Below are 213,943 nucleotides of genomic sequence, written 5' to 3' on the forward strand. Positions count from 1 at the left end.
GGTCTCAGAGCACAAGTTTGCCAATTGATTAAAAAGGAAAAAAAAAATGAGGCATCGTAGATAGAATCATACGTTCAGAAGAACAGAATTAGAAATAGCTACCACTGAATGAACATTTCCTCTATGCATAGAATTTTATCCTTACCACACCTATGGAGATAGAACTTATTATCCCCATGCAGACAGGGGTATGCCAAAATCACAAAACTCGTGATTGGCAGCGCCACGTTTGAAACTGGGGTTGTCTGATTTCAAAGCCAAGGCTCTGGGTTCACAGAAGTACATGTACTGAAGAGGTGTGAAGCAACATGGGACTACTGGAAGAAGGAGGCGGTGGGCCACAAGGCTGGAAATGCAGGCACCTGCTCTCGTTCGCTTGACCACAGAGCAACTTGGGCAAAGAAGGGGTGGGCTGACATTGGAGTATGGAACAAACGCATGATTTCAAATAAGCATGTGTGTATCCATCCCAGTTCTGTCCGCGGAAAAGGCCCAGAAGCAATGACACACCAAGCCCTGTGGAATGGTGGGGTCCGCTAGGGCCACCAGGCTTGCTCCCCGCCCTACCCGCCGGTTTCTCCGCCACATTCCACTGCCGCAGCAGAATCGGTGTCCTTCACCTGCCTGCGTCTTCTGCACTTCGTTAAGCGGCGCCCTTAGCTCCTGTGACACTTTAGGGAGAAAGCCGCAGCACCTGCAACGTTGGCCGCCATTAACGCCCGGCAAAGCGCCGGGAACTAGAAGCAGCAAAGAACCCGGCTGGGTAGCTACCAGGACAGGCGAGCCGGAAGCGGAGCTGCGGGAGGGACCTCGACGCTCCTCCATCTTTAATTGGAGCTCACCGCTGCCAGTCGCGCTGCCCGCCCGTCCCACCCTTTTCGTGCAGACATTCAGCTAAATGACGGGCGGAGCCGGGCGGCGACTTCCGGTCGGGGGAGAGAAGTTGGGCCGAAGGAGGGGCTGGGAAGACGAAGGAGGAAGAAGAGAAAACGGCCGGGCGGCGGCGGCTGTAGGTTGTGCGGCGGCAGCGGCTCTCCCCTGGGCGAACGATGGACAGCCAGGGCAGGAAGGTGGTGGTGTGCGACAACGGCACCGGGGTAAGCGCCGGGCGAGGAGGCCTTGGCGGCCACAGACGCGGACGGGGACGAGCAGCGGGCGCGCGGGCCCTCGGCCTCCTGGGCTGCACCTCCCGGCTCTCTGGGCGAAGGGGCGCGGGGCGGTGCCTCCCACCTCCGCGGGCGTGGGAGCGAGCCGGTCTTACCCTGGTCTCCCCTGAGCCTGCCGCCCATTTAGCCTGCCACCCCCGCAACTTTCCGGCTGGCGAGACCGGCACTGGACGCAGAGCCTACTGGCCGCCCGGCGGGGACCGGCTTCGCGCTCAAGCGGGGGCAATTGGGCTATAGCGGACGGAGGGGTAAAAGGCTCGGTTTGTGTGTTCCGAGAAGGGCTCTTTTCCCCAGGGCCGCCGGTGTGTAAAACGGAGAAAGACCTAGAGGCCTTCCTCTTCCTGTATAGTTGAAGATATACCGAACGAGAAGCAGGAAGCGGGTTTACTTTAAAGAAAAAAAAAAGGGAAGTGCTGTCATGGAGTGTGGACCTCAGCCCTTTCGCTGTGTTTGTTGGGCTTTTAGTTTTTTTCGAGGGAAGGGGTCCAGATTGGCAGCGCATCGTTCACTTTTTGTTCTGCATACTGGTGATTTGGCCCAGGTGCAGGCCCGCCGAGACCAGCCTGTTCCATTGGGTGGTTTTGGGTGACCTAGGACCCCACAAGACTGTTAATTGCACTGGCCTTAGGGGAAGTTAATTAGTGTTGGTTATCCTACCCCCAGGCCCTTTTTCACCTTTCGTTTCAGAATACAGGTAATGTTAACCTTTAAGATTCAAAAATTGTAAAAATCTGACTAAGGCACTGATTTATAAACTATTTGAAAATTGTTTCTGTAATCCCAGCACTTTGGGAGGCCCAGGCGGGCGGATCACCTGATGTTAGGAGTTCGAGACCAGCCTGGTCAACGTGGTGAAACCCTGGTCTACTAAAAGTACAAAAACTAGCTGGGCGTGGTGGCGCATGCTTGTAATCCCAGCTACTTGGGAGGCTGAGGCAGGAGAATCGCTTGAAGCCAGGAAGTGGCACTGCACTCCAGCCTGGGCGATAAGAGTGAAACTCCGTCTCAATTAAAAAAAAAAAAAAGGCCGGGCGCGGTGGCTCACGCCTGTAATCCCAGCACTTTGGGAGGCCGAGGCGGGCGGATCACAAGGTCAGGAGATCGAGACCACGGTGAAACCCCGTCTCTACTAAAAATACAAAAAATTAGCCGGGCGCGGTTGTGGGCGCCTGTAGTCCCAGCTACTCGGGAGGCTGAGGCAGGAGAATGGCGTGAACCCGGGAGGCGGAGCTTGCAGTGAGCCGAGATCGCGCCACTGCACTCCAGCCTGGGCTGGGCGACAGAGCGAGACTCCGTCTCAAAAAAAAAAAAAAAAAAAAAAGTTGTTTCATTCAAACCTCTGTCTTGCCAGATTTTAAAAAAATGTATTTCGGGCCGGGCGCGGTGACTCAAGCCTGTAATCCCAGCACTTTGGGAGGCCGAGACGGGTGGATCACAAGGTCAGGAGATCGAGACCATCCTGGCTAACCCAGTGAAACCCCGTCTCTACTAAAAAATACAAAAAACTAGCCGGGCGAGGTGGCGGGCGCCTGTAATCCCAGCTACTCGGAGGCTGAGGCAGGAGAATGGCATAAACCCGGGAGGCGGAGCTTGCAGTGAGCTGAGATCCGGCCACAGCACTCCAGCCTGGGTGACAGAGCGAGACTCCGTCTCAAAAAAAAAAAAAAAAAAAAAAAAATGTATTTCGGATAGGAAAGTCAGCAAATAAGGAGATGGAAATATTACTTATTCTGGATGACTTCTTTAGTGATTTCTAACCATTTTGATGTTGCAACATTTTGTGACTTTTCTCTCCTCCCTCTCATACATATGATGTATGAATTAAAGTACGTTTTACTTGAACAAAACACTTTGGAATCTGAATTGTTGAGGGGGAAAAGAGCTGGTATTTACTGCCATAATACTGCCTATGATTAGATTTGTTACAGAATTTTACAAGCAATAATTACGTTAGCTTCATCTGAACTGTGTTAGAAATGGACTAGAGTAAAAAGAGTGTTAACATACAATGAGGCCAGATGCGGTGGCTCATGCCTTTAATCCTAGCACTTTGGGAGGTCGAGGCGGGCGGATCACCTGAGTTCAGGAGTTGGAGACCAGCCTGGCCAACATGGTGAAACCCCGTGTCTACTAAAAATGCAAAAATTAGCCAGGCATGTTGGTGGGTGCCTGTAATCCCAGTAATCTCAGCTACTCGGGAGGCTGAGGCAGGAGAATCACTTGAACCCGTTAGGGGGAGGTTGCAGTGAGCCAAGATGGTGCCACTCCAGCCTGGCCGACAGAGCAAGACTCCTCTCAAAAACAAACAAACAAACAAAACATTTTAATGGGGCGGTTTTTAAGAATGTAATACTTTTAAAAAGGCAGATCCATTGCTATGGAAACATGTCTAAGATTTATTAAGTTGAAAAAGGTTTTAAAATGATTCAGTTTAAGTGTATGTTCCTTATTAAAGATGTATGTCCACAAACCTGTATCTGCATATAAAGTTTTTGGAGGGATACATAAGAAATGTTCATAATGGTTACCTGTGAGACAAAGGATAAGGGAGTGAGGGAAGATGGGGAGGACTTCATGACCTTTCTGAATTATTGGAAAAATGTTCTTTATTTGAACAAAGCATGTATTATTAAACTATATTTAAATTAACTATAAACACGTGTTACATGTGCAGTTAAAATTCAGTTAAAGGTGCTTTTTTAAAAATTATTAGCCTGGTTTCCACTATAGTCTGAAACTGGCCCCTAAATAAATTCAAAACTTTAAAAATTGAATTTAAAATTTTTTGTTTTGTAATTGTGTCAGATACTCTTTTTAGAAAGTCAAGCCAGTTATATTTTAATGAATTCTTCCTCTTTTAGGGGTTTGAGGCAATGAGCCCTGTATTTGTCGTATATATGAGTTTTTAAATATTAAATTAGAATGGGAATGTTAACTGTAAGCTGAGTTTTTTGTTTTTTGTTTTTTTTTTGACACAGGATCTTGCTCTATTGCCCAGGCTGGAGAGCAGTGGCGTGATCTCGGCTCTCTGCAACCTCTGCCTCCTGGGCTCCAGTGATTCTGCTTCAGCCTCCCGAGTAGCTGGGACTACAGGCTTGTGCCACCACACCCAGCTAATTTTTTATTTTGTAGAGACTGGTTCTCTCTATGTTACCCAGGCTAGTCTTAAACTCCTGGGCTTAAGAGATCTGCCCACCTCAGCCTCCTAAAGTGCCAGGATTACAGGCTTGAGCCACTGCACCCTGCTGTCAGAAGCTAATGTTATGTTACTATTCCATTAGTTAGCTAACATTGGAAAGCTGATTTTAGGCTGGGCATGGTGGCTCATTCCTGTAATCCCAGCACTTTGGGAGGCCGAGGCAGGATTATCACTTGAGGTCAGGAGTTTGAGACCAGCCTGGCTATCATGGTGAAACCCTGTGTCTACTAAAAATACAAAAATTAGCTGGGCATGGTGGCTGTTGCCTGTAATCCCAGCTACTTGAGAGGCTGAGGCAGAATTGCTTGAACCTGGGAGGCGGAGGTTGCAGTGAGCCAAGATCGCACCACTGCACTCCAGCCTGGGCAACAGAGTGAGACTCTGTCACACACACAAAAAGAAAGCTGATTGTAATATGTTATTGGTTAGTCTGGTGTCTAATCCATATTTTTAAGATCCTTTTCCTTAAGACAAATGATCAGTTCCTGTCATATAAATGAAAAAAGTGAGTGTAGTTAATTCAAATAAAAATTTATTTGTTCTTATGCTTCTAGTTATTTTAAAATTTTATTCAGATTTTGTGTGGACCTGATTGGTTTCAAATGAAGAAACAGTGCTGATAAAATACATGAATCATGTAACAGGAATGCTGTAATAGTTCTGAGTATGTAGAGGACTAGGAACCACTTAAATTGTGTATTCTGTTTCTTACCATTTGTAGACATGAATAGTCATCTTGATTTTATTCAGATACCTGAAGTTATAATGATTGCTTTATAATTAAATATTAAAGAGGATATTCAGATGTAATTTTGAAAAATTTATGGAAATAGTTGTTACCCTAAGGTGTTTTCATTTGCTCCTTACATGCCTTAGGTTTTAAAATTGTAGGCTGGGCCGGGCGCGGTGGCTCAAGCCTGTAATCCCAGCACTTTGGGAGGCTGAGATGGGCGGATCACGAGGTCAGGAGATTGAGACCATCCTGGCTAACACGGTGAAACCCCGTCTCTACTAAAAAATACAAAAAACTAGCCAGGCGAGACTCGGGAGGTTGAGGCAGGAGAATGACGTAAACCCGGGAGGTGGAGCTTGCAGTGAGCTGAGATCCGGCCACTGCACTCCAGCCTGGGCGACAGAGCGAGACTCCGTCTCAGAAAATAAATAAATAAATAAATAAAATTGTAGGCTGGCTGGTGTGGTTCCTCATGCCTGTATCTCCAGCATTTTGGGAGGCCGAGGTGAGAGGATTTCTTGAGGCCAAGAGTTTGAGACCAGCCTGGGTTAATACAACAAGACCCCATAGCTAGTAAAAAATAAAAATAAACTTACAAGCTTTTTGAAAAATTGATGTTTTTTTTAACCCCTCCGGCAGACCCAAATTAAGTATTCTAGGACAGGAGTGTCCAGTCTTTTGGCTTCCCTGGGCCACATTGAAAGAATTGTCTTGGGTCACACGTAAAATACACTAACAATAGCTGATGAACTGAAAAAATCGCCAAAAAAATGTTTTAAGAAAGTTTATGAAATTGTGTTGGATCTCATGCAGCCCTTGGGCCATGGGTTGGACAAGCTTGCCTGGAAACAAGTGTGTCCTTACGATCATGAGCCCGATGTTGGTCCTGCTCGATTTTCTATCTCCTAGCTTGACCAGTGTCTCAGCAGGATTGCCCAGAGGAGGAAAACTCATTTGATCCAATAGTTTATGTGGTTTTTAACCATTCAAACCTCCTTCTGAAATTAAGCCACTTGGGCGATAGGTGAAAATCTGGAGGTCTGTGAAACTCTAGGTTTAGGTCCTCCTCTTCATGAGCTAGGCCCAGGCCCCTGGTGTTGTGTGTCTTGTTACCAGACTAGGGTGATTTCATCAGCAGTGAGTTATATCACCAACAAAATGAAGGTTTCCCTAGTGCTTGCTACGTTGCTGGCATAGTGCTTAATAAGGTCCAGTCGTACAGAGAAGCTTATAGTGCTAGAATAACTGCATTCGCATTTATGTAATTGACATTTGTAGCTGATTGTGGCCTGCTTTATCAGGCTTCTGCTACTTTATATGTTGAATTTAGGAGTGTTTGAAACAGAAACAAACCAAAATCAAATTTGATTTCATCTTGCAAAATGCTTTGGAGTAAGTAGAATAAATCTTTTGGTGGCCTAAGATCAGAACTGTCACTGTGCAGTTAATGTACTAAATAACATCAGTACCATGAGATAAAATTAGTAAGGGGAAAATAAATATTAAATAAGCCGAAATGGGGCTTTATAAATCCCAGGTTATTATTTTTATTTTTTGGAAGAGAAAAAATGTACTTTTAGAGCAGATGCAGACAGAATTTTTCATTTTTGCTTGAAAGAATATTATACTGTTCATATTCTTAACCATTTGATGACTCAGTGGGAAGTAAGGGAACTAGTTTAAACCACACTGCTATGAAGAGGAAACTATATATGGTAAAATCTATTTCTTAAACACAGCCTTACTGCACACAATGAAAGAACAAAGTCACCAAGTCTTAAAATGATTGACATGGAGGAGGAATTTCAAGGATTAAGATGATACCAATGATACCAAATGATAGTTTAGAAAATAATGTTTTCTTTGTATTGTATCACATCATGGTTTAGTGTTTTGTTGTTTTTTTTTTTAAGACAGAGTCTCGCCGTGTTGCCCAGGCTGGAGTGCAGTGGCGTGATCTTGTCTTACTGCAGCCTCCATCTCCCGGGTTCAAGCAGTTCTTCTGCCTCAGCCTCCCCCAGTAGCTGGGATCACAAGATGCTGGGATTATAGATGTTAGTACTGCGCCCGGCCTTGATTTTTTAAAAATACTAATTATTATTATTATTTGCAGAAGTAATCAGATTGTCAGTTTTATATTATTGAAAAATTGGGGTCAGGCACTGTGGCTGATGCCTATAATCCCAGCACTTTTGGAGGTAAAGGTGGGAGGATTGCTTGAGGCTGGGAGTTCAAGACCAGCCTGAGCAACAGTGAGACCCCTGTCTCTACGAAAAATAATATAACTTTAAAATTATAATTTTTATTTTTTCTTTACTGCTTCTTGCAGAGCAGGGCTACCCTATAGGCAGTGTGCCCAGAGTAGCCAGTATAATTTTTTTTTTTAATTATTTTATTTTATTATTGTTTTTGAGGCAGAGTCTCACTGTGTCACCTAGGCTGGAGTGCATTCATATAATCTCGGCTCACTGCAACCTCCACCTCCTGGGTTCAAGCGATTCTTCTGCCTCAGCCTCCCGAGTAGCTGGGATTATAGGTATGCACCGCCACGCCCGGCCAATTTTATAGTTTTAGTAGAGATGGGGTTTCACCATATTGGCCAAGCTGGTTTCGAATTCCTGACCTCAAGGGATCCACCTGCCTCGGCCTCCCAAACTCCCAAAGTGCTGGGATTACAGGCGTGAGCACCCACACTCAGCCATTTTTTTTTTTTTCCCCAAACAGGGTCTCACTCTGTTGCCTAGGCTGGAGTGCAGTGGTACAATCCATGGATCAACGTAGCCTCAACCTCCCCGGGCTCAGGTGTTCCTCCCACCTCAGCCTCCCGAGTTTCTGGGGCTACAGGTGTGTGTCACTATGCCTGGCTAATTTTTGTATTTTTTGTAGAAAGGGGGTTTTGCTGTGTAGTTTCAGGCTGGTCTCAAACTCCTGGGCCCAAGTTATCCACCCCCTTTGGCTTCCTAAAGTGCCGGGATTACAGGTGTGAGCCACCACTCCCAGCCAATTATTTTAGTTCTTGTTATTATAACTGTTAATGCTTTCACACTTGAAGTAATGTGAAATAGTGCGATTTTTGCTATCTTGATGGATTAAGGTAAAAAAAAAAAAAATGACCTGGGCATGGTGGGATACACCTGTAGTCCCAGCTACTCAAAAGGTTGGGGCACGAGAATCACTTGAACCTGGGGGGTGGAGGTTGCAATAAACTGAGATGGAGCCACTGCACTCCAGCCTGGGCGACAGAGTGAGACTCTTGTCTCAAAAAAAAAATAATAAAAATAAAAACTTATTTGGGCCTGGTGGCATATACCTGTAGTCCCAGCTACTTGGGAGGCTGAGGCGGGAGCATCACTTGAGCCCAGGAGTTAGAGGCCACAGTGAGCTGCACTTGTGCCACTGCGCTCCAGCCTAGGCAACATACGAGACCCGAACTCTAAATTTTAAATATTTTTTAAATTAAAAAAATATTAAAAGCTTGATTCTCTCTTAAGTTTTACTGTAGTTAAATCCCCTAGAATATCAGTTTCTTATGTATAAAATGGAAGTTTTATCACCATCGATGATATGTTCTCCTCGGAGCAGTACACTGAAAATGAAATTATGTTACCTGGTATTACTAAATACATTTATCTAAATATAAAAATGTGAATAGCTGGCCAGGCATGGTGACTCAACTCCTGCAATCTCAGCACTTTGTGAGGCCAAGGTGGGCAGATCACCTGAGGTCAGGAGTTCGAGACCAACCTGGCCAACATGGTGAAACCCTGTCTCTACTAAAAACGCAAAAATTAGTTGGCATGGTGGTGGGTGCCTGTAATCCCAGCTACTTGGGAGGCTAAGGCAGAAGAATTGCTTGGACCCGGGAGTCTGAGGTTGCAGTGAGCTGAGATCACGCCACTGCACTCCAGCCTGGACAACAAGAGTGAAACTCCGTCTAAAAATAAACAGCCAAAAATGCCTAATAAATGTTTATTTTCATAGTATCATGATATTAGTTTAAATGATACTTAGTTTTCCCATTTTGGAAAATGACATTGTCTAAGCGATTTGCCCAAAATTAATGAAAGTCTGCTTCAGAATTGAAGCTTTAATTCTGTTCATTTTCTCACATTTCTCTTTTTAAAAATACTTAGCATTTGACTGGGCATGGTGGCTCAACGCCTGTAATCCCAGCACTTTGGGACGCCTAGGCGGGCAGATCACCCAAGGTTGGGAGTTTGAGAGCAGCCTGACCAACATGGAGAAACCCCGTCTCTACTGAAAATACAAAATTAGCTGGGCTCGGTGGCACATGCCTGTAATCCCAGCTACTTGGGAGGCTGAGGCAGGAGAATCACTTGAACTCAGGAGACGGAGGTTGCAGTGAACCCAGATCATGCCATTGCACTTCAGCCTGGGCAGCAAGAGTGAAACTCCACCTCAAAACAAAAACAAAAACAACTTAGCATTTGTTCAGCGAATATGTCCATCCCACAGATACTTCTGGAGTGAGTACTGTGCCAGGATCTCTGATAGGTATCGGATTCCAGCACGAACTGCTCAGCTTAGCTCCCTGCTCTTATGAGGCTTTTGCTCTAGTGAGGGGACTTAGGCACTAATTTAGCAGTAAATAAACATGAACCCTGGAAGTAGTCAGTGCCATGAAAGAAGTAAAGTGGAGAGGTTGCAATAGATTGAGTGGCTACTTTGGGTGGACTGAAAGCACCAAAAGTTTAAAATGTTATATAAATGCAAAGTGATATTTTTCAGATGCTGTCTTAAAATATAGTAACTACCCTGATGCTAACCCACTTTTATTTTACTGTTTCATTCCAGTTTGTGAAGTGTGGATATGCAGGCTCTAACTTTCCAGAACACATCTTCCCAGCTTTGGTTGGAAGACCTATTATCAGATCAACCACCAAAGTGGGAAACATTGAAATCAAGGTAATGTTTTATTTATTGATAAATGATAATCAAGACATGTGAAGTGTTCTTATAAAAGTAGTTTAACAGTTCTTTTAAGTAGTTTTAAAATATGTTGCCATAAAAAGCAAAGGGGAGGGCAGAAGTTCTCATCTTTTTAATTTATATCAACACCTGAACAGGTGCACAAAAATTGAAGTTAATTTCATCTGATTTTGTTTATGTATGGCTTGATGCCATTACTTGTTGGAGTAAAATACTTAAGTGTGTTACATTAATGTGAAACACTGTGTTAGTGACTTAAGTCCTATTATGTACATAATATGATTTTTAAGAGAAATCGGCCTGGTATTTTTATGTCTTTCAATTCCATATATTTGTCATTGTATGTGAGTGTCTCTTTGGCACCTTAGACTTTTTCTCTTCATGTTTTTATGGCCTGATCCCTCTACTTTTTTATGTAGCCATTTAGGAAAACACAGGGTGTAACTCTCATTGATTCCTCTTTTCATTAATACAATTTATTTCCATAATGTGCAGAAGGAAGTCATGTGAGCCTTTATTTGGCCTTGCATTATATATTTTACCATGTAGAGGAAGGAAAGTTTTCACTGCCTACTCGCTGTATTTAACATGAAAGACTACATGAAAAGATGATAGATTTTTCTCCCATATTAAAGGGATCAGAAATCAAGTAGGAGTTAGAATATTTGAGAAGAAAGAGAACAGTCAGAGGACAGTGGTCACCAATTGGCTTTAAGTTCTTCAGTTGACTGAGGGATCAAGTTATACAGAATGCAGTAGAATTTAGGGGTTTTTTTTAGTGAATTGTTTGTGAACACGCTAGCATTGTTGGTCCTATCTGGATAGTCTTTAGCAAGCCTTCAGTGTAAGGTTATGAGTCATTTGAAATATGCATTAGAGTATATCTCTTTGGGACATTTGTTTGATGTAGGAAGTTGGTAATAGATGGTAGAGATTTGCATGTAGCTTTCTGCTTTTGGGATAGAGAGTTGAGTTACACAATGAATAAAAATACAAGCTGAAACTTGGGTTCTGTGTTAGTTTTTTTTTTTTAAAGAGTTAAAGTAGTGAATTATTCTGGCCTCTCCTGTTAACAAAAAAAATAAAATGGGACACTCAATATAAGTTTTTCCTTTTTAAGGAGCTTTTGGAATATTTGTGGGATTCCTTATTTGCTTATTGTGAACGCCTTTCATTCTGAATGAATTCTATCTTAAATGAACTTTGACTTGAAATTAGCTAATAATAGTGATAAGGATAAATGTTTAATGAAGTTGAAGGCTATACTTTTTATTCAGTGTCAGGTTTTTAAAGAATGGCTATATACTGAGGGACAATGAAATTTTTGAGGTGTGAAGAAATACCTTGTATAGCCATTTTTATTTTCCAACATAGGCACAAATAACTACACATCTCTTCATGCCCACGTTCTTCGTTTTTAAGGCCAAGTGATAAAAATCAAATTTGTCAATATGCTAATAAAACATTTTTGCCAAGGAATTCCCTAGCAGTATTTGCTTGTATGGTTTGTCATTCTGTATTCTATTGGCTCAATTCTGTTCACTCTGTGCAATCTTGTAAGCCTATCAAGTTAAATTGTTCTTCCAGTAGAAAACAGCAAAAGATAGCTATGTCAAATAAATTTAACTTGAACATTAGAGCTTGGAAAAACAACCCTGAGCTATCTGACTCTATGCCTACTCAGCTAGACCTTTGCTGTTATCATTTATTTTTCTTAATTAAAGTTCTTAAATTCAGTAATGAATTAAAGAAGCTTACTTTTTGGAATTCCTGTGCTTAGTATTTTGACTTATACTTTTTGTGTCTTGTTAGCTAAAATGTGATAGACTAAAAAATGGAAATTTAAATCGTTTAATGAGTTAATTTGCATTCAGGAATAACTGTCCTTGTTAATTTGGCCCTAATTATTAACTCCATTAAATATAGTAGTACTGCATCTGACCTCAACCTAATTGTCTCTATTGCTTGTATGTTTAAACATTTCAGTGAGGATTTTATTTAGGCCTTTTCTGACTCTTACTTCTACCTTCTCTCTCTTCACCTTTCTTGACCCGTTGAAGTAGAATAACAAAAAGATGGTAAGTGAGGTTACACACATGCTCTGTTTGTTTTCCACTTTTGCTTGATGGGACAGTAGTTGTTGTTTTGTGTCCCTTTAGTAGTGGGGAGGGGGGGTTATTCCATATTTTTATTTTAAATACTTTGATTTTTAACCTTTTTCATTGCTTCAATTTGATAGCAACTAATTAAGTCCTATACTTTCCTGATTGCGTACAATGGACCAAACAAGAACTAATTACTAACATAGTTTTGAATTGTTTTCCTTGTTTTTCTTGTAGATGAATGTTATAGTTAAAATGGAATGTGTTGTGCATATTAGAAATAAAATGACTTTATTTGGATATGTGTGATCCAGAAAATTCAAGTGAAGTTGTTGCATTTGAATAAATTCACTTTATTGACCAGTGTTAAATTGAACATTGACTGTCATAGCCTGTATATATATTTGCATCTAGTATGGTATCAGATGTGTACTTAATAAACGGAGTAAAATTTTAATATGTAAACGAACCATAGATAGAAAAAAGAGAATTCTTTCCATATCATCCTTACTGATGAGCAGATTTCACAAGGTTATCTGAGGATAAATAAGAAAAAGGTAAAGCTTTTCTATAAACGACAGATTTCCCCCCCCCAAATAAATAACATTGTGCAGTGCCTTTTTCTTTTCAACTAAAAGCTTGCTGCGCTTATCTCAGACATTTAACTCTTTCGTTGTATTTTTCTGTGATAGTGTAAGTGCTTCTGTAGTAGACACTTTTCAGGTTTGTTTTTAATATTGTTTGTAAGAATCTCTGACAAAAATCAGGCACTTCTAATACAATATATTTTAACTAGTAATAGTAACTTTGTGAAGTTTTCTTTTGAATAAACAAAACCATTTAAAAGAGGAAATTTATCATAAATAAAAGATCATATATTTGTGTTAATATTCTAATGAGATTAAGAAAATGTGTGCTTGTTGGGCACAGTGGCTCGTGCCTGTAATCCCAGCACTTTGGGAGGCCCAGGCGGGTAGATCACAAGGTCAGGAGTTCAATTTTTCTCTACTAAAAATACAAAAATTAGCCAGGTGTGGTGGCGCGTGCCTGTAATTCCAGCTACTCAGGAGGCTGAGGCAGGAGAATCGCTTGAACCCAGGAGGCAGAGGTTGCGGTAAGCTGAGATCGCGCCGCTGCACTCCAGCCTGGGCAACAGAGTGAGACTCCATCTCAAAAAAAGAAAAGGAAAGGGTGTGCTTGTAGAGAATGGTGTAGGCTTATTTTAACAGAAGTTTTTGACCTAGTGAGATGGTTCATGCCTCTAATCCCAGCACTTTGGCAGGACTAGGTGGGAGGATACCTTGAGCCCAGAAGTTCAAGACCAGCCTAGGCAACATGGCAAGACCCTGTCTCTACAGAAAGTTTTTAAAAAAGTAACCAGGTATAGTAATATGTGCCTCCCTAGCTACTTGGCAGGTTAAGGCAGGAGTATCGCTTGAGCCCAGAAGTTTGAGGCTGCAGTGGGTGATGACAGGGCCACTGCACTCCAGCCTGGGTGACAGAGCAAGACCCTACCTCTATTAGTTAATTGAACAATCAAACAAACAAATGTTTTCAGTGGAGTTTTCTTCTAGGGATTTAATTGTGCTTTTGAACTTGAGTTTACTTGTATTCTAATACGAGGTGACATTGTTCAAAATGATTCTTGGCAAATATAATCCCTACTACCCACTTTTCATGAAGTATAAATACCTTTGAAACAGCATCTCAGTTACTGTGATTTTTTTCATTCTTTCAGTTAGGTGATGTTCAGTGGTGGGGCAGGTGGTTAATACCTGAGGTCTGATCTGATCACTTATAACTTGGTTCTGAGTGATGAAGGCAAGTTATATAACACTTAGTAGGATTTTTTGTTTAAAATTTTAGATATGAAAATTTTTTAATTGGATAGCTTGAATAGTCAAACTTTGTACCTCTTAAATAAGTTAATACTCCGTTTTAAATGTCCTCTTTGTTCTAAGGAAGGCAAGGATATTCATTTCTAAACATTTCTTTCAGTTAATCCTTTATAGTATGTGTGGTCCTAGAAGTCGATACATGAGGCATTTATTTAGAGTTGGCATTGGGTCATGTAAATGTAAGCCCCTATTCGTACGTTAAATAAAAAGTAAATTTCTGTTGAAATCAGATCAGACTTATTTCAAATTGATTGAAATAATACTGATTATATTACCTAACTATCTAATCTGTTATATTGTACAACACAAAAAAGGATGTAGAGGAAAGTTAGTAACAAAAATAGTATATATAATTACAGGTATAGATTTCACTCCTAACATTTTATTAAGCAGTATTAAGAAAACATAGCAATACTGAAATGATTTTACAATGAAACTTGTATATCCATCACCTAGATTCTGACATTAATATATATCATATTGATTTATTACATATCTGTTCATCTATTCATTCATCATTGCATCTTGTTTTTTAATGGATTTCAAAGTAAGTTGCAGATACCAGTATACTTCAACATGTGCATGTTATTAACTAGAATTCACAAATACAGATTTTCTGTTTTGCATATTCCTCATAGAAGAATCTAAACAGTTGGTTGGGCGTGGTGAGTCATGCCTGTAATCCTAGCACTTTGGGAGGCTGAGGTGGGCTGATCTCCTGAGCCCAGGAGTTCAAGACCAGCCTGGGAAACATGGTGAAACCCCTAAAACTACAAGAATTAGCTGGGCATGTAACCTGTAGTCCCAGCTACGTGGGAGGCTGAGGTGGGAGGATCACCTGAGCCTGCGGAAGTTGAGGCTGTGGTGAGCCATAATGGCACCACTGCACTTCAGCTTGGGTGACAGAGTGAGACCCAATCTTAAAAAAAAAAAAAAAAAAAGAGTCTAAACATTTAATATTTCAGAACTTTGAGTAATAAGTTAGTAAGTTATGTTAAATTAACTTCATCAGAAATTGCAACAGACATTTTTATTGAACATTTCTAGCATCTGTTTTTAACTTTGTTGTAGTTTTTGATGTTGCTTTTAGTGGATTTTCCAGAGATCTGTTTGTTTTTTTGTTAGAGTCCTCATCTTGGTTTCATCTCTGATTTTTTTTTTTTTTTTTTTTTTTTTTTTTTTGAGACGGAGTCTTGCTCTGTCACCCAGGCTGGAGTGCAGTGGCCGGATCTCAGCTCACTGCAAGCTCCGCCTCCCGGGTTCACGCCATTCTCCTGCCTCAGCCTCCTGAGTAGCTGGGACTACAGGTGCCCGCCACCTCGCCCGGCTAGTTTTTTGTATTTTTTTAGTAGAGACGGGGTTTCACCGTGTTAGCCAGGATGGTCTCGATCTCTTGACCTCGTGATCCGCCCGTCTTGGCCTCCCAAAGTGCTGGGATTACAGGCTTGAGCCACCGCGCCCTGCCTTTTTTTTTAAAAAAAAACATGTATTTTTAAGCCTTCATTTTAAAACATCTCATGTTGGCCAGGCGCGGTGACTCATGCCTGTAATCCCAACACTTTGGGAGGCTGAGATGGGTGAATCACTTGAGGTCAGGAGTTTGAGACCAGCCTGGCCAACATGGTGAAACCCCATCTCTTCTAAAAATACAAAAATTAGCCAGGCGTGGTGGCAGGTGCCTGTAATCCCAGCTACTCGGGAGGCTGAGGCAGGAGAATCGCTTGGACCTGGGAGGAGGAGGTTGTAGTGAGCTGAGATCACGCCACTGCACTCTAGCCTAGGCAATAGAGCGAGACTCAGTCTCAGAAAAATAATCTTGTGTTAATTTTGCTGCTGCTTTTTTTTTTTGTCTCTCCATAATTAAAACTTAATGTATTGTAGCAAGTATCTGCTTCTGATACTAGTTGTGTTTTATTGAATTTATCAACATATGTAGAAATTAATATTATTTAACATGTTGACTAGCTGTTTTCTAAAAATAAATCTAAATGCTAGGACGTCCTTAGCCTTATTATGTATACAAAATGTGACTTTCAAATGTGGATCATCTTAAGTATGCTCTCATTGGAGACAAGACTTGTGAGTATTATGCTTCATGTGTGATGGTGTAGTTTTCCAATATTGTACTTTAAACTTGAAAGTGTTGCTCAGGAGATGATTTTAAAGGATAGGTTGTTTGCCTATATCTTAATTTTTTTATAACTCTACAGATTTTCATTCACCTTGGTGAGGCATATGTAGAAACAGTTTAAATTCTAATTCAGGCATATGTAGATAGAAGTTTGTGCCATTTATAAGTTCGTTGGTGTATGTATGCATTATTATAGAGTAATAAAGAATCATTTTATTTTTTGCTTCTTTCATTATGCTTTATAGTACTTACATTTATCATTTTGATATTTAGTGCAAAGAATTGTGCTGCATGCATTGAGCATTTTTCTACAAGTTTTTTTCCCCCTGATGTACTATTTCACATATCACAGGCCTTATTTTTTGAACAATTGAGCAAAAGAAACAGATGAAACCTCATACAAAACCCTCCAAAATATGAAAATGTGGGGTTTATTTGTGCTAATGCTCTTCTTTTGGAAACATTTGTGTTAAAGGTAAGGTCAATTTATTGATTTAAACCACATTGTACATAAAAATTTATTATCCATGATTAAACTTTCTAAGACATTGTTCTTGATAGAAAAGATTTTCTAACTTGTGGAATAAAAAGCTTTATTTTGCAAATGCCAGAAAGATTAAAATTAATTATTCCCCAGTTTTCTTAAAATATGCAAATATGCAAAACTTTGATCTACAGCTTTGACATAATTTTCTAGGATCTTATGGTTGGAGATGAGGCAAGTGAATTACGATCAATGTTAGAAGTTAACTACCCTATGGAAAATGGCATAGTACGAAATTGGGATGACATGAAACACCTGTGGGACTACACATTTGGACCAGAGAAACTTAATATAGATACCAGAAATTGTAAAATCTTACTCACAGAACCTCCTATGAACCCAACCAAAAACAGAGAGAAGATTGTAGAGGTGAGTTTTTATGCAGGATATGCATATGTGTATTTCTGTGATATTATGTTAAATAAAAAAAAAGTTTTTTTTTTTTACTATTGCTGTGGATAAAGAGAATAAAAATAATTGTTTTCCTTCAGATCTTACTAAGTATCTACTATATGCTAGTTGTTATTCTAAATAGGAAAGAAGAATAGATCAGTAAACAAAAAATCCTACTGCCATGGAGTGTCTATATTCTAACAGGGAAAAACAGGCCAAAAAAATTTAAGTTTTTAATTTAGTGAGTTAATTTAATTAAGTTTTTATGGAGGAGCCAGCAGAAGGAGATTGAAAAGGCTAATACAATAAGCAGTTACAGAGTTAATTAAATGGTTTGTTAGAAGGTAAGCGATCCAGTTGACCCTTGAGCAATGCAGGGGTTAGGGGCACCAACCCTCCCTACTCTTGTGCAAACTTAACTGCCCCCAAAAATACTTCTAATAGCCTACTGTTGACCAGAAGCCTTACTGATAACATACTATGTATTATATACTATATTCTTATAATAAAGTAAGTTAGAGGAAATGCTATTAAGAAAATCATAAGGAAGAGAAAATACATTTGATATACCTTAAATGGATGTCGATCATCATAAAGATCTTCATCCTCATTGTCTTCACGCTGACAAAGAAGAGGAGGGGTTGGTCTTGCAGTCTCGGGTGGCAGAGACAGAAGAGGTGGAGGAGGAAAGGGGAGGCAGGAAAGATTTATTGACAAAAATTGTGTATAAGTGGACCTCTGTGGTTCAATCTTCTTGTTATTCAAGGTTCAACTGTAGATGCTAAAGGCAAAATAAATCAGGTTAAGGGGGAGTGGGAGGTTGTAATTTTACATAGGTTGTGAGAAGGTGATGTTTAAACAGACAGGGTAAGTGAGTTAGCCAGGATATATAGGAAAAGGATGTTCCAGATAAAGGGAGTAGCCAATGTAAAGGTCTTAAGTTAGGAACAAGCCTGGCATATTAAAGAATAAGCAAGGAAGCCAGTGTGGTTGAGGGGAGAGCCACAGAAGATGAGGTCGGATAAGTAATATTGGTGCTTTGTGGGCTCTAATTAGGAATTGGGCTTTTACTCTGGGTGAAATATGAGGCTGTTACAGGAAAGGGAGATGCTCAGATTTAGATTTCTCTGTTGTGTTGTGAGTATCCCACAAGGAGGGAAAGATAGAACAGTTGGAGACTTTGTCAGTCATTTAAGCAAAAGATAATGATTGTTAGGATTGGAGTAGTAGTAGTAGAAGAAATAGAAATTACCAGATTATAGGTCTATTTTGAAGGTAGGGCCAAAGAATTTTCTAATGCATTTGGTATGGGTAATAGAGAATAAGGAGTCAGAGATGACTCCAAAGGTTTTGGCTTGACTGGAGAATGGAGTTACCATCAACTGAGGTCTGGAGAAAAACTGAGAAAAGTAGAGCAGGGTTTGGAGGGAAATGAGCAAGAATTCAATTGTGGACATGTTGAGTTTGTAGGTCCTTATTAGACATCCAAGCAGAAATGTCAAAACAGGTAGTTATATATATGAGATCAAGTTCAAGAGAAAAGACTGGGCTGGAGATACAAACTTGAGAGTCATCCGGATATAAATGATACGGTTCAATAAAGAAGAGAGGGTAGACAGTGGTGAAAAGGCCAAGGACCAGAGAGATAGGAGGAGCCAGCAGAAGGAGATTGAAAACGCTAATGAGGCTGGGCGAGGTGGCTCCCAGCACTTTGGGAGGCCAAGGCGGGTGGATCTCTTGAGACCAGGAATTTGAGACCAGCCTGGCCAACATGGCAAAACCCCATCTCTACTAAAAATACAAAATTAGCTGGGCGTGGTGGCGCACACCTGTAATCCCAGCTACTCAGGAGGCGGAGGCAGGAGAATTGCTTGAACCCAGGAGGGTGGAGGTTGCAGTGAGCTGAAATCACCCCACTGCACTCTGGCCTGAGCAACAGAGTGGGACTCTGTCTCAAAAAAAAAAAGAAACAGGAAAAATGCTAATGAAATAATGAAATAAGCAGTTACAGAGGAAAGAGAGAACAAGAGAGCTATGGTCCTCACAGTTTAAATAAGTAAGTTTTCAAGGTTCTTTTATTTTTGTATATATGAGGTAGAAATATAATAACTTCTGTAGCTTTCCAGTTACTATTTAATGTAAATGTTTTGTTTATGAATGTTTAAATGTTGATGGATATTTTTGAAAGGGTTTAGAAGAAAATGTTGTTAGACAGTATTTTTAAAGCCTGTATTAAAACTCAATTTTTGTATTAAGTGTTTTGAAAATCTAAGATCATTTTTAAAGATTCCGTATGATTTCTTATGGCTTACATTTTAATATTCTTATTTGTTTGAGTACAAATATGTCTATGACTGATAGTGTCCTACCTTAATCTCATTAACATGCTTTCAAGTTGGTATGTGCATATATATGATCATTCTTCTATTTTCATCCCTGTGGAGGTGGAATAAAGGATGATGGAATAAAATGCTATTCAGACTATCTAATTGTTTAATTGATGAGTATGTGTTTCAGAGTTGTAGAATTTAAATTCTATGTAATTTTCATTGTAAAATTTCTAAATATATAGATATTCAGAGTGATAGGCAACCCTACCAGTCAAGGAGTGCTCAGTCTAGATCACCAAAAAAAATCATGCAGGATATTCCCAGACAACCTGGGCTACAGAGAATGAACATGTGTGTGACCAGTGAGGGCACCAAGGAAACAACTCCTCCTTCCAGGATAGTTCATTAGGAGGATGTAATTACAGTCTTGATTCAAGTAGGGACTGGGCTTAGCAGCTAAGCCATTTCTGTATTTTCCAGCAATCAGGAAATAACCCTTTGCCATGCCATTTTACTGTTGTTCTTTCTTTCTTTTAATTTTTAAGCTGCTCAGAGTAGATAGAGCTACACTCTTGGCCCAGATTGAGGGAGGGGGTGTGAAGCTCTGTAAAGCAATTTCTGTATTTTGTCTTTGAATTAAAAGATATTTCCCTGGCTAGACGTGGTGGCTGACACCTGTAATCCCAACACTTTGGGAGGCTGAGGCAGGTAGATCATGAGGTCAGGAGTTCGAGACCAGCCTGGCCAACATAGTGAAACCCTGTCTCTACTAAAAATACAAAAATTAGCCAGGCATGGTGGTGCGTGCCTGTATTTCCAGCTACTCGGGAGGCTGAGGCAGGAGAATTGCTTGAACCCAGGAGGTGGAGGTTGCAGTGAGCCGAAGTTGCACCACTGTACTCCAGCTTAGGCAACAGAGTGAGGTTTCATCTCAGAAAAAAAAAAGATATTTCCCTTAAGGGACATCAATTAAGAAAGTCTTGTTCAATACAGAGAGCTTTCTTTCACACTAATTAGTCATTAACTAATACACTAAGAAATCTTTGCTTTGTCGCACTTATGAAATACTTGGAGACTTAGTATGTATCCAGAAGTCTGTCTTCAGACTTGGAGCTCTGTAGCAGCAGGACTTTAATAAACAAGAGGAGCTGATGAAAATGGAAGACTATTTCAGGTCCACTTTGATTCTATTTTGGGCAATTAATTCCACTTTGTGACCATGAAGAAAACATATTTATTATGTAAATTTCTAAATACTAGTTTTTTTTCTTTCTGTCTGCATTTACAGGTAATGTTTGAAACTTACCAGTTTTCCGGTGTATATGTAGCCATCCAGGCAGTTCTGACTTTGTACGCTCAAGGTAGGTGAAGCTTAACTGTTAGAAAAAATCACTTCATCAGACATTTATTATGTACATTTTATGTCAGAGAATTTGGTTTCTCAATAAGTTATAAGCCCCAGAAAAGTACATTATTTATATACCACACTTTGAAATATTTTCACAGTTTCTAAAATTTGTCAAATAAGATTTTATATACATTTTTATTTGCTTTGCTAAATATGGATTTAAGGTTAAAAAAAGGCTTAAAACTTATTTTTTTTTTAAATAGGATGTTCCCTCTTTTAAGCTATTTTAATTTTTTTTGTGTGTGTGACAGATTTTTGCTCTTGTTACCCAGGCTGGAGTGCAACAGTGCAATCTCAGCTCACCGCAACCTCCACCTCCTGGGTTCAAGCGATTTTCCTGCTTCAGCCTCCTCCTGAGTAGTTGGGATTACAGGCATGTGCCACCACACCCGGCTAATTTTGTATTTTTAGTAGAGACGGGGTTTCTCCATATTGGGCAGGCTGGTCTCAAACTCCCGATCTCACGTGGTCCGCCCGCCTCAGCCTCCTGAAGTGCTGGGATTACATGCATGAGTCACTGTGCCCGGCATAGCTATTTTTTTATGCATGGAATTTGTCCTCAGAATTGACTCGAGTTAAATAAAAAACACAGAGATTCAAAAAGGTAGCATAAAATCATGCCTGTCAAATATATAGTAGATTAAAAAGGAGAAGGTAAACATTTGGGAGTGCATGTCTAACTTTTGAGGTGGGTTTAATGGAGGGGACTACTTATATTCCATTGATATTTCCATTAGCAGCTGCCTCCCTCGTTATTGGAAATAAAATATTGGCCATGTCGGGAGAGCTCTTTTTTTTTTTTATGGTCTTACAAATTCAACAGGAACTTATTGAGAATGTCTGGGCCTGTCAGATATGTGCCAAGGAGTCTTTTAGGCACTTAATGGGATAATCCAGTGGGAAAAGGGTGTGGCACTGGAAATGGGTCAAGTGTGTTTGGAGAAAGGCCAGTGTGTGACCTGATGGAAGTGGTAGAAAATAAGGTGAGGTGGGTAGGAAGGGCTCTTTGGGAAATAAAATGTAAATTCTTGCTTTAGTCAGTGTTACTGGGAGTATTTTTGAATTGATGATGGTGTGGATTCCTCTTTTTTTTTTTTTTGCAATGGAAAGCCTCTTCTTTAGAAGAGTACAGTATTCAAGGTCCGTATATGAGTTTTATTTATGAGGCTTATTGCATCAATAATTATATCAACTTAAAATGTTATCAACTTAAAAAGGAGGTAGTTTTAGGCTGGGCGCGGTGGCTCACACCTGTAATCCCAGCACTTTGGGAGGCCAAGGTGGGCGGATCACAAAGTCAGGAGATTGAGACTAACATGGTGAAACCCTGTCTCTACTAAAAATACAAAAAATTAGCCAGGCATGGTGGTGGCGGGTGCCTGTAGTCCCAGCTACTCAGGAGACTGAGGCAGGAGAATGACATGAATCCGGAAGGTGGAGCTTGCAGTGAGCCAAGATCGTGCCTCTGCACTCCAGTCTGAACGACAGAGTGAGACTCCGTCTCACCCAAAAAAAAAAAAAAAAAGGTAGTTTTAATAAATGTTTCCCAAGACAAATTATTGTAATTAAATACTATAATACATGCAAAATTATATAAGAAAAAGGGAGACAGTCTATTAGGGATGAGAACCAAATAACATAATACTGACATGTTATAGATAATTGCATATTTTGGTTTAAAATAACTTTTTAAATTAAAAAATATAAGTTTTTGGGCCGGGCGCGGTGGCTTGCGCCTGTAATCCCAGCACTTTGGGAGGCCGAGGTGGGCAGATCACGAGGTCAGGAGATCGAGATCATCCTGACTAACACGGTGAAACCCCGTCTCTACTAAAAAAAAATACAAAAAATTAGCCAGGCGTGGTGGCAGGCGCCTGTAATCCCAGCTACTAGGGAGACTGAGGCAGGAGAATTGCTTGAACCCAGGAGGTGGAAGTTTCAGTGAGCCAAGATCGCGCCATTGCACTCCAGCCTGGGTGACAGAGTGAGACTCTGTCTCAAAAAATAAAATAAAATAAAATAAATAAAATTTTAAAAAAGTTTCTTTGACTAGGTATGGTGTCTCATGCCTGTAATCCCAGCACTTTGAGAAGCCAAGGCGGGCAAATTGCTGGATCTCTGGAGTTTGGGACCAGCCTGGGCAACATAGTGAGATCCCTGTCTCTACAAAAAATAAAATTGTCTGGGTGTGGTAGCACACGCCTATAGTCGCAGCCACTTGAGAGGCTGAGGTGAGAGGATCACTTGAGCCCAGGAGGTTGAGGAAACATGGGAAACAAAGCAGCTTCTTTGCTGTTCTTTTATTATGAGGTTTAACTGACATTGCCTTTTATTATAAGGTTTCCAGTGAATAATCAAAGGGATGCTTTGGGTAGTCACGTTTAATTTTTCTCAGATTTCTAGTTGTCTAGTATCCATAGGCATTTTTCCAGAATACACCGTATATGTTATTTGTAGTATATTCAAAACTATCTAAGTTGAAAAAAACGAAGAATTGTACAGAGCTTTAAGAACATGTTCTGCTGGGTATGGTGGCTCATACCTGTAACCCCAACAGTTTGGGAGGCCAAAGCGGACAGATCACTTGAGGCCGGGAGTTCGAGACCAGGTTGGGCAACATGGTGAAACCCTGTCTCTACAAAAAAATACAAAAATTAGCCAGGCATGATGGAGGAGCATGTCTGTAGTCCCAGCTACTCAGGAGGCTAATGTGGGAGGTATGACTGGAACCCAGGAAATGAAGGTTGCAGTGAGCCTAGATTGAGCCACTGGTACTTCTCCAGCCTTGGTGACAGAGCCAGATCCTGTCTCAAAAAAAAAAAAAAAAAAAGTCCTGTTTTTCAGTCCTCGGTCTCAGGGTCTGTTTCTTCTCATCTCCTTGGGCAGCACATAATAGTAGACCAGAAGTCTGATAAGAGAACACTCGCTTTAATACTTATGCATTAGAAAAACCTGCAAAGTAAATAATAAATTCTGGCTTCTAGTTGGTTACGTTTCTATTTTGGCTTCCGTACTGTATTTGGAACTTGCTGGCTTTGATTTTTCTGATATGACTTTTTATTTAACCCCCCCCCCCGGCTTTTATGCAGGTTTATTGACTGGTGTAGTGGTAGACTCTGGAGATGGTGTGACTCACATTTGCCCAGTATATGAAGGCTTTTCTCTCCCTCATCTTACCAGGAGACTGGATATTGCTGGGAGGGATATAACTAGATATCTTATCAAGGTAAGTGAAAGGAAAATATCATGGAAATTAAATTTTGTAATTTGTTTACCATCTTAACACAGAATTGAATGTATCATTTTAGGATTCCCGTAAATCTGTACCACTAGAGAAATTACCCAATTACCTCCCTTATTTATATAAAAATCCATATAAGTTTTATACACATGAAGAGAAAAAGATACATAAAAACAAGAAAAAAAGATGTACAAACATGATCTCTGTATACTAATGAGAGTACGTTATATCATTACCTAATTATATTTGTTATTCCTGAGGAATGAGTAGACAGATATTTCAAGGATGGAAGAGACCCCTATCTTGAAACTTTCTTGGTCAGCTCAGGCAGCCTTTTCTGCCATAAAACCTTTCTTTGAGGAGGTATGTTTTAAGCCATATTCTTGGTTGGGTTGCCTACACTTGTCCTTTCCCACAAAATACAGTGATAGCAAATTAATGATATTTGAGAAAAACAGCCCAAATACACCAGACTTTAATGTTTAGTAGTTTTCATGGAATATATCCAGTTTTTAACATTTACTATTTTAGTTTACTTGTGACTATAACTAGTTATAATTTTCTTTAAAACATTGCTGGAGAAGGTACATAAGGCGTCTACTTGCTAACATATATCATTTTGAATATTAAAATTTAGAAAATTGTTTATACCAGAATTCTGTAATTAGTCTATCCTCTCCAGGACAGTGGTTCTCACCAGGGGACAGTGCTGTCCCCTGGGGGATATTAGCAATTTCTGGATGCATTTTTGGTTGTCTGAGCTGGGCAGGAATGCTGCTGAACATTCTATAATGAATAGGGCTGGCTGCACCACAAACAATGTATAGTCTGTCAGTGGTGCTACTGTTAAGAAACCCTGTCTCTGCATTAAATTGGGTTGCACTGTCTTTACCTTGACATTGGGTTCCTTCAGTGTCATTTAAAGTAATCCTCCTCATGAGGGGAGATTAAATTAATGAGAATTATAATACTCTCATTTTAGGCCAAAATTCAAAGGGTAACCAACAGAATTTCTGGGGTTGTCTTTAGAACACAGACTCAAATATTAGAGGATATTTTTTTTATTTCTAAAGTCTAGTAATGTTTTTTCTCTCAGTGGGTTTTTTTAAAAAAAACTAATATTTTCTAGCATTTAAGAAACATAACAATAGAGATTATACCTTTGAGTATCCCAATAATTCCCTTATCATTTGTTAAACAAATGCTATTGCCGTTCTAATGTGTGCCAGACGCAGTACTAGAAGCTAAAGATAAAACTTTTAAAGACTTGGGGGCATTTCATAAATATGGCATTAATTGTATGAGCAAACTGCAGGCTACAGGAGTCCAGCACTAAAATAATATTTATTAATATACTTTGATTGTTTATCAAAACATTAGTACTCATGTAGAGCTTTTCAAAAACTGACTTTTCTAGTCATTTTACTGACTTATTTATGAATTGTTAATTATTTTACCCTCTCTAAATCCTTTTATGGGGGGTAAACTCCTACTTCTGAAATACTCAGTAGGAGCTGAGAATCCACTGCCCATTCTGTTATTGATGTGACATACTTAATGAGCAGTAATAGCTTTTGCAGAGTATAACTCATTCAGATCTATTATGAACTTATTGCTATTGTTTTGTACCAGCTGCTTCTGTTGCGAGGATATGCCTTCAACCACTCTGCTGATTTTGAAACGGTTCGCATGATTAAAGAAAAACTGTGTTACGTGGGATATAATATTGAGCAAGAGCAGAAACTGGCCTTAGAAACCACAGTACTAGTTGAATCTTATACAGTAAGTGTTTCCAGTGTATAATATATATATATATATATGTTTTAAAGTGGGCAGCCATGGTTATTGGTGTCAGCTTGAGGTTTTCTTAAGAGTCAGTATTTTTGTCTTGGGTTGTTGCAGTATGTATATGTGTGACTTTTAATGTCTGTTTCTACATTAAGATGCTATTTAATTATTTTAGGGCGGGCTGGGCGCAGTGGCTCAAGCCTGTAATCCCAGCACTTTGGGAGGCCGAGACGGGCGGATCACGAGGTCAGGAGATCGAGACCATCCTGGTTAACACGGTGAAACCCCGTCTCTACTAAAAAATACAAAAAACTAGCCGGCCGAGGTGGCGGACGCCTGTAGTCCCAGCTACTCGGGAGGCGGAGGCAGGAGAATGGCGTGAACCCGGGAGGCGGAGCTTGCAGTGAGCTGAGATCCGGCCACTGCACTCCAGCCTGGGTGACAGCGCGAGACTCCGTCTCAAAAAAAAAAAAAAAAAAAAATTATTTTAGGGCACCATATAATGCAAATTTAAGCAAGAATCATAAATTACTCTCTACACTAGGATATAATTAGATGCGAGATGTTATTTTGAGATTCTAGTATTTGGCATAGCATTTCTCAACATATGTTTCACAGAACTTTATTTCCCTGAGATGTTAATAAGCATTTCACAAAAATTAAAAAGAATTACATTGTCAAAAAAGTTTGGGAAATCACTGTAGAACTCAAGAGCCTTTGGTATGCTAATATATACACAATCAATATAGTATGCGTGTTTCTCAGACTTACACTCTAGGACTTTTCAGAATTTCATGGGATTAGTGGTCTAAGAAACGTACTGTGGAAATGGTCATTCTGGAGCATTGCTTTACTAATTCAGTGGGTGGCAGCCTTTCCTGACTTAATATTTTTTAATGAGGTGTTAAATGTTAACTTGAAATTGTAACTAATGAGATTTAGGACCTAGTTATAGTTTATAATACCAGAGGAGTTGACTAGTTATTACTAAAATGAAATAGTAATAGGCAATAAAGGCAAGTATTTTAAAACCATATGATGCATACTAGCTCTACATATTCACAAATATGTGCAAAATAGTCATTTTAAAAATAATTATAAAAAATTTGTTGTTGGCTGGGTGCAGTGGCTCACGCCTGTAAATCCCAGCACTTTGGGAGGCCGAGGAGGGTGGATCACCTGAGGTCAGGAGTTGGAGACCAGCCTGGCGTAAACCCCATCTACTAAAAATGCAAAAAATTAGCTGAGCAAGGTAGTGGGCACCTGTAATCTCAGCTACTCAGCAGGCTGAGGCAGGAGAATTGCTTCAGCCCAGGAGGCGGAGGCTGCAGTGAGCTGAGATCATGCCACTGCACTCCAACCTGGGTGACAGAGCAAGACTCCATGTTGGAAAAAAAAATGAGTTGTTAAGATAGTGACCCAAATATTCAGTAAACCCATTTTAAATTTTTTTAAAATTTATTTTTTATTACACTTTAAGTTCTGAGATACATGTGCAGAAAATGCAAGTTTGTTACATAGGTATACATGTGCTATGGTGGTTTGCTGCACCCATCAACCCGTCATCTGCATTAGATATTTCTCCTAATGCTATCCCTCCCCTTGCCCCCCAACCCACGACAGGCCCCATGTGTGATGTTCCCCTTCCAGTGCCCATATGGTCTCATTGTTCAACTCCCACTTATGAGTGAGAACATTTGGTGTTTGGTTTTCTGTTCCTGTGTTAATTTGCTGAGAATGATGGTTTCCAGCTCCACCCATGTCCCTGTAAAGGACATGAACTCATTCTTTTTTTATGGCTGCATGGTATTCCATGGTGTATATGTGCCACGTTTTCTTTATCCACTGCAACATTGATGGGCATTTGGGTTGGTACCAAGTCTTTACTGTTGTGAATGGTGCTGCAATAAACATATGTATGCATGTGTCTTTGTAGTAGCATGATTTATAATCCTTTGGGTATATAACCAGTAATGGGATCGCTGGGTCAAATGGTATTTCTAGTTCTAGATTCTTGAGGAATCACCACACTGTCTTCCACAATGGTTGAACTAATTTACACTCCCACCAACAGTGTAAAAGCGTTCCTATTTCTTTACATCCTCTCTGGCATCTGTTGTTCCCTGACTTTTTAAGGATCACCATTCTAACTGGCATGAGATTTTGTGGTTTTGATTTGTATTTCTCTAATGACCAGTGATGACTAGGTTTTTTTCATATGTTTATTGGCCACATAAATGTCTTCTTTTGAAAAGTATCTGTTCATATCCTTTGCCCACTTTTTGATGGGGCTATTTGTCTTTTTCTTGTAAATTTGTTTAAGTTCCTTGTAGATTCTGGATATTAACCCTTTGTCAGATGGATAGATTGCAAAAAATTTTCCCATTCTGTAGGTTGCCTGTTCACTCTGTTGATAGTTTCTTTTGCTGTGCAAGAAGCTCTTTAGTTTAATTAGATCCCATTTGTCTATTTTGGCTTTTGTTGCAATTGCTTTTGGTGTTTTAGTCATGAAGTCTTCGCCCATGCCTGTGTCCTGAATGGTATTGTCTAGGTTTTCTTCTAGGAGTAAACCCATTTTGTAACTTAATCATCTCCAGATTTGCTCTGGAGATTCCTTCCTGAAGTCTTCTTGATAGTTTCTCTAGTTGTCTAATTTTCCATCTACCTGATTAGTTTGGAAGAAAGTGGCTGGCACAGGGCAAAAGATAAGCAAACTAGAAATGTAAAACGTGTTTTATTTCTTCTCTCTTTTCTCAAAGCATTTGAGGTAGACTACAAAGATATATACAAATAGGCTGGGTGTAGTGGCTCACACCTGTAATCCCAGCATTTTGGAAGGCTGAGATAGCAGGATCACTTGAGGCCAGGAGTTCATGACCAGCCTGGGCAATATAACAAGAAGACCCTGTCTCTACAAAAAATACAAAAATTTGCCAGGCATAGTGGCACATGCATGTAGTCCTAGCTAGTTGAGAGGCTGAGGTGGGAAGATTGCTTGAGCCCAGGAGTTCAAGGCTGAAGTTTTGAGGCAGAGCTAGGATTGCACCACTGCACTCCTGCCTGGGTGAAGGAGCGAGACCCTGTCTCAAAAAAACAAAGCAAAAACCCATATATATATTTACATATATATATATATTTGATATATGCACACACATATACACAAGTATAAAGTAATAAGCTGGTGAGTAAGTAAAGAGGGGCATGAGTGGACAAATACAGAACAGGGTAAGATTTGGTGCAAAGAAATGGGATGCCTACGTTTAACAGTTCATTAAGGTGGTTAGAAAACTTGACCCCATGTTGGCCAGCAGCCAGAGCATGGAAAGAAGCCACACTATCAGGCTTCGAGTGCTTAAGGAAGGAGGTTTTGCTAGTAAGATCTGCTGTGCGAAGTTTTTCCAAATATTTTGGATGATTTCATGTGAACCCACCTGACGGAGGTGGCTTTTTTAAGGTTGTAAGTTTTGGTAACCTTTTTTTTCTTTCTCTTTTGAGACAGGGTCTCCTCACTCTGTTGCCCAGGCTACAGTGCAGTGGCATGATCTCGGCTCACTTCAGTCTCAATCTCCCAGAGTTAGGTGATCCTCCCACCTTAGCCTCCTAGGTAGCTGGGACCAGAATCAGTCAGTTTTGGAATCTAAACAATCATTGTAATTGGCCAGGCATGGTGGCTCATCCCTGTAATCCCAGTACTTTGGGAGGCCGAGATGGGAGGATCATTCGAGCCCAGGAGTTCAAAAACAGCCTAAGTAACAAAGCAAGACCCCATCTCTACAAAAATAAACAAAATGAGCCAGACATAGTAGTGTGCACCTGTAGTGCCAGCTACTTGGGAGGCTGAGGTGGGAAGATCACTTGAATCTGGGAGATTGAGGCTGCAGTGAGCCATGATCACACCACTGCCCTCTAGCCTGGACAACAGAGCAAGACCCTATCTCAAAAAAAAAAAAATATATATATATATATATATATATATTTTGTAGGGCCAGGCATGGTGGCTCATGCCTGTAATCCCAGCACTTTTGGAAGGCCAAACTGGGCAGATCACTTGAGGCCAGGAGCTCGAGATCACCCTGGCCAACATGCAGAAACTGTCTCTACTAAAAATACAAAAATTAGCCAGGCATGGTGGCACATGCCTGTAATCTCAGCTACTTGGGTGGCTGAGGTATAAGAATCATTTGAACCCGGTAGGCAGAGGTTGCACTGAGCCAAGATCAAGCCACTGCACTCCAGTCTGGGTGACAGAGCGAGACTCTGTCTCAAAAAAAAAAAAAAAGTAATTATATTATAAATGTACTGTTAGACTTGTTAATGTAAAATTAATTCTGGTATCTTGTATAGAAATGTGTCAAATGCCAGCATACATGGGCATGCTTATTACTTAGGACAATCCAGTGAATTGTGAGGTGTTATGAGAGGAAGTTTCTACTTAACATTTCTCATTTAATTAAATATGAACATGATGTGTGACTGACAAGGTTTTTTTGTACAAAGTCATAATATGACACCTGTGGCCGGGCGTGGTGGCTCACGCCTGTAATCCCAGCACTTTGGGAGGCCGAGGCGGGCGGATCACAAGGTCAGGAGATCGAGACCACGGTGAAACCCCGTCTCTACTAAAAATACAAAAAATTAGCCGGGCGCGGTTGTGGGCGCCTGTAGTCCCAGCTACTCGGGAGGCTGAGGCAGGAGAATGGCGTGAACCCGGGAGGCGGAGCTTGCAGTGAGCCGAGATCGTGCCACTGCACTCCAGCCTGGGCGACAGAGTGAGACTCCGTCTCAAAAAAAAAAAATAAATAATAATAATAATAATATGACACCTGATTTGTTTAAATCTTATTTGCTTAAATTGAAATTATATTTATCAGTTATTTAAAATTTATTAGGACCTAACCTAGTAGGATACAACAGAATTGCCTAATAAAAATAGTCTAGATCAGTGTTCTGTAAACTTCTTTGATCATAAAACATTTTTTGGATTAAATGATTTGATAGAAGTGGCACACATGTTATAAAGTATTTTGATGGCAAAATAATAGTTTCACAGAGTAATTATTTGGTGACATAAAATTATTTAAAATGTTTGATGTAGCTGGGTGCAGTGGTTCATGCCTGTAATCCCAACACTTTGGGAGGCCAAGGCGGGCAGATCACCTGAGGCCAGGAGTTCAATACCTGGTCAACATGATGAAACCCCGTCTTTACTAAAAATATAAAAATATGCTGGCGTGGTGGCGCATGCCTGTAATCCCAGCAACTCAGGAGGCTGAGGCAGGAGAATTGCTTGAACCTAGGAGACAGAGGTTGGAGTGAGCCAAGATTGCGCCATTGTGCTCCAGCCTGGGTGACAAGAGCAAAACTCCATCTCAGTCAGTCAATCAATGTTTAACATGTCTATTCTACATAGCAGAAATATCCATAAAATCACAAATATGTTAAAATTATAAAACTGCAGTAACACATAGCAGCAGTAATCAAAATACAGTGGTTGGTTAGTGATGGCTGTTTCTGCTTTGCTGCAAATGTCATGCACTCATGCATCAGTGATTTCTCCAAGAAATTCCTGATATTTGGGGGCATGGCATACCACTTTTAAAAGCAAAACAGAATGTGATGATAAGAACAGTTACCTGAATCTATTTAATTTACCTTTTTTTCCCCAAAATATTTTTTAGGAAAAGTTATTGTTGGTAATGATTTTGGTTACAGAACAGATGTATTTGTAAGTACTAGTGTTCTGGAGAACACTGGGAAATTTTAATCTTTTCTGATTAGTACCTGATTATTCTTGGTTTCTAGCTCCCAGATGGACGTATCATCAAAGTTGGGGGAGAGAGATTTGAAGCACCAGAAGCTTTATTTCAGCCTCACTTGATCAATGTTGAAGGAGTTGGTGTTGCTGAATTGCTTTTTAACACAATTCAGGCGGCTGACATTGATACCAGGTATATTAGAAATGGTGATTTCAAAGTTATTTATCAGAAAAATAATAAAAAAAATTTTAAAGTTATTTATCAGAAATAGGTGGAATTAAATAGAATGACTAAGTTGTTTATAAACTTACTTGAAATAATTTGACTTATGGAAAAGTTGCAAGAAAAATATAGAAAATCTAATCTATATCCTTTATCTGTATTTACCATTTTACTAATTATAATGTTCTGCGTGTTTGTTTTTTCATTCTGTTTTTTTCCTGAACCGTTTGAGAGTAGATAAAATGCATCAATTCTTTACCAGTTGGTGTTTCCTAAGGATAAAGATACTCTCTTACATAGTCATACTGATTTCAGATCCTTTGGAGATATACCCAGTAGTGGAATTGCTGTATCATATGGTAGTTCTATTTTTAACTTTTTGAGGAACCTCCATACTGTTTTCCGTAATAGCTGTACTAATTCACACTCCCACCAGCAGTGTACAAGGGTTTCCTTTCCTCCACATCCTTGCCAGTATTTGTTACCTTTTCTCTTTTTTGATAATAGCCATTCTAACAGGTGTGAAGTGATATCTCGTTGTGGTTTAATTTGCATTTATTTCCCTGATGATTAGGGATGCTTAGCATTTTTTCCATTTGTATGTGTTTTGAGAAATGTTTATTCAGGTCATTTGCCCATTTATTAATTGGGTTATTTGTTTTTTTGCTATTGAGTCATTTGAGATTTGAGTTTCTTATATATTTGGGATATTAACTCCTTATCAGATGTCTGGTTTGCAAGTATATTCTCACATTCTATAGGTTGTATCTTCACTTTGTTGATTAATTCCTTTGCTGTGCAGAAACTTCTTTTGTTGTTGTTATTGGTTTGTTTTTTGTGTTTTTTTGAGATGGAATGTTACTCTCTCACCCAGGCTGGAGTGTAGTGGTGCAATCTTGGCTCACTGCAACCTCTGCCTCCTGTTTTCAAGTGATTCTCGTGCCTCAGCCTCCCAAGTAGCTGGGATTACAGGCATGCACCACCATGCCCAGGTTTTTTGTTTGTTTGTTTGTTTGTTTGTTTTTGGATTTTTTAGTAGAGATGGGGTTTTGCCATATTGACCAGGCTGGTCTCGAACTCCTGGCCTCAAGTGATCCACCCCCCCTCAGCCTACCAAAGTGCTGAGAGAAACTTCTTAGTTTGATGTAAATGCATGTATTTTTGTTAGATATTGCCAAATTTCCCTCTCTGGCAGTTGTATCATTTATCCTTTCCACCAGTCTGATGAGTGAGACATTATTTCAGTGTAATTTTACTTTTTATTTCTCTCATTAAGAGTGAAGTCAAGCCAGGTGTGGTGGCTTCTGGCTGTAATTGCAGCACTTTGGGAGGCTGAGCAGGAGGTGTACTTAAGCCCAGGAGTTTAAGACCATCCTGGGCAACATATGGACATCCTGTCTTTACATAAATTTTTTTCAAAAACATTAGCCAGGTGTGGTGGTGGTGTACTCCTGTAGTCCTAGCTACTCAGAAGGCTGAAGTGGAAGGATCGCTTGAGCCTGAGAGGTAGATGCTGCAGTGAGCCACGATTGTGCCACTGCACTGCAGCCTGGGTGACAGAGTGAGACCCTGTCTCTCCCCACCTCCACACAAAAAAAGTTACTATGAAAATTATATATATATATATAACATATTTTTGTATATTTAAGGGACTTTTTTTTTTTAATAGAGTCTTGCTCTGTCGCCAGGCTGGAGTGCAGTGGTGCAATCTCAGCTCACTGCAACCTCCATCTCCTGGATTAAAGCGATTCTCCTGCCTCAACCTCCCAAGTAGCTGGGACTACAGGTGCGTGCCACCACGCCCAGCTAATTTTTGTATTTTTAGTAGAGATGGGGTTTCACCATGTTGGCCAGGATGGTCTCTGATCTCTTGACCTCGTGATCCGTCCACCTCGGCCTCCCAAAGTGCTGGGATTACAGGCGTAAGCCACTGCGCCCAGCCTTAAGGGACATTTTTGATTTTTTTTTTTTTTTTTTTTGGCAAATCGTTCATGGCTTTTTTGTCTGTAGATTTTGGAGTTTTGGGTTTTTTGTTTTTTTTTTTCCAGTTTTGAAAAGTTTTCTTTTAGCTTTCTGATGTCTTTTACAGATATTTCCTCTGTTTGCCGTTTGTCTATTGCTCTTAGTGTTTTAGCCATGCAAAAGTTTGTTTTTATTTAGTCATATAAGAAGATTTATAGTCATATTTTATTACAGCTAGAGCTTGAGTCATCGTTAGAAATCCCTTCTCTACACTCAGGTTCTAGAGGAATTCACCCAGAAGCATTTTGTACAGCAAGCATTTATTTGTTTGTGTGACCCTGAAGCCACCTAATTAATTTTGATGGGATGGCTTTGGAGCCAGGATAGTAATAGAAATTAATAAAAATAGCAGTTGACTTATAACAAGCTATAAACCTTGTGCAAGATGATCAGAAATCGAATCTAGCCTTCATAATCGTGGTAAATTCTCATGATAGGGATTAGATTATTTTGTCCTTTGATTGGATGTTCATTCACAGCAGAATTGTATTTAAAAGTATATGCTGGCCAGGCGCGGTGGCTCACGCCTGTAATCCTAGCACTTTGGGAGGCTGAGGCGGGCGAATCACGAGGTCAGGAGTTCGAGACCATCCTGGCCAACATGGTGAAACCCGTCTCTACTAAAAATACAAGAAATTAGCTGGGTGTAGTGGCAGGCATCTGTAATCCCAGCTACTCAGGAGGCTGAGGCAGGAGAATCGCTTGAACCCAGGAGGCGGAGCAGTGAGCCGAGATTACGCCACTGCTCTCCAACCCAGGCGACAAAGTGAGACTCTGTATATTTAAAAAAAAAAAAAAAAAAAAAAGTACATGCCTGTTGTTGCTGATTAGGGCTTCGACGTTCCCAAAGCGTGGAGTCAGATTCAGTACCTTCTCCACAGAGTTGGCATTGCAAAGTGGAATAACTCAAATTTTGTTTTGTGTGTTCTGCATGTTGAAAATGTACATGTAAATGCTTATGTGTACTTATCACGTGAATCTGTATTTCAACTGCTTAGTTTATGCGACATTCACCAGGCTTGCTTTGGCAATTAAATACAAAAACAACGCTTTGTTGGAGTTGCAGTAGCTTTAGCCATTGAGAACCTGGAAGCCAGTTTGAATAAGGCCAAAATGGGTGCAAATCAGCTCCCAAACTTTGTATTATTCCTCAGACCCTCACTCAGATTCTGTTACTTTTACTACGTATGCAGTCTTTTTAGATTGGATTATCTGATATCATAGACAACAGCATATTTAAGGAAAAAAGAGGGTGCTGCTATAAGAAGCATACACATCAGTCTAGCCAAAAATAACAGCAGACAGCCTCTAAGCAAAGGAACAAAAAAGAGAAAACTACAAAAGATAAATAAAAAATTAAAAAGCAGGAATTCTGGATTAAAGTAGAATAGGGCTAATTATAGTAAATCACCACATTTCAATGGCTTTAGGGAAGCATGTGACAACATAGTCCAAGTACTAGAAGTTTGTAATGTAAATCTTGGTCATTATTAGAAGTCTCAGTTACATTCACACACAAAAAATGTATTATATACTTTTAGAAGTATTTTCATCAAAATTATAAAAAGGTTTTATGTGTAAAGAGGGGTCATTACTTCACAGTAGTAATAACAGCAAATATTCAGCCCTGTGATTTACATGTGGAATTTTATTTAATTCTCCCAGCAACCCCATGAGGCTGACATAAGTAACAGTAACCGTGAGATACCATTTTCCTAACCTAAAACTCCAAATGAATAACCATTGTGTCTTTCTAGATCTGAATTCTACAAACACATTGTGCTTTCTGGAGGGTCTACTATGTATCCTGGCCTGCCATCACGGTTGGAACGAGAACTTAAACAGCTTTACTTAGAACGAGTTTTGAAGGGTGATGTGGAAAAACTTTCTGTAAGTATTAGTAAATCAACTATTATTAACATTCTTTTAAAAGACTGTACAGTAGTTTGTGAATCTTGACAACCACCAGAGGGGGCAAGATGTCTTCCAAAACAAATTCCTACTGCAGTCAAGTGCAGTCTGGAAATGACAGGAAGAGGGAAATAGTTCAAGATAAGCTCTGGTCACCTCTATAGTCAATGGATGGAGGCAGTGAGGTCAGGGCCAAAAGTTCTGGTTCATCTGTAACAACCAGCACAGACTCCGAGGCGCCTCTATGTGCAAAAGAAGAACCTGCTGTACTATGGGGGAATAAATGCCCCACTTGAGGTTTTTTTTGTTTTTTGTTTTTTGTTTTTTTTTAAACTTATTTTGGATATGCAATCAGCCTTTAGCACTTCTCTTGGGCTGTCTCATATTTCTGACTTTGTTTGTTACATATGTTGTCTTCTCTCCTCCGTCAGATTGTAAAACATCATGTCTCAAATTTTTTTGCATCCCGGTAACTGTCATAGCTCTTGAAACAGACTTTAATTGGTAGTTGTTGGTATGTACAGTAGAAAGAAATTTTTTAACTAGTAATAGTTGATGTTTCTTTGGCATGGGTTTGTGTGTTTTTTCCACCAAACTCTGGACTATGTGAAATATACAGTATGTGCTGTATACTCAACCAAGAGTTATCTAATCTTGAGTTAATCTCTGAGCTTTGTCTCACTGACTTTGATCAACTATTTTAGATAATGAGATTATGTATTAATAGAGTACTGTATGTTACATCTTTCATATATGACTCAAATTGTTGAAATTAAATTGAGTATGGGCTCACATACATTAAACAGATTAACAGACTCGAAAGGAGCCGTGCTGTCTAGGTACTTCACTCATTTTTCTGATTTTATTGAGTTTTACATATAATTTATAATTGATCTCAGGTGATCATTTATTCAGCAAACATTTCTTGAACTCCTGGGTGCCAGACATAGGTCTAGGTGCTGGGGACAAACAAAACAATGAAAACAGAATCCCTACTTTTAGTCTAAATAATGTATTAGTGGTAATAAGTGATATGAAGAAAAGTAAGGTGAAGAGCTGGAAACTGTTAGTGGTTGGAGAGGTTGTGTGCTCCTTCATAAACTGTGATCAGGAAAGGCCTAAGGCCTTCTGGGTGAAGTGACTTTTGATCAGAGACCTAAGTTGAGCGTGAGAGGAGTGAGCCATGCAGCTATCTGGGGGAAGAATCTTATAGGCAGGAACAATGCAAAAGCCCCAGGTTGGTGGGAATGTGCCAGTGTGGCTGGAGCAGAGAGAGCAAGGGAGGAGGACACGTGGGATATGAGGTCAGAAGGGTAGCAGGAGGGCAGGTCTTGTTCAGCCATGCTAAAGGGTTTGGCTTGACTCCTGGTGAAATGGAAAGTCTTGGGTGCCGGGGCGGTTTAAGCAGAGAAATGATAGGATCTGATGTATATTTTTAAGGGCTCATTAAGTCTGGTGTGTTGAATAGACTCTTGGGGGAAGAGAGAACAAAGGTGGGCATAGACCAGTTAGGAGGCACTGAGAGGAGGGAAGGGATGGTAGAGTTTTAGACTAGAGGAGGAGGTTGCAGTGGTTGTTTTGGAGAATGGAAGAAAGAATAGAGAAATGTAATAGGATTACCATGCAGCAGCAAGCTCAGTTGAGGTTAGTGATACATTGAAGCAAGATGTTTTGTATCTTTCTTATCTTGTTCAGCTGCTTGAGAGCAGGTGCATGAGTTCAGCAAGGAGGGAGTGGTAAATGGAGTAATCTGATAGAATGAGTTTCATTGGAGCTATGGAGTTTTAGGGATGAGCAAGATGAAGCAATGAAGAGCAAGAACTCATATTACCAAACCTCCAGGGTTAAGGTAGTGTGTGAGAGAGAAACAGTAAGCAGTTGAGATATTTACAGAAGCAGCGTCTTCAGGAGCTAGCTAAGTTTCCCTTAGAGCAGAGGTGGGCATTTATAGCCCTTATGCCAAAACTGTTTTTTTGTTTTTGTTTTAACTTTTATTGGAACACAGCCAAGCCCATTTGTTTACATAATGTTACCTGTTGTCATTTACTGTCTGTGGGCACCTTCTAGCTACATGTGGGGTTGGGTACTTGTCACACCTGCAAAGCCTCAAGTATCTGGCCCTTTCCAAAAAAATTTGCTGACCCCTACCTAAGAGCAAGAAAGCTAAAGGAACAATTAAAATAGTCTCAGAATTGGTAAATAAACTCATGTTTTTCTTTATCTTGGAAACCCTTACAGTTCTCAGAACCCTTACAGTTCATTTATGTGACATAAATATACAGATGATTTGGAATGACATAGTTACATTGGGTGTTTTTTGCAGGATTGTGACACTGTAAATGAAAAACTTGCTATGTCATTTTAAGGTCTCTTTCAGTGTTGACCAACCATAAAGATAAGGAGAGTGTGTCCTTCCTAGACACTTAATAGTAGCTACAGAGTATAAAACTTTTCCCAGTTGTCTTTAATTTTGGTTACTGTGTTCATTTTCTCATAACATCCCCATGATTTGTTTTGACCATATTTGGCCTTGTTTAAGAACATTTCATTTGATTTTGAGACAATAGAAAGTAAGCTTTGCTTAAAAGAAAAGAACTTCAGTTTTACTCAGTTGCACTGGACTAGAATCATAACAGTATTAGACCTTTAAGAAGTCATGCAAGTCCTCTCATCCAGACTTTGTTTGATAGCAAAGTGACTTTCCCAAGTGGTCATCTGCCAGGGGATGGGAAATTTGCGCTAATTATGTCTCTCATGTTTGGTCCCTCAGTAGGGTGTTAAGTCATGTAATTTACTGATCAAATTAGGACACTCAAGAATGAAAAGGGATGGTGTTAATAATGATGGGACACCACGTGTAAATCAGGACTGTTCCAGGCATGCTGGGATGGATGTGTGGTCTCCTAAACATGAGCTTTGGGCAAATTACTAAGTGTTCCTGTACCTCAGGTACCAAATCCTACCGTTCTACTTATATCACAGGACTGTTGCAAGGTTGAGCGAGAGCATATATTTAAAAGTCATTTTCATAAAGCAGAAAGCACTGTGCACATGTACCATTTTATTATCCTTTCTTTCTCCTTTAGAAATTTAAGATCCGCATTGAAGACCCACCCCGCAGAAAGCACATGGTATTCCTGGGTGGTGCAGTTCTAGCGGATATCATGAAAGACAAAGACAACTTTTGGATGACCCGACAAGAGTACCAAGAAAAGGGTGTCCGTGTGCTGGAGAAACTTGGTGTGACTGTTCGATAAACTCCAAAGCTTGTTCCCATCACACCCCTAATGCTTTCTTTTTTCCTTTATTGCCAATCTTTGAACTCATTCAACTCCAGGACGTGGAAGAGGCCTCTCTCTGCCCTTTGACTGGAAAGGTCAAGTTTTATTCTGGTGTCTTGGGGAAGCTTTGTTAAATTTTTGTTAATGTGGGTAAATCTGAGTTTAATTCAACTGCTTCCCTACATAGACTAGAGGTCTCAGGATCCTGTCTGCTGCTTTGTTTCTTCTAAGTAGGCATTTAGATCATTCCTGTAGGCTTCCTGTTTTCACTTTACTGCTCTAATGCTGCTAGTCGTAGTCTTTAGCACACTAGGTGGTATGCCTTTATTAGCATAAGAAAAAAACTTCAGGAGCTTTTACATATTACTGGGATGGGGGGTGGTTCGGGATGGGTGGGCAGCTGCTGAACCCTTTAGGGCATTTCCTCTGTAATGTGGCGCTTTCAGCTGTACTGCTGCAGCTTTAAGTACCTTAAAGCTTCTCCTGTGAACATCTTAGGGAAATGTTAGGTTCAGAACTAAAGTGTTTTGGGTGGGTTTTGTTGGGGGGAGGGGTAACAGTGGGTGGTCTTCTGATTTTTATTTTTGAGGTTTTCTCACTGGAGTACATAGAGGAACTTTATTTACAGTACTTTGATTTGGCAGGTTTTCTTCTACTTGTGCTCTGTCTGGAGCTGTTTCCATATGATATAAAAAGCAAGTGTAGTATTCCATTACTATGTGGCTTAGGGATTTATTTATTTTTAAAAATCAACCATGTTAGCTGGGACTAGACTCCCTACAGTCCTTCAATGGAAAAGTAACATTTAAAAATCCTTTTGGTAATTCAAATTACAGATTTAAAAGTGCTTAAGATCTGGTGTTTTGTTAATGCTTCTGTTTATTCCAGAAGCATTAAAGTAACCCATTGCCAAGTATCATTCTTGCAAATTATTCTTTTATGTAACTGACCAGTGCTTAATAAAACAAGCAGGTACTTACAAATAATTACTGGCAGTAGGTTATAATTGGTGGTTTAAAAATAACATTGAAATACGGGACTTGTTGCCAATTGGGTAATTTTCATTAGTTGTTTGTTTGTTTTGATTTGAAACCTGGAAGTACAGTAAAATTTGACTGTTTAAAATGTTGGCCAAAAAAAAATCAAGATTTAAATTTTTTATTTGCACTGAAAAACTAATCATAACTGTTAATTCTCAGCCATCTTTGAAGCTTGAAAGAAGAGTCTTTGGTATTTTGTAAACGTTAGCAGACTTTCCTGCCAGTGTCAGAAAATCCTATTTATGAATCCTGTCGGTATTCCTTGGTATCTGAAAAAAATATCAAATAGTACCCATACATGAGTTCTTTCTAAGTTTGAAAAATAAAAAGAAATTGCATCACACTAATGACAAAATACAAGTTCTGGAAAAAAATATTTTTCTTCATTTAAAAACTTTTTAACTAATAATGTCTTTGAAAGAAGAGGCTTAATTTGGAGGTGACTAAAATCAAAAGAAATTATTGACTTGAGGGTCTCTGTTTTGTAAGAATACATAATTAGCTTAAATAAGCAGCAAAAGGTTAGTTTTAATTATGTAGCTTCTGTTAATATTAAGTGTTTTTTGTCTGTTTTACCTCAATTTGAACAGATAAGTTTGCTTGCATGCTGGACATGCCTCAGAACACATGAATAGCCCGTACCAGATCTTGGGAACATGGATCTTAGAGCCACTTTGGAATAAGTTCTTATATAAATACCCCCAGCCTTTTGAGAATGGGGCTTGTTAAAGGACACGTATGTAGGGCCAGTACCTACTGGCAGTTGGGTTCAGGAAAATAGGATTGACTTGGCCTTGGGTCCCTTGGTCCATTTTAAAATCTGGGAGTAGAAAACAACAAAAAATGGAATGGACTCTTAAAATAATGAAAGAGCATTTATCATTTGTCCCTTGAATGTAGAATTTGTTTTTGATTTCAGAATTCTGCTGGTAAACATGTCAGTTAAAATGGTATATTATGTGTATGTATTATAATTTAGAAATCCCATTTTATAATGTTACTATTCCAAGGTGACATAATACATTTACATTTGGGATTTGGGTGGACTATTATATTTAACTGGAGTTGTTGGCAAGTGTGAATCCCTCAGGAAAAAAAAAATCTGTTTTAAAAAGCAATCTGATTCTTGGCTCTTGAAACTATTGTTACTTAAATCTCCAATAATTAAAAATTTTAAATTTTTAAATCAGAATTGTCAATACTTTGACCTTTGAGAAGGATTTCTTAGAAATACATTTAGTAATGTTCCCAAGACATCAATCTTACATTTAAACTTTTTTCTTTAAAACATGGTATTGGTTGTTAACTTTTACACAGTTCTGAGTACTGTTAATATCTGGAAAGTATCTTGAGAGATCAGTGGAAAGCTAAACAGTCTAAATTTAACATGAAATACTTCTTTTTGATTCAGAAAATAAAATCAGATTTTTTCAAAGTCAGTTTGAATTTTGTCATTTCTTTCTAATAGTTTTTTCTCTTGTTTCATTTTCTTTTATTCGTATTTTTATTTTTGTTAATGCAAGATGAATTGACAGCTTTATGCTCGTTGTTAGGTCAAGTTCATGTCTGTGTTCTATTATTGACAAAACAACTTCTTATTTCTGTTATGATTTTATAAATAAGAAAATAGAAGAGCGATTTATAGCTACATCAGAGGCTGTTTTCTTCCAACAGACCGTTTTGTCTCCCAAAAGATTTAAGGTGGCTTTCACAGAATTAGAAATGCTAAAAAGACCGAGGTGTCACATGCCCCCTTTCAAGGACATATTAACTCACCTGCAGACTTTTAGGCATATTTAACAAAATAAGAGAAGGATGAAAATACATTTAACTGACCTTTTCTTGTTTTTTTTTTTTTTGTTTTTTTTTTTTGAGACGGAGTCTGGCTCTGTCGCCCAGGCTGGAGTGCAGTGGCGCGATCTCGGCTCACTGCAAGCTCCGCCTCCCAGGTTCACGCCGTTCTCCTGCCTCAGCCTCCCGAGTAGCTGGGACTACAGGCGCCCACAACCGCGCCCGGCTAATTTTTTGTATTTTTAGTAGAGACGGGGTTTCACCGTGGTCTCGATCTCCTGACCTTGTGATCCGCCCGCCTCGGCCTCCCAAAGTGCTGGGATTACAGGCGTGAGCCACCACGCCCGGCCCTTTTCTTGTTTTATACTATCCTTGAGGATGAGGGCTGGAGATTAGAGAGTATTTTTGCCTTTCCTTCTTCACGGACTTGTATGTGCAAACCTCATTGCCCACTTCAGGGCCAGAGTCCTTCCAGACATCGCAAGGTTGTCTCTGGTGTTTCATCAAGTTTCTTCTGAGTTGCAGAAGAAGAATGTGATGACAGCTATCTCTATATGTAATGGAGGAAGAAAATACCAGGCACTGCATAGTGCCCTTGATGGAATGAATGTCTCTCAATGCCCTTCATTTTTTTCTTCCACCCACAAACTTTGACCATTATACAATTGAGTGAGTTTATTAACTGTATTTAGAACCATCAAAGAGGGTAGCCAACTAAAGTGAAGCAGAAACTCGAGGATTGATCTAAACTTAATTTTTTTTTTTTTTTTTTGGAGACGGAGTTTCACTCTTGTTGCCTGGCTAGAGTACAGTGGTGCGATCTCGGCTTACCACAATGGCACAATCTCGGCTCACCGCAGCCTCCGCCTCCCAGGTTCAAGTGATTCTCCTGCCTCAGCCTCCCAAGTAACTGAGATTACAGGCATGTGCCACCAGCCTGGCTAATTTTGTATTTTTAGTAGAGACAGGGTTTCTCCATGTTGGTCAGGCTGGTCTCGAACTCCCAACCTCAGGTGATCTGTCCGCCCCGGCCTCCCAAAGTGCTGGGATTACAGGCATGAGCCACCGCACCTGGCTAAGCTCAGTATTTAACATGCTGTCTAACCTTGGATTAATTGGCCAACTACACACAATACTGGGATACTTTTTTCCTCTGGCTCAAAAATCCCTGACCTGTTTGAAGGTTGAAAAATGCTACATCAGAGGTAAGTAGAGGAGGTGAGGGGTAGTACCTGGGAAAGCATGTTTGCATGTGTGAATATAACTAAAAGGCTAAAATTAGTGACTTTAACCATTATATTGGAAGTAACTTGTAGTCACAGAATAGAAATAAACTTGATTTATGGGGGGTGAAAATAAGGCAGCTATTACATGAATTTCAAGTGGTGTTCACATAACATTTTAAAGCATCTTTCTCTGTATTGTTTAACGTTTGAAATTAGGAAGAAATAAGCTATTGAACCATAGTTACTTTTGTTCAAATTGTCTAGACTGGCAGTCTTGTTGCCTATTATAAGTATCTCAGTTTGCGTTATCTGCAGATGTAAAATATCTGAGTAGGGGGAATTCAAATGATTTATCTCTTCCTTTTGGCAGAATGGAGTTCCTGTCGGTTTCATATCTACCCCCTCAACTCCTCCCACCCACCAGAGGAAAAAGGAAAGACTGGAAAAGACTTTGCATATAATTTTCCATGAAACACTTGACATAGGAATAGAAGAATTAGAGAATGTTGAGTAGATTTTCGTGGACCAGTTGAAAGGTTTGGTTGGGTTTGGCAAGTGCAGAAAGCGATCACAAAGGTATTACAGAGTGATTCTTATGCCCAGGGTGACCTTTAAGAACGGTGCCCTTTGCCATTCACAGCAAGTGGAGCTTTTGCCTGATGAACGCTTTAAACAGTCGGTGAAAAGAAAACTCCAGTGAGTAACATATTTGCTCTGCCTTAAACATGGGTTTGAAAAAGAGGGCCTCAACTCTTGAGGATAAGGATTCTTAAAATTACACTTTTTGTGTATAAAAGTGTAATTATGGCCAGGCACGGTGGCTCAGGCCTGTAATCCCAGCACTTTGGGAGGCTGAGGCCGGCCGCTCACCTGAGGTCGGAGTTCGAGACCAGCCTGACCAACATGGAGAAACCCTGCCTCTATTAAAAAATACAAAATTTGGCCGGGCGCGGTGGCTCAAGCCTGTAATCCCAGCACTTTGGGAGGCCGAGACGGGCGGATCACGAGGTCAGGAGTTCGAGACCATCCTGGCTAACACGGTGAAACCCCGTCTCTACTAAAAAATACAAAAAACTAGCCGGGCGAGATGGCGGGCGCCTGTAGTCCCGGCTACTCGGGAGGCTGAGGCAGGAGAATGGCGTAAAAACCCGGGAGGCAGAGCTTGCAGTGAGCTGAGATCCGGCCACTGCACTCCAGCCTGGGCGACACAGCGAGACTCCGTCTCAAAAAAAAAAAAAAAAAAAAAAAAAACAAAATTAGCTGGGTGTGGTGGTGCATGCCTGTACTCCCAGCTCCTTGGGAGGCTGAGGCAGGAGAATCGCTTGAACCCGGGAGACAGAGGTTGTTGTGAGCGGAAATCACGCCATTGCACTCCAGCCTGGGCAACAAGAGCGAATCTCATCTCAAAAAACAAAAAGTATCATAAAAATGTGAATGCAAATGCATTAATATCAAAGGTTTTAAGTAGTTAGGGAAATTCTGCCGGGTGTGGTGGCTCACACCTGTAATCCCAGCACTTTGGGAGGCCGAGGCGGGCGGATCACGAGGTCAGGGGATCGAGGCCATCCTGGCGAACACGGTGAAACCCCGTCTCTACTAAAAATACAAAAAAATTAGTCGAGTGTGGTGGCGGGCGCCTGTAGTCCCAGCTTCTCGGGAGGCTGAGGCAGGAGAATGGCGTGAACCCGGGAGGCAGCAGAGTTTGCAGTGACCAAAGATCGCGCCACTGCACTCCAGCCTGGGCAATAGAGCAAGACTCCGTCTCAAAAAAAAAAAAAACAAAAATAATTAGGCTGAGCACAGTGGCTCACATCTGTAATCCCAGCACTTTGGGAGGCCGAGGTGGGTGGATCACGAGGTCAGGAGATTGAGGCCATCCTGGCTAACACGGTGAAACCCCGTCTCTACTAAACAAATTAGCCAGCTGTGGTGGTGGGTGCCTGTAGTCCCAGCTACTTGGGAGGCCGAGGCAGGAGAATGGCGTGAACCTGAGAGGCGGAGCTTGCAGTGAGCCGAAATCGCAACACTGCACTCCAGCCTGGGTGACAGAGCAAGACTCCATCTCAAAAAAAAAAAAAAAAAAATTAGAGAAATTCTAAAATTAAAGTCTGCCACAATATTAATTGGATCATTTTAAATTAATATGTTTATGTGAGTGCCTTGATGTTCTGTAGGGGTTGGGATTTTTTTTGAGGTGTCTATACACAAGAAAATTAAGAGATCTATTTTACTTTAGGAAGCCAAATCTTGCTGGGCATGGTGACTCATGCCTGTAATCCCAACACTTTGGGAGGCCGAGGCAGGTGGATCACTTGAGGTCAGGAGTTTGAGACCAACCTGGCCAACATCGCAAAACCCATCTCTACTAAAAATACAAAAAATTAGGCCTGGTGGCGCATACCTGTAATCCCAGCTACTCAAGAGGCTGAGGCAGGAGAATTGCTTGAACCCAGGAGGCAAAGGCTGAAGTGAGCCAAGATCACGCCACTGCACTCCAGCCTAGGTGACAGAGCGAGACTCTGTCTCAAAAATAATAATAATAATAAAATATAAAAATCTAAGGGTTTCCTGAGTTGTCAATTCTTATATTTTCATATTTTCTTATGTTTACATATGTATATATTCTTATATTTTTATGTTTTGTGACAACTTAGTGTTTGAAGACTAAGAAATTTGGGCCTTAACTGAGACTCAATTGTTAAATTGATAATACACAGTTGACCTCTTTATTGGAAACTCACAATTTACCTCCAAATGTGGGAGTTTTTTTCCCTAATTTAGATTTACATTTGAAAACTTCTGGCATTTTTTTTTAAGATCTATTAGAAAGGAGTGAAACCTAAACTATGGTGAGAATTTAAAGGACCTTGATTCAAAGAATCAATTAAGGAGGCTGTCCTCTTTGGTTTGCTTTTACTTAGTAGTTTAGTGGAATTCAAGCAGATAATATTCAACTTCTTAAGTTCCCTGCTTACACAACTTGAAATTCTAAAGGAGTCTCTAAAATGAAAACATCCCACAGGAAGTGATGTAGCTAAATTATGATTATCCGTATTTTTAAAACAAATTACTTGTCTTTCAAATGTCTTTTTCGGTATGGGGTCAGAATCACGTGTTCCTTTTGTTAAAAATGCAGGCTCTTAGGCGGGGCGTGGTGGCTCATTCCTGTAATCCCAGCATTTTGGGAGGCCAAGGGGAGGCGGGAATCACCTGAGGTCAGGAGTTCGAGACCAGCCTGATCAACAGGACAAAACCCCGTCTCTACTAACAGTACAAAAATTAGCCGGGCGTGGTGGCAGGCGCCTGTAATCCCAACTACTCCTACTTAGGAGGCTGAGGCAGGAGAATGGCTTGAACCCAGGAGGCGGAGGTTGCAGTGAACTGAGATCAGCCACTGTGCTCCAGCCTGGGCAACAGAGCAAGACTCTGTCTCAAATAAAAAAAGAAAACCAAACAAAAAAAAAACAGGCTTCCTTGAGCCCCACTCTGGACCACCGAATCAAGCCTGAGGGTTTGCTTGTTTTCCGACTCTTCCCCCACAACTCCCACACTCCTGTTGTAGGGGCTAAGAGGACAATCAGGCTTCAAAGTATGAACCACTCTCCTGGGCCCACACCTGCAGTGCCCTTCTTTCCTCCTCTTCCTGGGGAAAACTAGAGCTTTTAGCAGATGGGTTCAGAAGTGACACAGGAAGCAGCCCTGGGAAGCCGGAACCACTTAGAGACCAACTGTTTAGGCAGTATGCTGACCTCTGTTCCACCTCCCCCAAATGGATCTTCAGTTCAAATGGATGATAAACACCTTTCATTAAAAAGGCAAATTCTGGGATGGTTAAAGCACCATCAGTCATTTACACATCCATTTGTATTAAAAGGAAGTCCAGAGACTCACACTGACACCTAGGGTAGATTAGCGGCTCTTTGTGATTTAAGTGAAAGGAAGGTCTGTAACTTTGGCCAAAGGAGTGTATTGGAAAAGTGCATAGGTTCCTGAGGAAATTCAGTTTTTAGAGCAAGCTCACCTTGGTAGATGAGAGTTGAGTGCTGATAGTGGTAAAATAACCAAAACAAACTGCTCATTTCAACATTCCTTTCTCCTCACTTCCAACTTGCAGTGTTCCCAGCTTCCTGAACTCAAGCTAGTACAGCTAATGCTACAAGTTTTAGCTGCTTGATACATGAAAGTGATTTATAGTCAGGCCAAGAAACCCACCTACCAGATGTAGCTTTACTTTTAGAGATCATGTATGTATTTCAAGTTCCATGCAACTGACAAATGAACTTTTGGAGGCAACTTGTTGAAAAGTGGAAGTATTGAATTGTTCATGGTGACCAAGAGTCCATACATTAATGACTGCTATAATTATGTTTCTTATGATATCAAAACTGACATGGTCCCCTAATACAGAATGCAGTTCATAATGTAGATTTGGGGAGTGCCAGTGTTCACCACTTGTGTTTTTGAAACACAAGGTATAGGTGGTATGAGGAAAACTATCTTCTGACTTTAAGCTACTATTTTTTAAATGGTATGACAACTTTATGTTTATTTCTTTTGGTTAATCTGACCAGTCTCAGAGTTGCATGAAAATGATCTTCATCGTTTCCATTTCATAGCAACTCTTTTATGCCTTAAACATTTTTTTTTCTGTTCATACCATTCAAAAGAAGCTCAGATTTGTGGTGTGAGCCAACAAAAATCCTCCCTCAGGTGCTTCAATAACAGTAAGACAGGCTTCCTTGAGTATCCTAAATGAAAGCTTTGTTTTGTTGCACTTTTGAACAAATACGTGAAGAGAAAGATTTATGTAATGAAATTCCATGTTTCAAGAGTCTAAAGAGGATTGGATTTATGGTTCTTCCACCCCTATCCCCACCACTAAAACTAGAAAACTTCTTGCTTTGGCCCAGATCACAAAAACCTTTGCTGCTCCCAAGTTCCCTGAACTATTAGGACAAAATGGAATACTAAAGAGTACCTTAAACTCAGAAGGCATGATTTGCTAACTGGCAACCTAAACCAAATGGCAGCTCACACCACTAGCTGATTTTATTCAGAAGATAGGGCTAAAGGAGAAACTTTTCCCACTAAATTTCAGTACAGTTATTACTTTCAAGAATACACCCTGTTTTCTTCAGGCTCTGAGCTTGCCTGCTAAAATAATTAGCTGTGAGGCAGACGGGGAAAGAATTGCATCTGCAAAAGGCAGGAAGACAAGGTCAGGAGAAGAGGAGGCAGCTTGACTCACAGCTGCCCACCCTGCAGAGGAGCAGAGCTTGCCAAGAATATCCACACTGATTTATGGAGAAAAAATCAGGAAACCATTCACCCCAGATAGCTTGGATTTGTGACAATATCAGCGTAAACTATTTCCATTTAGACTGAGAATTCCGAGTCTCTGTGGTACTTCATCTTTTCCCGCCTTCACCCCTTCTTCTAGCATTTCTAGCAACACTCGGGCCAGTGATTCTCAAACTTTGGGGTGCCTGAGACTCTCTTGAGCTAACGACAATGTAGATACCTGGCCCCACTTCCAGAAATTGAGGTGACACTCTTAGGAAGGGGTCTTTTGCACTTAGAAAAACATGAATCAGAAACCAGGGAAATTTTGTAAGAATTAAGCTACAGACTAAATGATAGTAATAAAAATCTTGGTATGTTTGTCCAGAAGGTTTCACTTAATTGGGAGTTTCCTAAGAGAATGAAGGCAAAGGCTTTTCTGCCTGGGGACTCTTAGGACTCTTCGGGCTTACTCCGCAGGGTCTCACTGTGTACATTGTGAAAACTGGCCTTCTTCATTCTTGTGCCTAATCTTGCTCACAAAGGAACATGCTACCAGTCTCATCTGCTTCTACCAGTCTCATCTGCTTCCAAAGGGCTTTGTTTCAGATCCCTTTTGGAAAAGGAGTGCATTTTTCTGCCTTGGTTTACTGCCTTTGGAGAACAAGATGCATCTCAAATGTGTTTATTGAACTTTTCAAGTTCCTTGACTTTCTGCAGGCAGAGCCAGCCATGGTCTTCAGACTCTACGTTAATTAAGAGAGCTACATAGGAAGCAATGACAACAACAACGAGGACACAAGAAAGCAGTAATGGTCACCATTTATGAGTGTCTGTGAAGTGCCAGGCACTGTACCTTAAGCATTTGCCAGTATTCTCACTTAACGCAAATAGGAATTACCACCACTTTATAGATGAGGAGACTGAGACATAAGAGGTAAAGTAACAAGAACAAGGACTCAGAGCTAAGAAGTTGTAGAGCCAGAGTGGAGCTCAAGCATCTTCCTGGCTATACAACCCTCGCTTCTCCAACACCCATTGATGGCTCTGTGTGGTGGTCATCGAGCCCTGCCCTACTTCAAAGCCTTGATCAGTTTAGGAGGCTGTCTTGACCCTGCCCCTCATCACGGGCCTTGGGAAAAGCACTTTTCCTTTGTGTGCCTTAATTTAACTCAGTGAGTCAAGTGCCCCAAGCCTGGAGTGGCTGGTGCCCCAAGTGCCATTTGAAAAGTGCTTTGATATGAAGTGTCCACAAGGGCTTGCTCTTCTGTTTATAGCAAACCATTTCCATGAAGAAACAAGTGGAAGCTCTGGGAGTGAACGAGTGAAAGGAATGTTGACCACAGGCATTTGGATCTAGAGGAGCTTGTTGCGCTTTTAGGATTGATCAACTGAGCCTTTATTCCCCTTGGTAGGTTTAATTTTTGACCAGCAGGTGTACACTCTGGTCCAAGGCCCTGGATTTGGCTCAGAGCTTCACATATGAGTCAATGGAGTTTGTAAACTCTCCACTTGCAAGAGAAAGGCAAGAAATGGAAAGAATGACAGTTACTAAGGTTAGCAGTGGCCCCTGGAATCCAAGTGGCCCTTGAGAAGAACACTTGGGGAGGGGAAGCATTTGAATCACCTAAATCTCCTAAGAACTTGCCCTGTGTTTTGGGAACGCTCTGAGAATGGCGACTACATGAGCTAGCTCTCAGACCAGCTGTCTTCAGAGGGGACCACCTAACAGGAGGCCGACTGTAGAGGCTAAAACATGCAAGTTACCACCTGAGAGAGGTAACTACGCTTCCATGCAGAACAGCTGTGTGTTACTTTAAAAGCAGCTAATTTCACTATCTGAATTCAAGGATGTTTCCCAGATCTCCATGCTGTGAATAGCAGTGCTGTTTGAGATGGCCATTATTGCTTACATCCTCCTCAAGCCAGGAGCAGAGGGAGGAGCCTGGATCTGGGTCTCCTGTCTCACTGCGGCAAGAGGACATGATTAGTGGTTAGCCTATCTCTAAAAGCCCTGGGGAGCAGAGTGTAGGAAGGAAGGAAGGAAGTTGTGTAGGATAAACAAAACAAAGCAAAACCCCAAAAAGCCGCAAGAAAGTACTTCAGATGTGCAAGAATCTGTAATTCACATACTCATGGGATAGTTGAGGGTTAGGACCTGGATTAAATGTTTTCACATGGAATGGGAATACCAAGAACAAAGCAACTGAAGAGTGGGGTGACTGGCTTGGTTTTAAAGAGTCCTGGAAACAGAGTCCTCTTATTGTTTCTGGATGTTTAGACACATCAAGGTCGACATATAAATTGTTTTAAAATATATCTGTTCTTCTCAGTCTCACATGAAAAAAAAAAGAAGGAAAATTATATCTAGCAAGTTTTACTATAAGATCATTGCTAATTTGCCTTTAGTTTCCCATGACAAGATTCAGTAGTTTGATAATCTTGTGGAAAATAATTCACTTTTTAAGAAAATGTGGTTTCAAAGAAGTGAATATACTGATAACTATGAAAGCCTCTCGAGTAAGGCAATATTTTAGAGTAACTGGACTGCTTGCTGCATGGCAACCTTCACAATTCAATGAGTTTTTTGTTCGTTTGTTTTTGTTTGTTTTTTGAGACAAAGTCTCGCTCTGTAACCCAGGCTGGAGTACAGTCACATGATCTCGGCTCACCGCAACCTCCGCCTCCCGGGTTCAAGCAATTCTCCTGCCTCAGCCTCCTGAGTAGCTGGGATTACAAGCGTGCACCACTGCACCCAGCGATTTTTTTTTTTTTTTAATTTTTAGTAGAGACGGGGTTTCACCATGTTGGCCAGGCTGGTCTTGAACTCCTGACCTCAGGTGATCTGCCTGCCTCGGCCTCCCAAAGTGCTGGGATTACAGACGTGAGCCACCTTGCCTGGGCGCAATTCAATGTTTTTAAAATAAAAAAGATTTGTCAGGGCTTATCAAACCTCAAAGATAGTTTTTTTGTTTGTTTGTTTGTTTTTCAATATCTTAATGTTCATTTAGATGGAACCAAACAAATACCTTTAAAAAGTAGGAGTGGCGGGCATTTTGGTAGGCTGCTAAATTATCTCAATATCAAGTGCACCAAGGATTACTAAGCCGAACTGTGTGCCGTAGTTGGAAGTGTTAGCCTTGTGCAGCTATTCTTGTGAGGGGCTTGGGGGCTAGCTCCTGTGGGAGCCGAGGAATTTTTTGCAGGTTTGGTTCATGTATATGTGTTAAATGAGTTTGGAGAAGATCTGTCAGGTTTAACTTGGCAATGAATTTTTTAAAAATCAGTTCATGACAATGTTACAGTTTGCACAAAATAAGCACATTTGTAATTTCGTATGTATTAAATTGACTTCGTAGGAGACAAATATTTTTTTCCTCACTGGATAACATTATTTTGTCTTGTGTTAGTTACAGCCATTTGACCATAAAGTTTACCTGTAAGGGAGCTCGCGTTCCAGTCTCAAGTTAGAGAACTGTAAGGGCACTGGAGTACGGTTCCCTCCTTCCCTTTTTAAAGTAGCCCTCGACTGGGCGCGGTGGCTCACGTCTGTAATCCCAGCACTTTGGGAGGCAAGGCAGGCGGATCACCTGAGGTCCGGAGTTTGAGACCAGCCTGACCAACATGGAGAAACCCTGTCTCTACTAAAAATACAAAATTAGCCTGGCGTGGTGGCGGGAGCCTGTAATCCCAGCTACTCGGGAGGCTGAGGCAGGAGAATTGCTTGAACGAGGGAGGCAGAGGTTGCAGTGAGCCGAGATCATGCCACTGCACTCCAGACTGGGTGACAGAGTGAGACTCTGTCTAGAAAAACAAAAAAAAGAAGTGACATTTAAAAATTGCTTGTATTTGGCCAGCCAGGTGTGACGTCTCACGCCTGTAATCCCAGTGCTTTGGGAGGCCGAGACTGGTGAATCACCTGAGGTCAGAAGTTTGAGACCAGCCTGGCCAACATGATGAAACCCTGTCTCTACTAAAAATACAAAAAATCAGCCGGGCATGGTGGTGCACACCTGTAGTCCCAGCTACTTGGGAGGCTGAGGAAGGGGAATCACTTGAACCTGGGAGGCGGAGGCTTTACAGAACTGAGGTTATACCATTGCACTCCAGCCTGGGCAATAAGAGCAAAACTCTGTCTCAAAAAAAAAAAAAGAAAAAAAAATTACTTGTATTTGCATGAAAATCACTGAGTTTCAAATTTTAAGTGTTCTTCAGAGTTCTAACATGCATCAGAACACAGAGTGCTATGATATTTCCCCAAGAGTATTCTGCGAGTCCCAGCTAGATGCCCTACATCCCAAGTGTGTTTTGTGGTTTAAAGAGTTAGGGAAATACTGCATAAACGTTCCCTGCAGCATATTGAAGTCTCAGAGATGTCCTACAGGAAGAAAACACAGCCGACTTTATTCAGCGCAAGGGGTGTCTTTCTGTTTCTTCTCTCTCTCTCTCTCTCTCTCTCTCTCTCACTCTCTGTCTCTGTGTCTGTTTCCTTTCTCTCTCTCTCTCCCCCTCCTTCACTCCGTCTGTATCCCTCCCTCTCCCTCTCTGTCCCTCTTTCTGTTTTCCTTTCTCTTTCTTCCCCAACTCTTTCTCCCTCCCTCTCCCTCTCCACTTTTTTACCTCCCCTCCTCCTCCCACTCCTCTCTCTCTTCCCCTCTTCCTCACAGCCTCCCTCTGTGGCCCACCACCTGTTAGTACTATGCAAAGCACATTCTGGGAAATCCTGGTCCTAGCCAGTAGGACAGCTGTAGTAGCTATGGTGAAATTTCACATTTCTGGGCCCTGTCTGTTTCCTCCTTTGTCAACAACAGGTTTCCAGGTGCTAGGAATTGTCATCACTCACACTCCCTTCCTCAAGGGTTCGCTTTAGAACTAAGATTCAAGGATTATAGATGTTTTCAATATACAGAATAAGCTGTAGAATGTCAAACAACAGCAGATAGGCGGAGAGAGAAGACTATAACTGACAAATACATTAGACTAATGAATGCAAAGAAAACCTAGAAACTGGGAGGTTATTAGTGGACATTGGCCATGACTTGTGGCCACCAACCATCATTTGAATTCTCTTACCATGATTAGGGATTTTTCTACATTACAAATCTCGCTTCCCTGAGGCGGAAGTCAGCAACTCACCCTTCTAGCTTTTCTTGTAGCAAAGATCTGCCCATTAGACACTCCCACTCCAGAAGCAGGTACCCAGAGGAATTGTTTCCTAGCCAGGGGTCACCACAGGCCTGGGGTTTTGAAGCAGAGCTGGGCAAGGCGGCTGGTATTCAGTGCCCAGTGTCAGAGGTGTGAGTGGCAGAGACGATGTCCAGGAGGGGAGGTGGCAAGAGTCACTGCTGAAGGCCCACAGCATGGTTGGGCCTTGGTCCTGACTGGATGTCTTCCAACTGGACTCTGCGGCCCTCCTGGAGATTCTGCGAACTCCTACATATTCTTTCCTAGTTTATTTCTGTCTAAATCATCCAGGGCAGGGTCGGCTTTGTTGCTTGCAGCTAAGACTCTGACTAATATAGGTAAATGCGGACAATATCTGGCTGGGATGCAATTCTGTCTTAAGGAAGCCAGTGCTTGGCAATGAAAGACACTGGATAGTTCCAAAACATTTAGTTCAGCAATATAGAGTGTGTTTATTCTCTCACGTGTCCAAGGTAAGAGCTCTATATGCACATGTAGCAGGGGCTCAATATTTATCAAATTCAAGTCAGCTTTCTCAAAAGAGAGGTGCCATTCATTTGTTCAGTCCCTTCATCCAGTGAAATGAGATTCTGACTTAAGATTTCCTTCGGAGCAGAAGGTGAAAAGAGCAGACAGTGAGCTCAGCTATATCCTGCCAAGTTTGTTTTTGCACCCTATGAATATGGTAGGATTAATGAAATCCCAAATAAACTTCCAGGAAAGATGAAAGAATTTATAAATGATAATGATGTAAAGTAAATTCACACTAGGGTTTTCCCCTTTCTGATAGGAGCTGAGGGTGGGGGAAAGGAGGGGGCTGGTAAAGGATCAGGATTTTATTCATGCCTTCTCTGAAATAAAGCAGAAATGTTAGACACCAAGAAAGCCACTCTGAAAAGTATTTTCCTTGATCTCAGGAGACCGTGGAATTATTTATTTAATCAATCAACAAGTCCAAGATCAAGGTGCCAGAAAAATAAAAAAAATATACTGCAGGGAAAAGGCCAAAAAATAAAAAAAATAATAATTAATAGGCTGGGCACGGTGGCTCAAACCTGTAATCCCAGCATTTTGGGAGGCCGAAGCAGGTGGATCACATGAGTCCAGGAGTTTGAGACCAGTCTGGCCAACATGGTGAAGCCCCATCTATACTAAAAATACAAAAATTAGCCGGGTGTGGTGTGCACCTGTAATCCCAGCTACTAGGGAGGCTGAGGCATGAGAATCACTTGAACCTGGGAGGTGGAGGCTGCAGTGAGCCGAGATCGTGACACTGCACTCCAGCCAGATTGACAGAGCGAGACTCAGTCAAAATTAATTAATTAATTAATTAAAAATTAAATAATCAACAAATATTTTAAATCCATTACCTGATATGGGCTTGGCTATCTGAGGGTTGCTGTAAAAAAAATTGAAGCAATATTTAGTTTTTCTGAACCATTTGAGAGTAGCTTGACACATCATGCCCTGTTACCTCTTAACACCTCAGTGTATATTTCCTAAGAACAAGGATATTCACTTACATAGCCACAGTTACCAACTTTGGCAAACTTAACATGGATGCAATTTTTTATGTTCTACACTCCATATTCCACTTTTGTGAATTGTCCCATTAGGGCCTCAAAGCAGTTTCCCTGTCCTTTGCAGAATTAAATCCGGCATCACATACATTTAGGTGTATTCCTTTTGTTTTTGTCACTCTGGAACACTTCCTCAACCTTTCTTTGTCTTTTATAACAGTGAAATGTTTGAAGAAGAGAAGCCAATTATCTCATAGCACAATCTGGGTTCCTCTGATGTTTTCTTGTGATTAGGTTCAGGTTAGGTAGCTCTGGCCAGAAAACTGGATGGTGATGTTGAGCAATGTCCATCTGTTAATGCTCATTTCAGTCACCTGGTCAAGTGTGGTCACATTTCTTCATTGCCAAGTTACCATATTTTCCTCCTTGCAATTCATAAGCAAGCTGTGGGGTGATGTACTCTTGTTTTTTGTTTGTTTGTTTGCTTGTTTTGTTTTGAGATGGAGTCCTGCCCTGTCACTCAAGCTGGAGTGTAGTGGCACCATCTCGGCTCACTGCAACCTCTGACTCCCTGGTTCAAGAGATTCTCCTGCCTCAGCCTCCTGAGTGGCTGGGATTACAGCTGTGCACAAACACGCCCAGCTAATTTTTGTATTTTTAGTAGAGATGGAGTTTCACCATGTTGGCCAGGCTGGTCTCGAACTCCTGGCCTCAGGCAATCCACCTGCCTCAGCCTCCCAGAGTGACGGGATTACAGGCGTGAGCCACCGTACCCAGCCATATACTCTTGTCTTTTAAGGGACTGGGACATACCATATTAATGGAGGCTACAGAGGGCTGTAGTGAGAACCAGCTCAAACAGTCCTCACTCAGTCATTCTCTAGCCGTGTGACCTGGACGAATTCTCTAACTTCTCAGAGCCACTGTTCCTTTTCTGTGAAATGGGATAATAATATTTCCTCCCATTGTTGGAAACATAAGTAAACATGTAAGATACTTGGCTCACAGGAGACATTCTACAATGCGAGTGTGCTTCTCATTCGCCTCTGCTTTTTTTTTTTTTTTTTTTTTGAGATGGAGTCTCACTCTGTTGCCCAGGCTGGAGTGCAGTGGCATGATCTCGGCTCACTGCAACTTCTGCCTCCTCAGTTTAAGCGATTCTTCTGCCTCAGCCTCCTGAGTAGCTGGGATTACAGGCACCCGTCACCATGCCTGGGTAATTTTGGTATTTTTAGTAGAGACGGAGTTTCATCATGTTGGCCAGGCTGGTCTCTAATCTCAAGTGATACACTTGCCTTGGCCTCCTAAAACGCTGGGATTACAGGTGTGAGCCACCGATTCGGGCCTTCTCTTCTGTGTTTTAAAGTTACTTTAACTTTGTGCTTTTCTAAAATAGAGATGGGGTCTTGCTATATTGCCCAGGCTGGAGTGCAGTGGCTAGTCACAGGTGCCACCATAGTTCACAGCAGCCCTGAATTCCTGGGCTCAGGCAATCCTCCTGCCTCAGCCTCTCAAGTTGTTGGCACTCAGGTAGCACCACTGCACCCAAACTTGGTACTTTTAAAGTTACTTTAAAGTCCAAAGTCAAGGACAGTGGTTTGTTGATCTCTTACTATTGTTTCTAGTGCTATGAATGGACATCAAGGATAAGCGAATCATACAATGCGACCTATGGCAAGAGGTATGAGAAACCAGATATGCAACAGACGGCCTCTTTGGAAATGGCAGGAGCAGGGGCTAGAGGCAGCAACAAAAGCATCATCTTGAAAGGCGTCTTCATGCGCAGCTTGAGTCAGCTGTGAGGAAAATAGCCAAGGAGACACAGACTATGAGACTGCCCGTGCCCTAGGGTTCTCTGCAAAATCAAGGTCTCAGGGTTTCACCCCATTCCCTGACCAAAAGCCAGGAATGTGAGGCTGAATCTGCCCTACTGCCGATTCACCGTGTGTCTCTGGGAAAACCACCCATCTTCTCTAAGTCTCCATTTTCTCATCTGCAAAATGAGGGGTTTTGACCAGATCTGTAGTTCTCAATCTGGGCTGTGCATTAGAATCATTAGGGAAATTTTTTGAAAAATTCTAATTCCTGGACCCATCCCCAGACCACTTGAATCAGAACCCAGATTTTAGAATTTTTTGAAAATTCCCCCAGAGGATTCTGCTCTTAACCGAATATGAGAACCACAGACCTAAATAATCTTAAATAACCTTCCTAGATTTAAGTTTCTATGAATCCATGAATGGGATATTCTGAGGAACTGAGTTTTCTGATGAACTTAGAATTCACCACCAGAAATTCCTTTTTGTTTCTATTCCTATTTTTGAAAACTCTTCTAAAGTGGAAAAGTTTAAAAAATCTTGAAGGTCCTTCCTACCTTAAAGTTTCTATGACTACATGAGAAGGATATTTGGAGGAGCTAAGTTTTCTGGTGAATTTAGTACTTACTAGTTTAGCACCAAAAATTCCTTTTCATTTTTATTTCTATTTTTGAAATCTTTCCTAATGTGTAAAATTCCAACCTCCTGTCTAGGGAAGCAGGGACAATAAATTCATAACACGGAGGCCACCACATGCTCTCTTCCCTTGACAGGGCAGACATTACTAATTGATGAAGACACTGACCCTCCAACTTGCCATAAAAATCCATCTCACCTCTAGGCAGCCATAACCAATCAGTCAAAGCTGACACTTGAAATGAAACTGATTTGCCATTTTGGGTTTGGTGAATTTAGCTCAGTATTTCTTTTATAATGGGGCCTCAAAGGCAAGATTCCAAACAACCCTTCCTCCACTCCATCCTCTCCAAATACACCGGGCTGTAGGACAGGTGGTGTGGGGGCTGTGCTGAATGTATACTGAGTTCAGATAAACTTTGGGTATAAATAAAATTTTTATAAAATATGTTTTGCTGCCATTTACGTCTTTTACTTAAATTTAATACAAAGAAGCCAGTTCTAGGGAAGCAATATGGCAAGTAGAGTAGGAGCCCGGGTTCAAATCCTGACTCTGCCGCTCACTAGTTGGCACATTTTGGACAACTTCCCTAAATTCTCCTCTCTGTGCCTCAGTCTTCTCATCTATAAAATGGGGCTAATAATAGTAGGGTTATTGTGAGGTTTGAATGAAATAATAGAGCCAACACCCAGGATCTGACACACAGGAAACTCAACAAACCTTACCTATTTTCCTTGCTAATACCATACATTGAGGGCTTCATTAAGTGATTTATGGCAAATCAAAATTGCATATAGGTTAGAAGTAGTAGAAATAATAGTAGCGGAGATAATAGAAATAGCTATATTGTGCCCCATTTGCCAGCCCTTGGGAGGGAACGAGCCTGCATCCACTCCAAGTGTCTGTATCCACCCAAAGTGAGCGCCTTGACATGTGGTCTTGGGGGAAGCCTCCACATCTGGGGTGTGGTCATGTAAGCTTGAAGCACTTAGCAAGAGCTGTGGTGGCCCAAAGGGGGTGTTTTGAAAATTGTCATGTGTGCTTTTTTTGTTGACTCTGCCATTGGCATTTAGGAATGGGGAGGAAGCTAGATGTCCTGCAATGTGTCCCAGACAACGAAGAACTGTCTCATGTCCCACGTGACTTTCCAATGTTCCCCTAGCCTATACTCACTACAAATGTAAATCAGCAATACTTAGAACACAATGATCCTGAAAATAACTTGAAAGAAGTTACTTGAAAAGGCCAGTAATTTAGAAGACCATTCCATAGATTTTTTTTTTTTTTTTTGAGATGGACTTTCACTCTGTCACTCAGGCTGGAGTGCAGTGGCGTGATCCCAGTTCATTTCAACCTCTGCCTCCCAGGTTCAAACAATTCTCCTGCCTCAGCCTCCCTAGTAGCTAGGATTACATACAGGTGTGCACCACCACACCCAGCTAATTTTATATTTTTAGTAGAGACGAGGGTTCACCATGTTGGCCAGGCTGGTCTCGAACTTCTGACCTCAAGTGATCCATCCCCCCACTCAGCCTCCCAAAGTGCTGGGATTACAAGCGTGGGCCACTGCACCTGGCATATAGAGAAAAACTTAAATGGAAGAAACATCTTGTCTCGAAATGATTAACTTACTCATGTTGTGCTGGTTGCCTGCTCTATCTATTGAGCATTTCTAATTACAAATTTTACTGAAAAGAGTTTCAATACAGTAGAGAGTTTACTGTACAATGAAACCAACTGAAAATAAGAAACAGATTTGAGATTTATTTAAACAAATTTTGAGCCAAATATAAAAGAGCAAACTCATGAAATGCAAGGATCTCATAGGTTTTTTTTTTTTTTTTTTTTTTTTAATTTGAGACAAGGTTTCACTCTGTTGCCCAGGCTGGAGTGCAGTGGCACAATTTTGTCTCACTGCAACCTCCACCTCCTGGGCTCAAGCAATTCTCCTGCCTCAGTCTCCTGAGTAGCCGGGATTAACAGGTTCATGCCACTGTGTCCGGTTAATTTTTTTTTTTTGTGGAAATGGGGCTTTGCCATGTTAGCCAGGCTGGTCTCAAACTCCTGAGCTGTGGTGACCCACCCACCTTGGCTTCTCCCCAAGTGCTAGGATTACAGGCGTGAACCACTGCGCCTGGCCTGAGAAGTTTTGACACAAGCATGCAATGTGAAATAAGCACGTCATGAAGAATGGGGTATCCATCCCTTCAAGCATTCATTCTTTGAGTTACAAACAATCCAGTTACACTCTTTATTTTAAGATGTACAATTAATTTATTATTGACTGTGGGCTGGGCATGGTGGCTCACGCCTGTAATCCCAACATTTTGGGAGGCCAAGGTGGTTGATCACTTGAGGTCAGGAGTTCGAGACCAGCCTGGCCAACATGGTAAAACCCTGTCTCTACTAAAAATACAAAAATCACCTGGGTGTTGTGGTGCACGCTTGTAGTCACAGCTACTAGGGAAGCTGAGGTAGGAGAATTGCTTGAACGCTTGAATCAGGAGGCAGAAGTTGCAGTGAGCCGAGATCGCACCACTGCACTCTAGCCTGGGCAACAGAGCGAGATTCTGTCTCAAAAAAAAAAAAAGAAAGAAAGAAAAAATTAATGTTGACTATGATGTGGCCTCTTTCAAATCCGTCCTCATCGTCCTTTGTTTCTCATAGGATACGGCCCCCAGGTTATTTTAAGTGCTAGAGACTCTCTCCAAAACATACCCTTATCCCAGGCCAAAAAACGAGGAACCACACTGATGCTGTATTTTGCAAATAACCCCAGCTCATTTATGACTTTGAGTCTGTAGCTTGTTTTAGTATATTATAGGTTGAGTATCCCTTATCTGAAATGCCTGGGATGAGAAATGTTTCAGAGTTTCTGAATTTTGGGATATTTGCACGTATATAATAAGATATTTTGGGGAATGGGACCCAAGTCTAAACAGAAAATTCATTTATGTTTAACATACACCTTATACAGATAGCCTGAAGTTAATTTTATATAACATTTTACATAATTTTGTGCATGAAAAATAACATTTTGACTGTGTTTTGCCTGTGACCCATCACATGAGGTCAGGTGTGGAATTTCCCAGAGTGGCATCATGTCAGCACTCAAAAACATTCAGATTTTGGAGCATTTTGGGTTTTGGATTTTCAGACTAGGGATGCTCAACCTGTATTTCTATTTTAAATAAGGTTATTTTGTTCTTTCTTTTATATACAGATAAGTGTTCTCTGTTATTACTTGGCCTAACACTAATTTTTAGTTTTTATTCTAACATCCATTCATACCTCTGCTCTTTTTTTTTTTTTTTTTTTTTTGAGACAGAGTCTCACTCTGTCGCCCAGGCTGGAGTGTAGTGGCGCGATCTCGGCTCACTGCAACCTCCACCTCCCGGGTTCAAGCGACTCTCCTGCCTCAGCTTCCCAAGTAGCTGGGACTATAGGCATGTACCACCACGCCCAGCTAATTTTTTTTGTACTTTTAGTAGAGATGGGGTTTCACTGTGTTAGCCAGGATGGTCTCAATCTCCTGACTTTGTGATCTGCCTGCCTTGGCCTCCCAAAGAGCTGGGATGACAGTCATGAGACACTGCTCCCAGCCTTTTGTTTTGTTTTGTTTTTTGAGACAGAGTCTTGCTTGTTGCCCAAGCTGGAGTGCAGTGGTGCGATCTCGGCTCACTGCAACCTCTGCCTCCTGGGTTCAAACGATTCTCCTGCCTCAGCCTCCCAAGTAGCTGGGATTACAGGCGTGCACCACTACGTCCGGCTAATTTTTGTATTTTTAGTAGAGATGGGGTTTCACTGTGTTGGCCAGGCTGGTCTCGAACTCCTGACCTCTGGTGATCCACCTGCCTCGGCCTCCCAAAGTACTGGGATTACAGGCGTGAACCACCACGCCCGGCCTGTTCTTTTATTTTTTTATTCTTCTTGTACAAATAGCTTCTGATCTTCTTATTTCCCTTAAATCCAAACCCATTCATTATCATTAGGCGCAGGCCTCTGGTGGCTTCATTGTGTCCTGCTGTTCAGCCATGCCTGAGCATTTATATTTTAAAGTACACGTTATTTTATTATTTGTTATCTTTTTCTATCTCTCCTTTAGGTTAAAGAAGTGATTCTCAGCTGTGGGTATTTTGTCCCACCTCACCCTGGGACACTCACTTTTGGTTGCCAGAACTGGGGGTGAGGTGCTTCTTGCATCTAATGGGGTGCTGCCGAATGTCCACAGAATGCACAGGACAGCCCCCTCACAAGAGTAAAGGGACCCAAAATGTCAGTAGTGTTGAGGTTGAGAAACCCTGTGTTAGGGTTAGGGTATTACACCAAATTTTAAAAATGTGTGGCCCAGCACGGTGGCTCACCCCTGTAACCCCAGCACTTTGGGAGGCTGAGGCACGTGGATTACCTGAGGTTGGGAGTTCGAGACCAGCCTGACCAACATGGAGAAACCCCATCTCTACTAAAAATACAAAATTAGCTGGGCGTGGTGACGCATCCCTGTAATCCCAGCTACTCAGGAGGCTGAGGAAATAGAAGTGCTTGAACCCGGGAGGCGGAGGTTGCCGTGAGCCGAGATCGCCCCATTGCACTCCAGCCTGGGCAGCAAGATCAAAACTCCGTCTCGAAAAAAAAAAAGTGTATAGAGAGGTGAGGTAGTCCATGAATTTCATTTGGAATGTTAAAGGGAGTTTACAAAATATTTATCATAAAAAGTTATAAACCACGGGCATAAATCAAAATAAGAAGTAGTCTGGGTAAACTTTGGATTCCTCACTTTCACCACAGCCCTTGAACTCATGTAAAGAGAAAATAACGTTGGAAAAGTGTTCTGTCCCTTCATTTCACATGAAAGCCGGAGGTCGAATGTGAAACTCCGGTGTTTCTGAAGTACAGAGTGTCCATCTTTCCAGCTGTATTTCTCCAGTGTCTTCCACCAAGCGGCCTCATTTCAGGTAATATTTGCTCTCTCCCAGTCTGATGGTGACTGATTAGGGAACACCCACGGGAGTCTAAATTGCTCACAGGATTTGGTAGAAACCACTCCAGTTTCAGTCACCACCCAGCCCTGGGTCTTTATCACAATTCCTATCCTAGAGGAACACAGCTTCACGAAGGCACCAAGGACTTCCTCCTCATGCCACAAACATCCTGAGAAGAATGTCTCAGAATTATTTCAAGGTGTGGCACTTAGTGTTGCCAGCACGTGGGAGAAGCGAGTTTGTATACCGTACCATTGAGCACACATGCCTTCTCGAGATGCATGAGGAGGACTTCGTTACAAGTGGCGTTAAACAAATGGAATGGAAAATTCCAGAGATTGCAAAACAAAACAGGGGTAAGCAGAGATACTCTCTTGTTGCAGTATTTGGACCCAGGTTCCACCACTTACCATGCTCTGTGGCTTTGGACAGAACCTTATCCTCTCTGTGCCTAGATGGATGTCCCGTTCAGTGCAAAGGGGATCATGACTATGAAGTGACTAGCAGGTGTCGGCGCACAAGTTGTGCTGCTAGTTTCTTTGGGTTAATAAATCCACTTGAGGCTATACTGTATCTCAGTAGGATGGGCCCCGCCCATGTCAGACCTGGAGCATGCTTTCCATGAGTTACTTATGGCAGCTCGGTTAGCACTGGGGAAGGCTCCAGGCCTTAAATCAGTCAGCCATGTACTTTGAGCTACCTGGGGGCTACTCAATGAGGGACTGGCTTTGGACCTTCAAACCACTTTAAGAGATGGTAATTATTAGCACTTGCTATGTGCAGGTTGTCTATGCATCTCATTTTATTCTCATGAGATTCCAAAATAGAGTGCCACTGCCCTGCTAATGCGCGAGGAAAGTGGGGCCCAGAGCAGCGAAGCCACTGCCCAGGCTCACAGCAGCAAGGAGCGAAGGAGCCAGGGCAGGACTGAGCCCAGGCACGGCCTCTGAACCTGGTCAGGGCTTTATCCCTTCCTTCTGGAGAAATCGCTGCCAAAGCCTGCTCACACACCTCCCGGGCAGGGGAGGCGAGGTAAAGCCAGTCGGTCCTTCTCCGAGACTTCCAACTCACCGGACCTGGAGCTCGTCCCGCTCTCAGCCCAGCGCCGAGTCCCCAGGCCTTGGCTGCCGGCTACCACATCTGCTTGGCGAAGAAATGGGTGGGGCCCAAAGAGCAGATTTATGTAGTCCCCAGCGCCTTGGGCTCCATCCCAGCCGCACAGAATTGGACGGATGACAAGGATAAATGTGTTTGGCTCCAGGCTCAGTCACTGAGGATTTATTTAGCACCTGCAATAATACAAAAATCACTGTGCTGCAGCGCGCCAGGCACCGCATGGGCATGCGGGGAAACGGGAGTCGGTAGAGGGGAAGACCCTCACCGCCTGCTCTCTAGCTGCTTTCAATCTAGCTGTGGGAAAGAGATGAATCCCGCAGCATCTCAGAGGAGGAGGGAGGTGGGATGTCTTTGAGATGAGGAGCCTGAGAGGTTAAGTACTTTGAGGTCACACAGCTAGTGAAGAACCAAACAAGAGCTGCCGATTTATTGACACTTAGCATGAGTTTTTGTTGTTGTTGCAAGCATAAGTGAAAAAATAAAATTTAAAAGCACAGCTAAGCAACGCAGGGGAAAAAAAAATCACCCCAAATCCCACCACCCAGAGTTAGCCACCGACACCCTCACCTCCATGCGTTTTCTTTCCTTGTGCAGATATGCATGAACATGTCTACAGTGCGCACGTCCTTATTTTACCAAGCTCGATACTGCACAGTATACCGCTCAGGATCCTGCTTATCTCCTTTCAGATGCAGATCACCTAGTTTTTTCTTTTTTCTTTTTTAGAGACAGGGTTCTTGCTATAGTGCCCAGGCTGGTTTTGAACTCCTAGGCTGAAGCAGTGCTCCCACCTCAGCCTCCCAAAGTGTGGGATTACAGGCAATAGCCACCAGCCCACCCTGCATCAGCTATTTAAATGGCTCCCCACTGCCGCTGTGGAGTTCAGCAGGGGCTGCCCGTCAGGCAGGGAGAAGGAGGCCTTTCCAGGATGATTCTCTACCCTGGAGGCAGCGTTGGGCTCCTGGAAGGAGGAAAACCTCCAAGCCAGGCCTCAGGAGGTAGGTGGGAGGATGGGCGGGCTGCAAGCACATCCAGAGGGAAAGGCTGGGCCTGGTGAGACAAGTGTTGGGGGCTGGAGCAGAGACTGAAGGGAGCCGTTTTGGGTCTGGGGGGTCCAGGGGTTGGCAGAATGTAGAAAAGGGTATGCTTTAGGGTTCCTCTAAAAGATGGAAGGAACTGGCAAGCCTTGGCCGTATGGAAAGGATAAGTCCCGTCTCTGGGTTCTTTAGGTAACAAAAGCAAATGACCCCTGCAGCTTCCCCACGCCTGTTCAGAAGGCGCTTCAGCCAGAAAAAAGGCAAAAAAGCAGCGTTTTCCCAAATGTGTCCCTGGAAAGACAAAACCCATAGAAGGGGTTCACCAGAAAAAAGGCTTTTAAAAAAAGTGTGAGGCCGGGTGCGGTGGCTCAAGCCTGTAATCCCAGCACTTTGGGAGGCCGAGACGGGCGGATCACGAGGTCAGAAGATCGAGACCATCCTGGCTAACACGGTGAAACCCCGTCTCTACTAAAAAATACAAAAAACTAGCCGGGCGAGGTGGCGGGCGCTTGTAGTCCCAGCTACTCGGGAGGCTGAGGCAGGAGAATGGCGTAAACCCGGGAGGCGGAGCTTGCAGTGAGCTGAGATCCGGCCACTGCACTCCAGCCCGGGCGACAGAGCCAGACTCCGTCTCAAAAAAAAAAAAAAAAAAAAAAAAAGTGTGAGAAATGAGATGTACAGTCATTCCATCTCGGAGAATCACAACGCACGGAAACTCACCTGCAGCCCTGAGAAATAAGAGATCCGCAGAACCTGGGTTTCCCGTTTATTTTCTCGGGCAGCTCTCACTGCCTATGGAATTTCCCTCGTGCTCCTGCCCAGTGATGTTGGAGAAGACACTGCAGTCACTGGGCTGGGCATCTCCCCGATCAAGGCAGCCTCCTTAAGATCACGGGAAAGCCCCAGGCCTCACTGTAGGTTTACACCCTGTGTGCCCAAGCAGCCCTGAGAGAAGGCAGAAGTCAGTGATCCCAGGTCTCTTCCAGCTTCAGCACTCTATCCTGTTTCTGCAGCTCATGCCAATCAAATCTCACTTCGAGGGAATATCCATGGAGTGTGGCAACTTGGGGCAGTCATATTTGCTGGATAAATTTACTTATTTAATTCAACAAATAGTTCTTGAATTCTTACTATGTGCCAGGTACTGTTCTAGGCATTGGGGATTCCAAAGTCAGTAAAATAAAATCTGGGGGAGACAGACTACAGACAAATGTAATAACTATATCATGTATATGTCAGCTAAGGACTATGGAGATAAATAAAGTATGGTAAACAAAAAGTGTGGGTGGAAAGGCTGAGAGAGGGATACTCTGTTAGATAAAGTGATCCGGGAAGCCTTTTCTAAAGAGGTGACATGTGAGCAGAGACTAGGAGGAAGTGAGGGATAAAGCCAGGCGGAGATCCCAGGGCCGAGCATTCAGGCAGAAGAAACAGCAAGGGCAAACGTCCTGAGGCAGGAACGAGGAGGAACACGAGAACATTGTGGCTCAAGGGAATAAAAGAGGGGGAGCGTGTTAGGAGATGAGGCCAGAGTGAGTGGGGGCCAGGTCTCCTAGGACTGGAAGGTCAAGGTAAGAACTTCAGATTTTTAGTCAGAGATGAGAAGCCAGTGGAGGGGCATAATGTGAGGTACAAGGAAGAATTTCTGCTTTCTTTTTTTTTTTTTGAGACGGAGTCTTGCTCTGTCGCCCAGGCTGGGGTGCAGTGGCCGGATCTCAGCTCACTGCAAGCTCCACCTCCCGGGTTTACGCCATTCTCCTGCCTCAGCCTCCTGAGTAGCTGGGACTACAGGCGCCCGCCACCTCGCCCGGCTAGTTTTTTGTTTTTGTTTTTTTTTTTTTTTTTTTTTTTTTTTTTGAGACGGAGTCTCACGCTGTTGCCCAGGCTGGAGTGCAGTGGCGCGATCTCGGCTCACTGCAAGCTCCGCCTCCCGGGTTCCCGCCATTCTCCTGCCTCAGCCTCCTGAGTAGCTGGGACTACAGGCGACCGCCACCGCGCCCGGCTAATTTTTTGTATATATTTTTTTTTAGTAGAGACGGGGTTTCACTGTGGTCTCGATCCGCCCGCCTCGGCCTCCCAAAGTGCTGGGATTACAGGCTTGAGCCACGGCGCCCGGCCAGTTTTTTGTATTTTTTAGTAGAGATAGGGTTTCACCGTGTTAGCCAGGATGGTCTCGATCTCCTGACCTCGTGATCCACCCGTCTCAGCCTCCCAAAGTGCTGGGATTACAGGCTTGAGCCACCGCGCCCGGCCAGAATTTCTGCTTTCTAATAGGGATAAACACTTTTCTAAGTGGGGAGAGTCTGCTCTCTGCCTTTGAACATAATATAACTTATGAGGCCGGGCGCGGTGGCTCAAGCCTGTAATCCCAGCACTTTGGGAGGCCGAGACGGGCGGATCACGAGGTCAGGAGATCGAGACCATCCTGGCTAACATGGTGAAACGCCGTCTCTACTAAAACATACAAAAAACTAGCCGGGCGAGGTGGCGGGCGCCTGTAGTCCCAGCTACGCGGGAGGCTGAGCCAGGAGAATGGCGTGAACCTGGGAGGCGGAGCTTGCAGTGAGCTGAGATCCGGCCACTGCACTCTAGCCTGGGTGACAAAGCAAGACTCCGTCTCAAAAAAAAAAAAAAAAAAAAAAAAAAATAATAATAATATAACTTATGAAAAGTAGTTGAATTTTCATTTGGTGGTTGAAGAACTTGCAAGGCCTTGGGACTGGTCATCCATTCATTGTGCAGACACTTATTCAGTACTCCAAGCTCCCATCTGCCATGGTGGCAAGGAATTTGATCTCAGTCATATTTCAAGAGGCAGGTCTTCTTTTCACCCATGGCTATATATGAGTCCAGCAACTTACAGGTGCCTCGGAAGGCAAGGGTCTCTGGTCTCCAGTCCATCACGGATAATGCAACTTTATGCTCATGGTCCAAGTCCATTGTTCTTTTCAAAGGCAAGCAGCTCTATCCTCCATAACCAACAGGGCTTCCAAGATCCTTCCCTTGGGTCCAGGACCATAGCTCTAAGAACTCAGTCTCCTGGTATCTACTCACCACCCATTGGCAGTCGGGTATTGGTGGATGCTGCATGCATGGGTGAAGCACTGTCACCTTTCCTCAAACCTCTTATAATCTTTGGTCCAACAGACAAGTACACCAGCGTTTATGGTGGGGGAGGCTGGGCTCTGCTGGTGCAGTGGGATAGAACACAGGGCTGTTTTCCTTATGAGAAATAAATCAAAGTAGGGTACACAACTCCATGTCTTAAGTTTTTAATTATTTATTAATTTATTATTATTATTATTATTTTTTGAGACGGAGTCTTGCTTGGTCACCCAGGCTGGAGTGCAGTGGTGCGATCTCGCTCACTGCAAGCTCTGCCTCCCGGGTTCACGCCATTCTCCTGCCTCAGCCTCTCGAGTAGCTGGGACTACAGGCGCCCGCCACCCCGCTCGGCTAGTTTTTTTTGTATTTTTTAGTAGAGACGGGGTTTCATCGTGTTAGCCAGGATGGTCTCAATCTCCTGACCTCGTGATCCGCCCGCCTCAGCCTCCCAAAGTGCTGGGATTATAGGCGTGGGCCACCGCGCCCCGCCTATTTTTTTTTTTTTTTTTTTTGAGACGGAGTCTTGCTCTGACCCCAGGCTGGAGTGCAGTGGTGCGATCTCAGCTCACTGCAAGCTCCGCCTCCCGGGTTCACGCCATTCTCCTGCCTCAGCCTCCCGAGTAGCTGGGACTATAGGTGCCCGCCACCACGCTTGGCTAATTTTTTTGTGTGTGTGTTTTTAGTACAGATGGGGTTTCACTGTGTTACCCAGGATGGTCTCCATCTCCTGACCTCGTGATCCGCCCACCTTGGCCTCCCAAAGTGTTAGGATTACAGGCGTAAGCCACTGTGCCTGGCCCTATTTTTTATTTTTTGAGACGGAATCTCGCTCTGTCACCCTGGCTGGAGTGCAGTGGCTCAATCTCGGCTTACTGCAATCTCCGTTTCCCAGTCTCAAGTGATCCTCCTGCCTCAGCCTCCCAAGTAGCTGGGACTACAGACATGTGCCCCCATGCCTGGCTAATTTTTTTTTGTATTTTTCGTAGAGACGGGATTTCACCATATTGCTCAGACTGGTCTCGAACACCTGACCTCAATTCATTCGCCTTCCTTGGCCTCCCAAAATGCTGGAATTACAGGCGTGAGCCACCATACCCAGCCTTAAGATTTTTTAGAAAGAACTTGAAACTCTGGGTGATGGGAATCAGGCAGGGGCAGGTTCCGACCGAGCCCTGCAACCTCACCTGGACCCTTCCGCCTAGGAGGAAGACCCAGGTCACCTTAGGAAGCAGGAATGCCGCAATGACCTGACGCAGTGGAGATTTGTCCTCTTCTGTGTACAACATTCTTTCAGTAAAGGGTATGGTGTCAGCTGGCAGCATTGCTGCAGCACTAATGAAGTTTAGGAAGTGCTTAGCTGAAAAGGGCACGGGTGGGATAATTGAATTGGTGTCAGACACATAATGGTTTCGAGAGTCTTTTCTCCCTCATTTGATAAGAAGAGCCCTTTCCCTCACATCCTCCATAAAAGCTCAAGGAGAAAAGGATGTTCACCCAGCTATACATCAATCCTGTCTATTGACTACGAGTTTTGGGAAATCATATGGAGAAGCATACTTTTTACGAAGGCTTTGGGGACTGTTAATAGCAGGCTGGGCAAAGCACAGGAAGAGGCTACGAATGAGTGTTTTCCACAAGACGCTGCCAGGTGATAAAATATTAAAACCATTACCAACACTAGCGCTTCAAGGAATGGTCTTAATGATTCTGTCAGATATCTGGGTCCTGTGGTCAAATGGACAGTGAGTTTTTTGGGCTTCATCAAAAATAGCTTACTGGGTGCCAGGTTCTGTGCTAAACTCTTAGACATTTTCTCCTTTCATCTTCACAGCAACCCAAGAGGGAGGCGCTATTGTTATCACCACTTCACAGATGCAAAAACTGAGGCTTGCCCAAGATCACAGTTATGATGTTGCAAAGCTTGGCTTGAAATCTAAGATTGGGATTCCAAAGCCAATTCCAATGCTTTCCTTCTTTACTTCTCTGATTAAAAAACGTAAAGGTGGCCTGGCGCGGTGGCTCATGCCTGTAACCCCAACACTTTGGGATGTGGAGGCAGGAGGATCACCTGAGGTCAGGAGTTCAAGACCAGCCTGGCCAACATGGTGAAACCCTGTCTCTACTAAAAATACAAAAAAATTAGCTGGCCATGGTGGTGAGTGCCTATAATTCCAGCTACTTGGGAGGCTGAGGCTGGAGGATTGCTTGAACCCAGGAGGTGGAGGTTGAAGTGAGCTGAGACCACGCCATTGCACTCCAGTCTGGGCAACAAGAAAGAAACTCCATCTCAAATAAATAAGTAAATAAATAAATACATAACCTAAAAGAAAACAGACTACATCCATATACGGTTTAAAAAAAAAAAAGTACAAGAGCTTACAATAAAAATTAACTCTCTGTCCCACCAGATCCAAGTCCAGAGGCAACTACCGTTACTGCTTCCTTGTTTACCTTCCGACTATAGAGAATACACACACAGATGTGTACACTATGGTCTATGTGTATATATATAAAATGGGTGTGCACTGTCCACACTGTCTGTACCTTGCTTTTGGCACTTAACATTTCTTGGAAGGCTTTAGCAAAACCTAACAAAGAGAGCTGCCTGATTTTAATATGGCTGAATAATGGTTCATAGTATAGATACAGAGGCACTTAACCAGTCCGCTCCTTAGGGACATTTAGGATGTCTAGATTTTTGCCATCAGCAACTATGCTGCAACCGTCATCTTCAGGGAAATGCCCCTGCACACGTGTGTGAGCAATGCTGTGCTTTTAATAATAAGAGCAAGATGATACCCCAGGACGGGTGGGTTCACTGGCCAGGTCACTAGCTCAGAGATTTCACTTGTAGCATCGCCAAGGCATTGAGGATGGCACCAAGAAGGCCGTGCAGGCCCTTGGCTTTGGGATATTCCATATGAACGACCCTCCAGGTTTGAGATACAGACCTGGGCACCCCAGGGACATTTCTGAATGTAAACAAGAATATGGATAGCAGGGGTTCCTCTTTCCAGCCGCCATTTCATCCCAGCACCCTTAGGGCAGCCAGGAACTGTAAAGATTGTCTGTGAAGACTGTTGCCTGGGCAGATGGGGACCTTCATGCCTGGATCACCGAAGGAGGCATGGACCAAAGTCCAGAGAGTTGAAGTAGCTTGCCCAAGGCCACACACAAGGTGGGGAGGACCTTGGCTCTAGCAGACCTGCACAACAGAGGTTTGTCTCGTCTCTGGTTGGTACTAAGTAAGGCTCAAGGATATCCTGATGCCCCCTCTAGGCCCAGGGGAGTGGGTGCAGTACCAATGAGTAGTGCCCTTGTCACTATTTCTTTCTTTCCCTCCCTCCCTCCCTCCCTCCCTCCCTCCCTCCCTTCCTTCCTTCCTTCCCTCCCTCCCTCCCTCCTTCTCTCTCTCTTTCTTTCTTTCGAAGGAGTTTTTGCCTGTTGCCCAAGTTGGAGTGCAGTGGCATGATCTCAGCTCACTGCCACCTCCACCTCTTGGGTTCAAGCGATTCTCCTGCCTCAGCCTCTTGAGTAGCTGGGATTACAGGTGCCTGCCACCATGCCTAGCTAATTTTTATATTTTTAGTAGAGACAGGGTTTCACCATGTTGGCCAGGCTGGTCTCAAACTCCTGACCTCAAGTGGTCTGCCTGCCTCGGCCTCCCAAAGTGCTGGGATTACAGGCGTGAGCCACTGCGCCTGGCCTCATCACTATTTCTTATATAAATTCCCACTATTTTTTTATTAGTCAGGATAGTATATGGTGGTAACAACATTTCGGGTAACAAAACCCGAAATTGTACTGGCTTATTACCAAGATTTATTTTTCACTTAGTCATTCACCCCCAACTCAGGGCACTCCCGTCAGCTGTCCTCCCTGTGGTGACCCAGTGACCCAATCTGCTTTCATCTTGTGGCTTGCCACCTCAATGGGTGGCCTCTAGAACTGCCCTGGGGGAGGGGCACATTGCTGGGACGGGGTATGGAGGATGCAGGCAGATCACGCACTGACCCTCAAATGTCTCACCCAGGTCACTTACAGCCCACTGGCCAGAATTAGTCACATGGCCATGCCTAACTGCAAGGGACTTGCAATGGCAGAGAGGGGTCTCCTGGATAGTCTTGAGCAGTATGTGTTTCTGCCAAGCTCCTGGGCTGGTGGGGCTGGCAAATATGGGCTGCTTTAAGCAGGGGAATGACCACAGGTCTGTGGGGAGGTTGTTAACAGTAGATTTGGGGACCAATATTAGCTTTCAGGTGCTACTCAATTGCTAATTCATCTGCAGGGGTCATTTATTTTTCCTAACCATCTTAATGTAAAACAAAACACACATACACAGAAAACCTCACAAAACAAATGTAGAGTTTAAGCTGAGTAAATAAATACCTCCGAAGGCAAGAAGAACTTAATCATTTTAGTTTTTGGACTCAGTGCTGTATTTTGCCGTAGCATTTCTAACACAGCTTTGGAAAAGTGAAGTTTTGAATTTCAGAGGTATAATATTCCACTTTTAAACAGAGGGCTGTCTAACCTCAACAGCGAACTTGCAGTCTGCCTGTGACCAAGGAGTGCGGAAGTCCTCCCTTCTCACAGTAGATGTAAGGTTGGAAGGTGGGGTTCCCGGGGCCGGCTAGCCAGTGGCCTGGGAAGCAGCTGAGAGCCTCTTCCATTTTCACTAACTGTGGACTTGGTCTCTGGATCATCCTGCTTCTTAGGCCCTGGTGCTCCAAGAGAACATTGAGTTTTCCCCAAGAGGCCACCACACCCACCGTGTGGCCCCTCCTCCCGGCCAAGCTGCAGCCTGGAGGTCAGCCTGACCCTCAGGGACTCCCAGCTCTGGGCTGAAGCCTCATCACCCCTGCCAAGGTATGTGTCAGCCTCAAGGCAGCACACAATGTTTTGGTAACTTGCAGAGGCTGAATCCTAGAAAGACCGCGTGTTCCTGGCCGCTGGACGCCAGCCTTGGTGATGCTCTCGCCCCCGCCCCGGAAGCCCGATGCACCTGCTGGGAGTCAGCACTGGGCCAGGCCTTCCAGCCAGCTCTGCCAGCACATATTTCTAGGCTCAAGTCAGACTTGGGAAAGCATGGCCCTCTCCTGGCTCCACATACTGCTCCCCCTGCACCCATGGAGCAGCTGACCCAGTTTTTGGTAGAAAAATGAAAATCTTTACCAGTCAGATGAGAGGAGAGGAAGCAAATGCCACGCTGCCCTAATTTAGCCCAGACACAACCCTCCTTCTGAGGAAGGGACGAGGAGCTTGGGCCTTCTCACTCTCTCTTTTCAGAGCATTTGGAACAAACTCCCAAAATACCAGAGGCTGAGTGCAAACCTCCTTTGCTGTCATCAAGAGGGAGGATGAATCATGCAAAACACGCAATTTCTATCATCCCAAAATACTGCATATATACTTACATTTAGTGTCATTTTACATGTGCAAGGTATTTTTTTTAAAAATTCTTTTCTCTTTCACTCCCCCCCCCCCCTTTTTTTTTTTTTTTGCTAAACCAAAAACACCAGCTGTAAAACCCACTGCTTCCTTCCCCGCCAAGTCTGCAGTGGCAGGAGGCGGCGGCAGCAGACAGCAGGGCCCCCTGTGCTCTGAGTCAGGCCTCCCTCTCAGTGGCTCCCTGCCTGCAAAACAAACTTAAAAGCTGGTGAATGGGACGTAGGGGCCCACAAGCATGCCGGGAGGCCTGAAATATTTGCAGAGGCACACACTGTTCGCAGAATGAAAGGCCACTATGTAAATATCTGGGCCCGGGGTGAGGCGAGGCATTCTGAAAGTGGCTTTTCTGTTTGTCGCATCAAGCCGGCGAGGAAGCAAAGGCATTCATTCAAAAACATCACGCAGGAGCCACACCACAACTTCCTGGCCCCAGAGGGTAGACTCAAAAGGGACCACAGCTCTGAGGCCTGTGTTTCAACCTTTCTCCTTCACTGCACGTTGCACAAGATGGTTCTGTGACAGCCGACAATGTCAGCTTTTAGGGATAGGCAGACAGGATCGATTTTCTCTCCTTTGGCAGGGAAAAGGCTTTTTTGGAAGACACTCAAAAGGCAACCATAGTTACTGATGGAGCATGGCAAGCATGAGACAGAGGCAGCTATTACCCAGGCTTGACAAAAGAGGAGAAAACGTGGGATGGATTTTGCATCAAGCCCCAAATATTAATTCCACAGACCCGAGGATGAGTGTAGAAGCAGAGCAGGCACACCTGACACCCCTCACGGCATCCCCTTCAGATTCCCGGGAAGCCTCACAGAAACAAGAACCTGGTATCAGCTCCCTGAAAGACGACACCATGAGCCAGGCAGAATGTTCCCCAACCACACTGTCCCGGTGATGCATTTAGAACATTCTTGGATTTCACACCATCCATGTTGCCCCCTCCGAGCCAGAACGGGGCAGACAGCCCCAGGAAGGAAGGAAATAGTTTTGTTTCACTCAATCTCTGTCGGTGATAGTCTTCCACTTGGGCAGGAATTATTGTCTAGGTCAGACAGAACCCAGATTCATCTTCTCTTTCCACCTCTCTCCAAAGCAACAAAGACTGCGACTTCCAGCATACAATAGAAAGAGAGAGAGAGAGAGAGAGAGAGAGAGAGCACTAGTTGAAGACACACATCGTATTTTTCAGGTGTTTAATTGCTAGAGGAAGTATCTTCAACAGTGGTAGAAAGGGGAGGGTGCTAACAGTGGCTGCTCAAAGAAGCTATGTAAACTACATTTGATTCTCTAGTTTAATCAGAGATTTTAAGAGCTGAGCAGAAGATTCAACTGTAGGCTGGCTCCGAAATACCCCAGATAATGCTCACCAGGCATGAACATCTGAGCTAGGCGGGCGTAGATCCACAAGCGGAAGCTGCCAGCACCCAAGTGGGAGGCTTAGGACAAGGCATTTGCCTTGTCTGATGGCCAAGGCCAAGCCTGGATAGAGGGCTCTCCACGCAACGGAAAAATACCAACAAGGGGCTGGAGAAAAGATAGCCTGAAGGGGAGAAAACTGCCCTCAAGGGCCAGAGGTAGCAGATCTCTCTGAACATTACTACTCTGCAAGAAACAGAGGCTCCTCTTAGATAACTGCAATTTAGTGTCCTCTGAAAGACACAAGAAGATATGGTTTCAATGGAACTGGCCTAAGAAGGAAGGGGAACAACAAAACAGTCTAAGACAAGAGATACAAAGGGAGCTGTCTAAAATAAGAAGGCAATACAAAGTAACCAAAAATAGAAGACCAGAGTCAAAGCTGCATTTGAAGAGAATGAGAGCAGTATTGACTACAAAACAGCCTGTTAACCAAAGAGAGGGAAAGGCCACACAATTTGTTCTCAGGATCTCTGTACACTCTTAAAAATCACTAAGGAGGCCAGGCACGGTGGCTCACGCCTGTAATCCCAGTCTTTTGGGCGGCCAAGGCAGGAGAATTGCTTGAGCCCAGGAGTTTGAGGTTAGTGTGCTATGATTGCACCACTGCACTCCAGCTGGGGAGACAGAGGGAGACCTTGTCTCAAAAAAAAAAAAAAAAAAAAGACAAACAACTATATTTTCCAAATAAAAAATATTTTAGAGAAGAGAATTACTGGCTTATATTTTGAAAACCTCTTTAATTAATAGAAGACAGCTGGATTCTCGTATCTGCTCTGAGTTCAATCTGTTGTAATATGTTGTTTTGGTTGAAGTATACGAAGAAAACCTGATCTTAGATATGTTGTTGGAAAAGGGAAGAGAGTTTTAATAGCCTTTTGAGAGATCCTTGTAGGTAGTCTTTGATACTCTGCCAAAACTCATAGGTGATAGTTTCTTAAAGGTTAGTTGTGGGAGGTTGGGCGTGGTGGCTCACGCCTGTAATCCCAGCACTTTGGGAGGCTGAGGCGGGCAGATAACCTAAGGTCAGAAGTTAAAGACCAGCCTGGCCAACATGGCAAAACCCCATCTCTACTAAAAATACAAAAATTAGCTGGGCATAGTGGCAGGTGCCTGTAATCCCAGCTACTCGGGAGGCTGAGGCACAAGAATCACTTGAATCCGGGAGGTGGAAACTGCAGTAAACTGAGATCGCATCACTGCACTCCAGCCTGGGTGATACGAGCAAAACTCCGCCTCCAGAAAAAGAAAGGTTAGTTGTGGAATCTAAAACCACATCACTTGGTTACATCAAAATTCATTATGGGGGCTGGGCAAGGTGGCTCATGCCTGTAATCCCAGCACTTTGGGAGGCCAAGGCGGGAGGATCACTTCAGGCCAGGAGTTCAAGACAAGCCTGGGCAACATGGGGAAACCCTGTCTCTACTAAAAATACAAAGATTAGCCAGGCATGGTGGTGTGTGCCTAGAGTCCCAGCTACTAGGGATGCTCAGGCACGAGAATCACTTGAATCTGGGAGTCGGAGGCTGCAGTGACCCGAGATCGCGCCACTGCACTCCACAGCCTGGGCGGCAGAGTAACACTATCTCAAAAAACAAAACAAAACAAAACAAACAAAAAATACTAAAACAAAAACCCAACATTCATTATGGGTCTTTCACTCTGAATGGATCTTTTACCCATGCATGATTTTTTAACAGCAATACATTGGTCATTTGGAAGATATTGGCTCTATGAATTATGTAGATTTGAAAGTTGACACGTTTCATTTTCATTATACAATATATATTTAAAAATCACATTTCCTTTGCTCTTGTCTCCCAAACTGGAGTGCAATGGCATGGTCTTGGCTCACTGTAACCTCTGCCTCCTGGGTTCAAGCGATTCTCCTGCCTCAGCTTCTCGAGTAGCTGGGATTACAGGCACCTGCCACCATGCCTAACTAATTTTTGTACTTTTAGTAGAGACGGGGTTTTGCCATATTGGCCAGGCTGGTCTCGAACTCCTGATCCGCCAGCCTCGGTCTCCCAAAGTGCTGGGATTACAGGCGTGAGGCACTGCACCTGGCCAAAACCGCATTTCTTAATGTCACCACCAATTTCATGAAAAAAAAAAAAAAGTCTATTGGGAAACTGTCAAGACAACAGTAGCAGATACACATTTTACAAAATTCTAATTTTTGCTTGAATGCTCAGATTTTGTCACTGACAACAAAACTGTCAGTTGTCTCTTTGAAGTAATAGGCTCAGTTTGCTCATTTTTTTGAGAACGTGTATGCCAAATACCCCTTCCTGAATAACCATACAAGATAATCATAATGACAGTCCGTCACTCTTTCAAGTAAAAGTGGTGTCCCATGACAAAAGCAGTTACTTCAGCTTGCAACTCAAAACAATTGCACAAAAGCTTTACTTCAAGACAACAATACCTAACTGTGCAACAGAAGTGCTTTACATATATATTCCATTTTGTCACACAAAATATTAAAAATATATTTTTAATATATCTTTTTATTTTAAAACTCAAGGGTCAATATGTATTAAAAGTATTTATTGCTTCATCAAGTACATTCTTTTTTTTTTTTTTTTGAGACGGAGTTTCGCTCTTGTTGCCCAGGCTGGAGTGCAATGGTGCAATCTCAGCTCACCGCAACCTCCGCTCCACAGGTTCAAGCAATTCTCCTGCCTCAGCCTCCCGAATAGCTGGGATTACAGGTGTGTACCACCATGCCCCGCTAATTTTGTATTTTTAGTAGAGATGGGGTTTCTCCACGTTGTTCAGGCTGGTCTCGAACTCCTGACCTCAGGCAATTCACCCGCCTCGGCCTCCCAAAGTGTTAGGATTACAGGCATGAGCCACCACGCCTGGCCTGTTTCATCAAGTACATTCTTAAGTGAAACCGGCATTTTTTTCTAAGAACATGCAACGATTAGACTAGCAGAGTTTGGTAGCCCGCTTTGACTAGCGCTAAGTTTTACCCTTCGTTGTTTCTGCACCATCAATGTAAATATCAATACAGTGGAAAAAATCAAACACCGTCTTATTAAGATGATTTTAACCTCAGGGATTTCCAGGGGTCTCTCTGCAGACCACTCTTTGAAAAAGAGTACTATAGCAAAAAAAAAAAAAAAAAAAAAAAAAAAAAAAATATATATATATATATATATATATATATATAATTTTAAAGAGGACAAAGTTAGGAGTATAATTTAATAAAAGGGCAAGATGCCCTTTTATTATGAGCAAATGATGAGCAAATACAATAAATACGGAAGACTGGAGAGTCAACCTATGAATTACATAACCCAAAGGAAGAAACTTGAACTGTAAGGAGCAGGAACAATCATTGAAGGCCGGGCATGGCGGCTCACATCTGTAATCCCAGCACTTTGAGAGGCCAAGGTAGGAGGATCGATTGAGCTGAGGAGTTTGAGACCAGCCTGGGCAACATAGTGAAACCCTGTCTCTACAAAAATAATTTTTTTTTTTTTTTTTTGAGACGGAGTCTCGCTCTGTCGCCGGGGCTGGAGCGCAGTGCCCGGATCTCAGCTCACTGCAAGCTCCGCCTCCCGGGTTTACGCCATTCTCCTGCCTCAGCCTCCTGTGTAGCTGGGACTACAGGCGCCCGCCACCTCGCCCGGCTAGTTTTTTGTATTTTTTTAGTAGAGACGGGGTTTCACCGTGTTCGCCAGGATGGTCTCGATCTCCTGACCTCGTGATCCGCCCGTCTCGGCCTCCCAAAGTGCTGGGATTACAGGCTTGAGCCACCGTGCCCGGCCTACAAAAATAATTTTTAAAAAAATTAAAAAAAAAGAAGAAATCATCAAAGACATACTAGAAAAAAATTCTGAGTTAAAAATCTGATTCTATATATGAAAGGGCTCACTGAGTTTCAGGAAAAATTAATGCCATACACAAGCCAAAGGGTTTAATGACAAGATCATCCACGTTTAAAAAACCATTACTGATGAACAAAAACTGGTCAACACTCACACAGGTCTTTTTCACAACAGTAAATGTCAAGAAACAAAGGTCATCTATACAGGACATTCAGAGGGAAATGTTGGCCAAGGATTCTGTATTCCGCCAAGTCATTGGGTGTGTGTGCATGCAACAAGAAGACATTCTGGCTTATGCAAAGCTCAAAAAATAAAAATCACTTTTGTATTCTTCCTGGGTACAAAATCCTCTTGCCCTTCCAGTCAACTCATATTCACTGAGAAGATTAAAAATGCTGAGTTCACTGCTGACTTCGGACATTAATGGGAATGCCTTACAACCTTAAGAGGAGAGAACACTCAAGAAATTTACTCTGAATTCATTGGAGAACTCAAGGAAATGGATGAGACATATATCCATTTAACCAAATGTTTGGGCAGTTATCTTACCTTTTTCTAATTGGATAAAAAAGTTTTTTCATGTGAAACTGTAAAGAAGGATAAGGTAAATCTGTATGTATTCACACGCAAAGATGTCCAGGATATATTTTTAATTAAAACAACATAAACAGCTTTCAGAGCAATCAATATAGGTAGAATACATGACCCTATTTTAGTTCCCCTCCAAAGGGAAAACACACATGTACACATACACAAACACACACACACATACATCTATGTATAAATGCACAGAAAAAAGTCCAGAAGGACACAGAGTGGTTACCTTTCATGTGACAGAGGAATGTCAGGAGTTGAACTGTGTCCCCCTCCTACACCCCAATAAAATTCAAAGGTTGGAATCCTAACCTCCAAGACCTCATAATGTGCCTATTTGGAGATAACATCTCTATTTGGAGATAATAAAGTTAAAATCAGGTCATCAGAGTGGGCCCTAATCCAATATGACTGCTATCCTTGTAAGAAGGGGACATTGGGACACAGAGACATGCACAGAGGGAAGATGATGAGAACAGGCCTGGAGAAGATGGAGATGTGCAACCCAAGGAGGGAGGCCTGGAGCACATCCTGCCTTGGCAGCCCTGCAATACCCTACTTTGGACTTGCAGCCACCAGCCTGCGGGACCACAAATTTCTATTGTTTAAGCCACCAAGTTTGTGGTATTTTGTTATGGCAGCCCCAGCAAAACGAGACTGGTATTTTTATATTGTATGATATTTTACTTATTTATTTATTTAGAGACAGAGTCTTGTGCTGTTGCCCAGGCTGGAGTGCAGTGGCTTGATCTCAGCTCACTGCAGCCTTCGTCTCCCAGGTCCAAGCATTTATTGTGCCTCAGCTTCCTAAGTAGTTGCGATTACAGGCGTGCGCCACCACGCCTAGCTAATTTTTGTATTTTTAGTAGAGACGGGGTTTCACCACGTTGGCCAGGCTGGTCTTGAACTTCTGACCTCAAGTGATCCACCCGCCTCGGCCTCCCAAAGTGTTGAGATTACAGGCATAAGCCACTGCACCTGGCCTGTATGACATTTTAATAACTACATATGTTACTTCTATAATCACAACCCCTTCTTAAAAAAAAAAAAAAAGAGACATAATGAGGGGGAAAGGGTACCAGGTATGATCATTACATAATAACTGCCTTTTTCCTCCTTTATAAATACACATGCTTTCCCCCACAGCACCAATAGCACCAGGGGCTGCTCCAGCTGAGGAGATGGGGCAGGCCCTGTTTTGCACAGTCACAACTGGCATCTGTTCCTACAAAATGTTAACAGGATCATCTCCCTTCATTCCATGCGCCTAGTTCAGTGCTTAACAAAGGAAGAGTCGTTTTTCTAACCATCTCACCCCACGAATTGGAAAGACCACAGGCTTGCAGTGAGGATGACTACATCGGCGGGCACTTTCACGAGCATCCTCCCCACACCCCTTGCCCCTGCCATTCACACAGATGGCCCTGTGAGTGCCTGCTCCAATGCCACAATACACAACTAACAAAACCCAGCCTGTGAGGCCTGTAAAATAGAACTCCTCTAACAATACTTTTTTCCCCTGGGAAGCGTCCTGCTTTTCTGGGAGGTGTCCACCATTCAGGGGAGCGGGTGGTGGACCAGCATCAGGGCAGCAGCAGGGAGGAAGAGCAGAGGCTTGACTTGCAAGAGGCAACCCCCAAAGGCCAGAAAAGCGGGGTGGAAGGTTCAGGCAGGCAGTCCTCTGGAGACAGTGCTCCGATCCAGGACAAGTGCCGCTGAGAAGGACACTGCCCTCTGGGTAAAACTGCTCCCACAGAGGCCACTGGCTTTTTCCCAGTTGCATGCATTGGCTCCCAGAAACCCAGCCAGCCTAGTGCACTTCTGCAGCCATCCCTGGAGCCATGAACATCCCTGGAGGGGTTGGCAAGAAACTGAAATCAAATTCAGATCAAATAGAAGTTAAGAAATAGAAATCTCAGCACACAGGATGTAGATCTAAATACTCACAACATATTGATAATGCGCTTCAGCCTCCTGTGCCTTGAAAGAGGCTGTTCTCTCGAGTTCCCGATGTTTCCTCAGGGCCTCAGAATAAAAAAGGGACTGAGAAAAGAACCAGCATTTTTGGAGCACCTGCTGCGTATCCCACTGTAACTAAAGCATACCGTTTAACCTTCATGCCAGCTGAGGGTAGGTATTATCCCACTTGTTAAATCTGAGGAAACTCAGAAAGGTGAAGTCACTTGCCATGGCAGAAAGGCTGTCCAGCGACCTTGATGGAGTTAGGTGTAGTCGGTCCTCTGTATCCATGTTTTCTGCATCTGTGGATTCAACCAACCTCACATCGAAAATATATTCATTTAGGCTGGGCGCAGTGGCTCATGCCTGTAATCCCAACATTTTGGGAGGCCAAGGTGGGTGGATCACCTGAGGTCAGGTGCTTGAGACTGGCCTGGCCAACATAGTGAAACCCTGTCTCTACTAAAAATACAAAATTAGCCGGGTGTGGTGGCGGGTGCCTGTAATTCCAGCTACACGGGAGGCTGAGGCAGGAGAATCACTTGAACCCAGGAGGCAAAGGGTGCAGTAAGCTGAGATCGTAACACTGCACTCCAGCCTGGGCAATAAGAGCGAAACTCAGTCTCAAAAAAAAGAAAGAAAAGAAAATATTCATTAAAGTGTTTTAATAGAGGTTAAGAAAAAAACAAAACAGGCCGGGAGCAGTGGCTCAAGCCTGTAATCCCAGCACTTTGGGAGGCCGAGATGGGCGGATCACGAGGTCAGGAGATCGAGACCATCCCAGCTAACACAGTGAAACCCCGTCTGTACTAAAAAATACAAAAAAACTAGCCGGGCGAGCTGGCAGGCGCCTGTAGTCCCGGCTGCTCGGGAGGCTGAGGTAGGAGAATGGCCTAAACCTGGGAGGCGGAGCTTGCAGTGAGCTGAGATCCGGCCACTGCACTCCAGCCTGGGCAACAGAGCGAGACTCTGTCTCAAAAAAAAAAAAAAAAAAAAAAAAAAGAAAAGAAAAAAACAAAACAAAAAAAGGGCCAGGCATAGTCGTTCAGGACTGTAATACCAGCACTTTGGGAGGCTGAGGTGGGAGGATCTCTTGAGCCCAGGAGGTCAGGACCAGCCTGGGCAACATAGTGAGACCTCCATCTCTATGAAAAAATTTAAAAAACAGTTAACTGGGCAAGGTGATATGCACCTGTAGTCCTAGCTACTCGGGGGGATGAGGTGAGAGAATCACTTGAGTCCAGGAGGTCAAGGCTACAGTGAGCCATGATTGTGCCACTGCACTCCAGCCTAGGTGACAAAGTGAGACCCTGTCTCAAAAAAAAAAAAGGGGGGGGATGGTTGAACATGTACAGACTTTTTGTTGTTGTCATTATTCCCTAAACAATACAGTATAACAACAATTCACATAGCATTCACATTGTATTAGGTATTATAAGTATGATTTAAAGTATACAGGAAGTGGGAGGTTGAGGCTGTGGTGAGCAGTGTCGCACCACTACTCCAGCCTGGTCAACAGAGTGAGACCCTGTCTCAAAAAAAAAAAAAAAAAGGATACAAGAAGGAGGATGTGTATAGGTTATATGCAAATACATCAGGGACTTGAGCATCTGTGGATTTTCTATCTGCAGGGTGTCCTGGAACCAATCCCCCATGGATACTGAGGGTTACTGTTCTCTCTCTACATGTGCTTCCTCACTTGTAAGGTGGAAAAGAATCCCGTATTCCGCAGAAAGTTAAACATGACGTTGGTAGTATGCCTAGTTCCTGGCCTAGCACATACGACACCAAAGACAAGCTATACTTGAGACAGCCTGAGGGCACCCCAGAAAACCAGACGGACAGGATAAAGCTCTTGACTGTCGCCCACTTGTCAAGGCCACCAGCAGGGAGGGAGGGAACAGAGGCATCAGAGTGAGGCCTGGTTCAGGAGTTGGCTAGCCCAGCTCAGCCTGGTTCAGCCCTTGCCTCCTGGGACCACAGGTTACCTGTTACTCACCCTAAGCTTCAGTTGCTTAACTGTGACACAGGGATGACAGGAGAGCCCTGTCTTGCAGGGAGCATGAAGGCAAGTGAGCTTGCAGGACTCTTTCCCCACTCCTCCACGTCCTCCTCTCCCTTCCTAACTTCCAGCATCTCTCCATGCTTCTTACCTTTGCCAGTGGCTTGGGGAAATCACCACCTCTAGGAAGAGTTAAAACTGAAATGATACATAGGGCCCCTCCTATATATCTCCTTTTAAGGGCCCTACTCCTTTCTCTAGAGAAACGTTTTTCTGTGACCCTCAAAAGACCTCATACTTTATTTCCTCCTGGGGATTGTCACTGTAGCTCTGGAGCATCCAAAGAGTCCATTTGGAAAAGGAAAGTGGGCCAAAGAGAGCTGCTCGGAGGGGACCAAGCATCTTACAGTGTTAACTGTTTTCTGCAAGAAATTGTCCTCCAAACTACACACACACACACACACACACACACACACACCCCTACACACACACACACACACCCGAGCATCTTACAGTGTTAACTGTTTTCTGCAAGAAATGTCCTCCAAACTACACACACACACACACACACACACACACACACACACACACACCCCTGAGGTTCAGCAGGGATCAGTGGAAAACAACTTAGAGGAAGTACAGCTGTTCCCTCGGAGGAGCGCTCACTGGGGAAGCCAGGCCTAGGAAGAGGGGGTGTTCCTGGGCGGTGGCCTGCAGCCTTCCTTTCACTGAGGCATCCGAGCCCAAGGAGCTGCAGTCTCCCCTTGGGAATATGACATAACCATAGGAGGAAAGGGCCTTGAAAAAACAGACTGGTGTCCACATGTCCTTCGGCACAGGAAGCCCTGTCCCATCCTGTATGTGGGAACTCCAAGATCTGCCAACGCTCTAGCATCACCCCGTCTCCAGCCAGACAAATACCCCAAAGCCAGCGATCTGATAGGATGTGTTTATATTTACACGGTACATTTTAAAGCAATGGCTACATTGGTCATACATATTAGAAACCATAAAAAAAAGTTAAGAACTAAAATGTACATCATACACTTGTATATATATTTTTTACACAGAGGTAAAAAGGCTTATTATAAAAAAATCAATACAACAGGGTTTTTAGTATACAGGTAAAGAATGAATTATGCTTCAGGCACTTTAATTTGTTAATGTGAGCAAATAGCTTGGGGGGTCGGGGAGGCTTCTGGACAGAAAATCTTTTGGTTAATGTTTTGTTACCACAGATACAAAAATAAAATCTGAATAATTTCTCTCAAATGATTGATGTCAGTATGGCAAAGCTGACTGGGAAAATACTACACACTGTCCAGCTGCAGTGTGGCAATTAGAGAGACGTATTTACATAAATGTCCCCATGGCTGTCTTTGTGCCCTTAACCGATGCCTTCGCAAACCAAAAAGTATACGTGGAGTAAGATTTGCTAGCATAACTCTTAAAAGGGTGGAAAAGGACAAGGGGTGAAAGGAGAGAAACAGGTTACAACTAAATAGAGGTGACAAACAAAAAACTGCCAGGATATGTGCGTTCTTATTGAAATAAATAGGGGCACTCGAACTGAGGTCTAAGGAAATGAACATTAGTGTTGTGCTTTGTAGAGAAGAGACCCTAGAGAAAGACCCCAAGGAGGTGCCTCTGGGTCGGGGGCAGGTGGTCTCTCAACAGCACTGGAGGCTGGCTGAAGGTTTTCTAGATGTTCTCCAGGCATGGATGAGGTTCTCTTTTCTTCCATCAATCCAGATGGACAGCTCTCTGCTCCTTTTCCAAACTGGAAAGCCTAAACCAGTTACTCCAACGAATGAAGACGTCACTAACAGACTCATAAGCACACTGGGTATTTACACCGGTAATCTACTAAAGAAACGTGATGAGCTTGCGGACGAGCTGGAAACAGCCCCAGGAAGGTGAGCACAGCTAGCACTTGCCCAGTATGATTGACAGACTGGAAAAAAGTCCCTTTCCTTGAAGACTGGTGTCCTGTGTGCAATAAAGGAGTGGGGAAAGGAAGTGGGGAGCAGGCCACGTCTTCGGATGGCCGTTACCACAGAAAGATAGTGGCAGGAAGAACAGCCGGCGTCCACAAGCCCGTCCCCGGTGGTCTCCACGAGGTTCTGATTGTACTATGCTAGGTATAGGTAACCACTCTTCACTTTTCTTCTTTCTTCAATAAGAAGATTTGGCTAATCCTTGCGACATATTAGAAAAATACTCTTTTCCAGCTATTAGAAGCCTCCTCAGAAGCCTCCTCCGTGGCAAGGCGACAGGCAGAACCAGTTGGCTGACCTAACCACCTGTGCACCTAAAGTGGCGAGTCTGGGTTTGGAGTTGCAGGAGAAAGACACTTAGGCATTGGAAGGGTTTTTACATATGGCCTTGTTTTTTCCCCAAGTATAAATGAGGAATTTGGTGATGTGAAATCGAGTCCAAAAGGAAAACAAAAACATAAACCCATGAAGAAAATGCAACCCACCACTCTTCATGACATTTAAAAATCCCCTCTCCCCATTAATATAAAATAGCCAGGGGTTGGGGGGAAGCTCCCTATGGTTTTATTCACCATAACCTTCGTGTTTCTCAATTGGAACTTGTTCGTGGGAACACTGGTTTGTGTTTGAGGAAACTATTTGGTTTGCAAAACAACAAGCAAAATTTCTTACTTCACTAGTATCCTATTCTAATATTGCTAAATTTTTAGAAGTGGTGGCAACACAATTTAAAAAATGGTCTACTTTAGGGGTAACGGGGAGGCTCATAGAAACCTGAAATCCCCATTCTAGCCCTGGTCCAAGAGGATGCAATGCAGTTTAAGGAATTTTCCTGATTCTCACAAGTTAATCTGAAGTTAAGGCTCAATTCTCAGTCTATTATGGGTGAGTGTTTTGCATCAGTGAATCATTTCAACAGATTTTGGGGGGGCAGAAAATGATGATGGGCTAAAGATAGAAACTGCAGCTTACATGGGAAATTTGGCTTTAGAAAAGTTAAAGCGATATTGTTTTGTGGTACAAGTTTGTTAACTAGCTCACCTCCTATACATAATAACTGACTGTAGGCTGAGATACTTCTGTTGGGTTTCATCATTCTCACATCCCATTTCCGCAGAACCAGATGCTTGCTAGCGACAGGCAAGGTGAACCAAGAGAAAGAAAGTCTTCGACGCTCTTGGAAAAATCAATTACAAAACCCACCGAAAATCAGCAGTTCCAACTGCAGACTCCTTTGAACTGGAAGAGGCGGGGGAGGAGGAAACAGGAAATCAACACATGGATGAGACAGTTAGCTTGGTTACAGATTGTTAATAGTACAGGAGTCTGTGGCGAAGGTTCCTTCCTCAGAACACTGTGCGAGCGTGTGTGTATGGGTGTGGCTGCTGCAGTGTGGGCGGCGGGGGGAGTGGAGAGTCTACCCGGCAGCGTCCCTGGCTGGAATGGTGCCTCAAGGTACCAGGGAGCTGGGAGGTCTCTTGCCCTCCTCGCTCCTTGGAGTGGAAGGGAGCGGGGGAGAAGTTGAGGGTATGTAAGAGACGAGTTCCCCTGTGGCTGCGGATGGAGGAGGGAGAAGGGAGGGAAACTGAGTCACGCGGCCGCTTTGTGCTTCCCGCCACAGCACCTACACATCACTCCGCAGTGGTAGCAGGCCCGAAGGGGCAGGTAACAGCACATACAGGGGGCCAGGAAAGACAAGGCAATAAGAGCCATCCACCGGAGGCAAAACTTCTCGTCGCTAGTATCGCACGAGCAAGGGTCTGTATAGTCTCCCTCGGGGTCCGACATACAGTGATAGAGCATGCTGTCCGCGCACCACATGCAGCTCACCCGGCGGATGCAAGTTCTCACGGAGTCGGGCGCGTCCTGGCAGTGACCCCTGCGGTTCTCCTCGTGGTTGAACATGTCCCTGCAGTACACGCACCGCGAGCGCTCTCCGTCCTCCTTCCGCCGCCGCGACTTGCCCCGGGACGGCTGCGTCTTGATCACGCTGCCCCCGCGGCCTTTGGGGTCCTCACCGAGGCCAAAGTCTGAGGAGTCCACGTAGGGGTAGTTGTAGTCGTGCTTGGGGACCTCGCCCTTGGCGAAGCGCACGTAGGAGGAGTCCGCGTCCTCCGAGGGGTCCGGGTACTTGCCCCTGACGGGCGCGTGCCGGTAATCCTCGTACCCCGTCATCCAGATCTTCTCCCGGGGGTTGATGCGCACGATCTCCTCGTCGTCGTCCGGGAAGCTCACCTGGCGGTAGGGCCTTGGCATCGGCTGTCCCGTGAGAGAGGAGACATTATTTTACAGCAGTGGCCAAAAAACCAACATACAAAAAACAAAAAAACCCCACCTTCTCCCTCCCTAGTCGTCCAAAATGCACCTTTCTCAAGAACTCCCCCACGGTGCTCCGTGAAGAAACAGACCCCTCCTGAAACTACTGAATATCCTGTCGTCCAGTCAAAGATGTATTTCAAAGAGTCTCAATCCATTACTGGGCCAGGAAATCAATTTCGTGGGTTGAGACCAGCAGTATTTTCCCTTTCTGGTGACGCACTGCCATACAGGCAGGGGAGTGTGCATATGGCAGGGGCACAGTGTGATGCGTTCTCAGGAGCATGGCACACTCAGATCAAGAGGCAGAATAGGACCTGTGCCCCAGAGTATCTTCCGCCTCCCTCAGGGCCCTCCTAGCCCCAGTGTGAGGGCTACACTGACTTCTAAAGGCTTGCAGTACTTTTGCCTATTTTTGTACAGTATGTTCTCTTTTGTAAGGCTGGCTTTTTGAAAGTTGAAATAGAATAAGGACACTGGAGTGCCATACATGTTATAAGGTTAAGTCCTGTTTTACGAAACTTCATTATCCATATGTGCACAGTATGTCCACAAAGGATCACAACAGGAGATGCATTTCTCCCTGTGGGTCTCTCCTTCAAGAGACAGGGGACACTAGGAAACACGAGGCTCACTCTGTCATCTGGTTGGGAAGATAAGATGCAGACAGGAGAAGGATAGAGTGAAGGCTCCGGAAACTGTCTGAAGTTCCACTCCTGCCAGGATGTCACAAATAGTGAGAGGCCAGACCAAGAGTCACACCCTCTAGAAACCTGCAAATCTAAACTGCATTCTCCCTCAGGGTGGAAGAGGCTTTTCTCTGCAGTTAGTTCTGCTACAGGCTGCAACCCTGCCTTGTCCACAGCAGCAGACAATGAATAAATATTTATTAAGTACATGCACATAACCCTGGCTCACCCAGGGCCTCTCAGTGGAGGCAGAGAACTGAGACTTCTTGCTTTTGATGTACTTTGGGCAGGAAGGTTTTTCAGGGGCTGAGGAACGTGGCTCTGGAGTGGCCCACTGCAGTCAAGTGCTGACATTTTCTAGCTGGTACCTAAGACTCAGGTTCCCTTTCTGTCAAACTGCATAGGATTGTTTTGAGAATGAAGAGAAATAATCTACACAGGGTGTCAGCTCACAGCCTCGCTCACAGGATGAACGTGATACCTGTCGCCATCACAGTCATTATCATATTGTTATAGACCTGATCATGTGCTTATTAGATTTACCCATCACTTCCTGCCAGAGGGCAGCAGGGCCATGAACCACACAGTTTGCCTTAATTCCTGTCAAATTCTTGGTATCAGAGTTGCCTAGATTTTTGAAACTCACGATTCAGAAGGATTTCAAAACAAGTCTCGGAAACTGACACAGGCTTTATTAATTCTTTACTTTGGACAGTAAGGAAAGTAAAAAAGTTAATTTCCATCTACTGATACCATAATGTGATTTTTATTTATTTATTTATTTATTTGAGATGGAGTCTTGCTCTGTTGCCCAGGCTGGAATGCAGGGGCGCGATCTCGGCTCACTGCCAGCTTTGCCTCCTGGGTTCATTCTCCTCCCTCAGCCTCCTGAGTAGCTGGGACTACAGGCACCTGTCGCCATGCCCAGCTAATTTTTTGTATTTTTAGTAGACATGGTGTTTCACCGCATTAGCCAGGATGATCTCGATCTCCTGACCTCGTGATCCACCTGCCTCAGACTCCCAAAGGGCTGGGATTACAGGCGTGAGCCACTGTGCCCGGCCAATAACGTGATTTTTAAATAGGACACTTTAATCCCAAAATACTAGGAAGCACAATCTAAAATAATTTTTTAAAAAAGAGTCAAATCTAGTTTCATGTTAAAAACAAAACAAAACAACTAACTGCCGTTTTTTCTCATTTAAAAGCAGCCTAGTGGCCACAGCACCCCACACAGGCACCAGTCCATGCCCCATGATTTGGGAACTTGCTCTGCAAAGCAGCCACTTGGTAAATATTTGTTGAACTACTGAATTCTGAGCTCCAGCTACATCTGCCTGAGCAAGACTGGGCCTGTAGCCTGTAAGGCTGGGGGTCGAGCCAAGTCTGCAGCATTCCTTAGTCCTGATTGTGGCTCTGGGCTTCCACACAAGCGGGGAGGCCCTATGGACAGAGGAATGCAGGAGGCAGTGTAGCCCCCTGGGTGAGAACAGGCTTGGATTTGAATCTCATTCCATCAGATACTCCACCTCTCTAAGCCTCAGCTTCCTCATCTATAACCTGGGGCGGCTAATGACTTGCCTTGTGGGGCAGTTTCTGAGGATTAAACCACATAAAGCATATAAAGGGTTTGGCAAGGTGTCTGGCACACAGAAAACACTGGATGAGGCTGAGGTGCCACCACCAATGCCACTTTCAGTATGAAGTGGGGGTAAAAGCAGGAGAGCAGGAGAGGCCTGTGGTCATGGAATTTGGCTGAATAGGAGGGGAAAGAGGCCATTCCAGAATCAGAGGCACCACCCTGATGCCCTCAGAGGAACAGGGCTCTGCTCACCTGATCGAGGTGATAGTGGTCCGTGGGGTATGAGTCGTGGAGGTGGCCCAGGGTATAAATCCTCCGGTGCTCACAGGATGTGGGAGAGGAGATTGTCCGAGTAGGTTGCTCTCTCTTCTGAGAGGAATTAGAAGAACTGTCTGTAGCTGTCTGTGTAGAGGGAGGTAACCAAGAGTCAATTTAAAAACAACAACAAAAACCCCATGTACCAAACCTAACATGCACTATTCAAATATTACGTATTCCCCCGTTGTGACATCTTGCTGGTCTTCCCAAAATATTGAGCTTGTCTTGGCTACAACAGGAGGACCCCTGAATGGCTAGATTGTCTAAACACAATGTGGCTGGCTCAACAGGCAGAGAAGCCCAGCCACCAGACCCTGGAAAGGTGGCTTTTTCTTAAATGTGGGAATAGTGACCAGATGCAGGGGAAAGGCTGGATATACCAGGCGCCCCAAAGGTGTGTTCTAGTTTGATCAAGAGTGGTTACCCTGGCCAGGTGTGGTGGCTCAGGCCTGTAATGCCAGCACTTTGGGAGGCCGAGGCAGGCAGATCACCTGAGGTAAGGAGTTCAAGATCAGCCTGGCCAATATGGCAAAACCCTGTCTCTACTAAAAATACAAAAATTAGCCAGGCATGGTGGCAGGCGCCTATAATCCCAGCTACTTGGGAGGTTAAGGCAGGAGAATTGTTTGAACCCAGAAAGCAGAGGCTGCAGTGAGTTGAGATTGAGTCACTGTACTCCAGCTTGGGTGACAGAGCAAGATTCCATCTCAAACAAAAGAAAACAAAACAAAACAACAATAGCAACAACAACAACAAAAAACGAAACATAAACAAAAGAATGGTTATCCCATTTGTGGCCCTGGCTGAGAGGTATTATGGCAAGCTGGGAAGATGCACAGAGGCAAAAATGAAACCCACATGTTTATACTGGGGGGAAATCTCCACCTGGGAGAGTCTCAGAGGTAAGGATACCTCTGGGGTATCTGGAGTACTGGATTTCCAGGAATAAATTTTGTATCTTTGGGGTTGGGAGCAAGACTTGGACGTCACTTTAAACTGGAAGTGAGATGGATGACTGCATAGAAGAACAAAGGCCACCTCTGTGAAGGGTGAGTACAGAGCTGTTTTGCCCACTAGAGATGTCAACTTAAGACTGGAGTCTCCGTAACCATGTCTTCGGAAGATGATTAACTATCAGTGCGCACTGTACAAGCAGATCCCACAGGCCCCCAGTATACCACCTGATATGGTTTGGCTGTGTCCCCACCCAAAACTCATCATGAATTTGTGGGAGGGACCTGCCGGGAGGTAACTGAATCATTGGGCAAGTCTTTCCCGTGCTGTCCTCCTGACAATGAATAAGTCTCAGATCTGATGGTTTTAAAAAGAGACGTTCCCCTGCACAAGCTCTTTTTCTGCCTGCCGCCATCCGCGTAAGATGTGACTTGCTCCTCCTTGCCTTCTGCCATGATTGTGAGGCTTCCCCAGCCATGTGGAACTGTAAGTCCAATTAAACTTCTTTTGTAAATTGCCTACTCTCCAGTATGTCTTTATCAGCAGCCAGAAAATAGACTAATACTCTCACCTGAGACACAACCGAGCAGGCCAGGTGACCCCAGGTGGTGGTCATACTCCACAACCCTCTGGGCCCAGGGGCTATCCAGGAGCCTTGTTAGATGCAGCTGGCAACCATCTTTAAAACCAGGGCCCCTAGAATTGCTACCCTTCCTTCTGCGTGCTTAGAGTGACATATCCCTCTACCCTACCCTCCACAATTCCCCAACTAAACAGATGAAAAGAAAAGGTTTTTCCTGATATCTAGATGCTCTCTTTCTGGCAAAGCTACAGGAACTTTCCCTTGGTTATTGTTTTTTACTTGTATAGTCCTCTCATCTCATTTGCATATATATATATTTAAATTTATTAATTTATGTATTTGAGACAGGATCTTGCTTTGTCACCCAAGCTGGAGTGCCGTGGCACGAACACAGCTCAAGTGATCCTCCTGCTTCAGCCTCCTGAGTAGCCGGGACAATAGGTGTGCACCACCACCCCTGGCTAATTTTTGTATTTTTTGTAGAGATGGGGGTCTTGCCAAGTTGCCCAGGCTGGTCTTGAACTCCTGGGTTCAAGTGATCCTCCTGCTTTGGCCTCCCAATGTGCTGGGATTACTGCCATGAGCTACCATACCTGGACTTGTCTATTATTTTACATGCTTTTGTTAGCTATCATAAATCATTTTAGGGACAAGATCAAAACAAATAGACTTATAAAAGTTCTTTTTATCCTCCTCCCATTTATAAAGTAATACATACTCAGAAAAATAGCACAAGAATTTAGGAAAAACACACCTATATTTCCATTATGCAACATAAGCACTGTTAGTTTTTAAACCTTGGTCCACACGTGCAGCATCTCTCTGGGGACCCAACCCTCCTGGATTTTTCTCTACTTGGGTTTGGTCTATGCCATGCATGGCTGATGCCTGTTTCTGATCCCCCAAGCCATGGTGACTAATTTCTTTTCTTTTTTTTTTTTTTTTTTTGAGACGGAGTCTCACGCTGTTGCCCAGGCTGGAGTGCAGTGGCGCGATCTCGGCTCACTGCAAGCTCCGCCTCCTGGGTTCACGCCATTCTCCTGCCTCAGCCTCCTGAGTAGCTGGGACTACAGGCGCCCGCCACCGCGCCCGGCTAATTTTTTGTATTTTTTAGTAGAGACGGGGTTTCACTGTGGTCTCGATCTCCTGACCTTGTGATCCGCCCACCTTGGCCTCCCAAAGTGCTGGGATTACAGGCTTGAGCCACCGCGCCCGGCCCATGGTGACTAATTTCAATATGAACACACAGTGCTCTCTGAAGCAATATAGAGAGATTTTTGACAGAGAGGTCAGAAAAGCAGCTGTCTCCATTTCTGTAATCAAGATCTAAGGGTCCTATAAGCCTTGAATCCTGGCACTGGTGTGGGGAAAGGACTTGTCTGAGGATGAGAACAAGAGAAGCCACCCTTAGACCCTTTGAGCTGCTGGATCCAGCCAAGCCTGAATCCTGATCCACTCTAGGATGTCCCAGTGATGAAAACCAATTCTCTTGTAACTTAAGCCAGAATATACTGGGTTTGTCACTTGGGTGCACTTTCCCTTCACTTTAGATTCCTTCCTGTGGCAGCAGTCCCACAGGCACCACACTCCTGGCTTCTCTCTAGCCCTTACTCCTCCCCAGCGTCCCTCCTCTTCCTCGCAAACAGCTCTTCTTGGTGTTGTATGTGTGAGTGCTAATGGTGTGCCAGGCCCTGAGCTACATGTGGACACAGTTCCTCAGCACAGCCAGCAGGTCACAGGTAAAATATCATCTCCACGTCACACACTGGCACTAAGGGACTCTGAGAGATGGGGAATCCAGGCCATGGCAGCACAGAATCACTGGCAGAGCTAGGACTGAAATGCAGCCTCCCTGACCACAAAGCCCAGGGAGATTTCTAATAGGCCCCACACACTGCTGCCTCTCACACCCAGGTAAGTCCACTTCCAACTCCTACGCTGAGAGGTATTTTGTTGAGATTAACACAAAACACAACTTCTCCAAGTTACAAGGCACACCCTGCTGTATACAAACCCAGGAGATGAGGAGATGATGTCTCACAGTACAAAGGTTACTACAGATGTCAATAAATACCTCTGAAATGAGTAATCAGGGCCCTTCAGTGTGATTCAAGTCTCAAGAGTTAAATTCTTATCCAACAGTCACGTTACAGTCATCTATTAGGTTAGACGTTACCCTTGTATCGAACGTTGTAATACGCTCTCAGTACTTAGTTCTCAGAAACCCAGTTAACACATCACGGTCACCACTGTGTTAGTCATCTGTTCACCCTAACCCAGCCTATTTTCTGTGACCCATGTTTGGGTTAATAATGTGTAGAAAGTCCTTCTGAGAAATGAGGCACATCCAGCTTTTCCTAGGACTCATGAGTTGATCAGAAACGCTACCTTCCGATACTCCCACCCCACTTCCCCAACCCTCCCTCCCTGTGCAGCCTCTCTCCCTGCACAATCCGTGTAAAGCTCCCTAGACATTTGTCAGAGGATGCGAGACTGAGAAAGGCCTTATCCGATGAGGAATTTCTACAGTGAAGCAAGAAGGCCAGAAGAACTTGGGAGGCACGTCCACAGTCTACTACCTCCTGAGGGCAGAGCTGAGGGTGTGTCCTAGCTCAGCCTGCAGCCTTACAGGCCCAGTTGTTCAGGGCCATCTGAACTCCAGGAATGCTCCACTGGAAGCCAAGGCTTATTTCAAATCGATGCTAACAGACGAACCTTACAAAGCAGCTAGTGTGACCTACAAACAAAAGGAATGTACCACCAGGGCATCTCCAAGAAAGGCAAGGGGAAAACAAATCTTCTTTTACCCTCATGCACCTCTGAACTGGCTCTCCTGTAACTCTGCCCTGGTTTCCTTGGGCTGCAGAAAAGCAGCCCACCTGAGGTATGCACATACCTAATACACAAGCAAGATTCTTAAACATCTCTCTGTTATTTCTGTGCACAAGCTACTGACACCTACCAACCTGAGAGCTGTCACCTTCAATCAAAGACTTGGCAATCGCATGCTCCCAACTGTATCTACACTCGCCTTGCTCTCCAGTGGGGGGTCTATGAACTGTTAGGGCTTTGAAGAACAAAAGCAGAGGTCCTCTGTGACTACTCTGTGTTCGGGGACTTCAGGCTCCTAGGAGGCATGACTGCAGCATCCTGAGAGAACAGGTCAGAGTGGGTGTTTAATGTCTCCTGCTGTGGACAGGAGACATTATGTCTCCAGGCTGGCATTGCCATCTGGGCCCAGCTGACACTGGGAGGTCTTGTGCACTATGATGCAGGGAGCACAGCCCTTGCCACCTTCAAATGTATCCTCTAAAAACTCTCTTGCCTCTGGGTTTGACTCTGACTCAATGTCAATGCCTGTTACTAAAAAGATGTCCAGCTGGGTGCAGTCACTCATGCCTGTAATCCCAGCGCTTTGGGAGGCTGAGGCAGGAGGATTGCTCAAAGCCAAGAGTTCGAGACCAGCCTGGGCAACAAATCAAGACCCTGTCTAAAAAAAAAAAAGATGTCCAATTAAGAAGCGTGCAACCTAATATGAGGCACTAAACAAAAGAAATGCAGGGGAGTATTACAATGCTGAAAACAACAGGGTCTCAGCTCAGGCAGACTACATTTGAATCATTCTCTGCTAATTATAAGATGATTTTGGTCAAGTTAATGTCTAACTCCACTTTTTACATTTGTAAAATGGGGCCAAAATCTTCCTTGGGGTTATGGCAAAAATAAAATGGGATTTAAAATTTCTATTATATATGTTTTTGAGACAGAATCTTGATCTGTCGCCCAGGCTGGAGTGCAGCGGCACAATCTTGACTCATTGCAACCTCCGCCTCCTGGGTTCAAGCAATTCTCATGCCTCAGCCTCCTGAATGGCTGGGATTACAGGCGCGTGCCATCACGCTTGGCTAAGTTTTTGATTTTTTTAGTAGAGATGGGGTTTCACCCGGTTGCCCAGGCTGGTCTTGAACTCCGGAGCTCAGGCAACCTGCCTGCCTTGGCCTCCTAAAGTGATAAGCCACCACGCCTGGCCTAAAAATTTCTGTTTTAAACTGTGACTGCTGGTATATGAAAGTTACTGATTCTGTGTGTTGATTCTGTATCTGGTTGTTTTGCTTAGCTCCCTTATGAAACTAGATTTTTCTAAGTAAATCATTTTGCTCACAAAAGATAGTTTGGTTTCTTTTCCTATATACATATATTTTTATTTTGAGACACTCTCGCTCTGTCACCCAGGCTGGAGTGCAGTGGCGCCATCTTGGTTCACTGCAAGCTCTGCCTCCCAGGTTCACGCTATTTTCCTGCCTCAGCCTCCCGAGTAGCTAGGACTACGGGCACTCACCACCACACCCAGCTAATATATTGTATTTTTAGTAGAGATGGGATTTCACCTTGTTAGCCAGGATGGTCTCGAACTCCTGACCTCATGATCTACCTGCCTTGGCCTCCCAAAGTGCTAGGATTATAGGCATGAGCCACTGTGCCTGGCCTCCTTTTCAATATTTATACCATCTTCTTATCTCATTGCATCTTTTGCCAGAGCTTCCACAACATGACATAGAAAAACAGAGGTGACAGTGCCCTGCTTGTCTTTAACCTGACTTTGATAGAACCACTTCTAATGAATTTCTATTAGATATAATATTTCTAGGTAATTGGAGTGATTATAAAGTTCCAAAAGTTTCCTTCTATTCTAGATTGCTAAGGATTTTCACCAGATATTAGATGTTATTAGATGATTTTTCTGTCCACTGAGATGATTATACAATCTTTTGTCTTTATTTTATCAATATGTAAATTAAACAGCTTTTCCAACATAACCTTTCTTTGCATGCCTCAGATATATTCTACTGGTCTTTCATTAAATTTGTCTTACTAATATGTGATGTGATGTGATGTGATTTATTTTTTGAGACAGAGTCTCGCTCTGTCGCCCAGGCTGGAGTGCAGTGGCGCAATTTTGGCTTGCTGCAAACTCCGCCTCCCGGGTTCAAGTGATTCTTGTGCCTCAGCCTCCTGCGTAGCTGGGACCACAGACACGTGCCACCACACCTGGCTAATTTTTTATATTTTTAGTAGAGACAAGGTTTCGCCATGTTGGCCAGGCTGGTCTCCAACTCCTGACCTCAGGTGATCCGCCCACCTTGGCCTCCCAAAGTGCTGGGATTACAGGCATGAGCCACTGCACCTGGCCCACTGTCAAATTTTTCTATGGTTACTATAAAAACCCACATACTTTGAGTAGCAAATAACAAACTCTGTGTGACCTGGTTTCTAAAGCCCTCTAACAGGGCAGTGAGCTGAGACAAGCCTTTGATGAGGGAGAACCCAGACAGGAGAGAGTAAGAAAAGAGAAGGGAAGGGTGTGAAAGCAGGTGTCAGAGGGTACAGAAATGAAAGTGGGCACTGCCAACATTTAAAAAAACAAGAAATAGGGACAGGGCTGGCCTGTCCAAATCCTCTACGGTAGTAAAAAAAAAAAAAAAAAAAAAATCCATCCCTGGCTGGGTGCGGTGACTCATGCCTGTAATCCCAGCATTTTGGGAGGCCGAGGCGGGCAGACCACGAGGTCAAGAGATCGAGACCATCCTGGCTAACACGGTGAGACTCCGTCTCTACTAAAAATTCAAAAAAATTAGCCAGGCATGGTGGCGGGTGCCTGTAGTCCCAGCTACTCAGGAGGCTGAGGCAGGAGAATGGCGTGAACCTGGGAGGAAGAGGATGCAGTGAGCTGAGACCGTGCCATTGCATTCCAGCCTGGGTGACAGAGCAAGACTCAGACTTAAAAAAAAAAAAAAAAAAAAAAAAAAAAAAAAAAAAATCCCATCCCTTCCCAGAAGGGTTTTTGGGTTTGGGCTGGGTGCTTTGTGGGATGTGGGCTCAGACACAGAAAGTGACCACGTTGTTGGGGAGATGCCACGTGGTACGGGCAGAGGCAAGGCCAGGTGGGCAGTCCTCATACACCAATGGGCATGGGCCTCAGAGCACTGGTCAGGGTCAGGTGGTTCCTCAGAGGGGTGTGCCTGAGATGGGTCACAGCGTTCTAGATTGGTAGACCAGAGGAAGAAAAGGGGGCTCAAGTTTATCAGTGAACATCTGATCAACATCTTCAAAAAAGAACAGGCTTCCAGTGGCCAGATTCTACAGACACAGGCTGTACTTATTTTGAGAATTCAGATATTTCCCGTAACTCTACAGAGTTTGACAACAAATGAGAGCAACTCCATGGAGCTTCAAAACTTGAGACAGAATTTTAAAAAAATAATAATTGACCTTAATGTTATGATGGCTTGACAATAAATCAAAATCTGAGTGCAAAAGACACTGGGCTGAAGGTGCCTGGGCTAATAAACTGGCAGTTTCCCCAAGGTCAATGCTGCCTGGTTTGGGTGGGAATTGGTCTGAATGGAGAAAGCAGACTAACAGGGCAACACCTCAGGTTAAACCTGAGCCAGCTCCTTCCTGCTGTATGAGCCTTTTTTGTACAATATGATCTCTTGTTCTTGGAAGCTTGGCTACCTTTCCCTTTCTTATGGAGGGACCTTGAGTTTACTGGGAAATTCATAAAGAAGCAAGTGCAGTGGCTCACATGCCCTGGGTCCAAGAATGAGCCTTCTTCAAGTAGAAGGCCACCTCTCGGACCAAGGGAAGCTCAAGGAGGGAGGGAAGGAACCACCAGGCCAGACCAGCTGAGGAGACAGGTTGCTTAAATTGTCCATTCTGGGATGGAATCCTGGCTGCTGACCAAGGGCTTTTTGGGGGCACTTTCTGTGTCTTCAGGATGAGCTGGACAGATTTCAACGTTCACATTTTGCAGGTCTTTTCAGTACTATGCGCATCCCCTCAAGTCCCCTGGGTTTTCCTGCTAAACCTTTGCTTTCCAAGAGCAGGTAGGGGAAGAGGACAAGGAGGCAGCAGTTGGCAAAAAGTGCTATGGGAAAGAAAAGGTGTGCCTGGGCTGTTTTCTCAAGGACACTTGGGATTATTATCAAGGGGCACCTGGTTCACAGCCTTCTCAAGTAGGATGCTCCCATCCAGTACATGGGTGAGACTATTAGAGGGATGGCAATGTGTAATTTCTTCCTGCGTCTTAGGGATGGAGATAAAAGGGACAAACCCCTCCTCTAGAGAGGCAAGGAAACAAGTACAGCCACTTCATCATCCTCATGTTCCCAGGAACACAAGGGCTGACTGCAGAAATCACAATGTGCAAAGAGCCAAGCCTTCTCTGACCAGCCCGTCTGGGAGATCAATGGGCCTACATGTTTTGAATAGGGCCATAGAAAACAATGTTAAGAAATGGCTTAAGGAGCTAGAACACATCATCCAGGAATCACGTAGCACTGCTAAGCAAAAACAGCACTATACAGAGAGATTCGAAAACCTCAACTTCAGGCCAGGCCAGGAACCTTGGACAAACTGTTTAACTTTTGGGGGCCTCAGTTTTCTCATGTGTAAAATGAGGGGGTTGCACTAGATGATTTCCAAGGTCTGTTTGAGCCCTAACAATTTCATGTGCAATGCTTCTCACCTGCTCCTAAGAACATTACAGGTTAGAGGAATTTGACTAAGCCCGTTGCTTAGTTGATTCAAGAACCACGGGATTAGGACGGGTGCAGTGGCTCATGCCTGTAATCCCAGCACTTTGGGAGGCCAAGGGAGGGGGGTGGATCACCTGAGATCAGGAGTTCAAGATCAGCCTGGTCAACATGGTGAAACCGCATCTTTGTAAAATACAAAGTATTTTGTATACAAAATACAAAATATCTTTGTAAAAATACAAAAATTAGCTGGGTGTGGTGGCGGGCGCCTGTAATCCCAGCTACTCAGAAGGCTGAGACAGGTAAATCACTTGAACCCGGGAGGCAGAGGTTACACTGAACTGAAATCATGCCACTGCACTCCAGCCTGGGTGACAGAGCAAGACTGTCTCAAAAAAAAAAAAAAAAAAAAAAAAAAGTTACAGGATTAATTTAGATTGATTAAGTAGAGTTTCTGCCTTATCTGCAGATGCTACTGCTATTCTGAATTTTTAAAGGTAGCTAACTAGTAGTTACGCACTACGTTTGCATTATTTTTGCTGCAATCTACCGCCAAAATACATCTCAATAGCTGATGTAACCAAAGCAATATTCTTCCTTTTGCAAGGGGTTCTCATTTTATATATAAGTATTTACAACTCCCCCCGCCCCCTATATATATATATATATTCATTCCTTTCTTAACTTCAGCCTGAGTGTCTCAGAAGACTACTGGCTCAGACTGCATAAGCTGCAAGATTTTCCCCGCAGGTCTACTAGGGCTGAGAAACCTGCAATCAGTCCTTTCTCCTTTGGCAAACAGGAAGTCATCTGCCATTTTGTCAACAGGTCTTTGGGAACAGGTAGCTCCAGCTCATCTGTCCTGAGGGCCTGCATTGGTTCCAGGTGTCCTCTTTCAAAGGGGCAGCAGATCAGGAAGTAGGCCAGACTTGTATTCTTTCACAATCCCAGCTAGCAGGCGGTTTGAGGCAGCTGCTGTCGGGGCTTTGGGGGAGAGATGACTCTGACCCCGTTCTAGACTCTAGGACATCATCCTCTCTCTAGGACCTAGAGGATTCTTTCATTGTGAAATTAACAACAACAAAAACCAACCAACCAGCCAACGAACAAAAAGAAATGGGGTCTCACTATAGCCCTGGCTGGTCTCAAACTCCTAGGCTTAAGTGATCTTCCTGCCTCGGCCTCCCAAAGTGTTGGGATTATGGGTGTGAGCCACCACACCAGGTCAACAAAAACAATTTTTTAGAAGTTTTGTTTCTTAAAAAAAATTTTTTTTTAGTTAGGGTCTTGCTCTATTGCCCAGGCTGGAGTACAGAGGTACAATCACAGCTCACTGCAGCCTTGACCTCTCAGGCTCAAGAGATCCTCCCACCTCAGTCTCCTAAGTAGCTGGGACCACAGGAGTACATCACCAGGCCTGGCTAATTTTTTTGAAAAAATTTTATGTGGAGACAGGACAGGGTCTCTGTATGTTGCCCAGGCTGGTCTCAAACTCCTGGCCTCAAGCGATCCTCCTACCTCGCTCGGCCTCCCAAAGTGCTGGGATTACAGTTGTGAGCCACCATGCTCGGCGTCTAAATTTTAAAGTTAGATGATACGTTGATATGAAAGAAAAGGACTCTAAAAAACCCACAGTTTAGCTTCACTGGAGGGACTGAGGGGCTGGGAGCAGGAAGGCTGGGTTTCAGGTAACCCTGAATATATACTCTGTATGAATTAGTAAAATGGAAATAAAAGTGTCTCACTGTCCACAGCTTAAAAAGATGAGATGATACATATGTAAATGAAGCAAGACACAAGTGGTAGGGCTTGCAAAATGCCTTTGGGCTTCCTGAAACTGAGAGCATTCCAAAGCTTTTATTTAGATCCTTAGACATTTAATTAATGTAGCCACTATAGGTATTACATGTTGATAAAAAGATCCTCCTCTTACAGTGTAATGTGAGCTTGAGAGTTATTGTCATTTAGAAGATAAAGGAGTCCCCACCCATCTTCTGAGACCTTCTTCTGACACCCCATGCAGTGATGGGTCTCAATCAGTAGTTGTTACGGGATGCACTGCTCCCTGGGGTCGGAGGGCTGCCCTCCCGAAACATTTTTGCTTTTCTTAATCAACCACCATAGATCAGGTTCACTAAACTCTGTAGAAGTAATTTATATTTTCAAACTATTTTCTCTTTTACTTGTCACCCCTTCCCTCCTCTGCCCCAATCCCTTACTTCTAAAGGTAAGGACACCAGAAAATATTTTTGATCAACTGATCTTCTAAAACGAGACTGAGGCTTTCAAGCAGGGACAGGGGAACCTCAGACCTCCAGCAAAGAGATGACTGAGGTCTTAAGCCAATGTACCAGTTTAAATGCACATCATTTAGGCAGCTTTTCTGCAATAAAAGGAATCTGGTATACTGACAATGTAAAACGTACTGAAACTTAGTTAGATAGCTATTTCCTTTTCTTAAGCTTCTCTGAAAGGCAGCAAGCAGTTTACGGGCTCGCGTTCTTGGAGAGCAGTGTGGAACTGAGGACAAGTCACTTCATCTTGCTGAGCTGTGGTAGCTTTATCTGCAAAAATGGAAGTGTCGATCTGTACTCACAGGGTAGCTGTGAGGACCAAATGCAGTCACGTATGCAGGAGTGCAGTGCGAAGTGCCAGGGACAGTAATGGTTCCACATCACTGTCCCTTTCCTTCTCCTCCCCTTGGGCCAGTGAATGGAGACTCAAAGGAAATATGTCCATCCCAAGAAGGCTTTGAGTCCAAAGCACAGCTAACTAAAAGCAGAATCCAGTTTAGAATGTAGGCCTCTCTTCAAACTCCAAACACAGGGATCACACGCCACCTCACCTTTAAGAAAACACTCCTTAGAAAGCCAGTCGATGAACCCCATTCATTACAAAACTGGTAGATCTGCCCTCAGCTTTAATGTTTGTTGGGGATCGAGTAGGTAGAAAAAAAATCTTCAAGAAAAGGAAGATGTTGTATTCTTGCCCTTTTGCTTCTGTAAATGAAACCTTGATAAGTACAAAATTCAACAAATTCATTTTTCCACTTAAGAATGAAAAGAAACTCAACTTGCAAATACCCAAAAGCCCATCTGGGGCAAAACCAACATTGTCTCAGTACTTTGGTTTTAACTATGTGCTCTATCCATGCTGTAGACAACACCTGAGGTGGATGGGAGGGGGATGGGATGTCATTAGACACAACTGCTCTGAATAGCCAGACAGTCAGAAAATGCAGCTTGTAATAAACAGGATGTCAAGGGTTCAAGCATAGGGCATGAGGAAGGGCCAAGCTTTCCAGCTAGGGCAAGACATGGCTAGAAGGTGATGCTGCTACAAAGGACAGGGCATTTTTTCCTATGAGGAGGAATACTGCCTACCTGAAGAAATAAGGTATAATGAAAAACCAAAACATAACCTGGCCAGGTGTAGTGGCTCATGCCTGTAATCCCAGCACTTTGGGAGGTCCAGGCAGGTGGATCACCTGAGGTCAGGAGTTTAGGACCAGCCTGGTCAACATGGTGAAACCCCATCTCCACTAAAAATAAAAAATTAGCTGGGCATGGTGGTGGGCGCCTGTAATTCCAGCTACTCAGAAGGCAGAGGCAGCAGAATCACTTGAACCTAGGAGGTAGAGGTTGCAGTGACCAAGATCGTGCCACTTCACTCCAACCTGGGTGACAAGAGCGAAACTGTCTCAAAAAAACAAAAACAAAAAAACCAAAACAAAACACCATCACCACCACCACCACCACCACAACAAAAACATAACCCAAATACCAGCCCCTTTCGACTGGCTTCTGGGAAAGCATTAAGTGCCACACAAAATGCTGTTGAATGAGTCTTCTCAATTCTGCAAAGGATGGTATGCAGTTGGTACCATTCTAAGTGCACAGAAGTCAATTAATTATATACGATGGATGTCTGATGGTGCCAGGGCTTAATTAGGAATCCCGGTTGAGATGGGCTGCCCAAATCCAGAAACAAAATACTTTGGTGGCAGTAGAAACTTGGAAGGGGGAAAGAAAAATCAAAATCTTATATATGGTAGAGGTTTCCCATGGTCATGCTTCTAATTGTTATTTTGAGGACTTGGGCAATAGGTTCTCTAGAGGCGCAAACCTCACCATTATGCAATACTTACATGTAACAAACCTGCACATGTATCTAAAATATACCCTGAATCTAATAAAATAACAAAAAAAGTGAAAAAAGAAGAAAAGCTGCCAGACGTTGTGGCTCACGCCTGTAATTCCAGCACTTTGGGAGGCTGAGATGGGTGGATCACTTGAGCCCAGGAGTTTAAGACCAGCCTGGGCAACATGACAAAACCCTGTTTCTATTAAAACTACAAAAAAATTAGTCGAGTGTGGTGACATGTGCCTGTAGTCCCAGCTACTTGGGAGGCTGACGTGGGACAGTCACCTGAGCCCAGGAAGTTGAAGCTGCAGTGAGCCATAATCATAACCTACTGCACTCCAGTCTGGGCAATGGGGGTAAGACTCTGTCATAAAAAAAAACAAACACAAAACTATACAATTATTAACCCAGGAAGATAAAAACAGCAGCGATTAACTGGAAAGCTTGGGAGATAGTGTTGGCTGCTCCTCCACCATGAACTAGCTGTGAGATCTTAGGCAAGTCACCCATCTGACTCTGAGCTGCTTCTGCAACTGTGTCTGTAAAATGAGGCAAATCCTACTTCAGTGCTAGAAAGAAGGCTGGAGCAGATGAATTCACAATCCTTTCCAATTCCAAGATCTGTAACTCTAAGCACTTGGTACATCTACTGCTACCCTTGCCTCCCAACAAGCCAAATACTTCCAGCTAACTCTCGTCACTTACCCTACTTCTAATATGCCATTATTTACCAGGTAGATGTCCTATTTCCTAACATGAGGCTGAGAAAACAGTGGCGGCCACTCCCGGGAGCGCCCGGGGCCACAGACCACCACCTCTGCTGAGTCCCTCGAATCTATCTGAACCCTCAGATGGCGGAAATCAGGATGGCTGGAACTCATGTGTCTCTCCTCACTCCTCCCTTGGCAACCCTTCCACGAAAACCCCCTCTCATTCTTCTTTTTAAAAAATCAAAGCAGTGCATATATGCCGTTTAATGAATCAAACAGTAACCCCTTGTTTCAGCCCTCCCCATCTCAGCTTCTCACTCCCCAGAAAAACTCATTTTCGATTCTTGTGGGGCTCTTTCTTCTGGTATTTCTCTGTTTTCAAAATGTCATGGTTTTGCTTCCTGATTTTCAGATGTAGATGCTATTTGAGGGCTTTTTATTATGGAAGATGAATACTTGGCTAATTTATACACCCACAAGTATCTTCCTATAAAGCAACTATTTCCCTAATCCCCCAGATTCAGGGCCATTGTCCGGCCACTCAGCACAATGGCAGCTGAAGCAACAACGCTCAACACAGACTCCAGATGAGCCTGCTCTCCGAGTACGAATATACTGCAGCCGCATTCTCCCAAGATCACTTAGAAATTATCCTTGTCCATCTGAAGATGCTAATAAAATTTAGAAACAATTTTAGAATTCTGCAGCAGTAAATAAACTACCAGGTTTTAACGGACCAAATCCTACCCACAGGAATTTAGAAATTTGTTCATTAAAGGACCAGAAAGCCTAAAACCTCTCCAGTTCTCCATAATCAGCCAGTTTTTCTCTACTCCCATGCTCCATTCCCAATTACCTCCTTGCCCAGCTCCAAACCCTCACCCAGTCCCCAACTGCAGGGCCCTGGGAGGAAGCTGGTCCTAAGCTGGAGAGCAAACCAGCTCAGCTTATCCACAGAGCTAAACTTTTCATAGCTCAGGTTTACCTGGGCCTCCTCAAGACGTGTCAGTTATAGACACCCAACAGGGGAAACAGACTTCAGGGTCTTTCAACTCCACGCCTCTCAAGTCTCCCCAGCTCCGGAGTAAAAGAAAAGCTGTCTGGAAGAGGCACCAACAACCGTATGCTAACTCTTGGCAACGCCAAAAAACTCCCCAACACAGAATGCTGAAATTTTTTGTTCTTGTTGTTTTATATTCTTTGCATTATTCAACTTGTAAGTTTGTACCAAATGGTTCAGATGCGGGAAAGCCGTGATGCACCCATATTTAATGCCGGGGTACACCCTTGCCTCTTAGGTGTTTGTGCTCAATTGGATTCACCTCTACAATTGAGGTCCCCCACAGAGCAGAGGGGCCGAGAAGGGACCTGCTGTAAGGGAGAGAGTAGATGGGAGGGCAAGAAGATGCCTTAGCAGGCTTATCATGAGTGATGGCACTGTGGGCTCAGACCCTAACTGTGGATTGAGCAGAGACACAGCTAAAAGAAACAACACAAACCTTAGAATCCCTCAAAATCACCTACCTTTAAATAGTCCCTGAGGATAACAATAAAGCAAATGAATAAAATATGAAAACCTATGATTATTATATATACTATATCCATTCATCCAGCCCATTTCATTTTACCTATTTATTGAGCATCTACAGAGCAAAGCTTTGCTGGATTGTAGAGACTACCATGATGAATTACTTGCCTATAATCTAATCAGGGGAAGATTCATTCGTCCAGCAAATAAATTGTGAAAAGAAAACAGAAAGGGCAGGCTTTCAACATACCAAGTGCTATGGGATTTTAAAGAAGAAAGAACAATCATAATTGGTTAAGGAGAAATATAAGGAAACATGAAGGGAATAAAGAGCCCAAAACTCAGAAGAAGACTCCAGCAGGAAAGATGTGATCACACACCAAGCTGGGGTCAGTGAGATGGAAAGGAGCGGCACGGGAAGACCGCAGAGGAAACGGTGCAGGCAACGGGCAGCAGAGCATTTGCTTCCGAGGAGTGCAACACAGTTTTAGCATCCTGAGAGGTCAGGACAAGCTGGTCTGAGGGATAACCATGAGAGCTGGGAAAGTGTGAGCAGAGACAGCCATACTTTGTGAGCATCCAAGTCCAAACAGCCACTCCACAGGGCGGCTGGGGATGCCTCTTCCCGCAGGCTTTGTTAATGTAGAATATTAAGGAGTGCTTTGCTCTTGTGTATCAATATCCTGTTTTCCTCAGCCACAGGAATCTCCTGAAACAGAGGGAAACCTCTGGCTCCAGCAGCAGAAACAGAAAAGCTACACACCTGGTTCCTCATGTTCCAACACTAAAGGTTTTCCCACACACATGCTGTCCCCTCAGAAAATTGTTGTCATTCTGATCCATCATACGTTGTAGGAGAGTCTTATCCTCATTTATACCCTATGATAAATGAGTTCCAAGTTCTAAATATCTGTCTTACCAGTAAGTTTTAGAACACAACCACACTTTGGGAAGCTGTCGACTACACGTGAGCTAAAGCAGTGCTCATGTTCCTGGCTCCTAGGTTCCAGACATTTTATTACCTCAGGACAGAAAATCTAAGGACAGGGAGCTCATAAAGGAAGGGGGACCTGGTTTGTAAGTCCCAATGACCCATTTTCCCACAGAATGTGTTCCTAAGAGTCAATGGCCTAATGACTGGGCTTTTCTAGGGAAAGGAGGTACTATTGTTAATAGGTCCTTGTTTGTAAACAAATGGAATGAAGGCAATTGATCACACACACCACGGTCTACACAGAATACAAGAAATTAAGCGGTACTCTTTCTCCAGTTAGTATGCAAGTGCCTGGAAGCAGCAGGGCTGCTTCTAAACTTTCTTCCAGGCATTTGGTGTTAGCCTAGAGTAGCACATGGATCCCCTGTGGATTAAAGGACAAAACCAGGAGGGATTCTGGCTTCCATCATCCCTTTCCCTCTCACCCTCTTCTGATTCTATAAATCACTTCTGGCAGGTAGCTGGGAAGCAGCTGCGAATGACAGGCTTGCTCTGGAGCACAGGAAGCCACCTTTAACCCGCCTGCTGTTGTTTGTCTCTCAAAATGTGACAAAGGAACAGATGTAAGCAACATGCCAACTGTTGAGAGGATCTGCTTGGAGCACTACAGGAAGCCTGTTTGGAGCCACACCACACCAGCCAATCCAAGGAGGGACAACTGAGTTCATTTCCTGAAACCCCCTCGGCACACTCAGTTCAAGTCAGATTGGGTCGTCAATGCTCAGGCTACACACCATGCACACCCCTGCTTCCACCTTTGCCCATATGGCTCCCAGGTCTTGAAGCCCCTTCCTGAACCCCATTCAAATGCAACTGAGAGGTTCAGTCCAGCCTCACCCCCAGCGAGGACTTTTTTGATCCCATGCCCCTCCTTCATCTCTCAACCAGACTACTTTTCACAGTCTGTAAGCCTCTCATGGGTCAGTCTCATTTCTGGAAAACATCTTGTGATCTCTTTGAGGGTTGGAGCCATGGCTTACATACCTTTGTATTCCCAAAGCAATGGTTTTTCAAATCACCAGTTGCAAACCATGAGTACAATGGAAGAAAGTTTAATGGGTTGCACCCAATATATTAAAATATAAAATAAAAACCAGCTTACAAAAGACACTCCTGGGCAACTGGGGAACTATGAAGTGGATATTAGACAACACTATGAAATTCTTATTAATTTTCTAAGGGATAGTAATGGTGGTATGTTTATGCAGGAAAATGCCTTATTTCTTTTATAAATTATTTTTATTAGACTTTTTTTTGGGAGCAGTTTTAGTTTCACAGCAAAACTGAGTGGAAAGTAGAGATTTCCCCTGTCCCCACACATGCAAAGTCCCCCATTATCAACACCACCACCACAGTGGCACATTTGTGACAATCGATGAAGTACACTGACACATCACTATCACCCAAAGGCTACGGTTTACATTAGGATTCAGGTGTTATACATGCTACAGGTCTGGACAAATATATAATGACACACATCTGCCACTACAGTGACATACAGAGTAGTTTCACTGCCCTGAAATTCCTTTGTGAACTTCAGGGGATACATGCTAAAGTGTGAGAGGTGACTTACTTTCAAATGGATCAACAACAAAAATATTTGTGTGTGTTTAAGCACACTCTTGCACAGATCAAGCAAATGTACCCAAATGTTACAACTGCTCAATGTTAGGTGTAGGGTATGCAGGCATTCACTGCACTTTACATTTTTCTGTGTGCTTGAAAAGTTTTATAATAAAAAATGGAAGAAAATGAAACAGAAAAAAATCAGAATGCAGAGGATGAAATATGATTTGGTTTAGGCATCTATTGACATATGTGTCCTGGGTCACAACATACATATATTTCTTATTGTAGGTGAAGGCCCGGAATTTGAAAATGTTGTCCAGGCTGGGTGTGGTGGCTCAAGCCTATAAACCTGTAATCCCAGCACTTTGGGAGGCTGAAGTTGGAGGATGGCTTGAGCCCAAGAGTTCAAGACCAGTCTAGGCAGCACAGCGAAACCCCATTTTTGAAAATAAATAAATAAATAAATAGGAAAGAAAAAATGCTGTCCAGCGTAACTTGCTGCTCTAAGCACACAGCAGGCAGGCAATGAACTATTTGTTAATTAACTTCTAGAAGCACAGGATTTAATTGAAGCAGCAAGCTGAGAAATCATTCTGCTTCCAGTTACATCCCATTAACTCAAGCTGTGTCAAAACAGCTAAGCCCTTTCCTGCGTTAGCACATTTGGGCCTAACCTTAAGTCAGCCTTCAGGCCTTTCTTATCAGATGTTTAATTACTCATCAGGAAAGATAGTGCTGGCTTTCCCCCTTGATGCCGGAGGGAAGCCTGTTCACAGAAGACTCCAAATAGGGCAAGCAATTGTTCTTGTTTGCCTGGGATTGAGGTGTACCCCAGGACTAGGGACATTCTGTGCTAAAACCAGGACAGACTTGGGCAAACCGGGGCAGCCAGTCATCCTAAATCTGAGCAAAGACTTTAAGAACCTTGGACAGACCTGAGAGAGCTGACAATGCTGTGCTGTGTGGCAGATGACACCACTGCACCGTAAGCAACAGGGACAGACCCAGCCCAAGAAAAACTGTAGTAAGACAGAGATCGCTCTGATGCCGTCCAAACAGCAACAGCAAGCGCCACATTGCAAAGTGTGCCTCATGCCCTTAAACAAAACCTTTCTCTGATTATTCAACAACTAATCTGGAAAGCAAAGGACAAAGGAAACTTACTGTAAAAACGTCATCATCTCCAAGCTCAGCTTCATTATGGATGGTGGAAGATGATGTTGTTGAACCTAAAAAGACAAAAATGTCATAAAAAGTGTTTCCCAAGAGGATACATCAAATCCAACCCTTTAAAAAAGGATATTTTAATAAAACCACATTCCATTCTTTTTGCATGTGAATTACCAGCAGAAATAAGTTACCTGGGAATTGAGTGCTTTTAATTTACTTTTCTTTAATTGATTTTTACCAGGATGCTCCCTAAATTAACTTTGCCTGCTGTTGTTCCCAATTAATCTCTCAAACTTCTGCACTGGCTGCTACAGAATAAGCACACAGAGAGGCACCGTGGAGGAGGGGAGAGGCTGCCCGCTCCTCTGAGGGACATGCATCGAGCCCAGCCTCTGTAGTGACCCTGAGGTCCCAGATGTGTAGTGGGAAAAGCACTGGACAGGGAACCTCTAAGTGAGACCTGCCACAATCTCACTGTGTAAACTGTACTTAGCGCCTCTGGTCTTTTCATCTACCAATGAAGGCATTTTAGCTCAATAGCTTGTATGGTTGTGTCCAGTTCTGAACTGAGATATTCTATTTCTAAATCCCAAATTGTGGGCTCCCTTCTAAGGGGACACCTGTGCAAGGGGGTTTTCTCTTGCAATACCAAGGCATCAGTGAGTTTGCTTTATTTTTCCAAGTCAAAATTACAGCTCTTGCTAGAAAACCCTCCTTATTCCATCATGGAACCAAGTGGACTTTAAAGTTCAATGTATTTACTTGTTCACCTTTTTCTTCATTCTGGTATGCGAATCAGGTACAACTGCCCTACTTCCCCCCACCACCCTGAATAGCAGACAATAATGCATGGATCAACTTAATTGGCCAAAAGAAGAACGTATTTAAAATTGCATCAGTGACAGGTATACCAAAAGGGAAATTTATTCTCTCTCTTTTCCTTTTCTTGGTTAGATCTTTTAAAATATGCATTTAGAAAATACTTTGTTGGCTGGGCGCGGTGGCTCATGCCTGTAATCCCAGCACTTTGGGAGGCTGAGGCGGGCAGGTCACGAGGTCAGGAGTTCGATACCAGCCTGGCCAACATAGTGAAACCCTGTCTCTACTAAAAATACAAAAATTAGCTGGGTGTGGTGGCGGACGCCTGTAATCTTAGCTACTGGGGAGGCTGAGGCATGAGAATCGCTTGAACCTGGGAGACGGAGGTTGCAATGAGCTGAGATCGCACCACTGCACTCCATTCTGGGCAACAGAGTGAGACTCCGTCTCAAAAAAAAAAAGAAAAAAGAAAAAGAAAATATTTTGCTATTACATGAAATTGAAATTAAAAGAACTGCTCAGAAATGATGAGAAATACTTAAATTTCCAATAAGAGACTGCAGGAGAAAAAACAACAGTTCCATAATATGCTCTGTGCAACTCCTATTGGTCTTTCAGGAGTTCTCTCTACTCCGAATTACTCCATTAAACCAATATTCAAGGAAAACTGGTGGAAAAAAAGCTAGATGGAATGTATATAGAGAAAAAAATTACAAGTAGGAGAATGAAATGTGGTGCAATTAAGTACATGGACACAATGTGAACGTCTATCAATAATATAGGAGCTGTTTTTTCTCTAAACATGAAAAAGCTATGTTTAATAACATTTTAAATATTTGCCACTTATGTCAGACCTGTAATTTGAACACTGGTTTTTATCATCTCTTTTTGGCTATCTCATAGTTGTTTATGGGTTCATGTTCTAGCTAGACTTGTCTTACTACTGATTATAATGTTAGGTAATTTGTCTTTTAAGACTGGCTTTTTTTCTCTTCCCCCAAATCCACAATGAAGAAAATGACTTCAGAACACTTTTATTTCTTAAGCAAATGAAACACACATTCTTTGATGATTAATTTCCCCAAGATCTGAATTTGGCATTAATATGCCTTGCTTGATATTTCTTTCTTCACAGGGCCCTGTCTATGGCTTCTTTAATGCTCTGATTTGATATCTGGATGTGCTGCAGTGGAGAATTTTTGTGTTTGCATCTGTGGACTCTCGCCAAGTCCACTATGAGAACTGACTGCCCAAGGGCCCTCCAGGCCATGATCAGATGTAACACAATGCCTACTACTCACTTACCCATAGACCACGGCCTAAACCGAACCAGGGCTCCAGAGGTCACAGATCCCTTTCCTTTTCAGTGGCAGCCATACACCCTGGGCCTCTGATTACAGGAGGACAGTGGGTAGGCCAGGAGCCGTCTGGGCCCACCAGAATCCATACTCTACTTCTGAGCCAAGACAGACCAGACCAAAGCCGTTTCAATAGTCAGGACAAGGTGAAAGCAGTCAAAAATACATGCACATGGAAATCCAGAACCTGCCTGTTTGTGTTTTCACAGCAGAGTCCAAAAATCAATTGGGATTACTCCTTACTCTGAAACCCATCTCCTTTTGCCCGCATTGTCACTTTAATTACTCTCCTTGGATATTCCAAAAGTTTTGGCATCTACTGACCTGGCCCCAAACCCTCCCACAAATAAACCACAAATATATGATGGCAGACTATTGGAATTAAAAAGAATTTGGAACATTTCCATAGTCCCACTAAGAATGCAGTGACAAGTTCAATACCTTCTATAAGGTCTTCGATTGCTTTCCTTACTCCCCTGTCAAAGGCTCGGGCATCAGCAGGGCTTTGGAAAGTAAGTCCAAACTTCCTATTATCGACCTTCCAATGATGAAACGTTGGATTGGCTTTGGTGTAGACCAAGTCCTTTCTTACATAGCATTCCAATACCACCTGAAGGATGGAAACACACAGGCTGGTTACTAGTGGAACAGCCATGATGATGTCTGGTTACAGAAGTCTAATTAGGAACCATTACTGGTGGCAACTACCAAAATCCCTCCAACCCCTGCCTTCACATATCTGTGAGTCTCTCCAATTGGAAAGAAGGCTTTGCTTGGCTGCTGACCATCTGATCTTCGCTGCTTCCCACTGTCCTGGCTGTACCACTTCACCACTCTCTCTTCATCACAGTCATTCCTCTTCCTCCTGGCCCCTGGCTACAGGGCACTAAGCTGATGCCCAGGTCTTGGGTCTTTGCTGTATTTCAGATTACTGCTTTCATGTTGCGGTCTTTGTATTGATGGCCATCTAGCTTCCCTCCCCTAAGGCTCCAAATTCCAAAAGTTGAAAAATCAACTTTACTCTAAAATTTCTCCTCTTCCAACTTCTGGCAATGCCAATCCCTCTCTACTCTTTTTCTCTGGCTCAACATCTCTGTGGTTATCTTTGCCTCCTTTGCCTATCCCCTGTATTATTAATCACCAGGTCCATTTCATTTTTCCTTCAACAGCTTTTATATCAACCCCATTTCAGTTGCTGCCACACTGATCTGCATCTCTATTAACTTTATGTTTGGATTAATAGAACAATCTTCAAGTTTCTAGCAATTTAGTCTCAGAACTGGCTTTTACTGAGTTATAATGAGTAGACTGATCTTTTTATCTCTAAGATGGAAAGAACACCAATGTTATCAATGAGAACAGGAACATGCTCTGAAAACACTGAATAAATGAGAACCCTAATTCACACTCATTGTCCAGTGTATCTTCCCTGTCAAGTTTTACTCTTACACGTACTCCAGTTCTCCTTGTCATCTTCACAATTTAGTACCTGATTTCAAACTATTTTCTAACAGTTTCATGTATATTAGTCTTGTTCCCCTAACTAGCCTACAAAAAGTCAAGATTATAAAATAACTCCCTGTGTGTAACACAGTTGATAGAGATAGTAGAGTTTATTTAATATTATAGATAATATTGCAATAATTTGAAAGTAAACTTCGTTCTTTATTCATGAAAAAACTCAAACTCCTTAAAATGTTTATTCCTATGGCTTCATTACAAACACCGTAACGATTTTGCTAAGTTTTAATAGCCCAATCTTGTTCTGGCAAAGATCTGCGTTTACCACAATGTGATCTTATTAATTTAGACTAAATGAAGGACAAGAGTAAAGACCTGCCTAAATTAGTATACACGTAAATTAGAGAATACCTTTAAATAAGTATAAATTCTAAGAATAGATCAAAGGAAAAAGAAGGAGGCCAGTAGAGTGGCTCATGCCTGTAATCCCAGCACTTTTGGGGGCTGAGGCAAGAGGATCAGTTGAGCCCAGGAGTTTGAAACCAGTCTGGGCAAAATGGCAGGACCCCGTCTCTACCTAAAATACAAAAATTAGCTGGGTGTGGTGGCGCACGTCTGTAGTCCTAGCTACTCAGGAGACTGAGGTGGGAGGATTGCTTGAGTCCGGGAGGTTGAGGCTGCAGTGAGCTGAGAAGGTGTTGTGCCACTGCACTCCAGCCCAGGTGATAAGAGTGAGACTCTGTCTCAACAAAAGGAAAGAACAAATGAAAAATAAATTAAGGGTTGCCTAATGAATGTTCCCTAACTTAATAAAAAAATGAGAATAATATTCAAATTGGTATATCAAATAGTAGTCCCAAGCAGTTAACTTTATACATTGTATTGAGATCGGACAACAGTCCCCTCCCATAAATCTATTTATGATTAAATTGCTTATTATAGCCATTTCCCCCTAAGAATAGCACAATGATTAAATGTCAGCCCAGCCCCATTCCACATTGGGGAAATCCAAATAATCAAGAATTTAACTAACAAATGTTATCTATTTTAGAATTTAATAGTCTCAATTCAAAGTCTCAAAATAAACTTTTTGTATTATGAAAACAAAGACTCCTAGTTTCTCCATATTTTCGGGGTGAAAAAAATTAGTCTTTGGTTGACATTTTCTAACTCTGAAATTATTCCCAAGGTACATTTTCTTAGAAAAGTTTAGGTAAAATGACCGGGCGCAGTGGCTCATGCCTGTAATACCAGCACTTTGGGAGGCCGAGGCAGGCAGATCATGAGGTCAGGAGATCGAGACCGTCCTGGCTAACATGGTGAAACTCCATCACTACCAAAAATACAAAAAATTAGCTGGGCGTGGTGGTGGGCGCCTGTAGTCCCAGCTACTCGGGAAGCTGAGGCAGGAGAATGGCATGAACCCTGGAGGCGGAGCTTGCAGTAAGCCGAGATTGCGCCACTGCACTCCAGCCTGGGTGACAAAGCGAGACAAAGCGAGACTCTGTCTTAAAAAAAAAAAAAAAAGTTAAGTAAAATAGTTCAGCCACTTAAATTAAGTGAAGGGGGAAATCAGATACCATCTCTTTATCTCCTCTAAAGCAAACTTATCATATGTATCTAAGTTTAAAGACAAAAATGAAAAGGTTTAGATGCTTTAATCTTCCCAACAGATATAAACTCTGGTGAAGTTTTGGCACACATACAATTAGACGCTAACTTAAAACTTGAGAAAGGCTTTAAAAAATACCCGTTTAAGTAAGATGCATAAGGAGAAAAAACGTGATTATGTTCTTGTTGGAGACTTAACAACTACACAAGAAATACATGTTGTGAGAGATTTAAGTATTAGCTGAAGCCATGAGAACTCCATTCCTACTCATCTCTCCCCTCCCTGTCAACATCTCTCTCTGTCCAGTTCCCCACTGTCAGTAGAGCAAGGCATAATCCCAGTTTCTTTTGTGGCTTTTTACATATACACAGGTAAGTTTCTGCGTAAGGGTAACTGTGTTTAAATGTAGCCACACCTATAAGTTGTTTTTAACTTGCTTTTTATTTTCCTTAAAAATATGTCATACAGATACAGGAAGGTAAAAAGAATTGTTTAATTAGTCTGTATGGATGTATTAGATTTATTCAACCATTCTCCATACTCACGGGCATTTATGTCAACGAGAACTGGTCACCTTGAAGACAATGCTGCAATTTACATCCTGATCTATATTTCAAGTATAAATCAGAATTCTAGACAGCTTCCTGGTACTTAAAGCCTCTTCTAATGAGTCAGTGGCAATATTAAGAAATGTAGTTTTTTTTTTTAATATTAATGAGTCAGTGGCGATATTAAGAAATGTAGTTTTTTTATATTACCGAATAAAATCTATCAACATTTGGAACATCTGCTTTACTCAGTGGAGCATTATTTTTCAGGTGACCAGTGCATGATGTTACAAAATCAGGGATGAGGAAAAGATCTATTGAAAGTGAAAGATAAACCAGTGGGTTGTAATGTAACAGGGTATGAAAGGTTCATTGACAGGTTTCAGATTCCACGTGGTTGAGTTCTAGTGTAGTATCAAAGAAGAATATCTACAATTGTCTGAAAAGGCTATTAAAATATTTCTCCCCTTACCAACTCTCCTTCTCTGTGAGTAGCTGAATTTTCTTTATATATTTCAACCAAAATAATGTATTACAGATTAAAAGCAGGAGCAGCTACCAGAATCCAGCTATTTTCTGGTAAGCCAGATAGTAATGAGATCTTTAAAAACATAAAGCAATGCCACTTTTCTCATAATTACTTTTGTTCTGGAAAAGTTATACAGTTATTTGCCATAAAAATGTCATTTATAGTAACAATACTGTTTAATTAAAAGTTTTAAATGTTTTTCGTTTTAATTTCTAATATGGTAAGTTATAAATAGCTGTAACTCACCAAACCAAAAGCTCTTTGAGGTCCTGAATAAAATTTTGGAGTGTAAAGGGATCCTGAGACCAAAAAAGTTTAAGAACTGTTGCTGTCCATAAATCTCTGTGTGTTTAAGTCTTTTTCTAAAGGATAGTGTTCTAGATGTGAACTGCTAGGTAAAAAGATATGCACATTTAAAATTAAAATCCTGCCAAATTGCTTTTCAAAGAGCTTTGCCAGCTCAAATTCCCACCAAATGTTATGTGAGAATGCTCACTGACCTACACATGGGCAACGCCTGGAATGATCAACCTCTTAGATTTTGGGTTTAGTCTCCATAAAGAGGTTTCTTGCAAGATTTGTTTAAGGAGTAAACTTCTTTAATCCATCTAAAATGAGATTCAACTTAGAAAATTTTAATTTACATATAATTTCTCAGGCTTGACCGTCCCCAGCTTACTAAAAAATGATCTGAATAACTACTTGTGAATGGGTGTCTGGAACAGAGACTTTTCCCATAGAAACAATGGTAGTTAAGTTCACAGCCCTCAATATGTAACGAAACAAACTCCCACGATGTGCTGAATTCTACACCTGCACTACATTGTAAAAACTGACAACACTGTTTCTAGCAGAAAGAGCACTTCATGCCCTAGTTGGAATACTGGGAACTCTGATACCATCCATCCAATATATCCTAAAAATAATCTTCATCTTTTCTTTGCCATTCCACCTTTTAGAGGGGGGTTCCTCAATAACTCACCACATTTGCAGAGCTCCCATGTGGGTGCATAGTCTCCAGTGGGCACTAGCGTTGCATTAGAGAAGCTTGAGAGGCCAAAGGAAGAGTTATCATATCTCTAAGGAGAGAAGGAGAGGGAGAGAGGGAGGGTGGAGGGTTGGGGGAGAGAGAGGGAGGGAGACTGTGTGCGTGTGCTCGTGTGTGTGTGTGTGTGTGTGTGCGTGCGCAAGCATGGGCATGGATATGCTGGGTATGGGTGAGGGGAGGGTTAAATACCACTCAGTACAGGAATCCAGGATTTCCCAGAGTGTGAAACAGGCAAGGTAAGGGATGCAAAGATAGAGAAGTACAACAGGACATATGGGTGTGTGATTTAGGTACCAGTGAATATAAAAGCCCACAAGTGTGGAGTCAAGGAATGTAAAGTGGACAGGAAAAGGGGGTGGGGAGATGGAGAAACATGATGGGGGAGGGGATGAGGCACACTTTTAGGATAGCACAATCTATGTGTACACTAGCAACAAACAACATAAGTTGGTCCATGACTCAGTGGGGGTGGACAGAGGACTGGACTGCCCTAATAGTATGCCGAGTTAGTGTGAAGGGACAGGCTTGATTTTGCAAAGAAATGAGCTCAAACGCTGGCTCTGCTGGTGACACTGCCCGTCCCATGCCGAGGATGTGGCTCACTTCTTAGGGCATTGAGTTTCCCCACTACAATGTGGAAATAGTAGTATCTTCCTCCTTCAAAATGTTGTAGGAATTTAACTGAGGTTAATTTACTTAAAGGACCTGGAACAAATGGTGAAAGTTTACTATGCACTAGTGATGTCTTCAAAGTGACCAGATTAGACAAGCTAAAGGACCACTTTAGGTTGAAGTATTCTACGACAAACCATAGAAATACCAGGAAAAAGTAGCTCTAAAAACATAACCCTTCAGACAAGATAATCTGGTAAAACACAGAATAACCCTAAAAACAAAAAGACCAAAGACGTGGAAAAAATTTCTCTATATATAAAAATAAGAACTAAAGGGCAAGCAACAGATTATAAAAATATACTTGCAGCAAATATGACAGATGGAGATTCATATCTTTATTATGCAAGAGGGCATACACATCAAGGAGAAAAATAAGGCCCCGATAAGTAAATATACAAAGGACATCAACAGATAATTAATTCACAGTTACAACTGTTTAACAAACAGAAAAACATTTTATCTCATTAGTAAGCAATAAGTATTTATACATATATTATATATATGTATATTTTATATCCCTCAATGTGTTAAAGGAAATTCTAATACCCGTGGCAGCTCCTTGCACATGTATCAAAAGTCATACAAACATGACCTCCTAAATTATTCCAAAAATATAATAAACGTGGAAAATTCACACGGGTGTATTCCTAACACTGAGGTGAGGGGAAGAACCTTAATATTTGACACTAAGGAGGTGGTCAAATAATGAAACATCGAACTGATATCAGCAACATGGAAAATTTCATATGAGAATGTTAGGGCAATGCTGTTTCATGATAGTCTTGAAAGAGAATGTTTAAGGCAAAATAAATGAGATACACGACTGTTTAAAAATATGGCTGGGCACAGTGGCATGTGTCTGTAGCCCCAGCTACTCCAGAGGATGAGGTGGGAGGACCATTTGAAGCTCAGGAGTTGGAGGCCAGCCTGGGCAACAAAGTGAGATCCTGTCTTTTATTTAAAAAAGTACAAAATGGGAAAATTACATCAAAGGGCTAAGGGTGGTTGTTCAGTTTTGGGGTCAGAGTGACAAGAGAATCAAATACTGGTTCCAGGCCCCCAAAACAGGCCACTAAGAACAAGGAATCTTTCTGAATCATAATTTCTTCAATTACAATTATACAGGCTGCTGTAAGGATACAATGACAGATCTAACCGAAGGGCTGGATTGTACTTAGTACTTGGTAAATGCTAGATAAATGGTAGTCATTTTACTTTTTATTGGTAATGTAGTTACATTGCTTTTTATTGCAAAAATGTTATAAACAAGAATGTTTTCATTATTCGACTATTATATACGGTATTTCCTGAACAAACACTTTTTAAAATTAGCTGTCTTCTCCCTTCAAATTTTCAGAAATGAAATCAAATGTGAAAATAACATTTCTGTTAACCCACATGTAACATTTACAAATTGTTCTGTCTTATCTATTTTGTAAATTTTTTAAACTATAAGAAGTGCTTGCAAAAGAAGATTAAATTTGTACACTTAACACATAAAACCCAACAGATGCTGCTGTAAAGGGTCTCAAGTGCAACACTGACATATTCTTGTGGTGTCTTTGCATTTTCTCTGTGGGATCCTGCACAATCCTGCACATTCTGAATCATCTGTTGGCTTCTGAGTATACACTCCATGATCAAATACAGATAGAAGTAGTGTTCTTCCATGTTTAAGGCCATTAATTTAAAACAGATTTTGGACGTTCAATTTTCCTTCCTACCATAGATTCCTTCATAACATAGAACTGAACATTTGAGTTCCTCCACAAGACTGTATATTATGAAGTATCAATCCCCCACCCTTGGGAGACGATGATTACTCTCCAAAGTATTTATCTATAAGCATGGATAATAATTTATAGAAGTATGGGCTGGGCGCGGTGGCTCATGCCCGTAATCCCAGCACTTTGGGAGGCCGAGGTGGGTGGATCACCTCAGGTCAGGAGTTGGAGACCAACCTGGTCAATATGGTGAAACCCTGTCTCTACTAAAGATACAAAAACTAGCTGGGTGTGGTGGCGCACACCTGTAGTCCCGTTACTCAGCAGAACAACTGCTTGAACCTGGGAGGCGGAGCTTGCAGTGAGCCGACATCGCGCCACTGCACTCCAGCCTGGGTGACAGAGCGAGACTCTGTCTCAAAACAAAAAACAAAAAACAAAAACAAAAACAAACCAAAGTATGATACCACTACTTTTACTTTCTTTTTCCATGCATGTTTTATTCATTAGGGCATGAAATAAAAGCTAGATAAACATTTATTTATAAATAGCCTAATGTCAGATGGTACCTTGCCTTTGTATTTTACCTGCCACCATCCAAACCTCAATGGCATGCTCCATGAATAAACTCTACATTTTTAAAACACTGACTTCACAGCTCAGTACAATGTGATTCATAATAATAAAAGAGTACACTTTTGTTTTGAATACCTTTTTACAATGTTAGACATCTTAACCAAAGATGCAAATAAAACAGCCAAATATACTTCTAAGCATCTCAGATAAAGCGTGTGGCCAAAAGAGACTTTGCTGGAAAGGACAGTCACATTTTGCAATTTGGCACCAGCTCCGGGGTTCTAACTTTTGAAGCTTTTGCAAGAGTTTGAAGTCAGAGAAAGAAAGAAAAAAATACGTTAAGGAAAGAGTACTATGATTTAACGTAAATAAAGCAGTTGTCACTAATTTAACCCACGTGATGTATGTCTGCCATTACCAGTTTGTCTTTCTGTCGTTCACCATGGATGAGAAAGCCGCTTCGTCCATTGCCTTCAGGGTGCATGACCTTACAGACCCCGACACGACTGATCCCGCCTCCTTCCTGTGGGAACCATCCCCCGCTGGAGTCATCTCTGGTCATAACCACAGCCTTGACACGCACAATATAGCTGTCACTAAAACGACAACAACAAGAAGAATGGGGCATGACAATGGTCTAGTAGTTGCAGAACACGTTTCACAATGCAAGGTGACCACCAGTCAGCACTTTTTTGGACTTATAGAAAGAAATCTATGCCTGGAGGCAACCTTAAAAAGTGATCCCTCTCAACTTTTAGGGAAAAAACAAAACACTTAAACTCAATGTAAAAGTACATTTTTAAAAAGATACCTAGTAATTAAAAATTACTTGTGATCAAAAGATTATACAGGCATAATATTCTCCAGTTTCTAGGTGTCAGTATTGATAAATGAGTTGATTTCTATAATTTAGTATCTTTAGGTTGGAAAGACACATGCCTATTTTGGTTTTCCGTTTTTTTTTTTTTTTTTGAGACGGAGTTTCGCTCTTGTTGCCCAGGCTGGAGTGCAATGGCATGACCTCAGCTCACTGCAACCTCTGCCTCCTAGGTTCGAGTAATTCTCCTGACTCAGCCTCCCAAGTAGCTGGGATTACAGGCACCTGCCACCATGCCTGGTTAGTTTTTGGTATTTTTAGTAGACATGGAGTTTCACCATGTTGGCAGGCTGGTCTGGAACTCCTGACCTCAGGTGATTCACCCACCTTGGCCTCCCAAAGTGCTGGGATTACAGGCATGAGTCACCGCACCTAGACCACAAACCCATTAAGAGGGTATTAAGTTTTCAACTCTTTAAAATTAGTTGAAAATGAATGACCAAGTTTTAACATTTTATAAAGTCAAGAATCTTATTTAGCATAAAATAGGATAATCTACTTGCAAATCATAAATTCACCATGAAATCACATATCTAGGTAGGAAAATATTTCAATTCCAATAACCCTTTACACATTTGTAGCCTTCTGTTTATGATTTTATTTCTTCTAGTCTAAAACCTCAATTTCACAATAAGTTCTTCTGTACATTTGCCAAAAATCCTTTTTCTCCCCCAGAGACCAACTCTAGCTTCTTTTCATTCTTCATCACTTTTGGGGGAAATTTATTTGGATTTTTGGCAAGGCCATTACATTCTCACTTGCTGTTTTCTTTCTTTGGATAGAATTCATTTTTACTCATTCAAACATATATTTGCATCTTGCATATGCCAGGCGTTATAACAGATTCTCGGGAAACAAAGCTGCAGAGTAACAAAGAACCCCCCTCGTTCCCTGGGCCTCAGGGAAGACGCCCTCAGCCCGGGCACTCAGAACTTGGCCCCCGCAATTGGCCAGAGACGTGGAGGTAGTGCCCCATAGCCCTGCTCACCTCACTCACCGCTAAAGGCAAAGCCACCAGATTTTCCATGACCCCCTACGGCTAACCCTCCACTGTCACCCAACTGACCTCCCTTGGCACCCCAACTCCAAGGTCTACCATTCCTTTACTTCCTCATCCCCTCCTCTGATCATTCCTTTCATTTTTTTTTTCACTGCGGTAAAATATGAATGGTATAAAATTTCCCATTTTAACCACTTTTAAGTATACAAGTTCAGTGGCATTAATTATACCCACACCGTTGGTCAACCATCACCCGCATCTACCTCTAGAACTTTTCATCATCCCAAACTGAAACTCTGTACCCATGAAAAATACTAACTCCCCCTTCCCCACTTCCCCTACCCCTTAGCCCCTGGCACCCACCATTCTACTGTCTTGTCTCTATGAATCTGATACTCTAGGTACCTCATATAAGTTCCTTTCCCTTTCCTAACCTAAATTAAAATGCACTCTCGGCTGGGCCTCTGTGGCCCATTCTCCCAGGGCTGATTTCTGTCTCCCCACTGCACCCTGCTGGGCCGAGATGTGGGTATGGTGCTTGCCACTGCTGCAGACTGTTCAGCCTCCCTCCAGTGTGAAGCTCACACCCTGACCATGCCCCCCTCACAACCCTTCTTCGGTCTTCCACAGACCTCACTTTCCTTCATCCTTTGAAGACTTCAGCAACCAGGCTCACTGACTCTCCATATCTCCACCATGATCCCTGGCCCGATTCTTGATAATTTCATTATTGACTCGGAGGATCCCTCCAATTCCCTGGCCTCTCAATTTCTGGGCCTCTTTCCTTCCAATGCCCTTGTCTTACAACCAACTTTAGCTGTTCATGCCCAGGTCAACCGTGAATCTTGTCATTACCAACATCTGCACCACCTCCATAACTCAATTGTAAGCATCCTGCTCTCCGACCACCTCGTAACTTTGCAGCTCTCTCCCTCCAGACTCTAATAATTCTTTACCCTGTTGGGGCCAACAATCTATCGTTTTGACCACTTTTGCCCTCCCCCAAACGCCACATCCTCAACTGATTCTCTACCCCTCCCCTTGCTTATTGCCATTGCCTGGCATGACCCCAGTGGAGTTAAATCCTATCATCTACCTACTCCGTAACCCCACCCAGGCTGCTGAACATAGTGCAAGGGAAAAACCCCACTCTACTATGCTCATAGGACTAGTTTGAAAGCCATAAACACTACTCTCGAGTGAGTCCTTAAGTGCCACCTGGCATCCTGCTACATTTCCCTGATCTGTCCCCCAAAGACAACTTTACACGGCCTCCTACCCCCTCACTCTCAGATGATGGATGAAGTTGCTTTAGCTTCACTGAGAAAATAGACAAAATCACAGGAGACCTTTTGCCTGTGCCCACCACCATGCCTACGCTTTGTACCAGCACTCTCTCTGCCCTTCCTCCTGTAACTGTGGTTAAGTCATCCATGATCCAAGTTAGGACCAACTTCCTCCACTTAAACACCTTCTACATACCAACAGTTCCCAAATTCACATTTCCATCCAGGTCTCTTCTGTGAGATTCAGTCCAGTAGAACCAAGGGCCCATGTAAAGTCTCTACATAGGTGTCTAATATGTACCACAATCAACATGTTTCAGGTTGAACTCTTGGTTCCTGACACCTCCTCATCCTTCTAGTTCTCTCTTCAAAATATATCCAGGATCCACTTTTTACCACTTCTACTGACACTGACCTGATCCAACTGTCATCACCTTCCATTGAGATTGCTGCAATAGCCTTCTAACTGGCATCCTTGCTTCCATGTTTGCCCAACTTCACCCAGAAAATAGAAAGGTAAGTCAGATCACTCTACTCAAACCCTCCAGTGGTATCACCAAGCAGAAGTCAAAATCTGGACCTTTTATCCTACTACTCTTCTTGTTCATTCCAGTTTGGTCCCACTGGCCTCCATATTAAGCATCCTTCTACCTCAGGGCCTTTGCACTTGCTATTTCTTCTGTTCAAACCCTACTCCTCACATACCAACTGGGTTCATTCTCTTATTTCACTTAAGTCTCTGTCCAAGGTTATTTCAGAGAGGACTTCCCTGCCCACTCTATATAAAGCAGCATAGCACCCTCTACCCCTCTTACATCTTCTCCCCCTGCTTTGGCTGTCTATATGCTACTAAATCAATGCTTGCTCAATAAAATATCTGCTTGCCTACCAGAATATAAATTCTACAGGAGCAGAAACTTTGCCTTTTTTGTTCAATTCTATATCCCTAGGGCCTAGAATGGTGTCTTACATGTAATATGTTGCGGAATGAATAGGGCTAAATTCACAATATAAACAGGTTTTTAAAAAAATTATCTATAGCAGGCTGGATGCAGTGGCTCATGCCTGTAATCCCAGCACTTTGGGAGGCTGAGGTGGGCAGATAACCTGAGGTCAGGAGTTCGAGACCAGCCTGGCCAACATGGTGAAACCCCGTCTCTACTAAAAATACAAAAAATTAGCTGGGCTTGATGGTGGGTGCCTGTAGTCCCAGTTACTTGGGAGGCTGAGGCAGGAGGATAGCTTGAACCCCAGAGGCAGAGCTGAGATCACGCCACTGCACTCTACCTTGGGCAACAAGAGTAAAACTCCATCTCAAAAAAAAAAAAAAAAAAAAAAAAATCTATAGCTAACAGAATTCCTATAAAAATATACAGTGTTCAATACTTATTTACTTATGAACCACAATTACTAAATTGGGATCACGGTATTTTTCCATTCATAAAAATCAAAAAATCATGTAGAAGTACATATAAAAATCATAGGACACACATGTACATATAGGACTAATCCAACTATTTCAGGATTCAACATGCATATTCCCTTAGATTAAGAACCTTCTGTAACATTTATTTAGATGAACTGCATACAATTTGAGAATATCCTTTTCCCCCAATCCCATTTATTTAAAAAAAAAAAATTAAGGGTCCTATGACTTTTAATTCTCGAGTGTGCAACACAGCTTTCTCAAATCTTCTATGAGTGTACTATGGGTTCATCTCAACAGGAGATGGCCAAGGTGAAGAACTGAAACTCTGTGCACCTCTTGTTAAAACATGCTTTTACTTTTTTTGTTTTGCAGCTGTGTGCTGTTCTCTGTTTCTTTGAGGGGATTAAGTAAACATGAAAAAGAGAAGTCTGCATTGCTTATGTTAGTGCCATAAACTTATTTCCAAAAAGTACCCATTTATTACAGAATTTAAAAATACCATACCCTTCTATGTCCAGACTACAAGGCTGTTAACTCTAGCCTTTGCTTGCACTCTGAGGCCTCCTCCTTCCTGCCTCAATGCCTCCTATCAAGTGCCTTCTCCAGGGTATAGACTTCTCTGTGATGGGATTTGGGGAAAGGGAGGCTCAGGGGCAGAAGCCCCCTTTGTCTCCTCCGGCAAGAGCCCCGACAGCCAGCATTAACTGAGGCATCTGGCTATTTAAAACAAGGCGGGGGATAAAGTGCTGCACTAAAAGCTGCGAAGGATGTCTGGATAATCCAGCTGCATGGCTGCATGCCAACTGCTTCCTATCCACGGTGTATTTACGTTACTCAGGCACTTCACCCCACCCAGCACAGAAATGACAATGAACTTCACTACCAAAAAGGTATAAAGGAGGAAACTCTCTTCCCACCTTCCCTCCCGCTCTTTCTGGAAAGAATTAAACAACATCTGTTTAAAACAGATGCAGGGTTTGTTAGTGGGGGGGATGGGGCAGGAAGGGCAAGGGCAGATTAGTTTTAAAAATTTGCACAAGGAAACTGCTGCTGGTATGCCTTAGAAAAAAAAATGTCAAAACATGCTATCATTGTCAAAAATAACAACATTTTAAAAGAATGCTTCTGAAATTAACAACTGCTGTAATGGTGTGGATCTAGTGAAGCTCCAGCCAAGGGTCCAAACCCCAACTGAATGAAGCCCGAGTGTCTGAATTTGAGCTGAACAGCCCCAGTAATGTTATTACAAATCGTGTTGGACGGCCAGCGCTCAATACCATATTCTTTAGGTGTGTTATGGGCAAAAGTGGCTGGACTGAGGATCTTCCATTGAAATGTGGTTTCTTTATGGAAAAAGCTTTGTGTTCCCAACACGTGGACTTTTTGTAAAAACAGGACTTCCTGTCCCGGGATCACGCAATATGCAAAAGAGGCAGGTAACATCGTAAGGCAGGATAGGAAGGCAGAGAAAAAAACGCTTTCAAAACTGGATTAGCATCTCCACAGAAAAGTTTTAGACCTCAGCCTTTATGTTCTAAGTGTTCTCCAGTTTCAAAGCAGGCCCTGTCTGGGCCACGTTAACAGATGTAAACCAAGGAACTGGAGGAGATGACGGCGAGGCAGCACCGGGTCTCACAAAGAATGTGTGCTCCAGGGCCAGGCGGCCCCGAAGTCACCCAGTCCTCTCAGGAGCTGAAGAAACCTCTTTTTGAGCTTCGGTTTCCTCCTTTGCAAAATGAATAGGGGATTCACCCTGCTGGCTGAAAGCAGTGTTACAGATTCAGACATTTGGTAAATTGCAATCATCATCATTTTTGCTGAAAGCCTACCTCAGTGACAGAAACAGGTCTTTGAAACACCAGCTTCCCTGGCCACTGAGGAGTAGGTTTCGAATGCCTGCCCTTTCTAGCGATCAGAGAGTGGAGGGGCAGGGAAGCTGTCAGGCTCTTGACAGTAGGAGGAAATTTGACATGGACCTCCAGCAACTGTCATGAGAGGTTAGGTTTATAAAGACCAGGTTTAGTTGTCCACTGTAGGCATACCTGTAGAGGAAAATAATGCCGTCCACTGTCTGTGAGCTGGCCCTCTGCTCCTGCCCTTCCCCATCGGTTTCTTTCAGGGATGGAGACTGGGACTTTTACCTCCCCCATAAATACTTCCCACAGCCAACCCTTATCTGATTACACGGCTCCTTTATCTCTCCATTATGCTCAACATTAGATTCACTTCCTCCCAGCCTCTTCTCCACTTCACCAGACCTTGAGAGGGATTAGCCAAGATCCCAGCCTCTTCAGCCCAACTCCCAGACGCCAACTGAGCCAAATATAACACCAACTTCTTGCAGGGAGCCAGGCACATTCACTTTATTTTAATCACATCCCCCGCCCCCGGTCTTCCTCGTGCTTATAGATTTATACAGGCTCTTTGATTTCATCGAATTATATGTTTAAAATATTACATATGTGTGTATGAACTATATGTGAATATAAAATATATATAACTAGTTATCTTTTTTAAAAAATCAACAAAATACTTCAGTAGAATCAAATGTGTTGAGAAACTGAGGGTACTGGTCATACTTTCTATTTGTTAAGTCAGGTGGTGGTTTTGTTTTGTGGGTGCTGTCTTAAGTATCAGCTACTCAATAATTTTTTGAAAGCGGACTGCCCTGGTTTTGGAAGTTTATATATTCTGAACTTTATGGGCAAGGAAAGTTAACATAACGTAATTTTATGCATGGTGGTAACATGATTTTCTGCTCTGTACAAGCCCCTGAAGGTAGAACACTTGCTCTACACGCTATAATGGCCCAGAAAATAAGGCCTTTGTGTTAACTACCAAAATATGTACTGTTTGTGTGGTTAGGTTAGGCCATTACAGAAAACAGTGTTAACGAAAGCTCATTAATGCCCACAGTAGAAAGACTCGATCCAAAGATGCCAGATCTCGCAGTAGCTAATTTTGGCAAAGGCCATCAGCTCTTCTCTCAAACACGGATGAGCAGGCACTGTGAGGCAGAGAAGAGATTTTCTGAGCATTGTTTGTTTCATAAAGGGAACCAGTTTGCATGATATAAGAATTAGGGAAGGTGAAAAGTGGGCTAAGATCACTTAACAAAAGGCTTCTCCACAGTTATTTAACATCAGTGAAATCAGCCAACGAATACACTCAATAGAGAGTACCTTTGAAACTGCCCTACTCCAGCTTCAAAGTATCTGCTAGTAAAAGAACCCATGTACTTAAACAGGGACTAACACTTTCATGTGAGCTCACAGTGCCAGGGCACTATGCTCTGACCACATTTACCAAGAGGACTAAACAGGCTCTTCACTGTGTCCCTGCTTTTCTGAGGTGCTGTAGCTAATCTTGCTCATGCAGAGTAACTCCTACCCTTAGAGGACTACAACATAGCAGCCGGGCGCGGTGGCTCAAGCCTGTAATCTCAGCACTTTGGGAGGCTGAGTTGGGTGGATCACGAGGTCAGAAGTTTGAGACCATCCTGGCTAACATGGTGAAACCCCGTCTCTGCTAAAAATACAAAAAATTAGCCGGGCGTGGTGGCGGGCGCCTGTAGTCCCAGCTACTCAGGAGGCTGAGGCAGGAGAATGGCTTGAATCCGGGAGGCGGAGCTTGCAGTGAGCTGAGATCACACCACTGTACTCCAGCCTGGGTGACAGAGCGAGACTCTGTCTCAAAAAAAAAAAAAAAAAAAAAGAGGACTACAACATAGCTTTGGTTTTTTGTTGTTTTGTTTTGTTTTTGAGACGGAGGTTTGCTCTTGTCGTCCAGGCTGGAGTGCAGTGACGCGATCTCAGCTCACTGCAACCTCTGCCTCCCAGGTTTGAGCAATTCTCCTGCCTCAGCCTCCTGAGTAGCTGGGATTACAGGTGTGCTCCACCACGCCTGGCTAATTTTTGTATTTTTAGTTGAGATGGGGTTTCGGCATATTGACCAGGCTGGTCTCAAACTCTTGGCCTCAAATGATCCACCTGCCTCAGCATCCACTGGGATTACAGGCGTGAGCCACCAGGCCCAGCCAGCTTTGATTTTTAAAAATATGTTATCTTCATTATCAACTTATGTATTTTTTAAATGGCATGCAATGACTTTTAGGAATGGAACACTTATACAAACATGGTACCTAAAAGCTGTGTATAGGAGGTGGCGGTGGTGGTCTTTGCTTTACAATGACTGGGGATATAACCTTCATACAGAAACCAATTAGGCTAAAAGCCAGGGGTCCTGCTTATGTGCAGAAGCCTCAGAAGGGGGATAAATAGGTTTTCCTTCTCCACTCTGTTGGGCTCAGAATCTGTGAGTAAAGCCAGTAAGTTCTGCTGTCCTGCAAGGTCACTAGCGCCCTCTGTGTCCAAGTTCTACCCTCTCCTGAAGAGGAGGTAAGGGGCATGTCCCTCCTCATGCCTTGGATAAGCCGAGCATCTTTGTTGTTGTTCATGCTACCTAGCTACACCGAAGCATATAAATAAACCTCTCACCCACACGCTATTTTCCAGTGCACATATTAAAAGAGGCCGTTTCCTCCATTATCACGGAAGATACTGGTCAGCATATAAATGATTATTAAACTTAATAATTTATCAATCATTCTTCAGAACCAGTACTAACAAGTCAAAGTTTGCTAGGCTTGGACCTCTAGTATTTTAGTTTTCCTAATGAAATTTTAATACAGAAATACTTCTTTAAAAATAAGCTGTGAATTCCTATTTTTATAAGTGAGCAATTCTGATTCAAAATATATGCCCATACCTTGTTTAACATACGGTGCTGATTTAGCATGCTATGTGCCTCTATACTTTCCTTTAAACCTCAGTTTAAAGGAGAATATTATAGATTTAATATTTAGATAATACAGATTTAACTTATCACTGACGTTAAATCCTAATTTAAATATAAGTATTTCCCCATCTCTGAGTGCTACCTTACACTTTCAGGTCACCAGAGCCAGAGCAGCATGTATACTGCACATTCTGGCACATTATCTTGCACCTGCCTTGCAGACATCCTTGGGAGTGGAATGGATGCTCTGCCCAGCTGTCCCTAGTCAAGGGTACAAGGCAGTGTGCCATGCACCAGTCTGGCCTCCTTCTTTCTTTCCTGCTGTGTCCTGTGACCCACAAGGGCCACACACACAAAAAAGGAAATGAAGCAAAGACACAAAGGAACAAAGATCAGGGCTGGAAGTTAAACACGTAAGCTTTACAGAGGCTTAGGAGCCTTTGAGGAAGTAGTTGGGAAAATACCGGCAGGCAATTAGGGATCCTCTGACATCCCCCGAGTCTGGGAGCCCTGAGTGACGGTTCTGGTGAGCTTGAAAAACCTACTGTGGCAGATGGAAGTTGGAGTGACTAGTGCCCCATCACCTTCTCAGAGAAAGCCCCAATTTTAGGGGCAAATCTGCATGGACTGTAAATAGAAGGTGGTGATACCCATGGCATTAGCAATGCCCAGGCACACTGGAAGTTACCTCATAAAATGTTGGTTTTCTGGTTTCCATTTCAGCAAGGTTGACAAAGTTATATTAGACTCACTCCACTGTACTGTGTTTAAAATGCAATTTTAAATTTCACCTCTAAGTGTTTATCTCCTGTAGCTTGAACACACATAAATCCTGCACAGGGAAAAGAGTGATTTGGCTGGATTCTATCTACAGTGCTCTCATGAAAAAAAAAAAAAAAGAAAAGTTTTAATAAAAACCTTTTGATTTTATCAATACTTATTTAATCTATCAAAAATATATTAAGGATGCCACTATATTTGTTTTTTTTTTTAAACAACAAAATCTTTCCAGCATTTCAATTTAGTACTCACATTTATAAACCACAATACTACTAAATATATATAAGATGACTGACCACTTGTAATTGTGACACAATAAAGATAAAGACATTAAGGTTGTTCAACCTAAAACCCTAACATGGGGCAGTTTTAAACATGGGCAACGAAGTGTTCGCTGAAGTAAATCTCAGCTTCAGCACACAGGCAGGCAATTTTAGGAGTAATGTCTAAGACAGATTTTTTAAAAAAATGGCTCCTGGGCAACTTTCTCTTGTCAATATGGTCTTCTTGTGCAATTACCTCTTGAGGTGAGTAATGTACCTGGCCCAGAAGAAGGAAAGTCCAGCAGAGGGCTGAGGTCAGGCCTGGGGAGACTGGCAGGACAGGTATGGTAGTTTAGTCATTAGATTATAATCAGCGAAGAATGGAACAACTTTTCCTTGACGTTTGAAAACTCTTTGCTCTAATCCTTACTAATAGCAGAAATCCTAATTTTCTCACCCTGGGGGACCAGGGAACTGGAGACTCCTGGGCATATGCCTCTTAAATCCTTGGTGGGTTTCCTGGTCAACCAGTTAGGGGCCTCTGTATCAGTTACATATCTGTGCAGCAGATAAATCACCTTAAAGAAGGCTCTACAATGTATTTAAAATTATTTTTGAATTCTAAAACATTGGCTCTAGGAATTAACCTCATACTATCCTCCAATAACGACAACAGCAGCAACAACAATACATCCTTTGATTTGAAAGTAAGTGTAACAGAACTGTAAAATCTAAACAATTTTACAATTCCACTAAATTCAATAAAGTTAAAAATTTGTTTTAAAGATTTCTTTCTTTAAAGCCCAGCATCAAATAATTATCTGCACTGGCCCAGGTGAAGATAACACAGGTATAAAGTGGATGATTCAGATTTAGGTTCTTCCTCAAAAGGCATAGGTTCTATAGGTTCTCCTATGCCAGACAAGCCTTCCAAACCCCAATGGACATGTTCCCATGTCCTCTTTCCTTTTATCTGTCATACCCAAAGATCCTATCTGCTGAAGACAGTTATTGAAGTAACAAGATAAACATAGACATGTATATGTGTTTTATTGTAGTAGCAAATCTATTAAAATGTTATACACAGCTTCTCTAAATGTTAACACAAATCTTTTAAGGTTCTTCAAAACGTTTTAGGGTGCAGGGTGCAGTGGCTCACACCTGTAATCCCAGCCATGGCGGGTGGATCACTTGAGGTCAGGAGTTCGAGACCAGCCTGGCCAGCATGGTGAAACCCAGTCTGTACTAAAAATACAAAAAAGTAGCCGAGTGTAGTGGCAGGAGGCTGTAATCTCAGCTACTCAGGGGGCTGAGGCAAGAGAACTGCCTGAACCTGGGACGCAGAGGTTGCAGTAAGCTGAGATCGTGCCACTGCACTCCAGCCTGGGCGACAGAGAGAAACTCTGTCTCAACAACAACAACAACAACAACAACAACAACAAAATATTTTAGGAAATCATTGGAAGATTTTACTGTGAAAGTTTGTTGACATTCAAGACATGTGTCAGAGGTAGTTCTGAGTTTTTCTCAAAACCACCAAAACACGAATGGCTCTGACATGAGTAAACTGCTTAAAAAAGTAAAATTTAGGGCTGGGTGTGGTGGCTCACGCTTGTAATCCTAGCACTTTGGGGGGCCGAGGCAGGTGGATCACCTAAGGTCAGGAGTTCGAGACTAGCCTGGCCAACATGGAGAAAGCCTGTCTCCACTAAAAATACAAAAAAGTAGCTGGGCGTGGTGGCGGACACCTGTAATCCCAGCTACTCAGGAGGCTGAGGCAGGAGAATCGCTTGAATCTAGGGGGTGGAGGTTGCAGCGAGCCAAGATCACGCCACTTTACTCCAGCCTGGGCAAAAGAGTGAAACTCCGTCTCAAAAAAAAAAATTTTTTTTACTTCACTCCAACCAAAAAAGAATGAATGAAATGGTCTATCCTAAAGGGCTGAATTTCAGGGTGATTACATGGCCTGAAGTGGGGCTGAGGGAGTACTGGGAGGTGAGAGGCCAAAGTCTGAATCTAGGTTTATGATTTTGCTTTTATTGTCTGTCTGCTTTACTGAGCCTGAACTTCTGGAGTTCATAATTAATCAAGATCAAAAGATTACCATCTTAAAGCAAACAAAATAACCCACCCCTGAAGGACCGTTTCTTCTACTTTTTATTCCAAAAGCAGTAATTTTCTGACTTTCCCTCTGTTTTACACACACTTCCAAAAATGGTATTTGTGATCCACATTTAAACCCCAAAGGCCAGCTAACAGAAATGTCAGATTACTAAACAAAATTAACTCTCACCACATTAAAGTGTGCATGTGATAGAAAAATTGGTACTTCAAAAAACAAATGGCAAAGGAGAGTTGTTTAAAGTTAATAATCTCCAATTTAGGGCTTTAAATGGCAGCCCTTGAACTCCTATGCCTGACTTTCTCAGAATATTTTTTGCTTTCTTTCACATTATTGGAGAAAACAAAGGAAGGGAGTACTTAATAACCCACCTGTTGAAATGTCTAGGAAGAAATGCCATGATATTTGCAACTGACTTTGAAATGCATTTAAAAAAACATAGAATCATGGATGGAGATAGATGGATAGATATGTGTATGATAAAACAATAATAGCAAAATGCTAATTGCAGACTTGAGGTGGTAGGCATATGGATGTTAAGCATATACTTCTTTGAACTTTTCTGAACACTGAAAATCATAAGTGTCGGGAGAGTGAGAGAATTTGTAGTGTTATGATTGATTTCTAAATGGAAATCAACGCTAAATCTATAAGATGCTGATAATGGTACTAAACAAAATCTGATTACTTTTCTTTCTGCTATTTAGAATGCAGTTCCCTCCACCATTTTTTTTTTTGTACCTGCTATCTACCACCTGCCCTCCACCCCAACGTAAACCTAATCAGAAGGTCAGGAAATGACTTTACCACACTATGTTAATACCAAATTCTAAACCTACAAAATCCTTTACAAGCCAGCCCTTAATAAGACCTGTTGTCTGGCCGGGCGCGGTGGCTCACGCCTGTTATCCCAGCACTTTGGGAGATCGAGGCGGGCAGATCACCTGAGGTCAGGAGTTCCAGACCAACCTGGCCAACATGGTGAAACCCTGCCTCTACTAAAAAAATACAAAAATTAGCTGGGCATGATGGCGGGCACCTGTAATCCCAGCTACTTGGGAGGCTGAGGCAGGAGAATTACTTGAACCTGAGAGGCAGAGTTAGAAGTGAGCTAAGATTGGCCGGGTGTGGTGGCTCATGCTTGTAATCCCAGCACTTTGGGAGGCCGAGACGGGCGGATCATGAGATCAGGAGATCGAGACCATCCTGGATGGTGAAACCCCGTCTCTACTAAAAATACAAAAAATTAGCCGGGCATGGTGGCGGGCACCTGTAGTCCCAGCTACTCGGGAGGCGGAGGCAGGAGAATGGTGTGAACCCGGGAGGTGGAGCTTGCAGTGAGCCGAGATCGCGCCACTGTACTCCAGCCTGGGCGACAGAGCGAGACTCCATCTCAAAAAAAAAAAAAAAAAAAAAAAAAAGAAGCTAAGATTGCATTACTGCACTCCAGCCTGGGCGACAGAATGACTCTCTGTCTCAAACAAAACAAAACAAAACAAAAAACCTGTTCTCAAACAAAAGAAGGTGATAATTTAACTCAAAGGGGAGGGAGGAAAATCAGCAGATCATCCTAGCAATAATAAGCTGTAAGCTGACAGGATTTTTAAGAGCCTGTTTATATTCCCACAGCTCCACTGGAAATGGATGCCCTCTCAGACGGCAAGAATTACTAATTCATTTAGTTCCTTTTTTTCTAGGATTCTGCCACCTCCCTCATTAGAGATGGAAAGCTAAACACACAGATAAACAAACAACACACAGTCAAGGCACCTGTTCTCCCTGAAGCATGCTGCACGGCTTCACTTCCCTCCTGAAGAGTGGAATAGAGGTCAGCCCGAAGGCAGAGTTCAGGTCTTCACATTAGTTCCACCTCTTAAGCTATTAATACAAAGAACTGTGGAGACCATCTACGCTAGACTCCTCTCTCACATGGAAAATTAAAATCCAGACTGCAGAAGGGACTTGTTCAAGGTCACTGACATTAGGGACAGATGAAGGACTAAGACCAGTCCCTGTGACCAACCCCTGACCACACTTTTGAAAGGTCCTCATGTGGTGGCAGAAGTGCCTATATTCGAGTTAGGTGCTCTGGAGGATAAGTTATTCCTTATCTTGGTCCCTTGAAATTTACTGGATAGGCAACTGATTGTGAAAGGAATTCTAAGGAGAAATGAAGAGGTAACACTGGCAACACAGCTACATGAAAAAATCACAGAGCAAGAGGGTGATCCTACTCATCCTGCCACAGTTTCACACCAACAGAGGTAATTCCTTTTTGGATCTGTTGTAATGAGTGCCATAAGTCAGGACAGGTGACCTAACCTCCACTACACATCTTCTCACAACTGGGTGAGGCACCTCAAACTCTATTACTGAGTTTCAGTTTCCTTATGTGTAAAATGAGGGGTAGAGACCACAAATGACTTTTGAGACCCTTTCAACTTTGGTCCCTTTTTACGCTTTGTGTTTTAAAAAATGGCCTTAAAGTCCTTTAGTTGTGGCAGAGGGCTTAGCAAACTTAAGCCACTAAAACATCCTACAAAAGCAGATCAGAAAACTTCCAGCAGTAAAATGCAACTGAGAATATATTTTGGGTAGAGAAAAAACTTGAAACCACAAAGACCTGAAACCACGACAAACTAACAGATACATTCTCTCAGTGCCACTGTTATTACACAATTATGAAGTTTCCAGGAGCAAAACTGGTTTATCCAAGTATTTTGAAAAAGCAAGAAAATGATGAAAATTGAGTTTTAGTAAGTTTAATAAGATCCTCTGAGGGAAAAAAAAAAAAAGGTACAACCTGGTCATCTAACTGGTTTTACACATTCACAGATGTGAGATCCTCTTTAGCCACATGGAAGAAAAACCCCAAGACATATTTATGGAACAAATGCAGGCCAAGAAGAGAAGAGAGATCTGCCCTTTTTCTCCCAAACAGTTGATTCTATCTGCCTTATCAGTTGACTCAACATGAACTCCCCAGCCCCAATCTTTACTACATTCAGACTGAAAAGGAGAAAATGTTAGGAAAAGGTAACAAAGCAATTGTTTAGCTTAAAAATAGGGAAAGACATTTCTTACAGACCTCTGATAAACCAGCTCAGTGCACATCAAGTTGCAACTTAGGTTTAAGTTGCTTCAATGTGACTGACAATTTCTGGTCCAAAAGTAAATCGGTTGTTTGAAATTGGAATGTATCTTCCCTACAGAAAAAACATAAAATGGTGAGCAACTGGGCTCCCAATCCAGCCCTCGAAAGCCTAATCAAGGTGGAAAAATATTCCCAAATGTTTCAACTGCTTACTGACAGTCTCCTTGACAAGAAGCCTCTTTCCCCACTGCCAGCAGGAGAGGCCAGTTCCGCTCAGCTCTTGCTGGGTTTTGGTCAAGGGTTTTCCTATCTAGGGGTGGGGTGAGGGAGAAAAGGTAAGGAGGAGGAATTCTTCTTAAACTTCTGATTTAGGCTTCACTTATGGGGATCCTCAGAATGTGGCACCACTGAATCTTGAATGGCTCTAAAAGGATCCGTACTGATGTTATTTTACAAATCCCAACTTAAGTGTTACTGGGGAAATTCTTTCCTTTTAGGGTCACAATGACTGTTGGCGAGCAATTAAGGCAAGTGTCAGGCTCATAGGATATAATCATGATGCAGTGGATTCTTAGCTAGTTGACTACACAGAGGGACAGGATTTGTCCTACAAGCGCAATTTCCTTCCGAGTTATAACAAGACAGAGCCATCCACTCAGTACACATATTTCCCATGTTACTTTCCTGACATAAAAGAACCAGGCAGCAAGGATAGTGTAAAGGCCAACTAGCTACCAACCTTCCTCACGGTTTTAACACGTTAGTCTTAAAATATTTTTTCATTTATAAGGAAGTAGTTTAAAGTACTTGATTCAGAAAGAACCTTCAGGAAATACTAGAGCTATCTCCACTTCCCAAAGTCAACTAGCTTGTGGAGGCACTAGAAGGTATTTTATGTCAAGACTCATGATTTTCACAGATAACTGAAACCCTTGGTGGCTAAGCTGCTGAAAATGGGCTTTCCCGGCCATCACCAACATGTTTGCAGCACGGAGCCCAACCAAGCTTTGTCATGCAGTCTGCGGTGGTTAAAGACCACTGCTGGCTGGGTGTGGTGACTCATGCCTGTAATCCCAGCACTGTGGGAGGCTGAGGCGGGTGGATCATGAGGTCAGGAGATCCAGACCATCCTGGCTAACATGGTGAAGCCCCGTCTCTACTAAAAATGCTAAAAATTGGGCCGGGTGCGGGGGCTCACGCCTGTAATCCTAGCACTTTGGGAGGCCCAGGAGGGTGGATCACCTGAGGTCAGGAGTTTGAGATCAGCCTGACCAACATGGTGAAATCCTGTCTCTACTAAAAATACAAAAATCAGCCTGGTGTGGTGCTGGGTGCCTGTAATCCCAGCTACTCGGGAGCCTGGGGCAGGAGAATCGCTAGAACCCCGGAGGCGGAAGTTGCAGTGAGCCGAGGTTGTGCCACCGCACTCCAGCCTGGGTGACACAGCGAGACTCCGTCTCAAAAAAAAAAAAAGAAAGACCACTGCCCGAGACAGGGCAACCAAGTGGCTACTGCCAACTTCTTCCACCAGAGAGCTTTACTGACAGGTGGAAAGGCCCCCGACTTAATGTCGGTCAAGAGGAACAACTCTCGGCTCATTTTACTCACTGGTGTGCTTCGGCCACTTCCCAGGACTAACTTCACATTGTTTCATTCTCTGGGAAAGTCACAGTCACTGAAAGCATCCTGGATATGCCATCCCCTGAAAACTGCTGCACACCCAGCAGTGAGTTGCTCGTATATATGGAAGCTCTTGTGTTAACTTTTTCTTGTGTGTTTGCATATAGGGAATTAACTTTAACACTTGTGGTCCATACATACCATGGAATTATTCAGCCTTAACAAAGAAGGAAACACTGTCATATGCTATAACATGGATGAATCGTGAAGATTTTGCAAAGTGAAACGTCAGTCACAAAAAGAAATACTGCATGATTTGTTTCGCTTACACCAGCTATCTAAATGTGACTAGTCAAAGTCCTAGAAACAGAAAGGAGAATAGTGATTGCCAGAGGCTGGGGGCTGGGGAGGGGAGTAAGTTGTTGTTTAATTGGGAAAGAATTTCAGTTTTGGATGATGAAAATGTTCTAGAGATCTGTTATACAAACTTGGATATAGTTAACACTACTGTACTGTACACTTAAAAATGGTTAAGATGATATATGCTATGTTATGCGTTTTTTACCACAATAAAGATAATCTGTGAAACAAAGAGAGGCTACTTAAAATAGGTAAAAACCCTCAAATTTAGAAATGTTGGGTTTAGCTTAGGAACATTTCTGCCGTCCTTAAGAAGTAAACATTCACTTTGGGAGGCCAAGGCAGGAGGATCGCTTAAGCCCAGGAGTTTGAGAACAGCCTGTGCAACAATGTGAGACCTCATCTCTATTTTTATTAAAAAATTCTTTTAAAATAAAAAAGGAGTAAACATTAACACTATTTAAAAAGTTAACTTTCCCCTAATTACAAAAGTAACACATGTCCCCATTATGCAAACTACATACATCACAATCCTCCCTTAAAAAACATTCTTCTATACTATGAGGAGCAATTAACAAATATGCAAGACCTTCTCGAGGAAACTATAAAAGGAAGATCTCATGCTTCAAATTTAAGTGTAAATGTTGGCTTTGCTTTGTTCCTTGGGGTACCAGGCAAATCATATATAAGAAAAACACAAACATTTCCTTTGGTACTGGTTTTACTGAGACAAAAATGGCTTTTCTTACAAAATCATTTCAAAGAAGAACAGAAGAAAGTTAAACAAAATAGATTTTCCCCAAATTGTTAGCTCTGACAAATTCCTCTAATCCCTTACAATGTCTACAACACCAGCAACAGAATACACCAAAATATTTTTCATGATTAGTCCCTTTTCGTCTCTAACCTCAGTTGTAAAGATTAAACACACAGATTATGAAACACTCACACATAATCACAAGAATTTCCTAACAGTTCCATTTCTTCTACATGGGGGTTAGCAATGTTTTTTAATATTACTCAAAGCAGGAAAAAAGGGGCTGTTTTATTTTTCTTTGGAACAGGTTCCTGCCAGATTTTGCACATTGCAGTTCTTTGGCGACGTGATGAGAACACATGCCCACCCACAGACACTAATTTTGCTCTTCACCCTTCCCAAGCAGCCTTTATGACACATGCTGTCTGTGCTTCATTTAATGGAATTCAAGAGGCCCAGTCAAACAGCAGAGCCCCACAGGGCCAGGGCAACAACAGGCAACCCATCTCCTCCACTGGATGGGTACAAGGAACATGTGTTTAAAAGAAGACAACAACAAAAAGCCACATCTAGCTTGGACATCTCTAATCTGAAGAATCTTTACAAATGAATGAATTAACACTGAAAACTAAGTCATCTCTTCGATTGAAATCAGGAGAGAGATAGTAATCTTGCTGTAGTTCCTATACACTGAACTCTATGAAGACGATGCAGCTAACTCTCTGAGCTGCTCTCAGATGTGCAGTACAGAAGGTATTACTCTCATCCCAAGCCAAAGGCTCTTTCTAAGAGGGCTGAAGTGCCAGCCTGCTTCTGCAGCACTTGCTTTCTCTGTGGTCATCATCTGTTTTTGTTTGTTTGTTTTTTGAGATGGAGTCTCGCTCTGTCGCCCAGGCTGGAGTGCAGTGGCACGATCTCGGCTCACCGCAAGCTCCATCTCCCGGGTTCACGCCGGACTCCTGCCTCAGCCTCCCCAGTAGCTGCGACTACAGGCTCCTGACACCACGCCTGGCTAATTTTTTTGTATTTTTAGTAGAGACAGGATTTTCACTGTGTTAGCCAGGATGGTCTCGATCTCCTGACCTCGTGATCTGCCCACCTCGGCCTCCCAAAGTGCTGGGATTACAGGTGTGAGCCACTGCGCCTGGCCATCATCTATTATGAAGAAACCTTGGCAAATAAGAATCCAAGTGGGTCGGGAGGCCAAGGCAGATGGATAACCTAAGGTCAGGAGTTCGAGACCAGCCTGGCCATCATGGTGAAACCCCCATCTCTACCAAAAATGCAAAATTAGCCAGGCGTGGTGGCGCACGTCCATAATCCTAGCTACTTGGGAGGCTGAGGCAGGAGAATCGCTTGAACCAGGGAGGTGGAGGTTTTTTGAAACTCCATTTCAAAAAAAAAAAAAAGAAAAAAAGAAAAAAGGGCCGGGCACAGTGGCTCACGCCTGTAGGGAGGCCGAGCTGCAGCATTTGCTTTCTCTATGGTCATCATCTTTTTTTTTTTTTTTAAAGGTTTGAGACCAGCCTGACCAATGTGGAGAAAACCTGTCTCTACTAAAAATACAAAATTAGCTGGGTGTGGTGGCACATGCCTGTAATCCCAGCTACTCGGAGGCTGAGGCAGGAGAATCGCTTGAACTCGGGAGGCGTAGGTTGCAGTGAGCTGAGATCGTGTCATTGCACTCCACCCTGGGCAATAAGAGCAAAACTCTGTCTTAATAACAAACAAAACAAACAAACAAATCCAAAAGGGAATGCACACGGTTTGCACAACTATGCCACATATAGCTCAAGACAATCCAGGTGGAGTTGATGCAACAAGCTGTCAGCAAACGTATACCCAGAAGAATGTTCAGGGCTCACAGAAGTCCATGCTAGTTTGATAAGAGGGTGATCATCCATCCCATTTATACATTTAGGAGTTTATGTTAGAAGGCTGATCCACACTTGTCTTTGGCTTTTCTGAGCTACACAGGAATGTTGCTATTTCTAGATAATGATATAAGATTTACCTACAAGTGTTATTAAACCCAACCAGTATGTAGGCATAATGACCATAAACTCCAGATGTGGGGAGGACAACATCACAGCAGACAGTGAGCAATGGACAGCAGGCAATAGACAGGCAAAGCCTCCTGAGGCAGTGATCATCACGACCACGCATCCATAAACCACACATCCGGACAGCAAGGACAGACTGCAGACTCCATAACAAACAGGTCTCCCTCTAAATACAAATAAGGATGTTTAAATGTTGGTAAGTGATCTATACTAATTTTAAATAAACCTGTTTTTATAAAATGTTTATTGAATTCACAATAGCTTGAGTCTTTAGAATATAATTTTAGTAAGTGCTAAAAATCTGCAAGCCAGCAAAGATTGGGAAAAACTGTTCCACTAAAATATCTTGGACACTCTTAACCTTTCAGGATTCAAATGCTCTCCCTGTCACTCTCCCCAAGAAAAAGGAAAAACAAAAATCTTTTGTCCAAGGTTATGTCACTCTACTTGGCTCAGAAAACATGGCCACCAAAACTATCAAATGGATTTTTGAGTAAAGCAGTTCTTTCTTGATTTCCATCCAAGCAGAGTTAGGTTTTGAAGAACCAAAAAGGAATAGCTCAAAGTTGCTTATACACAATAGCAATGAGTGACTCTGGATTGTAGACTCCAGTAAATCTATGAATAAAAGAAAACCCAGGGAGGAATTTATCTCCAATAACAATGAATCCCCACTAGGGCGGGAATTAAGAGAAGAACTGGACTGGGCTCAGATCTGAAGCGCTTTTAAATGTAACACTCCCCAGCACATTGCTCTGAGCATAGGCAGCGTCTCACTCAATATCTATTGATTGCTTCCAAGTTGAATGATATGAGACCTTTGGAACTGGCCATGGCTCTGTATTCCTTTTCCCTCAAAAGGGAAAGAAGGCATCTAAAAACCACGTGGTTCCTTTGGACTTCTGGCTCACAGCGCTTAACAGCAAAGACGCCTCTGAGGCGTGGCAGCCACAACCCTAGGAGTGATTATCACTGTCCAGTTTCAATGGTCAGTATACCCTCTGTGTAGTATAACCAAAGCTAACAGAATATGGTGCTCTGGAAAGAATGTGGACAGGACCTAAGCGAGTCCCAACCATACACATCAAAGAAAAACAAGACATTTTCACAGAAAGTGTTACTAAATCAAGAACTTTAAAAGAATTTTTTTTTATCCCTGACTATAATCATTTACCATAGGCCTCAAGGAGAAAAAAAATGCTATCATGCAACCTAATGTTTCCGTGAAAGCACAGGAAATTAGCTATTCTGTCTTTAAAATAAAACAAAATTAATTTATATTTTTCTAATGAATGTGATAAAGTGAACCCTAAGTTGAGTGTGGCATTCACCAAAACTGTAAGAAAACAACTCGTTTACTATAACATGGCAATAACATTTTTAAAGTAGCCTTCCTTTCACAACTTAAAAAAATGTTGTTAATAAAAAATGGCCCTCACTTTGAATCTGAAGTATTTGTTAATGTCACCAAGTGCTATTATTAAATATGTACTATATATGCATGTATACACATATAAAAATAAGCACTACAGATGTGGGCAGGAAAATTCTTAGCAAAACCCCCACATATTTCAAATACTGTTCTTCCTCATTATTGTCCTCTACCATAATTAGCACGTTACAGCATAACAGGTGGCTTTCATTTATAGAATGCAAAATTAATGAAATTTGGAGATGGTCTTGTCTCCAAAAACAAATTGGCCATTCTATAAAAAGTACACCCCTTAATCTACAAAACAAACAGAAACAAACTCCCTTCATGCTGGCTTTCCAAATTATAGGAATTTCTGAATGTAGTTAAGTAAGTAAATTGAACGCATTTACTGACAGCTTAAAATTCATACACTTCAAGGAAAACAAGTCATTATTATGGGCTTTATAAGAAAGGGGAAGAGAAACAAAGATTGCCTATTTTTCCAGCTTGGTAACCCCAGATCTCTTTAATGCTCTCTGAGTGATAACAGGATTTACTGCTATACACTGGGCTGCTCCACAAATGCTAAATCTTAGGCAAATTTGTGGGCAGTTGTGTTATAGGTCCTGACCTAGCCATTCTGGACAGACAGACCAGGAAAGCATAAATAGTACTGCTATAAACTAACTATAGCATCTGTCCCTAACAAGCAAGACTCACAAAGTATTTTTTTAAAATATGAGGAGACACTGAATAGACTGTCAACACACATAGGAATGTTTTATACACTCAAATAAATAAGATATGTGCTTTAACTAGTCAGACATTGTTTAAATTTAGTGGGTGAAGAAAGAGAGAGGGTCAGACAGGCAGACACGGCCTCCCAATTATGCAGAATGATCCTTCAGATCTTGTGAACGCTATAATTAAATGTTGCTACCAAATCCCCACTACCCTTTCTCCCACCTAGAAAAAGTTAATGCATGAATTCAGTATGAGCAAATTGTGATTTATAAAAAAACACAAAACAAACAAAAAAACCCACCCTATTCACTCGGTAGGGGAATAAAAGCTTTCTTGCATTAAGTCACGCATCTTAGGGGTAGGAAAAAGGCACAGTACTGAAAGAAATCCAACATAACACAACAGTAATTATTAGACCACCTCCTTCAGCTCACCTCTGCTTACTCATTTTTTTTTAAAGCTCTACACTACCCACCCAAAAGGTATACCATCTCTGCAAGCTGTTTCCTAGGCAGCATCTTTTAGATTCAGGACTTAATTTAAAAAAAAAAAAAAAAAAAAAAAAAAAAAAGTCTATCAGAACATCTAAGGAGAAATTTGTTTTCAGAAAGAGGGATGAGGGGGTAAGAGTCCTGTGTCTATCAACAGACCAGAGGTTACCTATCTGTCCTTGCACGTGGGCACACACAGACACAAACACATACACACCGTGGTCTTCTACAACTAGGATAATTTTTCTCCTTTAAAAAAATGCTAAAAGCAAGCACCAGAAAGGTTAAGCAGAAGTGAACAATGAAAAAATAAAGTTCATGTAAACAGTAAGCACGTACCTGCCAGGCGATGCCATTTCCTCTACATTGTGGAGCCCGAGTGCTGGGTGTTAGCATTATTGCTACTCTAAAGCTTCCGATAAAAATGGATCGTCTCTTGCTGACCTGAGAACCAGCTGGCTGCCTGAGAAGTGGTTTCCCCCATATATGATTCAGTCTCCTTGACAAATATACTGCATTGTACTGGATGAGTCATCCGAGGGTTAGTCCGCATTTTATAGGCCTGTTGTGTCATTACTCACATTCAACATCCTGCTTCTCAAAAGTGGAAACTGGAAGCCTGACAGCTGACAGATGCGTTTTCCAATTAAAATATTGGTTAAAAAAATTCCTGTAAGTTATGATTATCAATCATTGATGAGAGGATGAAATGCCCAGGAAGCAAATGGCACAGTTCAATACCTGAGATTACATTCTGGAGAACCACAAGTGCAAATTCTTCACCCGCCCCCAGCCCCAAAACAAAGAATTTTGTACAAAGTTGAGAGCAAGGATCCCTTCTCTTTAAAGTTATCAGCTGAAGGCTGGGCGCGGTGGCTCAAGCCTGTAATCCCAGCACTTTGGGAGGCCGAGACGGGCAGATCATGAGGTCAGGATATCAAGACCATCCTGGCTAACACAGTGAAACCCCGTCTCTACTAAAAAATACAAAAAAAAAAAAAAAACTAGCTGGGCGAGGTGGCGGGCACCTGTAGTCCCAGCTACTCGGGAGGCTGAGGCAGGAGAATGGCATGAACCTGGGAGGCGGAGCTTGCAGTGAGCTGAGATCCGGCCACTGCACTCCAGCCTGGGCGACAGAGCAAGACTCCGTCTCAAAAAAAAAAAAAAAAAAAAAGTTATCAGCTGAATTCGTGTAGGCATGGACTTAATGATTCTTGTGCTGTGAGGTGACCCAGCTGCAGAAGCTATGTAAAAAGTACACATCAAAATGTTGGTCCTGGATTAATTTTATAGGTGGGATAGTGACATTGTGTTTATAAAATGTCTACTTTTTAAGAGAGGCATGTTGAAGTATGTTAGGGGTAAAATGATACGATATCTGGGGTTTCCTGTGAACATTTTAGCAAAAAAATAAATAAGGGAAGGGGTAAAGAAATGTGGCAAAATCTTGATAAATGGTTTCATCTGTGTAGTGCATATATGCAGGTTGACTGTATTTCTCTTCTTTGAAGTATCTTTGAAAATTTTCATAACAAAATGTTTTTAAAAATTAAAAAATATTTTTTTTCCATCTAATTTATACCTAAACAAGGCACTTTTCTAGTTAGGTATAGAGCTACCACACATGTGAGTGGAGGGCACCATTTACACAGTGCGGCCCTGTGGGTGTGGGAGCTGAACTTGAACTTGAAGTTGTTTCTGCCTTCCAGCTGGGAGGTATGATACACGTGTCCTATGGCTGTTGTGAGTGTTGCATCAACCTCCTGAACAAGCGCCTAGTGCCTTCTCCCAGGGCGATCTGGTGATCGTTTCCTTATGCATTCTCTGAGGACACAAGCCCTGGCTTCTTCGTTCATGAGCTCAGTGTTAACATTATGAAGTAGAGGTGACTATATCCAGCTTCCTTATAAGGTTTTGGAAATGCTCCATGAGAGGTTATGTAAGTCACATCCATAGTCTCTTAAACCAACAGGTCCTTTGGTAATGTGGCACAGTGTTTGCTTGAATCACTTAATGTTCAAATTGGGTGTCTTAAACCATCTGGAGGAGGAAGAGCTTTGATTTAGTGGCTGACAAAAAAAAGTCCAGATATGGAAGCTCCAATGTATGTGAAATAAAACCACTGTTGAAACTGGCTGTCACTTTAAAAACTATCCACATTGATGCGCTGTGAAAACATGACAAGTCACCACAGGAAACAAAATACAGGGGTCACTAAAGCCCAGAGCTCCTGCATGGCCTCCTTAGTCCTGAAACTTAAAAACGGAAGCATGTTTCGGGCTGAGGTTCCCACCTCAGCAAACAGCTGACTCTAATTCTTAAAGGACCCTGTCTAATAGGACTTCAAACTGGCTCCAAATGGCTGGGACAGTCCCATCCAACATCAAATTACAACCCACTAATCCAGACTGATTAGGATTGCCTGGGCCTGAACTGAAGACTTCCTTGGATTTGACAATTCTTTCCTCATGAGGACTGCAGGCTGCAGCCTTATCAAAATGTTTCCTTGAAATTTTATAACCTTTCACACACCTGAAAAGCATAATTTACCTTAATGCAACAGCTAGAAATGGGGGAAATTAATAAACTTCTAGTCTAATTTGAGTTTCTGTGGTATTTTGGAGAAATAAGTTCACAGTTCATTGAAGAATTTTATAATTCAGATTTCAGTAATGAAAAATACAAAAATAATAGCAATAATAATGTGTGCATACATGCACACACAATAAGGTAAAGACAGTAAAATGGTAACAAATGGGGAAATGAGTCCTTCATACTGTTTTTGCAACATTTCTGTAATTATGAACTGTTTCAAAATGAACTTAAACATTCACAAACACACAGGAATGAATATATATAACCCTTATTCCTAAAAAAATTAAAAAAGAGATTATTGGGTACAGTGGCTCATGCCCGTAATCCCAACACTTTGGGAGGCTGAGATGGGAGGACTGCTTGAGGCTGGAGACCAGCCTAGGCAACAACGTGAGACCCTGTCTCTACAAACAATACAAAAAGTAGCTGGGCATGGTGGTGCATGCCTGTGGTCCCAGCTACACAGAAAGCTGAGGCAGGAGGATAGCCTGAACCTGAGAGGCTGAAGCTGCAGTAAGCTATGTTTGCGCCACTGCACTCCAGCCTGGGTGATGGAGCAAAAGACCATGTCTCAAAAAAAAAAAAAAAAAAAAAAAGTTTTTAAATGTATTTAATAATCACCAGTTACTGCTGCTGACATGCCCACCCATTTGAAAAATCTTGGACCATAAAGAAATTTACCAAAATGTTAACACTGGGAAATGCCTCTGGGTTTGGGTTTCTCAAAGGATATTCCTTATAAACATTTTTATAAGGGGAGACACACACACACACACATACACACACACACACAGAGACACATTTTGGGAAAACATCATACTATATTCTTGAGAATACTGTTCAAGTTTTTCTAGGCTTGCATTTTCCAAACTTATTTGACCACAGAATCCCCACCCTCAACCCCCATTACCATTCCAACGAGCCTGAAGAAAGAACTTTGGTGGTGATAGCATATGGGATACTTTTCCCCTGATCTTTTACTTTTACTCTAAGTTTTCTTCACTCATTGTAACAACAAAGACATGGTTCCTGCTGTCTTTAACAGACATTTCTGTTTGGTCAACTTGCATGCTAATGATACCAGTAGTTAGAAAACAACTTAATTATGCAACTTTCAGTCTCCCCTGACCATACTAGTGTGGTCTGTGCCACCAGCAGCTGAGGAGCCTGCACCTGTGTGCAATGGCTTGGCAGCTCATGCCAGCGCTGGGCCTGGGTGAGGCCATTCCAAGGAGTAGTATAGCTTGCTGCAGGCCTGGCTCTACCTCACTATTTTCAGAGCACGGTGTCTTAGAACCTGGAAACCAGCCTGGACATATATGTCTTCTGCCTCTGAGCTCTCCAGGCCTTCATGTATTCATTTCCTAGCACTGATCCTTGGCAGGTAAGAAGCAAAATTAGCTCTAATTGTAAAGCAAAACTTTAGCTATATATGTATATAACAAGTCCAAATACTGGCTACAATCAGGATCTAAAAGCAAATGTGGATATCAATGATGCAGGTACTATAGGCTGACTGTATTGTGTAGTGGTATAAAGCATGAGCTTGGAGTGAAATTTTCTTGGTTCAAAATTCAGCCTTGCCCACACTCAATGTTATTTAACTTCTCTAAGCCTTTGCTTCCTTACCTGTAAAATGGATACAACACTATTAATAATCTTACAGAATTGTTTTGAATGATATAAATGCGACCATTCGCAACAAGTACTTAGCACAGAGCCTGGCCGCATATAGAACACTCGTCAATTTATGTGAACAACAATGATAATGACATTAGTAAATTTTATGAATTTAGACTCTCTCAGAGGTGGGCAAATTATGGCCAGCAACACATCTGAGTGTTTATATGCTGTCTATGGCTGCTTGAGAGCTACAAAGGCAGGCCTGAACAGCTGTGACAGAAACCATATGGTCCCCAAAGCTGAAAATATTTACCATCTAACTTTCATAGAGAAAGTTCATTGACCCCTGGTGATCAACATTTGGGTGAATAAAGAACCAGATCTTTTTCCTATAGAAATGTTGATTGTTGATACCTTATTCCCCTCAATGTCTCAATTTAGAATCAGATACAAGAGTGTTATTTATGGTGATTTGGTCCACAGGAGCTGTAGTTCACGATTTCCTTATAATGCAAAACACATACATAGCTTTCTGTCTCAGGCACTGTATCTACAGTGCCTGAGGTTGCCTGCTGGTCTTTCCACCTCCCCTCTTCCCTGACCAGCCCACTCAGAAAGGACCTCCCCTATTTCAGAGTCCAGTGACTCCAGCTGAAGTGTATGAGTCCACCGCCATCTTCCCCTCCCCCGAAGTCACATTTGTGCATTATGTAGAAACCACACATGTCCCCAGAGGTGGAAGCAAGAGGTGAAAGATGATCTGGAAGAGGCATGCAGGAAACTAAGCAAACAGAAATGAAGGATGCTTTCAAGGGGGTTGAATAGCCACACACAGGATTAACAAGGCAGTGAGGACCTTCAGAAATGAGGGCTACAGCCACACTGTTCCTGCGCATAAGAGCTCAGTAAGGGAGAAAGAGAACCAACCTAGAAAAATGAAGAACATGCCTCAAAATCAGGTCCCAAGACATACCCCTACATCCAATCATACTGCATATTTTCTTTGGCAGGAAAGCTTGTTTATTTGGGGGAAATGAATTCACAGCATTAATGGATAATGCAGGTGAAGGAACTCCTGGGACTGGTCTCTGGGAGGGGAAATTTGAACAAAAGAAACCATTCTAGCTGCCTTCAGTTATGTTCTCTTGAAAAAAAGAAGTCTCAGCCAGCTGTTTGAACAGATTAAACTGGGGTGTACTTAGATATACAGTGTCTTTCTGGTGGTCACTTGCTGCCTTACTGGCAAATATCAACATCTTTGAGAAGTCAATCCAATAGAGAAATGCCTGTGTTAAATACTGACGAGAATGATGAGGGCCGGTCAAGGAGGCAGGGGAGGCAGATGATTTCTATTGTTACCTGGTAGAGCAGGACTTCAGAACACACGGTGACAAATCTTCCTTGAAGCTAAGTCAGTTTTCAGCTATGTTTCTTAAAGTGTAACAGGCTGGCAAGAGAGGTAAAATAAAGCTCTCTCCAAAGCTCAGGGTTAATTTGGGGATGTTCAGCTTGGCCAGAGCCAGAAGACCTGGCTCTCGCAGATGAAATGCATATGGGTTATTATGCCAAGTAGACTGAAAAAAAAAAAAAAAGTAAGAGGCTCAACCGGGCTTGGTGGCTCACGCCTGTAATCCCAGCACTTTGGGAGGCCGAGGCAGGTGGATCATTTGAGTTCAGGAGTTTGAAACCAGCCTGGCCAACATGGTGAAAGCCCGTCTACTAAAAATACACAAATTATCTGGGTGTGGTGGTGGACGCCTGTAATCCCAGCTACTTGGGAGGCTGAGACAGAAGAATCGCTAGAGCCCAGGAAGTGGAGGTTGCAGTGAACAGAGATTGCACCACTGTACTCCCTCCTGGAAGACTGAGTGAGACTCTGTCTCAAAAAAAAAAAAAAAAAAAAAAAAAGCTCTATAATGTAAGGATCTTTCAGAGCTAGGATTGTGGTTTCAGCCCAGGTTTCTTTAGAGAAAGGAAAAGGGAACTCACATTCTCCCAAAGCCCACTCTGTGTGGGGTGCTCCATGGCGTTCTATCATCACACCCATAAATTTTGTTCCTGGACTGTGTGGAGGGAAAATAGGGGGTTGGATTAGTACACAGGCTTTGTCTAGATAGTCTGAGTTTCTCCTACACAGTATGTTACACAAATGCAGCAGGACTGATGAGAGAGGAAGAATCCAAAATACATCAGAAATATGGGAAAGTCACTCTGGGAAAGCATGGGAAGAGCCAGGGGCTTGATTAGCAATGACAGGGAATGGTTGGGGCATTCAGGGTGCTGATTATGTGGCTGAGGGAGGCCAGGTGTCTATGAGAGGAGACCAGTTTCCCCTTCAAGTCTGGCAAAAGAGTGCTGAGGACCAACCAGGACAAGGCCTGGCTTCAGACCTGGTTGCAGACAGACCAAGTCTAGATCTAGAGGTGGAATTTGAAGTTCAAGGGATTGGGTTAACTCAAGTCTTGGAAATGAGATAAAAGGAGTTAAGGAGTGATCATTTAATGTATTTAGCACCTGACAGGCTGAACAATGAAGTCTGAACTTGAAATCAGCTTAAAGTTGAATGGCCTATTCCTTAAGGTGCACTTGCACCAAGAGGATCATTAACTGGACTAAGCATGCTAGACCCAAATCTGCCACTCAGGCCAGCTCAACCCATTCTGCTGTTTCCCTACCTCTAAGCCAGAATTAGACCTGAAGCTGCTCTGTACAATTCTAAGAATAGTCTTCAGTGGAGAAATCTATTACTCACCTTGATGCTGGCCACAAAAAACTTATCCAAGACAGATTCCTAGCTAAATAAACCTTTCACATGGAAGCTATCTGTTTGTCAGAAGCCCATACAGCTGTGGACATGGAAATGTCTTCTAAGAACCTTCAACGATACTTTGTAATCATTCCCCTAGGTAAACAGCCCACAATTAATGGAGTTAGACATCTTGCAAGTTTATTCTATTGAGAGGCAGTAGCTTTGGCCTAGCTCTGCCACTAGCTATACAACCTGAGGTAGAGTCACTTAACTTCTTTGTGCTTCAAATTCCTTGTCTAGAAAATGCAGGGTTTAAACTAGTTTAGTACTTGAAGCTCCAACACAGCAAAATGAGAAAACTGCCTAATAATAAAAGTACCCCATAAAGAAGAGGGGAGTGGAAAGAAAGCTGGGCACTGTTGGTGGATCAAGACCAACGGATTGGGAGGAAAGCTATGTCCCTGATGCTGGATCTAAGAGACCACACAAAACTCACACACCAGTCCAAAAGGATGTGGATCTTACCCCAAAGCTAGAACTCACTTTTCCTTACAAACAAACATTAGTCAACAGCAGCAGCTAATGTCAACATTAGTTATGGTTATATAATATGCAAGCACTGAGTTTTAGAATTACACTGGACTTTTATCCCAGAAAAAGACCCAAGATAGGGAGACAGAGTCTACAGCACAACCTCTTCTGTCTTCATGGTAATTGGTACCACAATTACAGCATTTTGTTATGACTTGCATGTCATCTTTACCACTGGACTTGAGATTCTCTAGGTCTTTTCTTGTTCATTTTTCCTTTTGTAGCTACGCATTTGGCACATGATAAACCCACGGGAAACTGGGTTTCTTCATTCATTCAACAAACACACATTATCCTTTATTGGCTTCTACAGGGGATAGAGATAAGGATTATATGAGGGGAGGAAATGACCATAGCAAACTTCTGTGATGTGTATTTTTTTCTTCATTACAAAAAGAGATAAATTCACTACAGAAAATTTAGGAAATGCAAAGAAAAACATTCACCTGAAATACATCTAGGCAGAGGAATGTAAGAGTCTTACAGGCATCCACAGTATGTGAGGCACGTTTGCTGACTTAACATACTTTTCGCCACTGAGATCCATTTAAAAAATTACTGGAAAATAATATTCCCCTGTTTTTCTATTTATTCATTCCTGATAAAAACAAAAGAGATAGTGCACAGGGCTTAGCAAGATTTTATTTTCTTCTGCTTTCGTTCAGTTTCCCAGAGGGGCAAATAAATAATTTATGAGGTTCACACCTTATGAACCCGAGACTTTAACTACAGAATTAGAAGAGCTGCCTGGAATTCTAAACTGGACCTTAGAAATACCTAGGTCCAGACCAAGCATACTTGATGGAAGAGAAAATTACAGCTGTTGATCAAGTTCCTTGTACAAATTTAATTGCAGGAGGCAGAACTGGGCCTGATTCTAAATTCATTGTTCTAAATTCTAAATTCATTGTTCCTTACTAAGATTCTAAATTCAGATTGTAAACTCATTGCTCTGTACTAAGAATCAGCTACCTAACTATAACCAATCCCAAAATTCTGTCACAGTTAACTTTGTGGTTTCCGATGATTCCAGAATTAAAAGTAGATGATCACATCTAGGATATTTACCTGGATGAGAATTCTCAGGTGGTAGGTTAAATAAATCACCAGCAGGGCAGCCAAAGTTACTAAACACTTGAAAGTTCTTTCTGGCTCTGCCACAAACATTTTAGCTCTATCAGAAATTTAAAAAATAGGCCAGTGAATGTGAGCCAGGGCTCACTGGTTAATAGATGGGAAACTATCAGATAAAGCATACAGACCACTGACTTGGGGCCCAACTTCCTGCCCATGGCTCACTGCATTCTGCATAGGGGAGGCATGTGTGGAGAGCACCCAACTTGTTTCGAGTATCTCCTCCTCTCAGGTATCCCCAAGAGAGAGCCTAATACAGCTTGCTGGGAGAGGGGAGAGAAGTGGGGATCCAAAGCACCTCACCAAGAAAGAAGCTTGCTGTATCTGGCAGCTGAGGGCTTTACAGGGGAGTCTCATAGGTGCACAGTTACCCTTCCCAACTGAACAATGCACTCAGCAAGAGACTGAGAACATGTAGAGAGTAGAGGCCCTTCCTCTGAGGAACACATACCCTGGAGTTGGCTGAGATTTGGGGACCCCTGTCCACACACCTTGCCACCCCTGACGTGCCTCAAGCATTTAAAGTTGCAGCACATACTCATTTGTCAACATGGTTCCTAAATGCCAGCCAATGACTTCATCTGGCACTCCATCACAGGAACATTAACCCTTCCCAGCACTGGAGGAAGAGGCGAAGGCTTGTATGCTGGTCTCAGGTAGCTGTGACCACATGTGATTTCCACTGCGTGTATAACCCTATTCAGAAGGGACAGAGATCTGTAGGAGAGATAACAAGTCCCTGATCGAATCTCAACTGACCAGCACTCATCCTCAGAACAGTACTCACTATAGTCCTAATTCAAGGAAGAAAGGGGCCAAAGGAGGAGGGCTTATCCATTCTCTTCATTGAGCTGCCATTAAAAGGACAGTTCTCAAGTTTCATTGAAGTAAGTGTCAGCTGGCTAAGAAGAAACAGTAAGGGGAATGGACAACCAATGTGGGCTCTACTTATTCTGTAGGTAAAAACCTAATAGTAATGCACAAACTGGAATAAAATAGAAGAGGTACATTTGTGGCAGAGCCGAGAATAGATCCCAAGTGTCCTTGAATTTCATCTTTCAGAACACTTTCAACAAGGTTCACTCTCACAGGTTCTTTGTTTCAAGTTTCCCCAAAGATCTTCTCTGCCTCTTTCTCCACTCAAGATGGAGAAAAGAGTTCCATGGATTTCATTTGTTTGTTTCCCATGAGCCCTGGAGGAATTGCCCCCGATGCTAAGAATGTGCCGAGTGTGAAGAGCAAGTCTTAACATTTGAACATTCCAAAGCTACTAGGGTGGGACCAGTTCAGCTCAGAGAGATTTTGCTACCACTCAGGACGAGCAGGAAATAAACACAAACATACAGACGATATGGTGCACAGAATGCCAACAGGTAAGCAAGAGTGCACTGAGAGACTGAGGTGGGAGAGGAGGCCATGCCTTTGCTCCCTATCCTCCCACTGCACCTCCTCCAGAGACAGAAGACAGAACCCCATTGTGCTGTGGGACATAGGCACCTGCCTTCCCTGTTCCCTACAGTTAAACTTTAGAGGCTGTCAGCTCAGTTTATATTTCAGGGTGAAGAAGGGGAAAAGACCACGGGCTCCAGGAGTCAACCACGTATTTATAATCTGTTGTTGAGGAAAACATCATGGGAAGAATAGGGCATGCATTCCATGGGCTGGTTACATGGGTCCGTTTCAGAGCAGATTCTGGACTGTTTAAATGTGGATAAGCAGTGGTCAGAAGCTTACAAAACAGATTAACTGGGGCATAATAAAGCCATTAATTTATCTGTACAATGTAAAAATAGATGCATTTTTCTTTTTAATTTTATTAACTGTTCTGTATAGGTATCACATTGATTTGATTCATAAATCAAAATACAAAGGCGTACTCCCACCATCCCATCTGCCCCATTCCTTCTCCTACCACGCATGCCAGTGGTACCCACTTTGCTTTGTGTATCCTTCTAGGGTTTATGCAAATATAAACATGTATTCTCTCACAACCTCATCTCACAAAAAAGGGGTAGCAAGAATGTTACTCACATGTTCGAGACCTTACTGTTTATCTCTTCCCAGTCTTTCCACATCAAAAAAAACCCTAATCCATTTTCTTTTTATATCTGCACCATATTCCACTACAAGTATGTACCATGACAATTATTTAACTAGGTCATTATTAATGAACATTTAGTGTTTTCCAAACTTTTTGCTGTTAAAATAATCCTGTGATAAATAACCTTATACATTAGAGTTGCCTTTACATATTAAGATGTTTGTTTACTGTTCTGTAACCATCTGACCATGATACAGAGAAAGAAGAAAATCTTGCAACTGCAAACCCATCTGAAATCAAGACAAAGCCCTTCTAAAGAAGAGAAAAGCTACAGAAAAACAAAACAAAATTTAGATTTGTTGGGTTAGATAATGAATGACGCATATGTGGTAGCATTGGATTGGTATTTGTGGAAGGAGTGATACAGTTTGATTATTTAGGCTGCCCATTCTCCATCCTTATCTTCCTCTTGCCGACCCCCTCAAAGCCTCATCACCCATTCAAGCTGTAGCGTCTGACTCTAAGAAATTCTAACAGCATTCGATCTCATAGAGGGGGAACACTGTGGCAAAGCATTGACTGATGAGGTGGCAGGTGTTACCTCAGAGGGCAGAAAGCCACCCCCTCCTTTCCTGGTCATCGTCTGACCTGAACCCAGATGCCCAGCTGGAGGTAAGGCTGCACAGAGCCATCTGCACACCAAGGAAAGCAGGGCTGTGTGGGTGTTGGCTGGTCCTTCCATCAGAACACAAGTCCTGGGCAACTCCCTAGGTAACTGTCAAAGCAGCAGTCCTCAGTAGAGACCAGAGAGGAACCCAGGAGGCAGTCCCAGCACTTCTCAGACACAGCCTCTAGCAAAGGGGCAGGAAATTCTGTCCACGGAGCTGACTCATACTGTCTTTCCACACGCATCCTGAAGGTTCTATTCTAAGTTTACCAAAGGGAACATGCCTTTAGGCAGAAGCAGAGCACAGAAGTGGTTGTGGCTGGGGCTTCAATTAGTATTTCCTCTGTAACATGTCAAGATCCCACCAGAAGGGCTAAGGAAGGAAGGAGGAGAAAGCCCATCCAGTAAACATCAGCTGAGCCAAATTCCATTTACACTTCTTTTCAGAAGTGCATATGCATCATTACCTGTGTGTGTACACAATGACAGTTTAATTACCCTGGGGTTAAAGTCAAACTACTAAAAATGAGTAACACTTGTTTGGGCTTTAATTGGAAAAAACCCAATGTATAAAGGTATTTTTCAGACAAATTGGAGAAAATAGAACATGAATTTGGTATTAGATGAGATTAAAGAATTACTGTTAATTTTCTTAGGTGCGATCATGGTATTGTGGTTCTTGTTTTAAAGTCCTTATCTCTCGGAAATACATACTGAAGTATTTATAGATGAAATTATATGCCAGGGATTTGCTTTAAAATACTGCAGTCCACCCTCTCCATACGAGAAAAAGTGTGTGTGGTGGGGCGGAGGAGACATGAATGACAGCTGGGTGATGAGTACATGGGGTGTGGGCATATACTATTCTATCTTTATGAATGTTTCATAGTAAAAAGGAAAAAGGGCTGTTATAATGGCTATATGCCACTGAGACCTCACTAGTGACCAGAACAGGCAGTGTGGTCCCACAGGGGTGACACTTCTGTCCTGTATGATCCTCAGATGATCGAGTTGGTGACCGCACAAAAGTCAACCCAGTAAGTAACTGCACTCGATTTTACATTCCATCAGCTAACACACTGGTTCTCAAATGTGGCTGCACGCTGGAATCACCTGGGAGGTTTATTTTTGTTGTTTTAATTGGTGCCTAATTTAATTGTTTGGGGTACAGCCTGAATTTCTGGATTTTAAAAAGTTCCCCAGTAATTCTAATGTACAGTGAAGTTTCAGAATTAGTACTCTGAGAACCTAACATACTAGTTCAGGAAGATAGCAAGGGTAAGTGAGTGAGAAAGGACAGGGACAGCTGGATACTCTCTGCTCGGGCCTTTCCTGGGACCCCCCTGGCCTGATTTTCTGTCTCTCTAGGGCCTCCAAGTCTGGCGTCCAGGCTGAGCATCCCTAAATTACCGGTGCAATCAAAGATGACACGAGAGCTATAGTAAAAACTAGGGACTTGGCAAACAGGTTAAAACCAGAAGCTGGACCTACTTTAAAGCCAGATGAGAAATGACTCGTTATCAGTATCAGGATTGCAGGCCGGGCACGGTGGCTCAAGCCTGTAATCCCAGCACTTTGGGAGGCCGAGATGGGCGGATCACGAGGTCAGGAGATCGAGACCATCCTGGCTAACACGGTGAAACGCCGTCTCTACTAAAAAATACAAAAAAAACTAGCCGGGCGAGGTGGCGGGCGCCTGTTGTCCCAGCTACTGGGGAGGCTGAGGCAGGAGAATGGCGTAAACCCGGGAGGCGGAGCTTGCAGTGAGCTGAGATGCGGCCACTGCACTCCAGCCTGGGTGACAGAGCGAGACTCCATCTCAAAAAAAAAAAAAAAAAAAAAAAAAAAAAAAAATCAGGATTGCAGTGGATACCAAGTGTTCCATTGACTGCTCCCACTCACCCACCTGAGCATTAAGTGCTAATGTGCATCTTGCTGAGAGCAGCTTACGTTAGCTACAGAAAAACTCCTGTTTTAAGAGGCCGAGGGGTCTTAAGCAGTGAAATTTGTCATAGCTGCTGAGTACTGGGGCCCTAACAGCTGGTCTTATTCAAGCAAAGAGGAAGTAGAATTCTCTTAGGACTGCAAGCCTCTCCTCACAAAGAGACTGGGGCTATTTTCCTGTGGCAGGTGGTATACTCTGATGAGCAACGATGAGCCTCTGCCTACTTTCTTGTGGCAAAAAGATAGATTCTGGTGTCATTCTCAGAGCCTGGGAGAGGTGGAACACTTGCATCTGTTGAGGCCCCTCATCTATGTAACTCCTATGGCCCTCCCTCCTATGACAACCCTGAAGTGTAATCATGTTTCCATTTTACAGATGAGCGTAATGAGGCTCATGAAACCTTAGTTACTATGCTTGAGTCAACACTACAACAGAGAGCAGGGCTGGAATCTGACCCAGCCGAACTCCAAGGCACTACACTTTTTCCATAGCAATGTCCTCTAAGAGATACTTTAGGTTAGAACGAACATGGCACCTCTTATTTCCACCTGTAGGAAATAATACAAAGGTTGCTTGGTCACACATCCTCCTAGTGAACCTATTAGTCATCACGAGCCTTGAACTTTGCTTTATCATGTTCCATGGGGACATGCATTCTTCCTCCATCCACCCCAACTGGGTGTTGCTTTCCAGCTACCCTGGCTGCTCTGTCCATGGCACTGTACAAGGAGGCTGAGTGCTTCTTACACACCCAACTCTAAAGTCCTTGCTGAGGCAAGGACTCAATACCAACCTCAGGGTCCTTCCCTTGACCTGCACTCACATATCCAGGTTTGAATTCTGTATATAAGGTATAAAGAGACCTAGTGAGCAAGTCAACCTAGGTCAAAAGTCAGGTTTTGGACTCTACTCCTTGGATGCAGAGAACCTTCTCTGTTACTGACCCCATTCGTAGCTATGCCAGCCCCAACGACAAGGTCAACTCAGATGCCAGTGTCACTTAATACTGTAGGTGTAAATAAGATACATTTTTACTCTCCACTCAACCTTGTAGATCTTAGTCAAGGCTGCATACTCATCCCCAAACCCCTGTCATTAAAGCTTTTGCCCCAGGAGACTCTACTGGTGTTCCAGAGACAGTATCAGAAGTCAAAAGCTACCTGGAACCTTTCTTCTGGAACTGCCTTCAAGGCTAGTCAATCATGAATGAGCCAGCCATTAAAAAAAAAATTCCATCCTTACTATTAATTAAGCACCATTTTTTAAACTTTAGTGGATCAAAGCTTGTTCTGGACTTATTTACCAAACTTAGCTCTAATAAACTTAAAAATCTACCTTTACAAGATAAATACTTACTAGTGCCAAGTATGGCCCCCACTTTCTCTTTTTTTTCTTCTGAAAAGAGTTCCACAAAGGCTTCTGAAAATGTTTCCAGCAAACGGCTGTGAGATCAAGCTGAGAGAGGAGTCTCCTGAGGTGAGGTCATGGCTTTGAAAGATACAACATTCAAATACAAACATATGTGTTCAGATGCAAAGGTACATGCTCTGATGTATGTGCCTTAAAACAACAAAAAATTCAAGCCACATGATTATATCTTCTATTTTATATAGGATTATGCTCCATCAAAGAGCATTAAATGGCTTTAATGATATTAATGACATTGACGTGCCAAGTACACTTTGCCTTTATGTGTCCTCTTTAATTCTCATTGCAGTTCTATGAGGTACGCGCTCTTAGGATCTCCATTTTAGAGTTGGGGAAACTGTTGCCCAGAGAAGGAGTAGCCCAACCTATGAAGCCATTGAGAGGTCAAACCAAATAGGCAGCCTGATTCCAGACAGACACGGCTCTTTCTTACCCCTTTGCTCATTTCTAGACCTCACCAAGTTAGTCCAGCAAAGCTCAGAGGCGCGGTGCTGCTTAACTCTTAGCTCAGCTGGTTTGGCAGCCCAGAATTTAACCCTCCTTTGGTGCTGTGTCCCAGCCTGCACCAGCAGATGTCTTGATAATAAACAAATGCTCATACAGAATGGAACGGTAACATACATGGGCTGGTACAGGCAGTGCAGAATGACACCTTAACAGTTAAACACTCGGCGGCTCTAAAGCAGCATGGCCCAAGTTGTGTTCCCTGCCCACCAATTTCTAGCTTGGTCAACTTATTTCATCTTTCTAACCTGCAGTTTCTCTATCTGCAAAACAGGAAAGCAAGAGTATCTCCTCTGGGGCATCTTGGGGTTTGTCATGCCAGTTAGCTGCACATGGCAAAAAGCACTTTGCATAGTACCTTCATACAGCAAGCACTTAATACATGTTGACACGTATGGCAATTATTCCAGCAAAGGTTCAGTAGATGACAGACAGCAGGGTGGGCAAAATGTGGTAAAAGCAGGGAGGTGCCTCGGTGCAGGGCCGCTCCACTGGCTGATGACAGAAGCCCTCAGCACGGGTGCCTGAGCAGAGATCTCACTGTGTAATATCCTCTAGCAAATGAGAACTGTGCAATTCAACAGGTTCTGCCTGGACCTCTGAAGTCAACATGAGAGTCCTCCTTGCAACAGGGAATTACTTGGGGGCTTTCGGACACCAGTGGAATTCCCCCCACCACACACACCTTTTTCCTAAAATGCCAGCTTGACATTAGGAGGTCAGTTGTGGGTCTGCACTTCTGTACTTCTCAAAGCCCGAGTTTCCTTGGTTTCACATCCACCTTGTGTTTTCCCAATATATGTCTGCGCTTGAGTAACCACTCCAAAGGGAGAAGGGAGGGGGAACTGGTCTAAAAGGGTGGCTTCCCAGTCTTTGCTGGGTGGTTTCTGAGATGGTCCTGCAGAGGAAGGGTTAAAAGGCAGCTACTGGAGCAGCCTGACCTGTGGGCAAAAGAACAATTTAAACAAGAAAATAAAATAAAACAATAGCCCCTCTGGACACCATCACCCCCACAGGTCCCATGTGGGACAGAAGGGAAGAGTTCTGCATTTAAAAAAAGATTTCCAGGAAGAAGGCTGGTCCAGGAAGAAGGCTAAGAAGAAGAGGAAGAAAAAAAAAAAAGCCAGGAGGGGTGTTTTGGAAACGATTTTTAGAAATTCTTACTGCTGCTTATTAAATTATTAACTTTTTGCCTGGAAGCAGGTTGTCCCCACCCACCGCCCTAGGCAGTCCACAGTTAAGGCGGGGTCACCCCCTCAGCCAGGCCACTAAGGAGAGGAACCTCTGGGAATGTACTGGTTTCAAAGCCACAACTGGCAGCTGAACTCACAGCACAGACTAGCGGCACTGCCTACAGAAATGGAACTTGAGTCACGTACAAAATTTAAAATTTTCTACTAGTTACATTTAAAGAGTAATGAAAAAGCGGGTGTCATTAATTATAACATAGTTGACACAACCAAGATATCTAAAATATTTTTGTTTCCACAGTAACCAAAATAAAATAATCATTAATGAGATACTTTACATTCTTTTTTTTTTTTTTTTTTTTTGTAATAAGGCTTCAAACCCAATGTGTATTTTGCACTTTTGGCCCATGTCAGCTCGTACTAGCCTCGTTTCGAGGTTCAACAGCCCAGGTGGCGAGGACTACATACTTGACAGTATGGGTCTAGAAGCCACGGTGTGGTGCAGTAATTCTCAGTGGAGTCACCTGGATCTCCAAGGTGGAGGGGTGCTGCCTTGCGGTGGTGTGTTTGAAAAATGTGGCATCCCAGCCCCACCTCGGAAGGCCTTAGTAAAAGGCAGCTGGCTTTCCTCCAAGTTCCGCTGCGGCACAAGCCGCCACCCACGCAGCCCGGTCACCACCGCCTCTCTGCAAGAGTCATACAAGAAGGCTTACGTTTTAAAAATACACCAGCATGCTAGCTTGGGGTTTGTAAGCACAAAAAGTAGGAGAGCAAGGAAGGGCTCCAGAGGCAGGTGGACCGGGCCTAAGAGTAAAGCGCCCACGCCCGCTTAACTATCCTTGTCTATCAGGTCTGAACTCGGCCCAAGCTTCAACAGAGGTTTTCCCTCTTTCTCTGTGCTGTCATGAGCACCAAGTTCACTCTCGTTCCCTTGTCTATAAGGGCAGGGACCCTGTTTCTAGTTGCAAGATGCTGTAAGAACAAGTGATGGTCCAATGAGGGGTATTTTGATGGTCCAATGAGCTCTTCAAAGGAGCAGAATTTCTTTAGCTAATATCCCCTGTGGTATTCAACAGGGAATTTAAAATATCCTCAAATAGGGCCCACTATAGCTAATACTTTATATCCTTAGGATTCTGGCCAGAAAGAAGCTACCTTTCACCTGGAGGAGGGAGGCTGAGTGTCCATCAAAACCCACCAAAGGCCACTCTCCACCGATAGTGGGTTCCCTATGTTCTGGGATAAGGCGTTCTGGTTTAGCCTTACTTGCTGTGGTGCCTAATCGAAATCTCTCTAAGGAGGAGTCTGACACACCAGTATGGAAAAGTTCTCTTATCATTTGGAGAATATAATTTAGGGCTGGGTAGATAAACATGTACAGGAAATACTTCTATAGAGGTCTTGATCCTCTGAAGATTAATAACCCATGGAACTGGAGCCCAGCCTCAAACTCAGAGGAAATAGGCAAGTTATAAAAACAGGAAGAACGGGAAGTTTATTTTTGGATGAATATTTGTTCTAGCGAAGCTCTCGATACTGACAAAAACCTTGATCTGCAGGTCATTTGCTGCAGCTGAGCAGCTGCAGTGCATGTTTCTACAAGCTGTCCCACCAGAGATTTCCAGGTCTTTCTGGAAAGAGCCTCGCCCCACTCCTGCAAAACATCTGCCTCGCTGCCACTGGCTGAGAGACTTCTTTCTCCTGCATTCTTGATGTGCGGGATCTGCAGCTCAGCTAGAAGCCTCAGTCACTTGCAACGGTCCTCTCGGCCTCCTTCCCAGTGCCCAGAGCCGGCCTATCTCCACCAGGTGTGTGAGCTGTAGCTGTCGGAGTCTGTCCCAGCATGGTGTTATCAGCCTCCCTCGGTGGACTGCCGGCCTCCCTGGTCTCACAGCCTCCAGTGCCCCTTCTCCCGACCCTGTCAGCATACTTTCCATGGCTTCCTACTGCTAATGGAATAAAGTCAGATGTTCCCAAGCTTGACGGGCAAAGCTCTTCACAATCCAGCCAAATCTACTTTTACAGTCCCATCTCCGTAGGCAGGACCAGCTGCATGATTTGCAGGGCCTGGTGCAAAATGAAAATAATTTGTGGAGCCATCCTTAGCTCAAAACTTAGTAAGAATTTTAAGAGAGTAACAGCAGAGAATTAAACCAAGTGTGGGGCCCTTCTGAGAGCAAGCCTGGTGTGGTAGCATAGGCTGCAGGCCCATGAGGCCGGCCCCTTCCCCACACCTCCCTTAGACCGACCCCAGAAGGCAGATGCTACCCCATGGAGAAAAGCCCTCCTTACCTCTTCCTCACTGCAGTGAAACTCATCCTTTCCCTCAAGGAAGACTTCAAGACAAGAAAATCGGTTTCCACCCTGGCGGGTCCCCATTCAGAGGCACTCTCTGGCCCTGATTTACAGTATGCCTACTCATTTGCCTGTCTCTCCTGCACACCTCCATTCACCAGGAGTTCCAGGCTCCTGTTCATTGCCTCTTCATTTCTGTGCCCTCCTCTCCACCTGTTCAGAACAAAACTGGACACACAATAGGTCTGCTATAAATTTCTATGGCATGTTCACTAGAAATTTTGCTTTCCACTTCTTTTTTTTTTTTTTTTGAGATGGACTCTCACTCTGTCGCCCAGGCTGGAGTACAGTGGCACCATCTTGGCTCACTGCAACCTTCGCCTCCTGGGTTCAAGCGATTCTCCTGTCTCAGCCTCCCAAGTAGCTGGGATTACAGGCGCACCACCACACCTGGCTAATTTTTGCGTTTTTAGTAGAGACAGGGTTTCACCATGTTTGCCAGGCTGGTCTCAAACTCCTGACCTCAGGTGATCCGCCTGCCTCGGCCTCCCAAAATGCTGGGATTACAGGCATGAGCCACCGCGCCCGGCCTGCTTTCCACTTCTAATGAATACTTACAAAGCCTCTTATGACTTTGCTGACTGATTAAAGGAAAAATTAAAAATTTCCTAAGATTTTCCCTTTACATAAGAGGAGATGCCCACGCCCTCTGGGGAGCTGGAGGGCGTCTGAACAGGAACTTCCATTAACCGCCATTGTGAACCGGGCTACCCAGATACAAAGGCTGCCCATGTTGTCTTTGGCAGTTGCTTCACAGGTAACCACGCCAGTGCAGCGGTGGAGGGGCGGCGTGGCAGAGGGATGGGAGTTAGGAGAGTCAGCATGACCCTCGTTCACCTTCCTGGTCTGATACAGTGGTGGGGAGAAACCAGAGAGGAAGAAGGTCATCTCATGTTTGATCCCCTACCCAGTGGCACCAAGAAGTAGAAGTAGAAGGAGAAGGGCAAGAACCTGGGGTTTTCGTATCTAGAAACTTTAAATGAGCTCTCGTTTCCTTGGAAATCATGACCTTTTCAGGGAAAATGCTTGTGGGCTCTTAAGTTCCTTTAGAGCAAAGTGGTAGAAGAGACAGACGATGATCACCACTCCCCCTAATAAATGTAGACCTGCTTTAGTGTTTTTCAAGAGGAAGAAAAACACTGGACATCCCAAATAGCTTCCTAAAAATGTTCAGGTAAAGTTGATTTTTCCAGCAATTGTTAACTGATCATGCCCATGGGAGATGGTGAGGCAGAGAGGGGGGATGATATTGTATCAGAAAGCACAGGCCCGGCTGTAATCCCAGCACTTTGGGAAGCGGGGGCAGGAGGATCGCCTGAGGTCAGAAGTTTGAGACCAGCCTGGCCAACAGGGTGAAACCTCGTCTCTACTAAAAACACAAAAATTAGCCGGGCATGGTGGCAGGTGCCTATAATCCCGGTTACTCGGGAGGCTGAGGCAGGAGAATCGCTCAAACTGGGGAGATAGAGGTTGCAGTGAGCCGAGATTGCACCATTGCACTCCAGCCTGGGCGACAAGAGTGAGATTCTGTCTCAAAAGAGAAAAAAAGAAAAGCACAGGCCTTCACTTCATGTGCCCTCTGGTATCAGAAGGTCTTCACCAGATTTAATCAAGGGACCTTCTTACTCCTACAGGGCATTCAGCAACCACAATAGTAGCAGCAGCAGCTAACAATTATGGAGACAAGTATTCACTAGGTAAGGGCCAGGTCATGTCCTCTCTGTCGTACCTCTCATGGCATTGGTATCATCTGTACTCTTTTTGTTTACATGCTTCTATGCATATTGTGTATCTCCCTCTTAAGAATGTAAGGTCACTTCTGATTATGCAAGACCCAGAACAGTGCTGTGAACATAGTAAGCTAGTAATGCAATCATAAATTTGTCAAATATATATCATCTTCATCCTTACATTTTTATAGAGGAAGAGAGATCAAGTAAAGCTCGGACTAACTATATAAGGAAGGAAATTTCAGGTTTGGGCTCTTCAGCTGTCATTCTGTATATTCAGAGCACTCCGTTGTTTCAGAGGTCTTGGACATAAAGGCATCTTTTAAAAATAATGTCTGTAATCCCAGCACTTTGGGAGGCTGAGACGGGCGGATCACGAGGTCAGGAGATCGAGACCATCCTGGCTAACACGGTGAAACCCCGTCTCTATTAAGAAATACAAAAAACTAGCCGGGCGAGGTGGCAGGCGCCTGTAGTCCCAGCTACTCGGGAGGCTGAGGCCGGAGAATGGCGTGAACCCGGGAGGCGGAGCTTGCAGTGAGCTGAGATCCGGCCACTGCACTCCAGCCTGGGTGACAGAGCGAGACTCCGTCTCAAAAAAAAAAAAAAAAAAAAATGTCTACTTTAGAGACCCAGCTTTCCCACCACACTTCACCCAGAACTCACATGGATGACCAGCTTTCTACATATGGCTAAGAGCTATGTTTTTGTTTTTGTTTTTTAAGTTGAAGCTGGTTTTAATGTTATAGAAAAACACTTCAACTGTATCCAGTGAATACCCTAAGCACCTAAAACCCCAAAGGGGAAGCCGGTGGGGCTCTCGAAGTGTTGACGGAGTGAGTTTAAGGCACTATCTAAATGCCTTGCACGGTGTGGGCTGTGTGGGAGGTGCACAGTGGGTGCTGGCTCCCTCTGTTGGGGTCACAGAACACCAGGGGCGGGAATTCTACATGGCTGACTGGAACAATCTCCTCAGCCACCTCTGCCTTAGTCTGTACTGCCGCTCTCGCACTTTCTCTTTAATGAATACAGTCACTGCTCTACAGCGATGCCCACCACACAAGGAATCCTATTCACAGAGGTGTCGTTTCCATAGCTGTTTTACAGTCATTTGTAACATGGATCAGCTGGTTTTCACAGAAAATAATGGTAAGCACACCTAGGTCTCAGTTTATTTAGCAGAGAGCAACAGCTAAATATATCCAATTCTGATACTAATAAATGAAAAATCATAGCAAAATAGTCAAAACATCTGTAAACACTTCTCAATTATTTCGGCAGTAACGAGGGCCTACACTGGAAAGGTTAGGTATTTGTGTGCATACTAACTCCAGCGCGAAGGTACTATAGAGTTTGGTTAAAACAAATTTAAAAATTTAAATATACAAATGCATTTCCAATTTAGATCTAAAGACTATGAAACTAAAAATGCCAATTTACCATAAACATATAATATATATACATGTATATGAAAGGAAATGTATACACACTGAACTCCCAGGGAGAGCAAATTCTTTTTCTTTTTTTTTTTTTTTTGAGTTTTGCTGTGTTGCCCAGGCTGGGGAGCAGTAGCATGATCTTGGTTCCTGCAACCTCCTCCCACGTTAAAGTGATTCTCCTGCCTCAGCCTCTTGAGTGGCTGGGATTACAGATGTGCACCACCATGTCCGGCTAATTTTTGTATTTTCAGTAGAGATGGATTTTCACCATGCTGGCCAGGCTGGTCTCGAACTCCTGACCTCAAGTGATCCGCCTGCCTCGGCCTCCCAAAGTGCTGGGATTACAGGCGTGAGCCACCACGCACAGCGGAGAATGAATTTCTAAAAGCCACCACGATGCAGTCATGCAGCTCGCGTCTTCAGCTTCAGTACATCACACAGCCACACAAAGAGCTGGGCCAGCACCTCACCCACACGCTAGGTTCAGTCTCTTATTTTAATACAGTGTGTATGGGGAAAAGAAAGTTCAACCTGAGTGAATCCAGTGCTTATGAAACTGAATATGAGCCCTCAAGGTAAAGATCGCATGTCTCCTATTAGGGGCCGGGCCAAAGACATTATCAGTGCCCTACAAATGACAGTGAGGTCATGCCAGCCCTGGGCGGCATGTAGGCAGGGCCGCCCTGCCTGCCCAGTGCCTGGCTCCCAGCTACAGTACCTGCTCCTACTTGATCCTGGGCCTTGAAAAATTAGCCAAGGCCCATGGGTTTATGGCTCCATTTTCAGTGACTTCTTAAGCCCATAAAAGTATGGTAAGTACAGTGAGGGTGGCTGGGAGATGTCCTGGTCTCCTACTGCAGGGTTCATCCTGTGCTCTTAGGGGCTGTTATCAATGGGGCAGGAAGTCCCTCAGTCCCCTCCAATGATTCTTCCAGGGCAGACAAAGGACCAAAAGCAGGAAGGGGGTGGTGAAAAGCAATTTTTCCCCAAAACACACGCGCGCGCACACACACACACACACCCCAACTAAAAACATTACTGTTGTGTTCACGGATGTTTCCTAGGTACCCAAAGCAAAACCCAAACCCTGAGCATGTGGTTTCATATTATAAAGGCCCTATTCTTTAATTAAAATGGTCTTTCTCCATCTCACTGTAGCCCATCCCCTCCTTGGCTCAGGGGTAAATTGCTCTCCCGGGCAGCCACACAAGCCACCAATTCAGCCAGTATCCACAGGGAAAGCTGGCGAGTCACTGAGATTCGAAAGGTTCAACAGGTGGGGGTCAGGGGAGAGACCCTGTATTGGGAGGGGCAGGCATCGGGCTGCAGGACTCCTGCCTGTCCCCATGCTCTGGCCTCTCAGATCCCAGCCCTCTTTCCTCTGAAGGATGAAAGGCCCTTCCCTTCACAGCTCTGTGCTAGTGTAAGGAATCCATCTGGCCAGCCCAGAGAGTTCAATTCTCCCTTGTTCTCACCCCAAAACCCCAAGAGATGCCTCATTTCCTCTTCCAGAGAGAGCAATACAAAGATATACTCGCCTTTTTTTTTTTTTTTTTTTTTTTTTAAGGGAACATCTTGTCTTGGGGAAGCACAATCTTTCCTTTGAACATGAAACATTCTAAAGACACCCTACTTTTACGGAGGAGAAAGAGTTAATTTTTCTACATTACTTTTCCTCTTACCCCTGAAGCGTGTGTTGGGGGAGGAAAGAGGGTGACACCTACTTTTGAGAAACATAATAGATTCTGCGAAACATAACACACACAGTCCAAATTTAAACTTCGTTTTAGCTTAAGCATCCCAGTCCCCACAAGGAAGTATCCCAAACTTTGTTGTGTTATTTGTTAATTAACAGATTTCTAAGATTTAAAAGCAAAAACATCACCCTTATCTAAAAAGAAATGTAGGTGTGGTGCTTCCACCTCATGAATGAGGAACGCTGGTGCCCTCTCATTGTTCAATTCATGTGACAAAACAAACAATTAACCAGAATTTCTGGCATCGTTCTCAGAATTTCTGACAAGTTCAGACAATAACTAAAGGTGTGTCTTTTTGATACAGAAATGGAGTTGCTCTAACTTGAATGATGGTTAGGAAGATCTGTGCCATACACAGACTTTGAAGGAGTGAGAAATTTTGCAGGAGTAAAACGACATTATTTAAAAAAAATTGAAATGCATTTTTAAAAAATGGAAAGTAAAGCAAGTTTGCCGAAGACGTGTTTAAAACAGGTAAGCAGGCTGGACGCGGTGTCTCATGCCTGTAATCCCAGCACTCTGGGAGGCCGAGGTGGGTGGATCACGAGGTCAGGAGTTCAAGACCAGCCTGGCCAACATGGTGAAACCCCATCTCAACTAAAAATACAAACATTAGCCAGGCATGGTGGCGCGTGCCTGTAATCCCAGCTACTTGGGAGACTGAGGCAGGAGAATCGCTTGAACCCAGGAGGCGGAGGTTGCAGTGAGCCAAGACACCACCACTGCAATCCAGCCTGGCAACAGAGCGAGAGTCCGTCTCAAAAAAATAAATAAATAAAATAAAATAAAATTAAATTAAAAAAACAGGTAAGCAAAAAAGAATAAACCCACCACCCAGAGATAATACTGTTAACAAAACAATGAGGAAGTGTGAGGGTCTTTGTCGAGCAAAGTTGAGGATGGACACCCTGATATACATCACCCCCTTCCTATGTTTGGATTCTTCCTGAAATTCACAGAGACCAGAACCCTCAGAGAAACTTGTGACACCTACAGAAATGTTTGATGGTCCGGGCAGAGGAGCCAAAAACACCTTTCCGAGAGGAAGGTGACTGATGAGCCAGACCTGGCAAAATAAAAGAAAAGGAGAAGTGTTTCCAGAAATAACCAAGACTGCACCTGGACCCAGTCCTTTGCCACAAGACCATGTAGCAAAACTGAAAGAACTCTATCACCAGAGAACAGTAACTCTGCCATGGAAATCCCCGCCTGGCTCCCTCCCGACAGGTGGAAGATGTTTCCTCTGTGTAAGGTCAAAGGCAGTCCTGGCCATGACCGTGGGGCTGGAGTGAGCCTGGCCAGCCCAGAGGCCTGGCGTGGGGAGTTAACAGCATCGTTATTGTTGAGAGGGGCAGCAGCAGGAGAGGCTGGAGTCAGGGATCTATAGAGATGCAGGTGGTGGTCAATGGCCCACACTCTGGATCTGAACAGACTGAGATCAAATCCAGATTCTGTCAAAGGCTGTGTGGCCATGGGTGAATTACTCCATCTCTCTATGCCTCTGTAAATGGGGATGCAACAACACTATCTACTTCACAGGGTTGTGATGATTACAGTGTGAACCACCAAAAGCATTTAGAGCACTACGGGCTACATGTAAACGCTATTTAAGTCTTTGCACATTTATTCTTTTTCTGTATTTTCTAGAACAAGTCATATTAATTTTATCATCAGAAAATCTACTCCCTGGGCCAAGCGCAGTGGCTCATGCCTGTAATCCCAGCACTCTGGGAGGCTGAGGCAGGTGGAGCTCAGGAGTTTGAGACCAGCCTAGGCAACGTGGTAAAACCCCGTCTCTACAAAAAATGCAAAATAAAATTAGCTAGGTGTGGGGGTGCATGCCTGTAGTCCCAGCTATTTGGGAGGGTGAGGTGGGAGGATCGCTTGAGCCTGGGAGGCAGAGACTGCAGTGAGCCAGGTTCATGCCACTGCACTTCAGCCTGGGTGACAAGAGTGAGACTCCATCTCAAAAAAAAAAAAAAAAAAAAGTCTACTGCCTGACTACCACACAGTCCCCATAAGCTTGTCACTTTATCTTTGGCCCTTCCTTTCAAATGGGCACAACCTCATTTTAAGGTGTACACACACACACACACACACACACACACACACACGTACATCATTAATTGTCCAGAGTAGGACTTCCAGTGCTAAAACCAGGGCAGTACCAGGCCAACTGGAACAGGTGGTCACCTTAATATAACATAAAAGAAGAAAGAAGAAAACAAGAGTCATGCCAGTAACACCACAGCTCAGAAATGATGGACCCATGCTAACATTGTGATGTGGTGCCCAAAATCCTTTTGCTATGCATGTTTTAGGCAAATTTTAGGCAAAATTTGGATCATGTTATGTAGGCAGAGCTCTATATCGGGTTTTCATCCAGTTTTGTATTGCCCATCTTATTAACATACCTTAAAAGTACCATTTTCCAAGGCTGCATAATATATAAATAGTATGTTCCATGTGGCTTAACCATTCTAAAAGGTTCTTATCAACAATTTCACTCACAAAACTTTAAACACTGCCCATAAATGTGTTTTCACTTGACTATTAAGTTTCTAGAGCAGAAATTTTTAGACAAGAGGATGAATTTTGTTTTAAAAAAGTATTACAAGTTACCAAACTGCTTTCCAGAAAGGGTGCACTAAATACTACTCTCAACAACAGTGCATGAAAAATGTTCCCTCACCAAAACCACAAGAGCATTTTAAAATATTTTTCTTTTTGGTAATAATAACAGTTGAAAAGCTGCTATTATGTTTTCATTGCATTAAATTTGTAGGGTTAAATATTTTGTACTATATTTATTTAGCCAATTATATATTTCTTTTTTGTTAGCCTGGTGTTTTTTAAAAAAGTATTAAGTTATCTGTTTTCTCCTGGTTGTCTTTGTCTATTTTTATAATCTCCTGAACTCTTCATAGTTTTATATTAACTCTTTATACCATAATGGACGCAAATTTTACATATTTGTTATATTTGTCTGTGATACTGCACAAACTTATGTTTCAAAATTTATCAGTGATTTCCTCTGTCATTTCTTCCAAAATTTCTTTTTTTTTTTTTTTTTTTGAGACAGGGTCTTGCTCTGTCACCTACACTGGAGTGCAGTAGTGCAATCATGGCTCACTGAAGCCTCAAGCAATCCACTCAGTCTCCCAAACACAGGTGGCCACAGGTGTGCACTACCATACCTGGCTAATTTTAAAATTTTTGTAGAGACAGGGTATCATTATGTTGCCCAGACTGGTCTCGAACTCCTGGGCTCAAGTGATTCTCCCACCTCAGCCTCCCAAAGTGCAGAGATTATAGGTGTAAGCCACTAAACCCAGTCTCTTCCAAAACTTTTATGTGTAGACAACCCTTCTTCCTTTAGAGATGAGTTGAATATCCACCTACATGTTCTTCTAGTTGAATTTTTATTTTAAGGATTTCGTTTTTTTAGCATTCATCTTATAGTCTTAAAATGTGAGGTCAAGCTCTACATTAGAAAATCATAAAGCCCGTGGCAAAATGGAGTTGTGCTGAAATGAGGAAATTGTTAGAAATCAAATCCACGGGATACAAACTAGGGATTTGCATGAGACCTACTCTCTGTAATGAATCAGCTCATTAAAAAGCTGTACTTGACAATGAATAGGATTAATCAGAACGTGCCAGGGACACTCAGTCCTTCTCCTTCTCCAAGCCCTTGTCTTCCTAAGTGTTGTTGGGGAAGACTATTGAGAGTGGCAAGGATGAGGGACAGAAGCAGAGGTTAGCACAATATGAGGAGGGGGACCATGGATCCATCAGACCTCCACGAACTAGAGATTCTACCTGCCACTCAATAGTGAAAAAAGGAACTTCCAGGAGCCTGTCAAGAGTTTAAAATAGATCTCTCCTTTTCAAAAGGCAAAAGATCATGGAACTAGCTATTTTTCCTATAAAAAGTTGTTGCTACAGAGATAAAAATAAGGCAGTATGTTATTTTAAATAATCCTAAATGTAGCATTCAACCACTTTTAGATTCCTGCACAGAGATAGATGGAGTACTGTTGTAAAAAATACCCAGTGTTGCAAATGTGGCATCTCTCCCCAGCCTGACTCTCCACCTGCATTTCCAACCTCTACTCCCTTTCCCAAAATCCAGAGCTGAAAATTGCTATTTTATGCAATGCCTGTTTAGTGATTAATTGTAAGGTTTTTTTTTTGTTTTTGAGATGGAGTCTGGCTCTGTCTCCCAGGCTGGAGTGCAGTGGCGTAATCTCGGCTCACTGCAACCTTCGCCTCTCAGGTTCAAGTGATTCTCCTGCCTCAGCCTCCCGAGTAGCTGTGACTACAGGCGTGTGCCACTACTGCCCGGCTAATTTCTGCTTTTTTAGTACAGACAGGGTTTCACCATATTGGCCAGGCTGGTATCGAACTCCTGACCTAAAATGATCTGCCTGCCTCTGCCTCCCAAAGTGCTGGGATTATAGGTGTGAGCCACTGTGCCTATTTTTTTGTTGTTGTTTTTACACTTTGTAATAACGGTCATTATAAAGCGATTTACCAGAAATAAGAAAGACTTATTGGTGTCTCCTGGTCTCTGGTCCCCTTCTCAAAACAACTATCTCAAGAATTCCCTCATACTAGGGAAACATGAACTATTTTCTTGGAGAATTCATTTATTCATTCATTCAGTAATTGTTATTGCCAACGGTGAGGCTACTCTTGATAATGGAACAGAAAACCACAGTGGAATCAAAGCTGTATTCCAGTTGCAGCTCTGGCACCTACTAGCTGGGGGGTCTTGAGCAAGCTCCTAAACCTTCTGAACCTGGGTTCCTCATTACTGAAATGGGGCTAAAACTACACAAGTAAAAAATGAGGACTACTAAGGATGTGTGAAAAGTACTAAGGCAGGAAAATTGTAACATGTCAATGAATAGCGGCTGCTACTTGAAAAAAAAGCTTTCCCTGTGCCCAGTGCATCTCTGGATGAGATGTCTCCCTCATATGTAAAATTTTTAAAGTCCAGCAAACAATTTAAATTCTCATTTCCTCTCAGGTAGCTAATCTGCTAGAAATAGACCAACCACACAGTTCAACAACTATGCAATTACACATCATTTAGTTTAGGAAGATGATGCCACAGATGCATCCTCACTTTTCAAATTCTCAGGCACCTGGCAAAGGATGCTGCTTTTAGAGATCTGCCCTCCATCGGGGTGGCAGCTGGCGCGCCCGGCACGGACCACTTGGATAGAGGCAGCTGTGAATGGACAGGAACAAGGGCTTAATGGACCTTCCATTTCAAAGCAGCCTTAATGAACACAAAAGCAGAATGAGAAAGGCCTCTGGGTCAAATCTAACGGAGGGGAACATACTTTATGACAACATGTTTCACAGATGCTAGATTCATCGGACCCACTGCAACGGAGAGAACAAACACATGCCCTGCCCCCTCCCTGGTGCTTACAAACACCCATCAGGACAGGGCTTTGTCCGCTGTGTGTGCACCTCAGTTCCAGGCCTCCTTGCTTTTCTGCTACGGTACTAAGATTGCTGGGAGCCATGAGAGGTTTTGCTTACTATTTCTATTTCCCAGGACACCAAAGTCCACTTCTGAGATCACAGTGAGGTGCAGGGAGGGTTGAACACAAAGGACTAGATATTCAAGTGCTAGCTAAAAGGACTTTTTGTTTTTATATGAAGAGAAAGTAAAACAACAACTGCATTTTCACATTACACTACTTCTGTCTTTTTCTTAGGCAAATGTATGCTAATTGTAGTGATTTTTATCCATTTTCTGACCGAGGAAAATAGGAGACTGCCATGGGTTGTAGCACGGGTACAAGAGATGTCCGGTGGCTAGGATTTGCCATCCCCAGTCATTCCTCTCCATCACCCAAGCTAACTCCTCCCGAGGTATCCAGCCCACTGACTGTTCATCCCCGTGTCCCTGTCTGACCCCTGTCATTCCACTGGGCCTCGGATCTAAGTGTTCCACGATCTCCAGCACTTCTTGCTCCGTGGCCCCAGTTCCTGGCCTCCACACGCTCTTCCCTTACCAACATTAACCCTCTACGGATTTTGTCTATCACTAGGTCCAGCCCTGACACCTGCCTTCAGCCCCGGATGTGGGCAGAATGTCCCAACCTGACCTTCAAGTCTGTGTGTGGGGTTGAAAAGGAAGAGGACTTTCCCCCTTCGCCTACTCCCCAGGATTCTCCCCACAGCAGTACCCTACACAGTGGAAGTTAGAAGCCTCTGCCCCAACTGAACCCCAACTCCCTCACACTCATCCATTTAGCTCAACCCCAACTCCCTCACACTCATCCATTTCTTTCTACCACACCCCACATTACCTGTCTCTCATGGCTTCCTGTCGTGTCCTGACTTACCTCTGCCTCTGACCTCAATTCATCTTGCACATCATATACGATCCACTTGTAAAAAGTCATTTGAGGTCTCTAAATGTGTACTTGGTTTACTTACGGGTAGAAGTGGGCATCAACAGCACCTATCTCTTAGGGCTGTTATGAGAATTAAAACAGGTTGGGGTATCGGGCACCTGGGATAGTGTCCAGCACACAGTCATGAACTCAAATATCAAATATTTTTGCGGTTACTGCTGGACGTCCTGCTGTGGCCACGTCACACTCCATTGAAAACCTTCAATGGCTCCCTGCTGCTTACAGAGTAATTAGCTGAGGACTCAGGGTCCTTTTATTCCATCTGCCTCAAGTAACTTTATTTCCTAAACTTTACCTTTTCAAACTACTCCTTTTTCTCTTCAAATATCTTTTGCTCTGGCTATAGCCTGCTCAGTTCAAATTTGGAACTGAACTGTCTTGGGTTCACATCTCCACTCTAACCACTTATGAGCATTCTTGGGCAAGTTATTTTAATGCTGCAGGCCTTAGTTTTCTTACGAGGAAAAAAGTTTTCTTACGAGGAGGATTAGATGGGATAATGTGGGTGAGGCCTCAGTCAAGGGCATGGCAAATATTTAGAACGCAGTTAAAGGTTGATTACTCTTCCTCTTTTCTTTTTGTTTTCTAACTTTTGTGCTATATCTCTGCCTACAACTTCCCTCTCTGCACAGATAAGCCTGTCCTTCAAGGCTCAACTCAAATGTCACCTTCTCCATGTGGGTCTACTTGAAACCCACCCACTAATCTCCTTCCCCCACCAAATACCTACAGTGCATCATGCTATTCTTGGACACAACAGCAAAAGCTCCCGTGTGCTTGCCCTATGTCCTATACTTGACTGACAACATTTGTGGACAGGCCCCACGTCTGATTCATCTTTGAGTTCTCCACAAGGTCCTGCATATAGCAGAAACTTGGTAAATATTTGCTGAGTGAAAGAACAAATTTTTGGAGCAAAGGCAGGAGGGAGTTCCAAGCTTTGAAGACTAAGGAACCAGCACTGTAGTATAACTGAGCAATAGGACAGAGATGGGTTTGTCCTGGGACATACTAGAGAAGTAAAGAATTTTTTTATTCCAAAGGAGCAGTGAAGCCAAACTATACAAAGTGAAGTGAAGTCAGCTTCTCCTGTCTCCTCCAAGTGAAGCATGGCCGCCTCCCCAGAGCCAAGGGTGGCTGCCATTTTAAACAAATAAGTCACCCTGCTCTGATGCAAACAGCCCTCAGTGCTTCAGTCCTGAAGGGAGGGACTCTTGTATACCATGCACTTGAAAAATTAGATCTTTGTTTCCAAGAGGCTATTCTAAACTTCTAACCAGGCCTGTCTGCTTAGCAATTCACTCCTTAAAAGCATGTGCTGGTAGCAAGTACAGCTGCATTCTTAATCACTTACACCCCACAACCAACTAAAGATAGCTTGAGGAGGTCTGCCATATGCCAAATTCTTCTTTTAAATAAGAACACAAGAATCGTTCATGAAAAAAAAAAAAGAATTCAGTCATGGCCATCAGAAAAGGGAAAAGGAAAAAGATTTGACTTTTCTCTCCTTGTTTTGAATGAAATACCAAAGTAGAAAAATTTTGATAGAGAAACAGATACACACTACATCTTGGCACCAGCCTTACATATCTGCATGGCCTGGCCTCTGAGACCCCTATCACAGTATTTACTCCTGAGTACCCTGAAAATGACTCATGCTTGTCAGAAATTAGCCACAGACAGCGCCAAGTAATAAACCCAGCCCTCACCGCCCCCATCCTGAACAAATGAACAGGGTTAACTTTTCTCACTGGCAACCAGAATGGGTTGTAGCTTATGACATGTCTCTCTTTTTCCTTTTTACCTAAACCCTACTAATCACTCAAGGCAAAGCTCAATTTCTTTCTCTTCTGCGAAGATTTTCACAACTACCTAAACAAGATAATTTCTTGGTCCATCACTAGGTCCAGCCCTGACAACTGCCTTCAGCCCCAGCTGTGGGCAGAATGTCCCAATCTGACCCTTCAAATTTCTACAATCTGTTTCTGGCATCACTTTTTTTTTTTTTTTTGCCCTTTACTCACAATACAAGGTAACATATGTATAATCCACAGACCCAGGCTTTTCAAATAGATTGCCCACTTCCTGAAGACAGGAGCCCCATCTTAGCTAGACTCCTTCAGACATATCCCCCACTCCAAAGTACCTGAGCTACATGGATGAGTAGAATCGATATTGTGAAAATGACCACACTGCCAAAAGCAATCTACAAATTAAATGCAATTCTCATCAAAAGACCACCATTATTCTTCACAGAACTAGAAAAAAACAAAATCCTAAAATTCACATCCAATCAAAAAAGAGCCTGCATAGCCTAAGTAAGACTAAGCAAAAAGAACAAATCTGGAGGCATCACATTACCTGACTTCAAGCTATATTATAAGGCCATAGTCACCCAAACAGCATGGTACTGTATAAAAATAGGCACACAGACCAATGGAACAGAATAAAGAACCAAGAAATCAACCCAAATACTTGTAGACAATTGATCTTTGACAAAGCAAACAAAAACTTAAAGCAGAAAAAGAACACCCTATTAAACAAATGGTACTGGGATAATTGGCAAGCCACATGTAGAAGAATGAAACTGGATTCTCATCTCTCACCTTATACAAAAATCAATTCAAGATGGATTAAAGACTTAAATCTAAGGTTTGAAACCACAAAGATTTTAGAAGATAACATTGGAAAAACCCTTCTAGACATTGGCTTAGGCAAAGACTTCATGACCAAGAACCCCAAAGCAAATGCAACAAAAACAAAGATATATGGGACTTCAAAAGCTTCTGCACAGCAAAAGAAATAATCAACAGTTAGCAGACAACCCACAGAGTGGGAGAAAATCTTCACAATCTATACATCCAACAGAGGACTAATATTCAGCATCTGTAAGAACTCAAACAAATCAGCAAGAAAAAAAAATCCCATCAAAAAGTGGGCTAAGGACGTGAATGAACAATTCTCAAAAGAAGACATACAAATGACCAACAAGCATATGGAAAAATGCTCAGCATCACTAATTATCAGGGCAATGCAAATCAAAACCACAATGAGATACCACCTCACTCCTGTAAGAATGGCCATAATCAAAAGATCCAAAAATAATAGATGTTAGTGTGGATGTGGTGAAAAGGGAACACTTTTGCACTGCTGGTGGGAATGTCAACTAGTACAACCACTGTGGAAAACAGTGTGGAGATTCCTTAAAGAACTAAAAGCAGATCTACCATTTGGTCCAGCAATCCCACTACTGGGTATCTACCCAGAGAAAAGAAGTAATTATATGAAGAAGATACCTGCACACACGTTTATAGAAGCACAATGTGCAACTGCAAAAATATGGAAACAGCCCAAATGCCCATCAATCAATGAGCAGACAGAGAAAATGTGGTGTAGCTGGGTTCACGCCTGTAATCCCAGCACTTTGGAAGGCCAAGGCGGGTGGATCACAAGGACAGGAGATCGAGACCATCCTGGCTAACACGGTTAAATCCTGTCTCTCCTAAAAAATACAAAAAATTAGCCAGGTGTGGTGGCACGCGCCTGTAGTCCCAGCTACTCGGGAGGCTGTGGTAGGAGAATCACTTGAACCTGGAGGCAGAGGTTGCGGTGAGCCGAGATCACGCCATTGCACTCCAGCCTGGTCAACAAGAGCGAAAATCTGTCTCAATAAATAAATAAATAAATAAATAAATAAATAAATAGTGTATATATATATATACACCATGAAATACTACTCAGCCATAAAACGAACAAAATAATGGCATTTGCAGCAACCTGATGGAACTGGAAACTATTATTCTTTTTTCATTTTTTTTTTTTTTTTTGAGACGGAGTCTTTCTCTGTCGCCCAGGCTGGAGTGCAGTGGCGTGATCTCAGCTCACTGCAACCTCCAGCTCAAGTGATTCTTCTGCCTCAGCCTCCCGAGTAGCTGGAACTACAGGCGCCTGCCACCACGCCCGGCTACTTTTTGTATTTTTAGTAGAGACAGGGTTTCACCATGTTGGCTAGGCTGGTCTCGAACTCCTGACCTTGTGATCTGCCTGCCTTGGACTCCCAAAGTGCTGGGATTACAGGCATGAGCCACCGCACCCGGCCTGAACTGGAAACTATTATTCTAAGTGAAGTAACTCAGGAATGGAGACCAAACATCATATATTCTCACTCATATGTGGGAGCTAAGCTATGAGGATGCAAAGGCATAAGAATCATACATTGGACTTTGGGGAGTTAGGAAAAAGGGTGGGGATGGCAAAGGAGAAAAGATTACACTTTGGGTACACTGTACATTGCTCAGGTGATAAGGGTACCAAAATCTCAGAAAATACCACTAAAGAACTTATTCATGTAACCAAACACCACCTGTTCCCCCAAAACCTATTGAAATATAAAAATGAAAAAACAAAAAACAAAAACCCCCAACAAAGTACCTGAGCTAATGTCAGCACTGCAGGGTATACACAAGTGTAATGAAGGTCCAGTGAAGGTACTGATAATCCTTCCGACATCAAATTCCGTGATTACCTATTAGCTTTCTGAGGTTTAGCTCTCATATTATTCTGGTCCCTCCACAATCCTCCCCCTCAATCCTTCTTAAATAATTATATGACACTTTTAACTAAGTCAAGATTTGGTGATAAAACTTACGATTATATAAATATTCAGGGCCAACCTTGGAATAGTCTATGGTTATATTTTCTTTCTTGTAACTTTCTGCTTTATTCCTATATTAAATATTGCCTCCCTGTTTACTTTTGCTTCATTTCCTATGTGTGAATTATTGTTTCATCTACAAATGGGGTCAGAAAGAAAAAAAAAAAAAAGTTTTCAGAGAAACTGAAATACTATTCTCTCAGTAAGATCAAAAGCATTTTTGCTTGATGCCATCCCTTCTGGGACCATTGGCCCTCCATCCCCCATCTTTTTTTTCCCCCCATAGGTTACAGGGGTATAGGTGGCATTTGGTTACATGAGTAAGTTCTTTAGTGGTGGCCCCATGTTCCATCTAGGCCAACTGCTCTGAGGGCCTCAGTGTGTGGTCTGGGGGTATGGGGGTTCTTCCCTTCCCTTCTGTTCTGTGTTCGTCCCTATTTCCCAGATTCTGTGGGGTTCTCTCTCCTTTTTCTTTCCTGCTCTGATGGTATGTCCTTTCACGTCCTGTTTTTGGTTCAGTCTTGAATCTGGAATCCAGAATTCAGGATTCTGCAGCAAAAACTCCAACTATCCCACCTTCAGCTTTGCACCACCCACCCTGGAAGGCAGTTCGGTTCTAGCTTTCCCTGCTCTGCTAAATCCACACGCTGGCCTTCCATCTTACAAAATGTGGTTGGTATTTCTCTGGGAAGTTTCTGGATTTATACTGTTTTTATTCCTTATCGTCATTTTTAAATTTTTATTAGTTTTTTGAGACAGAGTCTCACTCTGTCGCCTAGGCTGGAGTGCAGTGGTGCAATCTTGGCTCACTGCAACCTCTGCCTCCCAGGTTCAAGTGATTCTTCTGCCTCTGTCTCCTGAGTAGCTGGGACTACAGGCGCACCACCATGCCTGGCAAATTTTTTTTTTTTTTTTTTTTTTTTTTAAATTTCTTAGAGATGGGGTTTCACCACATTGGCCAGGCTGATCTTGAACTCCTGACCTCAAGTGATCCACCCGCCTCAGCCTCCCAAAGTGCTGGGATTACAGGCATAAGCCACCGCGCCCAGCCCCTTATTTTCATTTTACACAGTTTTGGGAGGAAGCAGAGATATATTCACTTGTTCAGTTTACCAGAAGCCTGCTGAATGGGAACTTGCAGCTTAGCAAGAAGACCCCCAGGTGACTCACATGCATATCAAATATTTACAAACAGAATTACAGTTAGTTGCCATGCCTCATACCATTTTTTTTTTCCTGGTAGCATCAAGTACAAAGACTTGTAAGTAGTGAGAGCTCAAGAAGTATTGGCCGGGCGCGGAGGCTAACGCCTGTAATCCCAGCACTTTAGGAGGCCGAGGCGGGCAGATCATGAGGTCAGGAGATGGAGACCATCCTGGCTAACACAGTGAAACCCCGTCTCTACTAAAAAAATACAAAAACATTAGCCGGGCATGGTGGGGGGCACCTGTAGTCCCAGCTACTCAGGAGGCTGAGGCAGGAGAATGGTGTGAACCTGGAAGGTGGAGCCTAGCAGTGAGCTGAGATGGCGCCACTGCACTCCATCCTGGGTGACAGAGCAAGACTCCATCTCAAAAAAAAAAAAAAAATAAAAATAAATAAATAAATATTTACTACTTACAGTTGGTCAATATTTTAGTTAACTACATGCTAACATCTAGACTACTCAGATTATAAATTATAAAATGATGAGAATATTAACATACACATACACATTAATTTGTCTTACGTAATTCTAAAGGAACACAGGTTTCATCACCAGGAGGATCAGGTATTTCATACAGGCTTGTCTGTGCAGGGATGCCAGGAGTTTCAAACCAGCCTGGGCAACACAGCGAAACCCCATCTCTACTAAAAATACAAAAACTTAGCTGGGCGTGGTGGCACACGCCTGTAATCACAGCTACTCAGGAGCCTGAGGCACGAGAATCACTTGAGCCCAGGAGGCAAAGGTTTCATTGAGCTGAGATCGGGCTACTGCACTCCAGCCTGGGAGACAGAGTGAGACTGCCTCAAAATAAATAAATAAATAAATAAATAAATAAATAAATCATGCTATTGGGGATCTGGATCACTGAGTGAAGGGTGGTGCCATCTGTCAAGTCAGGAAAGGCTGGGTAAGCGGGCTGCCCACTGTAGGGGATAAGTTCTCTTTTGAATATTTAAGTTTAGATGCCTGTTAGACAACCATATGGAGATACTGATATAACTCTGGAGTTCTGAGAATGGCCAGGCTGGAGAAATCAATCTGAGAGTCATCTGCACACAGATGGGATGTGAAGTCACAGGATTAGATGCCATCCAGGCAGGCCGGTAGAGGCAAAGGAGAAGGGGGTAGCACTGAGCCCCTGGGGTGCTCCAGAGCCTAAAGCAGGCATAGTGAAGGCACAGGAATTCCTACCAGAGCTCATATGGAATCACAGCATCTCAAAACAAACTAGAAGTTAAACTCACACCTATGTAATTGCCTGAATTGGATTAATATAATTCCACAAAGAGCTGCGTCTGAAGAAATCCTCTGACAATTCAGAAATGTTTAAAATCAATAGGCATGGTACAGTCACGTAGAGAATCATAATTAGGGTTTTAATTTTGCAAGACTACAGAAGATTTGCTTCATTATTAACAAAAAAAAGGGTTACACAACGATGAGCACATTTGGTTGAATTGAGAAACAGAAATGAATCTATGTTTGGGGCGTTTTACACTTCTGCCAGAGAATTTATCGGCACAATCTTTCAGCCAACACTGAACTAATAACATCTGATTTACATCCAGAAGCCAAAATACATTCCCAAAAGCCAACCAAATACAAAGCTTCAGACTTCACCAAAGGTCCACAGTGAATGCTGAAATGTCCAAGCTCAGGAGCGGCTATAAACTCGGCAGTACTATATGAACCATGTGCAAACCAAACAACAGCCTCCTCAGGAGACAACTATTAAATATTTCCAGAAGGGGTTACAGATAGTACAGTCAACATTTAGAATAAGATCAGATAGACATCCATTTCCTTTAAGAGACAGGGTCTCACTCTGTTGCCCAGGCTGGAGTGCAGCGGTACACTCATCAAAGCTCATTGCAGCCTCAAACTCTTGAGCTCAAGTGATCCTCCTGCCTCGGCCTCCTGAGTAGCTGGGACTACAGGCGTGTGCCACTACACCTGGATAATTTTTTTAAAACTTTGTGTAGAGGTGGAGTTGCCCAGGCTGGTCTTGAACTCCTGGGCTCAAGCAATCCTCCCGCCTTGGCGTCCCAAAGTGCTGCGATTACATGCATGAGCCACTGCGCCCAGCTGGGATAGACATTTTTAGGACACAAAGAAATCCTCAAAATACTAGACTAATTGAAATTTCATTAGCATAAATGTGGTCCAAGGAGTAGCAGCATGGGCAGCACCCAAAAGCTGAAGGAAAAAGCACCATCTCAGGCCCCACCCCAAGCCTGCTGAATGGGAACCTGCAGCTTAGCAGGAAGACCCCCAGGTGACTCACATGCGTATCAAAGCACTGGTCCGAAAGGATTAGAGCTCAGGTGCTTGGTACTGCCTGTTCTGAGCCATAATCAGGTGAATATAATGCTCAAAATTCTATACACAACACTCTACTCCAGAAGCAGCAGCAGAATCATTTCCTAAAAAGGAACAATTGCGGCCAGGTGTGGTGGCTCAAGCCTGTAATCCCAGTACTTTGGGAGGCTGAGGCAGGTGGATCACCTGAGGTCAGGAGTTAGAGACCAGTCTGGCTAACATGGTGAAACTCAATCTCTACTAAAAATACAAAAATTAACTGGGCATGGTGGCGGGTGCCTGTAGTCCCAGCTACTCAGGAGGCTGAGGTAGGAGAATCTCTTGAACCCCCAGGAGACGGAGGTTGCAGTGAGCCGAGATCACGCCACTGCACTCCAGCCTGGGCAACAGAGTGAGACTCCGTCTCAAAAAAAAAAAAAAAAAAAAAAAAAAAGGAAAGAAAGAAAGAAAAAGAAGAAACATCTGTGCTAGTAATGTTCTCCTTAATTGTTTTAAGAATTATGTGTAGGCAGGCAACCATGTTAAATAAAGGGAAAGTCTGTAATCAAATATACTCACAAAGTTAACCATATATATTACATGTATTAGTGAACTGCATGGAAACTAGGTATAAGCGCAAGTATATACTACTTCTCTATGGCCAAACCAAGTTGTTTCAAAATCTCCTCTCATCTCTTTATTGGATGGCTAAACAATCTCAGTAATGAGCTTCTCAGGGAGTTTTCTCTAGAAGCACATAATTTAATGCAGATATTCATTCATACCATACCCTATTCATTCATTCATTCATTTATTCAGCAGATACTTCTTGAGCCTCTATTATGGCAGGCACTGAAGACAGCAATGAATAAAACAGGCAGACACCCTGCCTCCTACTGTGCAGAGAGAGGGGACCTGGGGTCCCTGGGAGCTGGAGTGTCAACAGACCCCCAACTTTGGGACACAAGATCCAAGAGAAGGCACCTAGCGAGCAAACAGGACAGGCTGTAGGTCTATAAAAAACAAGTGTCTGTTTCTTACAAATGAGGGCACAGCCCAGTTATCAATGTACTACCTCCCCAGCATGAACAGACCACCTTTCCCTTCTGCCAAACAAACAACCCCCTTCCCCCCACCCAACAACAGCACATCCCTGGGCCCTTTTATGATCTAACTTCACTTAGCTCCAGGCACCTGCTCCCTAACAGGCCTTTCATTCCTCACTTTCCCTCCTGCCTTGTGGCTACATCTGGCAAGGTGTTTTTCTTCTATCACACGTTATAAACACGTTGTAGAGATTATTATAAACAATAATGATGACAATAATGACAACTTGCTAATATTTACCATGTATTTTCTTATGTGCCAAGCATTAGCTCATCTAAATGTATATATATCAGCCCATTTTCCAGGAGAGAAAATTAAGGCTTAGCGTTTATGTAACTACCCTACGTCTCATGACCAACAAATGGCAGAATCAGGACTTAATGACCTTCTTATGGTACTTTCCACCTTGGTGGAGAAGAGCACAGAGATGACATAGTCATCGAGGTGATACATAGTGATAGTAATAGAGCAAGTCCCTATCCAGGGAGTTACTGAAATGTCCTTTTCAACCTTCCTTTCATCATTCAAATAGCAGTTCACAAGGACCAATTGCCGTAAATAATCCTCAATTTTCCTTCTTGCTTGGATCTTATTTTATTCTGATCCCAAATATTCCTAGCTAAAATGTTTAAGGCTGAGTCTTTTCCCCCCCTCTCATCACGCACTCATTATAAATGCAAATAACTGTGAATGACTGTCCAAACGAGCAGGACAAAACTCCCCCAATTAAGTCCAATACACACACCTGAACTTAATGGGGCTTCAACGCCCCCAGAAGATTAATCAGCACCGTGGGGCTCCTGAGAACACAAAGGCTATTTTGTGGGAGTGATGCTGCACTGCAATCCTCTTTTCTGTGATTACACCTCATTTTATAACAATGTTCAGACATTTGGTTTGAGCAAGTATAGTAATTACATTTCTCACTTTGAACTAATTTAAGCAGCTACATCTGAGCTCCTCCACAAGTCCTCAGGCTTACCCGCCCTTCTCCTCCCACCCAGAGCACTCCTATTTGAGAAGACCCGGACTTCTTTGCTAAGTGACTGTTCCCACTTTCTGTCAGGCACTCCGTAATTCAAACCTATTTCTCCAAGCTGACCCTCTTGCAATGGGCAGAACATTCCCACATTTTCTTCCCGGCACTCATTTGAAGGAGCCCTGTAGCAAAACAACCAGGCAACCAGACTCTCTCACTATCCAACTGTTTACCTCCCCAGGCCTCAGCATCCTCATCTGTTAAATGGTGCTCCTGGCCTCTATGTTGGTGATGACACTCCTTTGGGCTGAGAGTGCTGCCATGAGATCATAAGAGCGAACCACCCCACGGTGGCAGGTCCTTCAGAGCCACAAAGACCCTGCTAGAGGCAGAAAATTCTGCCGCATGTGCCCTGCAAAGAAAATGCTGAGAAGCCAGGATTTCTAATTACTTGACACCCAAACTTACCATCCACCAACTTTCCAATCCTCCCACACCATTCTTGTAATTCACTCTTTATAGAGGTCGAGAATAAATGGAAATGTTCACAGAGAGCAACACCAACCTTTCCCCGCAAATCAAAGAGCCTGGTTTTGCTAGGCAGGACCCATTATTTCATCCACTCATGTTTGTGCTTGTGCACTCAAGTTTGTTTCTTTTAGAAAGGCAGTGACAAGGAGCCTCGCTAGTTGTAGAAATAAAGTTGGTCATTATACTCTTCGTGCACCACATGTGAGATGTCCTGACATTCCATCTCTGGGGAGATTGTGGGAAGTAGGGGTGGAGATGAAAGGTTGGGGGCAGAAAGCAACTCACACTTCACTTTCCTTCTGCTTGGCACATCAGTCCATCTTGGTGTACACAAGAGGCAGGCTAAAAATAGTAACATTGTTTTCCTTTCCACCCTTGCAGGGAGCTAACCTGCTCCACCAGAATGGCCTGATAAAGGGAGCCGCACTTCCTTAGAGATAAAATCCACCTTTCCTGAGAGCTCAGCCTTGAGAGCGAGGCAGGGCCCTCCACCAAGCTGCCTGTCCTGGAGGCTCAGGCAGGGCTCTGGTCCAAGTTACCGGACAGTGGAAAGTTTAGTCTCTTTCTCAAATGGGGTGCTGGTTCCTTTATTTTTGGCTAGAAGTTCCATAACACAAGGATTCTGACTTCACAGCTAATGTGAACTGACAATGAAGACTCCCAAACCACAATAACTTAACAGGAAACCGAGGTGGCTACAGGTGTGTGTGTGTGTGTGTGTGTGTGTGTGTGTTGTGTGTTTGTGAGAAGGATGATTGATACCTATGCCTGAATTGAAGGAAAACAACATATGCAGGGAAAACCCATCAAATGACAATATTGGGAGGCATTTTGATTGTCTTCATCAAGTCAAGATCCACGAGGGGGTTCTAATCTATTGCTGTGTAGCCATGAGAGCTGCAGGTAAATCAAGAAGGTGGATGTACCGCATGCAAACTTCCTCTCTGCAGGGGGTGTGAGGTGTTGCGAACTTAAAGCTTATCTCATTCTGAGTCTTCATGTCAAGGACTGTCATGCACACCCCTGTTCACATGCCTTGGAAATCTAGGTTTGGGTGTCTTAAACCAAAAGATCAACTCTCTCCAGCTGGACCACTTGTCCTTTCACCCGTGGAGACACTGTATCCACTCATGCCTGCATGCACACTGGTAGACAGAAAAGGGTGGGGAAGGTGGAGCACAGGGAGCCTCCCCATAACTCCAACTGGAGGACAGTTCTCACTTCTGCTCTTGGGAGAGTCTTAAAATACTAACATGACAGAGTGCAAAGCTCTAGCTATATTTTTACTTCTCAGAACAAACAACAACAAAATATCAAAAGCTGGGCAAGGAAGCCAGAGGTCTACAGGAGCAGGAAGAAAGAATGTTATCAAAACGATTATGACATGGTCCCTGTGTCATGTCATTCCCCAATAGGCCACCAACCCAGGCTATCTTCCTTTTATCAGTCTGATTTCAGCTCCTCACAAAACCAGTCCCTTGAGCTTCTCTCCTGGCTTGCTGGTTCCATCTTCTTAAGATCTTATCAGAGGAGCGAGATCCTTCCCTTCTGCCCGGACGTGGGTCCTTTCAACAAAGCTTTAGGCTGAAACTGCTTTCCAGACACCAGTAATGATCACCCGGCATGTAGTAGGCACCTCAAATGTGTCAGACACTGCTGAGGACACTTTCATGTGCTACATTTAATTTAATCCTCACAAGCCTCATACTATGAGTCCTATTTGACAGACAAGAAAGCTAAAGTTTGGGAAGATAAATACGCTGTATAAGGCAGAGTCAGAATTCAAAATCAGCTCCCCTGGCTTTGAGGCAGAAGCTGTTTTCATGACGCCACAGTGATTCCTGTAGGAATTCCCTGTATCCCTTCTTCTCTGAATTGATCACAGAACTCCATGCAAATTGCTCGGACTAGAACCAGAGCCCCCTTCCAATGTCCGTATGTACAATCCCAGTCGCCAGTCACAGGAATTAGTCAACTATATAAGGGGAATTATAAAGTTTTTTTTTTTTTTTTTTTGAGACAGAGTCTCGCTCTGTTGCCTAGACTGGAGTGCAGTGGTGCAATCTGCAACCTCTGCCTTCTAGGATCAAGCGATTCTTCTGCCTCAGACTCCCGAGTAGCTGGGACTACAGTCACACGCCACCATGCCCAGCTAATTTTTATATTTTTAGTAGAGATAGGGTTTCACCATATTGGCCAGGCTGGTCTAAAACTCCTGACTTTGCGATCCGCCCGCCTCAGCCTCCCAAAGTGCTGGGATTACAAGCGTGAGCCACCGCTCCCAGCCCTGAAGTTCTTAATAGCCCATAAATATTGCCCTAATTCTGCCTTTCATCATAACCCTTATATCCTATAGTCCTTAGCCTGTGTGAGACCACAATTACCTGTAGATATCTCAAAAGTCACAGATGTCATTTACAGATCACCTCTTCATCGACCCCAGACCTTTATGCACATGAATCAACTGACTTAATACAACAGCCCAGAAAAGGAAGTATTATGATCCCTTTTTCTATATTCAAGGACACTGAGGTTTTTGAAAGGCTCAGGTAATTTAACCCTGGTCACACAGCTAATAAGCAGCAAAAAGAAATTCACACCCAGGTCTGTCCTAGTCTAGAGGTACTGTCTAACACCGTAGCAGCCAGCAGCCACAAGTGGCACTGAGCACATGAAAATGGAGATGTGCTCCAAGTATAACATACAAGTGGCATTTTGCAGGTGTAGTACAAAAAAAGAATGTGAAATACTTCATTAGCAATTTAAAACATTAACTGTTGAAATGATAATTTTTAGATACATGAATAGATTAAAATTAATTTTACCTGTTTTTATTTACATTTTTAACACCCCTATCAGAACATTTAAAATCACATATGTGGCCAGGCGCAGTGGCTCTCGCCTGTAATCCCAGCACTTTGGAAGGCCGAGGTGGGTGGATCACCTGAGGTCAAGAGTTCGAGACCAGCCTGACCAACATGGTGAAACTCCATCTCTACTAAAATACAAAAATTAGCCGGGTGTAGTGGCAGGCGCCTGTAATCTCAGCTACTTGGAAGGCTGAGGCAGGAGAGTCGCTTGAACCCAGGAGGTGGAGGTTGCAGTGAGCCGAGATCACGCCATTGTATTCCAGCCAGGCAACAGAGTGAGGCTGTCTCAAAAAAAAAAAAAAAATTTACGTATATGGCCTGTGTTGTACTTCTATTGGACAGCACTAGTCTAAATCCTACGAGTTTACCAAGAAGTTCTACTGCCTCCCTATAATAACACAGCTTTTAGCAATTTACATCTCATGCACTAATTAAAAATGAATAAAGCCACCTTGACATTCTCACTTCTAGGAACAAGAATTTTGTTTCCTGGAGAGACTGATTTGAGTGATAATAAAATTCCAGTCTCCTGGAAAAAAAAAAAAAAAAAGAATTTTGTTTCCTGATGAAGACTTTCAAAAGTAATTTTAGGCCAGGCATGGTGGCTCACGCCTGTAATCCTAGCACTTTGGGAGACTATGTGGGGGGCCAATATGGTGAAACCCTGTCTCTACTAAGAATACAAAAATTATCCGGGCATGGTGGTGCCTGCCTGTAGTCCCAGCTACTCGGGAGGCTGAGGTAGGAGAATCGTTTGAACCAGGGAGGAAGAGGTTGCAGTGAGCCAAGAGTGCACCATTGCACTCCAGCTTGGCAACAGAGTGAGACTCCGCCTCAGGAAAAAAAAAAAAAAAAAAAAAAAATTAAATGCCAAAAAAGAAAAGTACAACATGTTATGCAAGGCCAGGCATAATGGCTCACGCCTGTAATACCTATGCTTTGGGAGGCTGAGGCAGGAGGATCACTTGAGGCCAGAAGTTTGAGGCTGCAGTGAGCTTTGATTGTGCCACTGCCCTGCAGCCTGGGTGATGCAGTGAGACCTTGTCTTTTAATTGAAAAGAAAACGAACAAGCAAACAAACAAAAATCCTTCATGTGCAGGTGTCAAATGATCTGCAAGCAGCCTACACAGGGCTCTCTCTCTCTCAATCTCTGTCTCTCTCCTGCCCGTGCTGGGTTCTTTAGCATTGTTCATGGCATCTGATTATACCTCTCAGGCAGAATCTCCTTTTAAAATCATTACTTGTACTCGCCATCCCAGTTCTTAAACTCACTAGGTAAAAATGGTTCCCAATCAAAAAAGAACCTAGCTTTTCTCTAAAGGATGAGGCTTTTATAGATAATCAGTTAGCCTGAAAGATGTAATGCAGAGGATCTATCATGAGACCGGAAGGAGCCTATTGTACTTCCAGACTTTTCCTTTGGAGAGCGGTTCTCAGCGCAGGGCAACCAACTGCCATTGGGACAGGGGTCATGGTCTGCAGAGGAGGACCTCAGGTTCTTTGCACCTCAAGCAAACACTTTCCTTCACTGTGGAAGGTTTTCCTTCACTGTGGAAAACCTATCAGAGGATGCGCTTGACCTACTGTAATTGCTAACTCTAAGGTTTAGTTATCTTTCAGAGTTTTCCATTTTTATATTATAATCATCATCTGCTGCAGCAACTACCTTTAAAAGAAAAAAAAAAAGTTTGCTTTCCACGTACCAGGTGCTGTGCTGAGCGCTTGACCCACATTATTTCATTTAATCCTCCAGCAATCTTTTGAGGAATTACTTTCTGTACTTTCTGGACCCAGGCAAGGCTCAGATTCAACAGCAGGCTCTGATAGCAACATTGAGGGACACCGAGCCTCTCTTTGCTTCTTTCCTAACATTGCTGTGATATCCCTGCTACTTGCAGTGGGAGGGCGACTGAATTGGTTGCAAAAGTGCTAATATGGCGTTGTTTAATAGTTACTTAAATTACATGCTTTTAAACAGCACTCCACATGATGACATGACAAATGGTACTTATTCCCATATGCTGAAACGGGCCACACATGCATAGGTTGTGTGAAGTAAATGGCTTGAAGGGACTTGTGAAATTAAGCTACAACAGGGGACAAAAGTGAGGGATGGAATGTTGGCTTGAACAGCTCACTTCCTTGCTTTAATTGGCTTCTATCTTAGTGTTAATTGACTTTGAGGTAAGTGGCTTTCATACAAATCAAGGAAAGCTAACCTTTGGAACGCTGGTGACTTGTTGGGTAAATATGTCTTTATGGACTTCATAAAATTCAGATTGTGTAAACACATACTCAGGAACTATTAAAAAAGCACTGGGTGGCTGGAGTAAGGCACAGAGGTGGCCTTTAGGATTGAGTACTCCATAGTTCAACATTTAAGAAAATGAACAGCAAGACCAGGTGCAGTGGGGCTCACCCGTGTAATCCTAGCACTTTGGGAGGCCTAGGTGGTCGGATCACGAGGTCAAGAGATCGAGACCATCCTGGCCAACACCATGAAACCCTGTCTCTACTAAAAATACAAAAAAATTAGCCGGGCGTGGTGGCGGGCGCCTGTAGTCCCAGCTACTCGGGGAGGCTGAGGCAGGAGAATGGCGTGAACCCGGGAGGCGGAGCTTGCTGTGAGCCGAGATGCACCACTGCACTCCAGCCTGGGCGACACAGTGAAACTCCATCTCAAAAAAAAAAAAAAAAAAAAAAAAAGAAGAAGAAAAGAAAAAAAGAAAATGAACAGCAAGGATGCAATGACAATTTAGGAAGTAAGTCTCAAACTGTGGATGTAGGCAGAGGAATCACCTGGAGATAATTTCAAAAATGCAGATTCCCTGGACCTCATACCCATGCAGGCAGATTCAGGAGGCCTGGGTGGGCTGCAGACACCTGTATTTTAACAAGCCCTCGGGAGTACTGACTCTGAGTAGGTGGCTTAGGACCAGCTTCAAGAAAAAATGATTTTGAAACCATCCCTACAGGGTTCACAAGAACTGCATGCCAGATTCTGGATAGAAATACAGTTGTAATTAAGCACTAATCGGGCTGCACTCTGGCCCACTTCCTTGTTGCTAAAAGTCACCTAGCACTAGATATTGACTATTTGCAATCCCATTATTCCTAGAGGTAGATTTCTGGCATCAGGGTCATGTGACCGTTTAAGAGTGGATTTGCATCCCTGTTGTTCCTGTAGACACGATCTCTGACATTAGTCAGAGGCTTTTGTTTAATGATCCTTTAAGATGTTTTTCAGAAACCAGTTTGAAGACCCCCCTCCCCAAGAGGAATGAGATCAGTATGAGAATACAGCTTCTTCATCTCCTTGCCCCGAGACTTTATGCTGCACTCTTTAATCAATCAATGATCTTCACACTTTGGCCCACTCCAAAACCCTTAAAAATCCTAGTCTCAAACTCCACAGGAAGATGGATTTGAAGTTTCCTCCCATCTCCTCATTCGGCGGTCCTACAGTTAAACTTTTCTCTGCTGCAATCCTGTGCCTCATTGCATTGACTTAAGTGCACATCAGCAACTGTCCTATTATGGTCACAACTTTGGCACTATAAGCAGATCATTCACCTTCTTCCCTGCTGAAGAATACCACCCAGGGAATACAAAGACCAGAGTCCTTCACCTAAGTGGGCTGATCCTTGGAACAGGAGGAACTCCTTTCCCCATCCTTGCCTTGGAGCAAATAAATTGTCCAGAAAGTGATCATACTGACACTAAGAGGACCTTCTTTTTTCCCACCCCATCTCAAGGGGAGAGATGTTTCCCCTCTAAGGCCCAGGTGCCATTGATGGTGACCAACATACTTTCAAGAGAAAACCAACGCTGCAGGTTTCATAAGGACAGCATGCATTTTCCATGCCAACAGCCTGGAGCCTTTACCCTGACGGTGGCCTCAGAGTCACCCCAGACTTTACAGGGAGGCAAATACCCACAGTGCATAAGAGGCTGCGGCCTCTGGAAAAGCATCGCATTTCTGGGTTCCCACGTTATGAAGAGATGTGGTTGTATCTGTCCACTGATCAGGAGACCAGGATGATGTCTGGCCAACAGAAGAGAAGAAAGGAAACCCTCTGTGTTGTGTTGTCTGCAGCGCGGTCACAACAGCAGAGAATTGGTTGTCGCTGCTGCAGAGGACAGTGGTTCCACAGAAGAACTCGCTGACTATTAGAGCTGCATACCCAAGTCACGGTGCAAGTGGGACCCAGGCATTCCACATCAAGCACACGTCCAAACATAAGCTGCAGGGCCAACCAGTGTGGTAGGACAGGGCATCCTTCTCAGCTCCCTTGATTTGCATATTTTCTGATCCTGTGTTTCAGTCCCTGTGGGGTCTGAGTGCTTCCATCACAAATATCCCTAACTCCAAAGCTTATCAGAGTGGTTCATCACGACATTTGTTTTTTCTACTGAACATACAGATTGCCAAATTTGGTGACTTTAGTATTCCCCAAGGCCAGAAAGCATCAAATCTATAAACAGTTTATGAATGAGTATAAATTTTCAACAATCAAGAATGAGTACTTGTTGGTAAGAGTTAGTGTGTGTAGTTTTATTGAAAAAGTCACAAAAAACTCTAAGTTGTTAATATTCCCACTCTAGGGATATAGCGTCCCAGAAAACGCTAACAATCCAATTTACACCAACATGCTACTAGTAAAACTACTTAAAGAGAGAAACATTAAGTCTTAAAAAACAAAACAAAACAAAAAGGTGGGGGGGGGTCAAGCATTTTCAAAGAACAATTTGTTTTTTCACAGGCATGCACTACAACACATACGCATCCTCGAACATGTTTGTTTGAATTAAGTGATTCTTAATTTCATCTGCTAAATGCTGAATTGTCCCTTCTCCAAATAGGGGAAAGGAGGAAGGGCTGCCTTGCTTGGTTTTTACACGTGTGTGAATACTACCTTTTTCACATTATCATCACCTATGATCGGTAAAACCTCTGAAGCTCCTATTCTTGCTGCCCTCGAGAACCACGGAGGCTGTGGATGTGAAGTGCTTGCCCAAGGGCCTATCAGTTGTCATGGAGGAGTCTTTCTTCAACCTTGGTCCCCTGAATGTCTGGGATCATCATCCCCACCACCCACAACTAAGACCCAGCTCTGCTGTTTGCTCTACTGCCAGGTAATTCAGACTTCTAGAACATTCTCAGAGGTTCCAACCCCTTGTCAAGATGCACTGGTACTACAGAAAGTAATGTATATGCTTGGTGAACTGCAGGAACCTTAAGGAGATGCAAGACTTTGGCCATTACTGGAGTAATCGCAAAGTTGATCTTTAAATTTCTGTGAAGGGAGCTTTTGGGGCGGGACAGGGAGAACAGAGTTGCAGAGGGGACTAGGAAGAAATTGACTGGGAGCTAGAAATCTATAAATAAGGATGTAAATAGGAGAGTCAGCTTCTGGGGAGTATGAGCCAGATAGTTGTGTCCAGGATTCCATTTTTCAGGAGGGAAGTGTTTCTCTGAGTTCTTATAAAGTCATTAGTTGACTCTGTCCCGTTTAAAAAAAATTTTTTTTTTGTTTTGGTAGAGAGAGAGTCTTGCTATATTGCTCAGGCTGGTCTTGAACTCCTCTTCTCCTGTCTTGGCCTTCCAGATTGTTGGGATTACAGGCATGAGCCATCACAACTAGCGTAAACAAAATGTTTTAATCATATTAAAATATACATAACATAAAATTTACCACTTTAACCATTTTTATACAATTTAGTGGCATTAAGTACATTCACATTGATATGTAAGATTCTGTCCCATTTTTATGTATGCCCTTCACATTTTCTCCTAAGACATTAAAACAACTTTTGGGCCTTCCCCACATTTGCACGCAGTGCCACACTTTGGGTGACAAGATACAATCTTAAAACCTGGCATCAGTCTTTGTTAGAGACATCTGTTTTAAGTGAATGTATTTTTATTTCTAGGTAAAAGCATATGATTTTATAGCTCTGCTTTCCTTTAAATTCAAGCAAATACCAATCCTATGTTAACAAAGGTTTGTCCAAAAAAAAAAAAAAAATTCAAATACAAGGAATTATTCCTGTTTCCTGTAAAGTAACTGGCCCCCACTCCACCAAAAGGGGGCAACATTTTAAAGCACCTCTATATTTACTGCTTTAACCATTAAAATAGCTAAATTCATATCCTAAAGGCATCTGTGTTATATCACCAAGGAAAATTTCTGAAAACATTAATAGACCTTTTAAAGTTTCAGCCAAACCTTTAAAAATAAAAATAAAAACCAGTTATAATTTTGGACCGCTGTAGGTGATTTTATTTTTATTTTATTTTATTTATTCAAAGAGACTCTTTGGATCAACAATTAGAATTTATTTTTTATTGACTCTTACGATTCTCTTCACATGTAACATCCATTTGGTATATGCCTCCCTGGGAGGTTATTGGTCACCTAATTTGAAATGAGAAAGAACAAAGGGTGAGAGGGAAGGAGCAACATTCCTCTCCTCAGCTCACTAATACGAATGTGTGTCATCTTTTAAATACCACCCAGTATGACAGATAAATCGTGATGAATTAATGGGCAGAAGAGAGAGAGAAGGATCTTTAAAAAGACTAGCTGCTCCCTGGTCAATACTGCCTAGGTTGGCTGCAACCTTCTAGGTTTGATTGGGTGTTGCCCCTTCCAAATCCCGATGAGTTAAAGCATGTTAGAATCTCTTGGATTTTTAAAATATCAACTCAGGAGGATGGGAGGATGGGGGTGACATTCAGATTCAATCGGTCTAGGGATAAGAAAGGTTAAGATGGGAGAGATGAAGAGTGTTGTTTCTCCTTGGTGACATCCCCAAGCAACCTCAGATATGTTCTTCCTTGGGGCCTCTGGTTTTGTTGCTAAACTGTCCTTGTTAAGACAGTTGGGGGGGTGTCTATTTCAGGCTGCATGCCAACCAACACACTGCCCAGGGAGGGGATGGGAAATGAACCACACATATCTGGTTCTCCTGGTCACTGTTGTACTGCTCCATCCTGAACAAGAGAGTGTGGAAGCGTGGGTCTACAGGTAAGCCATTATAACCAAACTCCCCTCACTGTTTAGCCTCACAAGGGATCCTTTATGCTAAGAAGAATGCCCAGCTGATGCGGATTAACAAGAAAAGCAGAGGGGAGGGGGTAGTTGGAAGCCCAAGAGAAGGAAAATTTTTAAAAAATACAAGTTTCCTGTCCTACACAAGCAGTATGAATCTTGTTATCCCAATGGAAGTCCTTACGGTAAAATCTAGTTTCAAAGCAGGATTGGGAAATGGATCAAGCCTTACCATGGCAAATCTGGGTGGGTGTCCTCCTAGGCGTCTGTGGGACCTTGGGATCTCTGGATAGTGTGTCTTGGTTTGGGGACTATTTTCATTCTGTCTCAAACCTAGGTTTGTACATGCCCTTGGCCATGATACTTCTTCCTAGCTCTGTGATTCAGTACAGAGGACAAGCCCCACTTTATTTGGAGCTAATCTATGGTGCAGTGGCCTTATAAAAACTTAAGAGTAAAAAGCTACCATAAAAAATGCTGGTTATATGTACGACCAGACAGTCAACAACTCCTTCTCTCTCTTTGCTATAACAGCACCTGTTGGCTTCTAAGTGCACAGAGTTCTCACAATAATGTGCCAAAACCGCCACCCTTCCCATCCTGGCACCCACCTTCCCCCACCCCAGGAGACCTGCATATCAGATATTACTTCCTGCTGTCTATGACCACACCGCCTTGGCAGTTAACATCAAAAGCAAACACATGGGGAGAACAGAAGGCGCTGGAGCAGGGGAGGAAGAACAAGCATAGGTAATGTTTCATAAACATTTTTCTGGTGCCCAGGTGCAAAAACCTTGGAACTTCACATGTATTTCAACTGATCATCTAAGGACCCACCTTCTCTCTCCCAGGAGCTGGAGGCCCTTCCCTGCCTCCACTCCCAGTGCTCCTGTACCTGGAACACAACATGCAGAAACCAAAGCTTAAGACCCAGACCCCTCCCTACCATGTTCAGGAGAGCTACTACACAAGAACAGCATCTGGGAAGCTCATCTACCTCCAACTCATGCAGGGTGTGACCAAGGCTAGCCATCTGTTCAATGCTGGTGGTTCAACATCTACCTGGGCCACCTTTTTCTCAATTAATTTCCACCATCTTTTTCGTATCTCCTGATGGTTCAATAACTCAAAGTAGTTGTCATGAATGTTTAACACAGTACCCAAAACAGGCCTGGAACCAGATGATATCTCATTGATGTAGCCCAAACTAACTAGCTTTGTGACCCTGAGTTAGTCACTCAGCCTCTCCAGATTGCAAATTAGGTGTGAAAAAGAGGGAGCTGCGCTGGTATTTTCCCAAGATCCTCTCTAGTTCTAAAAGGTTATGGTCAGATGGAAACCATTTTACTTAAACGAGAAAGGGCAAAGCATTCACCACTTCGCTGATGAGTGCTGTGAGAAGTAACAATACTGAAACCAAACAAAAACAAAGCTTCACTTGGGTAATTTTAGGCCGTATGTCTAATTTACAAAATAAGTTGGCTAATTTTGTTCTGAATTTCACAGCCCCTTTGACCATCTTCACCAACAACCACCTCTTCAGAACATAGGTTTCTTTCTTTTTTTTTTTTTTTGAGACGGAGTCTCGCTCTGTCGCCCAGGCTGGAGTGCAGTGGCCGGATCTCAGCTCACTGCAAGCTCCGCCTCCCGGGTTCATGCCATTCTCCTGCCTCCGCCTCCCGAGTAGCTGGGACTACAGGCGCCCGCCACCTCGCCCGGCGAGTTTTTTGTATTTTTTAGTAGAGACGGGGTTTCACTGTGTTAGCCAGGATGGTCTCGATCTCCTGACCTCGTGATTCACCCGTCTCGGCCTCCCAAAGTGCTGGGATTACAGGCTTGAGCCACCGTACCCGGCCAGAACATAGGTTTCTATATCCATGCTCACTGCATTTAACTAAAGTCAGAGAGAAAAATCCAGCTGAGATCTGTCAGACAGAATTATTAGTGGTCTCCCTGACTCCATACTAGCCTGCACTCTAACTAATCTGTTTGATTCTACCAACATATCACTTCATCGTCTCTTTGTTTCAAAGTCTCAACCAGCTCTGTTCTACTCAAAGAACAAAAGTCCAAATACATACTTTGTCAGCCTGGCTGGTACTCAATATCCTCCCAAATTTAGCCTCAGCTGACATGACCGGCTTTCTCTGAGTTCCCCCAGCATAAACTCAGACATGCAGTGTCCCTATCTGTGGAAGAAACCTTTGGACATGAGATGTCTCCTCTCCACCTTGCTGACCTGTGTCCTCCCCCAAATACTACCATCATCTTTTTCTGAGTCCTCAAAGACTCAAGACTCACCTTGTCGAAAGTGAACTCTCCCCTGGCTGGTGCAGTGACAAGTATTTCTTTTCTCTTTCTTTCTTTTTCTCTTTCTTTCTCTCTCTTTTTTTTTTTTTTGAGACAGGGTCTCACTCTTTTGCCCAGGCTGGAGTGTACTGGCACAATCTTGGCTCACTGCAACCTCCGTCTCCAGGGTTCAAGTGATTCTCATGTCTCAGCCTCCCAAGTAGCTGGGACTACAGGCGCCTGCCACCACCCCTGGATAAGTTTTTGTATATTTAGTAGAGATAGGATTTCACCATATTGGCCAGGCTGGTCTCGAACTCCTGACCTGAAGTGATCTGCCCGCCTCAGCCTCCCAAAGTGCTGGGATTACAGGTATGATCCACCGCACGCACCCGGCCTTTAATTTCTTATCAATTTTTTTTCTATTTAAAACAAGAATATTATCCTTATAAGAAAAAAGTTTTTGGCTCAAGCCTGTAATCCCAGCACTTTGGGAGGCCGAGCGAGACTTCGTCTCAAAAAAAAAAAAAAAAGTTTTTTTTTAAAATATAAATTCTGCTTGCAACATTTAGAATGAAAAGAGTCCTTCAATATTACTTTATTATTCAATCCCTTTATTTTAGAGATGAGAAAACTGAGTCTAGGGATGCTGACTATCTTGCTCAAGGTCACACAGCAGGTCAGTGGCAGACCTAAGTTTTCTGACTCCCATCCCAGAACTTACTACACTTGGCAACCGGGTACCTATCTTCTTTAGACTTGGTATCCACATTCAAGAGCTTTTAGTGTTCAGTGTATCCTCTTTTCCACTTGTGCACCACACAGACAAGGTATTCACACAAATGCTAACTCCAAGAGTAGAAAGGGGACAGAACTGGAAGACAGAAGATTCACTACCCTAACTCTTCCTCCTTTAATCAGAAGATCCAACTTTATACCTAGTCTCTAGGTTAGACTCACTTGCAATTCCCCCCATCCAACTCCAACTAAACGTCCTCTGCTTTCCTTCAGACCTTCCACTAAATCCACTCTAGAGTACCAAGGCACCCTCTGTGTATTCATCCCTCACCCCCAAAGAGTGCCCACACTTACGTTCTTATATCCAGAATGCGGTTCATAACAATAATTCCCAACTTTCCAAGCACAAGGACTCAAAGGGAAAAAATTCAGGGAGCACTTCCCTTCACAGGGATTATAGTTGTGTGGGGTTTTTTTTTTTTTTAATTAACTGTTGAGCCAAGAAAAATATATGCCAAACATCCACTGTGAATTCAGTAGTATTTTCATAAGGTTGTATTTTATTATTCTATAAATGTAGCTACATACACTGAAAGACAGTAATACATGTACTTGGGAGACTTACGTATTTGGTTCACAAAAATGCATGGAGTGCATATGGTTTCCCAGACACTTGTTTGGAAACCACTGGGTGGTAGCAACAGTTCAAGACTTGCAGATGAGATATGTAAATGCTGGGGAGAGACCTTAAGTTTTAGTCACCTTCCTCTGAAAGAAAAATATGACAGCCAGGCCAGGTGCCGTGGCTCACACCTGTAATCCCAGCATTTTGGGAGGCTTAGGCGGGCAGATCACTTGAGGTCAGGAGTTCGAGCCCAGCCTGGGCAACATGGTGAAAACCTTTCTCTACTAAAAATACAAAAATTAGCCGGGCGTGGTGGTGCTTGCCTGTAGTCCCAGCTACTTGGGAGGCAGAGGTGGGAGGATCGTTTGAACCTGGGAGGCGGCAGTTGCAGTGAGCCAAGACTGCACCACTGCATTCCAGCCTGGGCAATAGAGCATGACTCTGTCTCAAAAAAAAAAAAAAAAAAAAAAGGAAAAATATGACAACCTAATGAAGATACAACCAGAGGGTCTATGGTTAGTTTCAGATTCCCCATTGTACCCACCTCCGTGTTGGAGTTACTGACAGCACAGGCCTTTGTATTTTTAGTACCTCTTTTGGGGGGAAACAAAGGGGCCTCTCACTTATTTCAGTCCTCTAGTTTATTCTTGTCTTTCCCAGCAAAGCTGCGTCAAGTAGAAAACCCTATTCCAATTTATATTCCAGTCTCTTTCCGATTTCTCACCAGAATTATCTCTAAAGAGTAAGCACTGACAAGTGATGGATAATTTGCATTTTAACCCTATTCAAATTTGGGTAAATGGTTTAATATGCATGCTAATATTCCATCATTATTCCAATTAAGGAAACTATTATGTTAAAGTGTTTAATCAGGAGAATTAGGGAGAACTCCAGACACCTAAAATTAACCTCTAATAGTCTTGACATTCATTTCATTTAAGTGCAATTTGCCAAGCTACAAGCAACTCCCGCTTAAGACTTCTGCTTAGGCACGTGGGGATTCCTGATAAGAACTAAAAGCAATTCATTTCCTAACTACATTGATGTCTAAAAGAATAAACTAAAAGGGCCACAATACAATCAAATTCCCAAGCAGTCACATTCCAAGAGATTTAAACATCATCATCTTGATTCCCAGTAACAACAATGCTCTTTGCATCAGAAACAACACAACCACTTCCTCTTTCTCTGACCTTCTCAGTTTAATTACTTCCTGTGATTTCTTCTAGGGCTGAGCGCCCAAGCTTCCCAGGGCGGCAGCCTTTCCGTGCATACATGACTGATTTGTCTGGAAGGTGCAGAATGCCAGCTGACAGTCAGACATTACACACACAGTTTGGGACTTCACGTTTCTTTTTAAGTGATGGATCTCATGGGTCTTCTGGCATTCACCAAGAACTCTTTCAGCCATAAGAAAAGAAAAAATTCTTCTAGTACATTTCTATCTAAAATCAAGCTGTACCTCAAAGTTGGAAGTCCTGCCAAGAATGGGGAAGGGCAGGCACCTGATGATACCTCTCAGTGCATGAGCACCACCTTCTTATCAAATGAGCCTCTTCAGCAAACATTCAAAATGCCAAAGATGTGAAGTCATCTTTTTATTAGGGTCTGGACAATGAAGACAAACCATCACAGCCATGGATAAGCCCATGAACCCTCAGTGGCATCATTACTGGGAAGTTTGTTAAGAATGCAGAATCTCAGGATCAGAATCTTCATTTTACCAGATTTCCCCAGGGAATCCCTATGTAAGTTCAGGTTTGAGAAGGACCGCTACAGGATGCTCCCCTCAAAACAGCAAGGCTACAATGCAGGTCCAGGTATTGGACATATTGCTCTCACAAGCTTTCCATCAGGGGTAAGTTGGCTTACTCTTTCCAAAACAAGTATTTGTAGAGTTGCTGTTTATATCTCAGTACAGAAAAGGCCACCTGGATGGGCACTGGCTCCCTACTTCATAGAAGAGCTGAACAGGAATGCGAGGAAGAAATGTCACTGCATAGTTGTGAGGTGTTTACAGGATTCTAAATGAGTTCTAATTTCATTTGCTCAACAGTAATATAAACCAAGCTATTCAGGCAACACATTTTTTAATACGAGAAAACTGAGGCCCTGTGAGGTTGTAACCCAGAGTGTTGTTCTACAGATGTTAAGATTTGAAGTCAAAGGACCTGGGTTAAAAATAACAAATCCTGCTGTGTGTGTGACCCCAGGCAAGACAGTGCCCTCTCAGAATCTTTTCCTCACCTGTGGTATGTGGACACTTGACTGTTGGACATATTCCACCCATGCGTGAATGTGTACGTGCCTGTACGTACAACACACACACACACACTCACACACTCTCTCTCTCTCACCTTCACTCATTCTTTCTCTCATACCTAAAAACGACTTGAAAAGCTTGCCTGTTCGAAGATTCTGGCAAGGGCCTGTAGGTCCTTTGTCAATGCTGTGCATGAAGAGTTCCCCTCCCCAAATATGAGAACCCCAACACTTCACATTTCTAGTTTGCAGCTCTAGGAGGAACCCAGCAGGAAGTAGGGGAAGAAAATGGAAAACAACTCTAGTAATCAGTCAGTCAGTCATCAAGAGGGCTGTCCTCCCACCTTAAAGCAGATGAAACTGTCTAGCACCCTAGAATATAAGCGCCCTGAGGGCAGGGACTTCCTGAGCCACAGGTCTGGTATTGTATGGCAGGCTAGGTGCTCTATATTTGCAGTAAGTGAATGGCATGTGGTAGGTATTCAATGGCTAGTGGCTACCTCTCCTCTGGCTGTACTTCCACTCATTTATTTTATCCAATACAATAACTTATACATAATTTTGCAATTGGGGCCTAAGTACATTCTAATTCAAGTTATTCAGATTCATGGTCTACCACACTCCAAATCAACACCTATAATCTAGTATCCCCGATTTTCCTTAGTACAAAAGACATCTTAGAATGGACGGTAGGGTCTTCAAAGGTTTTTTGTTGTTGTTTTTTGTTTTTACAAACAGCAGAGTACTGTTCTGAAATGTGCTCACACACAGATCAATGAGAAGGCAACCATTATTAGGCCTCCAGGGCCAGAGGTGGGCTGTTGAGCCCAGGCACATCATTCTAGCAAGGCAGATTTGCTTTGGGAGTCTGAGTCTGAGCAAAATCAAACTTGACTTAGCCTTTAAGCAAAGGGGAGAAATCTAATAACTATATTAAGACTACAGTCACACATATGCTGCTTTAAAAGATCTATAAAAATGAGTAAAATTACTGGGATGTTGACAAATTAAACCTCTAGTCTAGCGCTACATCTGTATTCCCACTCCATCATCCATTTTATTCCTCGGCTGGAAAAATAAAATGAAACTCCAAACATGGCATTCAAGTGGACAAAACATGTCATAAGCCAAGTGACTCCTAAGAGGATGGTCAGTTCCACCCATCCCCACCAAGCCTACTGACTTTTGTTTTAGAGACAATTTGAATGCTGTTGGTAATAAGATTTCTAGACCACATATCAGGAATGGCACAGGGATAGCAGGGGAGCCAAGGATGCTACTACAGGTAGGTACTCTTACCCTAAGAGAACAGACAAGCTATAAAACTCAGAATCTCAAAAAGCACAGCTAACTGGGATCACTGAGTAAAGGGGCCAATGGTCAGCTGGGCATCATTGATTATCACAGTACAAAAACTACCAGGACAGCATTAGAAAGCCAAAAGAAACAGTCAGTCTTAGAACATGACTTCTAAATCCTAATTATCCTCCCACAAGCTCCCTGAGGAGCCTTGAGCAAGTCATTTCAGCTCTCTAAGGTATAAAGTGAAAATCTCATTTCCTGCCTTGAAAAGTTCATGGATCTCCTCTGCCTTGTAAATTCCGAAAAGAACACCTTATTACATGATGTGGGACAGACCGGGGGTAGATGGATGCCACTGAATCTCAATTTATCAGGTGCTGTGCTAAAATGTTTTACCTAGGCTACCCCATTTACACTTTTGAGATGGAGTTTCGCTCTCGTTGCTCAGGCTGGAGTGCAATGACGCGATCTCTGCTCAGCACTATCTCTGCTCGGTGCAACCTCTACCTCTCAGGTTCAAGCGATTCTCCTGCCCCAGCCTCCCAAGTAGCTGGTATTACAGGCATGTGCCACCATGCCCAGCTAATTTTGTATATTTAGTAGAGATGGGGTTTCTCCATGTTGGTTGGGCTGGTCTCGAACTTCCGACCTCAGGTGGTCCGCCTGCCTCGGCCTCCCAAAGTGATGGGATTACAGGCATGAACCACCATGCCCCGCCCATTTCTACTTTTTAACAGCCTATCAGGTATACAGCATAATGAACTTCACTTACATTAACCCAGGGCTGGTGGCTTAGGATACTTAGCAGGGTCCCTTTGTGGGGGAAGAGGTATGGTCTCACTCCAAAGTCCATGATTCTTCCACTACCATCACGGCAGCCTCTCCTTTAGTAGTTTTGAAAAAGCAACTCAAAGTCTTTTTTGGATATAGGTATCCAAAAAAGATAATTGTTAAATTATCTTTAAATTGCAAAAAATTGTTAAATTTTTATACAAGGTACAATTATTTTTTCAATTACTGAATATTTACTTCAACCAACTGATAAATGTTTACAGAAAGCCTACTATGTGCTCAGCATTCTACCAGGCCATGGGTATGAGGGTTAATAAATTATTCTCACGGGGCATGGTGGTGTATACCTGTGATCCCAGCTACTTGGGAGGCTGAGATGGGTGCACTGCTTGAGCCCAGGAGTTCAAGGCTCCAGTAAGCCATGATTGCACCCCTGCACTCCAACCTGGGCAACACAGCAAGACCCCATCTCTAAAAAAAAAAAAAAAAAGGTAATAAAAGCAAAAAATAAAGCTATTCCCATGCCAGGTGCAGGTGGCTCTAAAAAAAAAAAAAAAAAGTAATAAAAATAAAAAATAGAGCTATTCCCATGCCAGGTGCAGGTGGCTCATGCCTATAATCCCAGCACGCTGGAAGGTCGAGACAGGAGGACTGCTTAAGGCTAGGAGCTCAAGGCCATCCTGGGCAACATAACAAGACCTCATCTCTACTAAATATTTAAAAATTAGCCAGGTGTGGTGGCGCATACCTACAATCCCAGCTACTCAGGAGGCCAAGGCAGAAGGATTGCTTTGAATACTCCAGCCTGGACAACACAGCAAGACCTTGTTTCCAAAAAAAAAAAAAAAAGCTATTCCTACACCTAGAAAGACAGATGGGCCAAGTTTCTCTGTGCATTCTCAGTTAGTATGTGATGCAAATACAAAATAAACAGTGCGTATCTGAAAGGTCAGTACTGGAGGCCAGAGCCAAAGCAAAGCAACAAGAAAAAGAAACAAAAGGAATAAATAATGAAAATGGAAAGACAAAAATGTCATTACCAGATGAACAAATGAAAGTCAATTAAAAAATGTAACTGATAATTAAGTTTAAGCATTTATAAATGGACCACAGGAAATATATCGAAGAACAAAAACAACCAGATCTAAAAAATCATTATTTCAGGACACAGAGGAGCCAAAACCGTACCTTTTAGAAGCTTCCAATATTTGTCCTAATCTCTTCCATTCCAAGTGTTAAATGCTAAGGGTGAAGTCAAAATCTGTTTCTTTACCTTTACCCTCTAAGTGCAAGTAAACACTGAAAGTTTGTTTTTAAATAAATATTCAACTACCCTTTGAGAGTAGCAGGAAGAACATAAGCACAATTTGATAATATGTGTGCAATATGCCACATGTGAACATAATGTTGATAAAGGTTACCTGAGAAAGGGAAATGGGTAGTTAGGAAACAATTGTTACTTAATTTAGCAAAATCCTATGATCCTGGCCTGACTTTCCTTCCATGACACAGGACATATGTCAAGGTGTAACAATCCTTCATGCCTACCCAGGGCAAGCATATAAAAAAACATATTTTGCTCCACGGGGCACTGGAGCATCAATATAAAATATTTCTTTTTTTTTTCTGAGACAGAGTCTTGCTCTGTCGCCCAGGCTGGAGTACAGTGGCGCGATTTCAGCTCACTGCAACCTCTGCCTCCTGGGTTCACGCCATTCTCCTGCCTCAGCCTCCTGAGTAGCTGGGACTACAGGCGCCCGCCACATTTTTTGTATTTTTAGTAGAGACGGGGTTTCACCGTATTAGCCAGGATGGCCTCGATCTTCTGACCTCGTGATCCGCCCGCCTTGGCCTCCCAAAGTGCTGGGATTACAGGTGTGAGCCACCAAGCCCAGCCCAAAATATTTCTTCTACTTCAAAGTCACTAAAAGCCCTAGAAAATGCCTTAAAAGCACCATCAATGTTCTAGTCTTAAATAGTAATTTTTAAATATTTCTAAGAGTAAGTTATCAAGTTTATTGATATGATGGAGTCTTTTTTAAAAACTTGGCCTAATTCATCTTAGTAAAAACAAACCCAAACAAATAATCACATACACCAAAATTTTCTGGTCTGCCTCTATTATAATCTTGTTCAATTTCTGAAAATTTTGCCGTTAGATTGTATTTGTGTTCAGCTGGCAATACAGGAATAATGCCAATATTGGAGTTCATTGGCACAGCTGTATCCACCCTCAAGTGTTAAGACTCCGACAGAACCCTGCAGATATTGCAAATTGTTAATATTGTGACTTCTGCAGAGGTTCTCCTGCAGAGGCACAGAAACAGGCCCTGTCTTATTGTGCTCAAGATTTTCTACTTGTCAGTTCTCGCAACAATAATGGAATCAAAGTTGGTTTTGAGTTACCAATGACAGATCACTACCACCAGATAGTTCTGCGCGGAATTTCCACAAAATACCAGAGGCTTCATGGTTGAGTTTCTCAGAAGGAGGCTTATGTATACCCTAAGTTAACCAAATACAACATTTGTAATTATTGTATTAGTCAGTAGAGATGAAATAGCACTTTAAAATAATTAAATCCATTATTTTATTCAATAGACGTTAAGCAACCACAATGTGCCCAATGGTGTTGGTCCAAAACTAGGCATTTGAGAAGTAACCTTGAATCCAAAAAGCTCATATTCAGATGCAGAATGTAGCTTGGTATAAGCCTAACTTGAAATGATAATTGCCATATAGTGCAGGGAAAAAAATACTACACACAGGCATCAATTTTGACTTGGATTTTGACTTCAACTTGATTTTGACTGGGAGGAGGGGTTGTGGTGGGAAAGTCAAAAAGGACCACCCAAATGCAATGGCTCAGAGATGGCTGGGGGCATAAGCAGAATGTCACCTACTGGAGAAGTGAAGGAAGAAAGAAGAGAATTTCAGAATAAAAGCAAAAGTAAGCAAATTGCTAAGGCAAAACAGTTCTGGGTATTGCTACTGATCCACTTTGTATATATTTTACTGGTTAAAAGGACAGGAAAGCAGAGGGGACCAGCTTTAGTCAGAAAGGAGGTTGCACTTGCTAATATTCCCATGGAAACAAACCCAGACCACCACCAGCTGATGGAGCTTAGTCCACTCCAGGTCTACTACTTCACTAGCTGTTCAGCCTTGCACTAGGCACTTAACTTTACACTATGACAGGTCCTAGCTTACAAGCTCCTTAAGGTCTTTCCAGTTTTTTTTGTTTTGTTTTGTCTTGCTTTTAACATTTTTTTTCCTTAAGACAGGGTGTCACTCTGTCGCCCAGGCTAGAGTGCAGTGGCACAATCACAGCTCATTGCAGCCTCGACCTCCTGGCCTGAAGCCATCCTCTCCCCTCAGCCTCCTGAGTAGCTGGGACTACAGGTGTGTGCTACCACACCTGGCTAATTTTTTATTTTTATTTTTTGGTAGAGACAGGGTCTCACTATGTTGCCCAGGCTGGTCTTGAACTCCTGGCCTCAAGCCATCCTCTGGGCCTGGGTCTCCAGAAGTGTGGGGATTTTCTGAGGAATAAATCAATATTCTAATTCTGCACAGACAACTCCATATTTTTAACATTTAAGGGTTCTACTCATGTACAGTAGAAACATACCCCCCTTTTTAAGGCTAACACAAAGAAAATGGATCAATACTCACTGTATCAGTTTAATTTCCACAACTGTTATTTCAGTTAATGTAGATCTAACATTCCAATAATAACCAACTCTGAATCTGCACTACTCCCACTATCTTTAAGGTGTATCACAGAATTCTCAAACCCAAATTTATTTAAATCCATTTTAATTCAGTATGCCCCTCATGCTTCACAGCATTTTCTGGGAAGATAAGTGAAGTGAGAAAAATTATGGCAATGACAGATTGTCACCAATTCAGAAGAATAATGAACAAGCATGATTGGCAGAAAGGCTGCGAGCTCTGAGTCAGAACGACTGAGGCTGGACACCCCCAGCGGTTCACAGTGGTTAGTTAAGAGCACAGAGCACTTCCTGAACCCCGCTACTGGAGTGCTCAATTCCCAGCTCCTTCAGTTACTCATAGCATGACCTTGAGCAAAGGATTTCACCTCTCTGTGCCTCACTTCTCCCAGTATTTAATAGAGATAATAATACTATCTACCTCGCAGGATTTTTAAGAAGACTAAATGAATAAAGTGCTTTTAAAAATGTTTGCTTTCTCAGGCAGCTAACTTGACCTCGGCTTTCTCATCAGTTAAATGGGGTAACACCTTCTTCACAGGGTTATCTGAAAATTAAGCTGAGCTTGAAAGAAATCTATCTCAGTGCCCTGCAGAGCCACACAGGACACCTGTTTTATGCCTAGTCCTGTACTATAAGCTTTACATAGGCTATCGCATTTAATTCTCAAAGCAGCTCCACAAAATAGGTAGTGTCTATTATCATTTTGTCCACTCCATATAAAACCAACATGACATACGAAAGTAAACTGCCTTAGATCATAAAGTGATAAAAATGGCTAAGCCTTAAGCCTTAAATATATGTTACAAATGCATTTAACTTGGGGTCTTCTATTGGTCTCTGGCTGAATAACCAGTTATAAAAGACATTTTTGCAGACAGTTCAGGCAGAGTGTTAAAGACATCAGGGAATTATTAATTTTGTAAAATGTGATAGTAGTATTGTGGTTTCACAGAACAGTATTTTTATTTCTTGAGAAGTAAGCTCAATTATTCAGGTACAAGAGTCCCAATGTCTGCAATGTCTTTGAAACGGTTCAGCAAAAATACTTATGCCTGTTTTATTAATGGGAAACCTTTCGACGTTGGGAAAAATATGACTGAAAGGGAAGCTGCAAATCCATTCCCAGCAAAGAGTGAGTTACAGAGAAGAGTTCATGAAAGGAACAAAAGAGAAAGCTGAATGGCAGCTCGATGTCTCCAGGGTTAGAGCTTGGTTCAGGAAGGTTTATCTTGTCTGCGAATTTCCAAGCCATTCATAGCCATGATCAAATGCTTTAATTTTTAAAAAACTTCCACTCCTATGCGCAGAGGACGACTTACAATAGTTTGCTGATGCTCTTTACTTCTTAAATTATATTTTTAAAAGTCTGTAGAATTGTAAATTTTAACATGCATTTTTGTGGGGGGGGAGAACGAAAGACAGAATGGTCAATGTATATTTTATATGCAAGGTATCTTTTGGGACCATCGTCAACAAGAGCAAAGAGAGTTTCCTGAATTACCATATATTAGAAGAACTTTAAATTGACATGGAAAACAACATTAGAAAACAAAACTGTTTTTAAATTAAGCACAGTTTTACCATTTGCAAGATTCTGATTTACTGCATTCTGATGCTAAATGAAACATATTATCTGGACCATTCCACAAAAGCTTTACTATATGTAGACTATCAAGTCTATTTTACCAAAAGTACAAATACATCTTCCCTAGGTCTCCAGTTTGATGCCACAGTTCTCTTAAGTAACAACCCCTGCCTGGTTCCAAAAGGTATCTGAGAGACCTCAAACATAAAATCATTACAAGAAAAAAATAGAACAAAATTCACCCAGAGTAGGAATCTAGCAAGAACCTAAGCAAATATGGCTACCTTATCAAACAATAATTTTAGCTCTGGACTTAAAGACAGTGGCAGCAAACAACACCTGAACAACAAAAAAGCAATCACAGCAAGCTCTGTAATTCAGAGAGAGAAACCTTACTGTCACTAACACTTAAAAGGAATTTTTCAGATGCGTCATTACACAGGTACGTTGAACATAATAATAGACGGTAGCTACCATGGCAGTTTACAGCCCACGAAGTCGCTTTCTTCTCAGGCATGTAAAGTCTCGTGCCAAGGTCATCACATTAAAAATAACCCCTATAGCCCATTTCTTCAGTGGCTAAGATGCCAAGGCTTTCTCAGCCTCTAAGTGAAACTAGAACTCCTCAAATATCTATCCTCTCAACTGGACTTGTGACAGCAGTGGAGGCTGCAGCTTCATGCTGAACTTGCTCTGAGAGCCTAAAATGGAACTATTCTTTCCTCGCTGGTGATCCCACTCGAAATCCTTCTGCTTTGGATAGCAGATGGAGAAAGATGCAAGGCTGACAAGCTGCCACAAAAAGGGCCAGGTCAGGCCTGTATTCCCAAGGAGTGGAGCCAAGGTAGAGCGGTCAAACCTCTCCAAGAATCTGCAAGGCCAGAGCACAGCAACCAACCTCACTGCCACTGCTGCTACTCTGTGTGCAGGTACAATCGAGGGCCCATAAAAATACTGATTTATTGGCCACGTTCAAAAGGCAGCAAGGCCCAGCAGCATAATCCTTCTCTATATTTCAGCCCTAAGAGCGCAACTTTTTTTTTCATTTTACCATTTTAAGATGCTATATACGAAGACAAAGCAAAACGTCTGAAATAGAAACACCAGCAGATGTGGTGGGACATCTGCGACAGGCACACCAGCAGGGATCCTCTCCTGTGACGGGTGTCTGGAAGATCAGGGGTTACTGCAGTCAAAGTTCCCTGGGGACTCACAGGAAGGAAATTGAAATTCCTTTCCCCAAACAGCAGCCCCATTCCCGCCCAGACTGGCAACAGCAGACGCCAAAGGATAAAGGGGGTATATTTAATAAAGTGAGTAGATCTTAGAGTAGAACACAACACTGTCACCTGCTGCAAGAGACAAGCCTCCCTGTCGCCCAGCCCTGAGTCACTTCCCCTCCCAGCACTCTTGAGGCCCAATGCCTGCGGGGGGCAAAAGACCTGGGGCCTCTGGAGCACGCCTCCCGCAGCCCGCACTCCCCTGCTAAGACGCGCGCGGGGCCTCCCTCCAGGGCGCGTCCCCGCGGCTGCCAACCGGCTCTTTGAGCCCAAGCCCGCGCCGCCACTACCTTGGCTAATGGCAGCACTGAATGAAAGGAACCGATGCAGACTCCGGATTTATGAATGTGCAGGGGAGGAGGGGAGGGATATCATGTGACAATAAAGGAGAGCGTCTTATTCACAAAAAAAAAAAAAAAAAAAAAAAAAGTGGCTGGTGGCGGGCACAGCCACTGAGCAGCAGCGGCGGCCGCCGCGCGATGACCGCTCGGACCCCAGGCAGAAGACCTGAGGTGTCGGGCCCCGCGGCCCCGCCCCCGTCGCACCCGAAACAGAAAACGCCTCGGACCAGGAAGAGAAAATGCCAAACTGGACCCCTGGACCGCGAGGCAGGAGGCAGCTGCACCTCCGCCCCGGGCTGGCGACAGTCACGGGTCCCGCGCGGGGCTGCCCGGGATCCCTCCGGCGGAGCGCCCCAAGCATTGTTCCCCTCGGGCCTGCGGGCCGGGCACAAGCCCGTGCACGCGCACCCGCGAGGACACACACACACACACTCGCCCCCAGAGCGCTGCCCCGCACGCCCCCGCCGCACTCGCCTAGGTCCGCCCCGAGCCGCCTGACCCCGCAGGACGCGTGTGCCGACCACAAGCGCGTGCACAGGCACTCACGCACCGCGGGGCCCCTCGGGCGGCTCCAGCACGCCGGCCCGCGCGGGGACCCTGGCGCACCAGACCCCAGCGCAGCCCGCGCCCGTCCTCCTCTCGCTCCGCCGTGTTTTTTATGAATGAAAATGTGGTATGCAAATGAGAGCGATTCAAGAAAACGAAATGGCGGAGCCTAGGCCCCAGTGGGCTCAGGAGCGGACTGCGGGGCTCGCGGCGCGGCGGGAGTCACAAAGTCACTGTGCAAAAACCCACCGGCCCCGGGAAGCCGGAGTGGGGGTGTCAGGTCTTCCGCTCCAGCCGCCGAGGATTTCGGGGGCGGGGGGGTGCTGTGAGTCCTCGGAGAGGGAGCGGGGACCGCCCGGAGGTCACCCGCACGCCCTTGGCCCCCGGGGCGGCCACCAGCCCGCCGACCCTAGGCGTGCGCCCGCCAGCCCGCAGCAGTTTTTGCCCCCTCCTCACTTCAACAAGCAGGGAAGCCTCGCGTCCCAACCCCGACAGGTCAGCGAGTCGCTGCACCCCACGCCAAGTTCACCCAATAAGCGTCCCCGCCCGCATCCTCAGCCCCGGCCCCCACGCTGCCCCCGCGGGGCACCCTCGTCCCACCCCGCGACCAAACTTACTCGTCCGGGTGTGTTTCTTCGGTCATTTTCTTGTTCACCTAGACGCCTGTCCCGCGGCGGGCAGCTTTGCTCCCTTCATCTTCCTGTCCGCTCGCCCCCCTTCTTCACATCTCCGGAGATCGCCTGATTTGGGGAGGGGGGGCGGCTAGAGATGGGGGCGCCGCAGCAGAAGGGGAAGCAGGGAGCGGGGTGAGGTTTGGGGGAAGGGGTGCAAAGGCAGGCTGCAAGGGGAGTGAACGCCGCAGCGCCGTGGGGAGAGGCGGGCGGAGGCTCCGGGGGCTCGGGAGCGGGCAAAGGGGGCGAGATTTGGGAAGGGGACGGCGGTGGGGGAGAGCAGGAGAAAAACAAGCGCGCCTTGGAGCGGCGGGGACTGCTGCGAGGAGGAGGAGAGCGCCGGCCGCGGGTGGGGGGACTCGGTCCGGGGTCGCCCCCGGGGGGCCGGGCCAATCACGGTTCCGGGGAGCGGTCGGCGGCCGGGGGAGGTGCGCCTGGGAGGCGGTGCAGGGCGCCCCGTCCGAGCCCCATCTCTCGACTCCACCGATTTACTCCATATTGGATTCTCACCGCCGCCAACAGGAGGAGGAAGTAGGGCGGAAGCGATGACGTCTTCCCAGCGGCCAGAGGTGGTGGAGTGCAAAAAGCTTCCTACTTGCGACCGAAAAAAACGGGAGAAAAAAAAAAAAAAAAACTTTGTCCCGCCTACTGAGCACGCCCGGCTTCCTCTCCCCCTCCCTCCTGGCTTCCACTCCCCGGGGAGCCGCGGTGCCGAGTTGTTTGCTTTCGCCGCGACCGTCTGGCTCCGAATCCTCCTTGATTAGGGCTCCGGGTTTTAGGAAGCCCGAGAGGAGAGAGGAGGCGGGAGCGGAGGACTCTTACACATCTGGCTCCCGTTTTTGCCCCCTCCCTCCTTCCAAACCCCAAGATTAAAAATCGGGGGGTTGGGCGGGGGCGGAGATGCGAAACTCAAGGGAGGGGAGGGAGTGAAACAGCTGAAGAGGTGCTCAGGCTCAGAGGAACAACTACCCCCACCGCAGGGTGGGAAGGTAGGGGCGGCGCAGGTGCCAGGGGCTGGCTTCTCTAACCCAACCCAACCAGAAAGGAGAGGGGGTTCGACTTTACCAAGGTTCAGAAAGGCAGAGGCTTTTCCGTTTCACGTGAATCTTGTGATTTTTTTTCCTTTTTTGTCTCAATAGAGGAACGGATTTTTGTTTTGTTTTGAGATGGAGTCTCGCTCTGTCCCCAGCCCAGGCTGGAGTGCAGTGGCGCGATCTAGGCTCACTGCAACCTCCACCTCCTGGGTTCAAGTGATTCTCCTGCCTCAGCCTCCCAAGTAGCTGCGACTACAGGCGCGCGCCACCACGCCCAGCTAATTTTTGTAGTTTTAGTAGAGACGGGGTTTCACCGTGTTGGCCAGGATGGTCTCAATTTCTTGACCTCGTGATTCGCCCGCCTCGGCCTCCCAAAGTGCTGGGATTACAGGCATGGGCCACCGCGCCCGGCCAAGGAACGGATGTTTTTAAGAATCATTACTCGTGCAAAGCCCAGCACAGCCCAGAAACGTTTGCATTTCCGTAGAAATTATGGAAATTCTCGCGTTAAGAGGCAGCCCCGGCCGGGCGCGGTGGCTGACGCCTGTAATCTCAGCACTTTGGGAGGCCGAGGCGGGCAGATCACCTGAGGTTGGGAGTTCGAGACCAGCCTGACCAACATGGTGAAACATCGTCTCTACTAAAAATACAAAATTAGCTGGGCGTGGTGGCGAGTGCCTGTAATCCTAGGTACCCGGGAGGCTGAGGCAGGAGAATCGCTTGAACCCGGGAGGTGAAGGTTGCGGTGAGCCAAGATTGCGCCACTGCACCCCAGCCTGGGCAACAAGAGCGAAACTCCATCTCAAAAAAAAAAAAAAAAAAAAAAAAAGAAAGAAAAAGAAACAAGGGACATAGTCCCTATCCCTTGCTGCTCTCCAAACATAGTAGACTTTTCCATCCTCTTGAATGTCCACGGGCCAATCCAGATATGATGTTAACTAAATAGCAACCACTGAACATCAGGTTAAGAGATTAAATATTTGCCTCAGGCTGGGCGCAGTGGTTTATGCCTGTAATCCCAGCACTTTGGGAGGCCGAAGTGGGCGGATCACCTGAGGTCAGGCGTTTGAGACCAGCCTGGCCAACATGGCAAAAACCTGTCTCTACTAAAAATACAAAAATTAGTTGGGTGTGGTGGTGGGTGCCCATAATCCCAGCTACTCCGGAGGCTGAGGCAGGAGAATTGTTTGAACCCAGGAGTCAGAGGGTGCAGTGTGCCAAGATTGCACCATTGCACTCCAGCCTGGGCAACAAGAAGAAACTTTGTCTCTAAATAAATAAATAAATGCCTCACATTTAGTATTCCTAAAATTTACATGCATCTAGGAGCCACAAATCCTCCAAAAAGTTTCACCTTGAGTCAGGGAGAAACTGATGGTTTACTCCGGGCTTTGTGCTTATCACAGCCATGATCTCTGCGGACATGGAGTGGGGTTCACACTGGTGATGTGTGATGGTGGGGAGGGCATGAACCAGAGGATGGAACAGCTTAGTTCTGGTTTTCTCCTAGCAGTCCTGAGACCCCAAGTGAGTTTCCTTATAAAACAGGAATAACAAGGCCAAGCTTGTCTATCAGTTTGTGAGGTCATTGAGAGTTGGTGAGAAAGTACTAACCAAAGCCAAGATCTCATAGTCCTTTAAATCCCCAGAAGGCTAAGGACTCACCTTTGGCCATGGTTGCTCTCACCCAGGTCTCACCTTTAGCCACGGTTGCTTTTCTCCCTGGGAGTGCTGAAAGAGATCCCACCCTGTTATTCCTGAACTTCCCAGAACACAAGCACTTACCCATGTCAAAATTATCCACCCTATGGGCATCTCTTGGGCTCCACCCTCCAGTTTCAAGGTACACAAATGGCGAGGTGGCAGGCGAGGTGATTATTAATTTCTGCAGGTAGGCCAGCTCTATGAGCAGGTTAAACTGGTGTCATCACCACTCATTCAGCCAGCTCTCAGCTAATATCTGTGAACGACTGGCCCAGCCTATGGACCAGGTTGCCAGGGGAACAATGGTAAATATTCTGAGGTGCAGAAGTCCCCAAGTCCCCATTGGGATCACCTGGTGCCATACTCCAGCTGGGCTATCTCAGGTAGGCCCTTAGATCCACTGAGCCTTGGGTTCAGTGTCTGTTGTGTGGGAATAATACCCACAACATAGGGTTGCTGGGAATCTTAAATGTGCTATGCAGATTCCTGGTAGCTCTTTGCTCTCTCTGGCAAGTTGGTTTACCAAATGCCCCCTCCACTCTGTCCTTCATGTTCCTTTAAATGAAGCCTGCCAGTTCTCTGCTGCCTTGTTCATCACCCAAAAGGGGCCTTTTGATGGAAACATTACTAGCAGGTCACCTCTTGGTCCTCCCCATCAATTACCGTGGTTGAGGTAAGTCTGACTCCTGCAGCTCCATAGAATAAATGAGGATATTGGGCGAATAACTCGGATGCGCCTGTTGATCTGAACAACAGGGTGTTATCAAAGTCCATTGGATTGTTGCTGGAACAGGGGATATCACAGATTTAGGGCTTTAATTGAATGTCACTGCTGAAAAAGCTAAGGACCCACATCCCTGTCTCCCCAAAACCAGCAGAACAGGGGGGCGCGGGAAGCTCTCAACACAAATCAATAGTGTTCAGTCAGAGTAGGATCGTAAAGCTTCAAAAGTAATATCGATCTGCTCACAACTTCACGCAAACCCAGCGGGGCCCCCAGCAGGTCCCCCACCTACAAGCTTCTCAGTTCCGAGTCCTGGGCGAGGGAGCACCCACACCCGGGCCCTTCCCGCGGGCTGCCCGGAAAGCCCGGAGCGCGGAGACGGAGCGACCCTTCGCGGCCGGGGACGGGCATGCTCAGTAGCCCCGCAGGTCCTGTTTCACTGGGAAGCCGGCCGCGGCCCCCACCCCTCCCGCCTGTCTCGGGCGCCAGGAGAAGCGGACATTTTAGCCTCCTCTGCAATCCGCTCTCGTTCGTGTCCTTCTCCCCCTCTCGTCCGGTAGGGCCGGGAGTGTAGATTTCCCCAGGGGCGGGGGTGGGATCTGAGTAATCACTCGCCCTCCCCCCTCCCAGGGGCGGGGAGGGGGTGATTTAGGGAGGACTCCACGGGGCCCAAAGGTTCGCGCCGCCCCGCCGCGGCCCTGCCCCCAGAAGCCCCCAGCTGCCGCGGCGCCCCCGCTCCCCGCCCCGCGAGGCGCGCGCAGCTGCGCCCGGGCCTGTCCTCGCCTCACCCCCACTCTGCCCCTTC

General features: G+C 43.5%; 2 protein-coding genes and 1 long non-coding RNA gene across 7 annotated transcripts; 1 reads left to right on the forward strand and 2 right to left on the reverse strand.

The window, feature by feature from the left end:
* Window positions 1-958: 958 nt before the first annotated feature.
* LOC105465161 (actin related protein 2) lies at window positions 959-41,554 on the forward strand. 3 transcript variants are annotated; one of them, XM_011713433.3, is made up of 10 exons: window positions 959-1,097; window positions 9,914-10,024; window positions 12,112-12,126; window positions 16,877-17,092; window positions 20,735-20,807; window positions 23,944-24,080; window positions 25,728-25,877; window positions 31,686-31,831; window positions 35,641-35,773; window positions 38,881-41,554. In XM_011713433.3, the coding sequence occupies exons 1-10, from the start codon at window positions 1,050-1,052 to the stop codon at window positions 39,049-39,051; spliced, it is 1,200 nt and encodes a 399-aa protein (XP_011711735.1). In that variant the 5' UTR covers window positions 959-1,049; the 3' UTR covers window positions 39,052-41,554. The 3 variants fall into 3 exon arrangements, with proteins under 3 accessions (XP_011711735.1, XP_011711736.1, XP_070932927.1); XM_011713434.3 differs by lacking the exon at window positions 12,112-12,126; XM_071076826.1 differs by lacking the exon at window positions 959-1,097 and having other exon boundaries at window positions 9,924-10,024; window positions 12,109-12,126; window positions 38,881-39,581.
* Window positions 41,555-79,154: 37,600 nt separating this feature from the next.
* LOC139357881 (uncharacterized) lies at window positions 79,155-82,037 on the reverse strand. The gene is made up of 2 exons (XR_011611827.1): window positions 81,061-82,037; window positions 79,155-80,964 (listed from the first exon to the last, which is right to left on the reverse strand). It is a non-coding gene; the product is annotated as an uncharacterized lncRNA (long non-coding RNA).
* A 1,972-nt stretch (window positions 82,038-84,009) lies between these two features.
* LOC105465162 (sprouty related EVH1 domain containing 2) lies at window positions 84,010-210,258 on the reverse strand. 3 transcript variants are annotated; one of them, XM_011713436.3, is made up of 6 exons: window positions 209,623-210,258; window positions 119,934-120,111; window positions 111,784-111,952; window positions 109,160-109,224; window positions 89,911-90,060; window positions 84,010-87,330 (listed from the first exon to the last, which is right to left on the reverse strand). In XM_011713436.3, exons 1-6 carry the CDS (start codon window positions 209,646-209,648, stop codon window positions 86,662-86,664), a joined length of 1,257 nt encoding a protein of 418 aa, XP_011711738.1. In that variant the 5' UTR covers window positions 209,649-210,258; the 3' UTR covers window positions 84,010-86,661. The 3 variants fall into 3 exon arrangements, with proteins under 3 accessions (XP_011711738.1, XP_011711739.1, XP_070932929.1); XM_011713437.3 differs by lacking the exon at window positions 209,623-210,258 and adding an exon at window positions 142,952-143,460; XM_071076828.1 differs by lacking the exon at window positions 209,623-210,258 and adding an exon at window positions 157,314-163,578 and having other exon boundaries at window positions 85,401-87,330.
* Window positions 210,259-213,943: the final 3,685 nt, after the last annotated feature.

Source organism: Macaca nemestrina, chromosome 13, assembly GCF_043159975.1.
Source record: "Macaca nemestrina isolate mMacNem1 chromosome 13, mMacNem.hap1, whole genome shotgun sequence".
NCBI lineage: Eukaryota > Metazoa > Chordata > Mammalia > Primates > Cercopithecidae > Macaca > Macaca nemestrina.

Excerpts from the sequence above, each read along its gene's own strand:
- LOC105465161 (XM_011713433.3), top strand. The coding sequence starts at position 1,050 with ATGGACAGCCAGGGCAGGAAGGTGGTGGTGTGCGACAACGGCACCGGG. Across the intron at positions 17,093-20,734 it reads ACAGAGAGAAGATTGTAGAG|GTAATGTTTGAAACTTACCA; the intron begins GTGAGTTTTTAT and ends CTGCATTTACAG. Across the intron at positions 31,832-35,640 it reads GCGGCTGACATTGATACCAG|ATCTGAATTCTACAAACACA; the intron begins GTATATTAGAAA and ends GTGTCTTTCTAG.
- LOC105465162 (XM_071076828.1), bottom strand. The coding sequence starts at position 157,477 with ATGTTTGTATTTGAATGTTGTATCTTTCAAAGCCATGACCTCACCTCA. Across the intron at positions 111,953-119,933 it reads AACGACAGAAAGACAAACTG|GTGGTATTGGAATGCTATGT; the intron begins GTAATGGCAGAC and ends TCCATCCTTCAG. Across the intron at positions 109,225-111,783 it reads AATCGAAGACCTTATAGAAG|GTTCAACAACATCATCTTCC; the intron begins GTATTGAACTTG and ends TTGTCTTTTTAG.